Source organism: Topomyia yanbarensis, chromosome 3, assembly GCF_030247195.1.
Source record: "Topomyia yanbarensis strain Yona2022 chromosome 3, ASM3024719v1, whole genome shotgun sequence".
NCBI classification, from domain to species: domain Eukaryota; kingdom Metazoa; phylum Arthropoda; class Insecta; order Diptera; family Culicidae; genus Topomyia; species Topomyia yanbarensis.
Window position 1 is genome coordinate 303,711,338 of NC_080672.1, and position 288,358 is coordinate 303,999,695.

At 38.3% G+C, this 288,358-nt stretch overlaps 5 protein-coding genes and 1 long non-coding RNA gene across 24 annotated transcripts; 4 read left to right on the forward strand and 2 right to left on the reverse strand.

Annotated features, from left to right (window-relative positions):
* Nucleotides 1-2,084: 2,084 nt before the first annotated feature.
* Nucleotides 2,085-137,311, reverse strand: LOC131686915 (inositol 1,4,5-trisphosphate receptor). 18 transcript variants are annotated; one of them, XM_058970927.1, is made up of 19 exons: nucleotides 137,222-137,311; nucleotides 120,252-120,703; nucleotides 56,246-56,581; nucleotides 55,995-56,181; nucleotides 55,513-55,563; nucleotides 53,505-55,424; nucleotides 42,120-42,451; nucleotides 41,763-42,061; nucleotides 41,344-41,505; nucleotides 40,293-40,352; nucleotides 39,007-40,122; nucleotides 24,648-24,877; nucleotides 23,884-24,588; nucleotides 23,668-23,814; nucleotides 20,843-23,354; nucleotides 4,893-5,230; nucleotides 4,089-4,835; nucleotides 3,870-4,031; nucleotides 2,085-3,709 (listed from the first exon to the last, which is right to left on the reverse strand). In XM_058970927.1, exons 3-19 carry the CDS (start codon nucleotides 56,344-56,346, stop codon nucleotides 3,623-3,625), a joined length of 9,156 nt encoding a protein of 3,051 aa, XP_058826910.1. In that variant the 5' UTR covers nucleotides 56,347-56,581; nucleotides 120,252-120,703; nucleotides 137,222-137,311; the 3' UTR covers nucleotides 2,085-3,622. The 18 variants fall into 18 exon arrangements, with proteins under 18 accessions (XP_058826910.1, XP_058826911.1, XP_058826917.1 ...); XM_058970928.1 differs by having other exon boundaries at nucleotides 137,218-137,305; XM_058970934.1 differs by having other exon boundaries at nucleotides 137,229-137,296.
* Nucleotides 137,312-143,040: 5,729 nt separating this feature from the next.
* On the reverse strand, nucleotides 143,041-144,218 carry LOC131686921 (uncharacterized). The gene is made up of 3 exons (XM_058970952.1): nucleotides 143,711-144,218; nucleotides 143,483-143,651; nucleotides 143,041-143,330 (listed from the first exon to the last, which is right to left on the reverse strand). The coding sequence occupies exons 1-3, from the start codon at nucleotides 143,711-143,713 to the stop codon at nucleotides 143,161-143,163; spliced, it is 342 nt and encodes a 113-aa protein (XP_058826935.1). The 5' UTR covers nucleotides 143,714-144,218; the 3' UTR covers nucleotides 143,041-143,160.
* Nucleotides 144,219-149,360: 5,142 nt separating this feature from the next.
* On the forward strand, nucleotides 149,361-151,427 carry LOC131686920 (dnaJ protein homolog 1-like). Its single transcript, XM_058970951.1, has 2 exons — nucleotides 149,361-149,592; nucleotides 149,655-151,427. The coding sequence occupies exon 2, from the start codon at nucleotides 149,673-149,675 to the stop codon at nucleotides 150,735-150,737; it is 1,065 nt and encodes a 354-aa protein (XP_058826934.1). The 5' UTR covers nucleotides 149,361-149,592; nucleotides 149,655-149,672; the 3' UTR covers nucleotides 150,738-151,427.
* An 11,155-nt stretch (nucleotides 151,428-162,582) lies between these two features.
* Nucleotides 162,583-186,330, forward strand: LOC131686918 (patj homolog). Its single transcript, XM_058970945.1, has 3 exons — nucleotides 162,583-163,231; nucleotides 163,285-164,758; nucleotides 183,077-186,330. The coding sequence occupies exons 1-3, from the start codon at nucleotides 162,752-162,754 to the stop codon at nucleotides 183,823-183,825; spliced, it is 2,703 nt and encodes a 900-aa protein (XP_058826928.1). The 5' UTR covers nucleotides 162,583-162,751; the 3' UTR covers nucleotides 183,826-186,330.
* An 11,181-nt stretch (nucleotides 186,331-197,511) lies between these two features.
* Nucleotides 197,512-201,142, forward strand: LOC131686922 (uncharacterized). 2 transcript variants are annotated; one of them, XR_009305194.1, is made up of 3 exons: nucleotides 197,512-198,295; nucleotides 199,168-199,317; nucleotides 200,667-201,142. It is a non-coding gene; the product is annotated as an uncharacterized LOC131686922 (long non-coding RNA). The 2 variants fall into 2 exon arrangements; XR_009305193.1 differs by having other exon boundaries at nucleotides 197,512-198,177.
* Nucleotides 201,143-284,119: 82,977 nt separating this feature from the next.
* On the forward strand, nucleotides 284,120-284,911 carry LOC131688027 (proline-rich proteoglycan 2-like). Its single transcript, XM_058972153.1, has one exon. It carries the CDS (start codon nucleotides 284,120-284,122, stop codon nucleotides 284,909-284,911), a length of 792 nt encoding a protein of 263 aa, XP_058828136.1.
* Nucleotides 284,912-288,358: the final 3,447 nt, after the last annotated feature.

The following is a 288,358-nucleotide window of genomic DNA, read 5'->3' on the forward strand; positions in this document are numbered from 1 at the left end:
CAAAGACGCTTGTGGCACCTTTTGCATGGTGAAGGTTCACTTGAATGCTGCTCATTTTTTTTCGTCCCATTGCACCTTCGTCTGCAGGGGGTTTTCGATCTTCTCCTTGCGTATCAGTTCGTAAGCCGCATGCAGTAGGGTGCTTTTGTGTTTTGCTCATAAGACGGGCTGCCACCGATGCACTCCTTACCGTCGCTGCAGGCTACCTATGGTCGGAAGTCGGTTGTGAGGTGCTCCGTATTGGGTCACCCACAGGAGCATATACAGACTATGCTTGCCTAGAACTTCCACGTTCGGCGAAGCCCCCCCCCCCCCCCTTTCAGCATTCTAGCCTTTCCGCATACGTAGTTCAGCTGATTGTGTTGGAAGATTATCAGTTTCACTGAAGCCTCATCTACCGCCAACAGGAGCTCTACCATCTTGAGGACCGTAGTTCTCTTCACGACCTTCCAGCGTTCTGCGCAGAAATTGTCGTTCTGATCCCGCACCAGGCGGAGGATGTTCCCATCGGACCTGTCGATGTTGTCGGGGAAATACCGGATGTAAAGCGCTTGTTTTGGAATTTGCGACGCTTCAACAGCTTCCAATGAAGCGCATTCCCAGGGCTTGATTGCAGCTGTGGCATCCTTCAGCCACTTAGCTGTATCTTTGTCTACACAGGCGATTTCGAGATACCCTTGTTTGTAGGTACACTTTCTAAACTTGGGTCTCGTATTGCTTGAGCTCTGTTCCATGACTCTATCGATCAGCGCGCATCGAGTAGCATTCAGTTGTTCATGGCTGAGGGTATTTGCAGGGTACCCAACCGTAGTGATAGCCATCGAGTACGACTTGGCCCTTTCGTTGAAAGTTGGGCGCTGCTCAGTTTTTAGTGTCTGTCTAGGTTCCTGACTTCTGATCTTTTTCGGTTGCGGTTCCTTCCTACACCGACTGTTGTTCGGCGACTCCGTGTCCGTCGAACGCTGTCGCTTAGATGGTGCCTTACCTATTGGGATTTTCACCAATTCTAGCGCTTCAGTGTGTTTGTGGCCGTTTCTCAGCAGCCACCGATAGCGTTTCTTCGCCGCTCCGCTTAAGTGATGAGTTCTTCCTGTTCCTCTTGTTTTGTTCTCAAAGCCCTTCAACATCCTCCAACGAACCACTATTCAGCAACTCTCCAAGTTCGCTTTCCGCGCAATCCTTCTCCTCTTTCACCTCCATCGCCGCAATCTTCTCCAAACTCATGTTTACAGTGTTTTTAGTGTTTTCCGTTTTGTTCCCACGAAAAGCTAGGGAAAGAAAGTCAACCTTGTCAGAGCTCCGCTTGACAGGGTAAGGGCAAAAATATTGTGGGGTGCGCCCTGGTGCCCCACAGGCTCCGTGCGCGGCTTGGTATTTGTCATCACTTTGGATCCCAGTCCTAGTTTTAAGAAGGGCTGGGGTTCGAAGTGTTGATGTGCCCCACCACCCCCGGCCATTCATCCCTCGGTACGGGTCGCGTCACACCTTGGATTGGGGCATAAATTCTACGGTTTTGAGGCCCGTCCGTTGGAACCCGCCTCATTTCGATGCTACGTCAGAGGGCTGATAGCACCCAGCCGACGGCGGTCTAGCGATCACATGTCATCGATAGACTCACGTGGAACTTTGGGATGAAAAAGGAGCCGTTTTTAAAAATTGCATACTTTCACGAAAAATTCCGCCATTTTATGAGTAAAATTTCCCCTTAATCGAAAATTTTTCACAAAAGCTCAACGTAGGGGTTAGAAATTTTTTTCATATAATGTGTATGCAAAATTTGAAAAGAATCGGTATAGTAGTTTTTGAATGGCAGTTAACACCGCAAATCGTGTTTTTTGCAGAGATGTTCTACAAAAAGCTTTGTCACCAAGTCGCTCGTCGATATTTTTGCATGAAAAAATCACAGAATGTTATTGAAATGATGCATTATAATACACAAAAGTTTTGATTAATTCGCTTTACCCGAATTTGTAAAAAAATCGCAAAAATGCATTTTTTCTCCTTGCTGAAACCCTTACTCCCCTTAAACAACGACGATTGGATGGAAATGGGTAATTCTTTCTAAAACATTTAGATTCTTCGAATTGATTTGTCGATTAATTTATTTTTCGGTACTGCTACCCTACGTCTAATCAACGGGTATCATAATCACTCGTACCTAGTTTTGCTACGTAATGTAATAAAATATTTCCTCCTTCGTCAATAGTACAAAACAGTACAATAGTAACGTTACCAACAATAACAACATCTTCTATTACGACTTATCTAAAAATTACATAAGAGTAGGTATGTTTTGTGTAAACTTTTAAACTAGATTATCGTTCCATTAATATATCTATATATTAGAAATGGTTGCTACCTTCTTCGCAAGATGCGTTTTGATTAAGTTTCGATGGATTGAGTCTACTTTTCCTGGATTAACACAATATAACTATATTGAATTGCAAGAAACGGTTGCAAAGAGCAAAATGAACAATTTTGAATAGTAATTTGTATCGCTTTCAAAAGCTTTTTTGTGTATAAAGTATGATAATCGTATAAGTTGACGATAGATGTTGACGATGATGTAGCAAAGTCAGACAATAACATAGGGAATTCTCTGACAGATTAAGGCTTTTAGCTATTTCACCACTGAATGGTTTGAATCACTTCGAAATCGCAACTTTACTGCAAAAGATTATAAAGGAAATAAAATAACTAATAAGTTTTTGCGGTTATAAATTACTAACGATTTTTCCTTTCAAAAGAAGTGCGACTTTTTAAAGCTGAACAGAATGTCGTTGGGCGTTTATTTAGAACAATAGATGCACACATTACAAGTCTCAAAAAGATACGGAGGTAAAATACAGTCTGAAAGTTTAGGTAAGTGATTCATTTATTTTTTATAGTTTTAACCCCACAATAGATCTAAATACTGGTCTCAGTGGTTCGTCTCCAACAAAAAAAACCCCAAGGTTATTGGCCTTATAAACTATTGAGTCATTTATTTTGTAGGTGCATTTAAAGTTTGAACTTTCATCTAATGTTATAGTTTTGTTTTTCTCAGAATGGTTTAGTATAATCAAATCAAACCATTAGTGTGGGGGCTTCCAGCTTTTTTCTTAGGTCTCCAGTGGAAAAATATACCAACAGACAATAAAACATTCAAAATTGTTTACAGTCAGTTGGAATACATGAATTAAATCTCGTGGCTAGGTCGAAATTGTTTGTGTTGATGCCAAGCATTTCTGAGCGTTAGTGTAGAATTAGGCAAACTAGTTTGTCATAGATCTAGAGGCCATTTCCGATGTGCTTGATAATGGAGTTCGAGTGCGCGTTATTGAGATTGTTATCTCGTACAATAATTCACTTGATTGCCTTTTGTTTCAATTGATTAGAATTATATTAACATCAACTACACCCATTTTTGAGCCTTCCAAAAACACAATGTTAACAGATTTTATTCTTTATAGATAGTTAACGTACGAATTGATCACAACAGCTATGCGTGCGTAAAAATACTAAACTTTTTTTTTCGATAAATATATAACTAATCATAAAAGTAAAAGTACGTAGAAATTACCGGTACAGCGCAACGTTTTAGGCTTTACTTTCTCTCCTGTAGTAGCTCAGACGTCGAATATCATAGTTGCGGATAGAACTGGTACGACGTCGAGGTGGTCGGATTCAGCAGTGCATGCCGTTGGCGTTGCTTTCGCTGTTCCGTCATCTGGAAGAAATATTATGAGTCATGTTTACGGTATATGAAAGGGACTCTAATATAGGGCTAGATTTTGAATTAATAATATACGGTGATCGTGCAATATAGCGTTCAATTGTTAAACCGTTCAATGTGGTACATCATTCACACAACATGTACTTAGACTCACCTTATTCTCCAGTTCCATTATTTGAGCAGTTAGTTCGCGTACTGCTACATGATTCGTTTCCAAGAGAGTCTTCAAACTCCTTAGCTCAATCTGCTCACCATCGCCATCAACAGCTGCCAAGGACATAGCACGTAGCCGAGGAAACCAGTCCTGAATGTTCGCCTAGAAAAAAACATGGTCATGAGACAATACTATAGCTTTGGTGAAATATTTTCTCACCTTAACCATCGCATGCACGTAGCTCTCGGGACCGGTAAACTCAGTCGGATCTTTCACCTTGACTAATACAATGAAGTACAAATAGTGCCACATGTTGTGTTCACTTTTGACGTGCTCCTCGAAGCTAACCGTTTTGTTGTCAAACGCAGACCGATTCAAACCGCAGATAAAGCATGTGTTTTTCAAAATCAACTCCTTCTGCTGTTTTTCGCTTCTCAGATCGGCGAAGGTATCAATAATGACACCAAAGATCAAGTTGAGCACGATAATGATGACGATAAAGAAGAATAGTAAATCGTAGACTACTCGTGGCACGAATAGGGTCTCCTTCCGGCTGGGTGCCCGTAAAATATCACCGATACCGCCACCATTTCGAAGACCCTGGTTTAGCGTTGTGATGATACACATGACCATCGAATCACAGCCTCGCTCCTTCATTTCTTCACCATCTTCACCTCCTCGCTGAAGGGATTGTGTGCAGTACTCTTCGTCGCTTCCGAGGTCTTCGTCCTGAAGCATCCTACTGCGTGATGGAGCTACACAATTGATACCATCCGTTTCGGACACAGCAATTTCCTGATCTACCGGTACTAAGAAATCGTCCCGGAAGAACATGTACCCAATAATAGAAAACATGTACACCAAAATCAGTGCGAGGACGGCAGTCAATATGATAGATCGACCGTTGCGTGTTACGGAGCGTATCACGTTCAGTAGGGTTTCCTCCCGGTAGACAACATCAAAGAGCTGGAATAAGTTAGGTCAGCCAAAAAAAATGTTTCCGTAACATTAATAACATCTCACCAGAATGGAGAAGAAGAACGGATGCAGTAGCACTCCAAACACACAAAATGACAGGTATCCGAAATGGTACAGTAACTCTGCATCTGTTATAATTGAGAACAGATGCTTCTCCAGCGTTCCGTAGTTGCCCATCAGACTTATGATGTGCACTCCTTTCATGATGACAGTTACACAGCCAAGCAACCAAACGGTTGGCTCTGGCCCACAGGAGAATATCAACCGTAGTATCAGTGCGACTACCAGTGTCCTGATGCCGGACTGGCGAGGCAGCGTAACTACTATCACCAACGAAACCAGTATCACAATCCAGATCAGTGACGATAGATGGAAGCTAAGTTCTGTGAAATGAAACGAGAGTTCATCATTATTGTAAGTAGGTACATAGTTTAAATAGCCATAACAACAAAAAGCTTATTTTGAGGTTTATTTGTAGTATCAACATCAACAGACCCCTTGACCCCAACGCACAGTGGTCCAGGAAGCGAAATTAGCGGGAAACAATTGTTAACGCATTCATCTTTAGGTTTAGAGATTTGGTGTCTTAGAAACATTTATTGTGCGTGACAAGCTGCATCTTTTGGCTGAAACGGTTTTAGGGTGGCCCTTAAAATGTCAAAGTTGTAGACATTATTTCAAATTATAGTTCAGAGAGAATGATACTTTCTTCTGCAATATTCTAGAACAATCAATTCTGAGCAACTTTGTTGAAGACATTAAATTTGTATCTCAAACCTTTTTCATTTTATAGTGAGTTCCATATCATAACTTAGGGTGTCTCTCAAAAAAGCAGTTTTCTCCGTACAGTTTTTTAATATGATTTTTCTCACAAAAGTACCCTTCAGTGTACTTTTAGAGCATGATTAGAGGCAACTTTTGCTGAAGAAAGAAAAATTTTATCTTGTCTGGTTCAAAAGTTATACTTAATTTTCACTAAAAAATACGCTCTTTTCAAATGTCGATATCTCAAAAGGGGGCAAACGAAAATTGATAATTTTGATTGCATTTGAAAGGCTGTACTTTTGCCTACAATATATTGAAAAATTGGAGAACGCTTTTTTGTCTTTCTCAAATAAATCAAATTTAAGTAAAAGCATTTTTGCGTATAATCCTACAGCGCTCATATGAAAAAAAAATATTTGTTTTACGCGGATTCTGTGAATTCTTGTCAAGACTTTTCAAGGATCACATACATTTGCAGGTTTTTCAAATTGCAAATAGGGTGATGACCCAATTTTGGGCTCACTCGTTAGGGTGGCGCACTCTATCATTAATTGCTCGATCTATGTACAATCGTTGAAATGCATATGCATGCGAAGTGATCAAGGCACGTGTAATCGACCTCCACGGATTTGAACAAAATTTAGAGGAATTGTTCATCTAGGGCCAATATATAAAAACCCAAATTTGTGTGACAATTGAATCACCCCTTGGGTCATGGTAGCACCCCCCGTTTTGGCAAATTGCCAAAACCCTTGATTTTCTTTTGATCATATCTCCGGTTCTATTTACTCTAGAATCAAACCACAAGATGGCTTTTGAAGAAAATTGTTCAAGGAGTCTATAAAAAATATTATTTTTTGCCGACAGTGTTGCCAACTATACAATTTTTTCAGTTAAATATTAAAAGTTAATTTTTTTCTCAATATGTTTGAACTCAGAATACTCAAGTTGGTTTTGTAGTGTGGCGCGCTTGCGAATTTATATGGGAAATTGCGGTTTTTTCTCTTCAAAACGGTATATCTCAGGATGCGCTCATATTATATTGGGACGATAAGCGTTTTTTATGTAAAAATGTCTGAGGAACGCGATTTCAAAATTAAAATATGCGTATTGAGAGTAAAATTAACTTTTAATATTTAACTGAAAAAATTGCATAGTTGGCAACACTGTCGGCAAAAAATAATATTTTTTATAGACTCCTTGAACAATTTTCATCAAAAGCCATCTTGTGGTTTGATTCTAGAGTAAATAGAACCGGAGATATGATCAAAAGAAAATCAAGGGTTTTGGCAATTTTCCAAAACGGGGGGTGTTCCCATGACCCGAGGGGTGGTTCAATTGACACAAAAATTTGGGTTTTTATATATTGGCCCTAGATGAACAATTCCTCCAATTTTTGTTCAAATCCGTGAAGGTCGATTTCAAGTTTGCATCTTTTTTGATCACTTCGCGTGGAATGACCCATATAAATTATGATCAATGCGTTAGGGTCAATATATTTGCTTTATTCCTGAAAACCAGTATATTAAATAACTTGTATACGAATGCAATAGAAACTAGAATCGCTTTCCTCTTACTTCCACCCTACCATACCACCAACAAATATAATGGAGCTATCGAAAATGCAAATATACACTAAAGTCTTTTTATGCGGTTTTTTATGCGCGCATCCCCTACATAAAGAAGCCTAAGTGTACAGTATGTAAAATAATTAAAGACACCCTCGTTCTTTTCTATTTAATCCCATTACCACTACTACTAGTATTACTGATACTGCTACCCGCTGAAACCGTTCCTGCAAATGACCGAAATCGATTGTAAATATGTGTAGATTTTGGGAAATCTTGGCAATAATTCAAAGCAAATTATAAGTCAAGTCATTGGTGATTGGTGGTCTTTACCCTATCTGCATTAGGAAAAGCCTGGAAATGTATGTGACCCTTGAAAAGTCTTTATAAGAATTCACAGAATCAGCGTAAAACAAATATTTTTTAATATGAGCGCTGTAGGATTATACGCAAAAATGCTTTTACTTAAATTTGATTTATTTGAGAAAGACAAAAAAGCGTTCTCCAATTTTTAATATATTGTAGGCAAAAGTACAGCCTTTCAAATGCAATCAAAATTATCAATTTTCGTTTGCCCCCTTTTGAGATATCGACATTTGAAAAGAGCGTATTTTTAAATGAAAATTAAGTATAATTTTTGAACCAGACAAGATAAAATTTTTCTTTCTTCAGCAAAAGTTGCCTCTAATCATGCTCTAAAAGTACACTGAAGGGTACTTTTGTGAGAAAAATCATATTAAAAAACTGTACGGAGAAAACTGCTTTTTTGATAGCACCCTAAGTTATTATATGGAACTCACTATAAAATGAAAAAGGTTTGAGATACAAATTTAATGTCTTCAACAAAGTTGCTCAGAATTGATTGTTCTAGAATATTGCAGAAGAAAGTATCATTCTCTCTGAACTATAATTTGAGATAATGTCTACAACTTTAACATTTTAAGGGTCACCCTAAAACCGTTTCAGCCAAAAGATGCAGTTTGTCACGCACAATAAATGTTTCTAAGACACCAAATCTCTAAACCTAAAGATGAATGCGTTAGCAATTGTTTCCCGCTAATTTCGCTTCCTGGACCACTGTGCAACGGTAGTTCTTCGCCTAGTTACATTTAAGGATAGACAAACATTATTTTTTAACGTATTCCTAGTCCAGTGGAAGTCAAAATCTGTGGCAACTCTATTGAAAACGCGCTAAAGTTCAGTAGCAGCGCAGTGGCACCCGTAGTTAGTTCTCGTGAAAGGTATTCGCAGGAGAAAGTTATAACAGTGTACTCGAATGCGGGCTTGAAGGCGTTCTAGATTTACATTATCCACTCTGGCAAGCAGTAAGTCCGACACGAATAGGGCTCGAGAGCAGTCGATTCGGATGCAGAGTGTATCGGAGTGTATTAACTGGCAACGGTTTTCGTAGCTCGGAAGTTGAAATCTTTTTCGCCAATCTGTCAATCCCGTTCTGATAGTACGGATTCCAAACAGCAGAACAAAATTCTCACGTTGAGGGGACCAACGCGCTTTGAGACAGTCTGCCGTTTTTTGCTATTCGAAATACGAGCCCTAACCGGCTTGATGCCTTGTACATTACATATGAAGCATGTGATTTGAACGTTAGTTTCGAGTCCAACATGACTCCAAGAACCTTGACCGTAGGCTTGGCCGTGGGCTCCCGGCTACATTTTTATGCTTAGATGTTTGTAGCGTGGAGGGAAACCTTGGAATCTTGTAGCAACACGCGCACATTGACGGGTCTTCAAACAAAAGTCGGACAAAACCTCAAATGTTACCTAATTTGGCTGAAAATCACAATTTAAGCTAATTTTGAGGTGCTGAGCTCATTTTTGATGTCAAAAGTCGAAAAATATTAAATGCATTTTTTCATACAGTGTCATTGAACCTTTCTTATGACTATGATCCCGTTTTCATGATATATTTTCCGTTACTGTTCACCAATGTCGGCAATATCATAAAAATGAAGAACACTACTTTAAATCCATTGTATAACGTGTTGGTTTACTGTAGATTGTCTAACTATCACAAAACACCATGCCTCCATATATGTAACAAAGTTTCAAAATCTCCGTAAACCTTTTTGCGCACCTAGGCGCAGAACGAGACGATGATATTCAAAAAGTAGAGGTTATTTCCCATAGAATGTATATTATGTGACCATTCCGAAATGATTCTGAAATTTGTACACAATACGTTAGTGAACAAAGTATTTTTGATCTGACCACCTCAAACATATTTAAACTAAAAAGTCATAGTTCCAAGCAAATTTACCAAATGAGTTTTATTCACTAACCAAGTTCTTTCGTTCCTCTACACAATGAAACTAGTTATGCTAAAATCGGATCAAAATCAAAAGAGCCACATGCAATGGTGGTTTCGGAAATGAAAATCATTAAAAAGTCCGGACTTTACTAGGTTTAAACTCATGTTAAAAATCGAGTTCTTATCCAATGATCATAAAATTTTGAATATACATCATTCAATACATGAAAAATTTAGGAAAAATATAAAATATCAATATTTCAAAAATAAATTTTTGAGGTTTTGGCCATCCTCCAGCCACTGCGCGGCGCGTGCTTCAGAGGGCGAAGAGAAGCGAAAGGATACCTTGATGACTGGCAGATTGAATTGTTTTTGCTATCTGACAAAATCGAGTGTACTCAAGAGCTTCCTCCGGAGGAAGAGTGCGGGTTCCTGGCTGGCTTGATTGTCGATACCGCGATTGAAGCTCAGACTAAACGCGTACCAGACGCGAACTCTCGTGGGCGTCTTCCCAACCCATGGTGGGACAATAAGTGCTCAGACGTGTACGCGGAAAAGACCGCCGCGTATAAGACCTTCCGGGACGACGGGCTGCCAGCTAGCTACCGACAGTACGCGATGGCGGAAACGCTCATGAAGAGTTTGATGAAAGCCAAAAAACGTAGCCACTGGCGCCGGTTCGTCGACGAACTAACGAGAGAAACATCGATGAGCACTCTTTGGACTACGGCTCGTTCAAACCGCTGGATATTCGATTTTGCCAAGAACGTTTGTCCGGATTCCGCTCCGGCACAGAAGATCTATCGCGCCGCGTCCCCTCACGATAACGCGAACCGTTTTCGATGGTGAGTTCTCACTTGCTCTCTTGTCATGTAACAATAAAGCCCCAAGGTCAGACAAAATCAAATTTAACTTGTTAAAGAATCTGCCAGACTCTGCCAAGAGACGCTTGTTGAATTTATTTAATAAGTTTCTTGATGGTAATATTGTTCCTCATGACTGAAGGCAAGTGAAGGTTTCGCCATTCAAAAACCAGGAAAACCAGCCTCCGACCACAACTTGTATCGACCGATTGCGATGCTGTCTTGTATCCGGAAGTTGTTTGAGAAAATGATCTTGTTTCGCCTCGACAATTGGGTTGAAGCAAATGGCTCACTGTCAGATACACAATTTGGTTTCCGCAAAGGAAAAGGGACGAACGATTGTCTTGCGTTGCTCTCAACAAGAAATTCAAATGGCCTATGCTAACAACGAGCAGATAGCACCAGTTTTCCTAGATAGAAAGGGGGCTTTTGGTTCAGTTTCTATCAAAATTCTTTCTGAGAAGCTGCACCAGCATGGTCTTTCGCCGACTCTAAACAACTTTTTACTAAACTTGCTGTCTGAAAAACACATGCATTTTTCGCATGGTAAATCAACATCACGAATTAGCTACATAGGTTTTCCCCAGGGCTCATGTCTAAGCCCCTTCTCTGTAACTTTTACGTGAATGACATTGACGAATGTCTTGTCAATTCCTGCACGCTAAAGCAGCTTGCAGACGACGGTATGGTCTCTGTTACAGATACCAAAACCGATCTGCAAGGACCATTGCAAGATACCTTGGACGATTTGTCTGCTTGGGCTCTCCAGCTGGGTACCGAGTTCTCCACGGAGAAAACTGAGCTGGTCGTATTTTCAGGGAAGCGTGAACTAGCGCAACTACAGCTTCAATTAATGGGCCAAACTATTGCTCAGGTTACAACTTTCAAATATCTCGGGGTCTGGTTCGACTCTAAAGGAACCTGGGGATGTCATATTAGGTATCTGAAACAGAAGTGCCAACAAAGGATCAACTTTCTCCGTACAATAACCACCATGTTGGGTGCCCACCCAGGAGACCTGATCAGGCTGTACCAAACAACGATATTGTCGGTGATGGAGTACGTGAGTTTCTGTTTTCGCTCCGCTGCAAACATACACTAGAGCGAATCCAATATTGTTGTTTGCGTATTGCTTTGGGTTGCATGCGCTCGACACATACGATGAGTCTAGAAGTGCTGTCGGGCGTCCTTCTGCAGAAAAATCGAATTTTGGGACCTCTCATATCGATTGCTCATCCGATGCGATATCTTGGACCCGTTAGTAATTGGAAATTTCGAAAGGCTTGTCGAGCTCAATTCTCAAACCCGATTTATGTCCTTGTACCTCGGTTACATGGCACAAAATATCAATCCTTCTTCATGCTATCCCAACCGTGTCAATCTCCTTCATGCTTCTGATTCAACTGTATTCTTCGACACATTCATGAAAGACGAGATTCGTGGAATCCTGGATCACATACGTCCGCAAGTGATCCCAAGCATCTTTCATAGTAAATTTCGAGAAGTCGACTGTAATAAAATGTTTTACACCGAAGGGTCCAGCCTCGACGGCTCCAATGGCTTCGGTATATTCAATCAAAACCTCACCGCCTCATTCAAACTCAATGATCCTGCTTCAGTTTATGTCGCAGAACTTGCTGCTATTCAATATACCCTTGGGGTCATTGATACTTTGCCCACCGATCATTACTTTATTGTCTCGGATAGCCTCAGCTCAATCGAGGTTCTCCGTTCAATGAAACCAGAAAGCACATTCCATATTTTCTAGGGAAAATTGGGGAGCACCTGCGTGTTTTGTCTGTAAGATCGTACAAGATTACAAGATTAGTTTGGGTTCCCTCGCATTGCTCCATTCCAGGTAATGAAGAAGCGGACTCTTTAGCTAAGGCGGGCGCTTTACAAAGTGACATATATGAAAGACCAATTAGCTTCAGCGAATTTTTCAGTATTACTCATCAGAGAACCCTCGAATGTTTACAAACTTCATGGAGCAATGGTGAACTGGGAAGGTGGCTACATTCGATAATCCCTAAGGTATCGACGAAACCTTGGTTCAGGGGAATGAATGTGGGTCGGGATTTCATTCGCGTGATGTCTCAGCTCATGTATAATCACTACACGCCGGACGCTCATCTCCGGCGTGTTGAGCTCGCGGATAGCGGTATCTGCGCTTGTGGCAACGGTTATCATGGAATCGGACATATTGTCTGGGCACGCGCCGAGTACTGTTCTGCCAGATCTCAACTATTCGATTCCCTTCGTGCCCGAGGAAGATCACCCAAGGTCCCGGTTCGAGATGTACCAGCAAGCCGCGATCTCCTCTACATGTCCCTTATATACACGTTCCTCAAAACCATCAATATCCAAATTTAACTGCCCCTATATTTTCTCTTATCATTCCCAGAAGTGCCCTCTTCCGCCTACCGTACTCCAACGATGGTCAGATGCGACTCCAAGACGAGACAAAACATCTGTCGAATGACCCAACAACACGAGACCTACAGTACAACATCATACGCGCAACGCGGTGTGTTGCCGATCCGCATCTGAGCCGTACTACGAAATCGTCTAGAGGAACCCCTGCCGGCTCGAGAAAGACCGCCCGGCGTCTCAATACATGATGCATCCGTCCGAATCAACGGTCAGGATTAAGGATCAGGTCCCCTTCCCCTGTCAGCCTTGTCCACCCTCTCTCCCATGTTTCTGATACACAGATGTAGGACTTCAACCTCCCCCCCCCTTCTTCCCCTTCAATATCTTCCCAAAACTTATGTGAACAACAGTACCACTACTTTAAAATAGCCACACAAAATGATCCGTCCCCCTAATCTTACGAATATTATATTATCCCTTCTTGTATATGTATAAGTATGCTGTAGTCTTTTTTTTAGTTTCATTAAATAATATTGAAATGTGTAACCCCTTAGTTTTAAGAAATTCAAAATATATGACAATGAAAAATGGCACCTTTAAGCTAACGCAAACGTGCCTTATCAAATAAACGAATTGAAAAAAACTCACTCCCTAGATAGATACTGTACAGTCGTGATTCGCTGGTTGGACACTTTTTAACTGGACTGCTTTTTAGTTGGACATCCAACTAAAAAAAATCCGAAGCTTTTTCCCCAGAAACACATACTCCAGAAAGCACTAATTCCCAGAAAACTGCTTCCCAGAAAGTACCAAAGCCCAGAAAACTTTCACCCAGAAAGAACCAGATCCCAGAAAACTGTTCCGCAGAAAGTACCAAAACCCAGAAAATTATTTGGCCGAATTTTTTTTTCTTCTATTTTCTCAATAAACAATTCGTTACATTTAAATTATGTGTACTTAAATACTTGTTATAAATTCGTTTTTCACAGTATTTTTTTAATATTTACGCATTGTGCTTAAATTTAAGCGCATTACAAAAATGGAAAGATCTACGGGTGATGATTATATGTTAAATGAAAGTTTTCAATTATTTGATAGAAAAAATATTATTATTGGTTTTGAACCAATTTGTATCAACTCTAGGTACATTTGCCCCACTATAGCCGCACAGGATCTTTAAAAATCAATGGAAACTCGCTATTTCAGTTGTTTTTTGAGCAAATTTCTATGATAAAACTTGTGCTGCCTTGCGAGTTTAGTGCGAACTACAAAGCAAAAAATAATTAACGGTGGTGGGCATTTTAATCAAGCTCCGCGGAAAAATCCTAAAACTCTGTGGTACATTTGAGTTGCAAAGACAAGTAATATTACTAGAAGATCTAGAAACATAAAAAGTGTTCCATTAGGTTAAATACTCAATAGGACATCTCAAACCTCTTTCGCTTTGCATGTTATTGACGGTTAATGATTGAGCACAAAGCTTTGGCTACCCAAATTTTTTGTCGATTTCTTGGTACAATGGCAAGCGACGTAGGATTTTGCGTAATGGCGCACTTGGTAATGAAAAAGCGTTGTAAAAGTCATTAAAATCGACGCAAAATTAAAAAAAAAACTATGCGATGAAAATATAAAATCCTACGTACGTCGCTGCAGATAGCAATTCTGAATACACTGTGCAAATTTCAAAACGATCCAAAAAGAGTTGTTGGACTTACATTTCCGACCAGCTAAAGTGGTTTCGAAAAAATCGCGTTTAAAGTTTTCAGTACGCTCTGGGTATACATAAGAGGCGCTTCAGCGACATAACATTTTCAAAACTATTTAAGCACATTTTCAGCTATTGAATTTTTTTTCGATTTTTTTAAAATTCTAGTGATGTAACCCCTTAATAACTCGATATTTTCAACAAAAGAGTACTTAGCATAGATCATTAACAACGTTTTCTAACTCAATAATACTTCATTGATTGCATAGTTTCAATTTAATAAAAACTGTTGCATGTGGCCAGTTTTTAGAAGAAATGAAACATTCTTTTGGGAATAAACTGTTAGGGAGTTAGAATAGATTTTAATTTTTGACATTAAAAATGTCTTACTCCACTATCTGGGGCTAGGTGTCATTCTAAAATCTAAACTAGCTCCCATGTAACGAAACTATGTAAGGTTTGCACGCTTATAACTCCGATATTACTAGATGGATTTTAATCACTCTACACCAACCGATTCAGAAACACCTAACTTAAACATTGGTAATAATTTAATATCTCCCCTATAAAAGTAGACTTTTGGAAATTGGTAAAATTAAAAAGTTCACGAAAAACGGGAAAATTACCATTCGTGAGGCAGATTTCTCAGGCACAGCCGTCAAGAGAGGGCAGCTTAGTTGCTCAATGAAACACGAAAAGTCATAAATAGAAGCAACGCATGTCCGTTTAAATCAGTTGTTGCCAGAGATGCCAGATTTGCAGACATGTCTGCAAATTCGCAGACTTTTAATTTAAGCTGCAGATTTTTTCGATGACGCAGATATTTGCAGATTTTTTAGTTTGGTTGCAGATATTTACAGATTTTTTAGTTTGGTTACAGATATTTACAGATTTTTGAGAATAAAGGCTTTTGGTTAAACTAGTTTCAAATCTACTTTAGGTTGTTTCTCCATAAGCTACATCTCTGTACTTATCTTGGGCTATAAATGCACTAATTTCATGTAATATAACACATCATCAATAAGCCATTTTTGGTCAAAAAAAGTTTTACTTACATTTTTTGTTCTTCCCAGGCTTTTAAAATTATTATTGCAGACATTTGAATAAAGTATCTAGCATCTCTGGTTGTTGCTCTTATCCCACACGAGCAACATTGTCTCCGGGCGATGCAATAAGCGCTATCGATTTTCGGTAACGTTGGCATTTGCACACACTTGCACCTAAGTGACTAAACCATATACTGTCAGTTTATAAATAGAGGTGACGCGTACCCGTTTGAATCAGTTTTTGTTCTTATGTCGAACGGGTAAGATCATGGCTGCAGCGTCTGGGCACTACAATAAGCGGTAGACGCTATGCATTTTCGGCAGCGGTGGCCGTGTGCGGATTTTTCGGGTACCAGCACGGTGTCACAGAATGATTTGCAAAGTGGGTGGGCGGGGTTGTTTTGGATTTAATTCAATACGGTGCGTGCTGCTTAAGAGTGTTGCGTTTGAAAAAAATATATCTATAGAAAATTTTCAATAGGACGTAAGTAACATTGAGAGCCTCTCTTTGTTTACTTTCTCTTTCGTTTATTACGACGTCATTACAACACATTGCACTTATATTTCAGTACATATCGAATGCCGACGGTTTTTACTAGAATATTATGCAAAGAGTAGAGTAGTAAATGTTGAAATTGCCGAGTAATGAACAGAAGAGAAAGACCCCAAAGAGAATCTCTCATTGTTACTTACGTCCTATTGAAAATTTTCTCTAGATATATTTATTTTTATGCATGCGTGTGCGTTGTAACTTGTTAATCCATGTTTACGGCGCTTTGTAGCTGCGTAGGGTAAAGAGCCTATTGGTTTTCATGTTTCATATTTCGGTTATATGTTTTTTATCAGTAAGGCATCTGACAACGTGCTTCTGTAGTTATTGGACTGTTCAGCAGCGTAGTATTTTATATGGGAGAGTACACTCAGGTTTTTTTACGCGGATTTTGAAATTTACGCGGTTTTCATTAACGCGTTTTTTTTTTTAAATTTACGCGGTTTTCATTTACACGGCCTGTATCCCCTGCGTGAAAAATCTGAGTGTAATTGCATCGGAAACAATCACATTCCCAGCAGAACTTTTTGTTTTCTAATTTCAAACACTTTTGTTTCGTACTGTACACAACGGAAAATTTTAAAACAGAACTTACCGTCCCAGCAGCAGTTTAAGCGGGTGTTCTTTTTCGATTCAAATTCAAGCCATGCCTTAAGCGTTACTGGACAAAATTGTTTTCCCAGTTTATCCAGTCAGAATATCTGTCCTACCCTATGTATTTAAAACACAGTTCTAATTGCGTTTTAAAGTATAAAACAAATAGAACGGTTGGGTATACTAATTTAATTTTAAAATAAATCTGTTTTAAATTATGAAACAAACCACTGTACTGAAGATATAATTATGTCAGTCCTATTACCACATAAAACACCTATATAACATAAAACGCTGCAGAATTGGTTTAATAATACAATGTTTACACCACAGAGTTATAACACGTTTTAATAATTAGCAACATGAAAAATGTTACCAAGATAGAATAAAAACCCGTTTTAACTGGTAGTGCGAACGTTGTATAACAATGGAATTTATCAAATAATTTCATTTGTTCAAGCACTAATCGATCAAGAAATACTTAACCTTAAGATTGTTTACTTAAGTTCATTAGTACATTATTGAAAATTTAAATGAAAAATGAAATTTCATATTTCAGGGAGAATCTGTATATTTCCGTTGGCGGGCGTGGGCTTCCTCATCACAGTTCTCAATATGGAACTTTTCTTTTGAATATATTTTCTGGACAGACCAACTTATTTTTACTAGATGGATCAGCCAAATAATGCCAATCACCTAGTGAGGTACTTGATTAATTAATAGATTACCGTTAAATGACCTTCAATAAATTATGTTTTAATGGGGAGGGTATATAGCAAATTGTAACATATGAAAACAAGCGAGTAAACAAGAACGTGAGTCGATATGTGTGATAGATAAAATTCATTTGCACGCTCTTGAAAAAAGCTACATTTTTAATGTCACCGTGGTCGTGTCCTGTACACAACCCTTTAATTTTTTTTTATTACAAAGATACGTGTTTTGGCTTTCGAATTTCACTTTTGAAGACGAAAAACAGCGCGCCCGAAAGTAGTGTTTTTTAGCTCCTCATAGAGCTATTGGTCCGATTTCAATATTTTTTTTAATTGTTCAGAAACCACCAGGGCCGAGTACGATTTGCAAAATTTTAAATGACGTGATGATTGGATTTTTTTACAAATCGTTACATAACATAAAAAAGCAATTAAAAAAACTCGGGAAAATATAGCCAACGTAGCTATGATTATAGGGTATATCAACCTTTTGGTTACAGATTACTTAATTAGCCGAAACTTTACTTAAGCGGGACCCATGTATTTTAAACATCAATGTCACCAAAGACGTTTCAAGGTCGCAGAGATTTTAGTCGTTTATAGTTAAATTGAAAAGCCGAAACATGTATCTTCAAAATAAAAAAATAAAAATCCATTCAGTAGATCTTTCGCAATTTATTCCCGAAAAACACCTCAATTTTAAGGCCTCGAGAGTAGAGGACCTTCTTGAAATTTCGATGGCACATGATGCAATAAACATCGAAGAATGTTATAAAAAATCTTTAATAGTTTGAATATGTTTTTCCCATTTTAGCCAACTTTTTGCTCCAGCTGTTCCATAGTGTGCTGGAAAGAATCAATCAACCACTATGTTTGAGAAAACCGATCAGACGAGTGGATAACAAGTTTCATTCCGAGGGCTATTTGGCATACTTATTCAAAGAGCTGCTCATGTTTAAAAGAAGGAGTCAACTCCTATGTTCGAATAAACCAAGCATACGAGTTGATCACAGGCCCCTTATTGATTCATCTGCTACATAAATTGCCATCCACAGGTCAATCGGAACATTGAGCGTTGAACGAACGTTCTTGCCCTTAGTACACATACTCCTTCCAAATAAATCAGAATCCAGCCACAAAAAAGCTCTAAAACTGATGAAAACCAAGCAGCTAACAACAATATTATAATTAATCCGTCGATTGTATTAACAGATTCTGAAAGCGCTGAGATAAACGCTATAGGAAGGATTGTTCCCAATTCTGTGCAATATGGTTGCTTTTTCCACCTAACGAAAAATTGGTGGATACGGATCTAAAAATTGGGATTATCTGGAATTTATTTGAAAAGCGTGCAAATGCAGATCTCTTTCTTTCGTGGACTTTTTGAAGCCTCAAGATGTGCCTGGAGGCTTGGGTATTGTTTGTTTTTCAGCTCCGGAACAAATGACCCCGTACTTACGTCGAAAAAAAAAACGAAAAGCGAAGGGTTGGAAAACACGCGCACAGGCACAGGCCAGATTTTCCCCTGAATTAAATACACTCTTAAAAGGTACCAGTGACCTTAAATGTTATGCGGTTGTGAAAGAATTCAAAGAGGAAGAGCAGTCCATGTCTGCGGAATACATGCGATATCTGCAAAGAGATATGATAAACCGGCGTCGCTGTAAAAAAAACATGCAGGAGAGACAAAAAATTAAAAGAAGCTTTAATTTCCGACCAGGAAGATGGTACAACATTAAAAGATTCCATTTTATCAATAGCTCTTATATTACAAAACCAAACCTGAATATTAATACTAATAAATAAGTCATCTTCAGTTAAAATACCTCAATTTCTGGGAAGTGGTTTTTTCTGGGGTATGAACTTCTGGGTATTTGTTCATTTTGGGTAACGGTTTTCTGGGCAAAGTATTTTGGGAAAAGGTTTTCTGGTAATTGGTACTTTCGACGGAATATTATTCTGGAGAATAATTCTTTCTGGGGAAAAAACTTCGATGTTTTAGTTTCTTGGAAATGGTTTTCTGGGGAAAGTCGTACAACCATTTCCAACGGTGTTCTTGTCATGAGAATGCGAGTGACAAAACTATTCCTTCCTACCTGTACTTTCAATACGAAATAAAAGGCGTTACCAAATCTCAAATTACGCTGTGCACATTTGGACAGACCCCTATGTGCCAGTTTTGTAACAAGAAGACAGACTACGGGAAACCAAATTCAAAAACCTCTAACAAAACAACATCAACAGGAAGCGAACCCATCACGAAGCCCTAATCAACATCAACTAAATCACAAACAATCAGAGTTGCTGCTCAGGCACCAACGAAAGCTGGAACAACGGAATCTATGCACAGCATCCCGAGCAGAGTCTGATAACAAATTGAGAACTAAATTTGATGTTGTGATGTAGTAGGGAATGATTGCTTAGGTGTCATTTTGGTCGTTTTAATGATTAAAAGATCAAAATCGAAAGCAGAAAAATTGCACTATGACATCAAACAGAAAACTATTTATGCTATCAGTGAAAGCACATTGAAAACTCATTGAGATGGTGAAATCCATAGTAATTCTTCAAAAGGGCTAATGAGACTTTTGTAAACAAACTTATTTCGCTCATTATTCCGCTACCGAGTTGAATTTCATGAAAAATACACATGAATCAACATCTTTATCCTTGGTAGAATCAATTTCAAATGTTTTCTGTGTTGAAATGATAACAAATTAGGAGAAATCAGCAAAACAAAAGTTTGTTTACAAATCTGATTAGCCTTATTCAAATGTTGATATGGAAATATTTCATTGATAACAAAATAAGTAATCAATTTGATGTTTGTCAAAGAAATAGAAACATTTTTTTCTAAAAATGTAAGCACATCAAAATGAGATCAAAATATGATGTCATATCTGGAAAAGTTTAAACTGTTATCAAAATAAGATTTCAATTTGATGCTTGATATCAAAATATGTTGTCTATTTGCTGTAATTTTGATGTTGGACTTATGTCCGATTATTGTGATGCGTCGGATACTTCTCAATCAACTCCCATCACCACCGACAACAAAGTAAATGACAAAAAACACGGTTACACGATCGTGGCCCGCAGTTCCTTCAAACAACTCAAATCAGATAGTCGTGAAAACCCATACAACATCAATGGCGAGGATAGCATGGACAAAAACGATAAACCGAGACAAAGCGGATTTAGTGATCCTCAAGCAACAGCAGGCGATGCAGCTAATGGATCTCCAATAAGACCGATCTTTACGCAAAGTAACAAATTGTATACACAAGATACGATGGATATACAAAAAAGTTCGATTCATTTATAATTATTTACACATTGTAAATACTTTTTAAAAGATCTACGGCTAAATTTAAAAAAAAATAATAATCGAGCCAATTTATTCTGATTACTGAAGCTGATTGGAGTGCGACCGAATCAAACCACATTAATTTTCCAGAAAAAAATATTGTCAATCATAATCTACAGCACCAAGAACTTACGCTCCTAGTATATTTATACAAACTACTAATCACGAACGTCCATTACTTACCCGGTACACCATTCTCGAACGGATAGAAAAACGCAACTATCAAATTCATGAGCACAGCCATGTTGAACAAAATGTTGCTCCATAGGGACATGTAACTGCTGACCCAGAAGAGAGCCGGCTGTCCACGCAGTTTCTTCTGCCATTTCATTTCGTTGAACATTGCTTCGTGGCGGTCGAAGAAATCCGCAACTTTGCTGCCCTGATCGTCCCGTTCCGCCGTATTCAGTACCCGCACTTTGGTGTCCTTGGTCAGATACTCGCAAATTTCCGGGATGGGGAACACGATCTGCTCAAGTGTGCGATCGTGTCGAACTATTTCAATTTGTGCCGTGTGAGTTTGGTAAAATAGCAGTGCTTGGTTGGTTTTTGTGTTAGCTTTCGACGGACTTGAAGAAATAGAGGACGAAACGGTTACGCCACCACTACTGTTACTATTTGAGCTGTTGTTGGCGGTGTCGTTTTTCAACAGATTAGCGAGTTCCTTGTTGTGTTGTGCTAGTTGATGGCACAGAATGTATATGTTATGTCCGACTTCCTTTGGAGACACTCCAACATCATCGTCGTCGCTTTGATCATCGCCGAGTTCATGTTTGTTGTTGTAATTTTCGTCCGTGTTTCCATCACCTTGATTGAGCAGTAGCAGGATATTTTCATCCTGATGGTAGGCTCGACATGCTACGTCTATTAGCTGCTTCGGATTCATGTTGGCTAATATGCGTTCGGCATTTTCAGTATCACCTCTGGATTCCATAATGGCCAGAAGTAATTTCGATGCGTTGTTCTTAAGCTCTAAAACGAGATCCATTCGATTCTTTCCCAATGGGTTGATATCGTTTAGAATCAGTGCAGTGATAATGTCCAGCCCATTGGATTCATGCGTTGCTATACAGTTCTGATTATCGTGACAGGGACCTTGGCAGTATTCAGTCAGTGCCTCCAATGTTTGGTTAATCAAAGAAACGTTGTTCTCGTTGATATACAAACCCAACAGTCCGAGGCCGCCAGTAGTCGATCCACAGATACAATCAAGGAACATTAGTGTCTCTGATACGAGATTGTAGTTTGTTTTATTATTCTGATTCCGCAAAAGATTTTGCAGCTCGGGATTGTGATTCTCGCACAACAGCTGCATGAATCGAAGGATAGGTTGCATAACCAGAACTTTGTTCGATAGCTTGTTATTCTCATCCTTATCTTTATGTTTTTCTAGTTTTTCGGCAAGTATGTCTTCCAAAGCGGATGATCCAATACTCATAAGAGCATTCTCATCACCGTTCTCACTACTGGTTCCATCAGGAACAGCTGCTAAGTTCTTCGCATTCATGTACGATTGTTGAGTCATCAATGCCGCATTCTGAAGTTCTTCCTTAAACTCATCTGTTATGACTATTCCGTTTACTTTATTTACATTTTTCCGTTGAATTTTATCGAAATCCTTACCGTCCGATTTATTTTCATTGGCTTTACTAGCGGCCATATCCGACGTATTTACCGACACGGTCGATTTAATCTCCTGCTGGGCGTCTTTCATTTTGTCGAAGAACACTTTGAAAAAAGACTGACTCAAATCGTTGCTCAGGAACTTATTGTACATGCCCTTCTGAATGATGGGATTTCCACCTTCCAATAGTGCTATCCCTAATGCGATCGCTTCTACGAATATCGAAGGCGAATTGATTGACTTGATCACCAATTCAATGACCAAGTCACTCGCACCCTCCTTATCTAAATCATTCTGAACCTCGTGTAACGTTCGTCCTGCTCGAAGAAGGTATTTGGCTCCAGGACCGTGGGAAACCGTTGCAACTGGAATGCTGCCTGCCGCGGGATGTGGCACATGCGGCAAACCTGTTTTCTGGTTCTCCCCATGAAGACTTCCTGGCAGCGAAGGTTGTGAGAAGTCGTGACCAAAGTATCGCTTCAGAAGAATATTTCTTAAATGATCCCCTTTATCACCGTAATCACAATCGATGGTCATCATCTCCTTCAGTGTTTTCAATATTTTTACACACAATTTTTCCTCCTTTTCTTCCAACAACTTCTCTGTGTGTTTAATCAAATGTTGAATGAATTCTCCAGTCTCGCATTTTTTTCTCGATTCCGTATTGAGCGGAAACAGCAATTCCGATCGGTATAAAATATCTACAAGTAGTGACTGTTCAGCTTCCACCAACGGCTTTAGTTTATCCTCCAGTAGCGAAACAATGTCCTGCAGTCCTTCAATGATGCTCCTATCCATACGCATGATTTGCGACTGAGATCGTTCGATTTTCGTTTGCTTCGTGGCCAGCAGCCATTTGCTGGTTTGGCGCGATAGCAGGGCTGTTTTGTTGAACATTTTAACCACCTGGTTTTCCAAATCGATAGGAATGGCTATTCCGCGTGGTTTAGCCTTCTCCGAGAGAGTCCGTATGCAGTTTTCAACGTTGAAACGCTGCGAGGGTGAGAGCCATTTGCACTGCGTCAACTTGAAGGAAGATTGCAGGATTTTTACGAAGATCAGTTGGCGTTTCTGGAAAAACAAAATTGAAAGTTTTAGAATCGAGCAATGGTAACAGTCGATCTGGAACTAGCACAAGCTAGTGATTCATGGTACTGAATTCTGAAGATAGGATTCTACGTCTATATTTTAAATGATAAATGCGATTTAAAACTGCTACTTCTATTCTACGGTCCCCTGAGATTCGCGAGAATACAGCAGCTCATTAGTACGAAGCTATAAGTCAAAATACCGGGTTAGCAAGTCGTTTTTAAAAAATACTGATAAAATCTGTAGCGCTCCAACTAAAGATAACTTTATTTCACTTCGCAGTGAAAACCCTTGCCTTCGTAAAAAAAATCTTCTTAAACGTGGGCAGTTTGGCGTCATCGTCGCTGTTTTGTCTAAGCAGCCGGCGCATCTGATATCGTCTGTCGGCCAATAAACGACGAACTAATTCCTCACCCTCCGAAAACGCGCGCCCTAATGGAGGCTTCGATTTGTAGTAGTGATACATAAATCAATCTTTATCGTTAGTAGATATACATTAGCTAAAACTAACCTGCAACGCCGTGCTCTGGTCCGAGAATTGACTGTTGAAGAATGTCGTCAGAATGTTCATAATTTCGCTGCAAACGTAATTCTCCAGCTGGCGATTAGTGAAGCTGCCACCCTTGACCACATTGTTGATATCGATTAGGAACGATTTCTCAAACAAACACCACATATGGTTAGAAGAATAAATTTCCTTCACTTCCACCTCCGTATCGATGTAGCAATGGCACAGAAAATCAACGTACGCCACTTTAACCTCCGGAATACAATCCTGGTGTGATATCATGGCGACAATATCATCCAACGCCAGCAAACTGTTGCACTTGATTTCAGTGTAGACATTTTTGCCCATGGTACAGCACGCAAGCAATTTCACCAGCTCGATGTGATACATCAACGGACTAGAATCGCTAAGTTCGCCATTACTGTACGTTCTCATCAACTCAACGAAATAATTGAACGATGATTTGTCATTGTAAAACACCAACACATCCTCTCCAGCATTGACCAGCTCCTGCATAACCATGTCTTGGCACTTGCGAATAAATTGATTTTCAGCTTTAATAATCGTTTGTAGGAACTTGAGGTATTCTACATGTCGACCGTGAATCTCGATGCAGTGGACAAAGTGCTGTACAACTTTGTCGCTCACCTCGTTGCACAGGTTCAGATTATCCTTGAAGATGGCACACACCGTTTCGGCCTCCAGTATCTGATGGGAGCAACACATAATAATCAAAAGAAAATCTCAAGCGAATTTGAAATACTTACTCCAGGATTCAAAAATAAATCCAACTGCTTGTGGAGTAGAATTTGATTCTGCTGATTGCCCAAACAGAAGTTTTGCAGAAATTCATGCGCCAAACGCATTAACTCGTTCATTCGATAGTCGTCTTTTTCGTCGTAAGGAATTTGGAGCAAATCCAGCACAACGGTGTGAACTCCAACGTTTCGCAGCAACCGTTGTTCGTGCTTCCTTGGTTTGGTGACGTCACCGGGTCCTGTAAAGATTTCTTTACGTGAGTGATAGCTTATAGCAAGGGTCCCTACTATGAATTATGTTCTAATTAAAAAAAATGTCCATTGATTTCTAAGATCAGATGTAAATTTTCCACAAAATTTGACATTTTTGTTTATAGTATTATGCATATATTGATGCATAAACGATATCTGATACACTTTAAAAAGTATCTAATTGAAAAGGGTTGTACAATATCTTCGATTTACCACTTCGAATGTTTTAAACGTATCCATTTGGGACCATTCATAAATTACGTAACGCTTTTAGGGGGGGGAGGGGGTACGACAAGTTGTGACAAGTTGTGACATAGGGGGGAGGGGGTGTTAACTAGATCGTTACGTAACATGTTTTCGTCGAAGAAAAAATTTTTTTTCTTGGAATTTGTTACGTAACAGGGGAGGGGGGGATGGAAAAATTTGTGACAATTTGTTACATAGGGGGAGGGGGGGTCAATTTTGGGCAATTTTTGCGTTACGTAATTTATGAATGGTCCCTTTGTTGAACTTTGCACTGTATATGATTGAAATTAGAAAATTTATCGAAGAATGCAAAGACCTGTGGTTGAAATGTTCGGTAGACAGAAAGCTTTTGGTTATATTGAACTCAAATTAGAATCACTATGCAATATTTCTACTTAGTGGAGAGCAAATTTAGGTAAAAAACTATGTTTTCTCCGTTAAGGAGAAAATTGATTAAAACCAGCTCTGCGCGTGAAGAGCACAAAGCCTATATCTAAATTATTTATGAAATTTGCATTTCGATTTCATCTCATCAGAATCCGACACTAACTTAATGACAGGACTATGCTAGCGCCAGATTTCTCGCGGGACATCACGCTTGAGTAGTGGTTTGCTCAGTAACACAAATTGTCTCCGTTTTTTGAAGCTAACGTCAATCCGGCGCTAGCTTAGTTCTGTTATTAAGTTAGTGTCAGATTCTGATGAGACGAAGTCGAAGCGCAAATTCCATATCCAGTTCGAATTAGAATGCCCAGAAAAATATTTTTGAAATGAATGTTCTACACGCCCTAGTATCGGTTCAAATTATGAAAAAAATATTGTCCAAAATTAAACGGAACCGTTTAACACTAAACTGGGGCCCTAAGAGCTCAAAGTTTTTAGACCAAAATAGATATGTGAAAGACAAAACAATTTTCACTCGGTGCTTAGTAACAGCAACAGTGTTTATCGGATTTTCATGATCTTAGGCTTAAAATTCTCGTGACAAGTTTGTCTGTCACATAAGATTTTAAAAGATTGTTTTTCGCTGAATTCTTTTTTTATGAAAAATTATCGAAAATTGAGTAATTTCACAAAAAATACTTTTTTTGACTTTGGTTGCTCTTAACCCTAAATTGTTGATATTTAATCCAATCATGTTATACATTTTTGGAATGGGCACATCAACACCTTTAAAATGGTGAGTCGTTGTGTTAATCGGATGATTTGTTCCTGAGATATTGATCAATAACCGTGAAAAGTGCCCAAAAACACGTTTTTCCAAAAATCTCAAGAACGATTCTTTGAAAAAGAAAATGAATATGATTTTTGTGTTCAGCGACCCAGATTTGACTTAGAAAAAACATCTTTTTTCTTAACTTCATGCAATCAACCCAAAATTGGTAAACTAGTGTTATTTCGAAATCTGGCTTGGAAAATGTAATGCTCACGTTAGAGCGAAGCGAAAAATCGAGTACAACGCACCCTTATACATCCTTTTGAGTTAATGCGTTGAATAGAGATAGTAGACACTGCTCTATCTAATGTGTATTAATGGGTGAGATGAAAAAAAATTTCAACTTCCACGATTTTAATATCATTCTTATGGATCAAGAAACTCCTTATGTGCTTTTGGGAATCAAAATGTGCTATTCCTTTTACAGAATTAACCCTCCCTCGATAACAGGTATTGAAGTTGTCGCTTGTCAAATAAAATCCAAGGAAAGGACCTTTGCATAGCATCCATCTATATTCCCCCTAAAACAACGGTTGGACCTCAACCCTGCCCTCATCGCGACTAGTTATAGGATACATTAACTCTAACGGTGAGGCATGGGATTGCCTTCATGGTGATAACCGATCTACTTTAAACAACTTCAATTTGACAAGCTTTTGACTAACTTGAATCTCGAACCTCAGACGAACTGTGACCTCTATTTCGTTGGTCACAATAAATCCGTGGTCACTGGGCCAGCTTAATATAGACCCCTAGAAATTTTGCTATATTTGTAAAAAAATGTCAGTAAATGTCTAAATGTGAAATAAATGTCATAGCTTCCGTGTTTACATGTTTGGAGGATGTTTATTCAAGCACGTAGCCAGAGGGGGGGCTAGGGGGCTAAAGCCCCTCCCGAAATTTTTAAAAAATGAATTTACTGTATCGATTTTGTTGGTTATTTTCCGCAAATATAAGTCTAAGACGGCGATAAAGCATGATGATGAGTTATGTTCTATCAAAGATCATGCGGTAGACTTGAGTGCAACGCCCAACTCGTACTTATCAGAAGGCAAAAGACTCTTCACATTTTCCTTTTGATCATGTCCATATGAGCCTACCTAGTCCTAGTTTTCCGCTGTAAGTTTATAACTGATTCGCTTTAGAATACCTATCCGTCTTTCAATCATTGCTTTCGTTTCTTTTAGTCTTATATTTGCCGAAAACATTCAACAAAATCGATACAGTAGAACCTTGCGGCAATTGAAACATAGTAACAAAAATGAATTTAAGAAAAAAAAAGTTTTTCGGTGACTCTTAACAAATTTGTATCCTGTTTGGTTTGAACAAATTAATGAGAGAATGTTGAGGAAGACAAAAACAGTTCTTTTCATATTGTGTGACTCGTCGGAAGAACAAAAGAAACTGTTACTTTTATTCTTGCCGTGGTGATCTGTCGAGATGAGTGAGTCGCAGAAGCAAGAAGTTGTGCTACAGTCAAATACGGAGGTTATTAACTTCCGGCCTTTGACATAAGACGCATTTGCTGAAGGTGAAAAAGGTGCTGACGGAAGTTGCCTTTATCAAGTTCTAACATGTTAGGTATTCAGTGCTGATAGCATTCCACAAATTAGCTCAGGCGAAAGCAGTCATTTTGCATAAGATCTTGTAGCACGTGGTTTCTGTGACGCCGCAATAATTAAGATCCTTATATATATGAATGACGAGAAAATCAATGCTCGGCTTCAAGAACTGATACCACTTTCTTGCTTGACCATTAAAAGATTCATATCACATTTGGAAGAAAAGGAATTCGTTATAAATTGTAATTCTCTAATTTCAAATGGTGTTTTGTGGTGATAAAGCGATAGTATCAAATCTTTGCATATACATAGTCTCCAATATCATTACCAGAACCAAAAACAATTGCCAAATTTGTGGTTGCAGGTAATGTTAACGGCAAAAGCTGTGTCAATTATCTCCAAATTGACAACCAGTACCATTTTTGAGGAAGTTCACACTCGTGACCCATAAGGGTATGAAACAAGCATGAAATCAGATAGTAGCGAACATCAACATGCCGGTAGACACGATGATGACACGGAAGTGTACGAGATAGAATTAAATGTCTAGCAAGATGCTGTGAGTAAGGAAAAATATTTTCCAGACTAGTAAACAGGTATCCACGCGCAATTGCTTGTCGCTCGACGAGATCTGTTGGATAACTATTAACGTTTTATAATTTTTATAGTTTACATCACGGCAATATATAAAATACCCAAAGCTCCGTTTAGCTAACACATTGAAACGAATCGAAGAAACGAATTATATAATAAAAAGTTTTAGAGGAAACTGAGCCCAAAAACTCAAGCGTGCTAGGCGAAAAAAACATTTTGATTTACTGATGCAATAGTATTTCTATTGACACTCAATTTCATGTTTATGCAGGGAATGCGTTCCACACTAAAAGCACTGTTAATACGGAAAACCGTGGTATTTTTAACAATCGAACAATAAGCAAGGGAAACATATAAAAGTAAACAAGCTAAAAAGTGGTAGAACAGCGGTTTTACTGAGATGTCCATGAACCCACGAATTATATACACACGTATACAACTATCCATATGCAGAAACGTATACAGTAGGCGTAGGGTTAACTGTCGTGAATCTTTACTTTCAATTGGATGCCAATTAACGCTAAACCACATACTAGTCAATCAATCATAATAAACTTAATATTGCAACCAGCAGCAGCATTTTAGTCGCTTTCGATGGTTTCCAATTAATGGCCTTGTAAGTTTGAAAACGACGTGATGTTACAGTGAACAGAGACAAGTAGACTATCACAGAGAGCGACTAAAATGCTGTAACTGGTTGAATCTATAAATCAATGAATATTGTTTCGATTAATATATTGAAATCGACTCAAGAGCACTTCTTTTATACTCTCAACTCGAGTGCTTTCGGAATTGCGCTCTGATCCTCTCATTTTCGAAAGACGCTTACTTTATCAGTAGGACATTGATGCATTTGGTGCCACAGCTTTAATTGAAACTGTTTCTCAAATTGTGGTAAAATGTAATCAAACAGCTTTATTCAAGCAGTCGAACATCTTGCAATCTTTGTGATAATTGTGGAAAAACATTAGAGCAATTTTTTTTATTCAAAAAACTAATTCATGGGCAGATTTATGTCAATATATTTGTTTAACAAAGTGACGAACTGACTTAGAAAGTGTAACTGAAATCGTCATAGAAAGTTGGACTTGCACCTTACTTACTCTTTCGGAAAGGGGAAGCAAGTGCGATGTATTCCCTTCCATGTGTCGAAAGTAAGAGATGCTGAAATTATTGAGCCTATATATTTGTAGTTGCTAGTTATTTTAATGGTGTCATCAATGATTCATTTAACAAGTTTTACGTAAACTATAAGATAGTAATAATCTGTGTTAAGTGATTTTCTTTCGATTTCTGGACAATTTTCTTTAATAAATTAAATTCTGGGCACTTTTTTAGTTGATTGAATCATTGAAATATATCTTAATCCTATTGATCACCAAAAATATTTCCTGGCCAGGGCTATGATTTACCAGGCTAGGGCCTTGGAAATAGTTTAATTTAAATAGAATATATCAAAAAATTGTGCTAGCATGACGCCATAGAACTAGTAATAGTGGCAAGCCGCCCGTCAGTATTTATTCATTTATTTATTTGCTAGTTATTTTTTTTATTTCCCAGCTATTTATTTACGTGTTATTTATTTATTTATTCCATATTGATTTTTTACACTATTTATTTACTCAATTGTTTATATTATGTGTCAAATAGTTTATTTACATTTTTGGTCATTTGTTTATTTGGTGAAAAGTTAAATTATACAATGTAAAGGTTATGCATGCAACCAATCCGATCTAAAAATTCAAATAAACTTTTTATCGGGGCACCAACCCACACATGTTTGTAAACAATGTTTTCCCCTGCTACGCTATATACAAGAAGAGGTCATCGATAGGAAGTGGAGATGATTTCCGGGGGCACGGAGGAATAAAAAGAGCTCCCCGCGTCGAAAACGGGATCAATTAGTGAAATCAGGTCCGAGGAGTGAGCACCCGCAGCAGTGTCGTCCCATCGCAATACGGGACTGTGCGTTTCATCCGTTTTGTAGTTTTTTCTCATGGGATCAGACAGATCCAAAGAACGATCCACCAGTGGCTTTACTCTTGGTAGGATCTATTTAATACAGTTCCGTAAAACTATTCCCATATGGGACGCGAGTGCACTATTTGTCAAATGATGCCAAATAAGGTCTTGTCTATATAAGCTGTTTTTGTATAATTAGTAACGTCCTTGAGGTGAATTAGTCTGCCATTTTGTTCATTTTGATAACTATACTTTGCCCAGAGACCAACGGTAGGGTTGATAGTCCACCCAGTGTGAAATTCTCCAGGAGACCGCGGTAAAACGACCCAAATGCTCGTGTTTAAGTGTACCGTAAACCGTAGTGAAAAGTGTTAGTCCGTGTAGTTCGTAATAAGTCGTAACAGATCCGAGTACCCGGCGCGAACGTTCAATAACTTTCTCCCAATCCGTGGTGGGACAAAGAGTGCTCAGATGTATACGCAGAAAAGGTCGCCGCGTATGGGGCCTACCTGGACGACGGATTACCCGCTAGCTATCCACAGTACGTTAGAAAAGCGAATCAAGAGTTTGATGAAAGCTAAGAAATTTGGTTACTAGCACCGGTTCGTTGCCGGATTAACGATAGAAACATCGCTCCCCACACGATGGCGCGAACGAAACACCTTTTTCGATGGTGAAGTTTTCAAACGCTCTCTTATCGTGTTCCAAAAAGCCTCAGGGCCAGACAGAATCAAATACAACTTGTCGATGAATCTGCCTGGCTGTCAAAAGACGCTTGTCGGAATTATTTAATAAATTTCTTGAGGTTGACATTGTCCCACACGATTGAAGTAAAAGTCCAAAAACCCGGAAAGCCAGCTTCCGATCACAACTCGTATCGAGCGATTGAAATACTCTCATGTATTCGGAAGTTGATTGAGAAATGGCACAGAACATCAATCCTTCTTCTCATAACCCCAATTGTGTCCTTTTCTTAGATACTTCTGATTCAACCGTATTGTTCGCCACAGCCATGAACGAAGAAATGAACCTCGATCAAATACGCTCGCAAGTGATCCCCAATATATTTAATAAAAAGTTCCGAAAAGCGAATGTGACAAAATGTTACACTGACTGACGGATACACTGATGGATCAAATCTCGATGGTTCCACTGAATTCGGTCTCTTCAATAATAACGTTAACGCTTAATTCAAGCACAATGATCCTGCTTCAGTTTACGTCGCAGAGTTTGCTGCTATTCAGTATACCTTTGGGATCATCGACATTTTGCTACACTACTTCATCATTTCGGACAATTTTGGATGAAGTGGCAGCACTGGCGAATCGCCCGGATGTGTTGTCGTTAACGTCTTATATTTTTTTCAGTGATATACAATATATTCAACAGGAAAATAAAAGTCAATCGCTTAGTAGGTAGTTTTTCCTGTCGAGTTACGTGTTAGTAGGTTGAAATATCGCGAGAAAAGTGTGATTTTGCATAGAAATTTGTCGTTACAACTTTGCCATTGAAGTATGTGAAGCAAGACGCGAAAAATACGCTTGTTCGTTCCGCTTAGCGCCTGCAGCGCCGCCTAGAATTGAGTAGCTGATGCAACAATTTCACGGATGGAGAAGAATTCTTCACAGAAATCCCATGAACTTATTTATTCAGAACTGGTGAAATCGTTTTATGTCATTTTTAATGCTTGTCTACCTTCATAAATATGTTCCTTCTTGTAAATACGTGCCAGAATCAAAAATAATTCTGGAAGTGCGAATATATTGCAAATATCCAATTGATACGGGTCGTTGGATGTACAATAGAGCTATCGCCTTTCATTTCCAGGGCCAAACATGTGTACATCTGGGGGTGGGCGTAGCGTATTGGTAAATCGATTGCCTTGTACGCAGCGCACCTGGGTTCGAGTCCCGACCCCGCACATAGGGTTAGAAATTTTTCATGAGAGATTTTTCTAACCCGAAGAGGCGAATGACCTTAAGGTTAAAACCTCTATAATTGAAATAAAAAAAAATGTGTACATCTATCGATGAAAACAAATATATTATTACATAGATGCACACAAGTTTCTACCATAAAAGCACTGCCGGACAGTGGGAAATGGATGGTATACACACATTACTTCATCATTTCGGCCTGCTCTATCGAGGCTTTGCGTGCGATACAGCCCAAAAAGCAAGTCTCGTGTTTTCTGGGGAAGATGCGAGAGTCCCTGTATACGTTATCTAAAACATCTTACCAGATTACATTCGTTTGGGTCCCTTCTCTTTGCTCTATCCCGGGTAATGAAGAGGCCGACTCTAGCAAAGCCCACCTTTGCATTAGCAGGTGACATCTATGAAAGACCAACTCGCTTCAATAAATTTTTTCAGCATTAGTCGTCACAAGATAAATTAGTTATGTAATTTTACATATCGAATTCGTCTCAACAGAATCCGACACTAACTGATAGTATTAAGCTAGCGCCGGATTGACAGTAGCTCTAAAAAAATGGAGACACAATTTGTGTTTCTGAGCAAACCCCTAGTCAAGCGTGATGTCGCGCAATAAAATGAGGAACGAATAATAGTGCGAAAAGAGAAAAGTAGTTTTTTCCACACCGTATGTCAGATCTTCGTGAAAATCAATCAGCTTATGTAGAATATGGATGCAGTACTGCTGAATTGTTTTTGTGAAGTTCTAGTGCACGGTTTAGGAACAACTGCTTTTTTCGTTTTCGTTCGTCCGTCCTTAAGCGAATGAGAACTAATGAAATGAAAACATTTGGTTTGACTTAGCAAGCCAATGTAAGATGTACTATGCTATATTCCTCTTTAGTGGAGAATATATTTTGATAAAAACTATTTGTCTCCTTTAAGAAGAAAATTGTTTAAAATCATCTTTGCGCGTGAAGAGCACAAAACCTATAACTAAATTAGTTATGGAAATTGCATTTCGAGTTCGTCTCATCAGAATTCGATAACAAGTTAGTGACAGGACTAAGCTAACGCCGGATTATCGCTAGCTCCAAATGAACGGAGACACAATTTGTGTTCCTGAGCAAACCTCTAGTTAAGCGTGATGTCTCGTAAGGAAAGTACCTTATTTTAACCCTTAAAACATTGGGACGACTTTGTTGCATATTTTTAGTTATATCTTTTGATACAGTGAATCAATTTTCAATAGTTGGGCTATCAAATGAATATAGAGAAATAGGAGTATAAGTGGCCAATCCGAACCAATCCGAAGAGATTGCCGGAAATATACTGTACACCTCGCATTTTCTATCTAACGTTTGCCGACGAGAAATGTGAATCGAAGCTGGCTTTTGGTATAAGAACCCAACGCCTGATAATATGCAAAATTCCCAAATGGGACAAATTTTCGACAAGACCAAATTTTTGTGCATCATACCTAACATAAAGCATGTTTTTCTTTAGTGTTTCGGATTCTCCTCGTCAGTACCTACCACCAACTAGGTGTCTAGTTAAACGATGTACTAACAAGTGCTAATTAGGTTACTAGTTTAGATACATCGTCCAACTAGACACCCAGTTGGAGCTAGTTACTGACGAGGAGAATCCGAAGCACTAAAAACATAATATTTCAAAGATTTTCTTCCGTTTAATTCCACTATGTTTTTATAGTTAGATGCACTTGCACTTCACTATTTAACAGATACCGGTATTTCGATTACTACTTGTAATCTTCTTCAGTGTTTGTATCAGTCTATAGGAAATTACGGGATTGTAAAGTCGTTTTATCTAGGGAATCGGGTAGGCTGTGGTCGGTGGGTACCTAGGTGCATGAAGCTGACCGTTTTTTGCATGTAGGTAAAATTTCGAAGAGCCATGAATATCCGTTACCTTGGTCTCGATTTAATAAGAAAGGAGACGAATGTTTGAAAATTTCCAGGCTTTCAGCTACGTCTAATTTCCAAGGATTAGAGACTTGACGCTGAATTTTAATATCTTCTATAGTTAAGTTATGTTTTTCTGAAAAAGCGTGTTCCGCTACCTTGGATTTGAAGTGGAATGGTAAATCTTTAGCAGATTCTCTAGAATCTTTTGCTATTTGCGCAATATGCTCTTTGAATCGAATTTCTAATGTTCTCCTGGTTTGTCCAATATAAACTTTATCACAATGTGAACATGATATTTTGTATATCCCCGATTTGCTCAGTGTTTCTATCGGATCCCTTGTGGATCCTAGTATTGATTTTAGCTGGTAATTTTTACTACTGAAAACTTGATCTACACCAAACTTTTTTCCTAAGTGGATAAGCCGTATTCTGGTTGAAATCTACTGCTATCCTTTTTAAATTTTCAGTTGTTGGAGTTAAGGTTGTGAGGTTTTGCTTATGAAGTATTCTAGATTTTTTATTAATTATTGATTGGATGGTTTGCTCTGGACACCCGTTGAGCTTACCTGTTTCGAAAATGAATTCAGTTTCTTTAGTTTTTGCTTCTTCCCCTAATGGTAGAGTAAGCATTCTATGGACCATGTGATGAAAAGCGGCCATTTTATGCTGATATGAATGGTTTGAAGTATCGATTTAATGAGAAAAAGATTACAAGTAGTAATCGAAAAACCGGTATCTGTTAAATAGTGAAGTGCAAGTGCATCTAACTATAAAAACATAGTGGAATTAAATGGAAGAAAATCTTTGAAACATTATGTACATTCCACTAAGACCTCCGTTCGCGTATATATTGTGAAAATGGCAACCAAGCCAAGTGAGCATAATAAATTTATTAGCCTTAGGAAAAAAAATTGCGGGATTACATAGAGATGTTGCTTTTCTTAGAAAGTGTAAAAAATTTCAATTGACCCCAACTTGTCATAAAGTCAAGTTGAAGACATCCGTACCTTTAAGTGTAGTGAAAAAGATGAAAGCCGATTTCTTAAATCATAGTATAAAACGTTTATATAGTGTATTAAATGTGACAACAATGGAGTGCTATAGCTTGTATTTGAAATTGGCTAAAGAACACCCAATGAGTTTTTGTTTGTTCCTAACAAAAGTGAAAGTTGCAGAAAAGTGTGAATCGGAAAGAAAGAGAAAACTTTTGGACAAGAAGTTCGACAATCTAAGACTAAAATCCTACATTGACCGACCCAAACCGACACTACACATTTCAAATGATTTTGTGGTAAATCGTTCATCTCAGAGCTTTACCGAAGAACAATCGACTTTATTAAATCAGGGACTTAACTATGCATTAGCATCAAGACCAAATTTTGAACAAGTAATCATTGACCTAGAGACAGGTATCAATAATTCGACACAGATTTTTCATTAGGGCCTAAGTCGCAATGTACTCAAATGGAGAAAAATCAGTTTCAATATTCTGCGATGCTTTTCTAAATGTAGTTTTTATTGTAGGTATAAATTACTTTATGATCATGTTTTCCCTGAAGCATCTTTGGTTAAACCTTATGACAATATAACAAAGAATTTAATTCCTATGTGCTTTTAGTGGGTAGAAACTAAAAAAATGCTTACGCCCAATTTGCATTCCAGTCGTGATTTCGCCCTTCAGCAACCACCATTTGCGAAAGGGCTAAACCGTGAACACAATTTTCAGAAGGGCGCGGTAAATGAGCTAAACTGACTTTGTCTTGCTGGGTAGGGCTGGGTAAATGGGCGAGCTTGACAGTATACTTTTTTATAGGGCTCAGCAAATGGGCGCATATAAACCCAATGCAAATGAAAGGGCGCGTGCATCCTTTCTGCGAATTTCATGAAAATTTCGAAATATTCGAACGTTTATGTACAATAACTATAGAGTAGACATGATCATAGTAGATATTGCTTATCATTTATATAATAGAACCGCCGTTTAAAGAATAATTTTGTGAATAATAACTGTACGCCCGGTTCTGTCTAAAAATGTAAGTTTAGCCTTTATATTCCATATGAGAAGAAGGGCCTAAGTCGAAATCTCGAAGAAAATGCATGTTTCGCCGTTTTGTTTTCTTTAATTATAAATCGAATTAAAAACCATTTTAACTAATTTTCACCTCAATCTTGTAGTATTTTTGTCGCATAATGTCATAATAGCGAAAACGCTGTTTGTTTACATTTGCGATTTAAGCCCTAATGAAAGATCTATGTCGAATTGCAACCTTCATTTTTCAACAATTAATGACAATAAATAATCCACGACAGCGGAAATAATTACAGAAAATACTCCACAAAAATGTCAAACAAAAGAAATAACGATTATAAAAGAATTGAGGGAAAAGCCAGTTTTTTATTTAAAGGCTGACAAGGGAAATAAAGTTGTAATAATGGACAAAAAACAATATGACGCTGACATGACCCAAAAAATTATATCTGGCCCGTACAGGGCACAGAGAACGAACCCCCTCCCGGACATGATTAAACGTGTCGAAAAAACTCTTAAAGACTGTAAACCCCTCTTGGGTGAGAATCTCACTCGTTTCAAAGTTTCAAATCCCATCTTACCCCGAATAAAAGGACTCCCAAAAATTCACAAACCCGGAAATGAAATCAGGGAAATTATTTCATCAATAGGTGCCCCAACCCAAAAAATTGCAAAATGGCTAGTGCAAGAATTTAAAAATATGCCAAAAAAGGTTTCCAGCCGGTCCATCTCCAATACACAAGAATTCACTCTCAAACTTCAAAATTCAGGTGAAATCAAAGACGATGAGATTATGGCCTCCTTTAACGTAACCGCACTATTCCCAAGTGTCTCTGTAAAAGATTCAATTAACCTACTAGAGGATTGGTTATTACAACAAAATAACAACATATGATGGAAATCTTAACTGATCCTCCGGAACCGGACACCGGAGCTCCGGAACTGATGTTAAAAAGGCCATGCGTGCCCAAAATGGTCTCTTTGCTCTTCCGTCAGTCTTATCTTGTCAAATGTGATTTGATGTGTCGCATGATGGGAATGGCTCCAAATTTGAAGTTGTCCACCGGAACCGGACACCGGAGTTCCGAAACTAATGTTGAAATGGCCATGTTGCAGCAGAGCACAATCTGTGCATATACCCTCGCCATTGCATTAACTGTGATAAAGTATAGTTACCAAATTGAAAATGAATAAAAATCGAGCAGTCCAGTCCAGCCACCGTCGGTTGGTGTTGTTCGCTCTTAGGTTCATTGTTTCTATTTCTGTATCACAGTCCATTTCAGTGTTGCTGTTTTGTGTGTCGTTCTGTTTCACTGGCTGATGATCAAAAGAAAGAAACAGGTCCTACCGCTACGATCGATCAGGCCATGTGTCAGGAGGTATGATTTGATATGTCGCATGATGGAAATTACCTACAAATCGGAATTGGTCCACAGGAACTGGACACCGCAGTTCCGGGACCGATGTTGAAATGGCCATGTGTGACCAGAAGTGCATCTTTGCTCTTCCGTTTTCCCTATTTTGTCGAGAAAATGTGAATTGAAGTGTCGCATGATTGAAATGACCCCTAAATCTGAACTGGTCCTCCAGAACCGGACATCGGAGTTTTCGGTAAGCTAACATCCGGCGGTCTGTTAAAGCAATTAAAGTATTCCTGTATAATTTAAGTTTCACCCATTTTCATTTCTAAACTTCAAAATCATAATTTGGTTTCTATAGGAAATACGAAGTGTACAGTAAATTCCGGAGCAATCTCTCCAGATTGCCCACTTGTAACCCTATTTCTCCATCATCATTTGATAGTGCAGCTATTCCTCTAAATATAACCGTTTCTAAATTGAAAATTGATTCGCCGTATCAAAAGATATATTATATTACACTAGCTAATACCCATCGCGCGTTGCTGCGACTTTCAACGAAATAGGAGGAAAACACAATTTGTTCCGAAGCGCCATCTGAAGGTCAGATAATCCCCAACAAATAGCACACAAACACGCTCCAGAACAAATGCTTACTATGTATAAATTTTGACGACAACCGGTTAAGGAGTGCATAAATCATATACATACAAACATTGACTTTTATATATATATATATATATATATATATATATATATATATATATATATATATATATATATATATATATATATATATATATATATATATATATATATATATATATATATATATATATATATATATATATATATATATATATATATATATATATATATATATATATATATATATATATATATATATATATATATATATATATATATATATATATATATATATATATATATATATATATATATATATATATATATATATATATATATATATATATATATATATATATATATATATATATATATATATATATATATATATATATATATATATATATATATATATATATATATATATATATATATATATATATATCCAAAAATATGCAACAAAGTCGTCCCAGTGTTTGGTTTAGCTTAACAAACCAATGATCGATGTTGTCGCAAATTCAATCACATTTGTTCTATGTTTGTTTTTAATATTTTATTAGAGTCTAGATATAATATTATTCAGAAAAATAATATTTAAACAGCGAAGATTTGGATAAATAAATTGTACCATAGAAAAATTATATCTGAAGCGTAACTTACCTGCAGTTATGCACAATTTGTTCATTCTAATAAGAATCTGCTGAATCTTTTTATATTCCAACGCTTGCTCTGGATTTAACTCCGGTCCTTGATCAAAATTAAGCTGAGATTCATTTTTGACTAGCTGGGGTTTTGCCTTCGTCCCGGATGAAGCGCCATCACCCTTCTCTGGTTTCGTTCCTTCGCCACCATCGCCTCCGGTTTCCCCACCTGTCTGCTGTAGCTCATCGGATTGTTTCGATTTGTAGACCCACAGTTCCGACTTCTCAACACTTTGCCGCAGCACGTCAAGGTCCGATTTGATCTGTTTGTACGATTCGACATCGCTGTCTGACACCAGTAGTTGAACCTGTCGGAAAGCATGCAACACCTCGTACCGCTGACTGAAGTGTCGGAACAGTAGATGAAGAGCGCCAGACACTAGCGAGGGATACTCATGCATGATCAAATGCAACAGGACCCGTAGAAACGTTCGACCACCTTGACCGTCCAGATCTAGCGGGTTGTAGGTGTCCTCGTTGCATCCGAAAATTCCTTCCGCTTGGTGACCGATTGATTCCAGATCGATGTTTTTCTGTTTGAGATTAATATTTTCGGAGGTGACAGGTCCTATTTTAGTATCGGGCTTTACTTCCGGTTTGGGTTCTGTGTTTGTCGATTGAGTTGGTTGTTGCTGTTCCTCGACGGAGGATTCCACGGTAGTTTCCACCGTGGTAGTGGATGTTATCGAGGCTGTTTCTGGATTCAATTCTGAGTATGCGTTATCAGTTGGTGTGATTACGGCAGGAACGGGTGGTACTACGGATGGCGGCACAGCATTAGGCAATACCGGTTGCTGCTGAGCATTGGATGTAAGTTCGTTTTCATCGAATTCTCGTTTGAATATCGATAGCAAACAGCTGATTCGGTAATCAAGACGGACATCTAGGATGAACTGTAGAATTTCAATGATTTTTAGTTTAGTATCCATCACCAGCGGGTATTCTCTCATGTAGTGGGACACCGATTTGCGTTGCTGAATGTTGGGCGATACGATGGCTGTTGAGATAGGACCCAGTGTTAGGGAAGTCATAACGGCTCCCATGTCGCCAATACGTCGTAGAACACCACCTTCGGCTGCAAAGTGAAAACATATCGTTTAGAGAATGATTATTATTTAGGATTTCGATGGACTTTATGTATTAGAATGAGAACCATAGGAAACAATACAACGCTATCCCTGCTGCGTATTTGAAAGCGCGTCGAATATGACAGTAGGAAGGGGATTTCTTGTTCATTTATCTTACCTCCGGATGGTGGTGCATTTAACTTCCCCATCAAGGTTTGTAGAATCCTACGACGGTTTTCTAATGTGTTGCATTTATAATATTGTAATGTATTTGTAAACACAAAGAAATGGTAAATTAGAGAAAAAAGTGAATAATAAAAATGAAAACAGTCGAATGTTTTACCTATTTATTACTTTTTTTAATGTAATGGGGAAAACATCGAGCAGACTACAATAACACCTTTTTTGTATTTGATCAGCCATGATTGTTGTCGTCTGCGGTTATCGAACCAACATCATGAACGGGGGGTTTCGCGAAATCTTCTTAGACATTATATGTTACCGAACTGAACTTCTAGAGTGCCAAGCGCCTTCACCAAAGCGTGGGATTTTCAGTCTCTTCAGATTCAAATTGGGGTGGAAGAGTGACTAGAATACTTACACTATACAACATCAATACGCGGTGTTCAATATTCTACATGTAGAGTTCGAATTTAGTGTTACAGGAATTAGCTATATTTAATTAAGAGGGAGGCATATTCAATTATGGCCAAAAATTCGACATTTTATAAAAGAAGAATGCTTTTGAATTGTAGGATTCGTAATATACGGGGTGCAGTACGCGTATAGATCGAGATAGTGTAACAGTGTACGTGGAATAGGAACAAATCATTAGTACAGTACAACCTAAATATTCAGTAGCTCTAGCGCATGGGGAAGAAAGTAACAAGTTAGGTGAGGGTTTTATTTTGTAGAAATAATCATTCTACGTACGAAATTCGGAGAAAAACCTATTCTTTTGCGGTCGCCATATGTTTAACATCTTAATAGTGTGTTCGAACATATGCCGTGTTCCAATTACTAACTTTTTCCACGAAATTCTTTTCCTTGAAATCATTTGGGCAGAAATGATAAGCTTGATAATATGAGTGAATTTCTCAGGAAGTGGCTACGAGCAAATCATAAAAGAAAATATAAAATAAAACGTTCACAAAACTAACGCCCACAGAAAGGTGAAAAACTTTCGTCAACGTGGGTAGAAAACCCGCATGCTTCTCTCCTACACTTACCGCCAGTTGCTTCCGCGAGGCTATCGGAGCGCTCCTTCGACTTACTGGCGGCTGCTACCGCAGCCAACACAGTTACGGTCGAGTTGGACCGGTAAAACTTTTTTGGCATAGCTTCACCTGTACTAAGTTTCTTCTGAGGTGGCGTCTCCTCATCGTTTGCTACTTTTCCAAGGATCAATTCGAATGTGGGTGGATGAGAAAATATGGTTTGGTAGCAATTAAGTTACACACAAGAACGCACAAAGAACGTAAACAAACGACCTAACGATGAATAAAGCGTTTTGGTTCCAAACATACAACCCACAAATGAACGCACGAAGCGACTAAATACCAATCGTTCAAATCAAAGCATAATCAATCACCGCAATGCGGAGGAAGAACCCTATTTTGGAGAAGGGCAAGGTGCACGCAATACTTACAATCGATGTGCCCGGTTGGTAGCCCACGCCGGTCGGTTTCACTGTCGGACACGCAGTCCAGAATATTGAGCAGTGTTTTCGTCAGTCGAAGCAAATCGCTAAAGCTGTAGAATCCAAAATAGATCAAATCCCTGGCCAATTTCACTACCTCAAAAGTTAATTTGTTCTGGTCCTGGTCGGCAAACCACATCTTCGATACCACATTATTGCACAGGTAGTCCTCGACGAAGGCAATCGTTTTGTTGAAACGAGCCCTAACGGCTTCCTTGTTGCTGTCCGGTTGCTTCTCGACATCGTAGCTGAAAGAAGGGAAATTGCAATAATTGATCCATCCTCATGTGAGGCGTGAAAACTCACTCGTTGATGGACATCACGGATGGAATTTCCGACCACAGCCTTGCATATTTAACAGGTGTAACCGGTTCCTGTGGGTCACGATCGACGTGGAGGTGCAGCATAAGCCGGCAGAAGGATGCCCGCAAATCGTACGGAACAGTTTTGTCGGACATACATCGCAGAATTAAATCGATGTCCAAATGGGGGGAGAGGTTGTTCAGGGCCAGATACTGCCGGTTAAGACACATGTTGGAGAACAGATTCAGCTGGTGTCGGTAGTAATCCAGAATGTTGATGTCGGTGGTTCTGCCAATTTTCAGTCCCTGAGCTAACCGGCTCATGGATTTTGATTGCTTGTTGGATACGGGAAGAATTGAATTTTAATATGAATCAAACAATGTACATCACAGAATTTGGGTAGTCGGCAAGCTGAAATGAAACAGCTGCTTGGAATCAGGCTAAAAAGGTCCTAATATTGAACTATTAGAAATATGATTTTCTATATCAACTATTATAAACATCTCAACGAAAACAATAAATTCCCAATAATTCGTTCGTCCGTGACTCCTCGACACAAATCTACTTTTTTGATCAGGTTCTATTTATAAATTATGTCACATATTTAGAGAGAGAGAGGTGGTCTGAAATATGATGACATTCTGTGATATAGGAAGGGAAGAGTAAGCTATAACGCGACATGCCATAATTATATTGAAGCAAAATGTAATCAATTAATTCGTGATGTTAGTACCAGGAGCGTTCAAGAAAATTGTGATAATTAGCGACCTCGGTAGGAGGGGGATAAATTTTGCATGAAATAATTCATGAAGATCGAGTTAGAAGGGGGTACCAAATGAATTCATTATAAGCGATGATGTTCAAGACTTAACGGTTGTAGTCAAATAAATATTCTAGAAATCACGTATCACCCGGAAGATTACGCCTAGCATTCCGGATGATTAAGGGGGTCATCTTCTAATTTTTTTCAAAACATCAATTTTTAATTATTTAAATCGAAGGCTGAAGGTGTCTAGAATATGTTGGTAAAATGTTTTTTGATCCGTCAATTAGTTCTTCAGGCTATGTCCTGGGCGTTGTTGACGGACGCTAGGAAACAAGTTCGTCGTGCGCTCTAAAACAAGTTACTATAGGGTAATTTGGGGAGAAATGCCGCACATTTCTAAAAATCAATCCTGCATCAAAGTAAACCATTCAATGATTGATGAAATCATTTTTATCAATTGCGACAGGTTTCTAGAAAACTGTGAAATAATTTTTGCCATGAAAAAAAAATTCATCAAATTTCCACGAGCATTTTACAAAAAAGGTCATTGCGGGAGAGATACCGCATGTGCGGGTGAGATGCCGCACCGTAGTCATAAACTGAAAAACTGAAAAATATTTTTTAGTTCTCGTTGATGTTTTTGTGATTAAGTGTCTTCAATTGAGTTTCATGAAGTTTAATTACACCTATAAATCGTCTAGCACCTTCACTTGTGTTAAGGGGGTTTTACCATTTCTGGAAACATTTTTTTATTCAACATTTTAAAAATATTTGTCTTTCGCAACCTTGTGCAACGGTTACGTTGGAGTAATTTAATCAAGGGTACTCTTTATCTATATGTTTGTACGAGCGATGTATATCTATGCGTTGGTAGTGCTTCCTTAAAAGTAATGTTTGGTTGTTTCTCCCAACAATGAATTTATATAACTTAGGTTTATTCTTGAAAGATTCATTTTGAAAAACCATTAATTCATTGAAATTTTCGTTTTTATCCCAATATTGACATCACTACAATTCAATGCGATTACTAAAATTACTTAGATACATATCAGCCGTTTAAATATATAGATAAATAGACTCATAATACTATATATCACTGTGCTAGGTCATTTTAGTTACGCATCCTCCTCCATCGAGGGCGGCATCTCACCCGCAATATTAGGGGAGAGATGCCGTACGACGACATTTTCCTCTGAAATTATGGATGCCCGTGCTCATGATCAGAATGGCTTCCAAAAGGTCCCAGATATTCAACCGATACATGATTTGCCAAAAAAAATCGAACAATTAAAAAACCGAAATTTTAATGAGGAGCTGAAAAGTTTTCGGCACTCCGCGATGCAACTGGACGCACATAATCATTAATAAAATTATCGTGAGTTAAAAAAAAAGATTATTTTACATCTCCAGTGTTGAAATTCTTCGAAAGACAAACTCACAATACAATATTGCCGTTTAAAAGTAACCCTTTCTACGAGATATAGAGAGTGCGGCATCTCACCCGACGCGGCATCTCTCCCGACATTACCCTACCAACCGAAGGTAGCTCTGGTACTCGCATATCAGTCCCATATGAAAAATCACCATGTTGAGAAATCATACCGGCTTGAACCTTCGTTCGAACCGGTCACAAATCTTGATAGCTCCTGGTTTACCTAGAGTTTTTCAACAGCAACAGTCTTTCTCAAGGTTACCTATTTCAAGACAGATAGACCATTCAAGGCTGTCTTGCAAGGGCTACCACAAGGTCAAAGTTTGGATGAAATATCCAACGAATTGAAAAATTTACTTGGCTTTTCTCCTTCACAAGTTATTCTTATGAAGAGAAAGGCCAGCGGCGATAACACGCCAGTGCGCTCTGGAATTATCCAGGAGCTTTATTTAATTCATTTTAATCGTAATGAGGTTAATAATTTCAAAGTATTTGAAAAAGCACGTTTTATGTTCCACGTGCGAGTAAAGTGGGAACATTATAGACGACATGGGGGCATAATTCAAAATCTGACCCAGTGTCGTAGATGCCAAGGCTTTGGGCACCGACAAAAAATTGTCATTTTGATTCCAAATGTACGATCTGTGGTGATAAATCGCACACGAAAGATACTTGTCCGGTGAAAAAAGTTTCAAATGCGCTAATTGTAGCGAAAATCATAAATCAAATTTCTGGGGTTGTCCTGTTCGAGAAAAAATTATAAATTCTCGTTCTAGACAACAAAAGCAACAAATAAAAAATTACCTACTTCTTTAGGTACACTTCAAGAAAACACGTCCAAACTTGTTAATCCGATTCAAAATAGATTAACAATTTCTTCTCCGTCACACCATCCTACAATGGTGTGTCATCTTATGCTTCAGTGGCAGGTAACAAGGTCAAAATAACGGCTACCGTTATCACGCCTACAAACTCGTTTGCATCCAACGCTTCCTTTAATCCATTGGATCTAAGTAGCGTAACGGAAGAAAAATTAAAATACTTGCAGGACTCTATGTTACATATGATGATTGCTATGTTAAATTCTACCTCCATGTTTGAAGCTTTTCAAGCGGGGTGGGAATTTGCTAACAAAATTGTAATGAAATTAAAGTTTACCAATGACTTTAAATAATCATTTAAATTTATTAAATTGGAATGCTCGTTCATTGAAAACGTGCGAAGATGAATTTTTCAACTTCTTGAGGATACATAATGTGCATATAGCCGTTGTGACCGAAACTTGTTTTAAACCAAATATTAAATTGAAGAGTAACTCTAATTTTGTTATTCATCAATTTGATCGAATTGTTGGATTCGGCGGAGGAATCGCAATAGCGATTAATCGCAGGATCAAACATTCCGTCTCTTGACACCAAGATGATTGAGAGTTTGGGTATCGAAGTTGAAACTATTTGCCTTTTCAGTGCACTGGCGAGCAAATTAATTTCTTGAAAGGAGACATACAAAAACTTACAAGAAATCGGTCGAAATTCTTCATAATCGGTGATTTTAACGCCAAACACCGAGCCTGAAATAATGCTCAAATCAATTCCAACGGTAAACTACTTTTTAATGATTGCTCTGCTGGTTATTATTCAATTTTGTTCCCGAATGATCCTACGTTCTATTCGTCTGTAAGGAATCCATCAACAATTGATTTGGTTTTGACAGATCAACGTCACCTTTGTAGCGAATTGATTATACATGCTGACTATGATTCTGATCATCTTCCAGTAACTTTTTCACTTTCTCAAGAAGCTGTTTCCAATCCCATTAGCTCAGTGTTCAATTATCTCAAAGCGAATTGGGAAAGATACAAAACGTATATTGAGAATATTTTTAATCATGACCTTGATTTACAAAATAAAGCTGACAATGATACGGCATTATAAAATTTAAGTGATTCTATAGTTGATGCTAGAAATTTATCAGTACCAACAACACAGAAAAAATTTAATACTCCTATTCATCTTCAACTTTTGATTCGCTTGAAGAATGTTCGAAGACGTCAATATCAACGTTCTCGTGATCCTGCTATGAAATGTATCTATCAGGATCTACAAAAAGAAATTAAGCATAGATTCACACTCTTAGGAAATGAAAATTTCGCGAAAGAGGTTGAACAAATCAAGCCAAATTCTAAACCTTTCTGGAAACTTTCTAAGGTTCTTAAGAAACTTCAGAAACCAATTCCAGCTTTGAAGGAAGGTGACCACATACTTCTTACAAACGAAGAAAAAGCTCAAAAACTTGCTCAGCAGTTTGAAAGCGTCCATAATTTTAATCTCAACGTTGTGAGTCCTATTGAAACCGAAGCCTTACAAAAATATGAAAACGTTTCAAACCAGGTATTGTCTCTAGACGATATTGTTCAAAAAAACTATGATGAGATCAAATGCATCATGAATTAGCATACTTCTCTGAAAGATGGAAAAATGCCAAGGTTATTCCTATTTTGAAGCCAGATAAAAACCCAGCAGAAGCATCTAGCTATCGACCAATTAGTTTACTCTCTTCTATTAGTAAATTATTTGAAAAAATCATCCTAACCTAACACATCAATGTAACACATCAATGAGAGTTCTATTTTTCTTCCTGAGCAGTTTGGATTTTAACGTGGTCAGATCAAGTTAAATACTTGGGTTTGATTTACGATAAAAAACTCACTTTTAAGGATCACATTGAAGGAACCCAAACAAAATGCAACAAATACATAAAATGTTTATACCCTCTTATAAATAGGAATTTTAGGCTCTGCCTAAAAACAAACTATTAATTTATAAACAAATATTCAGACCGGCAATGCTATATGCAGTGCCAATCTGGGCAAGTGGTTGTGCTACTAGGAAAAAAACGCTTTAAAGGACTCAGAATAAAATTCTGAAAATGATTTTGAAACGTCCTCCCTGGGTTAGCACAAATGAGTTACACAGACTCGCAAACATAGAAACATTAGAAATTATGACGAACAGTATTATAAGCAACTTCAACGATTAACTCTCTTTATAGTTTATAAGTTAGTTTATAAGATTTGTTTAGCTCCTTATTCACAAGACAAGTAGGTTTAAAACATCCTATTGAAAAAAAATACTTAACTGCGAAAGCATATTATATCTTAATAATAATTAACTGAATAATGTAAACAATAGGGATGAAAAGTCACCACTTGTGGCTGAACACCCAATTAGAAATGTAATGCAAACAAAATAATATAATGAAATAGAAAATAATATAAAAAAATTAAAAAAACATGTTGAGAAAAAGACGATTCAATATTTTCGTTTACTTTTTGTTTTACGGTTACGAAGAATTGAAAATCTCGGTATTGTTGCATAAAATAGTTAGATTACTACATAAATATTTCTATAATTCACAAATAAAATTAAAATTTTTGTTCTTCTGGTGAAAATCGCTGAAATGGAACTCAAATTCGAGTACTTTTGACAACAAACCAAAATGTAATATCAGTCCCGCCTGCTTCTCACGCTAGTTTTGTTTGTTGAGCTTATTGATAGATTTTGTATGGTTTCGTTTGAATTAACGTGTCATAAAACAAGTGTACGTGTTGTAACAACTGTTAATTAATGTATGACTTTCGTGATGGTATAAACTGCAGGATAATGAGTTTGATAGTGTGTAGGGGAAAGTGGGAATAGGTGAACAAAGATGAAAAGTGAACCTCTAAGGATATTATGTCACATTCTACCATTTTTAGTGCAAACTTTATGCGTTTTGGTAGCTCTGTCGGTAAACTAACCTTTGCGTTTGCGATAGCGTCAAATGTTTGTTTTCACTTTTACAGATCATCAAAATTATTGCACATTAAAAGTTGCCTCAATTGAGACCTCGCGTTTTTTTGAAAAAAAAAATTGTTGGGTCCCTTCTGTGAGACTAAACATCACAAAGTTTTTCGTTATTGTAAGCAGATGCAAGGTGTTATTTATATGAACAGATTTGCAAAGGTAAATATTTCCTGCCAGACTAAAATTAGATCAAATTTGCTTATGGCATGGTCCGGATTTTTGTATTTTTTTGTTAAAGGTTGTCAAAATAATGCGCAACTGTAAACGCTACATGCAAACAGGCTTGACTATGAGTGTATCAAGAATCGAAATATATTGGCTTAAATGGCACGTTTCCCATATGTAGTCGGGGATTTGTGCCTTGCCGTGTGTTTTCATCATTTCCTGAGCGGAAGGAAAGGACAAGGAGGTGTGGGGAAATAGAATCGGAAGGCTGGGAAAAATAACAGCACAAAACAAAAATAAACAACAGGTAAGTTAAACTCACAAGTAGTTCAACTCGCCTGCGAATAAGCCTAAAGCTCTTTACCACATTGGATAAGAAACTTTAGTATATCTCTGAGTTTCAGTCGTCAAAACATGGTTTCGTCTATATAAGGACGGCCGAAATCTCGAAATCGCAGTTGCGCTACCGCTGGACAGTTGCATATCAGATGATATGAGGTTCCGTAGTCGGATTCACAAAGATCACATGAAAAAGACTCAGCGCGCTGAATATTTGCCATGTGATAATTGAGTTTGCAGTGGCCGGTTAAAGCCCTGGTCAGCATGCCGCAGTGGAGGTTCGAAAAATGTAGGAGATTTTTCGAAATCACTGGGCACGGTGGTACTAGAAACGCCTTTGTTTGGCGACACGTTTGTAGATTTCTCCAATAATTGCGGTACTCGGACGAACCCCAGGACCGTATTTTTTCCCTTATCCAACTTGTCGAAATTGGCAGCGCGGGCTCAGGACCAACAAAGTCAATCGTTGAAGCTGCCCTGGCCAATTCGTCAGCCCATTCATTTCCAGTAATAACGGAATGTCCGAGCACCCAGATAAGGTAGATAGTGTTGACAATGCTTAGTTCTTTGGCACGCGATCACTTGCTTGGACAGTGATTTGGCTGAGCTAAGGACCTTGATTGCAGCCTGACTATCGGAGCAGAAGTTTATAATTCTGCCGGACAAACTCAGTTGAAGGGATTGTACCCCGCACATAATCGATTTCTGCTTGGAATACTGTACAGTATCTACCTAGTGAGTGAGATGGTTCCAATTTCATTTCACGGCCGTAGACACCAGCACCAGCACGTCCCTCCATCAGAGAATCGTCAGTGTAACAGACCACTTGCGTTTGTTGTTGTCTTTCCGTATAGTTAGACAACCACTCCTCTCGAGAGAGAATCTTCACATGGAATGTCCTGTAAGGAAAACTACATGTGAGTGTAATATCGCTGGGAGCAAAAATATCTTCACCCCATGTACCACAATCGTTTATGACTGGTAGCAAGATTAACATGGTTACTGTTCCAAAGCCCAGTAACCTGCAGTCTGTGTGCACATGATAGTGCTTCTTGTTTGAGGTGTATGTGTAATGGTTTGATATTTAGAAGTGCCTCAAGAGCAGCAGTCGGAGTTGTAGTGAAAGCACGAGTCAACGCCATGAGAGCCATTTTTACTGATGGATAAGCTTTGACTGGACCGTCATCACCTCTGCCACCACACAAGGCATCCGTATGACAGTATTGGACGTACAATTGTCGTGTAAATCCAATGTATGTATTTAGGTTTAAGACCCCAGGTCTTTCCAAAATGTCGTCTGCACTGCCCGAAGGCCATGCACGCTCTCTTGACTTCGAACTCAATGTGAGCAAACCAATTCAGACTTTATCTGCACACAGTACAGTAGCTCAGAATCAAAGAACTGCAAGGGACGAACCCCCGTTGTTATTCGCTTCTTCGTGAAAAGAACCATTGAAGTTTTGCTTGGATTAACTGATAATTTAACTTGTCGACAGCTCTTAATGCCTGTTGCATTAAGTCGAAGATTGTTCCGATGCAAAATCCAGTAATTAGTATTTGGTAATCGTCAGAAAACCCGTAGGGTGGAAATCCAAGCTCATTGAGTTTCTTCAACAAGCCGTCGGCTACCAAGTTCCATAACAAAGGTGACAGAGCGCCGCCCTGAGAACAAGGACAAATACTCTACTTCCGTATCTCGGCTTGTCGCAGTGAAGAGCAAAGCATGCGGTTACTAAGCATTGCGTTTATCCAACCCGAGATACATGCAGGTATCCCATGACCGCGCGTCGCTTGCAGAGTAGACTGGAGCGACACATTGTCAAAAGCACCCTCAATATCTAGGAATCCACCCAAGCTAGATTGCTTGAGCGAGAAGGCCTTCTCAATGTTGTAAACAACATAGTGAAGCAGAGTGATCGTGACTTTCCCACACTGATATGCATGTTGCATTTTGTGCAGTGGGTATTCAACTAAACTAACGTTCCTGATGTGATGATCGATTATCCGTTTCGAGGCTTTCAGAAGAAAACAACTTAAGCTGGTAGGCCTAAAACTCTTGGCTTCTTCATAGCTTGAGTGCCCCCCTTTGGGAATAAATCTAACAGTTATTTCTCGCCATGCTTTCGGGATATACCCGGTAGCAAGACTGGAAAGCAAAATCTTTTTCAAGACATCAAATCACTTTTGCAGTAGCACGGGAGTATTCCATCTTTTCCGGGTGATTTGTATGGAGCAAAGCTGTCAACTGCCCACTTGATCGATTCAGTGGAAACCAATGTGCGTGCTAACGCCCACGAGTCCAAATCACCAGAATGAGATCTGTGAACATTGTTCAGCTCCGGATAGATACAACCTGGAAAGTGTGTGTCGAAGAGACAATTAGGAACATCTTTTTCGTCCGTCGCATAAGCACCATCTCTGGTTTTTAAGGAGTTCATCTGAAAATCATTCGATTTCGAGAGAATTTTATTTATCCTGCTAGCCTCGTTCATACAAGAGACATTAGTGCATAGGTTTTGCCAGCCCGCTCTGCAGACCTAAGACATTTCTTATATGCACTACGAGCTGATCTTAAAGCCCTGGAATCACCATGCTGACGCCGGTTTCAAGCTCTTCTCATAACCTTCTTCATTCTTTCAAGTTCAGCCCTCCACCACGGGGTTCCCCTAGTCGTTCTAACAGTACGAAGATTACGATATGTTACCACATTGAAGGTGACATCAAAATGAAAAATATATATTTATGATCGGATAGAGACGGTTCAGTTTCATTTGGAACCTGCCAATTTCCCAGGTCATGCAAAATTCTATCAGAGCAAAGCGTTATGTCTAACACCTCCTCCCTCCTAGATCTCGCAAAAGTTGGTCGGTTTCCCACATTCAGAATATAGAGATTTGCACTACTTATGTACTCCATCAGTTCAGAGCCTCTCAGATGGATGTCTGAGCTGCCCTAAATGATGTGATGAGCATTCGCATCACTGCCGATAATGAGCGGAAGCCCATTTCTACTACAATATGATACAACGCTTTTGAAATCATCAGAAGGAGATGACTCGTTATGCGTTAGATATGCTGAACTATACATGTATTTTTTGTCTACGTTACTAACAGTCAGAGTAACTGTGGTAACACAGATATCGCGAGTTGTGAGCTCCGATATGAGACAAGCGTAATAGCCTTATTTGCAAGAATGCAAGCTAGAGGCATTTCACGTCGAGATAAATTCATAGTTGCTGTACGTTTATGCTGGAGATTGATTTGTGCTATTCTAAACATTGATTGGAACTGTACATTTCATTTTCAACATAAATTGCATAACAACTAGAGGACACCAAGCAGGTTGGGATGTTAACGCATATAGCGAGCCATATCAGGTTTAAATGGGACATGATCATTTGGTTCCCACGATTTGTGAAGAAAATAATGGTCCACTATGTCAGAGATTCGCATAACACTGTAAGGACAAAACCCTAAATGCTCCGTGCGCGATTGGCATATTTTAGACTCTCCAGTCATTAAGTCCTCGGCACGGAACTACACCTTGACTTAGGGACTCCTACTTTCAGTCGCCTTCTACGACATGGATGCAGGAAGCCAGTGGCTCAATTCTTGGCCGGATACCACGCGGCCTCTGGGCAGGTTCGTCTGTACACATCAAAATTTGATAATCGAAATCCAGCAAAACTTCACCGAACTACCATCAGCCGAGAGTCTCAGCAAACCCCCAGCCAACAAAAATTCGGCAAAATTAAGCGGATCGTCGGCGAAAAAACTTCGGTGCGTAGAGTGATCGTTCCGAATAACTCGAAGTACACTCATCCGATCTCTTTTCTTTTTCGTAAATGTTTTTCTCGTACCTTAACGATTCCTTTTTATGCATAAATTTTAGAGCTCAATAATGGTTCACTCACGGATTCATAACCCACCACGGGCACAACATCTGTTTGTTTCAAGATATGCTTCAACTTATTTTGGCTTTCTTATTAACAACTAAAAGTAAATCAGCATTGTTTAGAAAAATATCGCGCTAGAACAAATATAAGTTTTAGTTTACCTTGCTAAAAAAATGTGAACTTCAATTAGTTATGGATTTTGCGTTTTCACTTCGTCTCATCAGATTCCGACACAAGCTTAGTGACAGGACAAAGCTAGCGCCGGATTGACGCTAGCTCCAAAAATGAAAACACTTTGTACGCAAGTCTTACGTGATGTCCGCAAGAAAAGGAGTTCTGATTAAGCTGATGAGAAGTAACGAAATTGAAACTTGGTCCGGCTTAGCAAGCCAATGCAATTTGGTTATCTCTTTAGTGGAGAAAAAAATATCCTAAATTTTTCTCCACTAATGAGAAATATAGGAGAGTGACTGAATTTGATTTTTTTTTACCATTTTTTGTTAACCATTTTTGTTAACGACCTATTGAGTCAATTTGTCAACAGTTGTTACGGCATTTAATTAGCAAGGGACTGGAAGGTGAAGTATATTTTTCAATATTTAGAGCCAGGGAAAGCAAGGAGTTGAAGGGAGAAAGTTTAGAAAAGCGTGGAAGAATCATATATGCAAGCTTAGAGCTCACCGGCGACTTAACTTTTTGTCTGCTACCGTAGGAGTCAGGGTCTTTTGGCATTAGAAATGCGAATCACCTGAGTCTACGGCATGTCCGGATAAGCGTAAAGTAACTTGTAAAAACTCACAGAGAAAAGAACCCTTTATTTGCAAATGAAAGGAGGGATAACTTTCTTGTAATCCAAATCTATTAACTATTTTGTATATGTTATGAATATAAGCTTGCCGACCATCCATTTAGAATTTGAACCATTTAAGCGCTCCAAACGACTTACCGTTCGATTCTGCCACATCAGGACCACTTCGTAGCGTTTCTTGTCATCGAGCTTCCTTGGGCTAGCCGCGGGTGTTCTTGTGGTACCTTTTTCCCGTTCCACCTCCGCCTCGTTGGACTCATCGACCTCGCGAATTTCGGTGAACTGATGGTTGCCTCGTTCCAGATCAGTCAGATACCCCAACCGCTCGTCGTCCACCTCCCGCAGGAATGTCTCGATCAGAATGTCTGCATTTTTGGCGCTCAGAACGCTTTTGCAGATTAGTTCTTGCGTTACTGCAATAGCTTTCTTATTGGATACGCACAGATCCGAAAGATAGTCCAAAAATCGGGACTGCCAGTTGTTCATGTTTTTACGTACGAGACCCACAAAGGTCTCGATTTCCGCAGCAGTGATATGCTTTTCCAATAGCTTGCGGTTGTTGTGCAACAGAGCCGTAATAGTATCTTCTGCAAGGATATCGTAACCAATCTGCTTCTGCATTAAACCAAAATGTTTAGCAATGTACTCTTGATTTTTCCTATAGTCAGACTGACTTAGTTTTAAAATGCGATAGCAAAGCCTGAAAATGTTTTTGAACGGTGTGTTCTTCGGGTCACCGAGTTCATCAATTTTCAGGAAAGGGCCATCGCTATTCTTCGTTTCCTGAAAAGGGCCTTGTAAAATCTTGAACAGTTGTTTAAGGATGTACTGCTCTCGAAGCAACTTCTGACGATCTCGATTTGGATTATTGATTGTTAGATCCAGTGCATCACTTTTGTTTTGTTCGTTTTCTTGACCGGCGATGAAAAACACTATATCCTGAAGCAGTGCGATTAGTGAGCGTCGTTCATTTGGAGATATAGTTCCATTCTCCAACTTGGTACTCATAGCTAGCAATAGTTTGCAGGCATCATTCGCAAAATCCAGATCTCGAACCTCCACGGGAGAAACGGGAATCAACTGAAAAGCTTCTTTATCTTCTTTGATCGCTGAGCAACCGACTTTCGACATTACCGGTTTGTCTTCGTCTATATCGATAGGTGAAGAAGTGGCATGAACCCATGTATTTGAGCAGAGATGTCGCATCCGTACGTAGCTATTTTGGGGCACTAACCCTTCCGGTCTAGTGATTGTTGTGGAGTCCAGCTCAAACACAGAGGCAATGTCCGTTGAATGTGGCACGGAAACCAACCGGAAGGAATCACCCTGAGGATGACTAGAGTTGCTTGACTTTTCTGTACGGGATATGTCATCGTCGATTTCAGCTGCCAGGTAGTATCCGGTAGCCAAATGCTTGAACCGGAATAGTGAGTTCCAGTGGCCTGCGCCGCCTCGACAAGAGTCATGCTGAACGACTTCAATCTCCCAGAGGGCCTTACTGCTGGTAGCAGCCGTTGCACTTGTTCTTCCCGTAGTCCTTAAGAACACATGCTGTTGCTTTTTGTACTCATCCATAGTCAAAAACTTTTCCTGTTCGGCGTGAAATAACCGTACAACGTCTCCACCTTTCAGGACATCTTCCTGATTCTCCCGATGTTCCATGAACAATGTAATCTTCCAGGATGTGGATGAATTGAGCACGTTAACTTCCTTACAGCCCGGATTGTCCAGCAATTCATAGTTGGCTGCCACGTGCAGATTCTGCCGGTTGGCATTGACCGGCTTCAGTATAACCTTATCGTTCACAACTACATTGTCACCGGCGGATCGCAGTTTGTAGAACGGCATAATGTAGAACCAGGAACCTTCGTTGCCATTAGCGTCCAGGTAAACTCGCATGGCATTTTTCTCCAGCAAGGCTGGAAGCCTAATATTCACCGTCACATATTTGTTCGATTTCAGGTGCAGCAGCTGGACTACGCTGCCATATTGAACAACGGTTCCGAGAAGCTTTTTGTTTTCGGATTCATTCTGCTTCTTTTCTATCTCTGCGGCATGCTGAACAGAGGGTTAGAGAAGAAACGGCAAAGGGAAGGCATTTGTTATTATTTTTGGCAAATGTTTAGTTGTAAAAGTTTAACATTACCCAGCGTACATTAGACTGCGTATCTGATATATCAACAAAAAGCTTTAAAGCCTTAAAGATACGAAAAAAATAATAAGCTTTAAATATTGAATTGAAATTCAAGAAACAGTTTAAAACATAAAACGCAAAGACGGGAATTTAAGAACATTTTCAGAAAAACAAACAAATTGAAAGCAGGAAAATGTTGCATTTTAAGAACATATGAAATGTCAAATAATGAAACATCACAGAATATATATACCATTGAAATTAGACATAGTGAAGAATGAAAAATACTAACAGAAAAATTGTAATATTAGCCGAATAAGCAATTTTGTTAACGCGGTATGTCTCATTCGCGTAGAGCATACACATTTCAAGAGAAGGGACTTTTTAATATCGCAGCAGTTAGAAACAAAATAAAAAACAAAACCGCTTAAAAACAAGTTAATAGTCAACAACACGTCACTGGATCTTAGAGAGTCCATCCTCAAAATACTTACATGCAATCGCTTGAGCAAGCTAGTGTCCGTGTTGGCTGATGTGCTCTGTTTGGCGGCCTTCCAGAACTGCTTCTGGGCTGAGTACCGATTCATAGGACATATCTTGATTAGACAATCGCGAAATTTCTCCGGGGGATCGTTAAGATCCCCCGCGGCAGGACAGACGACGGTACGGTCGTCTACCAAGCTTCAATAAGTACGCATCGGTCATTTTGTTGTCAACCTTTGAACTATAAATAAGACAAACTTACCCTAAAGTGCTGAGAAATCCGCATACATTTCCCTCCGAGTATATGGAGACGATGTCCCCCAGATGGAGGAAGCTGACCGATCCCATCGAACTGTCTACCATTTTGGACGAACTGGGGCTATTTCATTCACACAAACACACAGAGACGACAGACAAATATACATGGACCTTAACCTACATCACAAATCCCGCTTTAGTAGCGAGAACGCATGCAATATTCACTCAATGGATTCGATTTGGTTCAATTGATTTGGCCTAACGGGAATCAGCATTAGCAGTCGTTTGAAGCAAATTTTCTAAATGGCATCTTCAAGTGGCAAAGTCAGTTGAGCTGCATCTGTGGATAGGAAAAAAAATAAATAGGAAAGTTTTAGTGGCACGAAATGCTAGAATGAAAACACTCGATGAGAGGGTTTCTCTCATCGAGTGTTTTCGAGGGTCTTGTTTAACACAAAGATTTTAGTTCTATTTATTTGCGCTGGTAAAACCCCATGGAAGGTTTACAAACAATTTAGGAACTCGTGAATCATAGTGTATTATATACCTGTGGGTAAATAATATAGTAGTAATAATATAGAAGTTCGGCTTAGGGTTCGCAGTACCGACCCTTTTTGGCGAGAACCGTACTGAAGCCCTCAGTACCGGTAGTACCGGTAAAGTACCGGTACTCGAATATTTATTTTAAAAAATTCGAAAAAAGCTTCAAACTGAAATTGAATGCTCAAACTGATGATCTTATTCTCAGATGATTGATTTGTGCTGATCAAAAAACATGTTTATTGTTTTTAATTGCTTCGGAATGGCAAGACTCATTTCACAAAAGATATTTTTCGTATAGGGCACCTTCTTTTATTAAGAAATCTAGGCCACTTTGAAATCAATAACTGCTAAGTGGTGCGACATTCGTCGACTTGAACAGATGGTAAATGTATGCAACCCTATTAACAACAGTAAATCAAAGCGAGAATGGCAGTAAATCCGAGCAGGTTAATCGCATTTCCTTTCTTGCTTTTCTGAATATTGGTTTCGACCTTTATGTTGTTTGCTTACTAATCTCTTATGCATATCAAGGCTCCTTGCTTTCCTGTAAACTATGGAGTTTTGCTGAATTTCCGATCATAAATAATTACAAATCGCCTCATTTGAAGTAGTTCACCAAGTCTAAAACTGTTAGCTACTAAATCGCTGTTCGTTCTTTTATAGATAAAGGTTTAAGAGCAAACCAAATACAGACATTACTTAGACCATAGTCTTATTACGCGCCACTCAGTGAATAATGGAAACCAATCAGAATGTCGCTAATAAAACAAAGGTGTCATCTCAACGATTTATCTAGAAGGCAAATTAATATAATTAAACGTTATCTTGCAGACCGATATTTTGAAACAGATCCCCTGCAGAGTTAACATATTTGTCATAAAAAATCGTATAGTACCGAAAATACCGGTACTGGCTTTTGTTCAGTACCGGTATTACGGTACCAAAAATGGGTCGGTATTCCCGGGATTTTCGGTACCGGTATTACCGGTACCACAACCCTAGTTCGGCTGGGGATCATATTAAAAAAAACGAAGAATTTAAACTAATAATTCAATTTTTGGTCTTTTGACTTAAGTGCCAATACCTTATTTAGGACTGGTGGTATCCAACGGGGAAAAACGATCGGAAATGGTGAGTGAAGCTAAGCAATCATGTGAAAAAAATTCCCCCCAGATGCAAGATTCGAACGCGCAACCTTTGAGACTCCGGCCCAATGCACTAACCCTTATGCTATCCCTGGGTATGGTGACATCCCAGAAATAACACATGATTATCCCACTGGTGACGGTGATCGTACCCTGCCTGCAACACATTTGATCTATTTAATTTCCCCGCTAGAAACCAAGGCCCGGGTTTCTTATTATCGTCTGATGTCTAATTTTTAGTTCATTATCCATCGTACTTCGGTGGGTGACAGAGCTAATGAAGACTGTCGATTTCTGGTCCCTTGTCCAGTGAACAGAGGTATGACGGGAGCGAACCCGCCCCTTCGAATTAAACTAATAATTCATTTTTTGGTCTTTTGACTTAAGTGCCAATACCTTATTTAGGACTGGTGGTATCCAACGGGGAAAAACGATCGGAAATGGTGAGTGAAGCTAAGCAATCATGCGAAAAAAATTCCCCCCAGAGGCGAGATTCGAACTCGCAACCTTTGAGACTCCGGCCCAATGCGGGTTCGCTCCCGTATTGGGCCGGAGTCTCAAAGGTTGCGAGCTCGAATCTCGCCTCTGGGGGGATTTTTTTTCGCATGATTGCTTAGCTTCACTCACCATTTCCGATCGTTTTCCCCGTTGGATACCACCAGTCCTAAACGAAGAATTTAGCCGTGCTAAATCTAACCGTTTTGCAGTCATGACTACAATGATAGTTTCGTAAATCGGCAACAATAAATTCATTTTTGAGTAAATTAGTCATGGAATTTGCATTTCGACTTTGACTCATCACATTGACATAAGTGCCAGTACTTTATTTAAGATTTTTAGTCACGCATACCATAAGGGTTAGTACAGTGGGCCGGATACCCAAAGGTTGCAGGTTCTAATCCTGCCTCTGGGGTGATTCTTTTTACATAATTGTTAAAGGGAAAAAGAGATCGAAATATTGAGTTTTGTGTAATGTACACAAAACTCAATATTTCGATCTCTTTTTCCCTTTGGATATCACCAAAAAGTTTTAAATCTGCAATGAGCGAGTTTTTTTTTCTATTTTGATTGTAGTGGTTTTAACCTTGGGGTCATCCGCCTCTTCTGGGGTTAGAGAAATCTCTTTTGGGAAAAATTTCTATCCCTATGTGCGGGGTTTGGAATCGAACCCAGGTGAACTGCGTACAAGCTAATCGATTTACCAACTATCTTGGTGATGAATCAAATACCATGTATAAAAATCGATGCACTCTAATAACGTTCAAGAGCTCAGCCAAGGAAAAAAGTGTTGCAATATTATTTATATGGACGTTATTAAATATACTTCGACGATCTGTCAGTATTTGTGATAAGTTTATAGTAAGCATCATGTTTCAATACAGAGAAGTCAAACCAGTAATGTTAAAAACCCTCATATTGTTACGCGCACACTATGCTGCGCGTCATATCGAACGTCACCGATTTTCAATCGAGGAAATATGAGAATAAAGATTAACTATCATAGACTGGTTCTGAATACTTTTGCAGAAAACCGGTTCTTCGAACCAAAAGCGCCTAATAAATATTGATGTATAGTTGACGCATCCAAAAAAGGTGACACCTTGGAACCTATACGAGGCAGTCCAGGAGTGGAAAGATTAACAAAATATGTTCCTTTCCTCGACAGATTCAGACTCAACCAGAGTTAACAAAGGATAAGGATTAATTTATCCCTGCGCAGCTTGTGCGCAGAGAATGGCAGAAGATTTTGCGGAATCCCCCGCAAAAAATACACTTTTTAGTCATTTTTATTTCGAAAGTTGTCCCACTGGAACTGTAGAGCTAGATTCTCGGAAGGGCTCCCCATCAGAATCCCTCACTACAATTGCAGACGAGACGGGTAATGTCACCCACTAAAACACTGCTTAAGGCCACTTGCAGCGGGCCATGATTCTGAATGTGATATTCATTGTACGGTTCAGATATTTGCGGGCGCAGGGACTTCGCGAGCGCGTGATGCATCGCGAAGGGCTCGAGCGCATATACGTTAACATGTTCGATCGCGTGTGCGTTTGTATGTTGCGTGTGCTAACGGCTATATTACGTGTATGGATGATCGCGTGCGGACCGTGCATTTGATACTTTATTTTCGGTGTACGGTTCAGATACTATAAGAAAGTGAATTCTTCCATATCACTAGAGTTTCCGGTCATGTCGCTATGGAACGAGTTGTCTAGTGGATGAGTTTTTTTTTAATTGGTTCAACTGAAAGTATGGACCTAAGATGCTTGGACGGATGGTAAAGATTTCTGGGCGTGACCGATATATTATCGCGCGAACATCGGCGTGTGTGAGTTCACGTTTGAGACTGCGTTTGTAACTACTAAAAAGTAAGTACTAAAACGTTCACCGTATTACCGGTGTGTTATCAGGTTTGCGCGATCGTGGGCGTAGTTGTGCGTGGATAATCGCGAATGGCTTAAGCGTTCGTACGTTAACGTATTTGTCGCATGTGCTCGCGTGTATGTGACTTCGCGTGTATAAATTCGATTTTGTAACCGTGTGGCTATTCACATATTCGCGGTGGATGGTTACGCGGACCGTCACACAGTGGCACGACGAGTGACAAAACCCCAAAAAGCAATGTCCTGTAATTCTGTGGTAAATATTTATTTTATTTTTCTCTCAGCTTGAATATAAGTATCTCAGAGTTTTACGATAATCGGATGAAAAATTAATTTTTAACATATCGTTGAAACAAGTGATTTCGTGGATTTCTATTCAGTTCTATTCATTAGAATTGTTAGTTCCTTAGAACTTACTTCAAATGGCGATATCTCAAGAACTACGCGGCCGATTGGAGCAATTTTGAGTTCTTTAAAAAAAAGAATGAATATGCTAAACTATAGATGTGTAGAAATGTTACGTTTATTTTGCATCAAGAAAATGCTATTGAGAAATTCAACGTCATATCAGTAATTTATCTTTCTATATCTTTCCAGTTTTGAGATGGCCTCCCATAGGTCCCTTATCAAGATACTGACTCCAAATTTAGTGTGGTTTCAAGATGTACAGGCCTCATCTTGCGCCAAAGTTATTAAAACTATATTTTTGAAAATACCTATATGGAGACGCTCTGTAGCTTATAAATCTCCTTACAAATTGGTTGTCTGAACAACATCATAATACTGAAAAATTATTTATTTTTACTAGTTTTGTCAACCATTTCTACTATCCGATGTGATTGGCTACTATGATTAACGAGTATATTATCCCTTTAACGACCAACGCTTTCAAATGGGTTTACATAAAGGTAGTCGAAAAAAAAGAAATATGGAATTTCAAACATGATAGCAGAAATGGATTCAGCGACCCAAAATTAGTTAAAAACCCAATTTTTAGCCACATAAACCAATTTTTATAATTTTGTCACAACTTTGTATGAACAGGTGCCACTGTGCATCATTCTGATATTTAGTTTTCGGTGTACGGTTCCCATTCTGACAGGGAGTGAGTTACCCCATATCACTGGAGTTCCCGGTCATGTCGCCATGGAACGTGATGTCCAGTGGATATGAGATATTTGCGGATGTTTTAGATGATTGCGGTGACGGTGGATCTGTTACTTAATTTTCAGTGTACGGTTCAGATGCCAGAAGAGAGTGAGTTCCCGGTCATGTCGCCATGGAACGTGTTGTTTTGTTGATATGAGCGTCATTTTTCGATTGGTCTACCTGAAGGCATTGGACCTATGCTACTAGGGCCGAGGATAGGGATTTTCGGACGAAACCGGTTCATGATCGCGCAAACACGTGCGTTTTTAAGTTCACTCATAAGAGCGCGTTTGTGAATTTATAAGCGTTCACTTAGTCAACAGGGTGTTATACTCTTTGCGAGATCGCGGGCGTATCATGGTGAAGGGCGAGATCGTGGGCATAGATGATCGCGAAGGGTTCGAGTGTTTGTATGTTAACGTGTTTGTCGCTATCGCTAGCCTGTATGTAACGAATCTGATGCTTAATTTTTACTGTGTACTACAGATTCTAGATGAGATTAAGTTTCTCCATATCATTAGAGTTTCATTTCATTTAGTTCCTGGTCATGTCGCCATGGAACGTGTTGTCTAGTTAATATGAGCGTCGTTTTGTATTGATCCAACTGAAAGCATGAGGCTAGGCTGCCAGGATCAAGAATAGACTTCCGGAGGAGAACGATTCATGATCGCGCGAGCGGTGGGTTAATGCTAGAGACCGGGTTTGTGTATTTATTGGTATCAAAACGTTCACGAGATGTTTTAATGTTGGCGAGATCGCGGGCGTAAATATGTATAAATGAGTGCAATTGAAAGCTCGCTTTTGTTACCAGGTTTGTATTATCGCGAAGGACACAAGCGTTTGTACGTTTAGAATGAAAAAGATTGTGCGTGTATGAGAGAATATACAATTCATTGTGGTAATGAGTGTTAGAATGAATCTAATTTTAGATATCATAATAAATGCTGAATAAAGAAAAAAGATGCAAAGAGAATAATTAAAAGTGTATAAATTTACCGATGTTATTTTTGGTATACATGAAAAGTGAAAAAGCGAACTACTCGAACAGACTAATGAAGTAGAAGAAAAGATCACATTTAACATGCAATCAAACTACTTAAACTCGTCTAAATACCAGCAAATGATATTTATTTATCAATATCAGCAAATGATATTTATTTATCAATCAATATTTTTTTCGTGCTATGCTGACCGGGAATGTATGATTCACGTGCGTCGGTAAATTGGTACCGTACCTTATCCAACCCGATCTTCCCGAATGAATCGAATCGAATGGACGAACTGAACACCAGAAAAAATGACTAATGACTCCTAGAAAGGATTACCCACTATTCTATCGTATACGCCAGTTCTGCATCCATTCCCTGACCCAGCTGTCACAAATATTCAGACAACCACATACACAGATAGACATACGACTAGCATATAACAATTGTACACTAGTACTAAAAACTACAATTATTACAACACAACCTAAGCTTCTACTTTAACAATTTTTAAAGACTGTGAACGATGACGATGTCGACCGATAAATTCACACACGATGACCCCCACCGCGAGCCGTGTCTAAAGGGCGAACACGAAATTATTGCGACACCGAAAATATCATGCCAATTTTCTTATAATGTTTAAAATCAAACCAAAATTTTAGGGTAGTTTTATAAATATATTTACATCAAAAATCAAATGAAAAGTTAATCGATGGAGCCTTGAGTGTAAAATTGAACGCATTTTCGCTTGATGCCCGCCATCAAAGTCTTTACAGTGTCATCCGGTACCAGTTTCTCAGTTTTTTTCCATTTTCTTAACATGTCCTTCTCGTCTTTTACTGTCTGCTTGCTCTTCCGAAGTTCCCGCTTCATCATTGCCCAGTACTGCTCCACCGGGCGCAGCTCCGGACAGTTTGGCGAATTCATGTCCTTTGGAACAAAATGGACAGAATTGGTCTCATACCACTCCAGGACACTTTTAGAATAGTGGCATGATGCCAAATCTGGCCAAAATAGCGGAGCTTCGTCGTGCTGCTGCAAGAACGGCAAAAGGCGCTTCTCGAGGCACTCAGATTGTGCCCTTTGTCACGAAAGGCTCACTCCTCAGTCCGCAAGAGCAGGCTTAAATTTGTCGTCCACATAGAACTTGCTCTTGCCGGTGAAAAACTCCAACCCCGGAATTTGCTTAAAATCGGCTTTTATATACGTTTCGTCGTCCATCACACAGCAGCCATATTTTGTCAGCATCTTCTCGTAGAGTTTCCGTGCCCGAGTTTTAGCCGCCGATTGTTGCCGCTCATCGCGGTTTGGGAAGTTCTGTACCATGTATGTATGTAGTCCAGCTCTCTTCTTTGCATTCTGGGCGTAGCTCTGCGACATGCCGATCTTTTCAGCCAAATCACGGCTTGAGAAGTTGGGATTTGCTTTAATCATCCGCTTCACCTTTCCCTCCGTCTTTTTGTTCTCCGGTACCGGTTTTCTTCCAACTCCTTTGCCGTGATCCAACGTCAACTGCTCCTGGAACCGCTTCAACACTCTGGAGATGGTTGAATGGTGAATGTTCAACATTTTTCCCAACTGCTGGAGCGACAGGTCAGGAAATTCCAGGTGTTTGGAAAGAATTTGTTCTCTCGACTCGCGTTGGTTCACCTCCATTTTCGTTGAATCGAAAAACACGACTTCGAATTTGACAGCATGTAAACAATACACATCAATGAGAAAGTGTGCAAAATTTGGTTGATTTTTACCCAATGGTAAAAAAGTTATGCCCTGTTGAATGTGTCGCAATAATTTCGTGTTCGCCCTTTATTAACACTGTCATTAAGTTGTGGAACAATATCTCCAATCCATGTCGACCTGCCAGTCGGCCACGCCAGTGCCTGTGCACAATGGTTGATCGTTAATATGGGCAGGTGCAGAATATGAAAACACACAAAACATACGCCCGCTCGGTCTCCTCGATGCACCACTATCGAATAGGCGTAATGCAGTAACCATCTGAAAGCAATTGTCTGTCAAAGATTCTTTAGTACTGATGCACGAAATATCTTTGCATACCGTCACACCCATCAACAAAGGCGAGGGAACTAAATTGTATTAGACAAATTATTTTAAAAACTTACTTTAAGGGGGAGAGTGTTTCAGCGTGGAAAAAATGCGGATTTTTTCGCTGAAAGTACATTTTTATTTAAAATGAGTATAAAAAACCCTTAATAGAAAATTTATCTCAAAAACTCAACGTAAGAGTTAGGTATTTTTTACATAGAATGAGTATGCAAAGTTTGAAAGAAATCTGTTAAATAGTTTTTGGGCGCAAATCGTGTTTTTCCAGAGTCGTTCTACAAAAAGCTTCGTCACCGAGTCTTTTGTCGATATTTTTGCATAGAAAAATTACAGAATGTTATTGACATGATACACTATAATGTACAAAAGTTTTGATCAATTCGCTTCACGCAAAGTTCTAAGAAAAATCGCAAAAAAATCTATCTTACTCGGGGTGGTCGTCCTCGACGCATTTCTCCTGTATAATGGCGCGAAAAACTAAGAGATTCTTGAAACAGAATGATTATAATATGCAAGTACTGTGTATGTAGACCGCTAAAAACTGCCGAAAAAACGCTAAAAAGCTGTTGTCATTGCAAATGACGCTCTCAAGGGACACCAGCCATCCAAAGCTGTAAAAACTAGCTCGGAACCACCACCAGGAAAAGTGATCCGCGGCAACAGGAGATTTCTGGATCCAATAAATCACGCTATATAGTTTACATGATTGGTGAAATAAAAACTGAAGTTTAACAAACGCAAAAAAAAATTCTTCAGTTAAAAATGTTACGTAACGTTCTAGCTTACTCCACCTCCCCCATATGTCACGACATGTCACATTTTGTCGTATCACCCCACCCCCAACCACCTGAAAGTGTTGCATAATTTATGAATGGTCCCTAAGTGGTGCAGTGAGCTGACGTTATTCAGTACAGAAATATAAACGCTATATGAATGGTGACAGTAGCCGTGGTTTGAATCGATGGGCGTGCAAGTTTGTTTCGTCTTGAGCATTCTCGGCGAATATTAGGGGGGGTGTATACATAAAATAAAACGGTCTTGATGCTCCGTGTGAAAGTTATAAAACAATATTACCTCGCGGAGAAAATTCAAAGTGCGATGCCGGCAGATGGCGTAAGAATATGACTGTCGTGAATTGGAGATGCTTTTAAGAGGAGAATTTGATTATAGTAAAAGCAACGCAGCTAAATATACTGCTACTGTTATTTAAGAACATATGAGTTGAGATTTTTTAAATATGCACTTGATTCAAAGACTGAATCCGAAAAAAATTGGCCTTATCAATTGTTTGTAGCTTTTAGTGTGTCGATAAAAATAGCAGACATTTTAACTGGAAGTATAATTTATAGTAGATATTAATTTGCATTTTCGTAGAATTTCAACAAAATCGGTCAAGTAGTTGCAGTGATAGCTTCGGAGCAAGAAAAAATCACTATACAATTTTGGACACTAACTGGCCAATGTTTATCGGTAGATGAACAAACTGTAACAAAACAATGTCCTGGTTCTACGTTCCGTTGCGGAAGTTATCCTTCTGTTTCGACAGGCTACGCAACCGATTCTTAGTGTATAGGATAATTGCAGAGCAAGTGCTGCGATCCAACTGACCTCTAAGAACTAGAGGTGATCCAGTAAGTCATTTGGAAATATTCAAAAATGTCTGGTCGATGCTGCTTGGGAGTAGATTTTTGATTTCTTGTGTACAAATAAATGGTCATGTGTTTATCGCGCTTAGTTATTTTTAAAAGACACTGAATCTCTGATATAAAGAAGCGAAATCACAATCTTGTGTGTGTGTGACATTGCGCATTTTGAAACGAAGGGATTTTTTTGGAATAAAGCTTGTGAACAGAAAAAATAAATCGTTAATAGAATGAAAATGATGATACAATGCATGAATTGATTGGTTGTTTTCTGCAACGAATCATTTCGTGCATTGTAAATAGTTGCTTTCGTTCATTTTACGATCTGGAAAAATAACGGCTTAATGAACGAAATTTTCATTATTTTATACATTTAGTGCACTAGGCGAATGACCCTCAGTGGTTAAAGCCTTCATAAACATAATAATATATTTGGTGCACTCATGAAAGTTATCGTCGATGACGAAACTATTTTCCGCGAACAAAACGAAATGTTTAGTCCTTTTACTAAAAGTTTGTACATAGAACGAATATTTTCAGAAAGGGCGAATTTGTTTCTCGTACATTGAACGATTTCGTTTGTCGCACAATTTAATTTTCGTTCATCAAACAAAAATGTCCATATTTTTACATATTTTTCTTTTATCCGATCTTTTAGGATCGATGTTAAACTACATCAATTTTTTAGATTAATAAATAGATGAAAGATAGCCCATTTTTTTTAAGTTGAAGCAAAAAAATTCTGTGAGTTGACTATGAATCGATTTCGTTAATAATAAGAACATTATCCGTAATAAGTACAAAAATTAAAGCTCTTTTGAAGTTGTTTTTATTTTCATTGTGGGTTGCTCGTAAATAGTACAAAACAAATTTCGTGGGATGATAACGAATTTCGTAAATTGTAAGAATTATTTGATTAAATAAACGTGAAAATTTGTGATTTGTCGTTTGTGACGTCCCACTAATTAAATTATACCGTGCTATATAAAGTTCGACTGTACTCAATCGAACTTTATTCGCACAGCACACCGGTGACCAACTCGAGCGGTCGATCACCGAGGTCTATTGTCGACGCTGCACATTTGATGACGTGCAAGGCACATGGATACGGCGCAGCAAATTGTCACTCCAGGCGTCTAACGCTATGACCCTATGTACTATGTATCGATGTATGCATGGCAATCGTCATGCATATAAAAACTAAATATTGAATAAAATAATTCATTCTAAGTAAGACAAACTTACATGGCGACCGTGGCTCGTATCCGAGCAGTGATTACCAGCGGCACGAACCCGCACTTGTACTGTAGATCCGCGAATCCTAACAGCTCGTTCCGTTCTCGCGTGTGTTAAGTGAAAATGGAGAACTAAAGACCCAACTGATTAGTAGTGATCGCACAGCAACTGCCAATTACTCCAGAAGAACTTATACAAATAAAAGTGAGGAGTTCCAGTGGTGGAAAATTCGTCCAGTGTGCTAAGAAAAGTAACCAAAAGAATGAGAACTAGCCAAATTGTGAGATACGCCATTCCGTTAAACTACGACCAAGTGAATTAAGTGACCTGATGCTAAGTTACGACCAAGTGAACGAACCTTACTATTATCGAGAATGAGTACGTGACTGTTAAGCATTAGCCAAGTTAACCGAGATCCAGCCGTCCGACCGCTACCCACTCAACCAGTGACAGTTAAAAAAAATGGGGTCGCGTACAAGTAAAAATCCTACGGTAAGCGGAGATCCGCTAATAAATATAATAAATACGTTAGAGCAGCACGCGGTGTGGCAAGATGGCCAGGAGACTAAATATTGGATATTACTAAAACCGCCCTTTCAATCAAAATAACTACAATTATCGGGGACACCAAAATGGAAATAGAGGCCGCGGAATCCAGAATAACCGCGGACAAAGTTACACACGGGGTGGAAATACTCGTCAACATAATCAAATATTTTACAACGATGCGGAAAACTGGCAAGGCCCTCAACAGCCACAGCAGCAGCAGCAGCAGAATCAACATGCTCAGCATGTTGGGGGTATAAGCAACCCGCAAGAACAACAACAGCAAACACAACAAGCAGTCCCATTATCCCAAATAAGGAACCATTGACCAGATACATTTTCAATATTCATACCAAACCAACTAATTTTATCAATTTAAAACCAAAAATTTCAAATTATACTTGTACATTTTTGATAGATACGGGAGCAGAGATATCGATTCTGAAACCCAATAAATTAAACCAAGACGAATTTATCACAATAACTGACAAATGCTTGATTACGGGAATAAACAATATCAAAACTGAAACTAAAGGTTCTATGACTACAGAACTGTATACTAGCGATGGTGTATCGCTATTACATAAATTTCATATAGTGAATGACGAATTTCCAATTCCGACAGATGGTATTTTAGGTCGAGACTTTCTCACCAAATATCATTGTAATATTGATTATGACACTTGGACATTAACATGCGCTACTAGCCTTGGTCCAATTGAAATAATAATTGAAGACACTTGTGAAGATACAATTGTCCTACCACCTCGCTGTGAGGTTTATAGACAAATAAATACGAAGAGCACCAAAGAAGATAACGTTTTACTGTCATGTGAAGTTCAACCCGGAGTATTTTGCGGAAACGCTATCGTTAATTCAGAACATGCAATAGCTAAATTCATTAACACAACAAATAAAGCAGTAATAATTGATAAAAATTTTACTAAACAGATAATCCCTCTACAACAATATATAATGTATACGTTCAAAGAGGTTGACCAGGAAAACCGAAATACAAATCTCATGAAAGAATTAAATATTGATGGTGTAAATGCTGAAGCCAAAGGCAAATTAATAGAATTATGCAAAAAATTTAATAATATTTTCTCTTTGCAAGGTGATATGCTAACCTGCAATAACTTTTATAAACAAAATATAAATATTACCGACAACACACCAGTATACATAAAAAACTACAGAACTCCTGAAGTTCACAGAGCTGAAATAACGAAACAAGTTAATGATTTACTCGAGAAAGGAATTATTCAAGACTCCACGTCACCTTATAACACACCAATTTTGTTAGTACCGAAAAAATCCAATACTAAAGATCAAAAGCATCGTTTAGTCTGTGATTTTCGTCAACTTAACAAAAAAATTATAGCCGACAAATTTCCTCTAACTAGAATAGATGATATTCTGGACCAACTTGGGAGAGCGAAATATTTTTAGACTCTTGATTTGATGTCAGGATTTCATCAAATCGAACTAGACAAAAACTCAAAAAAGTTAACAGCCTTCTCCACACATCAAGGGCATTATGAGTTTAACAGACTCCCATTTGGACTGTCAATCTCGCCCAATAGTTTTCAAAGGATGATGACTATAGCTTTAAGCGGTCTTCCTCCGGAATGTGCTTTTCTGTACATCGATGATATTATTGTCATTGGATGTTCTATTGACCACCATTTGAAAAATTTAGAAAGAGTGTTCACCAAACTCCAACAATTTAATCTCAAGCTAAATCCTGCTAAATGTCATTTCTTCTGTGCAGATGTTACTTATTTAGGACATCATATATCCGCCGAAGGAATTCAACCTGACAAGGCAAAATTCTCCGTGATTGAAAAATATCCGGTACCCCAAAATGCGGACGAAGTACGACGTTTTGTCGCATTTTGTAATTATTACAGAAGGTTCATACCTTACTTTTCTGATATAACCGCTCCATTGAATGCAATTCTGAAAAAGAATGCAGTCTTCAAGTGGAGTGAAGAGTGTAAAAATGCGTTTGAAAAATTAAAACAAGAGCTTATGTCACCAAGAATTTTACAATTTCCGGACTTCAATAAACAATTTATTTTAAGCACAGACGCATCTAAATTAGCATGCGGAGCTGTGTTATCTCAATTACATGGCGATGCTGAACTACCTGTTGCATACGCTAGTAGAATGTTCACCAAAGGAGAAAGTAATAAGTCTACCATAGAACAAGAATTAACAGCCATCCACTGGGCAATCAAACATTTTCGACCATATTTATATGGAAGACGCTTTTTAGTGAAAACTGATCACCGACCTCTTATATATTTATTTTCGATGAAAGAACCATCCTCCAAATTAACAAGGATGAGAACGGATTTAGAAGACTTCTCATTTGATATCGAATACGTGAAAGGCAAAAATAATACGGTACCTGATGCTCTTTCACGCGTAACTATCAATTCTGAAGTACTACTTGTCCTGCCAGTTCAAACTAGGTCTAGAACTGGGAAAATCGACCAAAACAAAATAACAGTTGATAATGCTACTGAGACTGATCACCTCAGGGCTTATGAATCTGTCAACAATATAGACGCTTTCAGTTTACCAAAATTGGTCTTTGAAATGCGCCATTCGATAATATCAATAAAAATCACATCAAAAACAAAGAAAAAAGAGTTAGCATCAGTGCAACTTACTTACAAAAAAAAAATGTTATAGATGTCCAAAATGCGTTAAAGCAAATAAATGAAATGGCCAAGAAAATGTCAATAAAGAAACTAGCGCTAGAATTAAGCAGCATTATATTCAAAAAAATGAACGTTCAAAAATTTAAAGAAAGCTGCAACGAAACATTAAAAGACGTCTGTATAATACTATATAAAAAAGCTGCAGTGATAAAAAATAAAATAGATATTCAAAACATCATAGCTGAAAACCACAATACTCTCTTGGGAGGACATGTAGGTATAAATAAACTATTGATGAAATTACGAAGAAACTATTATTGGACGAATATGAAGTCCACAATAACCAATTATGTCAAACAATGCATTCTATGCAAACAAAATAAACACAAAATGAAAACAAGTGAAAAATTTATTCACACAACAACACCTGCTAAAGTGTTCGATTTGATATCAATCGACACGGTAGGTCCATTTACCAAAACAAATAATGGAAATCGTTATGCACTCACTTTGCAATGCGATTTATCCAAATATGTAATTATCACACCTTTAGTGGATAAGCAAGCTATAACAGTAGCGAAAGCATTCATCGAAAGTTTTGTACTTATATACGGTTGTCCATCTGCAATAAAAACAGATATGGGAACTGAGTATAAGAATGAAATTTTTGAAAATGTATGTAAAATATTAAAAATAGATCATAACTTTGCAACTGCTTACCATCCTCAAACAGTTGGTAGCTTAGAACGAAATCATCGTTTTCTTAATGAATACTTAAGACATTTCATTAATGAAGAGCGCAATGATTGGGACTCATTTATTTCATACTATGCCTTTTGTTACAATACTTCACCCCATTCAGATATAAAATTTGCTCCTTTTGAACTTGTATTTGGAAAACCAGTTAACTTTCCATTATATTTGAAAAATGCAGACACTATAGATCCAGTCTACAATCATGAACATTATTATTCGGAACTAAAATTCAAAATTCAACAAACAGTTTCCAAAGCTCGAGGATTACTAAATAAAAACAAAGTTATGAGAATAAAAGATCAAGCCGATCAAACAAATCCATTAAATGTAAAAATTAACGACAAAGTTTGGTTAAAAATAGAGAACAGAAGGAAATTAGATCCAGTATATTCAGGTCCATTTATTATAAAAAACATCCTACATCCCAACATTGTAATAGAACATTGTGAGACAAAAGAAGAACAAACTGTGCATAAAAATAGAGTGATTAAATAACCACAAATCTAATTTTATTATGATTTGATAAGACTACTGTGGTTACCTTAAATTAACAAAATTAGAATAAGCCTAACCAGCAGCATGATACTAGCTCAAAAAAACAAGAAACTGAGTGAAACGGTAAAAACATTAAGCCTGCCAATGCGTATCATTAGTGGTAAGACCTTGAAAACAACTAAAACCTACAAAATATTATATACAGAAAATCATATATTTTCATCCCAGTAAAAGGAAGGGAACGATTGCATTATTTTCAGCACTTGCCGAGAAGTGTAAAATTTAATTATTTAGAAACAAAAAAAAAAGTAAAAAAAGAAGAAAAGAAGAAAAAAATGGAAAAAAAATATTATAAAACTAAGATATGATTTTATAGGCATCTGGAGTGTATAAAATGATTTCACCTGAAGTCTCATCATTTTCTGTAGGGGATAGGTGTGACGTCCCACTAATTAAATTATACCGTGCTATATAAAGTTCGACTGTACTCAATCGAACTTTATTCGCACAGCACACCGGTGACCAACTCGAGCGGTCGATCACCGAGGTCTATTGTCGACGCTGCACATTTGATGACGTGCAAGGCACATGGATACGGCGCAGCAAATTGTCACTCCAGGCGTCTAACGCTATGACCCTATGTACTATGTATCGATGTATGCATGGCAATCGTCATGCATATAAAAACTAAATATTGAATAAAATAATTCATTCTAAGTAAGACAAACTTACACGTTCGTCAGTTATTCGTATTTTTCATCTAATAATTCGTACGATTTGTGAAAAAAAGTCGAAATAACTCAATAAAAGTTAAATTTACGTGAGCAACTAATTTGAATAGGAATAAGCTGGATTCATGCAAATATTTCATATATTTTACAAAAGTTGATTTTATGAAACCTATTCGAAGTAGATTTATGAGTAAATTTGTTGGGTGATGTGAATATTTTATACATAAATATTTTGAGAATTTTTCTGAAAAAACATTCATATTACGAAAGGTAGAAATTAGAAAGACTTTCATATATTTCATCAAACAATTCGTTTGACTACTGAAACCGATTCGCAATAAACCTCGTTAAAAGTAGTTTCGTAGTTTTTTACGAAAACTTGATTGATTCAACATATTTTTTATTCATTTCGTTTATTTGATAGGTACAAATACGTTAGCTTGGCGGCGCCAAATTCATTTTTTTACATTTTGGATATCTTAAAACTAGGAGATTACAATTTTGAAATATTTTTACAATTCTTATAAAAGAAATGTATAGAATTCGCTCAAACTTTCAAGATTTTTTCCGAGGCCCGGAGGGCCGAGTCTTATATACCAATCGACTCAGCTCAACGATTTGGGACAATGTCTGTGTGTGTGTATGTAACGGACAAATTCTCATTCGTGTTTCTCAGCAATGGCTGAACCGATCTTACCCAAACCAATTTTAAATGAAAGAACTAAAAAACACTATGAACGCAATTAATTTGTTTTTGATTCTGATGTTTAGTTTCCAAGATATGAATGTTTGAATGCGTAAAAATGGCGTTTTTTGCAGTTTTTTTTAGGTTATCTGCCGAAATTGACAATATAGATTAACAATTTATATGTTTTTAGATAGCTTAAACAAACACCTTTCGAACAAGCTATAGATTGTTGAAATCGGACTATTATCAAAAGAGATATTTAACATTAAATGCGGACGAAAGATTTTTATCATTTTCCATTGCCAGAAATATGACCAAAAACATGTAATCTATTATTAACGCCAAAACGGCTTATTTTAGGTCAATAGTATCTTCGGAGAATTTAATGGAGGCAATATGCCCTTTCTTTTGGTATTGTGCTTTTGCTGATTAATCCTCCTATGAGTGAGATATTTTCACAAATTTTCTTGGAAGTGATTATATCGAAATGATGCCTTCAGCAAATTTGTAGGTCTTACTTTTGCGAATAACTTTACTGAAGACTTCAAATATCTATTTTGAATACTTCAAAAGTTATGGCTTGTTGTTTGTGGATTACTCTTTGTCGCCTATTTATTGTTCAATATAGTAATAATCCATTGGAATAAGCCAAACATTATTTCGATAAAACGAATTTTGTATTTCATTTTTTCTATCTACAACCGCTAGAAATAATCACCGAACACTTCCAAGTTGTCTGGAAGGAACTTAATAACTTATCAGTGCAAAAATGTTCATTTGTGCGAACCTTCTGACTGCAATTTTTCCAACTTATAACCATCGGATCGATCTGAAACATATCGGAAAATGAAAGCGAAGTAAATAACTCCAAGCAACGGCGAAGCCAAGAGAAGGTTTTGGGGTTTAACACCATACAACCCCCACCCCCCACCACACCCAAAAAAAAAAATTGGATTGAAATTGAAAATTTATTGATGCAGACTGATTAAATTTAATATTACAATAACAGCTATCTGATCCGTAGATTGATAACCTGTTGTTGAAAACATCATGAGGACTTTTGATAAATTGTCGGAATGGGGTCCTGTATGTAACTAGATTAAAATTTCTTAACAAGTTGAAAATTTTCGGCAGGACCTGGACCTCCCGGATCTTTCTCCATGATCCGCCGCTGGTTTCAAGCGATGTTTCAATATCACATAGTATATCAAGATCGTGGCTGTCGATCCATTGTATGTATGTGCAAATCGTACTGAACATGTAATATTCATTTCCACCATTGTATTGAACATAACCAGCCATGGAATCGTAGTCTGGACAAATGAGACAAGTACAATTGCACCACTAGGTGGATTAAAACAGGTTTTATTTTGCGAATGCGTCGAGTTGAGACGAAAATGTAATATGATTAATAACGAGGATAACACTTTCCGAAAGTAGAGAGAAATTTATGAAAAATGACGATTTCCATTCGACTCTAGCAGGTTCTGATCGATTTTGATGAGCATTTGATTTTTGTTGTATGACCAATTATATGTATAGGTCAAACGTTTAAAATCAGTAATTTAAGGTCAAGATAGCATCATTTTGAAACCGCCAATTTCGGAGGTTTAGTATCTTCGATGAGTGTTACAAACGTTAAACAGCGCATTATTTGATAAAATAATTTTGACGGTATATTGTCCAAGAAGTATTTATGGTGAATTTTCTCAGGTTAATATTCATGACTACAATAAAGTCTCAACAAAGTCGCTAAAGACACGAACTCTGTTACTATTTTCTGAAAAATTAATTCTGCATAATTTTAAAACTTCAAAAATTACGGTTTCGGAATAATGGCGTTTGGACAGTATGATCGATTTTCACTAAACCCCCACCAAACCGAATTTCTGGCTACGCCGCTGACTTCAAGTAAGTAGAAACAAAGTCGTTCTACACTGCCCATAAAAGCATAAGAGTCCCATAATGAAAAATAGCAAGCCGAGAAAAACGCTGCTCAAGATTTACATTTTCATTGAGCCTGGGGAGCCTGGGATGGGACAACCATGTTAGGTATTTTTTCGATATTTTCTAAACAAATCTGGTTATCCTATATGTGCATTGTGATTCAGTGGTGATACAGAATGCAATCCAACAGATAACTCATTTTCGACAAAAATCCATATGGGACTCTTATGCTTTTATGGGCAGTACACTCGTTCACAAGAAACTTCTTCGAATGCTGAATATCTATTATAATACATTGAAACCCCGATTTTATCAGCCAAATATGAACATATGATTGATGGGCTCTATCAGACGAACAAGACTGGATTCGAGTAAATCCTTTCTTGAGCATGTTTTCCTTATCATGAAGATGGAAATATGCAAAAATAAAAAGTTCATCATAATCAGAAATAGTTATCAGACTATATCAAAGGACGGGAAGAATATTTTAACAACTTCAGTTTATTATAAAGAAAAAAAATGCCCGATTTAGTCAATGTCCCCATTTTGTCAGCCTAAGATATACCATGAGATTGATAAAAATGGGTCTTTATTGTATGTATTATTCACTGTGTTTCACATTAATAGGATTATTTCATTTTTGGGGATTTTTTTTATTGCATCGAACTACAACAATTTTTAGGTAGCTTTCAAGGGGTTATTTTATAGACTTCTTTCAAAATTTGGCGAACCTGTTCCAATTCGTATACCAATTAATTGGTATACTTAAGGGTTTATATGTTGTTGATGGAGAAAATACTGAAATTTTCAGCTTTTTTCCTACACAATATTACGAATAATTATAAAACAATTTTTCCTAATAAGTTTGCGAAAATTATAAACTATTTGAAATTTTTTAATAGTTTTATTTTTTAATTAGGGGAACATGGGGAGACTTGACCAGGTTTTCAGCTAAAACTGCATAAATCTCTAAAAAAGCCTTCAATCTCCCAAAAATCATCCAGATGTAATGCGCAAAGTTATTGCGCGTCTTCATGATTTTTTGCAGAATTATTAATTTAATTTTTGAAAAGTTACAAAAGTTTTTCTGTGATCGTTTTTTCTGGTCAAGTCTCCCCATTGCGGGGAGACTTGACCAAGGCGTGGGGAGACTTGACCAAAAGAATTTTGAAAAATCATAACAAAAAATAATGACATAAAACATACTGTAATTATTTTTTTCCCTATTGTCGAGATCCTTAGGTAGCAGTAAAAAATATAAAAGAGTTGCATTTGATAAATTTTGATTTTTTTTAAATGCATTTCTTTTTAAGGATTAACTGTACTGCTTGCATTGCATGTTCATACGTCACGAAATCAGTCCCACTATTGCTAACTTTGCTTACAAATTTTAAAATATAAAGACTTATGTTTGGGGTGGGATTTTTTTATGGCGTGATTTACATTAACAGTAGGTACCAAAGCATAATAAATATTAGGAATTTTGTCTTTTTCTTCAGCTGATCGCCACTTGGTCAAGTCTCCCCAACATAAGTTATTGCGTTCAATTTCATGCGAATTCTAGTAATAACTATTCCAATGTTCCAGTTTATGTAAAATCATTTCACTGCTTCACAAGGATTAAGATGGTATATTAGTCCTTTAATAGTAATTAGTAGTCGAGTAGATATGTCCATGCAAAGTTTGATAAAAAATTACATCATTTAATGCAAATTGATTAATCACGTAATATTTTCTGCAAGGAAAGGATTTTTTACTCCAAACTATCAAAATTACCTTAAGGGATCGAAACAAGCATAAAAATATTTTTGAAAAAAAATTAAGAATAGAATAGGAGACGCCATAGCCGAAAATAGAATTTTGCGCTTGGTCAAGTCTCCCCATGTTCCCCTAACCGTGATTTTTTAATAAATAGTGACCATCGCTTCGCAACGTAGTCTATTTTTCATGGCTTGCGGTGAGCACGATCTCTCGAATTGCTGAACTGAAAATTATGGAACAGAAATTAATTTTTAGTATTCTTTACAGATTTAACTCGGCGCGCAGATGGTTCTGAATTAGACCCGCTGGTGCCCTAAGACGATTTCGCTAGATTTTCAGAGCACTGTGCACCCAGTGCATTAACGCAAGTGACGGAAGGTTATCGAAAAGTTTCGTGAAAATGAAAATTCCAGTAATGATGATGATTTTCCCAAACGGTTCGTTTTCGAGAGGTTTTTATTTGTTCTTTGGCATTAGGATTAGCGATAATAATTCAAATCAAGGATACTACTAGGAAGTCACCTTTAGAAAAAGTCGATGTCGAAGTAAAATTTGGAACTATGCACGCGTGCACTTCAGAGATAGCGTGATATCAGGAGCTGCGATTTCATTTCAACGATTTTTTGTGAAAAGGGCGATACTTACAAATGTAAACATAAGGCTTTTTCATACATGCGAATGAGGGCTTTGAAACGCAACAAATTAACCTAAAAATTTTGATTCTACGATATTGCTTTCTTAAACTACAGCAAAAAATACAACGGGCGAAACTGTATTTTGTTTGTTTATTTAAAGTTTCGCCCTCCAAGCTCCATGCAAACAAACAGGGCGATGCTTTTTTTGCTAGCAGTTTAGAGGCTAAACTGTTTTTTTTCGTATTTTTTAGGATTATTAAGCTGATACCAGCTGTAAATAGTAACAATGATCGCTATTGAAAAAACCCGGACGAAATCGGTGGTGTAAAACGTTAGTTATTGTAAAAAACGCAACGGCGATACTTCAATGCTGATAGGTGGGACCGAAAAAGTAAACAATCGCCAAAGAGGCGAAAATATTCACTGTTGATTTTCTTTGAATGGTGTCACTGCTAGTATCGCCCTTTTCAAGAAAAAGCGTTGATTTCTTAGTTCTCAGTCGCGTTGGAAATTTGAGTAAAGTATAAACTTCAAATCGATTAAAAAAAATTCGATTTTTCTGGCTCATTACAATATATAACCCGTTTAGGAAAATTCAGTTTTCCCACCACAATTTAGATATTTTATTAACAGAGCATTAACAATAATTCGTTGGTATGTCTATTTTATGGGCCATTTTTTCGCTTTCCCGTTGATTTGGTTTGAGATTTCTAGCACTGATGTTGTCCTATGCTGATTTGAGCGATTCTCTGAGTCCTGCCACTATCCCATGTAGTATGTGTTATCAAAAACATCGCGAAACATGCAGTTCTAAATGTTCTCAAACGATATAATATCCGAAGAGAGTGATAAGAGTTATAAGAAATGTCTCATCACACTGTTAGGTGGATTAAAAGCGTTTTTTACAACAAAGGGGATTTTTATGTGCGGTGACCAATAAACCCTAAATAAATCCCAAAAAAGGGGATTTTTGCAGCTATCTTAAAACTAGAAATGCAATGCTATATACAACAGTGGGATACAATAGAAAAAAATTGTGCAACTATCTTAAAACTAGGAATCGAATTTGATATACAAAAGGAGGAACATAAGTTTTTTACGAGAAATGTTACAGTTATCTTAAAACTAAGAATATAATTTGAAAGGGGAATTTGTTAAGATGAGAAATTTAACACCTATCTTAAAACTAGGAATGCAGTTCGATATACAAGGTGGGAAAGAATATTTTTATGACAAAAACACAGTTATCTTAAAACTAGGAATACAGAATGCAAATGTGGTTTATTTCCATCATCGGTGTTGCAGCAGTTATATCAGGGACACAAGAGAGTAGGCGAATATGGTGACAAGACCAAACTTGCCACTTTCAGGTAAACGGGAGATCAGCGACATGACTTAGAGCTTCAGGCTACCCAGACATCAAGACCCGGATTGATGGGCGGGATTCATAGAACCTGCGGAAAATCGGGTCGCTCTCGCTTCAAATTGCGTGGTAAGCGCGATGACGGTCACACAATGGTACTCTGGTGCTGATCGGTTCCACAAGGCTTTTCTAAAAACTAGAAATAAAAGAGGGGGGCTAAATTGGGATATTTATCGTTTTTATGAACATATCAATAAGGGACATATAGGGGAGATCGCGATTTGCTAGCATATCCCGAACTGGCACATTGGGCGGTCTACCTCGGGCCCGAAGGGAATCTTTTCACTGAGACCTGGCGTCACAATACCCGGCGCATACCCAGACAACGTGCTCGATGTCGTGATAGCCCTCGTCACAAGCACACAGACTACGCAAGCCCAATACGCCGCAAATGCGCATCCAAGGTGTAGTGGTGAGACATTATACGAATGAAATCCCGACCTACATCCACCCCCCTGAACCAAGGGTTCTTAGATACCTTTGGGATAATGGAATGTAGCCATCCTCAAAGTTCACCATTGCTCCACGAGGTTTGCCAACTGTTGAGTGTCCTCTGACGACAAATACTAAAAAGTTCGTTGAAGCAGGTTGGTCTTTCGTATATTTCACCTTCCAATTCGCCCACCTTTGCTAAAGAGTCGGCCTTTTCGTTGCCCTGAATAAAGCAATGAGAGGACAAAGGAAATCTGATAAGATTTTTCGGATAACGTACACAAGGACTCCCGTATCTTCCCCAGAAAATACGGGAATCGCTTTTTGGGCTTCATCGCACGAAGAGCCTCGGTAGAGCTGTCCAAAATGGTGAAGTAGTGATCTGTGGGCTGAGTGTCGACTGTCGATGATCCCAAGGGTGTACTGAATTGCAGCTAACTCTGCGACGTAAACTGAAGCGGGATTGTTGAGCTTGAATGAAGCGGTGATAGTATTATTGAAGATACCGAAACCAGTAGACCCATCGAGATTTGATCCGTCAGTGTAGAACATTTTGACACAGTCGACTGCTCGGAATTTATTATAAAAAATATTGGGGATCACTTGCGGGCATATATGGTCCGGGATTCCACGAATCTCTTCCTTCATGGATGTGTCGAAGAATACAGTAGAATTAGAAGTATCTAGGAAACGGACACGGTTGGGATTTTACGAAGAAGGATTGATGCTCTGTGCCATGTAGTCGAAGTACAAGGACATAAATCGGGTTGGAGAATTAAGCTCGACGAGCCTCTCGAAGTCTTCAATCACCAACGGATTCAGAATGTCGCCTCGGATGAACAATCGATATGAGAGTTCCCAAAATCGATTTTTTAGCGGGAGAACGCCCGCCAGCACTTCGAGACTCATCGTATGGGTCGAGTGCATGCAACCCAAGGCAATGCGCAAGCAACGATACTGGATTCTCTCCAGTTTGATGAAGTGTATGTTCGCAGCGGAGCGGAAACAGAAACACCCGTACTCCATCACTGACAATATCGTTGTTTGGTACAACCTGATCAGTTCCCCTGGGTGGGCACCCCACCATGTTCCAGTTATTGTCCGGAGAAAATTGATCCTTTGATGGCATTTCTGTTTCAGATACCTAATGTGACATCCCCAGGTTCCTTTAGAGTCGAACCAGACCCCGAGATATTTAAACGTGAAGACCTGATTGATCGTTACACCCATTAATAGAAGCTGGAGTTGCACCGGCTCACGCTTCCCAGAAAAAAACAACCAACTCAGTTTTCTCCGTGGCGAACTCGATTCCCAGCTGAAGAGCCCAAGCAGACAAATTGTATCTTGTAATGGTCCTTGCAAATCGGCAGCTTTGGGCCCTGTAACAGAGACCACCCTCGTCTGCAAGTTGCTTTAGCGTGCATGAATTGGCAAGAAAACCATCAATGTCATTCGCGTAAAAATTGTAGGGCAGGGGACTTAGACATGAGCCCTGGGGAAGACTCATGTATAGCTAAATCGCGATGTTGTTAAGTCGCCATGCGAAAAATGCATATGCTTTTCAGACAACAGGTTTAGCAAAAAATTATTTAAAATCGGCGAAAGACCATGCTGATGCAGCTTCTCTGACAGAATGTTGATAGAAACTGAGTCAAAAGCCCCTTTAATATCCAAGAAGACTGTTGCCATCTGTTCTTTGTTAGCATAGGACAATTGGATTTCTGTAGAAATCAACGCAAGGCAATCGTTCGTCCCTTTGCCTTTGCGGAAGCCAAATTGTGTATCTGACAGTAAGCCATTTGCTTCGACCCAATAGTCGAGGCGAAACAAGATCATTTTCTCGAACAAGTTCCGAATACAGGACAGCATTGCAATCGGTCGATACAAGTTGTGGTCGGCGGCTGGTTTTCCTGGTTTTTGGATGGCGATGACCTTCACTTGCCTTCAGTCATGAAGGACAATGTTACCCTCAAGAAACTTGTTAAATAAGCTCAACAAGCGCCTTTTTGCAGTGTCAGGCAGATTCTTCAGCACGTTGAATATGATTCTGTCTAACCCTGGGGCGTTATTGTTGCATGACAAGAGAGCAAGTGAGAACTCCACCATCGAAAACGGTGTTTCGTTCGTGGTATCGTGAGGAGACGCGTACCGGGACCGGGACAGCGTCCGGACAGACCTTCTTGGCGAAAGCGAATATCCAACGGTTTGAATATTCCACGTTCTCGTTGGTACTATTACGATTACGCATACATCGAGCCGTATTCCAAAGTGTGCTCATCGCTGTTTCTCTCGTTAACCCGTCGACGAACCGGCGCTAATAACTGTGTTTTTTGGCTTTCATTAGAATCTTCATTCGCCTTTCTAACGACGTGTTCTGTTGATAGCTAGCGGGTAACCCGTCTTCCGGGAAGGCCTTACATTCCTCTCAGCGTACAGCTCTAAGCAGTCTTTGTCCCACCAGTTGGTTCAACATATGTATGAAACATTCGTATATTTTAAAACTTTTAGATCTAGTTATAGCATATTCATGCATATATTTTCTCAATGTAGTAACATTTTTGAACATAGTTCATTGAAACCACAACGGGAACTCAAAAAGTACTGTGATCATCAATCATTTTTAGTTTTTTTCCCATACAACAACGTGCCGTCCTACTGGGCACATTCGAGCGGTTCAAAGACTAATAGGCAATGGAATGCGTTGTCTGGTATGTTGCCGCATCAACGCGTGTGGATAGTCTGGATAGGCAAATAAATATAAATTGTAATCAATTATTGCCAGCATCAATTAGACATAGCTAAGGTTAATCTACACATGAATCCAAATGAGGTGGTGGATTTACATTTCACTTAAATCAATAAAGGTGAGAACTGTTTGGAATGCGTTTGCTATATGCAATGTCAGATTGAATTAATGAATGTAATTGTTGCAACCCATAATGATTAGATCGTTATTAGTTTTTCCCATACCACAAAATTACGACGCAAATATTTGATGCTTGAATAGATTGAATATTTTTATTTTCTTTAATGAGTGTTGCACACTGTGCTCCACGTTTACAGGTTGCTTTGAATTGCACGTTTTTTCTATTGTATCTTATGTCGCGGTAAGCTTTATATGCTACAATCAACAATGGGAACATTCTGAGAAGATTCAATGTATTAAATAGAAGTATGCCCATAAGACTCTTAGCAATGTGTTAGTTTTACTGAATTTGATTAGACTTCTCTGGATGTGCCTGTCGGAATCTAAATTGCAAAACTCTGCAAATATTTCGGCTAAGGATCCCGCATGTTTCTTCCAAGGTTGCCGCAACGACGCCACTTTGAGCGAGTTTCCATTGGGATCTTCCCCTGGGAATAAAAGCGCTATCGGCACATCCCCTATATTACCATGGATAGCGCAAAAGTGCCGATAGTTCAAATTTTACCTGATAACGTTGAGCTACTCAGGTCAAATACAGGAAACTTGTGCTGAAATAGTTGAGAAAAATGCAATAACTATAATGAACACCAACATACAGCCATCGGCATCTGCTGAGCCGCAAACTGTAACTCAACCAACGACTGTACCTAGTACCTCAAAACCGACAGTGTTTGCCGACAGCAAAAAAGTCAACACTAAAGGTTGATACACTTTTGTGATTCACACAAACAAGGGAATGGCAGAAACAACAGACCGTAAGCATCAAACCTACAGTAGCGGCGACGACATGAACGTGTACGACAACGGGTGAGAAGCCAAACCGACAGACCGCCGAGCTGGAGTAGATGACACATCAAATGTTTCCCCGCGACGAAAAAGGATCACCACTCGCAGTAGCGCGCACAAGATGCGGATAGTCGCAAAAATATTTTTATATCATGCATGTTGTAAATATATGAGACCCATGGTTCAGTCAACTTAACGCATTGATCCGTATCAAATAAAATGAGATTTTAAAAAAGTTTCCACCAACGTACTCCTACCTACCCTATATAAATGCAACCATAATAATTTGTCCCTGCAATGATGATGTTATCCGAAAATAAGTCCATTCTAAACTAATAAAGTAAGTACGATGGGAACAGAAATATCCCCGAACCAGATTACTAGTACACTGCCCACGTTTATTCAATTTTACTGCGACGGTAAAATGTTCGCACGATTATAATAAATTAGCGTCAATAATGCTTTCGCTTTCATTCTTCCGACCACCGGCTTAGTGGAACGAAGTGTATACACCTCCAACTGGAAATGATGGTGCTACTGCACAAGAAAAACACTACAGTTCAAAAAAATACAATTGCCTCAAATTCTAATTTTCCCCGACATTAGTTACCCGGTCTAAAATGTCGGACCAAACTCTATAACCACAAAAATTAGCACCGGAACGACTGGTGCTAAAGCGGATATTTACAAGCTATGGACCCATCCTGTTCAATGTTACCTAATTCATCATGGTCAGTAAGATGACCAGACTCGCCGGTGCAAAATTCACACTTACCTGAATAGAATAAGCGTATCCAAAAATTCCGCAAATGTTCCCTAACTGTGCGAGCGGAACTGTGCCCGAGTCCTGGATTCATTACATATACTATAATTGCAAATAATGGAGGCATACCTACACCCACTCCATTCGCAGCTCGTAAGTAATAAAGAACGGAGGAAGTCGGCCAATTGAAATTCAATGCTCGTAAAGCAAGTGAGCAAAACAAAAATAAACACGTTAAATTCAGTGTTCATGCACGACATTCGGAGAATGAGTCGCATTCTGTGGTAAATCATCGTCGCGATGTTGTTATTGTTGTTGTTATAGCTACCGGTGGTGCTAGTGATGACGATGATGAACCCGATGCCGAACGTCGGCTGGTAATTTATAAACTGTGAAATTGTGACAAATGGCACAACTCAAATCGTTTAATCCGGGGCAGCAACACTGCACTGCGCTGAGCAAACACAGCGAGGAAACGGATAGAGGCATTTCGTATTAGCGGCAATTATCCTAATTCTTATCCTTTCGCCTTTCGGACACGAGCCCCCGAGCAGCAGCGGCGGCAGTGGTTGAGAATTCAAGCAAAACTATTTGTGTAGAGCTACATGCCTATATCGATACGGATTTGCATGGGTTTCCGGTAGGAGCAATTTGAAAAAAAGGCACTTCTATAACTGCTTGTGCTGGGTATTGTGCAGTACTTACTGCTGTTCGTTTGATATCTTTCGTTTATTGAAGGTCAAATCGTAATATTTTCCATGTTATATAGCTTCATTTGGGTTTATGAGTTTAACACGTAACGGGTTTATGAGTTTAACACGTAACGTAAACAAACGACGTAGCTTTTTCGGGGATTATTGACCCCGTCTTCATTTGTAGCAATTCATCACGATATTTGAGCCCCAACCCCATACGAGAGAACGTAGCTTTAACCTTAATCGATTTCCAACGCAAGGGAAAATAGAAGATTACATTGTTCACATATTTGTGTTAGGTTGGACATAACTGTTACGATTATAAAAGTAAACAAATTGATAGCAGCTAGTTGAAGCAACTCATTACCATACAGTTTCTAAGTAAATACTCCGTCAATGTAAAACTTCTCCTGAAATATTTTTAAATTTTGTATAGTCAAGCTGTCAGTCACCAGAAATTTTATCTGTATCTAGGAAGATGCACGACATTAATGGTCCGGGACATTAAACTGTGTATTTAAAATCGTCCATTTCATGGCGAGAAAATGATTTTGAAAAGTTTTTAGCTGAATTCTCGATAGGGGCTTCTGTCAGAATCACTCACTACAATTGCAGACGAGCCGGAAAATTTCACCCACTAAAACACTGCTCGAAACCAATTGCAGCCAGCCGTGATTTGGCTTGTGATATTGAGTGTACGGTTCAAGTGGAAGAGTGAGTTCCTGTATATCACCAGTGTTCTTGCAATATCACCCTAAAACTTGTTGTCACAATAAGCATCATTTAGGGTACTACGATCGAGCGTAGGGGCTCCGATCGTTCCTGATTCATGATCGCATGAGATCGCACGTTTGTATAATCGCACTTATCAATACATAGGTATTAAAACGTTCACTTCATCATAGGGGCGTTTATTATGTTCGCGAGACCACGGGCGTAAGTTTGCGTAGATGATCGCAATTGCGTGTTCTCGTTTGTGACCAGTGTTGGATTATTGCGACTCGAGCGTTTGTATGTTAACGGGTTTGATTGCGTGAACGTATCTGTGTGTCGCGTGTATGTAACTTTGCGTGTATAAACTCGTTGGGGCCAATCGCGGAGGCGTCCGGATGCGATCGATTCATATTCGCGTGGTATAGGGTTTTGGTATAATCGCACCAGTGATTGCGTTTATTAATTTGAAAGTGATAACAAGCGGAAGATAAGTGATATTAACTTGATCACCGGAACGTTTTTAGGTATGCGAGATCGCTTAAGTGTGCGCGGATGATCACGATTGAATGTTCGTATGCGTGACCAAATTTGTATTATCGAGAAGGAAAAAGCGTTTCTATGTCAAAATGTTTGATTGTTTGGGCGTTTTTATGTGGCGTTTCCTAGCGAATGTATAACTTTGCGTATTTCAAATTGTTTAGATAACCGCTTAAATATTCGCGTGGGCTGCCGAATGCTCGCCTGCCTGTCATTTTAATATTTAATGTGGACTGCGCGGTTCAGATGAAGGAAGAAAGACAGCTTCCATATCTCACTGGGGTCTCCTACTATGGCGCCTTGAGACTTGTTTTGTAGTGTATTTAAGTTGCGTATTTTGGAGTGGGAGCTCCCAGACGAGTGCGATTCATGATCGCGGACGTTTATATGTTGCCACATGAGACCGCGTTCATTAAGTGGTTACATGCCTTTTTATTTAAAGAAAATCGAAATTTTTTTAAATGCAATTTTTAGAGCTTAAAACAGCGATTTTTTAAGAAAAACGCTTTTAATCCACCTAACAGTGTGAAGAGACATTTCTTATAACTCTTATCTTGATAACACATACTACATGGGATAGTGGCAGGACTCAGAGAATCGCTCAAATCAGCATAGGACAACATCAGTGCTAGAAATCTCAAACCAAATCAATGGGAAAGCGAAAAAATGGCCCATAAAATAGACATACCAACGAATTATTGCTAATGCTCTGTTAATAAAATATCTAAATTCCTCAATCAATGCATTGTGGTGGGAAAACTGAATTTTCCTAAAGGGGTTATGTATATTGTACTGAGCCAAAAAAATCGATTTTTTTTTAATCGATTTAAAGTTTATACTTTACTCAAATTTCCAACGCGACTGAGAACTAAGAAATCAACGCTTTTTCTTGAAAAAAGCGATACTGGCAGTGACACGATTCAAAGAAAATCAACAGTGAATATTTCCAGACTTGGTTTTATTTCCTATTTAAGAACTATTGTGTTTTTTACATCCTAGATTGCATGATTCAGTGATCGAAACCCAAAACTTTATGAAGTATTTGAAATTATTAAATTAAAATTTGTGTTTGCTATTGAAATTGACAAAATGATAGTATATATAGTATATATGGCGATTGTTTACTTTTTCGGTCCCACCTATCAGCATTGAAGTATCGCCCTTACGTTTTTTTACAATACCAATTTTACAATTGGTGGGGGTTTGTTGGTGAAAATCGATCTTACTGTCCAAACGGCATAATTCCGAAACCGTAATTTTTGAAGTTTTAAAATTATGGAGAATTAATTTTTCAGAAAATAGTAACAGAGTTCGTGTCTTGAGCGAATTTGTTGAGATTTTATTGTAGTCATGAATATTAACCTGAGAATATTCACCATGAATACTTCTTGGACGATATACCGTCAAAAAATTTTTATCAAATGATGCGCTGTTTAACGTTTATAAAACTCATCGAAGATACTAAACCTCCGAAATTGGCGGTTTCGAAATGATGCTATCTTCACCTTAAATTGCCGTTTTTAAACATTTGACCTATACATATAACTGGTCATACAACAAAAATCAAATGCTCATCAAAATCGATCAGAACCTGCTAGAGTCGAATGGAAATCGTCATTTTTCATAAATTTCTCCCTACATTCGGAAAGTGTTATCCTTGTTATTAATCATATTACGTTTTCGTCTCAACTTGACGCATTCCCAAAATAAAAACCTGTTTTAATCCACCTAATGGTGCAATTGTGCTTGTCTCATTTGTCCAGACTATGATTCCATGGCTATGTTCAATACAATGGTGGAAATGAATATTACATGTTCAGTACGATTTGCACATACATACAATGGATCGACAGCCACGATCTTGAGATACTATGTGATACTGAAAAATCGCTTGAAACCAGCGGCGGATCATGGAAAAAGATCCGGGAGGTCCGGGTCCTGCCGAAAATTTTCAACTTGTTAAGAAATTTTAAACTAGTTTTAATTTTAAAGTAGCAACTCCTCACTGCATACTCCCTCCGGGCTGGTATGATTGACGATTTTTAGATTGATTGCATAACCTTTCTATATGAGAAAGGTAAAAATGTACCAAAGTCCAAAAAAGTCAATTTTTGTCAAACATCTCAATGTTTCATGCATTTCAAAGACATTTGTCATCAAAAATACAAATTTGATTTTGAAAATTTTTCATTTTAGTTTATATGGGAATTTGCTGTGTGATTGCACTCTTCAACTCGTAACTCCGGAACCGGAAGTCCAATCAATAAAAAAATTCAATAGCAGCCGATGGGAAGGTTGTACCTTTCATTTGAGACTAACTTTGTGCAAATCGATCCAGCCATCTCTGATTAACAGAGGTCACATTTTTTTTCCACATACACACATACATACACACACAGACATTTTCCGATCTCGACGAACTCAGTCGATTGGCATATGACACTCGGCCCTCCTGGTCGGGATTAGATTGACGAATTTTAGAGTGAATGAGAAAGACAAAAACATTTTTAGCAAATGTTGAATGTTATGCATTTTTTTGGTGAGCAGTTCTATGTTTCATAGACATCAAATCAGTTTTAACTTCGCTTCCTATTAAATAAAAACCCTTATTACAGTACATCTCTACAAAAGCGAGCTCAATTTGAAAAGAAATCTGAGGATTATGATTGATTACAGAACTCTGAAATTTTCTATTGGAATGTTTTCAGGCAGGAATTTGATATTGATGCTATTAGACAACTGTGAAATCAAGACCAATAGATCAGTTACATATCAGGACCCCATTCCGACAATTTATCAAAAGTCTTCATGATGTTTACAACAACAGGTTATCAATCTACGGATCAGATAATTGTTATTGTAATATTTAATTAAATCAGTCTGCATCAATAAATTTTCAACTTCAATCCAATTTTTTTTTTGGGTGTGGTAGGGGGGGGGGGGGGTTGGTTGTATGGTGTTAAACCCCAAAGCCTTCTCTTGGCTACGCCGTTGCTTGGAGTTATTTATTTCGCTTTTCATTTTCCGATATGTTTCAGATCGATCCGATGGTTATAAGTTAGAAAAATTGCAGTCAGAAGGTTCGCACAAATGAACATTTTTGTATTGATAAGTTATCAAGTTCCTTCCAGACAACTTGGAAGTGTTCGGTGATTATTTCTAGCGGTTGTATATAGTAAAATGAAATACAAAATTCGTTTTATCGAACTAATGTTTAGCTTATTTAAATGGATTATTACTATATTGAACAATAAATAGGTGACAAAGAGTAATCAATAAACAACAAGCCATAACTTTTAAAGTATTCAAATAGATATTTAAAGTCTTTAGTAAAGTTATTCGCAAAAGTAAGAGCTACAAATTTGCTGAAGACATCATTTCGATATAATCACTTCCAAGAAAATTTGTGAAAATATCTCACTCATAGGGGGATTAATCAGCAAAAGCACAATACCAAAAGAAAGGGCATATTACCTCCATCAAATTCTCCGAAGATACTATTGACCTAAAATAAGCCGTTTTGGCGTTAATAATAGATTACATGTTTTTGGTCATATTTCTGGCAATGGGAAATGATAAAAATCTTACGTCCGCATTTAATGTTTAATATCTCTTTTGATAATAGTTGGCAGTCGTTAAGGTACGAGGAATACTCATAAACTAATGGAATTTTGTGAGTTTTGGGATTTTAGTTGATCTTAGTTGTTCTTCAATCGTGATCACCGCAAACCTCTTAAATAAAAATAAGGTTTCGGGGAAAAAGCCATAACTCCACCAATTATCAATACATTTTTATAATCTTGTGCTTATTTATTTGTGTGTGTGTGTGTTAACCATCCTAACTCCCACTAACTGGTAGTGATTTACAGAAAAAAGATGTTTGCATGTATTTTAACATATCCATGCAAATAACTTGGTTCAAGGATTTAGGTAGGTGTTAGCTCAATTGACTTTCCGATGACCTATTTCGTGTACAGCGCCAGACATGTTCCAAGGTCATCGTTCCATCAACCAGCCCCGCCTTACTGTAATGTTTGTATCAAATGGATTATAACATTACAATAAGACTTTCGATTCCTTACATGAGGTAAGAAATCGACGCGTATTTAGTGTATTTATTTGATTTTTGTATATATAAATTAGAATGTCTGTAGAAAAATATACCAGTTTTTCTATTTCCTTCCTCATTTCCTACTTACGCGAGTGACTGATACTTGCTTATCCATTTTTCGTCCCATTCCAAACCTTCTCCAGATATCCTCAAAATCTCCAGCTTCTTTCTCACGCATCAAACAGCCCGAGCAATCCTTTCTCTTGCTCACGTTTGCAAGTACAGCGCAATTTATCAACAACAGTATGCATGCAGCAGATACAGAAGACTCCACTGGCCACGCACGTGGTCCTGACCCGTAAAAGGTTTGGAAAATGTCGGAAGAAAAAGGAAAACTGACCGGCAGGTTTCCGAATGTGGAACTAAGAAATTGGTGCGACACCTATCGGGCGATAGCTACGGGTGACGCGGTGATAATATGGAATCGCCACTTTTTTCAACAAGTGACGCCGAAAAATTTTCACTTTTTGGGAAAGATTTATCACTGGGAAAAACACTTTTTTGCGAGTTTTTGATCTCCACTATTATTATTTACGTTGTTAAAACACTTTTTTCTTCCCCGCATCGGGAATAGACGGCCCGTATTGCGGGGGAGCACTTTTGACACTAATGCTGTGTGGATTTGAATCACTTTACGCCGGGATAAAAAACTCCAAAAAAATCACTGAATTCCACTTCCGATTTACGAAAACTGTTCACCGAGTCGTTCTTCGTATTTAAAAACACTTTTGTTTGATAATCCGTACCGAAAAACTACGATTTTGGACCGACTAGCGAGGAGCTCCAAAACAGTCGACCGATCGCGGCTATGGTACACACTCTGCTCTCCTGTTGCTGTCGTAGATGTCGGTGTCGGGAGAAATTCCTCCGTCGGGGAGCCATCGGTCGGAGTAGGATGAGTTCACCGTCGGCAGCTATCCAAGTATCATCTTGTGCTTATTTATTTCACTGAAAAGTGTACTACCGAAATAGGTTAAAAAGGTTACATACAAAGTACAACAGCGCGAGTGCTCGAGGGTTAACCCTACAACGGTTTCGTGACTTTTTTTATACGTAAACGGTTTTGTGGGGTACATTCGTACCCCAGCCCGAAAATCGCTCCATTATGTCTAATTTTTATTGAATTTATAAATAAATTGGATAGTTTTGTTCTAAAATTATTCGCAAAGCAGCCTGTACTAAAATATTCGTATTTAGCCTATTTTATTATGTAATATTTCATTTTTTATAGAAAAAGTCTTTAAAATATGCCGAAATTCCTTTTTTTCTTAATATGCCTATAACTGTGGTAGTTTCTAACCGATTTTGACCTTCTATACGGCGTTGTGAAGATTATTAAATTTTCTTTTGAACAAAAGGTAAATATTTCCAAAAAATGTCAAAAGTGGATTTATTTCGATGCTTTTTTGAACATCAAACGCCAATACAAACAATTAAGATATAACAGTATGCAGTAACGGCGATAAAACAGGAAGGCGTCGAAGGGATAGGTAGAGCCAGTGCATTGTATGAATATATAAAGTGTGTTCTAGACCCTGGGATACAGAAGACGACGAATTGAATGGTGCGTGTTACATATTATATACAAATCATATTCACCAATGGATTTTGTCTTTCATTCGCAAAAGCAAAATTACGATAACGATCCATGCGCTTTTTCTAGATACTTTGCTATAGTAGCTTTATTATATCAAATAACAAATTCTATTGTTCAGTAATGTTGAAGCTTATGCAATTTTACACAAGTTTCTCGCTTACTATGTATCGATATTTTGCTTTCAAAAAAAGATATAGTCAATTTTCCAAATTATGTACACATGACAAAAAAATTAACGTAAACGGTTTTGTTGGGTACATTTGCACGCCAGACACGCTTTAAGTAGGCACTGTTAAGTTGGTCAAGTGAAGCAAATATGTTGCACCTGATTTAATGGAAGTTTAATATTCAAATTGATTTATGATAATGATTGCTTGCAGTTCACATAAACCGTAACAGAATTACAGGGATTACAAATAGCTCTGGGGTACAAATGTACCCCGCAAAACAGTTCTAGGGTTAAATAAACCCCGCTGGAGGTAGTTTCCATTTAACAATTAGGGGAATTGTGGGAAAAACCGACACTGTGGGAGAAACCGACACTCCACAACTTTTCCTAGAAATCAAATTTTTATTCATTTCATAATGACACTTTATTATTGGTACGTTTATGTAGAGCATTTGAAAAAAATCGTATTTACGTTAGTATGCCGAAAGTCATAAAAATAAACAAAACATACGACAGCAGCGTTCATACTCGTCTGGATGTTAAATTTTGTTGGTAGATTTTAAGGTTTTAACCGAACAAAAGCTTTTCAAATCACCTCATTTTTCAGTATCTATTATTATCGGCCTTTCCTATGATTAACTAGATGCATTGAGGACGAGTGTGAGAAATTCAATATTTTTAATTGCTTTTATAAAAAAAATGTGCGCTGTTGGGGTAAAACCGACGCCCTATGGTTAAGGTAAAACCGACACGCTGTTAAGATGGTTGTGTATACTTACGATTCATTACAAAATGCTAGGGATCTTTGTGACACTTCAATTACACTATTAGCACACTATAGCAATAGCAGAAATACACAGAAATACTTTTATTATGTTTTACTCTTTAAAAATCAAAAATTGGAATTTTTGCTTATCTGTTTCTATCGAAGCTTTTGCTATTTCTGCAAAAAGCTCATCAAACCGAATTTCTAGTGTTCTCTTGGTTTGTCATAGACAAACTTTATGACAATGAGACAATGATCTTATGTATACCCCAGTATATCGTTGATGATCAGAGTCCCGAAAAATTAAAGTCTGAAAAAGATAGTTTTACTAAGAAGTCCCTCTCGCAGGTTGATGGGATTGACGGTATTGTAAACATCATCAAGCCACAATATATTCAATAGAGTTATCTAAATATAAGGACCTTCGCTCTTTTTAGTTTTTATTTGCACCAAGTTCTACTACTAGAGGTTAATTAGTTCTCATGTTAATAATCCACCAAACATTATGACTACTGAGGATTTGATTTATATAAGAAGCCCGCTTCAAGATGTTGATTACAATACGCCTCGATAGTGGTGTGTCGAGGAGGCCGGGAGGGCTGATATGAGCCTTTTGTCTGTTCTATACCTGTCCTCTATTCACCAGCTCATAACCAACAATCAACCAGTAACAAATAGATAATTGAGAAAGGATGTGCTATGTGTGGTGATTGGCTATTCAAGTATTAGTAGTGTTTGAAGTACTAATGTATGTCTCATGTGATGATCATAACTTCAGCTGTATCTTGTACCTATCTAATCTATTACGTCTCTCATATATTGTCTTTTATTTCTTCTTTTCGAGTCCTATACTGCCATTCTACACCCGCCTTCAGCTGAATCAACAACGATGGTGATAGTGAACGTCTTAACACTCACACATTCTCAAACGCGGTCTCAGCGGGAACCTACAAAAATGCCATCGTGCACGCGATTACGAATCGGTCACGTCCGAAAGTCTATCCTTGATCCTAGAAGCCTAGGTCCATGCCTTCAGCTGGACCAATTAAGAAAATACGCCCATACCTATTAGACAACACATCTCATGGCGACATGACCGGGAACCCTATCGATATAAACGATCCCACTCTCTGCCAGAATTCAAACCGCGCACTGAAAATTTAATATCAGACTCACGGTTCGCGCAACCATTCAAGAACACACGTTACAAAATCACGTCAGCGCACAAACGTTAGAGCCCCTCGCGATTTTCCAAGCAGCCTACGAACTCGCAAACATGATTACATCCCGGTGATAAGGTGAAAATCTCAGCACTCATAAACTTACCAACACGATCTCAAGTGTCAACCTACAAACTCCCGCGCTCGCGCCATCATGAATCGGGATCGTCCGGAAGTATCTATCCTCGGTACAAACAATCTAGGTCCTTGTTAATTATTAAAAAAATAATAAAATTGAAAAATAACCACCATATCCACTAGACAAAACGTTCCATGGCGACATGACCGGAAACTCTAGTGATATGGGGTAACTCTCTCCCTGTCAGAATGTGATCCGTACACCGAAAACTAAAGATCAGAATGACGGTCCGCGAATATATAAATCGCCGCAGGGTTTCAAAATCGAATTTATACACGCGAGCACACGGGACAAACACGTCAACATACGAACGCTTAAGCCCTTCGCGATCATCTACGCACACCTATGCCCGCGATCGCGTAAACTTGATAACACTGCGGCAATTGTGTGAACGTTTTAGAACTTACGAAGTTACAAACGCGATCTCAAACGCCAACCCGCAAATGCGCGATCATGAATCGGTCACGTTCGGAAATCTTTAACCTTTATTCTAGCAATTTAGGTCCATACATTCAGTTGGACCAATCAAAAAAAATAAAGCTCATATCCACTAGACCACGCGTTCTACGACGACATGATTGGGATCTCTAATGATATGGAAGAGCCCACTTCCTTCTGGAATCTGAACCGCACACAAAAAATTAAGTATCAGATTCACGGTCCGCGCGCGATCATTCTAGAACACACGCGAATATGCGAAAGGCACACGGTTATGAAATAGAATTTATGCACGCGAAGTTACACGTTAGCACACGCGACATACAAACGCACACGCGATCGAGCACATTAACGTACAAATATACGAGCCCTTCGCGATGATACACGCGATTCCGAGTCCCTACGCCCGCACATGCCTGAACCGTACAAAGAATATCACATTCAGAATCACGGCCCGCTACAATTGGCCTATTGCAGTGTTTTATTGGGCGACATTGCCTGTCTCGTCTGCAAATTGTAGTATGTGATTCTGACGGGGAGCCCTTCCGAGAACCTAGCTCTACAGCTACAGTAGGACAACTCTCGAAAAAAAAGATAGTTTTACTAAGAAGTGTGTGTGTCACTTATAAGTGAATGAATCCGATTAGCAGAACGAAGAACGCTTGCAAATCTTCTCTTACAAAACAAAATGACACTGAAGGTTGCGATGATGTGCGTAAGGATTATTTGGAAATACCCATATCACGAAATAATCTTATAGAATAAAATACTCTTATTTATAGTACTACGCTTTCGAACTTTCTTCTCCTCACTACATGATTAAGCTATAAAAAGCACATATTTGCATCATACATACTCACACTTTATTAATCACGCATATATCTCATTTTTAAAAAAGAGAGATTTAAAAAAAGTGGAGGGAAAATAAGTTAAAGGGGGTGTCGATCTTACCCCTATGGGGTGTCGGTTTTACCCGCAGTGCCTACAAAACGTCATTTTGTTATCCAAGTTTTACAACCAATAATTTTCAATGAAATTAATTTTTCGAGGCGCTGAAAAAATTATGCCTTGTTAAGAATTTTCTGAAGAAGAATTCTGCATAAAAATTATAATTTTATTGGTTTTGTGGCAACTCAGAAAAAGTGTTAAGCTTAAGGTGTCGGTTTTAAGCATAATTCCCCTACACAAATCACTAACCCTTTGCTAAGATTTAAAGCGAGACTGTACGTTTTGCGAGCCATAATAGCGATCTTGTCCTACTGAAACAGTCCATATTGATAACCTGAGCGACAATTGTCAAAATAAGGGTAGTTTACATATCGTCGCTGTTGTGCTATTTTATGACAAACGCCATTTTGGGGTGAACTGAGTTAGATATGCCATGTTACTAAATTTTAAAATCTCCATAAAGTCGCGTTTTCAGAATTTTGAAATTCTGCTGGGTTACTGAGATATAGCGAAACACGATTATGACAAGCGCCAATTTCTCGAGTGATCGAGTTGTGCTATCTTATGACAAAGAAAAAAGAGACAACATTCTTAGTTTGTTGGCTTGCTATAAGCCGAAAAGCTTATAGCAAGCCAACAGATGTTTCTAATGACATAGCTAATTCCTATGCAGATCAACCATAAGCATTAGCTAGGTTCTTGTCTCGGGAGCAAAACTTTTCCTACCATAGTTTTTTTCTGGGAATGGTTGGCTTATATATTCAAGATTATTGAACAAATTTCCTTTTGAGATTTCCACTTGTTTTGGAAAGTATACCGAAATGTAGTGATGGATTATGCAAGAAGAATATTTGTTTCGTCTAGTCACCTGTCAACAATAACATTGTTTGATAGACATTGTCTCTAAATTGTCAATGAAACCCACTTTTGTTTATTGTTTTTCCTGAATAAAGGAGGAAAATTGGGAAAATTTTGTGTTCCAATACCATCATTTTGCAACCTGATATTGCTGCTATCGCATGGAAAAGTATAATATTGGACATAGTGATCTATAACGCATAATTATACGAATCAGTTATAATTCATTTTTATATGAAATCTTCTGTGCACATTTGTGACACATCATACATATTTTATCATGAATACACACTTATGACACGTATGCGAGCGACTTTGGTTTACATTTTAAGCAAAAACTGTAAGTGTAGTCAACCGATCTTCACACAAATCGAGAGATTACTTCAGAAAAGATAGAAGTATCGAATGTCTTCTCCGAAAAGCTTCTAGAATTTATAAACTTTAAGATATTCAATCTCAAACTTTAAAAATCGTTTTTCTCGAAAAGTGCTAAATGGCGCTTGTCATAAGATAGCACAACAGCGACGATATACGAACAGGACGATGTTGGCCACCACTACGGCACAACAAAGCTGGACAATAGATCGATCTAAAATGACAGATGATTGCACCATTTTATCTGTTACCGAATGAATTCTTTTACTAACATCAAATGCGACGGCGCCGGTGGTTGAGTAGTAAGCGTGATCGCTACTCACCCCAGTTGGTCTGGGTTCAATCCCAGACAAGGTCGTTGAGATTTTTCTGAGGTGAAAAAAATCTGTGGTCATGCCTTCCTCCAGAAGGGAAGTAAAGCCGTTGGTTCCCGGTCCATCCTCTCTGTCGTTGGTGTTTTGCCTCGTAGCGGAAATAGGCCGACGGAAAATAACTAGAACTAATAGTAGCATTTCCATTACCGATAATAGTGACCATTACCAGTTTTTCGTGAAACAGATCACTGCCGAACTTTTATGTCACATAAACATATAAGAATTTTGAATTGTTATGATTTATCACTAATTATTGTTATGGGCGTCATTTCAACTGTTATTCTGCTACTATTCATTGGGCAATAATCCATGTGGAATTATTTTAATGACAAGGTAAGTACCTGTAACAGATAAGCATTACTCTGGACTGAATAAACCCAATATACATACCCACAAACAGTTATAATATGTGAACTGAAACTGTAAAACCACCAACACGAAGCTAAAGGAATCCTTTAACTCTATACACAACTTTTCGAAACGATATCTTCTCTGGTGAAAGCAGTAAATAAAAGAACAGCTGTACTTGCAATAAAAGTCAGCCATTCAAACAAAACGTGTTCCTCTTGACCGCAGCTCACATTTCGATTAGAAACGAGCGCTCTGTGTTTACTGCTGTGAGATGAAATCACATTCAACTGCCATATTTTCATCTCTAAACGAGCTTGCTCGAGATTCGACTGTCAATAAATAAACAATGTACTAATACAACAACTTACAATTCAAAGAATAATTTGGTTATCGTGGGAAGCAATCCGGAAAACCTCCGTTTCCCCTGCCAGTTTGTCTGTGGATATGACGCTATACTTGTTGCATACTCTAATCAACTGGTTACCACGCGGCTCCATAAAACGTTCAGCACATGGCGTGTGGCAGACTATGTATACTAGTTTACGCAAATGGCGAATTGTAGAAATTAATGAAGCAAATTTAACTATACTTGAACTTAATCGGTACAGGCATGCTTTTGCAAGCAACGAATTTTATATTGTTCATGGATGTATCAGTAAGTACATTAATCAACTGTATTTACTAAACTTGTTTGTACAACATACTTCTCACTAAATAGCTACGCTCTACCTAGCACCCACAGTTAGTCAGTCAGTCAGTAAGTCATCTATTTACATAAACATCCCATCGAATTAGTTGATCGATAAAAGCACAAAAGCTTTTCCCGTAATACTGCCACAAATAGAAATACTTGGCACTGATTGCCGTCTGACGGACGATGCGAGATGGCTTTCCTATGAACGGGCGATTTTAGCACGCTCTTGTTACGTACGTTATCTGATAGCATGCTGCTGCTGACTTGAGATGTTTGTTGACGTTGCGTGGCTTCTGATCTGATGATTCGTATTCGTATGTACGTGTATCCGTTGGACAGCTTAGATATTTTGCTATGTACATCAGATCCGCTCAGTTGAATGTTAGAAATTTGGAAGTTGTATATTTAACGGTATGAAACCTTCAATTTATTAATGTAATATATTGAACTAATTAAAGATGTGAAATTTTTGTTCAGATTGACAATACATCGAAATACAACTCTCGAACTTGACACTTGTTAAAGTTTTATCGAAGTTAAACTTTGTTTAGAGTCAATTAAAAAGGATTGTCAGCTTATTCTAGTATGTTTGATATCGATTAATGTTAATAGATATCGTACATTTATAGAAAATTTAGGTCATTTCGGTAATACTTTGAGTTGCAATAGTGTATGCTAATTTTTAAAGATTTTGCTCTTCCTGGCAAATTCAGACCAACCGATCACTCTAATTAAATAGTATTCGATTTTTAATACTACATCAACTGCGCCCTTCGCTCGGTGATAAACCATTAACTATCAGATTGACAACAGGAAAAAGTGCAATAGAGAATATAATTGAAAATGACGAATCAGTTACGAACTTCTGTTTAAACTTCGGTGGTATAACTAGATGAATACACAAATTAATAATAGGTGTTTCTGGCAGCTCAGAGAATAGAGCATCAAAAAACCGCTTCTATGAGATGAGCAGCTTTATACTGCAATATTTTCTCTATTACCATATTCACCAACAGTATGCTCAAAAAAAATTTTTTTGCGGCAACTTTGAATTAATAGACTGCATGCCATTCGATCGCAGCATTGAGAACAGGCTCAAGTAAAGTACCATTAATAAGCTATTACGTTTTATCGTTAGTTCAAATGGTTTGGACTACTTTAATGTTTTAGCACACCCAACAATTCTATGATAAGGCACATCCAAGGCAGCAGAATCCAGCTTATGCTCAAGGTACGCCCGGAAGCTTCCAATAACGGCTGCTGGGGCAGATGGTTTCCTTCCGACAGATTTCGACCTAATTGTGTGTATGTAATATGTATGTACATATGCTATCGTGCTGCTTGTTGAGTCCTTTCTATGTTTAACAAATAGCCCACCAGCAGGAAGCGGGATAGCAAACGGAAACGTGTCAATTGGATTGTTGACTTCCTAGACGAGGGATATCGTTTTGTTGCTACATGGTAGCGCTCTGAGTCATGGCAGAGGTAAAAATAACTAATTGGCGATAAACGTTAGAATGATTTTGTGCATTTCTTTCGGAAGAGCTAACTATTTTTGCCTTTGCTTTGACTACTATTATTTTGCAATACATTCCAGTTCGGCAATATTTTAGAGGGTTATATTGTGATTTTCAGTCATTAAAATAAAACGAACATGTTATGTTTTAATATGTCTACACAAAAGTAGGGATCGATATATTTTAATAACTGAAAAGCCAGATATAACCCTCTGAATCAAAGACAGTTGAAACAACAAGGTATGGGAAAAATGGCAACACGAGCCGTTCACTCGCCATTCACAAGAAAGCTTTCTGAACCTATGAAGCATTGTGTTTGCATAGAGGGATTTAATGAGAAACCGGCCGACTGCAAAATATGACCATTCGACAATTCGAACGAAACTTTGCAGTAGCGATTGTTTTATGAATCTCCATGATTTGTTCTACCAATTGCAATATTTTGATACAAGAGCAATTTTTCAAAAGAGTGTACACGTTTCTACGCACATTTATTTCAATTTATTTGTTTGATTACTGTATTTTAAACAGCAAAACTATCTGAGAACGAGTTATAGGGAATGAATACTTCTGGACCAAAAAAATATGCACTGAAAAAATGTTGAGTCATTTTTCACAAAAACTAAAATTTGTGTTACAAAGTTAACCCTTAATGAGGCAAGAGCTAGTTACAGAGTAAGAGAGTAAAAGAGGCCCAGCTAGTTACAGTTCTCTAGTTTCAACGAACTTGTAATTTGGAATGCAAATGACCGAGCGTTTTCGGGCTTTCGATTCTCTCACTGATAAAACAATAAGAAAGAGACTTTCGATTTTATAGGGTCTTAGGAGCGATGTTTCTTGAAGTCATAATTTTAGCTTGCCTTTTTGAGGGTTAAATTGCAAAAAAAAACATTTTTTTTAATTTTTTTATATTTTGTCAACCAAAGCATAAAGAGAAAAGAAACATTTTGAATGTGATTGTATGATGGAGAACTTGTCGGTGAAAAAGTTTTTGTAGCAATGAAATGTATTTAAATGTCATACTAATTGACATACAAAACTGTAATTTTATTACAGAATATGATTCTAAGTATCATTTTAAATCAAAATGCATTTAACGAAAATCTTTCAAAATGCGACAGTTGTCGAGATATTTGCAATTTTACTCTAACAAACCAATTAATTCATGTAATTATGCCATTTTTAAAAGTTGCTCGCGTAACTTTAAAAGTTATTTCAGTGCATTTGGATCATGGAAAAACTTTGAATAAAAAAGTTTTCCTAACAACAACTTTTGATACATTTTTTTTTAATTCATACTATTTGCAGCCAAAAATACAGTTTTATTTTTGAATATGATTCTAAACGCAAAATTCTCATAACAATTTTTTTTGAAATGTAGTCGTTCTTGAGATATTTTTTTTTTTGTTTTATTACGACCCTTTTATAAGTTATTCGCATTTCTCCATCAACAACAAAAGGTTTTTAAAAAGGCCTGTAAAATTCCCTGTAACTTAGGAAAAAAGTCAATCAAAATCATTCGCAAATCTCGAAATCTGACGGCTACCGATATGATACAGATATCTGCAAAATACGGCCTAGCTGCTTGTGCATTGTTGTTAGTAGCTTGAGATAAGCGAAGACAATTGCTTGCGATAGTCGTTTTACGTTGGCTTTTCATGTCTACGTTCCCGCTCATGACGTGAAAGTGAATGGCGTGATAACCGAGACCAATCTTACTTACGAGGCTCCTCTGAGGGATGGGATAGATTATTCCAAGGGCCCCTTGTTTCAGAGTAAGTGAAGATGCTTGATTGCAATCCCACGCCACAATGGGAACTCTCTTAAGGAACGCTCGAAGCGTTATTTAAGACACATTTCGAAGATGGCTTCGTCACATATTCTTTCAGAAAATCGTTATGATCACTTGCTAACTGACGAGCCTGTTCCTGATGATCCACAAGAGACCCGTAGTTTTTGTTTTCTCCGTGCTATACAGGAAGAGAAGATATATCACCTTCCCGAGATTAACTCATAAGAGCAACAAATTGGACTTGGAAAATTTTGAGATTTAACCATTAGTACCCAGCATTTCCTGTTACATAAAAAACCCCAAGCGCCCCTATTTTGCGAAAAAGAGGCTCAGTTCAGTACTGGACTGATGAAGCTCTCTGATATCGTCCATTGGATTTCAATGTTACAGATCCTTAATACTTAAGAACTATTCCAAGGATATCAATAAGGAGAAAGTCACCCAGCTTCGATATTTTCCATACACCCAATTGAAGATATCCCATTATTACTATATGTTGAGTTAAAATCCAACTAGTGGGTTGCTTCTCTATAGTTTTAGCAGAGATTCGCTCCTTTGGTCATCTACATTTCAGACAAGTTCAAGTTCAAGTCAGCAAATCGAGTGCCTTCAGTTTTTCGCAGAAGTTGGGTATCTTCATATTGAATCTTTGACTATTCCCTACAGAGAGACCATAATGCCAATATATACTATGGCCTATTATACGGTTACTTAGGACAATATGCACGGCGACGCCAGTTAGATGCGTGTGACCGCATAATTAAGACCAAGAAACCAATGCAGCGTAACTCCGCTGCGAACCCGTTGGACGAGAAAATCCGTGATTCATTCATTTGACCGGCTTACTCAAACTTAGGGGCTATGTTCGCGTTGTTCGAGTAGTAACTAAAGAACTTCATGAAAGTCAAGAAAACGCGATTATTGGCGCCCGTTCGTTAACAGCTAACCGTTAACAGAAACAGCACGAACGAAAACGTCGAATAGTCAAACCGTTTGATATTCGGTTTCGCCAAAAAGCTTTGTGTAGATTCAGTTTCGCCACAGAAGACTAATTGCGTCGAGAACCCCCACGATATCGCCAAAGATTCCATGTTTCCGATATCTTGGTTATTGTTCAAAAGGCTCGTCGAGTTTAATTCTCAAGCACAATTGATGTCCTTGTACTTGAAATACTATACGTCATCAATCCTTCTAGGTATAATTTCAACCGCGAGCGTTTCTTCGATTCATTTGATTGAACTGCAGTTTCGACATTAAGTACGAGATTTGTGGATCACATACGCACACAAGTGAGCCCAACTATCTATAATAAATTCCGAGAAGTCGACTGTGACAAATTGTTCAGACAGATCAAATCCCAATTGGTCCACTTGATTCCGTATCTTTAGTGAGAATATGACTATTTAATTTGAACTTAATGAACCTGCTTCGGTTTGCGTTGCAGAATTAGCTGCTATTCAGTATAGCCTTGGGATCATTGATGATACTGTGCCCACAGATTTTTCAGCTCCGTTCGGTGAAGCATGAAAAGCAGTTCCCTTATTTCCTAGGGAAAATACGGAAGTCTTTGAGCGCTTTACCAGACTATTCTAGCTTTGGTCCCGTTGCACTGCTATATTTCGGGTAATGAGAAAGCGAACTTGTTCTCAGCGCTTGTGATGACGGCTATCACGACATCAAACACCTTGTCTGGTCATGCACCGGGTAGCGTAACACCAGGTCTCAGTTACAAGATTCACTTCGCACCCGAGTAACACCACCCAATGTATCAATTCGGAATATTCCGGCAAGCCGCAATCGCCCATGTCGTTTACATAAATTATCCTAAAAACCACCAATATTTGAGTGGCTCAAAAATAATTTTTGTACGATAATTCCCCAACCGAATTTTTAAGATATAAGCAAAAACAAGAAATTTATGCTGTTCCTTACTTTAAAATTCCAACCGGATCCACTGGTACAAGTCATTTGAAAATATTACGATTTTCACAGTTTCACTGATAGAAATTTCCGACCTAAAACACCTATTGTTTTTCATAAAAACATGAATTTCACATCCAACATCCATCGATATGCATTATAAATGTTCATATTGAAATTCAAAATTTCTTAATGATGGATTCTTAATACACCCAAAATACAATCATTTTCAGCAAAACAGCCATAAAATAGTTACCCTTAATTTTGATACAACAATATTTCTAAATTTAAATTAATTTTTCAATTGCAATTCCCTAGTTTTAATTAGTTTAAAAGGTTAAGCAAAGATATTTTCGCTATCAAGCTAACGTGGTAAATAAACAAATTGAATAACAAGAGGTGCCCAGCGTTGCTTCGACGAGGTGAACGCCAAAATTGAACAGAAATAACGGTATGTAGTACTAGTGGCAATAGCACTAGTGGCAATTTACCAGTTACCCTAGGCTCTACCCCAAATAAGAACTATTCGCCCCTCAAATGATTCCTAAAGATGAACCAAACACTCTGTACTTATATCTTATCACACTTGTTGCGAGAATTGTTTGTGCTCCATGTACAATTACTGCATTTCCGAAATGCTTCAAACAGTTATAAATCGGCCGCTATACCTGGAGTTAGCAAGAATAAAATTTAATGGGTTTCATGTCTATTTCAATAGATAAACAGGTTGTTTTTCTCCGTCGATCACATAATGGCCAAAGTATACAAGAATCTCATTTAAAGCGTTTACAAGAATTTCAATCAATCCTACTCAAAGCGTTGCCAATACTTAGGCTATGAACCATTTGGCGATTTTTTTAACCTTTAGTTAAAATTTGACAGTTCGAAAGTTATTTTCTCTTGAATGGAAAAATTTAACCGAGAGAGCGAACCATTTCAAAAATTTACATGTGGATAGTTATTTAGAATTGACAGCTGCGATGACCACAAGTTGGTAGAGGTGTGAACATTTATCGATATTTTGAAATTAGTTTTTTTTCTCAGTACATTAAGTATGACAGTCATAGCCTCGAAAAGTAAACAGCCACATTATGAAATAACCCAAATAAATCTTAACACAACACGTTATCGTTTCCATCTTTATCCCTTAATTTTGTATTGAAAAATATTGACAACCTCAATTAGATACAGAAAATGTTTCCATCTTTTTATTCTACATCATGGGCAAAATTTTAACCATCGAGCTGTCAAATTTAACTATCGCTCTGTCAATTTTAACCATGCTCCAGAGTAGGGTTATTTTGCAAATAACTTTCGAAGTGTCAGATTTTAACTAAAAGTTAAAAATTTCACCAAATGGTTCACAGCCTTAGTTGTGATAAATCTAAGTGAATGATATGGCGGGCATCGAAATTATCAACACGTTTGATAGTTAGTGTATGTAATTCGATGAAGTTATGAAGATCAACAAGAATTCCGCTAGAACATAACATTTCATTTAATTGTGCTATTTCTAGTATTACTTGCAAGTTTTACAACTATAGGTACCATTTCATTGATACACAGGGTAACTTTTATAATTCATTTCAGCTCATTTATTCAACCTTCCGATGTTAACGCATTAATTATAAAAGCGTTTGAAATCTTTGTTCAACAGGTAGGATGAAGAGATGTGCGATCGATTAAAATTTTCAGCTTCGTTCAAGTACGTCTACATATTTTATACTAGTTAAATTATTTGAGCTGCCTTCTATAAACTAATGTCATTTTCGTTTTTGGCTGGGCACTACACTACGGTGTAGTCGGTGCTACACTCTTTCAAACTTCAGTGTAATCAGTCTGTCTCTTTTTTTGCACTACACCGGTGTAGCACCAGGTAAAAACGAAAATATATAGAAATATATAATAGACCAAGAAATAAGTAAAAAAAAAGTAACACACTGTTAGACAAGCGAGACAAATACCCTTCCGGCAGTCTCGTTGGTTCCGAAACGCTAGCAAAACCGTCTATGAGCGCCAAAGGTAGTTACTACCGCGACTTCCGGATGGATAATCGACCATGTACCCCATGTAGATCGAATACTAGCGCACCGTCTGCTCTACAGTATACGCAAGTTTTTGCCCCCAAAATACAATATTGTAATTGAAAGTACACACTCTGACTCTATCTAGACAATCCATCTTGAAACAACTATTTCTGAACGCATTGATCGCATATTGATGTATCGGATATAAATTTAAAATTGATTCCTCTCGCTGCCTTTGCTCACAACTATATACATATAAGCAAGAGTTCATGACCAGTTGAAGAGAGGAAAGGCAATAAGACAGTAGCTGTGGTAACGGTTTGAATCGCTGCCAGGGGCGGAAAACAAAGATCCACTATCACTACCAGCACTACTACTACACTACACGCGGCTATTTCGCACATACGTATGGAACACCGTGAGCTCGTGCCGCTATTAATACATGTATTTATTTATTCACTTATTATCAACACTCGTTCGACCGGTTGAATGCAATAAAGGCCCAGCGTCGGGCACGTTTTAGTAATAGCGAACGAGCCTCGCGCAAAGCCGATCGCCCGGCACTATGCGAGCAATGCAATGATGTTTACAATCTCGTGAATGATTCACGAGATTGTAAACATCATCATGATGTGTGGCAGTTGTTTGATTCATTGTGGGGCGTTGTAATATGCGCAAAAAAGAAAAGTGTAGATCTTTATTTTTTTGTGTGGTATAATTCATTTGAATTGTTATTCAGTTGAGAGATGTTCTACGCCCAACTATGTGTGTACTAGGTGAAAACTGAATACATTATCGCTATTGAAATGGCAATCATCATTTTAGAAGCCAACGTTTACTTTAGTGAAAACATCAATAAAGTTATCTGCAACGTAGTTTTGTTATGTAAATGCAAGATCCACGATAATATCAGTACCCCGGCCTTGGTATCTAGCGAGGAACTAGAATAAATCAAATCTATTGGGCGACCATTGTGTGTGATCTCGCTTTAGAGGCAAGTGGTACTGTCACCAATGCGATACTCGTGTGTTCTTCCTGGGACGTCATCGTAGCCCAGGAATAGTATAAGGGTTGGTGTATTGGAAAGGTGTTCCAAGCATTGCCTGTTCGAATCCTACCTCTGTAGTGATTTTTTCACATAATTGTTTCCGTTTAACTCACCATTTCAACCATTCTCTCTGTTGGATACCACCAAAAAGTCGTAAAGTTTAAGTTTACCGGCTCTAAATAGGTTCGAAAAGCAAGAATGTCAAATTTTGCCCTAAAATTTCTAATAAGGTAGACGATTTGAGAATGTAGTGAAGCAATGCAACTATGCTTTGGGCTAGCTAGTATCTAGTGTTCTGCCACTGCCAACAGTTGTGGCATTACGCGAATTTTGCACGAAATCTATATCATAATATTTAAAATTAAAAAATAAAATTTCATTCATGACATGTGTGTACTTTCACACAATGTGTTCAGTCATAATGTCAGATGAATGAGAACTATAAGAAAACCGATTAACTACTAAAGTAATTAATCCTTAGTTACCATTTTTACATGCGATTGATTAAAAACGACAATCGTTTTCATTAAAATGAATATTGTTTATATCACTGAATTGACATAATCGAAGGGGAAATTCTTCTGACTCCTAACTGTTAATTTTCTTGTCAAGCAAATATAAGAATATTTGCTTCTTTGGTTTTAAACAATCTTCAAAAACAAGTTACACATTTTTATCTCGTGTATTTCAGATTCCTTTGTTTGAACCACAACCGTTCCTTTTATTTTTGTTGAGCTGATCTATTTAGATGAATAAGTCACATAAGCAATAAGTGATACTTCATCTAAACACTGTGGCCATTAACTTCTTATGTTTTCGCGTAAGACCAAGCAGTCGTGATCCGGAACATTCGCTTTAAACGAAAATGGAGCTTATAGTTTCAGAATTTGCCACTATCTAGTTCGACCAGGTCAGTCATTCAGTGCTGATAACATTCAACAAAGTGATATCGTAATATTTAAAATAGTGTTCTTGTGATGAAAATGCAGGTAAACCGATTCATTCCATCCTACTTGACCCTACGGTATGATAAATCTTTTCACCAATGGCAGATCAATTCGTGCCAGTTCTGTGAACATATGACACATTGCGGAAAATCTTGCTCAGAAATCGCTGAGGAAAGTTCATCTCCAAAAATAAATTTCAATATACAGTATCCAAACGATTGTCCAATTTGTGGTTAGTGTTCAAACAATAATGTCATCTATACCTCATAATCAATAACCAGTACTACCAATGAGGAAGCTACTACCAAAGACGGAGTGGTTACATGTCCCATTAGGGGAAGAAGCTAGGAAGAACATCTGATCCTGAACATCGAGAGAACGATCCAACACGTAGTTGGAGAAGAATCAAATGTTTTCCCGTTGCGTAAAAATATTTTCAAGTGTAACGGCAAGTCGCGCGCACGAGTTCTGACGAACAACCATCAATACTCGTTTTATTATGTTATATCAAGGACCTATTTAGATAACGCACAGTTACCGCAACCTATTAATGAATTATAAACAAATCTTGCGTTTTGCATCATATTCAACAGCAAAAATCTTTTAGAATTTATGGACTTTCTGACAATGCAGAATATTCAAATCTACAAAAGAATACTGTCCAGTATTTAAAATTGTTCGAATATGTAGGGTATTTGAAGAAATTTTGTTTGTAAATATATATGTAAAATTTACATTGCAAAATATGAAAATTTTGATCTTTCGTTTAGCCAGGTCCTAACGAATGCTTAAGACGAAATATTTTAAACTGTGTTAAACTTTATTAGAAAATAATCCAAAATATTTTTTAACTGTGTGTTAAACTTTATTTAAAAACGATAAGCAGAACCTTAATTATTACGGTAAGTAAGGTTCAGTTTTCGGAGAGATTACTAATATCTTGAAATTTACGTAAAACATGTTAATAACAACACCAAAGTTACTCGAATTTATAAATATTGGTTAGCACAATCATTTCAGCATCACTCGCTTTCGACATAAGGAAGAGAACACATCGTGTCATCGTGGCTCTTGCATCCTGTTTGTGGAGACAACTTCCTTTTAATTTTTTGAATTTTGTTTTTAATTTTTTGTCACAAATTTGAAACTTTCAAATTCCTTTTAGCTGATACAAACATGCCACCGAGAAATCTTATCAATCTCGCTGTTGTGCTTCAGATATTACTCAACTCTAGTTGTTGCTTTTCTGATAAAGACAATAACCACAAAATTAACTCATAAGCACTGACATTCGTTTTTGGATTCGCGCAAATGATCATCTCTCTCACTCTCTCTCTCTCCCTCTCTCTCTCGCTTTTCGTATTCCATAACTAAAAACGAATGAGAGATGCTTCGCTGTTACGTATTTAATCATCGAAACGAATCGTTGCTCTTTAAGGCCCACGTTCTCACGTGTACCATAAAGATGTGCGTGAAGCTTACTAACGTCTAACATGGAGAAGTAATTATTTTAGTTACACTCCTGAGCTGCCTATTTAGGTTGCTCTGTGTACATCAATAGGCGTAGCGAGCGGCTAAAACGCTGATGCTAGTTGAACCATTTTCACGAAATCGTTTAGTTCGTGAGAATCGAGTACTGATACATAACCATGCATTGCTAGGCCCCATGCAAAACTGACTCAGACATCACTTCGTTAAAAGTTTAATAACTTCTTTCAGCAAAGCCGGGTTGATTAGCAGTCTTTAACAAAGTTGTAGACAATTAAATTATCTTTCTTATTTTCACTTACAGTGATAATACGATTCACATAGAGCCACCTAGCGGCGAAAATGCAAGCTAATGGGGTTTCTCCATGTAAATTGTTGAAAAATCTCATACAAACTTCAGGCATGTTGGTCCGGTAGTTAGACTTGTCCGATTTGCTTCAAATTTGGAGCAAATACTTCTGGTGTGACTAGGAATCGACTCAGGAGCGGGCCGATAGGGGTCATTTTTTTCTTGTCACTCTAATTCCCAGGCATAGGGGAAGTATGTTAAAAACTGACATCTTAGGTTTTTCTGGGCTACCATCAAACCAATAAAATTATAGCCATGTGCAGAATTCTTGTTTAGAAGGTTGTTAACAATGTTGAATTTTGTCAGTGGTTCAAAAATTTCATTTCATTAAAAAATTTTGGTTGCGAAACATGAACAACAAAGTTACTTCTTCCAGGCACTGCCCGGTAATATGGTGAACCTTTTAGCACATATAAATTTACAAACGCGATCTCAAGCATTAACCCACCGCTCGCACGATCATGAATTGGTCTCGTCCGGAAGCCTCTACCCTCTGTTCTAGCAGCCTAGCCTCATGCCTTTAGTTGGACCAATCAACAAAATGACGCTCATATTCACTAGACATAATGTTGCATGGCGACATGACCGCCAACTTTAGTGATATGGAGAATCCCGCTCTCTTCTTACATTCAGCACGTTGACATACAAACGTTTAAGCCCTTCGTGATCATCCACGTACACCAAAGCCCGCGGTCTTGCAAACATGAAAACATCACGGTGATCAGTGCGGTAAAATATCAATTTCAAACGAAAATAATCGTTTCAAGTAAAACTTCGAGCCTTTCACTGTAAACATACCACCACTATATCAGTTGAGTTCGGCTGCCGTCTTCGTTTGAGTCACTCAAAGTTCACTGTCAATTGAATAACAGGTTCTAGTCATTTGACGTTTTTGCCTGTTTAGTTTCTATTGAACACCAACCTCACATTAGCACGGTCTCAGCTAATGGAAGTGAACCATTCCAATGAACCACTCACAAATGAATATGAAGGAACACTCACTGACATAAAAATAACTCCGACCAAGATAATAAATAATATAGGGTAAAGGCTATGATAAGACGAGGCAACTCAAGACGGATACAGGTACGAGAATTTTTTCTCTGTATGAGAAAGGTTGTATTGTTTTTCGATGAAGCTGATAAATCAGGAGGATATGAAAAAGAAAAGAATAAAACAAATGACGTAGTGGGCTTTTCTGCTTAACAAACATAAAACAAATTCACTCAAAAATTTTTTTTTGTTTTTTGAAAAGGGCCAATAAGCATACTGTCAAAATTCACTTTGAAGGGAAATTCCGGACAAACCATTAATCGCAGATTATAAGTCATAGCAGTAGACGACAGAGAAAACTTTTCTCTTTCATAAAATGTTAACATCCATTCTCGGCGAGTTACGGTTCGTCCGGAATTTTCTCTCAAAGTGAATTTTGACAGCATGCTTATTGGCCGTTTACAAAAAACACGCGAGAAATGTTCCGAACCTTTCTTTCTCTTCTTCTTGGAGAGTTTTCTTTCCTTTCTTGTGCCCTGCTGAATAATTGTTGACAGATGACTGTATGCAACTAGCGAGGTTGGCAGTGCAGCAAATTTCTTTGTCATATTTAGATATGTTGCTATAATACACATAATAATGACTGTTTTATTAACTCACATTTCGCCAAAATATATCTGGAACTAATCAATCCAAGATTTTTATCATATACTACATGTTTCTAGCAAATGTGGTCAGCATAACAGCCTATTCATCAGAATCAAATTTGCCACAAACTTTGAAATAGAGATGGACGTACTACCAAAATACAGAAATATACAGAAATCGTATTACTAGTTGCCTTATCTTGTCTTAGGTGTAAACGGGCGAACTCGTTAAAGGTCCAAGATGATAGATAACGGAAATCGATGGTTAGTCATTTTAAATGAAGGCGTAGTTGGTTGAGTGGTAAGCGTGACAGCCACCCATCCCAGTTAGTCTGGGTGCAATCCCAGTCGAGGTCGCTGAGATTTTTCTGAGGTGTAAAATCTTCCTTCGGAAGGGAAGTAAAGCCGTTGGTTCCCGGTCCATGAGTTGATGGGTCGATATCTAGTTACTACCAAATATCGTCCTCCCGTGATACTTGTGGAGGGCGCAGTAGTATTTACGGCCTCTAGCAAAAGCAAGTATCGGACTAACGTTCCTTCTGCGATCTACGTTCGGGCCAGGCCGGCGCCGGTTTTGATCAATAAACACTTTAGGATTACCAGGAGTTGCACATTGAAAGATGTTTCCCTAATCCCAAGCACTACTACTGATTCCCTGTGCAACTTCAGCTAGTCTAGATCGATAACGGAGTAGCAGCTACGGGTGGTCGTACAAGGTCAAGCTCAAGCTAGAGCTCGATGGTTAAAGTCATTTTTAAATCAGAGATGAGGGCAACATGGATACCATTTGAAAGGAGGTTAGGCCATTTTGAAATCCAAGATTGCGGCCTATAGTGACCAAGAAACTGTGAAAACAACTATCAATATGGGTATCATTTAAAATAATCATAAAATACCGTAATTTATGAATTTAGGCCATTTTGAAAACAAAGATGGCGGTTTCGGGTAACCACCACAGTAAAAACCATGATCAATATATATCTATATCGCTTTTGCAATGATGGTCACTAGATGACGGAAACTGATGATTGAGGACATTTTGCAATCAATCAATCCAATATGGCGCCTTTTGGTGACCTCAAATCAATAAACCCACCTTCGATATGACCTATTTATAGCATTCATATCGAGCAGAACCTTTTCGAATTCTTTCTGAAAAAGAAAAGATTCTCGTAGACTATAGACTGTGCTCGTAATGTGTTCCTATAGAACCAGTGTGGAAATGTTTTACCTCTTCACCATGTCATCGGAATTGTACACAGGGAACTATTGGTATAGGTGCAAATAAATAGCTGAATTACATATTTGATTTTAGCAATGAATTTGACAGCTTCGTACAATTATGATAGCATACTGCGGCTATCATATTTCTTTTTCAAATTTTCTTAAATTCGCAGAGTTTAGACGAAAATAATGAATCTACTAATAACAGCTTATTGAAACTGGTTGCAATGAAAAATGTTATTTGGTAGTACGTTCATCTCTATAATATTTTTGTTGCAAATTTGATTCTGATGAATAGGCTGGCCAAATTTGCTAGAAACATGTAGTATGTGATAAAAATGTTGGATTGATTAGTACCAGATAAATGCGAAATGTGTGTCAATAAAACGGTCATTATTATGTGTATTATAGCAACATATCTAAATATGACAAAGAAATTGGCTGCACTGCCAACCTCGCTAGCTGCATACACTCATCTGTCATCTGGCACAAGAAAGGCATGATAACCAAAAATACGAAGCCAGTTGTCTCTTTTTGTCTTAGGTTTACCCGGATCTCATTTGACTGGTGCTCACTGGGTAAATTGAAAGCTGATCTATTCATTTGAGAGGATCAAACGAAGGAGGTTGAATATGAATTGCGACTCATTTGAAAGCAGCGGTGAATGAAGTGCCATGAACCCAGCTTCAGATTAACAACAACTGATGCGTTAAATGAATGTGAATGCTACTGCAGACGACTGATTGACTGCGTTCATTCAGTTTCGATTGAATGAAATGAAATTTTACTGCACTGACGGTGATTAAGTGAATGTTTTAGCCGTAATAAACTTATGAACGCGCTCTTATGCGGGAACCTAGAAACGCCCATGTTCGCGCGATAATGCATCGGTCACGTCCGGAAGTCTCTTCCTTCGATCTTAGCAGCCTTCAGTTGGACCAATAAAAAATGACGCCCATATCCACTAGGCAACACGTTCCATGGCGACATGACCGGGAACTCTAGTGATATTGCGCAACTTACTTCAAGAATACATGCGAATATGCGAGTGGCCGCACGGTTATCAAATCGAATTTATACCCGCGAAGTGACGTACACGCTAGCGCTAGCGAAAAATACGCTAACGACAACGCCCGTGTTCGCGCGATCATGAATCGGTTATTTCTGAAAGTTCCTATCCAAACCTTCAGTTGGACCAATAAAAAATGACGCTCTTATCCACTAGGCAACATTACCGGGAACTCAAGTGATATGGAACAACTCACTCTCTTGTAGCATCTGAGCTGTACACAGAAAATTAAGTACCGGTTTCAAAGTCCGCGGGCGATCATCGAAGAACACACGCAAATATGCTAATAATAACATGGTTATAAAATCGAGTTTGTGCACGTGAAGTTACATACACTCTGGTCCACGCAAGCGAACATGTTAATTGCTCTTCGCGATTATACATACGATCGTGAAGTCCCTACGCCCGAACCATACAATGAACATCACATTCAGAATCACGGCCCGCTGCAATAGGGATCTTTAATTTGGAAAAATTGTGCCAGTTTTTCATATGTATTGATAGCGGGTGTCCTTACGAGTACACTCATATCATTCTTAAACCTTAATTATTCTTTTATGATTTTTAAATTTAAAAAAACAAAATTAAATTCAACCAGCAAACTGACAGTAGTCCTACTAAATGACGTATCTGCAAATATCTCGTTCGCCGCATTGTTAACCGGGACAGCACCCCACACAGCATGATCTGGTACTTTTTCAATCCGCTAGCAGTCTGCCATCCCAAGTTTTATCTGCAAACTATGGTAGATCTGATAAGGCAACCTATAGAGTCGTGCAAGTCGCATGGGTTTGGATGTGTTATTGTCCTACAAGGAAACAAACTAAAAAATGTTTTTTTTCAATATGGTCAAAAAATTTAAAAAGGACTGAGATATTAACTCACGGTACTAATCTGCATCAGAATATGCCTTAACCCGCACACTCCTAAAGATCCCTATTGGCCTTAAGCAGTTTCTTAGTGGGTTACGTTTCCTGTCTCGTTTGCAATTGTAGCGAGTGATTCTGACAGACTCCAGTAGGTCAACTCCCGAAAAAATGCTTATACTTTCGGAAGTCGTTGTCATCCAATTCCACGGCACTCGTAATGCTGCAATGATAACGTTTACAACCTTGGCCATGGCGGAAAGTTTTACTAAGGAAAACAACTTACAATACATCGTTGAGCATGGCAATGTTAGAATCCAGACACCCGTTGATACAGATGATGACAAGGTAGATGTGCGGCTGCGTGATCTATCTCCGCGTACTAGCCATCAGTTCATTACAACTATCATGTAAGAATAGGAACCGGTGGAATCCGTTAAGTTGGAAACCTGTGTCGCAAGGACGCGAGTGGCGAATCCCATTCCTTCTCACCTGAACTTTCAAGGCGAAATAGAAGACGTTGTCAAATATCAAATGACACTGTGCACCTATGAAGGATAGACCTCTACGTGTCAGATCTGTAACAAGAAGATACAGTAGGGAAAACCATGTGCAAAAACCTCAACAAGATGGGGAGTGGGGGTAGCGTATTGGTAAATCGATTGCCTTGTACGCAGCGCACCTGGGTTCGAGTCCCGACCCCGCACATAGGGTTAGAAATTTTTCCTAAGAGATTTTTCTAACCCGAAGAGGCGAATGACCTTAAGGTTAAAACCTCTATAATTGAAATAAAAAAAAAACCTCAACAAGATCAACTGCAAACAAACCAAACACACAGCCCACAACAGAATCTATGCACAGCGTTTCCGACCGTTGTGCAGTACCGACTACCTCCAAATCAACAACCAGTACCCCCAAGGTAAAATAAATGACAAAACATACGGATATACGATCGTAACTCGTAGGTCCAACAAACAATCCAAAGCAGTTAATCGAGAAAACCTATACAACATCATTAGTGAGGACAGCATGAACGAAAATGATAAATCGAGAGAAGGCGGATATACACCACCCCCAAAGAAGATCTTTACGCGATGTAACAAAACGTGTACACAGCCTCCGATGGACAGGTAATTTAATTCGATTTATTTATTTCTATTTTTTCGAGAGTTGTCCTACAGGCAATGTCGCCCACTAAACACTGCTTTAGGCCAATTGTAGCGGGCCGTGATTCTGAATGTGATATTTATTGTACGGTTCAGGTATCTGCAGACTCGCGATCGCGTGTATCATCGCGAAGAGCTCGAACATTTGTACGTTAACGTGTTCGATCGCGTGTGCATTTGTATGTCGTGTGTGCTAACGTGTAACTTCGCGTGAATGAATTCTATTTTATAACCATGTGCCTCTCGCATATTCGCGTGTGTTCTTGGGTAATCGCGCGCGGACCGTGAATCTAATACTTTATTTTTGGTGTACTGCTACGATGCTTAAAGAGTGTGAGATCTTCCATATCACTAGAGTGCCCGGTGATGTCGCCATGGAACGTGTTGTCTAGTGGATATGTGCTTTATTTTTTGATTGATCCTGCTGAATGTATGGACCTAAGTTATTAGGACAGAGAGAAATGGTTTCCGGCCGTGACCGATTCATGAGCGCGCGAAAACGGACGTTTGTAGGTTTGTGTTTGAGACAGCGTTTGAAACTTCGTGAGTGCTAAAACGTTCTCCTTATTACGGGGGCGTTCGTATGTTAACGTTTTTGTCACGTGTGCTCGCGTTCATGGGACTTCGCTTGTACAAGACTGGATTTTGTAACCGTGTGGCATTTCCTATATACACGTGCGTTTTTGGATGGTCACGCGGACCTTCATTCTGATAGTTAGTTTTTGGTGTACAATTCACATTCTGACAGGGAGTAAGTTACCCCATATCACTAGAATCCTCGGTCATGTCGCCATGTAACGTGGTGTCCAGTGGATATGAGAGCTTTCTTTTTTTTAATAGATCTAATTGAAGGCATGGACCTAGTCTGCTGATATCAAGGATGGAAACATCCGGAAATGACCGATTCATGATCGGCCGAGTGCGGGAGTTTATAGGTTCACACTTTAGACCGCGTTTGAAAATTTATAGGAGTTGAGACATTCACTTTATCACCGGGATTTTATCATGTTTACGAGACGCGGGTGTAGGTGCCGGGGATGGTCGCGAATGGCTCAAGCATTTGTATATTAACGTGTTTGTCACGTGTATGTGACTTCGCGTGTATACCTTCGATTTTATAATGACGTAGTGTGTATTTTTGTTTGATCGCGCGCCGACCGTGAATCTGATGCTTAATTTTTAGTGTATGGTACAGATGGTAGTCCATTTCCCCATATCATTTGAGTTCCAGGTCATGTCACCATTGTTGTTTAGTGAATACGAGCGTCACTTTTTAATGGTTCAACTGAAGGCATTAGTCCAGACTGGTAAAACTTTCGGACGTGACCGTTTCATGATCGCGCTAGTGGTGGGTTAATGCTTGAGACCGCGTTTGGAAGTTTAAAGATGCCACGTTTACTTAACTACCGGGGTGTTTTCATGTAGGCGAAATCGCGGGCGTAAGTATATGTGGATTAATGCAATTGCATGGTCGCGTTTGTGGCCAGGTTTGTGTTATCGCGAAGGCCACGAGCGTTTGTACCTATATGAGTATAGATAGCGCATAGTAGAGATATACTAATAAAAGGAATAATAACATGCCGAATAAAGAAAAAAAAAAAGATGCAAAGAGCTTGACTAGAAGTGTATAAATTGAACAATACTATTTTGGTATACATAAATAATGGAAAAGAAAATTGATAGATGTACAAAAGAAACGGACTAATGAAGCAGAATAGAAAAACACATGTAACATGCAATCAAGCCCGTCTAAATGCAGCAAATGTTGCATATTTATCATTAACGACAATTTCTTTCTGTTAGACTTTCATCATGCTATACTGGCCGGGAATGGATGACTCACGTGCGCCGGTAAATTTATTTTACCCTAATTTATCCAACCCGACTTTCCCGAATGAATAGAACCAAATGCTCAGATTGATCACCAGACGTATGAGCCACTATTCTATCAGATCCGTCAGTTCTGCATCAATTCCCTGACCCAACTGTCACAAATACTCAGACGAATACATACATAGATAGACATACGACTAGCACATAACAGTTGTACACTAGTACGAAAAACTACGATTATCATAAAGCTACAACTAATAAGTTTCTACTTATTCTACTTTATTAAATCAATTTAATTATTAAATTATTTTAATTAGTATATGCACGATGACGAAGTCGACCGATAAATGGACACACAATGACTTCCTCTGTGAGCCCCGTCTACGAATACCACCAATAGAACAATATTTGCAAACACGGCACACAACAAAAGTCAATCTACGTCGATCCGCTAGTCGGCCACTCCACCACGCATAGACCAGTGGTTTAGCGTTGGTATGCGCAGGTGCAGAGTATGAAGAAACATAGAACATAAAAAAGGCGCATAAGCCCTCTCGGTCTCCTCGATGCACCACTGTCGAGGCGTAATGCAATACCCATCTTAAAGCAATTGTCTGTCAGAGCTTCTGTAGGACTGATGTACACAATATGCTCGATGCTGTTTGCAATACCGTCAAACCCCTAAGCCTTGGGGAGGGAATGCGATTTATTTATTTCTATTTATACAACAAAATATTAAAAACTACTGCTCATGCATTAAGGGGGCGTCTGGTGTAAAGTGCTCAAACCGAAGGTTATTTTGATTTACGATTTTGAAGGCAAGGTAGCAATGGATATTTTTTGTTATGTTAAGATTTATTTATACATTCATTTGCACGAAAAAAAATATTTTCAGTCACGCGGAGCCACACATACTAGCGTTCCAAGAGTAGACGTTCAACCATTTCCACGTCGAGGAGCACTGCGGCGAACACGATAACTCTCGATAAAATTGTCTGATATGGGTAATTCAGTGAGTTTTGTAAAGCTTAGTTTTGTAGTTAGTGGATGAACCTTAAAAACAAATAGAAAAAAGTTCTAGTTTCAGAAAATGGCTTCATGGAAACCGAAAGATCTCATATTTTACTGTAAAATTCGCTCACTTTTCTTCAAAATAATTGGGAAAAAAAATTTTATTCAGTTTTCTGTGGTTCATCGGAGGCTACACATATTGTGCATTCTCATAAAAAAAAATCAAGTCAATTCGTTTATTAGTTTTTGAGTTATCCTGTTCGCCAATTTGAAAAACGCGGTTTCGTGAAAAAAGTCTTTAAAGGGTGTCCCGCATCAAATTTCATCACGGAAAAAACGCTGTAAAAATGACCCATTGATTATTTTCTTTTGAAAATTTGGGTAGAAGTAGGCTAGAATGTATTGTTTGCACTGTATTTCTATCGCTGTCAGTTTTTCGAAAATTGTTGGCGATAGATTAAAATCTACGTGTGTTACACCAACACACCAGGCATGCATGGCTGTTTAAAACGAAAGAAGTTCATCGTGACTACAGAGATTGCGGGAGACTATTTTTGATTTTAAAAGAAGCTTATAAGAAATAAACAGAATAAAAGCATTTCTGCGTATTTCTGCTATTATCATAGTGTGGTAATAGTGTAATAGCTCAAACTAGATTTGATTTCTAGGGAAAGCCGTGAAGTATCGGTGGTACCCGTAATCCCCCTAGATTGTGAAGAATATGCGTATCTACTGTAGATTCTTACACAACCAGTAACGAGTGTAGTTCATCTTTTCTATCTCTCTCACCGGAAGTTCCCCTAAACACTTTATTTCAATTTCAACATATTGTTTTTATTAGGCCTGTACGGTACGGTGTAAACAATATATTGATATTTTTTTATTGGTTGACAGTGGGTTTTCAGAAAGAACCCGAACATTTTAGAATTCATTTCATAGTGTCAGTAGGATCGCTGCTCCACTGTTCATAACGGTCATAACGAAAGTTTATGTAAATTTCACTTAAAACAAAAACTAGAAAAATCAAGTAATTGACCTGGAATCGGTCGTATGTCGCTTCTCATAGGTCAACACAATTGCTTTGTATAGATTGTTGAAGCAGATAAGTAAATGAACTACAATGCAAGTAAAATGAATAATAAAAGCGTTTATGAGCATTATCTGAGGAAAAAAATGTGACCGTCATCAAATTATCAATATCTTAGTTGAACACCATGTAGAGCTTGGCAACCTTGCCGGCTGCCGCACGGTTCAAATTATACATGCCGCTCCAATGAATGGAGTACGCCATAGAAACGACGACTTCACGAAAGGGCTGTGCTAACAGAGCAGGAAGATGGAATTTCACTACGCGACTACACTGACCGTAAAGTTAACGTGAACCTATAGGTAGGTATCCCATCTAATCCATCAGCAGATCGGCTGCGGTTTTCCTACAATTGCCGACTATTGCATCGAGTGTGTTTTTTTCTGTACATTGACATATTAGTCGTATATACGGCCATATATAGCGAGGTAAGCCAAGCAACCGTTGTTCGGTTAGGATCTATTTTAGCAATCGTTTATTATTGTAACATCTCGATTGACCCAATTTGTGAAGACCGAGAGCTTTGTATTGTTGCCTAATGAAAAACCCACATGAAACAAACTCATAGATTGTCCTGAATTGAGATAACCTCCAGGACACGTTTTCGTGACGGCATACAACTGTTTCTTAGAACCAGAAAAAGGATGACATTCTAGTATGTTTCGAACTGGTTTGATCAATTACAAACGTTATGTAAAATTCTCCTTACTTTATCGAGGAGAACCGAACGAATTGTCATTCGATGGCTTTGTACGGATAACAATTATGTGAATAATATTCATGGAAACCGGATTTTGGACCAGCAGAAAACAGTAGCACCAGACAGCGAAGCTAAAACTCATCGCACCCCGTTGCCACAATCGAGGTCTGTCGATGTTTACTTTAGCAATCATTATCATTATCGGCCGTTTTTTTTTGTACATAATATTCATTGGTAAACATGAAAAGGCGTTGTGAATCACGAACGAGAAAGGCAAAACGACCAATTTTGCCTTAGCTCGGGGAGAACTGTGCGGTCGCAAACTGCACAGAGTTAAGTACGCGTTGAATCGAAATGAAACAGCTGCAGGAACGGATGTTTAGTGATTCACTTATTGAACACAGATCCGGAGGGGAACCGTAATAACAGATAAAACTGGTGGAGTCGATGAATGTTTTTGGTTCATCAATATGGTGCTGCTGTTCAAGAGTTAAACTACCGCATAAGTTTACCTTTTTAGCAAAGTCTTTGTTGCCTTTGGCCATATTTGACCATCGCAGTACATAAAACTAATTGATCAATAAAACGACACAGAATAGCTTATTGTTATAGGTTCGATTACTTACCAGCTTCTGCAATCCTATCGGTGGAGTATCCAATTCGCACGTATAGCTTCAGCACTAACCCGACAGCGCGCCAGTCAGATGATCCTGACCTTGTTCACCTTCGGTTTCCCCTCCCGGTTGGGAGACAAACAATGCACACAGTACAACGATGGCAATCAATGGCTGTTTTTGTAGCTGAATTCAACTTTTCTTCTCTCGGATCGGAGACACTCGATCGGTGTGTGCTCGCTACTCAGAGGTAGGCAACACAAAACTATTTACAACAAATATGCACATTTTTTACACTTCACAATATTTTAGCAAATCGTTTGCCACTTTTGAGAATTCTGGTTTTCTTCTCGCTATCATCAAACGAATGCCCTCTCCTTCTCTCTTTCTTTTTGTCGTCGTTTTTTTTCTTCTTTGCACTCTATTCTTCGATGGATTCAGACATACTGGTGATCAGATCTCCGCTGGAAAACACCATCAAAACTAATTTGTTAGCATGTGATTCGATACACACGGCTGTTGTTTACAATTTCTGAGCGTATAACATTACACTGTTCCAGGCGTGTGATCTCCCATCGGCGTTGCCAGTTTTTGCGGTTCGGTTAGCTTTGGCGTGAAAGGAAGAGGTATTCCATTTGCTCATCTCATATGGAAAAGCAGGCTGCGCTATCAGTCTAAAGCGAAGACTTTTCAACCGGGGCCCAGGAGGTTTAGTTAAAGGTACTATTCAAATAAGTTTGACACAATAATAAAATGGATAAATATGTGTAATGTCCCATAATTTTGTAGATTACTGGAACTTTGGCTTGAATTAACGAAGAACGAAAAAGGCTAATTTATACTAATTTAAAACAACAACGTGCTAAAACCAGAAAATGCGGAACTTACAGTGTCAATTCTCAACCCTCATACATGATTCAAAAGTCATCATTCCACTCATACAATACCATGCGTATTTCCCACGTACATTTTATCCCCTAAGAAATAAGTTTGCTCAGTCCAATGAAATGTGAGATCGATTGGTATCACCCGGTGGATAGGTGTACCCTTACAATGCCATCTAACCAACGAACAATTAAAATTACTTACGACAAAATATGTGCAATTTTGAAAATAATAAAATGAAGACTACTACTACCAAGGTGACCCATTTTCAAAGGTAGCACTGTTCACCTTATAAAACCTTACATTACACATGGGAGAGAACACATCGCACTTGCTTGTCCTACACCAAAAAGATTTTCTTTTAGATTTCTCTATTTTTAAATTACTGTAATTTATCCGATTCCAGTGCACAGTGGTCCAGAATGCAAATTTAGCAGGAATTTTGAGATTTTACTAAAACTAAACAACTTAGTCTTTGGAGAAGTTTTCGTAGTTTATGAGCCCCCTCTTTCTGTTAAAACAACAGTTAGGGTGGTTCTAATTTTACCAAGATCAAAAAATTAACTTTTTAATCATTCTAGCTAGAGCCAAACGACCTTCAGCGAAGTTGTAGAACGACAAATTTTGCGAAGTTGTAGAACGGAAAAGTTTGCTGAAAACATGTAAGCTCTTTCTGTCATACTTTTTATTTTACAATAAATTTAAAGTCGGAGCTTAGGGTGTTTCTTCGAAACACAGTTTTATTCAAATAACTTTTGCCGTATTCATTGAAAACGGAAGTTGTCTTCAGACAACTTTAAGATTGTATCAAGGCAAATAATTTGTTTCATGGCACTATATATCTAGCTATTTGCGTTGAAAAGTTATGATCACTTTTTCGCCAAAAATGGGGTTGTTCTGAATAACAATATCACTCATTTGGGGCAAATAAAAGATAATTCTTTTTGAACTATAAATAAGGTCGTGATTGGAGTTATAATTGAGCAAAAAATGGCGAGCACGATATTTTTTTAAAATTTCATAAAAATTGATTTAAAAAAAATCTATTTTTGAAATATTAAGTGCTTATAACTTCTGAACAATAAAAGCTAGAGTTTTGATGTATTAGAAGAAAATGTTCGTCTTCAAAAACTCTGAAAAACATCTGAAAGATAGGTTGTAAAAAATGAAAACTGAAAAAGTTATATTAAAAATTTGGTTTTTCATGAATTGACTCTTTGTAATATGTTTAAATTACTTTCACGGTGAACAATATAAAAAATATAGTTTCATTTTCATGATCAAATATTGCACTTTACAATACTTTTCTATTATTTTAAATAATGGGTAGGGTGGATCTAATTTTTTTAAAATCAGAAAAATAACATTTTAATGGTTCGAGATAGAGTTTCGCTGTCTTCCACAAAATGGAAGATAATGAAATTTTGAAAAACTTTGTCGAAGACACTGAAACTCTATGTCGTATACTTTTCATTTTACAATAAATTTACCAAAAAAAATTAGGGTGTTTCTTAAAAAATGGTTCTCTTTATATAACTTTTGCAGTTTTGATTTTTCATTAAGATCACTTTAGAAATACTTTCAGATATTTTGAAGGAGAATAATTTGTCTTAATATATTGAACCTCTAGCTTCGCTCGTTAGAAAGTTATATATACTTTTTACTAAAAATAAACAATTTTTTGAGTAAATATTGCAAGATATAAAAAATATCGTATTTGCCATTTTTTGGTAATCTATACTACAAAGCATGCTATTTCATAATAAAGCAACAGTATTCAATGTTGAGTGCCCGAATCGAAGATAATTCTATTTGAAAAATTTATATTTTTTATATAAAAGTTCTTATAATTTTAAAACGAAAAAAGTTAAGTGGTTGGTGTTATAAAGCAAATTATGCGCCCTAAAATGATCTTTAAGTTGTCCATAGGGTACTTTAGCGTAAAATAAAAACTTCAAAAGTTATAGAAATAAAACCCTTTTTTAAGGAACACCCTAAAGCTTACATTTGAATTTCTGGTGCAATGGAAAATATAAAAGCTAGAGCTTTCATGTCTTTAGCAAATTTGTCTAAAATGTGTTGCTCTACAACTTCATCGAAGACAGTTAAGCTGTATCTCAAACCGTTAAAAAGTTCTATTGTAAATATTGCTAAATTTAGAACCACCCTAGCATCGGTTTAAACAAAAAGAAGGGCCTTGCAAAGTACAACAACTTTTCCAAATATGTTGTAAGTCTAAGTCATTTAATTTTAGCAAAAAGTTAAAATTCCTGCTAAATTTGCATTTTGGACCACCGTGCAGTGAAACTTTTGTCAGCAGTGGTGCGTATGGGAAATTTTCTAGTTCCTTCTGGTAGTTGGATTTGCTATGATGATTTACATGTCATCGAATAGTCTTACCAACTTTGTGGTTGTCTTTCTGCCGCGGTCGTTAACCCGTTCATACCCATGTTGTTTGTGGACAACATTTTTAAACAGCTATAACTTTTGATTGAGACAAGCTTTGCTCACAAAAACAAGTAAGGCTAATAAATGTGACTATTGCCTTTCATTTGAGTATTAACAGTTACAAGGATCAGTTTTAGAACTAAAGTTATTGCAATTAGTCTGATTGGATTCCGACAGAGCAGTGCGGCCAGGGACAGTTCACGTTGATGGCGGAAAATTAATTTTTCATATATCTTCGTTATGTTGCAATATTATTGGAAATTGATAAATCTTATCAATTTAGACTGTCTTCCGCTACGTTTTCCACGCAATTAGACTATTGCAAGTATTCTTGGAGAATTGTATTGAGCATTGGAAGGTAAAAATTGAGCAGCTTCTAACACTGCGAGGGAAGCACCTATCTTTATGAAAAAAAAGCTTTTCATGTTTCTTGGCCCCACCGTTTTCAAGAAAAAATAGTTTTAAAACCCTACCTGAACTAGAAAAAAGTTGGACATGAAAGGGTTAACTATAGGGTGATCGTCGAAGATCAGTTTTTAACGACATTCAATTAGCTAGAGGATGTCAAATATACAGATTAGAAAACTAGTCCTTAGAAACAGATTGAAAATCTTTCGGACTAATCTATTGTCTTCTGTTACCAGGAGTCGACGAGTTTAGGCAGAGTTATTACGAATCGCTCAAGTCTACCAACGCTTGTGCCTCTTTACCATGAGAACTGATTGTCAGTTCTCATGGTAAAGAGTGACAAATCTGTCTATTACTACTGTGTACTTTTCTTCATATTAGCAAAAATAATAAGACCCTAGTGTATTTATTTCGTGGTTAAATAATCTCGCATCTCAGTAAAACCGATGCTTGACCACTTATTGCCCTGTTTGCTCTTCCGCAAATTTTTCTGTTACCCGTTTTTATTCTTTACTGCACCACTGTTAAAAATATCATTTTATTTGTATTAACAGTGATTTTTGTACGGAACGCCTTTTTCGCATAAAAATGAAATTAAGATTTTTTTTGCCGAGCACGTTTGAGTGTGGTGTCTGGTTGTATACTAAGATCACAGTGATCTAATACAATTTGAAAAACTGGAAAATATTTAAATAAGAAACTTTATTCTCTCCAGTATATTCGAGTTTTGTATAACGTGACAACTACTAACCTTAAAGTGCTTATTTGAAGAGTTTCAGTTTGCTATAAAATTCTTCCGAAATTTTTCAAAAATAAATTAAAGAAAAAACATGTTTTTCGGTGACTTTTAACAAATTTGTATCTTGTTTGGTTTGAACAAATTAATGAGAGAATGTTGAGGAAGATTGCCATTTCGAACCACCAAAAACACCGATCACGATACCTACACAGTATGCTGAGTGTGGCAAAACAGTTCCTTTCATAACGTGTGACTCGTCGGAAAAACAAACGAAACCGTTACTTTCATTCTAGCTGTGGTGATCTGTCAAGATGAGTGAGTTTCAGAAGCAAGAAGTGGTGCTCCAGCCAAATACGGAGGCTATTTACTTCCGGTCTTTCCGCTTAAGGAGCATAAGGCATTCGTGATGTGAAACATTTGAGGAAGCTAAAAATGAAGGTTATGCTGACGGAAGTCGCCTTTATCGAGTTCTACCATGTCAGGCATGCAGCGCTGATCAGCAAATTAGCCCAGGCGAAACCAGTTATTTTGCATAATAACTTGTAGCACGTGGTTTCTATGACGCCGCTATAATTAAGATCCTCATATATATAGACGACGAGAAAATCAATGTTCGGCGTCAAGAACTGATACCGCTAAATAACACCGGGACCATTAAAATATTCATATCACATTTGGAAGAAATGGAATTCACTATAAATCTAGGTAGTAATTCTCCGTGTTTTTGTGGTGGTATCCCTACACATCCTATATCCTTGCATATCCATAGTCTCCAATACCATTATCCGAACAACAATTGCAAAATTTATGGCTTCTGTTCAGGTAATATTGACGTAAAAGCTGCGTATAGTATCTCAAAATTTACAGCCAGCAGGGTCATAGAGGAAGTCCACACTCGTGACCCATAATAGTATGAAACAAGGATGAAATCAGATGTTCGCCAACATGAGCATGACAGTAACCCCGATGATGACACGGAAGTGTACGAGATAGAAATGAACAACCACCAAGACGCTGTTGATTGAGAAAAATATTTCCTAGCCTAGTAAACAGGTATCCACGCGCAATCGCTAGTCGCTCGCACGAGATCAGCTGGACGACCATTAACGTTTTATCATTTGTATTATTTGCATCATGGAAATATATAAAAGACTTACAGCTCCGTTCAGCTAAGACATTGCACCGAATCGAATAAACGAATTGTATAATAAAAAAGTTTTAGAGGACACTGAGCACAAAACTCTTCAAAAATTAGCACTTTATCGTTAGTGATTGCCATGTTTAACAAAACTCAGATGCTAGATATTGGTCAGAATAAGTTAAATTATACGCAAATTGAATACCGTAAACCGGGGTGACATTGATCACTTTTCGAAGTAATCATTGCATATTTTTAGACGAAACACATTTTTTTCAAGTTTCATATTTTTAAACCATGTACTGATGTAAGGAGAACAAGATTGGATGGTATTACCTAAAATTGTCTGCTTACAGCTATTTTTCCAAAAATGATTTCAAGTTGATGTCCGTTTTCGTATTTATGGTGACTTTGATAACCTCCATGTTCACCCACATTAAGTTATTGATGTCAATGTTTTTCATTCAAATGTTTGTTTAAACTAATTCTGGAAAGATACTTATTGTTAAATAGATGTTAATTGATATTATACAAAGTATTCAATGTACTGTAAAATTCGAGTAACCAAAATTCGTATAATTTGTGTCCAACTAGAATAAAAGATTCTGAACACTTTTAAAACTGGTAAAATTGTTTTATTTCAGTGCTTTATCAATGTACAAAATGTTTCATCCATTTTAACACGTTGGAATATTGAACAATAAAAAAAAGTTGCGAGTTTTAGCTTTAAATTTTTTTAAATAATTGCCAACTAGTTTCACAAAAAATGTATTTAAAATAAACAAACTCTTAAAAGTAAATTTGGTACATCACAAAAAATCTCGCTTGTAATTTATTACTCTTGCTCAAATCTGAGATTTATTTGTTTTATAAAAAATAGACACTTTATGAAGCTTCTTAAAAATAAGGTGAAGTCAAATTTCGGTTTTTTGTAGTTTTTGTACCCAAAAACCGAACAAAATACTCAAAAAGTATGACAAACTAGTATTTCATAGGTTTAGAGTAAAAATCATTTCAAACCAAAATGATTCGGTAGACTATTCTGGTTTAAAAAGCGATGTACGAAAAAAGTTTCGAGTGATCAAAGTCACCCCGGTTTACGGTATATGTAATAGGTTAGTGCACTGTACATTGTACATTTCAATTTGATGATAACAATGTAGCCAAGAAGACGTGCCATTTTAATGCAATAGTATTTCTATTAACACCCTATTTCATGTTTATGCAGGGAATGCGTTCCGCAATAAAACATTAATCCGGAAAACCGTAATATTTTTAACAATCGAACGATAAGCAAGGAAAACATGTAAAAGTAAACAAGCCAAAAAGTGGTAGACCCGCGATTTTAGTGAGGTGTTCATATACCCACGAATTGTATACATTTGTATACTACTAACCTCGCTAATATGCCGAAACGTGCACAATATGCGTAGGACTAACTGTTGTTTTTTTTTAATCTTTTCTTCCCATCGGATGTCAAATGATGCTAAACCACATATTAGTAAATCAATTATAATAGACTTAATGTTACAATCAGCGACAGCATTTTAGTCGTTTTCGATGGTTTCCAATTAATATCTATGTAAATTTGAAAACGACGTAACGATACTGTGAACAGACATCAGTTGGCTATCACGGAGAGCGACTAATATGTTGTAACTTGTTGGATCTATAAGTCAATAAGTTGGGATTATTGTCTCGATTTCATGTATTTAGCATGTGACATTCTTTCGTTTTATTTTTGTTCGCTATGACATAATAAAATGAGCTAGTTATATTGAAGGTACTATCAACGATACATTTAACAAATTTTTCGCAAATTATAAGATAGTAGTAATCAGTGTTTAGTGATTTTCTTTCCATTTGTGGACAATTTTCTTTAATAGATTAAATTCTGAGCAGTTTTCTTTAGTTGATTAAATCGTTGAAATATATATTTTAATCCTATTGATCACCAAGACTCTTTCCTGGCCGGGTCACTGATTTGCCAGGTCTAGGCCAGCCTTGAAAATAGTTTCATTTAAATAGAATATATCAAAAAATTGTGTTAGCTTGATGCCATAGAATTGGTAATAATAGCAAGACGCCAGATCAAGCATTTCTGCGCATCTACAAATCGCTTGCTAAATCAGAAGCTTTGGTGCAAATTTCGTCATCCTCTTCGTTTGAACATTCTAACAATATTTTTCTACTCATTTCGATATAGCGCCTTTCTACACCTTGCAAACGTGTAGTTTGGAATAACTTGCATTTTATAGCTCTGGGAAGAATTGTCGTCATATTCGGTTAGCATATAAATACTTTGAACTCTTGAAAATCCGTTGTTGCAACGAGAGTAAATTGTAACTTTAAATAAATAATAAAATCAAATTCAATATCAATAATCCGTCGATGTACTATAGCCTTTCTTGTGACAAAGAACATGTTTTTATGCAATAATAATCTCCGACAGGGAAACTTGTATTAAACCAATTTGCGCATTATGGGCACAAAACATAACTTAAATTAAGCTTGATTTTTATTGTGTTTCTAATTTATCTCATCAGTAACTAGCACCAAACTAAACTAGTACCCAAATTATCACTAGTTAGATATACAAAATTTGGAATTATTTTTATAATGAACTTCTCAAAATTTCATCAGATCAGAATTAAAGATTTTTTAAATAATTTTTAAGCCCCTCCCGAAACAAAATCCTGGCTACGGACAGCAGAGTGTATATCGAAATTATTAAAACGCAAAAGCAATAAGAGGTTCAACTTCGAATCAATACAGTTTATTTCATAGGATAATTAAATGATAATATGTGACGCGTCAGTTCATTCTAGATTCAAAATGTAAGGAATATGGTACGGGTTATGGAAACCATTACGAATGAGACTTAATATACAAACGCTCGATCGCTGCGCGATAATTCAAAACTAGATTTACACAACTACGCGATCTCACAAACACAAAAACTGGCGATTGACTAACAAGCGGCCCAGATAGCTCCTAGCCAAGAATTCTTTTTTTTTTCGAGAGTTGTCCTACTGGAGCTGTAGAGCTAGGTTCTCGGAAGGGCTCCCCGTCAGAATCACATACTACAATTTGCAGACGAGACAGGCAATGTCGCCCAATAAAACACTGCAATAGGCCAATTGTAGCGGGCCGTGATTCTGAATGTGATATTCTTTGTACGGTTCAGGCATGTGCGGGCGTAGGGACTCGGAATCGCGTGTATCATCGCGAAGGGCTCGAATATTTGTACGTTAATGTGCTCGATCGCGTGTGCGTTTGTATGTTGCGTGTGCTAACGTGTAACTTCGCGTGCATAAATTCTATTTCATAACCGTGTGCCTTTCGCATATTCGCGTGTGTTCTAGAATGATCGCGCGCGGACCGTGAATCTGATACTTAATTTTTTGTGTACGGTTCAGATTCCAGAAGGAAGTGGGTTCTTCCATATCATTAGAGATCCCAATCATGTCGTCGTAGAACGCGTGGTCTAGTGGATATGAGCTTTATTTTTTTTTTGATTGGTCCAACTGAATGTATGGACCTAAATTGCTAGAATAAAGGTTAAAGATTTCCGGACGTGACCGATTCATGATCGCGCATTTGCGGGTTGGCGTTTGAGATCGCGTTTGTAACTTCGTAAGTACTAAAACGTTCACACAATTGCCGCAGTGTTATCAAGTTTACGCGATCGCAGGCATAGGTGTGCGTAGATGATCGCGAAGGGCTTAAGCGTTCGTATGTTGACGTGTTTGTCCCGTGTGCTCGCGTGTATGTGACTTCGCGTGTATAAATTCGATTTTGAAACCCTGCGGCGATTTATATATTCGCGGACCGTCATTCTGATCTTTCGTTTTCGGTTTACGGATCACATTCTGACAGGGAGAGAGTTACCCCATATCACTAGAGTTTCCGGTCATGTCGCCATGGAACGTTTTGTCTAGTGGATATGGTAGTTATTTTTCAATTTTATTATTTTTTTAATAATTAACAAGGACCTAGATTGTTTGTACCGAGGATAGATACTTCCGGACGATCCCGATTCATGATGGCGCGAGCGCGGGAGTTTGTAGGTTGACACTTGAGATCGTGTTGGTAAGTTTATGAGTGCTGAGATTTTCACCTTATCACCGGGGTGTAATCATGTTTGCGAGTTCGTAGGTTGCTTGGAAAATCGCGAGGGGCTCTAACGTTTGTGCGCTGACGTGATTTTGTAACGTGTGTTCTTGAATGGTTGCGCGAACCGTGAGTCTGATATTAAATTTTCAGTGCGCGGTTTGAATTCTGGCAGAGAGTGGGATCGTTTATATCGATAGGGTTCCCGGTCATGTCGCCATGAGACGTGTTGTCTAATAGGTATGGGTGTATTTTCTTAATTGGTCCAGCTGAAGGCATGGACCTAGGCTTCTAGGATCAAGGATAGACTTTCGGACGTGACCGATTCGTAATCGCGTGCACGATGGCATTTTTGTAGGTTCCCGCTGAGACCGCGTTTGAGAATGTGTGAGTGTTAAGACGTTCAGTAGAATGGCAGTATAGGACTCGAAAAGAAGAAATAAAAGACAATATATGAGAGACGTAATAGATTAGATAGGTACAAGATACAGCTGAAATTATGATCATCACATGAGACATACATTAGTACTTCAAACACTACTAATACTTGAATAGCCAATCACCACACATAGCACATCCTTTCTCAATTATCTATTTGTTACTGGTTGATTGTTGGTTATGAGCTGGTGAATAGAGGACAGGTATAGAACAGACAAAAGGCTCATATCAGCCCTCCCGGCCTCCTCGACACACCACTATCGAGGCGTATTGTAATCAACATCTTGAAGCGGGCTTCTTATATAAATCAAATCCTCAGTAGTCATAATGTTTGGCGGATTATTAACATGAGAACTAATTAACCTCTAGTAGTAGAACTTGGTGCAAATAAAAACTAAAAAGAGCGAAGGTCCTTATATTCTGATAACTCTATTGAATATATTGTGGCTTGATGATGTTTACAATACCGTCAATCCCATCAACCTGCGAGAGGGAGATAGCTCCTAGCCAAGAATTCGAAACATTAATTATCCTGGCTTAGCATAAAGTAGGTTTATGCACCTGTTGCATCAATTTGAAGGTTAACGCTAACTTAACTTCCTATGGATAAAAAACAAGCGTTACAAGCTAAGACTGTGCTGTGAATCCCAAAATGTTGAGGATTTTGTTGCATAGTTTCAAACACAACAGCAATATGCTAGTCAGTACACAGCCAGGACATTGAAAACTCAATTATCACATAGATATTATTCAGCGTGTTGAGTATTATTCGTGTGGTCTTTGTGGATCCGATTACCAGTAATGCTATTGCGTATCTCGATGTTTTGATTTCCCATGCATAGACGAAACTATGTACAGAGAGCTAAAGGGTGTCCCACATCAAATTGCACCACGGAAAAAAAACACTGTGGAAAATAACCCGTTGGGCATTTTTCCTTAAAAATTTGGGTAGAAATAGAAGTGTATTGTTTACACTATATGTTTATCGTTGCCAGTTTTTTTCGAAAATTGGAAACAATGGCTCACTCGGAAAGGAACGTTGCGAATTGATTTTGCGCAAGCACCTTTAAAATCCCCAACTCTCATCGGAATAGCGGAAAACAACTCGGAATCGTGCTGTCAATGGTGCGTCATGTGATTAAACGATACTACAAAACTCTGAACATCGAACTGCAAGAGAAATGCGGTCAGAATGAATGTTCTATTAGTGATCAGGTTCACAAACGTGTAGTGAAAGCGTTTGAGCGTAATCACAATCCTTCGGTCAGGGATGTGGCCAAAAAGTTGAATCTGTCCAAGTCTTTTGTCCAAACAGCCAAGGACCAGGAGCGACTGCATACGTACAAAGTGCAGAAGGCTCCAAAACGTGACGAACGGCAAAATACGGTGAGAAAGTCACGGGCCCGGAAACTACTACCAGATACTGACGAAGCCTCATTCTCTCATCATGGATAAGACTTACATCAGGCCGAACTTCAGGCAGCTTCCGGGGCTCCTGTTCTTCACCGCCCAGCACAAGTTTGATGTTCCGGTGGAAGTAAGTAAGCAGAAACTTGCAAAGTTTGCCAATAAATAAATGATTTGGCAAGCGATTTGTTCATGTGGTAAACGGAGTGCGCCGTTCGTGACTACCGGGACTGTAAACCGGGAGATCTACCTCAAGGAGTGTCTACAGAAGCGTCTGCTTCCTCTGCTGAAGCAAAACGAGGGCCCTATGAGGTTCTGGTCTTCGTGCCACTATTCAAATATTGTCCTGCAGTGGTACGAAGCCCACAGGGTTACTTTCGTAACCAAGGACGTGAAACCCCCCCCCCCTCCTCCTCCTGACGCACCGGAACTAAGGCCCATCGAAAAGTAAAGCGTTGATCGTAGAGCAGTGGAAGAGGCACTTTTGTCTTTTAAAAGGGAGGCTACGAGAATCGGACTGACTATAAACTCTGACCAGACAATTTAGACAAAGACAAAATGCAGGTGATCGCTGGTAGAGAACGAGGCAGTTCGGTACGAGGTTGTCGACGAATGATCTGTGATAACGATGTTAGCTGTTGGGGCTTCGAAAAGGACTTTCTACGGTTGACGAGGTCAGCCAAAGGTCCGTAGCCCACAGCCGCTCCCAAAGCTTGCTCTATACAAATCGCTAATACTCCATGTTGCTTTGTACGGCCATAAGGCTTGGGTGTTCAAACAACAGGCTACCGAGTACTCGATGTGTTTGATTGCACAGTTCTACGATCAAAAATCGGAGGCACAGTAGAAAATGGAGAACGACGCAGAAGCATGAACCACGAACTGTATCATGCATACATACATGCTGACATTGGAAGGCTAATAAAACACGGTATACTACAACGGGCTGGACATGTAGTGCGAATGCCAGAAGAGAGATCAGCTAATGTTATGCTGAGCAAAGAATCTGGAAGAGGTCGTGCTTCGAGGCAGACCTCGCGCTCGCTGGTTGTGTGCAACTGAGGAAGATTTGCGTGCGGCGGGCGTTCAAGAAGACTGGTTAGTGGCGGCCCAATATTGAGTACCCTGACAACCTAAAATACAATCATGATTCGGAGTATCCGGATTGTTCGTCCACTATGAAGATGATGATGATGAAATGAGGAATGGGCCAATTAGACTATTTTTATGGTCCCAGACTATAATTCATTGGATTGGTACCAAAATAATCGCTTCATGCAATGATTTGGATAAGCTGCTTCTGAATTTTTTTTGGACAATTTATCCATTTTTGGTATAAAAGAGATATGCAAAAATGACAAATTATTAGGGTTTTCAAAGATACCTATTTTTAAGGATTGGGTTAAGGATGATTTTCTCAAGTAATTTAAGGGCGTTGAACCCATATTTAATACAAAAAGTTTTACAAAAATGATATATAATCATTATTTTATCGAATTGCTCGTAATGGTTCAAGTACAGAAAGGCTTTTAAATAGCCTCTGAATTTATTTTTGACAATTGATGAACTTTACTGAACATTCAGGGGTTTCAAAAATAAAGTGGTAATGGTCAAAATAAAATGCGTTTGTGCAATATTGATTCATGAGTTTTTATAACGCTTCGCATTATAATGGAAGTAAACTTTTTTATAATTACGAAGATACTCCATATTTACACATACTTGGTAGGAGCAAAGGACTTAAATGCAATTTCCTTACGTTTCATATAAACATATACAGTAGGATTCCGTTTTTGGCAACAATTTAATTTTTTTCAGTTGCCAAAACCGGAACCGTGCCAAAAATGAAACCTTATTTTTAAAGTTTGGATTTTCAATTTACGACTTCAAAAATGTTTCAAGGATTTTTAATCATATGTGAAATTTCCATTTCACATATGATTAAAAATCCAGAAAAAAAATAAGAAAATTCAATTTTATTCATGATTTTATCTAATTCAGACGTCGTACAGTGGGGCAAGCTTTCGACGCTCAAAACCTCTACCGCCCTGGGTATATATATTAGAGGATTAGTGTCTTCAGCAAAGTATCTTTGATGGAAATGATTATTATTTTGACAACTTTGGTTTTGATCTAGATAAGTAGAAACTGATCTAGATCAGTTCTATCTTTTGATAGAGGCATTCTATCAAAAAATTTCTTCGGCCAAGTTGTTTGTTTTGTTATTTTTAACACATGTAATGAAGACATTTATACTTTATAACCTATGTAGATGGCGCTACATGACATCTTTTAAAAATACTCGAGAAAATGAATTTTAACATTTGTTTATGAAAAATATACAACAAAAAAAATGTTTCAAAGAGTGATAAATGTTATCATGACATGTAAAGGTTGTTTTCATCAAAAATATTTAAAAAATTTACAAAATTTGTAATAACCCAGGAAGCGGCAGATGGCGGTAGCTGGAATTTTGTAGAGAGCTTTAACTTTATAACCAGAGAAAATAGTGGGGCAAGGTGGGCCTTTTTTCTGCAGACAAATGAAATGAGGAAAAAATATAATTCAAATGAAATAGTTCGCTAGAGAACTTTTGAGTAAACTAAAATATATGCAAATATTTTCTTGTTTTTGAATTCAAATATAATATTTCGGACTGAGAATAAATTTATCAAGTAATTCATAAAGTAATCTTATTAAAATTCCTTCTGTGTCTAGTCCTTTCTGTAGTTTTCCAAATTGTAGTTCAGTCATAAGGCTGTGCTTATTCTTTGCAAGAAATGTTTATCAATCAGTTTTCAAAATAATGCTCATTTGCATCCAAGATACTTTTCCGACAAGACACAAATCCTGTGTCTCGTCCAGTAGAATTCTCACAATCTTCGCGCACTTCTCGAGTGCAGTTCCCCCTCATTACGAGGGTGTAAAATATCATTTAATTCGAATCGCTTTTCTTCGGTCCACTGAACGTATAAACTCAAACAATTCACTGAACGGTAGTGTTGATTTCTGAAAATTATTGAATATTTTTGTTTAAAAAGCACTGCTCTTTTAAAAATAAATGAATTTATTAATTTTCCATAACTAACCAATCGTTGATCTTTCAAACGGAATTGATAGATTCAAAATCGAACTGCAATGCTTGGAGATATATAGGTTTGAAGAAAACCATTTTTGTTGTAAAAGTCACTTGCAACTTGTCCATATTATACATAAATATTGCATTTCTATACTTATTGTAATCATTAAATACAACAGGTATAGTGTAAAATACAGGTAACCCTCAAATGCATAACGCTGTTTTAAAACAACATCGCGAAAAACATCTCAAAATTATCACAGTAATGTATTAAAACTATGAAACAATTTTCACAAAATTAAAAAAAAGATTTGCGCCTTTGAGGGTTAATATGACTCCCATGTTTGGAAATGAAATCAAATGTGATATCAATTGATACAAAACCTATCTATTGCACATTTTTGAAGACTTATTATGTACAACAAAACTGTTGCCAAAAACGGAACCCATTTGTTGCCAAAATCGGAGTGTGCCAAAAAGGGAGCATGCCAAAAACGGAACGTGCTAAAAACGGAATCTTACTGTACTTAAATCTTCGATAAAATTCTTATATGGATTAGAGTAAAAGTCTATAATATTGACACTTTCTTTCCTATATCTTTGGGTATCTTTTGCTCGATCGCTCATTTTGTTAAATCACAAAATAAACTGAATTTAAGGAATGACCTGTATGGTATCTTCTAACTACATCTATTGTTCGGCATTTTTCCGCATAATGAATCATAGCCTTCTGATGATTTCAAAAGGGTTGTATCTTACATTCATAATTTGTAAAAAAACAAACGCCCACAACCTAATTTGGAGGAGCTTCTGATGCATGGGCGTTTGCACGTAGATTTATGACAACCGAATCGAGCAAATGGGCGCTTAAAACTTTTGTTCCATAGAAGTCTCCGAGAAAAATGAATAAAGCACAAGATTCGCTCTGGGGTTGCATCCAAACTTACCAACCAAAATATAAGCGTCAAAACGCCTAGAAACTTGAAATTTATTATTGCACAAAATAAAAATTTTGGGGTATCGATGAAATTACTGCAAAAATGTTCGTTAGTTCGAATTTAAAAGCAATGTTACAAAAAAGTGTACAATATTGCACATTTTCTAATTTGAGATCAATAAACCAATAAAATGGGAATCGGAATCGTCGGACACGACCATCCCAGCCAATATTCAGGGTATGTTGAGCAAGTACTTTCTTAACGGTAGACCACAGCTTCTTTGACGCACGCAAACGTTGTACAGTGAAAACCCGTTTTTATCAGCCCCCCAGTTTTTTCAGCTTTGTAACCCGAATTCGACAGCCAGCCACCACTGGAACTATTGGTACACCATCACTTTTGTTACACTTACCCTAGATGTACTGTATCTCCTGAAAACATTCATCTAAACTAAATTTATACAAAAGCTACATCGTCAATCAACGACTCAACCATTGCAACTATATATGCACCTAAATAAACAACTTTAACTCAATTCTCATGAATATCCAATTTTTGGTTCGACTTGACCTTGGCAAATTTCAGGTCCGACAATCGGGTCATATGAAACGAAACCTTGACTCACTGCACGAGTCAGCAACGATTTGCACTACACAAGCAAGGATTTGTAATTTAAGTTCCTACAAGCTAGCCCGAATCGTGTATGCATTTATTATAATGTTTCTGGCCTCTTAATTAACGAACCGAGCGAGACAGACTAGGCAGGTATAGGTAGTCATCGAACGAAAACTGGATTCGGAACTGGCAACGCCGTGTGATTGCAAAAGAGCAGGTATTTCTGCAGGGCAAATCGACATTCACTCCGTATAAGATGGAAGCCCTAGAAACATTTCGCCGCAACAGATTACTCAGCTGGCTTCATTTAATTCTTTGGTTTATACGCTGCTGTTACATCGTCGCTAATCAATTATGCACCAGATTACTAATCATTATCAGCTCTTCTCAAAAGGTGTCTTCCATGATTCCAGTATGACACTAATATTAGGCTTTCACGTTTCACTTATTTTTGCTAGGTAAACCCATATAGGCCGGGTTAACTTTCACACAACCTTCGGGCACACACCGTAAACCACACTTTTGTACCATATTCCATTTGAATTGACCAAGCAAATGCCAACTGGGCACAGTATCACCAAAAAGTTATTCCAGCTTCTAGGCACTTCCGAAAGAACCTGACACACAAAAAGCTCCTTCTCTCGCTTCGGCGGGTGCTACTCTGGTTGAATGTAAAATACGTGTGTGTTCGACTGAAGAGCAAAGTCCCAGCAATAGCAGCAGCAGTTGAACAAAAAGCAACAAACAGCTCTCCTTATGCCTACACCTACCTACCACTAACCGCGGAACAACTTTGCGCGAGGTGTCACGAGCTTGAAGCCTAACGAAAAGCGAAAACCACAACCAATCCGTTTGAACACTTGCGAACGACTAACGAAAATATGGGTGGTGTTTGGCGTAGGCCAGCAAAGCAGCACGGAAAGTAACTAGTGTGAGTGTGTTATTTTCATTCGCCGATTGACAGTTGGGGGGACGGGTCCAATTGGAATTGTGGGTGGTGTTGGGTGAGTAGAGGAAAGCTTGCACGCTTTGTTTTAAAGCTTTTACAGTTGAGAAAAACATGTGGTTTTATGTGATTGCTGTTTGGTGATTGTGCACTTGTAATTGTGACAAAATTTCAGTCGTTTAATTATTGAAATTTCATGAATATTATAACCGTTTGTTTGTTTGGCTTGCACAAAAATTATCGAAAGACCCCCTTTAAGCATGCTGTTAGTAAATAAAGTGGAGCGCGTTCACATGAAGTACTCAAACACAGAGCCTCATTGAGGAATTTTTACAGGTACCCGTCTAGTTAAAAACCGTTTGCGACAGAGTCCAAACAATAAGCCTGTTTTATAGGATTCATTAATAACACTAGTTTTCAAAATAAAAATAGAAATCTGAACTTTAATATTCGAACACCATTTCTGATGTAAAATTTTGTGCTGAGTCCGAAAACGAGGTCCAAAAAATTTACAGTAGAACAGTTTTCGAGTTACAGTACAAAAATGAATTTCACCTTTAAAATTAAATGCGTTCAGTGAAATCCAAATACCTCCGGTTGTAGTGCATCGATATGAAATATTATAATGTTGAATTAAAGGTAATTGAATGCACTTTCGATCGTTAGAAGCTTTTGTTTTAGTGCGACTACTGGTTCTGGCGTTATTTACGAATCTATTGAACTTTTTCTTGACTTTTCGTCATTTTTTGAAGAAAAATGAGCGTTTGGTCAATATTTTGGGCAAGATAATGCATTCCTAAAAATATATATTTTTATGGGAAATTGAAGCCTATTAATAACCAATGAAAATAAGTACTTACTAGTATAAATCGGATGGAAATGGTGAAAGTTATTCAATTTTTGTAGAATGGAGATTTTTGAGTTTCTCTGGGTCAAATTATTGAACCGTCTCGATTCCAATGTTTCTAGGCTTTGTTTCATAATATATGAGGGACTCTCTGTCCGGATTCTGTTAAACAAGTAAGTGGAAGAATTTTGAGAAAATTTAATGTGGGGTAATATTCGAACTCGTTTACCCAAATGATTCAAGACTTCTTAAAACAATAATTTTAGGCTTATTGAAATTATAAGTCATCGAATGATTGGTATGCAATACTGCGTGTAATATTTACAAGTGTATTACATAAAATAACACTCTTATGCTACAAAACTCGTTTAAAAATTAATCATCACACGTCATAAAATTCGTTTTTTGAAACGCTAGCTGCTCAACTGGATTTTGTACAATGTTAATACAAACTATACGAATCCGTAGAAATATGTGATACTACATACGTCAAGAATTATAAAATTAACAATTTGTAAAACTTTTAATTTGTTATCTTTCACAGAATATCTAGCAGTTCATGTTTTGAAATTATGAAGGACATCGAATAAGACTTATTTTAGGTTTAAAATCTCAAAATCTGAACTTCAGAATGATTTGAAGAACGTAGAATATTTTGTAATTGCACTTAGATGTTTTACGAAATATATTGTAGTATATTGAAATTTTGTGAACCAGTACAGTAAAATCGGTACATCGTAGAAGCCAATGTGAATCCCATATAATTTCAAATTATAAACTTCAAGACGTTTTAATAACGTAAAATAAATTGTTAGTAGAACAAAACGTGACGAAATAGGTGGATAAGTTATCATTCGTGAAGCTAGTGTCCGAATTTAACATTTTGCACCGTCATAAGCTTCCGATGTGTGAATCCAGGCGTTGTAGAGTGTGCAGTTTACAATGTTTCTTGAACACATGCGATTCTGTATGACACATTTGAACATTATGCGTATTTTTAATGCCAAATTTTTGATGACATTACTCTACAGAGCCTGAACTTATTGTTTTAAGAAGTCTTGAATCATTTGTATAAACGAGTTCGAATATTACCCCACATTAAATTTTCTCAAAATTCTTCCACACTTACTTGTTTAACAGAATTCTGACAGAGAGTCCCTCATATATTATGAAACAAAGCCTTGGAAAATTGGAATCGAGACGGTTCAATAAGTTGATCCAGAGAAACTCAAAAATCTCCATTCAACAAAAATTGAATAACTTTCACAATTTCCATCGTATTTAAACTAATAAGTGCTTATTTTCGTTAATCATTAATTGGCTTTAATTTCCTATTAAAATATATTTTTTAGTATTGCATTATTGTGTCCAAAATATTGACCAAAAGCTCATTTTTCTTCAAAAAATGACGAAAAATCAAGAAAAAGTTTAATAGATTTGTAAATAACTCCAGAACCAGTAGTCGCACTAAAACAAAATGTTCTAACGATCAAAAATGCATTCAATTACCATTAATTCAACATAATAATATTTCATGTCGATGCACTACAACCGGAGATAGTTGGATTTTACTGAAGACATTTTTAATTTTATAGGTGAAATTCATTTTTGTACTGTAACTCGAAAACTGTTCTACTGTGAATTTTTTGGACTTCATTTTCGGATTTAGCACACGATTTTACATTGAAAATGACCACCAGCTTATTTAATTCAGAAATGCTGTAAACTAGTGTAATTAAGCCCTATGCTATTTTTGTTTTTTGTTTCGATGTAGTTCGTGCTAAAGAACAGTGAGTTCATGTTTGTAATAATCAGTCGGACAAATGTGCGTAAATTTGGTATGGATGCATGGATTCCAATCGAATTCGAAAGGGGGGACGGGCATAGCGTAGTTGGTAAATCGATTGCCTTGTACGCAGCTCACCTGGGTTCGATTCCCAACCCCAGCACATAGGGTTAGATATTTTTCCAACCCGAAATTTTTAACCCGAAAAAATTAAATGGTTGTGTTAGCGCTAATCAACGGAAGGCAAGTTAATATACTAGTAAAATCGAGCAGCATCACAAACGATCTAGAACATTCCCGCAGTACATTTTTGCACGTATGATCACAACACATAGGCAGCGTTGCCAACATTTTTTTCAAAAAAACAGGAACCATTCTGGAAAAAACTAGATGCTCGAAAAAAACCTACTTTAAACTTGTAATGTCAACGATTCAATGAACGTAATTTTAAGTAAACAAGTATGTTCCATAACGTTAACTGAAAAGTTGAGTCGGTTTTTTGATATTGTTGTCCAAATTCAAAAAGGAAATATAAAAGCATTCCAATTTTATTGCAATAGACCTTTCTTGTCCGACCTAACCCCTATTTTTCTTATTTTTGATCGAAAGATATCATATTTTTAAGACCATTCACGGTAAAATGAGATTTTTAGGACCTTCCCTGATTTTTTAATGATTTTTTGAAAATTGAAAATTGCAAGAATGTTGAGTAATATTTTCACCAAATCAAGAATGGTGAGACTCGAAATACCTGTTTCGGCAGCACTGTTTTGCAAATTTCAGTTTGCTTTATCGGCAACACTGCAAATGAAGTGGTGAATCGCGATACTAAGTTCATTACTTTACGGTGACGTCACAAATGAACTCGAGAGTGTATCTTTGACAAATTGCTATAGAACATTGCATGAAAATGTATAACCTCACATTTCTGACAGTTCAGAGAGTTTGTTTACATGGACTCAGAAAATTTTTGATTTCACCCAGAACAAAGCTTGGTTCGAATTGCTTTTATATTCTAAGACCATGTAAACAAGCTCGCTAAACTGTCAATCTTGCAATGTCCCATTACTATTATAAGGTCTTGAAAAAATTATTTAAATCTGTAAAACTAACTCGATGCGGTAATGCCCCCCAAGAAAACATTCCATCGCACCATCTATATTTACGTGAGTGGAAAATACGAGTTATACATATTTCGACGTAAACCTAATGGGTTAGGTGCCATCATTGCAGGTGCCCAGTAAGGGTAATGTAACACTACGAATCAGTAGTAGCCGATTACATCGAGGAAGCACTCATCCAGCAAAAACTATCCAACGGATTCGTTCCGGAAAGCGTTGGATCGCGTTCTGATTGAAAGATTCCACGTTTTGGTAGTTGCACCCTAGTACCGAATTACGATTCCAACACGGTATTCCCACCGGTATCATAATCGAATTTGGTACCAGATTGTAAATCTTTGAAAAATAACTTAGGACTCGAGGTTTTGCTTACGTGACACGGCGACCAACTTAACATGCTGAACTACATGCTCTGGCTATAGTGTTCGACATTTTGAAATTCGCGCTATGCGATAAGCACGAGTTTGATAAGGGACGTTTTAACAAACTGCTTCAACGGCTCAAATTAGTGAAACAAGATGAAACCAAGAAAAAGTTTTTAATTTTATGTAGTTGAATAATTTCATAATCCCACAGAAATCTATTGGTTTGAATATTAATCCGGTAAAGGAATCTTCCTTTCAACAAAGAATCACACCAAATTCCCAAGGAAGATATTAACTAAGACATTGAAACGTAACCGTATAGCTTCTAATCTAATTTTGCTCAGTATTAACATTAGTCTGTATATTTCATCCATGGAACTATAAAAAATCGACTAATTCATCAACGCGGCGCTGCTGACGGAATCAGACTGTTTAATTCAAAGATAGGGATGTGATGTAGAGGGTACAGCATTTTTCAAGAACTTTTTTTTTAAATTGCTCCATGCAAATGCACCGTATGCGACAAAGATTTTATCCACAACATTTTAGTCTATCTGCAAACGTTCATACGGGTGACTATCGTCACTAGTGTCAAGTGTTTCTTTGCTAACGATTTAGATATTTTCAGACGGAATATACTAGTAGCCTATCATAGACAGGAATATATCAAGCAGAATGATGGGAAACAGGCAGAATTTGTTATATCAACCATAATTTCACCAGGACTTCGGGAATTCGAGATATGTGAGAAGCGTTTCTCCCGAAGAAATAACTTTCGGATCTATTTGTGATATCTGCTCAAATGTATTCACTAGAAGCGGGTGCAGCAAATGTATTTAGAAATAGAAATGTACCGTGAGCGGCGACAAAATCCCTCAACGCTACCCCACCGATCACATGCGGATAAATAGGATAAGCGATCGTTTAAATGCGCGTGGGCCAAAAATTTGCACAGACAGCGATATGCTCCTATATATACGACTAGTGAACCTAAATGTGATGAGATTAGATTGAATATTTTTCTACGAAAGTTATCTTCGACTAACCAGGCTTTCCAGTCACGAAAAGGGACCGCGTCAGCATCACATGCGATGAATATGCATAACTGACGGTCATGGTGTTGAGCGGCTGACCCTGAAATCTATCCCAGACCCGTATTCGTTCGTCCAGTCCGACCGATATTGCGTAACTCGGGGAACAGGCAAGTGCGACGATTGAGTCGTCATGGGCTTCAATTTTGTACATACAGGCACCTATAGATAACCAATTAATTTAATTATGTAGATTTAGGCCATACCGTAAATTTGGCTGACATACCCCGTATCAAGTCCCACACGCATAGCACACCATCCTGGTAACCAGATGCGCCCATATCGGCCTGCCACTGGCCTATGAAAATACATGTGATAGGACCGCAATGGCCGTTTAGGGTGAACTGCAATAGGTGGCTATCGAGCCGAAACTATTATAAGGTCTTGAAAAAAATATTTAAATCTGTAAAACTAACTCGATGCGGTAATGCCCCCAAGAAAACATTCCATCGCACCATCTATATTTACGTGAGTGGAAAATTCGAGTTATACATATTTCGACGTAAACCTATCGCTATCGAGCCGGAACACTTTAACAGTGTGGCCCTGGCTGCCAGTCATGACTGTACCGCCCGCCACTTCCAAACATGTCGACGGTGACCCTGCTGTGAAACTCCATGATACTCCTCGGATACGTGATGTTGAGCTGGCAACGCTGTGGACGGATTTGAGCCGGCGGATAGCGGAAATAAACTAATGCTTCCTGCCGAACCGGTGCGTTCGTGGGCTAAAAAAGAATAAGAAATAAGGCACTTGATGAAATACTCATTACAGACTGAAAATTAAATGACTTAGAATATGCAGTATTTAAAAGAAGTAAAATCTTTCTGTTCTGCGCCCTAGGTGAGCTAAAAAAATTGCTTGAAACATAGAACTTACTTCGCCCATATGCAGACGTAAATCCCCAATCGATCTGACAACCTTGCGTGTACGTTTCCAGTCTCAGAAAATCGATTCTTCCACTCAACCGTGCGACTATCACTTTGTCACCGGCGAGCTTTATGTTAGTTACCCCATTGTTGTGGGTGTTTTCGGCTTCATATATACCCTGCAATGAAACGTCCGTCAATAGTTGTAATAAAAAACAAATGACTCCAAACAATTTACCATAAAGTTACCAGTCGTTCCCTTCCAGAACTCCAACCGCCTGAGAACATTCGCTAGCGCTCATCTGCTCCCGGGGTGGGATGAAGCCGTATGATTGGACTTACTCTCCACCGCTGCTACATCATAGCCCTTGGTCGAATTATTCCACAAAAACCGAATTTGCAGATCCGCACAAATACAAACCTTTTAGGCATACACGATTATCATTTGTGAAATGTTTCTCACACTGGACGGTAACACGAAACCATTCTGGGTTAATATTTTCCTGCATCTCATTCTGATGATTGTGCCTGGTGAAGTTAAACTGTAGTTTTTTCTTCAGCTTGAAAGCAAAACTGGTCGGCGAACTCTCAGGAAACGGGAGACAGCTGATGTTTTTGGATTCCTTGGCAGGATGAAATACATCACGGCTCACAGAAAGTATATGTAAGCCGTGGAAATACATTATCAGATAGGTAGAGAAAACAGGAAAAAACAAAAAAGATGTCATCGATGTTTGAAGAGCACTTTTCACTTTAAAGCAGCGTTGTCAGATGGTTTTGTATAATAGGTTTGTTCTAGTACACAGAAGCTGCTCCGGAGCAAACAGAAGCAAAAAAAAAACTTGCTTTTTACTCCAGTTTGCTAACGGAAGAAGAAAAAAGCGAACATAGGAACGATTTTCTCTCTGTTTGCTTCGGAGTACTTCCACTTTCTACTGGTACTGGAACAAATCTAATATCGGTATAGTTCTAAATAAAAATAAGGTATACATCGGTGTGAAGATGTATGCTAACCAAAAGTTACCTGCAACTGCAAATTATTGGTTTTAAATTATAAATCATTCTAATGTTATGTAATCAAATCTACTGAGCTCAATCGATTTCAGAATCGGTTGTTGAGCTTCATTTGAAGTTTTGATAGTAACCTGGCAGATTGCTGAATCAATTTTCGGATGATTTGATGTGGAAAGGTGAATACATTTTCTAAAAAGGCCCATACGTAATATTAATTGATCTTATTATACGAAAATCGTTATTTTTTGGTAAGAAAAAAGAAATCGGTATTTTTAGTAACTTTATTGGTATTGAAATTAAAAATCGGTTTAAATATCGATAAATCGGTATATTCTGCAACACTGTTTTGGGGTTCATCTACGTCAAAACAAAGTTTTTGACAAATTCGAATGAACTCTTGGAGTTCATACCCAGTAAACGAAACGGCGAATAGCCAGAATAAAATAGATGCCGGCGAGCGGTAGGCTACTGGAACTTTGTTATAGGCTACCCGCCGTAACTTTATTTCATATTCCCCACTGGAAGTTCATCCAAATGGTGTAAAAGTATGGAGAATCAAGGTAAAATAGGACAGGGGAATACAGAGTAAAAGGGGCAGTTCGAAGAATTTTTGATTTTTTCAATAGTTAGAGACACCAAATTAACGTGACAGTATTCAGAATCGATCCAGCGATGAAAACGGAAGCTGTTCTGCATATAAATTTTTTTGACGAGAAAGGTCTATTGTAATAGTTACAGTCGAATTTTACTGTTTTGAAGGTTTCAATCTGCACATCCACAAAAACCTAAATTTAAGACTATTTCTTACGATGCCACTATAGCAACCACCTGAGAATTTAACAAATGTTCATCAAAATATTTGACACAATGTACTGCCACTTTTTTGTTTGAGTAAAATTCATTTGAAATCGAATAAAAATGTACATTCCCGAACTGTTTTACTCAGAAGTAGTATAAAAAGAATTCAGGCAACAGTGGATTAAAATCTTATAATGGGGCACTCGGCATCATCCCATCACTTCCTTGAAAATTCTACGAATTAAGTTACAATTTCTAAAAAAAAACTAAATAAATGAATATTAAAAAATAACTGGATAAAACTGGCTTAAATTTAAAAAAAACTGGAAGATTTTTCCAATTGTCTGTTTGACTGGATGTTGTAAAAAAATTGGAAGAATCCAGTTTAAACTGAAAGGTTGGCATCGCTGCACATAGGTAAGCAAGCAGCAGTAGCAACAATAGCAATAATAGCAGGAGCAGCAGTACATGCGGAGCGGTAATGCATCATCATCAGCAAGCGTGAGTGAACAATCGTTGTTATTTTGGTATGCTATATGAAATATCATTGGTATACCCACAGTGTTGGCAAAAAAAATGATTTTTGGCATTTAATTCGATCTATCAAACTTTGAACAGCTATAACTTGTTTTAGAGACATTCTAACACCCTACATTTTTCGGTGAAGTTGTTCAACACACCATATGTTTTTGCATATAACAATGATCCACCCTGTCTTTCAATTTCAATGCTTTCGTTTATCTTAGTCTTAAATTTTCCGAAAATAGCCAACAAAATCGATACAACAATCGAAATATTGCACGTTTACTTTCGTCAGGGATATGGTCAGTCTCGTATGGTCGAGTAGGCCTTTTACAATCGGGTTGTCAAACATCAATTGGGTCATTGAGCTATATATAGTTTTCCGTTCCATTCGATAAATTTTAGGTCCAATATACATAAAATAACATTATTTTAAAAAAATCGTTGTAATACGTAAAAACGATTTTATTGTTTTTTTAAAATAAATCTTATGTAAACATAGACAACCATACATAGGAAAACTTCGGTTGTTTACATCTGGCCTGTCAACACTCAAAATGAAAAAGACTATATACATTGAATGGAGTTTATGTCAAATTAAAATACCCCTGCGGGAAAACCGGGAAAACATGTATTCATTTTATCTGACAGGGCATCATTTGTCGTGAAATGCGATATGTCAAATGCTTCTGATAGTGTCAAATCAAGACTGTCAACATATTTCTTTATTTTCAATTTAAATTTTATTTTCACGTTTCCTGAGTTGGAAAAAAATATTGTTGTAATAACGAAAATCAGCTTTATCGATGTATGTAATAAAAAAAGTTTTTTTCTCATTTTATTACCCAATTGAGTTATTTGATGCCAACGAAACGCGCACATATTATTACGTGGATTAATCTGTATGAAATGGATAAAACAGCGTTTTACAAATGCTTCATTGCTTTTACATCGTTTGTTTTTCGGCACATATATGAAAGCTAAAAAGAACTAGCTACATAGACAGTACGGAACCATGCATATGATATTTATTTATTGTGCATTTAAATAATTGCTTTGAAACCTACTTTTGTTGAGTCGATAAAAATCAACTTCGGGTTAAATTACAATATATTTCTTTTGTTTAGTTTAAATGACTTTAAATTAACGAATATTTGAAACGCGCTTCATTTTTCGCTTTACCTTTTCGATCGATGCGTTGAACTTAGCGCATACCGTTTTAAACAACAGCTTCAAATGGGTAGAGTGACGACATGGGTCGGACTAACTATGGCTCAACATTTGCGATGCGAATTGAAACGAAACGAATTAGCTGAGATTTTAACCTTTTATCACTAACAGACTAACAGACGTAACACTATGAGGGAATTCCCTTAAAAAGCATCGATCCGGCAATTTTCCCTGAACACTAGCTCCACCTTTTATTCACAGTCCCAAACACTCATTTGTTGATGGGTTACCCCTCAGGTTTGGGAACAATTTTGCACTAGTGGTCTATCCCCCATATGCTTCTTCATATGTCAGTGGCGCCATAACTTCAAATGTGGCCACAGTCCCAACTACAAATATATTTAATATGACCGTTAAAGCAGGCGAAGCATTGTATTCGAGTGTTATGTCTGTTAGTCTGTGCTTTTATGCGGAACAAGTGGCTAAATAAATCAAATATCGCGTACTTTTTGAAATGAACCTATGTGCAAAAGAGAGCCTATCTTTGTTTAATTTCGTTTTCGATTATCACGGCTTCACCATGAATCTTTCCAATAATGTTCCAGTACATATTGGTAGGGAATGATTGCGACTAGCATATTATGCAAAGAGTTAAGGGGTTATACACAAAGTTGTGGCGAAAAAATGAGGCAGTGTTAAGTAACTTTCCAAATTAGAAGTTCTTGCACCAATGCTATGGAAGCTTTACCTTCCTGTATGCAATTTCAATTATTTTTCAGGGCTAAATAGTGAATTGAACCTATTTTAGCTCTATTTCTATTATCCGGTCAAATTGAAGCTGTTCATTAGTTCATTATCGTAAATAATTTCAGAGTTCAATCGTGATCGCTTTGTTAAAACTAAGTGTCATATTTTACTGGTTTGTTGGATTTGTTTCTTTTTTTATTTTGATTATAGAGGTTTTAACCTTAAGGTCATTCGCCTCTTCGGGTTAGAAATTTTTTTATGAATTTTTTTTAACCCTTTGTGCGGGGTTGGGACTCGAACCCAGGTGCGCAGCGTACAAGGCAATCGATTTACCAACTACGCTACGCCCCCCCATTGGGTTTGTTTCGGCATATATCACTGGTTTGTCGTTCTTGGCTAAATGCAATTTGATATCAGCGAAATGTACAAGGTTTCTTGTTGAACTACCGAAGCTGGAGTTTGACAGATGTAGCCGTAGTAGTTTTTTACCTCTTTTAAACAACTTAACCCTTTGCTGCTCAACATCGTCGTTGGGCGGGGTTATAAAGAATCGTTGTTAAATATACAATAAACGATTTTATGTTGTCACCCCTCACTAAGACCTCTTCAAACACTCCTATCATAAAAATACATTGTCTACTTGTTGAAATTATTATATAAAATTATATTTTAGTTGAAAGTTGAACAATTGAGGGAATGGAGAAAAATTTGGGATAGGTAATGTGTAGAACATAACCAGGGTGTTGAGATAGGACAATTATTTTGTGTGAGGTTTTTATAAATCCTTCAAAAATCTTGACTAAAGCATAATACTTTTACTGGTAGTTCTCAGAATTTACATTTCCAATAACTAAACTATTCAGCATTTCTTAACTTATATCGGCAGAAATTTTCCGCAAACAGATAGACAGATATACACCTGTATTTTGTGCGGAGAACTCGGCAATAAAATTGTTTTACTGAATCAAACTTAATGTGTTAATTTAACCATTTGAAAGAGATACAAGCAAAATTTTAATAACATGATACGCCAACGAATAGTCCTACGTCAACACCGTGGTTATGTCCCAGATATTACCCACCCCTAGTTTTCGTTTGACGTTTTCGGTAACCTCACTGTGAAGGCAAATGCAAATAAATATGATGAATTTTCAATCAATGACCTTTGAATATATGAAACTTTACTAAAATATGCTTTAATATTCATTAAGAAACGCGCTTGCCGTTTTATACTTCAAATTAATTTCGATAACGAGAAATCAACAAATTCAACAACGATAAAAATGTACTCACCTTTCTATTTTATCAACTTGCTTAGTGGGTGCCAATTTTCAGTGTTCATCTTGCTGAACTATGCAGTACTAGATCGCGGAAAAGTGTGATGTCAAAACAAAACTTGTTTTCTTTCGATTTCCAGGTAGGCTTTCAAAAATTACCAATACAATCAAAGCACGTTCTTGGTCTCTTTCCCCCCTAATTGATTTCGACGTTGATCCCACTCTATCATAAACACTCCGCTGACGTTTTTCATCACGCACACAAGTTATCGCCCTCGATTTGTGCTGACCTGGGTGGGTACGTTCGATTCAGTGGTTGAACATTGTTTTTCTAGAGCAATCCGCTTCCAGAAACTTCTCGACTGTTGATCTGGAAGTGTTGTCTTTTACATAAAACTGGTACGCTCGGGCCAGCTCGAGTTCAGTCATTGCGAAGAAATTCGAGAGTGCATTGTTTGCGTATTACAATTTGACCTCAAATAAAGTGGAAAATAGTTCCGTTTTTTTCAAGGTGATTTTTGCTTTTTCGGTTACGAAAAGAGTAGTTTACATTCAAGGTGATAACGTACGCACAGAAAGAAGTTAGAAAACGGTAAAATTTTCGTTTGGTGATAAATTGCGATTTGGATTGCTGACGTTATCGTTTGCTTCTAGAAGGTACGATCGAACAAAATGGGAAAAGATTTCTATAAGATTTTGGGAGTGTCGAGGGGGGCTTCGGATGATGAGATCAAAAAGGCTTACCGAAAGTTGGCGCTGAAGTACCATCCGGACAAGAACAAGAGCCCCCAGGCCGAGGAACGGTTTAAGGAAGTGGCAGAAGCCTACGAAGTACTATCGGACAAGAAGAAGCGTGACATATTCGACCAGTACGGCGAGGACGGTTTGAAGGGTGGACCCGGAGGCGGTGGCACTAATGATGCAAATGGATCATTCTCGTATCAGTTCCATGGAGACCCAAGGGCAACGTTTGCACAATTTTTCGGAACAAGTGATCCGTTTGGAGTGTTTTTCGGAAGTGATGGCGTCGGATCGAATATGTTCTATCACGAGATTGGCGGAGATATGCATGATCCGTTCGGACTTGGTGGTCGCGGTGGAATGGGAGGAAGTTTCCCTGGTGCTGCCAGATCGCAGTCGTTCAATGTGAATGGTTCGCCCAACAGAAAGCATAAGATGCAGGATCCATTGATAGAGCATGACCTGTACGTGACGCTTGAGGACGTGAATGTAGGTTGTCAAAAGAGAATGAAAATTTCCAAAATGGTCATGCGACAGGATGGAAGCGCTCGGAAAGAAGAAAAGATTCTGAATATTAACGTGAAACCCGGCTGGAAGGCTGGTACAAAAATTACTTTCCCGAGAGAAGGCGACCAAGTTCCTGGAAAAATTCCTGCCGACATTGTGTTCATCATCCGGGATAAACCGCATCCGCATTTTAAACGAGAAGGTAGTGACATTAAGTACACGGCGAAAATCTCCCTTCGTCAGTCACTGTGTGGGACCGTGGTCAAAGTTCCTACACTCAGCGGGGAACAGCTATCGATATCAACCGTTGGGGAAATTGTGAAGCCAAACACAGTGAAAAGGTTACAGGGCAGAGGCCTACCATTCCCGAAAGAGCCATCCCGACGAGGAGATCTGCTGCTGGCATTTGATATCCAATTCCCCAGCCAGTTGAGTCCAAACGCCAAGGACATCCTGGCGGATTTGCTACCATTGGATGGGAATTCCTAAAGCGAGAAAAACGAAGAATGTTCTAGAGCGACGGAAAATACGTCGCGTACGAGGCGCGTGACGAGATATCTCCCTCTCGAAGCTTTTCTCTCTTTGTTTGTTGACTGCCTGATTGGTCTGATTATGCCATCAATGAGAGAGCGAGCGAGAGAGGAGAGCGAAACCAGATTGGTGAAGCTTCCCTGTAAATATGTTTAGTGAATTTTAAATAGTGAACCAGTGCAGGTTCGAAAAAAAAATCGATAGCGAGCGAAGAGAGTCTGTAAATTATACTTCATAATACAAATCGGTGAAAAATTTGCTGTATGAGAGAAGGAAACCAAACACTTTGTTTTTGTGTACGTTAGCTAAATCTTTCATTTATCAAAATACCAATGTTAAATCACAATAGATATATGATTCCGTGTCTTAATGTGATGATAAAACTGTACATAAGAATGAAAGTAGCGTAGCCAAAATGTGCGCATTAATTGGCTACTTACAGAGGAGGAAAGTGCTGTTTAAAGTGAACTGAAAGACACACTTAAGCTTTGTTTTTGAAGTTATGGGAGAGTAACTAGAATAAGTTATAGTTATTCCTATCGTTTGTTGTAAATAGTAAAAATAGGATTAGTCGCTCAAACAGCTAATCGATTTGGTACGTTATAGTACGACATGTAATCATGATAGAAAATAAAAATGTATATACAATACTTTGCATTTTACTTATCAGAACTTGAAGAAATAGATACATATCACATTTCCGTTAAACCCATTTCACAGCGACGTACAAGGAAATGAGTATACTTCGCATCTCGAAACAAAAAAGGTTTCTTTGTATACAAGCATCCATGGAAAAATTGTTTCGTCTTGGTAGTTGCTTAGTGAATTATTCTGGTGGTCACTTTCGGTCAAGTGATGAAAAAATCTCACGTGACTAAGGTGAGAGATACCACCGAGGTGACAAATTTTGTCACATAAGGTGACTAAGGGAATATGCAAAATGATGAGGTGGCTTTTAGAATAAGAAAAACGAAGCGGATGAAGTGAGGCGCTCGATAATTTTAATCGTTTATTTTATTTGTTGGTGTAAGAACTTTGTTCAATATGATGATGTGGCGGTGGTCAGCTATTTTTGTCCGCGTCCCTAATCACCTATTTATCAACAGTTCTATCGTTGAAAATGAACTATCTTGGTTATGCAACTAATTTCCCTGATCTTATTTTATTGCAAATAATTAAGTAGGTTTTATTTTATTATATTCAGAATTGCACATATTTTGAGGTATGTAATTTTAAATGTTTGATTTGATGGCATTGTAAGGGAACACGTGTCCGCCGGTTGATGCTAATCGAGCTGACATCTTTGGACTGATCAAACTAATTTCTTTGTTTGTTTAGTGTTTATTTGACCAACTAGGAAACTAGTCCACGGGGCATTTAATGTGTGTGGGGAATGCGCATTGTCTTGTCAGAGTGAATGTTGATTCATATATTAGGGGTTGAGAATTGGCAGTTCGTGAGAAGAATCAGAAGCTATTTACCAATTTGCAACATTAATATCAAGCCCGAAGAATATATGCTCGGTGTTAGGTCAGAATGAAAGGGACGATCCATAAATGACGTAGCATTTTTTGAGTGATTTTTAACACCCCCTCCCCCATCGTAGCATTTCGTCACAAACCTCTAAATACCCCCTGGTAATTACGTAGCTTGACGGTAATTCTCCCCCCACCCTTGTCCCCGTAAAATTAAAAAAAATTAAGAACGATGTCAGTTATTCCCCTTTAAAAAAGCTACGTAACATGACATGACCCCCTACCCCCCCGTCGTCACACATCATCACAAAATACAATACTCCCCCCTCCCCCATATAATGCTACGTCATTTATGGATGATCCCAAATCAAATTAATTAATTGTTCGCATTGTATCCAATACTTTCAACTTGTCGTTAACTTTATTTCTTCATGAGTATAACAATATTGTAGCTTGATTATTCACGTAAAAGGTAACAGGTTACTTTCTTTTCGTTCTTATTATTATTCTTAATTAGCTTCATCGGTTGCATATTCGATATACAAAGCTAGTCGTATCAGGTGTTTCGGTAGTGCTTATTTTATACCGTTTAAAATGCGCTTAAGTTAGCTTAACAAAGCGCGCGAATAATGATAACATAAAAATCGGAGCCTCATTCAATTGTTCGCGGAGAAAGAAACCAATATAAAATTGTCATTTTATTTGCTATATCAATATCAAAGTTTATACACGATAAATAATACTTGTATTATGAAATCTTCAATTACATAGGTATTGCCAATGTTTCGAAACACTAAAGGTAATCGCTTTTCATGCGGCCCTATTCTGCGCGGCGTGTGAAGTGAGACGACTAATCTCACCTCAATCTACGAGACTTTTCTCACCCAATTCTGAAAAGTCATTTCGGATGACGTGAGACGCCCATTTAACCGCAATGGAGAATCTCACCTCTCCCGAGTCGACTCTAAGAATCGAGTGAAAAAAGTCACGTAAAGTGAGGTGAGTTTAGTCACCTCATGTCCAACGCTGCGCAGAATAAGGCCAATGGTGTTGTATTGTTTTTAGAATGTCGTGATTCACCGGAATGAAGAAACAAGGAATAATGAAATCGTGAACATACCGTTGGATTCGATTAAACATGAGCAAACATAATTCAACAAACGATAAATCTCTCATAAATTCTCGACAGCCGGCTGCCCAAAGCAATAAACACATGATAACACTTCTGAGAGTTGCATAGATTGTATCACTTATCAAGGTGAATCCAGATTTGTGTGACTCTTTACTCCATTCTACTAACAAAAAGTCCTTCCCGTGGCAAACGTGGAGATGCAGAGGTATACACGGTCTCCAGAACAACGTTTGCTGCACTAACATTCCTTTCCTTCCCCGAACACTGTAAGGACGTGGCCGGACGCCGTCATTGACATTGCAAAGTATAGAACTCTCGAAACGTACACATTGAGAATGGATACCTACTCCCAGGTCCCATTCGTTGGTTCTTTGTGCAATTTCGCTTGTTCTGGTCAATCGCGGAGTAGCAACTACGAATTTTACGGTCATCATGCTCATGCTCATTTTGTTCAATATGATGTTTAAGGACATGTTCATTAACCGAAACAGAATTTTCGATACTCTTGGTTTGAATATGTATTTCAAAACACGGAATGAGTCACCTACATCCTTGATGCATACCATCCTAAAAACTCCTCAACTAACAGCATCCAAAATTCACTAGTATAGATGCTATCAGAGATATTTTGCATAATCCATACCGTCTTCAAAAGTAGGTTTCGAACCTAAAAATAATGATACAGCAATTGAAAATTTATAAAGTAAGTAATTTTCTCTTCCCACTGAGACGTCCAAAAATTGTTTCAAAATCGTTCAACACGGGTCCAACGATGGACGTTCATTGAACGGTTATTTGGACGTTGTCCAAATTGGTCCAACGAACGTCCTTCATTGGACGATTTTGAAACCAACCGTTCTTAGAGGGTTGTTACGCTCCTCGGGCTTCCTGAATAATAACCCAGCTCCCCAGTCACCGTGGCAAGCAGAAAGTTAGAAAAAGTTGAGCAAAGCGAAATTGATTCTGGCAGCGTTTCTGCCAGTGTTTTGTGCGATTTGTGCTAGAATTCTGGCAAAGAATTCGCTCAAGTGCAACAACCGTTTCTGACAGAAGCAGTTAAACTAACCGATGCTGCTCACAGAATTCAGCCAGGAATGTACGGCCGAAACTTCTGTACGTTTCCTGACTCATTTTTGTCAGATGTTTTGCTCGATTCGTGTTAAATTCTACCAGGTAGGAATTGCCTTTACACAGTTTATGTCCGAGATATGCCAGGGTTTCGCTCGGTTCCTGTCAAAATTTGCCAGAAAACGCGAGCGATACCGAGTTCGCCCTACACGCAGAATTTTATTTATAGGATGCGCGCAGAAATCTGACGGGGTGCCAAACCAACCCAGTTAAGCTCAGCCGGAAATGAACTGGAATTCCGGCTGGTTCCAGTTCGCATTCCGGCTCCAGTGACACAACCGATTCTAGTTAGAATCGGTTGTGTCACTGGAGCCGGAATACGAACTGGAACCAGCCGGAATTCCAGTTCAGTTCCGGCTGAACTTTACTGGGAAGCTTTATAGAAATCTAGCAGAACAGTCTCTGTCAGAAAATTTGGTCATTGGATCGTTCAGTGGGACATACGCGCGACTTCCGGAGTGTTAATTAATTCATCGACCTCTTCGCACACGTTTTCGTCGGTCAACAGGAAAATTTCACAACTGTTAAATTTTCTATGGAGGTTATTCATTTTATTGCACCAAGAACCATAACTTTTCAGGGATTTCCTCTTGAGTTAGGAGTCTCGGTTTAGTCTTTGCCTAGGATAAGACGTGACAATAGGAGGGGGGGGGGGTCGAAAATCGGTTCCCTTCTTCAATATAGTGGATTCAAGATATAAAATATTGTCGGCATAAAATAAATTAACAAGACTCCATTTTCATTAATAAAAATAGCAACACTGTTCAGAAGATTTCGGCAGGGTGAAAATGTGCGAAAAGAAGGATGTCGAAGGAAAAATAAGAAGCCGATTGTCACGTCTTGTCTTAGGCACAGAGAACAGACGTCCATCTTCAGCATTCAACTTGTGTAAAATCTCTAACGGTTTCGAAGGTAGTTTGGATATCTAAACCAGGTGCGCTACTGTCGTCATGTTTTTTTTGTGGCTGAGTGCAACAGAATTGACAGCGGTTATTCCTCTACCCAGTCAAACTAGTCCGGAATCGATTCGGACTTCCAGCATGAATTCCAGCTCAAATGCGTCAACCGATAGAGTCGGAATCAGTTGTTTTCTTTGAGCTAGATTCCATGCAGAATCCATCCAGGATTTCGAACCCGTTCCGGAATCGATTTGACGGATAGTTGGGATAGGTTGGTGTGGCGGCGCTAGTGTTTTTAGTATATTAATTCAAATGTTTACACACGTTTTACATTTCTTATAAAAGAAATGTATAGAATTCGCTCAAACTTTCAAGATTTTTTCCGAGGCCCGGAGGGCCGAGTCTTATATACCAATCGACTCAGCTCGACGATTTGGGACAATGTCTGTGTGTGTGTGTGTGTATGTAACGGACAAATTCTCATTCGTGTTTCTCAGCAATGGCTGAACCGATCTTATCCAAACCAATTTTAAATGAAAGAACTAAAAAACAGTATGAACGCTATTAATTTGTTTTTGATTCTGATGTTTAGTTTCCAAGATATGAATGTTTGAATGCGCAAAAATGGCGTCTTTTGCATTTTTTTTGAATTATCTGCCGAAATTGACAACATAGATTAACACTTTATAAGTGTTTAGATAGCTTTAACGAATACCTTTCGAACAAGCTATAGATTGTTGAAATCGGACTATTATCAAAAGAGATATTTAACATTAAAGGTGGAAGAAAGATTTTTATCATTTCCCATTGCCAGAAATATGACCAAAAACATGTAATCTATTATTAACGCCAAAACGGCTTATTTTAGGTCAATAGTATCTTCGGAGAATATAATGAAGGTAATACGCCCTTTCTTTTGGTATTGTGCTTTTGCTGATTAATCCCCCTATGAGTGAGATATTTTCACAAATTTTCTTGGAAGTGATTATATCGAAATGATACCTTCAGCAAATTTGTAGCTCTTACTTTTGCGAATAACTTTACTGAAGACTTCAAATATCTATTTTCAATACTTTAAAAGTTATGGCTTGTTGTTTGTGGATTACTCTTTGTCGCCTATTTATTGTTCAATATAGTAATAATCCATTGAAATAAGCCAAACATCTTTTCGATAAAACGAATTTTGTATTTCATTTTTCTATCTACAACCTCTAGAAATAATCACCGAACACTTCCAAGTTGTCTGGAAGGAACTTAATAACTTATCAGTGCAAAAATGTTCATTTGCGCGAACCTTCTGACTGCAATTTTTCTAACTTATGACCATCGGATCGATCTGAAACATATCGGAAAATGAAAAGCGAAAAAAATAACTCCAAGTAACGGGGTAGCCAAGAGAAGGTTTTGGGGTTTAACACCATACAACCACATCCCCCCACCACACCCAAAAAAATATTGGATTGAAGTTGAAAATTTATTGATGCTGACTGATTTTATTCAATATTACAATAACAATTATCTGATCCGTACATTAATAACCTGTTGTGGTAAACATCATGAGGATTTTTGATAAATTGTCGGAACGGGGTCCTGATATGTAACTGATCTATTGGTTCAGAGTTCTGTAATCAATCATTATCCTCAGATTTATATTCAAATTGAGCTCGTTTTTGTAGAGATGTACTGTAATAAGGGTTTTTATTTAATAGGAAGCGAAGTTAAAATTGATTTAATGTCTATGAAACATAGAACTGCTCACCAAAAAAAATGCATAACTTTCAACATTTGCTAAAAATGTTTTTGTCTTTCTCATTCACTCTAAAATTCGTCAATCTAATCCCGACCCGGAGGGCCGAGTGTCATATGCCAATCGACTGAGTTCGTCGAGATCGGAAAATGTCTGTGTGTATGTATGTGTGTATGTGGAAAAAAATGTGACCTCTGTTTCTCAGAGATGGCTGGACCGATTTGCACAAAGTTTGTCTCAAATGAAAGGTACAACCTTCTCATCGGCTGCTATTGATTTTTTTTGTTGATTGGATTTCCGGTTCTGGAGTTACGAGTTGAAGAGTGCAATCACACAGCAAATTCCCCATATAAACTGAAATGATAAATTTTCAAAATCAAATTTGTATTTTTGATGCCAAATGACTTTAAAATGCATGAAACATTGAGATGTTTGACAAAAGTTGCCTTTTTTGGACTTTGGTACATTTTTGCTTTTCTCATATAGAAAGGTTATGCAATCACTCTAAAAATCGTCAATCATACCGGGCCGGAGGGTGTATGCAGTGAGGGGTTGCTACTTTAAAATTAAAACTAGTTTAAAATGTCTTAATAAGTTGAAAAATTTCGGCAGGACCTGGACCTCCCGGATCTTTCTCCATGATCCGCCGCTGGTTTCAAGCGATGTTTCAGTATCACATAGTATCTCAAGATCGTGGCTGTCGATCCATTGTATGTATGTGCAAATCGTACTGAACATGTAATATTCATTTCCACCATTGTATTGAACATAACCAGCCATGGAATCGTAGTCTGGACAGTTGAGAAAAGCACAATTGCACCACTAGGTGGATTTAAACAGGTTTTTATTTTGGGAATGCGTCGAGTTGAGACGAAAACGTAATATGATTAATAACGGGGATAACACTTTCCGAATGTAGAGAGAAATTTATGAAAAATGACGATTTCCATTCGACTCTAGCAGGTTCTAATCGATTTTGATGAGCATTTGATTTTTGTTGTATGACCAGTGGCGTAGCCAGAAATTTGGATTGGAGGGGGTTTTGACGAAAATCATAGATTTTTCAAAAATGTTGGCGGGTCTATTGATGACATTTAATCTGTAGGCCGCGATCGACTGGGTACTACCGTGTTCTGCAGTAATAGCGAAATGGGATGGTGTGAGCGGGCATGGGCGCCATAACCCTACCGTAGGAAGAACTAAACACCTGTCCTGTCGCAGGTGTCGGTTATGTTGGGTGGCGGACTACGAGACAGGTTAGGTCAAGTTCAACGAGTGGCCCAAAAACACCACTTTACTAACAATCAAGAAGAAAAGGATGAGCTGAAAACTCGCAACTTCGAAACCTTAGCAGTGGAGGAGCTTTGCTAGACGGGGCAGAAGGTGTGGAAATCCGGGGTCGAGCGACGTCACAAGAGCTGAGCAAAATGCACCAACGCGTGATTAGCGAAAGGATGTGTGTAGTGTGGATCAAAGGCCATTTCTTCAACTAGAGCATTATCAATGTGCACTGACCTCACGAAGCATGCTTTGGCCACTTTGTTTTTCGCATGTCAACAGGTTATTTTTTATTTTTATTTGAAGCCGTTTGCACTAAAAGATGCGAATTTTCGTAGTAAACTTAAAAATATGAAAAAGTTAAATTTGACCAAAGTTGCGTTGAAGCCACTTTTGCATACCAGGATAGTAAACGTCATCTACAAGGTGTTCTCCCAAATTCTTTGTTACCACCTATAACCGTTAGTAGGGGAATTCGTAGTGCAATATGGCCTATAATGCACAAATACGGGTTGCATTCATATCTTCAACCAAGCTATTTGCAATAATATTCTTGAAAACTTTGCTGAAGACACTTTGTCTCGAAATAGGTTTGATTGGAGTTAGTAATGCATCCAACTGGAAAAATTAATCACAAAATTATGCTACTAAATACTACACCACCGAAAGCTTATGGTTTCCAAATTATGGAATCTTGGCGCCATTCAATTCGATACCCAAATGTACACCATAAATAGCGAATCTTAACTAGTGGCACATTATATAAGTGATAACCCAAAAAATCAAATGCATATAAAAACCGATTCTGACCTGTTAGAGACAAGTGTAAAACGCCATTTTTCATCATTTTTATGTAGGCGTTTTCGTTGAGCTATTTTGCTTGATATTTACATGATATTTATAGGATCCTCACTAAAATATTAGTTACAAGATCCCATTCTCACAATTTACAAAAAGTCCCCATAACGTTTAAAACATTAGGTTCTCAATATTATGAACAGATAATAAACTTCCAAAATTATTTTTTGAATATTTAAATAAACTAGTCAGCATCAAACTTTTTTTGTCTTCAATTCAAATATTTTGGTTTGGAGGGGGTTTTAACCCCCAAAACCCCCCCTTGGCTACGCCACTGTGTATGACCAATTATATGTATAGGTCAAACGTTTAAAACAGTAATTTAAGGTCAAGATAGCATCATTTTGAAACCGCCAATTTCGGAGGTTTAGTATCTTCGATGAGTTTTACAAACGTTAAACAGCGCATTATTTGATAAAATAATTTTGACGGTATATCGTCTAAGAAGTATTTATGGTGAATTTTCTCAGATTAATATTCATGACTACAATAAAGTCTCAACAAATTCGCTAAAGACACGAACTCTGTTACTATTTTCTGAAAAATTAATTCTGCATAAAAACTTCTAAATTACGGTTTCGGAATTATGCCGTTTGGACAGTAAGATCGATTTTCACCAAACCCCCACCAATCCGAATTTCTGGCTACGCCGCTGACTTCAAGTAAGTAGAAACAAAGTCGATCTACACTCGTTCACAAGAAACTTCTTCGAATGCTGAATATCTATTATAATACATTGAAACCCCGATTTTATCAGCCAAATATGAACATATGTTTGATGGGCAGACGAACAAGACTGAATTCGAGTAAAACCTTTCTTGAGCATGTTTTCCTTATCATGAAGATGAAAATATGCAAAAATAAAAAGTTCATCATAATCAGAAATAGTTATCAGACTACATCAAGGGACAGGAAGAATATTTTAACAGCTTCAGTTTATTATAAAGAAAAAAATGCCCGATTTAGTCAATGTCCCCATTTTGTCAGCCTAAAATACACCATGAGATTGATAAAAATGGGTCTTTATTGTATGTATTATGCACTGTGTTTCACATTAAATCAAGGATACTACTGGGATGTCACCTTTAGAAAAAGTCGATGTCGAAGTAAAATTTGGAACTATGCACGCATGCACTTCAGAGATAGCGTGATATCAGGAGCTGCGATTTCATTTCAACGCTTTTTTGGGAAAAGGGCGATACTTAGGGTTACCAACCGTCCTTATTTTAAAGGACATGTCCTTAATTTCGATGATTTGGGAAAGCGTCCTTAATTTTACTTCAAATGTCCTTAGTTTTAATCTCAATCCATGTTATATTTGAAATCAATTAGATTAAATTCACTCAAGCGAATAAAACATTTTACTCGCTATTTTAGTTGTTCACTTCCTTAGAGTCTTTTGATTTGTTATGTTCATATTAATGATTCAAAAAGTTTAGTTCAGCCAAAAATTTTATTGCCTGAAGAAAAGTTACAAACTAATACTTTTCATGTTTCTCATCTTGTTGAGCGCTGACAAAAAAAAGATTTGTCCTCTAATTCGAACCATCGAATTTTAAACAGCTATCACTTTTTAGCACAGTCGGCAAATTTCTTAGTAACTTCATGGACTTTAATCAATAAGTTCTCTTAAGAAAAAACTTTGATTTTTGCAAATGAAGATGAAAATATAGGATTTCTCGCAATAATATCCATACAAATTTCAAATGTAACACGGCATGCCACGACTTAATACTCTGCATAGTTTCTTAGGACCCCAGAAGAACAAAAAAGCGCTGTTCTAAAAAAATATTGGAAATCTTTTCTTAACACCACTCAACCAAACACATTTAGTCAAAGATTAGTAAAATTTGTTAGTCTCGGTCAAAATTCAAAATTTCCTTATTTCGCTTTTAGCCCATTTGGTAACCCTAGCGATACTTACAAATGTAAACATAAAGCTTCTTTCATACATGCGAATGAGGGCTTTGAAACGCAACAAATTTACCTAAAAATTTGGATTATTCGATATTTGCTACAGCAAAAAATACAACGGGCGAAACTGTATTTTAACAAACAGGGGGATACTTTTTTTTGCTAGCAGTTTAAATGCGAAACTATTTTTTTTTCGTATTTTTTTAGGATTATCAAGCTGATACCAGCTGTAAATAGTAAAAATGATCGCTATTGAAAAAAACACGGACGAAATCGGTGGTGTAGAACGGTAGTAATTGTAAAAAACGTAAGGGCGATACTTCAATGCTGATAGGTGGGATCGAAAAAGTAAACAATCGCCAAAGGAGCGATACTATCATTTTGTCAATTTGAATAGCAAAAACAAATTTATATTTAATAATTTCAAAAACTTTATGAAGTATTGGGTTTCGATCACTGAATCATGCAATCTAGGATGTAAAAAACACAATAGTTCTTAAATAGGAAATAAAACCAAGTCTGGAAATATTCACTGTTGATTTTCTTTGAATGGTATCACTGCTAGTATCGCCTTTTTCAAGAATAAGCATTGATTTCTTAGTTCTCAGTCGCGTTGGAAATTTGAGAAAAGTATAAACTTCAAATCGATTAAAAAAAATCGATTTTTTTGTCTCAGTACAATATATAACCCCTTTAGGAAAATTCAGTTTTCCCACCACAATATAGATATTTTATTAACAGAGCATTAGCAATAATTCGTTCGTATGTCTATTTTATGGGCCATTTGTTCGCTTTCCCATTGATTTGGTTTGAGATTTCTAGCACTGATGTTGTCCTATGCTGATTTGAGCGATTCTCTGCGTCCTGCCACTATCCCATGTAGTATGTCTTATCAAAAACATCGCGAAGCATCAAGTTCTAAATGTTCTCAAACGATATAATATCCGAAGAGAGTGATAAGAGTTATAAGAAATGTCTCATCACACTGTTAGGTGGATTAAAAGCGTTTTTTAAATATTTTTGTTCGATCATGGATGTCTGTTCTCTGTGTCTTAGGTCTTTGCTAAAACAGTTACGGCCGATTTCTTAACTTGGATGAAAACCGGTTTTCGTTGAAAATCGGTTTTCGGCTAATTGGTTACCATAGCAACTTGAAAACTGGTTTTCAGCGAAAAGCGGTTTTCATCCAGTGAAGAAATTGACCGTTACAGATTGTAAAGTACCAGCCATGCATATCCCTGCCCTGTCTCCCCTACGCTGCAATCGGTGAAATGTTTCAGTCGCTAGTACTGCACGAAATAGAACGGTGCTAGTACTACCCCCGAGTTTGTCAGCTGAACGATGTGTCATCAAACAACAGTTGTCAAAAAAAATCATTGAAAAATTCCACTGGTATCTTCCGTGCACGTAAACATTCGCTGAAAAAAAAGTGAAAATTCTATGTAAAATCTTGTGATACCACGTAGAAAAATCAACACTTCGAATGTGGTATCTGTGAATCGACTATACGAGTAGCTATCGTCAGTGCCAACCGCGCAAAAATGCACCTCTCCCAGGATGTGTCCAGCGCACTGCAGCAGATCGAAATCATCAAGCAGACGGTGGAGGAGATGGAACCGAACAAGCTGCAGCTGAATGTGATGGACGATCTGAAAATGATAATCGATTTGCTGCAGGATCCGGTTTTCCGAAATATTGTACAAATCCAGGATTCGCTGGCGGAGTTGAACACTCAAATAACGCAGCATCCGTCGATACTGCCGGGGGATTTCGATATTGCCAATAGCGGAGAGTTGGTGCTGAATGTTCCACCAGCATCGGACTTATTCGATGCAGAATATCCGGACGAACAGCGGGTTCCATCGGCGCAGATTTCCCCGGGTAGTCCAGCTCCGACACAACAGCAGAGATTGAACGTGATGGATCATTCGTTGCAAGGTTCGCAGAAGGGGTTGCCGCAGACTCAATCGCATCCAGCTCCACTGAAAAGGACTAACGAGCTAATGGAGACTGCCGAGGAGGTGAGTTTTTAGGTGGAATAAAAATTCGATTTGCTTAAAGTTTGCTATTGTAGGATCAGCAAAATCACGACTCCCAAGATGACACATTAATCCACCAGGGTATGTACGATGCCCATAAATCAGCAACGGATCTGCTCGATGTGCCCGAATGGTCAAGGATTCTGGATATTGAGTTGGTCAATGATGGAACCGGACTTGGGTTCGGTATTATTGGAGCTCGTGCTACCGGAGTAACGGTTAAAACAATCTTGGCCGGTGGTGTTGCGGATCGTGACGGAAGACTACAGTCCGGCGACCAGATACTTCAGATTGGTGATGTTAACCTGCATGAGATGATCTCGGAGCAGGTTGCATCGGTTCTTCGCCAATCCGGAACTCATGTTCAGTTGGTTGTTGCTAGACCTATAGATGCCAACAATGGTGCCATCGAAGAGTATGACAACTCGGCCATTGTTCCAACGATCTTGCTATCTGATCCATTGAAGTTGAAACAATATCTAGCCGATTCGGGATTTTCAGAAATTTTTAGCGTTTATTCGATTGGCAATCTGGAACCGAGTGTTTTCGAAAAAGCCAGTCCAATAGAGTTCCCGGAAACAGAAGTGTTCACTGTTGAATTGATGAAAGATCAAAACGGGCTCGGTATCACGATCGCTGGCTATGTATGCGAGAAGGAAGAGCTGTCGGGAATTTTTGTCAAAAGCGTTTCACCTGGAAGCGCTGCGGATCTTAGCGGAAAAATTCAAGTTAACGATCGGATCATCGAAGTGGATGGTCAGTCACTGCATGGATTTTCCAATCACCAGGCAGTGGATGTGCTGAAGCAAAGTGGTCACGTTGTCAAACTTTGCTTGGAGCGTTACCTCCGTGGTCCAAAATATGACCAGCTGCAACAGGCCATCGCTGCGAACGAGATGAAACCACCGACTCCTGCTACGCCGCCTCCTGCCCTTACTCCAGGTGGTGATCTATCCAAGTACGGAAGCAACATTCTGGATATCGTGCCTCGGGCCGTTGACAAACGGTTCAACAATAGTTTTAGCGATGACGAAAGTAATCTTATGATGATGGGTGAACCAGACCAGCAGCTAGAGACGATGATGGCCCACAAGAAACTTGCCCGCGCTAAGGATTCGATGGATAGCAATGAATATCGTGAGAAGATTAAGGAAACTTCAATTATACCTCCGTCATCGGGGGAGGCAAATCTGGACCTGCTGCTGGCGGAAGGTACGAGTTCGGCTGCCTTTGCCAGTCACGGCAAACAGCGCAGTTCGTTGAAGGTTACTGAGGAAACGGAGGCATTCATCGCTAAGAAATGGAATAGCATTCTCGGTTCGAACGTGAAAATCATTGTAGCTAATATACGAAAATTCAACGCTTGCAGTGGGTTGGGAATATCCCTCGAAGGAACAGTCGACGTCGAAGGGGGTAAAGAAGTACGGCCACATCACTACATCAGATCGATACTGCCGGAGGGACCCGTCGGACAGAATGGACTACTGCGGTCCGGTGATGAATTACTCGGTGAGTTTTTCGGTTATTTTATGATTCTTCTATACTGTGTCCCTCGTCTTGAAGAACATGCACGTTCTAAAGGGTTAATGTTGAACAGAACAGGGGCAAAAATCGAAAACGAAAAAAGTTTTTTCCACATAAAGATAGATCTTCATAAATATTAATCAGCAGTACTGTGACAACATGCTACATAAGCTGATTGATTTTTATGATGATCTAACATACGGTGGGGTAAAAAACTGCTTTTTTCGTTTTCGATTTTCGCCCATTCTCTGTGAAAGCTTAACAAATTACTCCGTCACTGACAAAGCGACAAAATTCTCACTTGGAAAGCGGGTCAAGCCATGGATGGCTATCTGTAACGAGCGAGATGTTGTTGTCACGATGTCTTTGAAATGTTTCTAAGTGGACGAGACGCTGCGTCAATGGCGGAGCATTCTGTTTGATACTTGAATTTTCAGTTAATTTTCCACTAATTTCATGCGAATTTTTCGATGAATAAGACAACCAAGTTTGCAATATAACAGAACTTAAAACTAAACATTCAATCATTGTGCTAAAAATTATAAATGGACTGTTATGCGGCTACTTCATAAGATTCCTTAGAAAATAACCGAGTACCAGTCGACTGTATAATTTGACGCAGTGCGATACTTTGAAATAAGCCTGTTGACTAAACTCGTGTTTCTTCGTATACTCATCCTCCCGGGACCAATTTATTGCGGGAGAATTAGTGCTCCTGCTCTTGCACTCCTTCTTTTATGTTAAATGTTCGTGTTTTTTTTTTGGTATTACGATGTGTATCCGGTGGCGGATTTTCTTCCAACTCCAATATGCTCTTTTATTTCCTAACATGAACGGCTAAGCTTCTCTGCGTACTTTGAGCCATTTACCTCTCAACAATGTCGCGATCTAGTCGAATAGTTATCGGTCTTCAATCTAACCTACTCCGACATGGGTGGATCCAGAGGGGTCGTCCGGGGGGTCCGGATCCGGATATTCAATCGGTTGAGAAGTTTTCGTGGGTGAATGGAGAACAGTGAGTCTAGTTATGTAAACTAGGCTCGATGGAACTATCCAAGTCAGTCTTGGATATCACATACATTTGGAGCAACATCAAATGTTGCTACGAACTGGTGTCGAAGGGGTCAGTTAAGGTTATCTGACGTATTCTTGATGATCACACCATTTAAATGAAATGTGTAAGTAGCACTAACAAACATCTAATTTCAGGAACTGTACGAGATGGCGCTGTGGCCTTCGACTGGCGTGGTCCATTCTCATTCGGAAGTCTTCTTGGCTGGTTGTTACTTGCAAGTTGATCAATTAGCTTGGGTGGGGGACATGTTGACCCTGCTAGTTGTCGATTCTTTTGACCTTGGGTATGAGGCTAGTTCAAGAAAGGAGTGCAGGACTGGCACCAAGGAGACAGTTAATTATTCAGGACTCGATTATTAACTTCGACCAAGCACACCGGCTCTCAGTAATGATAAGCAGCCCTTTCGAGTTAGTCCTCCTCCTGAGGATCGGTGTTTAATAGGCAGAAAGTTGCTAATAATTTTGTAATTTTTTTCCCCTTGGGGGGCGGACCGAGATTCCTTAAGCTATAAGTTGCAGTCCTATCAACCCGCTCACAAAAAAAGAAAAATTTGGGGTCGATTGGTTTTGACCATACATCCTTATGCAAAGTTGTTCAGCATATCCTGGACTACCCTTTTATCTAATTGTTGGCATACTGCAAGATGAATTGTACTCTGTAGAATTGTACCCTCTAGAATGGAAAATGCAAAAAAGTAAGTTTTCCCATACCAATTTCCATACAAATTTCCAACGCAATGCGCTACGTCAGATCAAAACCAATTGATCCCACATTTTACAGTTATTTGGGACCCCAAATGGAACCAAAAAAGTGCTGTTCTGAAAAAACGGATCATTTTGCCCCACCCTAATGTACATACCTTTAGGTGAGACTGCGAACATGCTGCTCATCAACAAAACAGTGACGGCTAGAACGTAAACTCCGCGATGTTCGAGCCATTGCAGCCAGCGTTCACCAGTCGTCCCGGTCCTGTGTGCAGGAGTGGTGAAGGGGTCTTCCAAATCGATACCAACGGCAATCAATCGCGGCATTCAAACCTACAAATATACTACCAGAATGCCGGTGGTATGAATTCAGTAATCGAAGATTATTTGGTAGCAAGTTCGGATGAATGCTTCGACATAATCGCCCTCACAGAGACGTGGCTTAGCGATAGCACTCTGTCAGTGCAAGCATTTGGTGCCAACTACGATGTTTTCCGAACTGATCGCAGCTCACGCAACAGTCTCAAGGCTACCGGCGGCGGGGTACTTGTGGCTATCCATCGTCGATTGAAAGCGCAACTGATTGACGATACTTTGAGGGTCTGTGTCGAGCAGGTGTGGGTGCGAATCAAACTGGCTGGCTACGCACTTTTTCTTTGCGTGGTTTACCCAGAGGCGACGCGTGGTTCCACCGTCAACCTGTTCAATACCACAAAATCCCTCAAATTCGACGATTCTAACATCAAACGAATAGTGCCAACGAAAGATGTTCGGCGGACGGGTTTTTCTGATCGCAGGAGATGAGCAAAACAAATTTGTTGTCAAAACCCATCGGTGAATTATCAAACAAACATCTTGTGGAAAACCTAATTCAAGAGAGTCCCGCAGAAAAAGCAAAAAAGATATATTACATCCGTATAGGCAACCACTTACTTCGTATTGAAAAAGATTTCTCAACTTAAATTTCAACAACCATATCTAAAGGCATTATTGATTCGAATTAACCTCCAATGTAGAATCTTATTTTTTACACATAGAATTATTCCTTCTTCTGTATAAGATAGGTTGAAACATTTATTAACCTGTTTGAAATCATCTATTAATTCTACCAAACAGGAGAGAAATTTAAATGTTCCATATGCAATACCAAAAAATTAATTTTTCTCGAAAAATGTCGTAAGAACGAGACTTTTAACATTATGGCAATAGAATGTGAAACGATTCGGATGAAATCCATTATGTCCATTTTACATTTTCAGTAGACATGTTTTCAATGTGTAAATGCAAAGAACAAACAATTTCTACGAAAAAGAAAGATGGTTCATTACTTTCGTTGAACCAACCAAACCCATAAGTGCTTATAACTAATAAGTCCCAAGGGCGTGGTTCCACCGTCAAAAAAATGGAAAATTAAAAAGCGCTCTCGTTTCGCACACAGAGCTCTAACGAGCAAATGGACATCGCTACACCGCACGCTGGTTCAATATTTGATTTGAACCGGTGCAAAAGAGAATAGAAAAAAACCGTCGTTCATGGCTCTCAGGCTGCTGTTGCAGCCATCACCCATGCTGCTGCTCCCTCCAAAGCGTACGGTGAGAGTACGAGATGCGTGCATGTTTGAGGATGAACTGGTGAAACCATTTTCTGAAATTTTACTGGAGACCGGTTGGTTTACCGTTCAAATCTGAATAACTTTAGTGTTTTATTTCTCCCTTCATTGAAAATATTTTGCCGGGTTCTACAGTTAATTTAAACTTGAAATGGGTTTCGGTTTGTCTGATTTGGCTTACCTGTTCAATGAACAGGTTGAACGTACCGACGCGTCGCCTCTGGGTTTATCTTCCACCGGACCGCACTCGCGATTCGACATTGATTGATTCACATACTGAGTCACTGGAACGGATTTCCGCTCAAGCAAGCCCGGTTGATGAGATCCTGATTGTTGGTGATTTCAATTTCTCCGGATTAAAATGGCGCTCTGCTTCTGACGGATTTATGTTCGCTGATCCCGAACTGTCATCTTTTCATGCTGGTATCACCAGTTTGCTTGACTGCTACAGTCTAAATCTGCTGCGCCAAACGAATAATGTGGTGAACGAGAACAACAGAATCCTTGATCTCTGTTTTTCGAGCAAATCTGACTACGCGCCAAAAGTTACCGCAGCACCGTTTCCCCTGGTAAAGTCTGTTAGACACCACCCTCCCCTGCATATATTGCTTGAAGCGATTCGAGTGAAGCATGACTGCAATGCTTCTGACACCGTCAGCTATAATTTTAGAAAAGCCAACTATAATAGCTGTCGTTGGGATTTAGAACCGACTTGGTTCTAGCTTAGCAACGACGTGTTACTGAGCTTCGCACTTGCTTCCTTAATGGATTTGATAAAGAATTTATTTTATTTTTGGTTTTTAAAGTTTCTTTTACCCGGAGGGAAATCTAGCAGGTCATAAGCCGGAAGTACGACTTATGATGACTACGGTTTTCCTAGCGGGTTGTACCTTGGAAAGGAGAAAAAGAAATAGATTATATGATAAAGTATACTTCACTACCAACTCCTCTGTTGGTTTGATTGACGTCTGCTGGGCGCTGGTAGGGACCTCTTTAACTGCGAATCACTACAAAGAAAAAAAAAACGTGTCATCGGTTTCTACTTAGAAAGAAAAACGACTAAACCTCTGCTATGGGAAAAAAGCGACTGAACGACTAATTTAATTTCATATTCTTAAAACTATATATACAAATTCCTAATCTAACTATTCACCTACCTACTTAGTTCTAGCTATCCACCCTTTTCGCTCACTCCTACCGTGATGTGTTTTTTATTCCCTTCCGCCGTCCATTCGGTACGGCCGGCAAATTATGTTCCTGCCTTCTAGACTGTTTTAGGGTGGGTAAACAATTCAAATCCTAAACCCTTTGCGCTGGTAAACAAATCAATTCTATATCTTTCGGCGCGGGTAAAATTATCTATTTGGTATCGGTCTAGGCCGGATACCTTTACGTTGGATTTTTTCTCAGGACCGTCGCTAGATCACTTTATTATTATTTTTTTCTTTTAGGCCTTCGTGGCGGTACTTGCGCCTCGCCGGGATCGCCTACGTACACAATGCTGTATTATTTGGCAACCGTCTGAGAGTTTTATTACTATCGTCCCTTCTAGACGATAATTGCTTTCTTCGCATTTCCTCATGGTCCTTGCCAAGTAACTTACTATCATAAATTTCACCAGTTACCTGGAGTCTCGTCCCTGGTGGAAGCTTAGACCACCGTATGAATGGTGCAATTAATGCAGCTTGGGACACGAGCGTCGATGAGTAATTACGGCTATCATGAGGCCTTTTGTTATTATTGGGTAATTCGCCCACTCTCAATATATGCTTCCTTGAGCAATTTACTGGTTGATACATGAAGGCTTTCAGCCAACTTCAAACGTATGCATATATGTACCGTGAAGCGATCCTGAGCTCGACAATAGCATTATTGACTTCCTGTCGAATATCCACTGGACTGAAATTCTCGACAATGATGATGTCAACGTTGCAGACCTTCTCCAATGTTATGAGCTATGCTATCGATCGCTATGTACCCAAAAGAAGTGGCCTTCAATATAAGCACCCAGCGTGGCACACTGCCGAGCTGAGACGGTTAAAAGCGACTAAAAGAGCCGCTCTGAAGAAGTACTCCAAGTTTGGGGGCTACGTGCTGCGACAACACTACGTTCATGTTAACCAAGTCTATAAAAAGACATCGAAGCGTTGCCATGCCGATTACTTGCGAAACGTGCAACGTGAGTTGAAGTCCGAACCTAAAACATTCTGGAAGCATGTAAACGAGCAAAGAAAGGAATCCGGGTTGCCTTCAATGATGAGCTATGGAGGACGTATGAGCTCTAGTTTACAGGAGATCTGCCAACTATTCTCTGAAAAGTTCGCGAGTGTTTTCTCCAACGAGGAACTGACACCGACCCAGGCTTCACGCGCGGCTCTCAATGTGCCTCAATCATACCAGTCTTTGAACTCTATCAATATCGACAATAATATGGTACAACTGATGAAGGCTTCAACCTCGGCAGGCCCAGATGGTATACCAACTATTATTCTAAAAAAATGCTCAGCCGGTCTAATTGAACCTCTTTGTCATCTGTTTCAATTGTCGCTAACAACCGGAGTATTTCCCGAACTCTGGAAATCCTCCTTCATGTTTCCAGTTCACAAAAAAGGTGATAAAAAGATAGTTGACAACTACCGTGGTATTACAACGCTAAGCGCAGTTCCTAAGCTGTTTGAAATGGCTGTGTTGGAACCCATCTCCAGCCACTGCAAACAGTATATCTCCGAGACTCAGCATGGATTTATGCCGAAACGTTCAACATCTACGAATCTTCTGTCGTTCACAACATACGTTACAGATGCTATGTCGGACGGCCTTCAAACTGACGTTATCTATACGGACCTTTCAGCTGCTTTTGACAAGATAAATCACGCTATTGCAGTGGCAAATTTGGATAGACTTGGCTTTGGTACTAATATTCTCCGTTGGATGCAATCGTATCTCAGTGATCGTCGTCTAGCAGTCAAGATAGGTGATTGTGTATCCGAAGAGTTCTTTGCTTCATCTGGTATTCCGCAAGGCAGCCATCTCGGTCCATTGATTTTTCTTCTGTATTTCAACGACGTTAACTTTTGTTTAGAAGGACCACGGTTGTCTTTCGCCGACGACCTCAAGTTATACCATAGAATCCGGAATACTGATGATGCAGCTTTTCTTCAACGCCAACTGGAAACCTTTGCGGAATGGTGCGAGATCAACCGAATGACCCTAAACCCCAAGAAATGTACGGTCATTACGTTCTCGAGGAAAAAAAACGCCTATTCGATTCGATTACTGTCTAGCTGAATCCACAATTGACAGAGCGAATTGCGTCAAAGATCTCGGAGTTTTTCTCGATGAACAACTGACGTTTAAACAGCATATCAGCTATATTGTCGCAAAGGCATCACGCTGTTTGGGGTTCATAATGAGAATATCTAAGCACTTTTCAGATATTTACTGCTTGAAATCTCTCTACTGCTCACTCGTTCGATCAACTCTGGAATATTGTTCAGTTGTGTGGAACCCTCATTATCTCAACGGTGTCCATCGAATTGAGACAGTACAGCGCAGATTTGTTCGGTTTGCCCTTCGTCGATTGGTCGAGTGCGACGGGATCTATTCCGTGCTATGACGATTTCGGATATTTTGCAAGATCGAATTGACTGCCCCGAGCTTCTTAGTGCGATAAACATGAACGTTCGCCCTCGCGCCCTTCGCAATAATTTATTCCTCCGATTACCTCTTCGCCAGACTAACTATGGAGTAAACGGTGCCATCATTGGTTTGCAGCGGACCTTCAACAGAGTTTCATCCGAGTTCGATCTTCACATTCCACGTAGCAGATTACAATTTGACTTTTTAAATAGATTAAGAAATTATCATTAGGACCACACTGTGTCTGTTGATATTAATTATAGATGTCCGCATGTTGATTCTCGGAGCCTGTCTGACTATGTTACCGAGGTATGCGAAGGCGAATTGCCGGTAGTCCAGCAGGCTGTTTTCGTCCAGGAAAGATATCAGCCTTCCATTAACCATGCGCTCTATGGTTTTTGCCTTTCTGATATAAAGAAAAGCTATGCAATCACTCCAAAAATCGATTTTCCAACCGAGGCCCGGAGGGCCCAGTGTCATATCCCATTCGATTCAGTTAGTCGAGATCGCAAAATGTCTGTGTGGGTTGGTGTGTGTGTGTTTTTATAGTAAGGTTAAAAAAGCTTCAAAGTAGTGTATTAGCACTATGTGGGACTCACGACTCACGTTCGTGCCTAACCACTAAAAACATTCCTTACTTTTTACGCCCTTCTTCCCCACGGAACTACGTCATCGTATTACTTCGGGGGGTTGGGGTTCGTTGTGCTTTCGTCGCACCTCTTTCTTCTGCTCTATCTCAGAGCCTCGCTTGGTTCATGGAGTGGCTCGACCTATGAGCTTTGATCTAAATCTCGACTCTTCTCTTGCTTATTGTCTCCATCTATCTACGTCGCCGTTTAGCTCTCGTCCCCGTGAGCGGTTTAGGTGCTTATTCATTGAGCCATTTAGCTCGTGTTGCCGTGAGTCGTTCAGCTCCCAGCCTTATCACGATCTACTTGGATAGTCCCCAACGATGAACTCACACTCCTCCGACCGATAGTTCCCCGACGGAGGAATTCCCCCCGACACCGATACCCGCTTCCTTGAGCCATTTAGCTCCCAGCTTTATCGAGATGAACTCGGATATTATCCTACTCCGACTGAGAATTCCCCGGCAACGGAATTTCTCTCTGTACCGGTGTTTATCTCGTGAACCAATTAGCTCCCCTTTTCGTCACGATTCTGTCGGGTAGACCACGGCGGCGAATCTACCCTACCGTGAATTCCCCGGCGGTGGATTGCTCCCGACCCGATGTACCTTTCTGTGAGCCATTTAGCTCCCCGCTTCGTCGACTCGGTGTAGTCCCCGGCGGTGGAGCTAGCCTACTCAACGGGCCAGCCAGTAGGTGCTGAGGTCTATCCAGCGAGGTCTATCCAGGTCCGGTTCACTGGCGCCCCAACGACCCACTGCTAGCTATTCGACACGGTCTACTCGGTCTAATCCCCGACGGTGGATCTAGCCTACTCACGAGCTACCCGGTAGAGTGTCGAGGTCGGTCCGGCGATTCCGGTGAAGCCTGACGTCCGGTTCACTGGCGCCCCGACGACCCTAACCTAGTGCTATATCGCGTACTACTCAATTGGTCCCCGGCGATGGACCTAGTGTACACCGCCGGAGAGTTCCCCGGTGGAGGAATTTCTCCCGAAACCCGATTTGTGGTTTCCCGGCGGCGTTCTAGCCAGTGGGTCTACTTTGTTGGTCCCTTCGCCACTTCCTCTGCAGCTCGGAGAGTATACTCATAACCACACTGTTGACAGCGTGCCAGATACGCTCGTCGCAGCACATCTCTTCGATGATATTGTCCACTGTCACACCAGGCATACCCCTTCGGACTTCCTCGAATCTAGGGCATTCGAAGCCTACATGTTCCGGCGTCTCTTGCACGTTCACACACTCCGGCAAAGGGGTGACGAAGCGTGTCCAAACCGATGCAGGTACTTTCGGAAGCATCCGTGCCCTGACACAAACTGCGTCAAATGGAAGTTCAGCTTTCCATATTTTCTATGTACCCAAGCAGACACATTTGGGATGAGTCGATGGGTCCACCTTCCTTTCTCCGCGTTGTACCACTGTTGCTGCCACTTAGACAACGAGTCCACCCGGACCAGTCTCCTTGCATTACGTTCATTTCTCCGCTGGTAGCATTCCACGTCCTCAGCAAGAGTGATGGAGATGGGAATCATCCCGGCAATTAGACATACCGCCACCGACGATATCGTTCTGTACGCACTCGCGACACGAACAGCCATTAGGTGAAACGTGCTTGTCAACTTCGTCCGGTTCCGCTTTGAGTTCAGCGCAGCAGCCCAGGCCGGTACGCCATACCTCAGTATTGAGGATGAGGAACCCGCCAGGAGACGTCTCTTGCTCTTCCGTGATTCGTCATGATCCGTTAATTGTCCTCGCAGCCTTCTCACATACATAGTCGACATGGCTGTTGTAATTTAACCGATCGTCGACCATCACACCCAAGTGCTTCAGCGCACGCATCGATGGGATGGACCCCCCGACGCTGATCTCGACACACTGGATTTTTTTAGAGTTGCTGTGGTGAGCCAGCTGCAATTTGACGTCTGCCATCTAGGTGTTCACGATGAGGATTGTCTCTGCCATCAACCACCTCCCCAAGGGTCTCGCCGGTTATCGTCAGGACAACATCATCTGCAAAACCGACGATCTCAACTCCTCTGGGCAGTTCCAGTGTTAACACTCCGTTGTACATTATATTTCAGAGCGTTGGGCCGAGTATGGAGCCCTGAGGTACTGCCGTCGTGACCCTAATCGACCTCTTCCCGATGTTCGTTTCGTAGACCAGTACGAAGTAACTTTCCAGAATCTTGCACAGATAGTCCGGAACCCGCATTCTGTGGCAGCGTTGCGGCGATGGCCCCCCAGCTAGCACTGTTGAACGCGTTCTTCACGTCGATCGTGACCACGGTGCAGTAGCGGTTTCCCTTTCTCTTTTGCTTCGACGCTTTCTCCGCGCTCTCGATGACTGTGCGGATGGCGTCCACCGTCGATATCCCTTTCCGGAACCCGAGCTGCCTCTGCGATAGTCCGCTCTTACTTTCAGAGTAGGTCGTCAGCCTGTTGAGGATGACACTTTCCAGAAGTTTACCAAGAGTATCCAGCAGGCATATAGGCCGATACCATGCTGGATCTCCTGGTGGTTTCCCTGGTTTTGGCAGCAACACCAGCTTCTGGATCTTGCATCTATCCGGGAAGTAGCCTTCGTCCAGGCATTTCTGTAGGACTATCCTGAACATGTCCGGAAACGCCAGGATCGCAGTCTTCAGTGCCACGTTGGGGATACCACCCGGTCCGGGAGCTTTCTTCGCTTTCAGCCCTTTTGCCACAATAAGGAGCTCGTCGTTGGAAACTTGGTTGTCACCAGCATTTCCACCGACTACATCAACGTACGGTGTAGGCGGCCATACGGTTGGGTCGTGCTTCGAAAAAAGACCCTCCACGATAATTTTTAGTTAGCGTACATTTCGGCTGGCGTCATTGGACCCTTGATCCTGGCCATAACGACACGATATGCATTGCTTCAGGGGTTAGCGTCTACTTCTCTGCACAGCTCCTTGTAGCAGGTGGACTTGCTTAGCACTATCTCGCGTTTTAAATCAGCCCTGGCCGCCCGGAATGTTACTTTACACTCTTCTCTGACCGCCTCTGATCTTACTCTTTGAACGCGTCTTCTGACTTTTAGACAGGTAGCCTGGAGGATGCTGAGACTTTCGTTCCACCAGTACACCGGACGCCGATAGTTCCTCGGCTCCATTTTCCTCGGCATTGTTACATCGCACGCCCTCGCTACGGTTTCCGACAGCTCATCGGTGCTCGGAATTGGAGTGACGCTGTCAGCACGAAGTGCTTCCCCAAAAAGGTTTATGTCGAAGTCCTTTATTTTCCACTTCCGCTCGCCAGTCCTCACTCTCCGCGTTACAGTACAATTCCGCCGACCAATGGTGTAGTGGATAGCCTTTTTTTTACAATGGAGAATACATTTACGTACTAGCCCAGTACACGTGCTATTAGTAGATGCCAAGCTACCACACGGGGTGTACTGGGGGCGAGTCGGGCTCGAATGGTGACGCTGCCATTAATACCGACTAAACTACATTGGGCTCCACCATCGTTCCCCCCAGGGACTACCTCTCGGTATTACTTCTGGGAGGATGGCTGTACTTGATGTACTCATTCACTCTCGCTCAGGGGTTCATACGTCCTGTATGAGGCTTACTTGGGTGCTCTCTCTGTCGCACCTTGATTCACTCTCTAACACTCCACATGAGGCTGACTTTTGTGCTCACCTTTTTCGTTCCTTGCGAGGCGGACTTGTGTGCTCACCTTTTTCATACCTTGCTAGGCTTACTTTTGTGCTAGCCTCTAACATACCGTGTGTGAGACTGACTTGGATGTTCACCCTTTCACTCCTCTGCCACGCCATGAGGCATCGATAGCTAAGTCCCAACATACTACGCTACGACCCTCCCATTTTTGCATGAGGCAGTCCACATATACGCCTATACACTCGCTCTTCTGCCTTGCTTCGAGGTGGCTGGGTTTACCCCTTACGCGGTTGCCAGTCACTGCGCCAAACCTGCCTCAGCATGAACAGACCATTCACTCACTTTTCTGCGCTCGGCCTTTTTCGCTCCAACTAACCAATCACTAGTTAGTCGTGCCCGTCGTCTGTTGCTCGGTGCGCCAAATTACCTGTAGCCTACAGGCAATCTGGGCGGTTGCAGTCGAGACTGCGTTCCACTTCTCCACCGATTGACACATCCGCTGAATAAGGTTATCAGGGGTTGTGTCCCAGCCACAGACGTCAAGCATTGCTCTTCTTTCGACGTCGAACCGATGACATACGAACAGTATGTGTTCGGCAGTTTCGTCTACACCTGGGCAGTCCGGGCAGGCTGGGACCTCCGCGTGTCCGAACCTGTGGAGGTACTGTCGGAAACAGCCATGGCCTGACAGGAATTGTGTCAGATGGAAGTGAACTTCGCCATGGGGTCTGCCCACCCAGCTCGATATGTTAGGTATCAGCCGGTGGGTCCACCTACCTTTCGAGGAGTTATCCCACTCACGCTGCCATCTGGCGACCGAGGTCACCCTGGTGCACTCGCGGGCTCCTCTATTTCCACGTAGCCCGAAGCACTCCTCATCTTCCCGAATGACCAGCCCGACTGGCATCATGCTCGCTATCACGCAGGATGCATCGTGTGATACCGTGCAGTAGGCAGATATCACTCTGAGGCACATCACGCGGAAGGTGGTCTCCAATTTCCGTAGGTAACTGGTTACCCTCAGTGCTCTTGACCATGACGGGCCGCCGTACCTGAGGATCGATACGGCAACGCCTGCCAGTAACCTACGTCTACTGGCGCACACCTTTGAGCTGTTGGACATCATCCTCGATAGAGCCGCGACAACAGCGACGCTCTCTTGCATGTATAGTCGACATGGCTGCCGAAGGTCAGCTTGTCGTCTATAATGACTCCGAGAGACTTCAGACTCCGCTGTGAGGTGATCACGACTTCTCCCACATGGATAACTGCATGTTGTGCCGACTTGCGGTTGTTGACGATAACTACCTCCGTCTTATGCTGAGCGAGCTCCAGGCCTCTCGCGCTCATCCATTCCTCCACCGTGTTGATCGCGTGTTCTGCAGTTAGTTTACCTTAGGGATTGACTCCCCGTAGACCTCCAAGGTTACGTCGTCGGCAAAGCCGACGATCTTGAACCCCGTCATACATGAGGTTCCATATCACCGGGCCTAGGATCGAGCCCTGCGGGACTCCGGCGGTAATCGGAACCCTTTTCTGACCGTCATCGGTCTCGTATAGCTGTACGCGGTTCTGGAAGTAGCTTTCCAGGATCCGGTACAGACCCCCCGGTAGGCTAAGCCGGTGTAACGAGAGCGCGATGGCATCCCAGCTTGCGCTGTTGAATGCGTTCTTCATGTCAAGTGTCACTAACGCACAGTATCGAATGCCTCGCCTTTTTCGTTGGATTTCGCTGGATCTCGGCAGTCTTTATCACTGAGTTGATAGCGTCCACTGTGGACTTACCCTTCCGAAAGTCAAACTGGTTGTTTGACAGACCGTCCGTACCTTCTCCTTACGGGGTTAGCCTGTTGAGGATGATCCTCAAGTAATTTGCCAGTCGTGTCGATCAGACAGATTGGTCTGTACGCCGATGGGTCGCCTGGCGACTTTCCGGGCTTCGGCAACAACACCTTTTCCATCTATCGGGGAAACGGCACTCGTCAAGGCATCTCTGCATAGCAAGCCTGTACATGTTCGGGTTCGCTATGATCGCGGCTTGTGGCTCGAGACGGGAAGAGTACTTCGATAATCGTCGCCAACCGGTCCGGAGACCGTTCTGGGGGTGAAGAGCCCCCTTTGGTCTTGGCCATCACGATTCTGTAGGCGTCACCCCACGGATTCGCATTGGCACTCTCACTCAAATTGTCGAAACACGCTCTCTTGCTGTTTTTAATGGCCTTGTTAAGGGCATCGTCGGTGCGGGCTCTTTGCATCCTACGTCTAGCTCTGAGGCAGGCTTATCGTAGAGCTGCAATCTCGGCACTCCACCAGTATACTGGGCATCTGCCGTTTCTTGGCAGATATGTCGGCCTTCTTCCTTCCCTCCCTCTTGGAGGCCACTGTCTGGGTTCCTCTGTCGGACCTTTCTCCACCCTCCACCCTCTTGGCGTAAGCCTGCTGTTCCTGTCTTGCGGCACGAACAGCCTTCTGGAGCACTAGCAGGCTCTGTTTCAACTCCTTGCTGATATTTTGCTTCGCGTTAGTGAACTCGATTATAGTATCGAGCTGCTCCTCCACTTTACGCATCGCGGATAGTGGCCCAACCAGCGCGTTGGTAGGGTGGATAGCCTGGTGGTCGCTATGTGTATACTGCTCACTAACTCGCCAATTCATGTTATCCATCAGCGACGCGCTGCAGAATGTTACGTCTATGATGGATTCCCGGCCGTCTTTGCGGAATGTGCTAGCGGAACCTTCGTTGCACAGCCTTACGTCCAGCTTTGCCAGTGCTTCCAATAGGCTGTAACCTCTTGCGTTGGTCAGCCTGCTACCCCACTCCACGGCCTATGCGTTAAAGTCTCCTCCTATAACAATCGGTGTTCGTCCGACTAACGAGTCAGTTAGTGCGTCCAGCATCCGATTGTACTGCTCTGGTGTCCACCCTGGGGGAGCGTCGCAGCTACAGACGAATACGCCGTTGATCCTGGCGATTACGAAGCCTTCGTGTGTGTTATCCACCACCTCTTGAACAGGGAAACCGCCCATCACTTGTATTGCAGCCATCCCTGCACTATTCACAACCCAGTTACCGTTATCGTGGGGAACAAGATACGGCTCTGGAATAATTGCAACGTCGCACTTCGTTTATGTTGTCGACTGCCACAACAGTTGCTGTGCAATGTCGCAATGATTGAGATTAAGCTGGGTTATCTCCATCATCATCTTTGTGTTTGTGTGTGTGCGTGTGTCAAATAATGTCACTCAATTTTCTCAGAGATGGCTGAACCGATTTACACAAATGCAATCATTCCAAAAATCGATTTTCCAACCGAGGCCCGGAGTGTCATATTCCATTCGTCGAGATCGCAAAATGTGTGTGTGTGTGTGTTTGTGTGTGTGTCAAGTAATGTCACTCAATTTACTCAGAGATAGCTGAACCGATTTTCACAAACTTAGCTTCAAATGAACGGTATAACGCTCCCATAAGAAGCTATTGAATTTTTAGTTGATCGGACTTTCGGTTCCGGAGTTACGGATTGAAGAGTGCGATCACACAGCAAATTCCCATACAAACTGGTAACCCTATGATGTCTGAATGATGTAATACATATTTCAACATTACTTGGATTTGCGGGTCTAGATCACTATTGATCAATCGAAGTAGTTTTGAACACATTGGTTACCTATGACAGATCTTGATGCCCCCGGGGATCTCGCCAAGTTCCCGAGCTAATGTCACACCTATTTTCCAGTAAACTCTAGCCCGATTTTTACAAAATTGATTTCAAATTAAAAATCTAATATTTCCATTAACTGCTGTAGAAATTTCATTCACTTCTGACTTTTGGTTCCGGAGTTACAGGTTGGTTATTGCGGTCATATAGGAATTTGACATATAAACCGGTACAATAGTAAAATCCTAAAAGTTAAAAATAAATTGACATGAACATCGAATAACTTCGATTCGTAGGCCTAGATAACTGATGGCAAATGAAAGATTTTTCGAATATATTGTTCACTATCGATAATTCCGGAAGATCCGGGTTTCGGGCGTATTCCAGAACTAAAGCCACTTCTGTGATGACTGAACCAATTTTCATTAACATAGTCTTAAATGAAAGGTATAGAGTATAGGTAAAATGAAAAAAAAAATGAAATGTAAAATGAAAGGTCTAGGTATAGGTAAAATGACCCCTATCGGCTCACCCCTGAGTCGATTCGTAGTCCCACCAGGAGTACTTGCTCCAAATTTGAAGCAAATCGGACAAGTCTAGCTAACGGACCAACGTGCCTGAAGTTTGCATGGGATTTTTCGACAATTTACATGGAGAAAAACCACCAACTCGTATTTTGCCGCAAGGTGGTACTGTATGTATCGTATTATCACTGTAAGTGAAAATAAGAAAGATAATTTAATTGTCTACAACTGAACCTTTTTGTGAAATAACCGTAAGATTTAACTCTATGGTATGTTCAGAAGAATTGTAGTAAATATGTTTTAGTTAAAACATTTTAGTTCCACATTTTACCACATAGAAGGCGCCAACACTAACTTTTCAACGGAAAGTGATAAAAATTAGGTATCTTCCACAAAGTTGTAGAACAGACATTTTGCAATAATTCTTCCGAACATCTTGATATTCTATCTCTCTCCAATGAAAAGTTAGTGTTGGCGCCCTCTATGCGGTCACAGTGGGAACTAAAATTTTCCAACCAAAATATAACTCGTATTATGTGTTACAATTCTTCTGAACATACTATTGGGCTAAACCTATAGATTATTACACAAAAATGCATAGTTCATGGGAATCGAGTACTGATACACAACCATGCACTGCTAGGCCCCATGCAAAACTGACTCAGACATCACTTCGTTAAAAGTTTAATAACTTCTTTTAACAAAACCGGATTCACTAGCAGTCTTCGACAAAGTTGTAGACAATTAAATTATCTTTCTTATTTTTACTTACAGTGATAATACAATACATACAGTACCACCTAGCGGCAAAAATGCGAGTTAGTGGGTTTTCTCCATGTAAATTGTAATCATGCCGATTTTCTTGTGGTTTTCTACGAAAACTGTGCGTACTTTTGCGCCACCTTACTCTAATGTGCAGTTCGGTGTGCCAATCCCACCCCCCACCGATTTACCCCATTTTATTTAACGTTTCGCAGCAAGTCTATAGTAGATCTGTGTTTTAGATCGGTTTCGGTGGAAGGCAGCCTCCTTTGATGGGCGTCCGGTCAGTCTATGGAGACCCCCCAAGAAGTGAGATTTGGATCACTTGTTTTTCGCACTACTGACTGGGTGACGGGACACTGTATTCGCTTAAAACTATATCATGGAGGGGGGAGAGGTAAGAGTAGTGCCGGTTGGCGAAAACTGAATTGATATGGTCGGGGTGGCTGAGCTCGAGCGAAAAAAGTTCCCGGTAGCGTAACCGAATACTTACTTTTTCGGGCAATCACAGGGCCACATCGATAAAAAACACAATCAATCACTCCGAGTGATCGATACGATATGGCCCCTAGATGAGATCTCCATTAAACGGACAAGGTGGGGGTCTGCCCTGTATAATTCTTCCCATTCAAAGTCGTTGGTTACAGCAGCGCCTGCCATCATTGTTCAAAGGATTATTTCAAACCATTGGTGATAATAGGGGCACTCGATTCGAGCTTTCGTTGCGGTCAAACATGAGTATTACACAATTCTCCAGATATTTTTGTTATACACTCAAGTTTTTTTTACGCGGTTTTTTTTGCGCGGTATTTTTTTACGTGGTTTTTTTTTTACGCGGATTTTGAAATTTACGCGGTTTTCATTTACGCGGATTTTGGAATTTACGCGGTATCCATCAATGAGGTTCCCTTAATCGCGGATTCTTAAATTTAAGTGGTCTTCATTTACGCGGATTTTGAAATTTACGCGGTTTTCATTTACGCGGATTTTGAAATTTACGCAGTTTTCATTTACGCGGCTCGTATCCCCCGCGTAAAAAAACCTGAGTGTACTAGTTTTTAGGAACGAAACACGGATATGGATGCCAATATATACGCATTCCAACGATATTTATGTTTGTGTTTTGTTGAATCTTCAGTAGCTGCAATTATGTTCTTGTCATATTTATAATGCCCCACAGTACAATATAAAAAAACCGTTCTGATCAGAACAAACGATTGTTCGACAGTAACAAACCTTATCTGTTCCCGGCATCGTTCTAAAATTGTCAAACTTGTAGGATTTCACGGTAATAACTATGAAATTTGTTGATTAATGGTTTATGACTATGCCCCACGGAAAATAGAAAAAGAATGACCGGATCGGCGAGAATGAAGATACGGTGAAAATTGACCGTTTTATTGGACACAATGAGAAAAGCTATGCCCTCGAACAGGAATCGAACAATCGAGGAACTGTGATGACGTCATCACAAATTCCCAACAGTATCGCGATCACCGATACAGCCCCAATACCTACTAAAGGGACTCCTCGACTCTCAACGTTTCGCCATCGCCTCCTCTCTTCGACCGATCATATATCTCTGTCTCTCTTTATTTGTTTGTATAGTATTATAGATATTTCAACAAGAACCACTTTGGCACCGTTTCCTAATATCCGTAATAGTTACCAGGATTGAAACTCTGACAAACAATTTGGCTTTAGAAAAGCTCAAATTTAGCTAAAAATTATTTTGAAAATTGATTTTGAAATTCAGGCCGATATGACCCACCAGAACCCCATCCGTTACAAAAAGTTAACACCTCAAGAGAGTTAACCTTTCCGCATCTGAAATTGGAAGACTCATTCAATTACATTAATTTGAAGATGTTTTATCGAGACATTGTTAGATGAACATTAAAAAAAATCTATCTTGAAGATATCTCACCACACTTTCACTGAAGTCAAACTTCGATAGCGACTTCAACCGAACAAGGAAGCACAGACGAAATATGTTCTGTCAAATACATAACTACGATAACTTGCCGAAATTGATTTTCGTTTTCTGTTCCACTTTCAGAGGTCAACGGTCAGCGTCTCCTCGGGATGAACCACCTGGAGGTGGTTTCGATTCTGAAGGAACTACCGCAGGACGTTTGTATGGTGTGCGGACGTGGTGAGGCGGATATGTTGCAGTTCACCGAAGAGGCACTCATCAGCACCCTGGAGGAAGAGATAGCAAAGAGTCGTGCCGGAGCTGGTGGTCTGCAGAGTAGCCTGACCCCGTCGGAACGCTTGGTTAAGGCAAAAAGTGACGGAAGTCTGGCTACAACAGGTGGGCCTAGCGATGGGTTCTCGAAGATTAAATCCAGAAGTTTGGAACCGTTGACCGGTTTGGCGATGTGGAGCTCTGAGCCACAGATCATTGAACTGGTCAAGGGGGAACGTGGGCTCGGGTTTTCGATTTTGGACTATCAGGATCCGCTGGATCCGAATGATACGTTGATCGTCATTCGATCATTGGTGCCCGGGGGAGTTGCTCAATTGGACGGCCGATTGATTCCTGGCGATAGGTTGTTGTTTGTAAATGACACTATTTTGGAAAATGCTTCGCTGGATCAAGCTGTGCAGGCGTTGAAGGGTGCTCCGAAAGGTGTGGTCAGGATTGGAGTAGCGAAACCACTGCCGATGCAGGATTCATCGATATCGGCTTTCGAGGATAAAAGCGGGGAAGCTGGTGCGGGTGCTAGTTATCCCGTTAACGACGCCACTCGCATCTCCACAGGCAGTATGTTATCCATGACCAAACCGGATATTATTATGGAATGAGTACGTATAGTCATAAGCAGAGAGGGATTACAGGGCTGTTTGGACTTGTATAAGCAGCTATCAGATCTTTGGCATTTTATTGAATATCTTAGTTCAATTATGGACGACAGATATTTGGTTTAAGTTTGCTCTGAACTTGAAAAGCTCATTCTTCCATGTAAAAGCTCTCAGAAAACAACGCGCGGTTTTTTTTCTGTAAACATAGTCCCAAAACCGTGTGCCACCGGCGTAAGCAGTTTGCGAACCTTGCCCTTACCCGGTATGCTTATTTGTATGAACTTAATTATTTTTTTTCCATTGACTATCGACATGACATAAGTTATCTTACTCCTCATCCAAAATCCATCCATTAATTCTTCTATAAGTTTTTTGATACTATGTTCTAAAAGCACTACTTCAGCACTGTCTCGCAATAAGTCGATTTTGTCTCCGTTCCATGGTAATTTAAAATCATCGTTACGATCTAAGCCGTCGAACAGAAGTACATTTACCTTACGGGACGATATAAGAATTCCACCAGTAAGAAAAACATTATTACTATTTTATTTTTTCTTGCAAAATTAAGTTTTGGTTTCTGTTTCGTTTCGCTGTTATTGTTAAGGATATCGTATCCAGCAAAACAAACAGCAAACAGAATAAGTGGTTTACAATGCTATCAGCTCTAAAGATACCTATTTGAGCGTAATATATCCTATCTGTATACTACTTTTGAGTTGCACATAGATGCCGTGATATAACACGAACATAACTGACGCTTTGTTGTTACCCAAGAATCGCTTCACCTTATGACACGTTTGGCCGAAAAACATTTTCATTTCAAAGTGTCACTAACTACTTAATTAGTAATTTACGAGGAAAGGTATATTTTCAGCATTATACGAAGATAAGTACACTATATTCAAAACAGTGAGCTACATAGGTGCAATGATGATTGATTTTGAATTTATTTTACAAATACTTGGAAACACTAATCGTCCCGAGGGTGTAGGAATAACCATCCATCAAGCCTCTCATTAGCTTCAACTACTTGAATCACGCTCATAGCTCAGTTCAAAATAAATTATGTAATTTTCAACATTTATCATTATTTGCGCTTTTTGTCGAAACAAATTCGTGAATTCGTTTCTGACTTATGACGTTAATCGGATATGATATAAAACCAACGGAACAAAACATCAAACAACTACAGTAAAACTTCGTTAGACTGGGAATAGTATATTTCTTTGATTCACCAACTCGATAGAAAGTGAGTATATCACATCAAAAAAACTATTCACAGGACTAGCGGAATTGAGCTGTATTTTCTCAATATAAACAGTTATCAAAATTGAAACTTTGCGGTGGATACTGCAATCGAAATTTAAGGTTGCACAGAGAATGCGCAAAATTCGCAAACGAAAAAAGCAGTTTTTTCTACACCGTATGTCAGATCTTCATAAAAATCAATCAGCAGTACTGTAACAACATTCTACATACGCTGATTGATTTTTATGAAGATCTGACATACGGTGTAGAAAAAACTGCTTTTTTCGTTTGCGAATTTTGCGCATTCTCTGTGCAACCTTAATGGAACTGTAGAATTTGTCGATGCTTAGAGCAGCAATGTAAAGTACGTGCATCTGCCGGCAAGTAGGAAAAGCAGTAGTTCCGTCCATGGGACATATGTTCCGTGGACGGTTTGCTCGTAGATTCGAAATCAATTTCCATGATAAAAATGATCACATATAAAAGAAGTAGACAGTAGAATAGACTGAACTAGAATTTGACGCAGGTTCAAAGTAGCTCAACTCGATCGAAAGACTAGAGAAAACGAATGACGTTTCTTGATCAATTATTTCTCTTGAACAATCAGCTTAGTTAGAATACGGAATTAACCCAGCACCCGTCTTAGTATACAGTCCTTTCCTACCTACTCATTGCTCATATAGAAAGTATTGATTGACTGGTGGCGGTTAATTGAGTCGATGTTGAAAAAATAAAATTCAACCCTGTTACTGAATTATAAAACACCAATCTATTGTGGATAAATCGTTTGAAAATAATACTATTCCAACATTACAACAGTTCATGGTAATAATGATGATACGAGGAAGATTTATTTCTATGTTTAGTTTTTCGCAAAATGGTGTTTTATAGAGATACCTTCTTCTACACAACTAATTAATTCATTTTTTCCCAACTTGTTTGTACTTAAAGCCATGATTGGCTACTGTTTCTGTATTATAATACAAATCAATTGAATATTTAACAAGAAAATCACAATTTATGATGACATGCGTAATAGTTGTATAACAAAACGAAAAGGGTGTCACAATACTTAACTACAAGTGAAAGTAATGATAATGCTATAATGGTACATATATTACAAAGAAAGTTTATTTATATACAATGTTTAGACAAATCCATTCCACTTAGTCTTATAGTTATTCTACGCAATTATATATTCAATATGACAGTAAAGAGACATTTATTAATGGTACGTAATAAAATAGCATGCGAATTCGATCGGTTGCGTTCGTTCTGTTTCAATTTCAATTTTGGGATATCACAGTTCTTCGCGCCCAAAGTGAAGGTATCACTCTTGCCTAAGCTGACCAACGCACAGTGGGGCCGGGCTGGTCAATACCTCCAAAATTTATTGTCGATTTTTACACCTTTTATATTTTTTTCTAAATGTACATAACCTAAAGCTGCATTCGCCAAATTTTTGAGTCAATCGATTGAAAAATATAAGTACTACATTTTTTTTAACCGTACAAGGTCTTGAAAATCTGCAAGAATTTGAGTGACAAAGTTTTTGTTCATTCTAATTCATCTCGCTTTAATAGGTACTACAACGTTAATTTAACAACATATATAGGCGTTTCTAATAGAAAATCATCTCAGGAATTCAATGGTGTATCCCGATTTGAGAAAAAAAATGAGTATTTAAAAAGTTACCCATAAAATCAATATGTTGTTTACTATGTTGTTTAACGCGGACTTATTTACATTCAGAGTGTCATCTCTTTATCGGTAAAAGGATCTCATCTAGTACAACTGACGCAGAATTTCATCTAGTTTTCAAAAATCATAGTGCCATCTTGCGCCGTTTTGCGCCGAAGGTTGATGTTTGGACATTTGTAAAATTAGTTTTTTCATGGAGACGCCTGGTATTTTTTGATTCCATGAAGTTTTGCATTATTATTCACCGGTGGATTTTTTTTTCTGAACACTGCTTGTAAATTCAGGGTTTGGGGCGATTTCCTTGATACAAATATAAGTATGACTTAACCGTCTTGCAACTATGACTCTTGGTTCTACATTTTCAAAGTTATCTGCAGTATAGAAAAATTCAAATAAATACAAGCCAACGAAGCAAATCAACTGCAACTATTATTATATCTTGCCATGAATCTTATCTCTTTGGTAGGTATTGGTCGTTAGCTTTACTGATGACCGATGTAAAGTAAACACGTAATTGTGAGAAGTGTTCTTTTTTACCCGATTTTTAGCTATTGGCCAGCAATGCAACATTTATTTTCAAGTGCAAACTCCCTATTGAATCTATCACAATCAACAATCAAATTCAAAATCTCCCTCAATAATTCACTTCCAAATTAATTAGAGTTTAATGCAAAAACGCTCACGCCTTTATTTCAGAGCATACACATACAGTGCAAAGTATAGGAAGGAATATGGTAAAAATGCGCAGAATGTTTTCGTACAAAAAACCAAGTCAGTACCCACAAAGAGAGATATTCATATCATCATTGGAATTGAAAATCAATAGGAAAGTATTGAGAGGGTTAGCTGCAGTATGCATCTTTTGAGCAACTGTGAATAGAGCATAGTAGAGCATGATTTGAGATCTTCATCAAAATCAAAAAAAAACCTGTCATCTTTTAACAGTTTTGGCGATAACTATAAATAAATAAACCAATAAAACAAAAATTAAAGGCATTCTATCAAACACCTTAAGATATGCTATCTTTTATAACTATTCTAAACGTTTATAAATTAGTACATGAAGATTATCTCTTGAAGAGCTATGAAGGGATGATTTTTTCTACGATGGTATTCAGATTCGCGAAATTTAAAAAAAAAACTTAGAACCACCCTAGGCTGTCCAATTTTCATTTTAGCTTCCTAATTTAATCAAAATCGAGTTCAGCGCACCCTTATATGATATTTTCAGACATTTTAAACTTCTTTTGAGGTTTTGTCCAGCTTTTGTATTGAGTGAATCCACTGTGCAACCCCGATCAGAACGACATTACAGAAAGCTATCAAATTTATATCTCATGTTGATATTTATTACTCACTGTGCTATCTTTGTGATATCCCAATCAGCAAGGCAAGCAAACTTATATCAAGATTATATCTTCTGGTGATATCATTGAACTGCTTATATGATATTAATGTACGCATATAAAGATGATGTTATAATATATTACATATTCTTTCACAATTATCTTTGAACGCTAACTGTATACTGTAAAGCGGGCAAATGATCATTTGGTTAAAACCCCAATAAACAAATCAATCGACAAACTGTGAATGATTGTTATATTACTCAAATGACCGTCTATTTACTAATACGCTGAAGCCTCTTTTTATGCGTCGTTATACGACTTTTTAAAGCAAATTTTCGAATGTTTTATTGATTTCCTAATATTTGACGTGTCCATATGGATATTCAAAGTTCCACCATTTTGAGAATAGATAAGTTTTAGATGCAAGTGGTCGGAAAACTTGAAAGTAAGATGTTTAACTTACTTAGTTGCATTTTGATTAAGAGATCACCTATTTTCTGAGACACTCGTCTGACACGCAATTTCGAATGTGGGGCTTATGATTTCAATGTTTCCTGAAGCCTTTATTCAAAAAGTTTTGGAATTGTAAAGTTATCAACAATCTATTCTAAAGATTATAATTTTCATATAAAACTTAATTTAAAGAAGATGGAGGAAGTATCAAGCACTCCAGACGAAATAAAGAAACACGGATTCAAATAAAAAAGCATTTTTTTATTTGTTATGGTTTAGTCAAATGATAATATAATTTTTTTTAATCAATTGTGCATATTGCAAAAACAAATTTTCAGAACTTAGAAATCTGTTTGGTATATACTGATTTCCACAATACCGTTATGTATTTTGAGGATCTTCGAGGATCTTCACTCCGGTTTCTCCAATTATTGCGGGTTTTTCATAAACAATCGATACTTGTCCAGTTTGTGGGTATCTGATTTTGTGCGTTCTCCGAATTACCAAAGTATTGCATTTTTTTTATTGAAACCCCCGCATAAAAATGTTTTAGTTTGAGATTGTTGTATCTTTTTATTCCACCTAAGATAAGTTTTACATTTTACGGTTGAACTGACAATTGCTTTGAATGCGCATATGTACTAATGTTTCCGTTGTACTCGATGGTGCTTCGTTCGTCTTAAAAAATCATAGAATAAACAAATTTTCGTAATAAACAAGATACTAGATTCATTTTGTAGAAAGTTTAAACAGGAATAAGGCGACCTGTTCAAATTGTTGAAAGATTATTATTTGTGAGTATGCTGCATAAAGCTATCAATATTTCAAAATGGCCTAGAAATCTCTGAATCCCAGCTGGTATTATTGTATGCTGTTACAATTTAAATATGTGTTTTAGATAATGCTTGAAACAGCTTAAAACTTTAATGTAAAAATATTGAATAATTTCCTTCTAAAAATTAAAGAAAATTTAGAAAAGAAAATGTATTTTAGAAAACATGAAACATTTTAAAATTTCTCACACCGAAGAATCCAATTTCAATAATTTCACGAATTTTCTGATTATCTGTTATAATATTCGCAGTTGATAGATTCAACTATTGAAAAAAATGTATTTCTGGGAATTTATGATGTATGAGATAATTGTACTGGTTTGCTTAATCTTCCCCATATTAAAAATGCCAATAACAAAACCCCGAAAGCGACTTCACTTGAAATCTCAAAACGCAAACCTCAAAACTTTGGTATTTGTTTCTTTGAATCTATTCGGAATCGTTAGTAATATTTGTCGTATTCTCCGTAAAATAATGTAAACTGTACGAAAACAAAGCGCATGATAGAAGGAAAACAAACAGTCCTTAGGCTTTGGAAAAGTTCAATGTGTGCGTTCTGGAAACATCTTCTGCATCTATAATCGTTTTACCCTTGACGGATGCGTGGAATATTATGCTAACATTAAACATCGGTCGAAAGCAACGTTGTTGGTTCATGCAGGAAACATCCCCATAAAACTTAGAATACCCAGGTTCAAATCGCAATATCCACAAATAACAATCAGCGTGTCATATATTCATAATAACAATCAGCCAGCATGTATGCAATCATTTGATAAAACTATAAAAAGCTTTTGCTACATGAAACTTTTTGCTTCCAAACGAAAAACGCCTTAATGTGTGTTAAATTTTACTATTCTATTTTTAGACCTGCACGCTAAATTCGTTGATACTATACAATAGGTAATACAAGCTATATTGGCCGTGCGAGGACCTAACAAAATTTGTTATAATTCTGATAGAAGCCTATCACAGGTTGTCATATTTTTAATATATACTAGAAGAATTTCTGTTATGTTTTCTGTTATTTTACCAACTAACGAGACCAGAGTTATAACACAACTTGTTATCATAACAAAGTAACACAGTCTGTAATAATTTTGTTATTTCTTTCTGATCGGGACGGTAGACTAGAAAAAAGTCCGAACACATTTCATCATGGACTGTTTAGTTCATGTTCACTATATTTTACTACAGGCGATGGAATTTGAAACAAATATTTTCTGGACTCGCCATACAGTTAGGGATATTTGGCATAATGAACGCTTGGCGTAACATTTACCCTTATTAAAATTATATATATATATATATATATATATATATATATATATATATATATATATATATATATATATATATATATATATATATATATATATATATATATATATATATATATATATATATATATATATATATATATATATATATGTATATATGTATATATATATATATATATATATATATATATATATATATATATATATATATATATATATATATATATATATATATATATATATATATATATATATATATATATATATATATATATATATATATATATATATATATATATATATAAAGAAGGGCATGACAATGTCTGTGCATATTAATTAATAAATATTATTAACAGCATAGTGATGCACCCTACTTTACAAATAACGCAATTATACATCTGCGCTCTGCTATAGTAACATGTTATTTTTTTATTCTAGTTATATAATAGCGGAAATTTTACTTGCTATATTAACATCACGTTATCTAAAGGACCCTTTTAATCCATTAAAAATAATCTGTTTAAATGCGCATATCTTTGGTTGTTTTTTTTTTGGTGATCCATCTAAATACATATAGATTGCATGATTCATCCAATATGAAATATATTTCCTTTGGGTAGATTCCATGTTAAAGTAACGGAACAAATCTAAAATTCCTAAAATCTAAAATTGACATTCAAATCACTCCTTTGATGGAAACTATAAATGTTATCCATTCGAAAGGATCTCTGAGGCCATTTACATAAAAAATGTAGTCAATTTTATTCGCTCATGATAATTAAAAGTTTATGATACTATTACTTTTTTGATGTAGTTGAGCCATGTGTAGACAGGGCCACATACATCTTGGAAAGTGTACAGAGCATCGTTTGTCGGTGAATTTTCCCTGTACATTCGGCTCATTATTTCTAGTGGATTATTCATAATTATGCTGAAAAAATCCAAATTTCTAAATGTTATCCTTAATCGTGTTAATCACATTATACTAAGAATTTGTTTGGTATACAGTTTTGACCCGTTTTTATAAACTCCCGGTTTAATGCACCCCCGATTTTATAAACTTTTCGTACCCGATTTTATCAACCTCATAAAATTAAAGGTTTTTGCTCACACTTAAGATGTATAATCTTATAATAGTAGAGTGTTGTGAGAATGAGTACATAAACTGTTAGAATGTGGTAAATATGTCATTTTGTAAGATAACTTATCTAAAATTGGTTCTTTTAAAGAGAGTTTTTTATTAGATGCTCAGTATCTTGAGATTCTTTTTCATTTTTAAGTGCTAGTCTCCAGATGGCCTGTGTATGTGTGTTGTGTATTCCTTTGTTTTGCCTGAGTTTCAGAGAGTAAATTAAAGCTGCACACAGAATGACAGTTGCTTTTGTGTTTCGTGACAATCCGTGATAAAAACTACTCGTATCCTAAAAATATTTGTTCTAAATTTGATGATACTTTCATTATCGGTAACTGAAGTGTTGTTATATGTTAAAGAAGCTAATAATTAACTTGCATTCTAGAGTATGCCAAGTAGGAGTATTGAGAAGAGACAGCGTAAATCGCTGACATTGCACGACAAGATAAACATCCTGAACTCCCTGAAGAATCCAGAGGTAAGAAAAATTGATTTAGCTGGACAGTGCGGCGTCAATAAGTCAACTATACGTGCTATCGAAAAGAATGCTGTGTCGATCTTATCTGCCGTTACGAGTAAGCCTGGTAAAAAGTTTAAGTACACTTCTTGTGGGAAGTACCGGATGTTGGAGGACGTTTTATTTCTTTGGTTTTTGAATCAAAGACGACTGAATCAAGCTGAATCAACATCTTTTTTGATTGAAACAGCCAAAAAGCTCGCTCCAAAATGCTCTGTTCCTGACACATTCGCCTTCTCACTTCATTGGGCACACAATTTTAAAGTGCGCTATGGAATCAGGCGGCTAAAACAATGTGGGAAAATTTTGACTTGTCCGAAGAACTTGGTATTGGTGAAATTCGCGAAAAATTCCTCGAAGAAATTGCAGTGAGGGAATTAACAATTGACATGATTTACAATGCTGATGAGTCCGGATTGTTTTCAAAAAAAACACCAAATCATACATTGGTAGGTCCTAGCGAGCGAAGTGCAGCAGGCAGTGCAGTAAAATTTCATTTCATTCAATCGAAACTGAATGAACGCAGTCAATCAGTCGTCTGCAGTAGCATTCACATTCATTTAACGCATCAGTTGTTGTTAATCTGAAGCTGGGTTCATGGCACTTCACTCACCGCTGCTTTCAAATGAGTCGCAATTCATATTCAACCTCCTTCGTTTGATCCTCTCAAATGAATAGATCAGCTTTCAATTTCCCCAGTGAGCACCAGTCAAATGAGATCCGGGTAAACCTAAGACAAAAAGAGACAACTGGCTTCGTATTTTTGGTAATCATGCCTTTCTTGTGCCAGATGACAGATGAGTGTATGCAGCTAGCGAGGTTGGCAGTGCAGCCAATTTCTTTGTCATATTTAGATATGTTGCTATAATACACATAATAATGACCGTTTTATTGACACACATTTCGCATTTATCTGGTACTAATCAATCCAACATTTTTATCACATACTACATGTTTCTAGCAAATTTGGCCAGCATAACAGCCTATTCATCAGAATCAAATTTGCAACAAAAATATTATAGAGATGAACGTACTACCAAATAACATTTTTCATTGCAACCAGTTTCAATAAGCTGTTATTAGTAGATTCATTATTTTCGTCTGAACTCTGCGAATTTAAGAAAATTTGAAAAAGAAATATGATAGCCGCAGTATGCTATCATAATTGTACGAAGCTGTCAAATTCATTGCTAAAATCAAATATGTAATTCAGCTATTTATTTGCACCTCTACCAATAGTTCCCTGTGTACAATTCCGATGACATGGTGAAGAGGTAAAACATTTCCACACTGGTTATATAGGAACACATTACGAGCACAGTCTATAGTCTACGAGAATCTTTTTTTTTCAGAAAGAATTCGAAAAGGTTCTGCTCGATATGAATGCTATAAATAGGTCATATCGAAGGTGGGTTTATTGATTTGAGGTAACCAAAAGGCGCCATATTGGATTGATTGATTGCAAAATGTCCTCAATCATCAGTTTCCGTCATCTAGTGACCATCATTGCAAAAGCGATATAGATATATATTGATCATGGTTTTTACTGTGGTGGTTACCCGAAACCGCCATCTTTGTTTTCAAAATGGCCTAAATTCATAAATTACGGTATTTTATGATTATTTTAAATGATACCCATATTGATAGTTGTTTTCACAGTTTCTTGGTCACTATAGGCCGCAATCTTGGATTTCAAAATGGCCTAACCTCCTTTCAAATGGTATCCATGTTGCCCTCATCTCTGATTTAAAAATGACTTTAACCATCGAGCTTGAGCTTGAGCTTGACCTTGTACGACCACCCGTAGCTGCTACTCCGTTATCGATCTAGACTAGCTGAAGTTGCACAGGGAATCAGTAGTAGTGCTTGGGATTAGGGAAACATCTTTCAATGTGCAACTCCTGGTAATCCTAAAGTGTTTATTGAACAAAACCGGCGCCGGCCTGGCCCGAACGTAGATCGCAGAAGGAACGTTAGTCCGGTACTTGCTTTTGCTAGGCAACGGCTTTACTTCTCTTCCGAAGGAAGATTTTACACCTCAGAAAAATCTCAGCGACCTCGGCTGGGATTGCACCCAGACTAACTGGGATGGGTGGCTGTCACGCTTACCACTCAACCAACTACGCCTTCATTTAAAATGACTAACCATCGATTTCCGTTATCTATCATCTTGGACCTTTAACGAGTTCACCCGTTTACACCTAAGACAAGATAAAGCAACTAGTAATACGATTTCTGTATATTTCTGTATTTTGGTAGTACGTCCATCTCTATTTCAAAGTTTGTGGCAAATTTGATTCTGATCAATAGGCTGTTATGCTGACCAAATTTGCTAGAAACATGTAGTATATGATAAAAATCTAGGATTGATTGGTTCCAGATATATTTTGGCGAAATGTGAGTTAATAAAACAGTCATTATTATGTGTATTATAGCAACATATCTAAATATGACAAAGAAATTGGCTGCACTGCCAACCTCGCTAGTTGCATACAGTCATCTGTCAACAATTATTCACCAGGGCACAAGAAAGGAAAGAAAACTCTCCAAGAAGAAGAGAAAGAAAGGTTCGGAACATTTGTCATTTTTGAGTGAATTTGTTTTATGTTTGTTAAGCAGAAAAGCCCACTACGTCATTTGTTTTATTCTTTTCTTTTTCATATCCTCCTGATTTATCAGCTTCATCGAAAAAAAATACAACCTTACTCATACAGAGAAAAAATGCTCGTACCTGTATCCGTCTTGAGTTGCCTCGTCTTATCATAGCCTTTACCCTATATTATTTATTATCTTGGTCGGAGTTATTTTTATGTCAGTGAGTGTTCCTTCATATTCATTTGTGAGTGGTTCATTGGAATGGTTCACTTCCATTAGCTGAGACCGTGCTAATGTGAGGTTGGTGTTCAATAGAAACTAAACAGGCAAAAACGTCAAATCACTACCCAAGTAACCAATAAGCATTATAACGTAGCCTAATATCTGCGTTAGATCCACATATAAAGCTGTCCTAAAAAGCCGTGAAGCCCTAAATACTTATATAATGCTGATATTATGCCAGAAAAGGCGAAATATAGTGCTATTACTGTGCAGAGATTGACAGCTCGTTTCTGCAGTACTAATGCTATTATATAGCAAAACCACACAAATGTCGAATTTGAAAGCCTTATATCGGCACTACTAATGCTATTGAAAAGCTTCAGTTGGTTGTCATTGTCCGCCATGGTTTTAAAACCATTTCTTATGTTTCCTTTCGGTATGATGAGCAAAAAGGAAAAAATTTAAAATAAAATATTCTAAACAGAATAACCGTAATTGACTCTGTTCTAATGCATTGTAATGAATATCCTTAATGGGTTTTCGTTCTCACAAGATATGAATGTTTACGAAAATTACCTTTAGTAAGTCTCGAACTGAGGTACCTTGCCTCGTCCTTCACGGTAAGTGCGCTGCGTTTGTTTCCTGGACTATATTGCATATGTTCGATTGAAATGAAATATGCCGAATATAATCTTCAAGAAGAGTTGCATAACAAATAAACCCACAGCATTACAATAGCATTATATCAGCTTTTTATTTGCTCTATAATGGCATTAAATGTACTTGTAAAGCTTACATGCTTTAAAGATCCTTGAAGCATGTACGCGTTATATCAGCTTTATATACGCATATAGAGCAAGCTATAATGCTATATGTCGGCTGTGCAGTTATGCATTATTGATGCTAATATAGAGCTTTATTGCGTTGTTAATGCTGTAATGGAATTGCAATGCAACATTAGTGCAAATGTATAGCCAATATAGTGCAATGGCTTAATGCTTATGGTTACTTGGGTAGAACCTGTTATTCAATTGACAGTGAACTTTGAGTGACTCAAACGAAGACGGCAGCCGAACTCAACTGATATAGTGGTGGTATGTTTACAGTGAAAGGCTCGAAGTTTCACTTGAAACGATTATTTTCGTTTGAAATTGATATTTTACCGCACTGGCAGCAGGACGTAAGGTGTCCAAAGATCGCGTGACGTTTATGCCATGTTGCAATGTGTCGGGAACTCATAAATTAGCCATGGTTGTTATAGGAAAATCTAAAAATCCACGTGCCCTCAAAAACGGTAATTTACCAGTTATCTACATGTCATCCAAAAATGCTTGGATGACCAGAGAATTGTTTCGAAATTGGTTTTTTGAAAACTTTGTACCAGAAATTCGAGAGTTTGCTCCGCAAAATAACATCGCACCAAAGGCGATTCTACTGCTGGATAACTGTTCGGCACATCACACTAATGCCAAATTATGCAGTGAAGATGGGCAAATACAAGTCTTCTTTCTTCCGCCGAATGTTACAGCCGCTATACAACCAATGGACCAGAACGTTAATCAAAATATTAAGTTGAAGTATCAACAAAAATTAATGCTGGAGCTAATGGCTAATGATGATGATACGAAAATACAAGAACGACTCTTAAAAATTAACATGAAAGATATATGCTTTTGGATTCATGAAGCTTGGCAAAATTTCGAACCAAAGGTCATACGTCAGTCATGGAGAAACATTGGATATATCAATGAAAACAAGCTAATTGGGTCATTAAATGAGAAAAAAGTCGTTTTTTATTACTTACATCGATAAAGCTGATTTTCGTGATGGCAACAATGTTTTATTCCAACTCAGAAAACGTGAAAATAATATTAAAATTTAAAATAAAGAAATATGTTGACAGTCTGGATTCTACACTATAGGAAGGATTCGACATATCGAATTTCACGACAAATAATGCCCTGTCAGAAAAAATTAAGGCATGTTTTCTCGGTTTTCCCGCAGGGTTATTTTTATTTGACATAAACACCATCCATTGCATATAGTTTTTTTTTCATTTTGGTTGTTGTCCTGATAGGCCAGATGTAAACAACCGCAGTTTTCCTATGGATGGTTGCCAAGTTTACATAAGATTTATTTAAAAAAAAACAAAAAAATCGTTTTTACGTATTACAATGAAATTTGTTTTGAAATAATGTTATATTATGTATATTGGACCTAAAATTTATCGAATGGAACGGAAAACTATATATAGCTTAATGACCCAATTGACATCAATGACTTACCTGGCAAAACTACTGAACGCAGTACCGAATGAACCCATTATACCGCATAACCTGGCATTGCATTTATCGCTCATATGAGTAAATGCACCCGGATAGTTTGCTACTGCGACAATAAAAACTCACATTTTCACACGAAAAGTTATTGGCACCCACACAACTTCTCCGGATAAATACAACGTGTTATTTCTCCGGATAAATAAAACAGCCGGAGAATGAGTGAATGAGTTTTTCATGGAATCTTTTCTTCGCTCGCTGCTTTCCTGCCGTTATTCCAAAACACGAAAAAACAAGTCTATCATTTTTCTTTGCCGCTTTTCTTTGTAATTAAGTGTATTTTTTTAAGTTTTTATTGATTTCCACGAAATTAAAATTTTATCACCTTCTCCGGTGAGAAGGAAAAAGTCAAATAAATTTTATCCGGAAAATCATTCTCATGCTATTTGTGGAGACGGAGAATTTTGCGACTGATCTTATCTCGGAAAAGTTGGACATCGGATAAGCTTCTTTTCGCGTGAGTGAGAGAGAATTACAATGCCTGCGCATAACATAGAAGAGCGTTTTGACAGAAGAAGATATTTTGAAGCTTGTCACAGAAGCAACAGTTAGTGACGACATGGAATCTGCTGAAGAACAACAATCTGTTGAATCCGAACGAGCTGATATACTACTCAAAAAACCTGGCAGCTTTACGGTAATAGAAAAAGTGATCGAATGAGCCGAAGAGGATTCTCAACCCATAGGTGATATTTTGTTTCTGCGTCGTCTCAGGGAAACAGCTCTTGTGGACCCGAATATAAATGTACAGTACAAGACCATGATTTTCACTGTGACTGTTCAGTAATTTTACAATAATTTACAGTAAGTTTTAGTGTTATGCTACAACACAAAAAGTTTCACTGTAAAGTTGATTGCAATTATTTTTATTTTTATGCATCTACTATGTTGACACGTACAAATGAATCGGTGTACTTTAATTTACGAACTGAAATAAAACAGAGAAAATTTCGCATTTAACACAATTTGTAGCGAAAAAAGACGGTAACTTTATTGAAAGCGCCTCCTTTTAACGTCGAATTAAATAAAATTTGCTTGTTACTTTTGAGGGCATTAATCACCAAGTCTTGTTTATGGAATACTTGGTTATCGACAACGAGTTTATCTAGAAAATCTGGACATATAATCAAGTCTGACGTACCCTTTTCATCAACAACCAATTATGGTCGACTAGGAAGCAAAAGGCTGTTCGCACTGACAGGTGATCTGGATTCGTATTTCAATAACCAGTCAGCTTAATATCGTTTCTCGGTTGTTTTAAACCATTATAAATGAGAAATGCCATAAATTTTTTTCCCTATTTTATCAACTTCCCTGTTTTATAAACCAAAATTTTCCGGTTTGTTGATAAAAACGGGTCATTACTGTATTTATGACATACCTAATCGTTAATTTATCACTGATACTGCTTTTTAAAATTATGTGGTTAATTACTACACACTGTTCGATAGAAGATCTCATTTAGCTTGTAGGTATCTCAATGACTACAAGTAGGAGCTGTGTAACGTCTTTAATGTTGGTACAAGTACATTTTTTATGAAGTGAGTACCGCACTCATCAAGAACAATGGAAGTTGTACATTCCCACAACTACATATTAACACTAACAAAATTCTCTGCCATTCGAACCAAACCGCCGTACTGTTCACATCGTGAAATATCGTTTTTTTTTTGAAGTAATTTGTGAGGATGTCGGCTACGGACGAGGAATTCTTCGAGTTTTCTGAAGAGGAGACTCCAGAGCCAGCACCAGAAGTGTTGAAGTCATAAAAAAATAAAGATCTACTTGCGGTTCGAGGATTTGTACACTATCTAAACAGAAAAATGGTAAGTAATATTCTGAGGTTCGTTTATACGAACACCTGGTCAGATCTGCTGAACATGTGTTCGGATTTAACCTTGTTTTACACCTTAATTTTATTATAATTACATAATCTCAGATAATGGTAATTGTTCCAAAACGCGACTTTATAGAAAACTGACCAATTTGTTAACGGTCCAAATGGCGTAGCCACATTAGCCAGTGAAAATATTTTATTTAATGACAAAGTAGTGTTTATTTATTCAGTAATTGTTCTTAAACAACTTAAACTAGCAATAGTACTTTGAGTATACTTGACAAACGAGTGGATCACAGGTTTGCTTGGGCATCCGACGGCGCGTTGGGAACTACCTCGTCCATCGGATCCACATCGGGTTTGCATTTCCATCGGATCCTATGACGCGGCTACGCGGGTAAACTGCATCACACTAGGTTCGCCCATTACCATTCTTTTTCGAGAACAATAACGCTGTTAGTATAAAAGAGTTGTTACAAAATATTTTCTTAGTTTAAACCTAAGAGAAGAGAAGACAATCGCGTAGCTAGTTTGATCCAGCCCTAACCTCAATATTGAACCAGTTTCTGATTGGTCGTTTTGCCAGTCATGAGCGTTCATAATATTTACAAACGGGATGGAAAACAGTGCTGCTGAATCTATTCTGGCTACTTTTCACACACATCAACATTTCATGCAAATTTAATAAAAGTCCTGAATGACGATATAGCTACGTGTATTGTTAAGAAAGACATGAATAAAAATTAAATTTTTAAAAGCAGCTAGCATAGTAAATTCATGGTTGAGGTGCGATCTTTGAGGTACAATTCCCGCGTGTTTTTTGAAAAGGGCCAATAAGCATACTGTCAAAATTCACTTTGAGAGGAAATTCTGGACAAACCATTAATCGCCGACTATAAATCACAACAGCGGACGAAAGAGAAAACTTTTCTCTTTCATAAAATGTTAACATTCATTCTCGGCGAGTTACGGGTTGTCCGGAATTTTCTTTCAAAGTAAATTTTGACAGTACGCTTATTGGCCGTTTACAAAAAACACGCGAGAATTCTTTTCAGCAATTGCGAAAATCATACGAAAGGAATCTGGCAACGATGAACGCGTGTTGCCTTAAGATTTACGGAAGGGTCTAGTCTAGAAGCCTGTTGTCTCTCTTAGGTTTAAACTATTAGGGCTCTCCCTCCGTTTGTTTGTTCGTGCGTTCCCTAAAAATAAACCATTTGATTTTGAACTTGAAAGGTCAGATTTCGGGATACACGCGATTCGGAATAATTACCTCTCAAGTTATTCGTTTATTGGCCCATTTAAACATATTAATTTTTGTTTCTCCTTTATTTACAGGAAGATGGAACGCACTACTGGGAGTGCAAAGGAAGGAGGACAAAAAGTACTGGTACCCATCAAATTATTTCACAGAGTGATCACAGCTGTGGTCCTGACCGTCTGTCTGCTTTCTCGGCAGTGTTCACCCTTATGTCTTCGAAGTCCGAAAATCTCTACAGGACTGTTTTCGCGAAATTGATCGAAGTAGCTGAGACATTGGATATTGAATTGAATCCATCGGTCATACTTAGTGATTTTGAAAAAAAGCAATCATAAACGCGTGTAAGCTCGAGTTTCCGGAAGCGCAGCACAATGGTTGTTTTTTCCATTTGAGTAAGAATATGTGGGACCATATTAAAGATACGAAAACGACTGCCTTATTTAGCAGTAACCCTGCGAATTTTAATATATTTAAGAAGGTGCATGCTCTGGCTTTTCTCCCGTCGGAGAAAATTCCAGAAGCTTTTGCAGAAATTAAAAGTTCGGCACCATCAGACTTGAACTCTTTTTTTGAGTACTTTGAAGACTCATTATGTTATCGCGAAAGTTAAACGGATCGCCAAAAATGGGCAGCTGGTAAGATCCGAACCATTCTTTCCTCCAACGCTACGGTCCGTGTACGAAAGGGTGAAGTCGCACATTCCTCGCACATCCAACCAGATTGAAGCCTTCCATCGACGATGGGGAGTAATAGTGGATCGGAAACCAGGAGTCTTCAAAATAATTGAAGAGCTTCAACAGGAAGAGCTGCAAACGGTTGGGTTTATCGAAGCTCATCTAGCTGGTACACACAAAAAAGAAATAATGGTAATAATCAAGAAACTGATTTGAAGATATTTACAATTGTTTCCAATTTTGAACAATACAACTTAATGGACTATATAACGCGAATAGCAGCGAACCTCGGTTCAAAGTGTAAATAAATAATGTTTAACACATTAGTTGTTGACCAATGAACCTTGTAAATAAAACGCAATAAAACATCTTGTATATACATATTTATGACAAAAGTTATTACGATAAATGTGCCTCCACTTCCCAATAAGTATTATGCCAAATGTCCATTATGCCAAACGTCCATTATGCCAAATGTACCTACCTCTGGACAGTGGCGTAGTAAGAAAATTTTTCGGGGGAGGATATGAAATTTTTTTGTATGTATATGAAAAAATATTCTAAAACATTCTAAGCAGGAAATGTTCAAAAACCAACTCAGGGAACGGGTTTGGGTAGTCAAGGTAGGAAAGATAGCTGTTGGTATAGAATTAATGCTCTTCCCCTACGGGGACAATCTGGGCGGCAAACTTCAGACTGTCTAATTTACTAAGCCCTTCAGTTCCCTTGTGCCATTCAGTACCACTTTCTCGTTGAGCTTCCGACTGGTTCGCGAACTACTCGGTCTAGTCCCCGACGATAGATACTCCGACGAAAGTTCCTCGGTGAGAGAAGTTCGAGCCAACCAGCCAGGTGCTGCAGTCAGTTCGGCGATTCCGGTAGAGTAGGGCATCCGGTTTGCTGGAACCCCGGCGCGACTGGTGGTCGCGGTCTACGCGGTCTCGTTCCCAGCGGTGAATCTGACTGTAAGCTGACAGAGAGGTCCCAGACGAAAGAAGTTCTCCCGATACCGATTTTTATTTGGTTTCAGTACTACAACTTCTTGAGCTCTTTGGCTCCGTAACCGGTGCCATTTAGCACCGCAACTCCTTTAAGCCATTTAGTTCTCTTCTTGGGCCATTTAGCACTACTTCCTTGATGGTCCATTCAGTCCTCGACTTGTTCGCGAACAACTCGTTCTAGTCCCCGACGATGGACCTGACCTACTCCGACAGAGAATTCCCCGACGAGAGAAGTTCTCCCGAGATCGAGCTAATCAGCTAGGTGCTGATGTCAGTTCGGCGATTCTGGTGAAGCAGGGTGTCCGGTGCACTGGTGCGCCGATGACCCGCGACTAGTGGTGTCTCGTCGCTGTCTACTCAGTCTAGTCCCCTGCGGTGAATCTAGCTTACGCTAACGGAGAGTTCCCTGGCGAAAAAAGTTTTCCCAATATCGATTCTTCTTTGGTTTTCGCTATTTTTCTATCGGAACGACCGGTGGGGTGCCGTGGTCGGTCTGGCGAATTCGCATGGAGCGCGACGTCCGGTTCGCTGGCGTTCGCTGTTATATACGAATATCTTTATGATATTTACGAGCACCATTCGTCAAACCGTCCACATCAAAAGAGCAATATGGAGCCATTGTTGCTATACGCCAGATAATTGTTGTTGTCTGACTATTTAGTAGTCGTATCCGTGTCCGCCGGTTGCAGGAAGATTTCCTGAACCTCTTTCGCTTCCAGTTGATTCAGAATCTGGAGCAGTACAGAATCAGTGGAGCCGTCGCGAACTGCTCGTTGATTTTGTATGAATAATTTTGAGTTCTTCTCTGCCGGAGCAATATCGGTGCTGACATCGATCCTAAAAGATCGAATGCGACCAACGAAATCGTTTGTAATATACATAAACGTTTATTAAAATAAACGAAACATTTCGTTTCTTTCATGAAAAATAATGTCGATAACTTTCGTGCAATGTAAACTAAATAAGTAAAAATTACGAAAACTTTCGTTCATCAAGCGGCCATTTCTTCGTACCACAATAAAATCGATTTGGCCACATCGATTTTTTTAAATAAAAAAAAACGATGTTGTCACACATCGATCCCAAAAGATCGACTGAAAACAATAAGGGGCTTATAAATACGAAAACTTGTCTAAGATAAACGAAAAGATTTCGTGCGACCAACGAAATCGTTCGTAATATACACAAACGTTTATTAAAATAAACAAAACATTTCATTTCATTCACGAAAAATAATGTCGTTATCAACGATAACATTCGTGCAGTGTACATTAAATGTGTAAAATTTACGAAAGCTTTCGTTCACCATATGGCCATTCTTGTTCATGAAATGAACGAAACTTACTATTTACAATGCACGAAAATACTTAGTTGCAGAAAACGACGAATGAATTCGTGCATTGCATGATCGATTTCATTTTATTTACGAATTTATATTATCAGTGCATCGTACATCCCATTCCAAAGTGTTGGACAGAGAATGGAGCCCTGAGTAACGCCCGCTGCGACTCGCATTCCCTTCTGCCCTTTTGTTCGTCTGGTACAGCAGTGCTCTACTCTGGAAGTAGCTCTTCAGGATCTGGCTCATTCTTTTATGCCACGCAGCGGCATTGGTCTATTCGAGGCTGGATGGCCCGGTGACTTCCCTGACTTTGGCAGCAACATCAGTTTCTGCACCATCCTCATTTCGGGGATTACCATCGTCTAAAGACTTCAGCAGTAGCATCCTGAACATGTCCGGATATGCCAGGATCGCAGCTTACAGCGCCACGGTTGGTATTCCACCCGGACCGGGGGTTTTCTTTGATTTTAGTCACATCGATGCGTCTTTGAGCTCGTCGTTAGTCACTTGCCACTCGACTGTGTTACCTCCTTCTTCTTCGCCGTACGGTGTCGGTGACCAGGTAGTTGAATCGTGATTCGGGAAGAGACCCTCAACGATTATCTTTAGCTTACCCGGGCATATTTCAGCTGGTGTCGACGGACCCTCGTCTTCGTCATGACGACTCAGTACGCGTACCCCAGGGATTGGTGTTTATTTCTCAGCACAGCTACTTATGGCAATTGGATTGCTAAGCTTAATCTCCCGTTTTAAAGAGTCCCTACCTTCTCGAAACGTCGCTTGCGCTCCTCTCTCACTATCCGATCTTGCGCTCTGAGCTCACCTTCTGGCTCTAAGACAAGCAGCGTGTAGCGTACTAAGCTACTCATTTAACCAGAAAAGTGTACGCCGTCTACTGCATGGCCCTAGTTTTCGTGACATTGTAACATCACAAGCCGTCACAATCCTTCTTGTTAGATCAGCCGTATCAACGTACTTGATTCCGTTGTTCGCCGAAGTAACCCAACAAAGAGGTTTTCGTCTTCCACTTTAGTCCTTCTTCGTGCTGCAGCAGAGTTCCATTGGCCGATGCGGTAGCGAATCGCCTGGTGATCTCTATGGGGATACTTCTCTCACACTCTCCAGTCCATGTTCGCTGTCAGTCAAGGACTACAGAATATGGCGAAATTTCTATCGGTACCGATATCCGTTTCGTGAACCATTAAGCTCCTAGCTCCTCGCTTCGCCGCGATCTACTTGTTATAGTCCTCGGAGGTTGAGCTAGCCTCCACAACGTGCCGACCGGTAGGTGTCGAGTCTGTAGCGAATTTTCACTACAAGAAAATATTTTCACAAGATAACTTTTGCAAATCAAACTTTGAGAATTTCATTTAAAATATTAGACATATTTTTGTTTAACATATTCAATTTTTTCAAATTTCTCCAAAATATTTCGGGGGGGGGGGTGGTAAATAACATGTTTTCTGCAGAATTTTTCGTAGGTTGGTTTTTTCGAAAAAAAATGTCAAAAATGTAGTCGGAGTTTGGAGAGACAGGAATAACTTCTCAGCTAGCATCAAAATATGGTTTTAGAGGTTGCTGATTACGATTCTGATAATAGAATTTGAAAATTAAAAATGGCGGCTACAAAATGGCAGCCCTTTTTTTACGAAATTTGCGAATTTTGTTACAATAAGCATAAAACTCAATTTACCCCTGGGCTTGGGTGATGAGCCTGATGGGCGCGTACTCTTGCTTGGTCGATAAGAGTGGGAGATCCGATCGAGTGCTGGTTCATTGATCTCTGAATCTCATGACTAATAATCATTCGATCGAGTGTTTTGGCAGACGACTGATATGGATGTTTCTACTTTCAAATGGGGGAACATACTGGTTCGGTTGTTCGAGGACTCATTTGATCTTGACAAAATAGTGATCGAGTCATTCGATTCGGATCAATGGACTGTCATCTATAAGCGATGATCAGACTGAAGGGGGGTGTTTTTATCTCTTAAATCGCTCTGGCTCATGAAGATGGTGAGTAACACTCATCCATAACGAATCGGATTCGTTGTTTTCAGAAACAGAGATGACAATCTCTTATGGATGGAACTTTCTCTTAAACATACTGTTCAGCCACTAGTTAATGCTCAACTAGATCAACTTAATAAACTGAAACACGTAGTTTTTGAAGAAATTCATATATTAAAGTTTAGCTGCCCGCAATAACTAAGTTTATTTAAGTTTTGGGAGGCCGTTTATGCATCTATCATTTAGAATTTGGTTTCTGCATAGGATCATGTATTATATTCAATAAGCCAACATTTGTCGTGCATTTTTTAAGGTTCTTAAAAGACCTGTATTTGAATATTTAAATTTTGAATTGTAAATGTATTCTACTTCGCTCCGGTTATGTCCCTGACATTACTCACCCACTTTTTTATTTGTGTACAGTGTACATCTGTATTTTTCATAATTCGCCCATTGTAAGTGGATTCATTTTAAAAAGACAGAATAGTAAAACTTAATCTCAGCTCTGAGTCTTTTGTATTTCACATAACACGACTGTTATTGATAAATGATAAAGAAAGTTTGCCGGAATATTAAATATGTCAAAAAACCCTAAAATTTAGAATACGTAATACCACGTAACAGTTTCACGCTTTGCTGAATCGTCATTCATTTACCAGTCAGTCGGGTGTGCGAATGAATTCCCCAATACTATGTCTACCCGGGAATAATCCGGATTATTTTATGACAACAATGTTATTAATTTAATTTATTTCGTGAGACAACATTTCACCTAGATCCCAAAATGGCAAACATTGAAGTGAAAATTGAGCAGAGATTTCTCCCCTCTTTCCGCGCCCTGCCCTTCGTTCGATGGATGCTGCAGAACAGTGTAAATCGTCCCCGGAAAAGGGGACGAATGAAAAACACACATTTAATTAACCACCGCACATAAACACCGACTTCGTCGACCCCTCGCTAGCGCTGGGTGCAATAGATGTACATATCACTTTCTACGGCAAATATTATAGCAGATTTGCAGTTCGTCGCTCGCGGCCGGAAGGGACAGGCAGTGTCCGACCGTCCGACCGACCAACCGACGGCTCGAATGGAAGGAAAATGTTGGTTCGTCGCTGACTGACTGTAAGCCGGGATAAAATATGATTTATAAACTGGGAAGCGATGAGCGATATATGAAGACTCGTGCTGAATTTATGGTGGCACTTTCTTCCCTGTATAGGAAAAAATAATCAATTTTTTAAATAAAGATTTGCAGTAGGCGAAAATCTAATTGTATTGCTCTTAGAAAGATTGATAAAAAGAAAGAAACCAAGTCATGAGACTGAGTGCAAAAAAGTCAGCTAATAATGTGATTTAGGTTATTTTTCGCCTTTTGTCAATCGATATGTGTTGGGTGTAGTTTTCCCTAGCGATCGAAGTCAATACGAGATAATAATGATATTTCGTTCGATGTCGTAAAACGTTTTCCGTCCAAGGAGGGAGGAAATGGTCAATGAAAAATGTGATTGAATTTTCGCACAAACTCCACAGATGTGATTTAGTGTCGCATGTGAGTGCATTGTGTTCCATTTATTTTTCTTACTATATTTGTTACTTGATGTGACTTATGGTTGTTGTATGTGAGATCACTGAAATACATATTTATCGTTAGAATATAAATTTCGTTTACAAATATTAAATCGTTTATATATTTTTTGACGTTCAATGAGCTACAACTTCTAAAAGTTTAAGTGCTTTTACATCTCTATGTAGTGAAACCGAAGCAAACGATAAGGCGGCGGGTTAAAATCCTACCACTAAGCGATTTTTTAGTTCGAACATTACCCTCTTGGATCTGCACCGCCTGTGTAAATGCCAAATTTCAAAAAAGTGTGAAGAGTAAAAAATATAGGAATAGCACAGGTGAAATCGCTTTGGGGTAGCTCCTGCTTCGATATGAATTTCGCGTCTGCCACTGCACGGAAAGTGATAAATTTTTATTAGTCCATTTCCACTGCCGCCACTGCTCCGGATGCCATGTCATCCGCTAATCGCTATCATTGCCATAAGCCAGCGAAGGGCAGGCACAGCATAGTGATCATCAACGAACCACACAGAAGCATCCGTAGCCCAAAGCGTTTTTCACGGCGTGCGGAGGAAATATTTATTATTCCACTTTTGACCCCTTTTATTATTAGCTTCTTTGCTGTCTGTTTCTCTCTCTACACGGTTATAAACTGTGATTGCGTCGTTTGCACCACCCTTTCCACTTCCAACCATCATCAGCCTCTCATCTTCCTGATCCGCTTTTCCGGTCCTTACCGCGGCTGTGTCACGTCCTGGGCTAGGAACGATATAGGCAGTTGTAGTCCACCCGTCGTCACTGACTGGCTGGACAATCCTCTGGAAATGTCCTCCGAGCGGATCTACGGCAGCAGAGGCAACAGCCAGTTGTTGTCAACAAGCAATGCAAATCGGCTTATTTTCTATTTCCTATTATTATGATTATATTGTACCTTGATTTTCCAATAAAATTTATATCTTTTCCGAAGCAGAGAAGGACACTCCGGTTTGTCCCAACACCATAGCGTCATTACAGTGTTTGGCAATGGTGCTTGCGTGGTGACAATTTCATTGGTTCTGTTCCCGGGCAAGGATTTAGGCGAGTTGCTGGGAAAAGCCTAAGTGAAAAGGGGATGACCTCGAGTCATATTTTACGCTTAGCGAAACAGATTCACTTTTCGCAACACGATAAGTTGTGTCGGAACAAACAATGCGATCAATAATTGATCTAAATTGTTTTACAATTACAATTTACTAAAAGTACTAATTGCTGCCATAGAACAAAATTTTAAAAAAATGGTTTAGATTTTGTTTTCGGTAGTATAACACTAGTTTATAATATACTTTATATTGTACAGACCGGGAGAACATTAGGATCTTACTTTAAGAAACACATCGGTGCAATAGCAAAATAATCTAGGGAATCAAGTAAATATTTACCATATCACTTCAAATCTAGTCACTGGAGATGTTAATTCGTTTTTTGACACGACTAGGTGCGTTAGTTTACGGGGGGAGAGGTGGTTATAGCAATAAGCAACATTTGGATTTTTGTGGGCCAATGAAAAAAACATAGATGGATACAGTTTTAGAATTCAAAAAGCCTATATTTTCGTATTCTTTTAAAATTTCTTTCAAGGCGAAAAAACAAAATGGCGCCCACGGTGACGTTCTGTCTAATAGCGTTTTCGCTTTTTCTTGGTGCTACACCGGTGTAGTGCAAAACAAAAGAGATAGTCTGATTACACTCAAGTTTTGTTATTTTTACATTTCTTATAAAAGAAATGTATAGAATTCGCTCAAACTTTCAAGATTTTTTTCGAGGCCTGGAGGGCCTAGTCTTATATACCAATCGACTCAGCTCGACGATTTGGGACAATGTCTGTGTGTGTCTCATTCGCATTTCTCAGCAATGGCTGAACCGATCTTATCCAAACCAATTGCAAATAAAAGGCCTATTGCCCAGACAGAACGGTACTAATTTGTTTTTGATTCTGATGTTTATTTCCTAAGATAAGGATGCTTGAATTTCCAAAAAAGGTACTTTTTGCAGCTTTTTTTTATATTTCTGTCGAAATTGATAACATAGATATACACCTTGTACATTTTCAGACAGCTTATACGAATACCTTTCGAACGAACTGTAGTTTGTTGAAATCGGACTATTAGCGAAGGAGATATTTAACATTGAATACGAATGACAGATTCTTGCCGTTTCTTAATATATAGAAATAAGACCAAAACATGAAATTGACTATTATCGCCAAAACGGCTCTGTTGAGGTCAATAGCATCTTCGGAGAAGTTATTGGATTTAATATGCTTTTACTTTTGACATTATGTTTTCACTGATTAATCCCCCTATAAGTGAGATATTTTCATTAATTTTCTTTTATGTGTCAATATTGAGAAGATGTCTTTTGCAAATTTATAGCTCTTTCTTTTGCGAAAAACTATACTGAAGACGCCAAGTGTCTGTCTTCTATGATTTAATAGTTATAGCATGTTATTTATCGTTCAATATAGTAATATTCAGAAGTATTTGTAGACAGGGATATTCAGAAGCGACATGCTGTTTTTATGGGATAAATTATGGGAAAATTTGAAAGTAAAATGAACTAAACGTACGGTAAATGTAATTACTGCTTTGCCCTTGAGAAACAGTACCGATATTTGAGTGGAGAGAGGGCTATTTGTTCAGCTATGTAAGCTGTCAGACTATCTATAATGCCTTTGTAGCATGTACTTGAAAACTCGAACTTTGTAACTTATGGATGCAACAAGGCTGTTACGGTAGAAGCGAGATCAAGGGCTACGCGGATCAAAAATCGCGAACTTGCACTTTTCTTGCACTACCGCTGAGATCTCAGTAAAACCTACAATTATTTGCTGAGACTCGGGAAATATTTCGCTGAAAATCAGCAAACAAATGACACTTTTCATAGAGATATCAGTATAAACATTTACTGATTACGCGGCTGTGCGAGAAAATACCGAGCTCAACTAAGTGTGTGTATCCTGAAATAACACAATCTTTCAAATCAGTAATCTAGTTTGCTCTAACTCGGCCAGATAAAGATACTGTAACTGCGCAAAGCAACAGATTTAAGATTTCTTCCTTTCTCATATAAAGAGAGGCAATGCAATCACTGTAAAAATCGACTTTTTAACCGAGGCCCGGAGGGCCGAGTGTCACACACAATTCGATTCAGTTCGTCGAGATCGGCAAATGTCTGTGTGTGTATGTATGTGTGTGTATGTGTGTGTGTCATTTAAACTCACGCAATTTTCTCAGAGCTGGCTGAACCGATTTTCGCATACTTAGTTTCATCTGAAAGGTATAACGCTCCCATAAGCTGCTATTGATTTTTTAGTTGATCCGACTTCCGGTTCCGGAGTTACGGGTTGAAGAGTGCGGTCACACAGCAAATTCCCATATAAACTGGTACCACCATGATGTTCAAATGATGTAAAACATATTAAAATAGATGTAACATTACTCTAGTTTGCGGGTCTGGATCACTAATGATCAATCAAAGCAGCTTTGACCACATTGGCCACCTATGACGGTTCATGACGCCCCCGGGGAACCCGCCAAGTTCCTAAGCTAATATCACACCCATTCCCCAACGAATTCTTTACCGATTTTTACAAACTTGATTTCAAATGAAAGATACAGTAATACTATTGACTGCTGCTGAATTTCATTCGGTTCTGACTCTTGCTTCCGGAGTTACAGGGATGTTAGTAGGGATACACTGGAATTTCCCATATAAATCGGTACAATCGTAATACCTCAGAGGCTAAAAACTATTGAAATGGTCACCAAATTACTTCTAATCGCAGATCTAGATCACTGATTGCCAATCAAACATTCTTTGAACATATTGTCCACTATAAACGATTCCGGAAGTCCGGAATTCCGGGCATATTCCACAATTAAAGTCACATCGGTTCTTCGGTGATGACTGAACCGATTTTCTCGAACCAAGTCTCAAATGGAAGGCAAAATATGCAGTTGAGCATTGCGTCGCCCCCCCCCCCCCCCGCCTTGCCCTTACACCTAACTCCTTCATCACTCCCCTCCCCTTGGACCACCCTCACGCCCGCATTTCTTTCATCCACCCAGTATACCGAAATAAGATGAAGGATTTCTGACGCATCCTCCACTCCCACTCTACTAACCTCCCATTCCCTCCACTTTCAAACCCATTCCACCAACATTTCAAAATATAATCACATGAAGATAACATTGAAATCATGCTGATTAAGCTAATTAAATATTATTCTGTTGCCTTTGTCATATAGAAAGGTTATGCAATTGCTCCAAAAACCGACTTTCCAACCGAGGCCCGGAGGGCCGAGTCTCATATAAAATTCGACTCAGTTCGCCGAGATCGCAAAATATCTGTGTGTATGTATGTATGTATGTATGTATGTATGTGTGTATGTATGTGTGTATGTATGTGTGTATGTATGTGTGTATGTATGTATGTATGTATGTATGTGTGTATGTATGTGTGTATGTATGTGTGTATGTATGTATGTATGTATGTATGTATGTATGTATGTATGTATGTATGTATGTATGTATGTATGTATGTATGTATGTATGTATGTATGTATGTATGTATGTATGTATGTATGTATGTATGTATGTATGTATGTATGTATGTATGTATGTATGTATGTATGTATGTATGTATGTATGTATGTATGTATGTATGTATGTATGTATGTATGTATGTATGTATGTATGTATGTATGTATGTATGTATGTATGTATGTATGTATGTATGTATGTATGTATGTATGTATGTATGTATGTATGTATGTATGTATGTATGTATGTATGTATGTATGTATGTATGTATGTATGTATGTATGTATGTATGTATGTATGTATGTATGTATGTATGTATGTATGTATGTATGTATGTATGTATGTATGTATGTATGTATGTATGTATGTATGTATGTATGTATGTATGTATGTATGTATGTATGTATGTATGTGTGTGTATGTGCGGATTTGTTAACAAAATGTCCACATCGGTTTTTTGGAGATGGCTGAACCGATTTTTACAAACTAAGATTCAAATGAAAGGTATACTATTCCCATAGGTTGCTATTGAATTTCATTTTCAACCGACATCTTGTTCCGGATTACGAGTTGAAGAGTATGGTTACAAACCAAAATTTGTTGATTTGTCCACATCGGTTTCTCGGAATTTTCTGAACCGATTTTAACAAACTTGATTTCAAATGAAAGGTCCATCAGCTGCTGTTGAATTTTGTGTGGATCCGAGTTCTGGTTCCTGAATTACAGGGTGATACGTACGATCACGCAGCAAATCTCGATTCTAACGAATTCTGCGATGAATGTAAAAAGGTGAAATTTTTGCCTTTCGCAATAGAAAGGTATTGCAATTGCTCTGAAAACCGATTTTTCAACGGAGGCCCGGAGGGCCGAGTGACATATACCATTCGATTCAGTTCGTCGAGTTCGGCAAATGTCTGTTTGTGTATGTATGTGTGTATGTATGTATGTATGTATGTGTTTGTGCGTATGTGTGTATGTGACCAAAAATGTCGCTCATTTTTCTCAGAGATGGCTAAACCGATTTTGACAAACTTAGTCTCAAATGAAAGGTGCAACGCTCCCATAGGCTGCTATTGAATTTCTAATGGATCCGACTTCCGGTTCCGGAATTACAGGGTGATGAGCACGAACACGCAGAAAATGTCGATTTTAATATATTCTGCAATGAATGTATAAAGGTGAAAATTTTTCCAAAATATGACCACAACTGCTTCCATTTGTAGTATTAGGTAACTAACATCCATTCAAAGTCTATTTGGCCACATTGGCCACCATCATCGGTTCCGGAAGCCCCGGCGGAAGTATCTAAATTCAGAATAACAGTCACATCGGTTTCTCGGACCGATTCGACTAAACTTGGCCTTAAATGAAAAGTATTGCGTCCCCGTAAATGGCTATTTAATTTCATCCCGATCCGACTTCCGGTTCCGGAGTTACAGGTTGTGGCGTGCGATCACATAGCAAATTGTGATTCAAACCGATACTCCGATGAAAGCAAAAAAGGTAAAAATTTCGCTAAAATGTCTCTCAAACAACTTAAATTTGCTGTTCTAGGTCACCGACGGCCAACCAAACTTTCGTTCACTACATTGACCACCATAGACGGTTCCGGAAGTGCCCGGGAAAAGCGGCCATCTTTCAAAATTTACGAACTCACATCAGTTTCCCGGAAATGGTTGGGTCGATTTTCACAAACTTAGTCCCAAATGATAGCTATAATATCCCCACAGATGTTTATAAAATTTCGTACGGATCGCTTATATGGGGCCGGAAATATAGACTAAATCGTCCGGTCACATATGAAATTCCCATATAAGCCGGAACTCAAATTTTTTTTTCAAAGGGGGGACCCCATGAAATTTCAGAAATCGAATTCGTATTTTTGATGCCAAACATCTTTAAAATGCATGAAACGTCGAGATTTTATGTTATCTCGAAAAAAAATTTTATTATTAGAATCGACTTTTTGGGACTTCGCATTTCGATTTCGCACCTTTTTTCAGTTCAATATTACCGTGGCTGTTTTTTCTTTTTCAAAATTTTAGAACTCGAATAATGATTCATTTTCCTGTATATAGTTGTCATGTGATGTACAATAATAAAATGTAATATATGCATTTAAAAGCTTTTAATGAATATAAACAACGCACACATTCTCGTGATTCATGATTGAGAGAGGCACAATTGCACCGCTAGGTGGATTAAAATAGGTTTTTAATTCAGAAATCATTCTATTGACAGTATTTTTCATTCTGGCGCGATTTTCATGATGCATTTTGTTGTAACAGTTCTGCGAAAAATAAAGGATAAAACATACCCAGGTTCACATACAAGAGCTGTATTTTTTATGGATACGAACTCTTTACCCACTTAATGCGTTATTCCACTTTTATTGAAAATGCGTAGTTTTCTACGCATTAATTGGTATTTTATTTTATTAGTGTAGTTCGACAGTGCTTGTCTTTCCTACCTGATAAACTGGCTTATTTATTGCCATCCTTATTGCGAGCAAAGTAAGCCATATTTATCCAGAAGAAAGCCGAAGAGAGGATTGAAAATAACGAAATGTATGCAAGAGAAGCATGACAAATTTTTGCATATTTTTGTCTTCTTCCGGTAACATGATGCTGCCATTTGCATTGCTGCGTTCTGATCAGCAATACACGGCTATGTTAAAAACTGTACAATAAAGTTAATTTAAAATTCACTGTTTATGCCATTTAATAGACTGATTATTTCGAGAATTTTTGTATTGCTATTGTTGAATGGGATTTATAACATAAGTATTGTATCAAATAAAATATTTTTTTCGAGCAATTTCATCACAAGATGGCGGCTCTGCAGCATTTATAGCTCATGCGCGTTTTTTGGAATGGGGGCCACGGTCGGAAATCTATCTCCCGTGATTTTTGACCTAGCGCCAAAAACTAAAGTTTTTCTGATTCCATATGTCAATAGCGATGTATGTAGGATTTTTTCGATATTTTGATTTTAAGCGAAATGACGCAGTAGAACGTAGAAAATGCCATAAAAATCTACACAAAATCAACAAAAAGGTAAGCAATAAAAAATTTAATCCTGCGTACGTGACTAGAAAAATCAATTTTGAATATACTGTGAAAATTTCAAAGCGACCAAAAATCATTTGCTCGAGTTACATTTCCGGCCAGTGGTTTCGAGAAAAACGCGGTTAAAGTTTGCAGTACACATGGGTTATACATAAGAAGCGTTGCGGCAAAATTGAAAATTATATTTTTGAATTGTTTTCGTTCTCCATGTTTTGGGATATCATTTTTTACAACCTAAAGCACATTTTAGACTAATAAATAAAAAATCGATTGTTTTAAAATTCTACAGTGGAGTAACCGCTTAAACAATTTATTATTTAAGATCCATAATTGACTAAAACGTTATTTTGCTAATAATGGTGCATACTATCGAGAACGTTATAGAGTTGTATTGTTAGGCGCTAGCCACTCCAAGGGCTTGAAGAGCTTCTCTAACATTACACTTAGTAGTTTGTCAGTTCAGCCAAATCCGACTGTTCCAAATTAAATCAAATGCTTATAGAAAAAGAGTGGAAGCTTACATCTTTTGAAAAGTTTGTATCAGTTGCTATTCTGCAACACATGAAAAATGCTATAAAAATTATTTATTTGCTTCAGATAATTATGTCGTCCATGGAATGGAATCCTGAAATTTTAGCCTGGTGGGGCTTATTATACGATCCTACCCAACTAGTCTACTAACCATGCATATAGAATTTGGCAGACCTACTTTGCTGAAAATGAAGTAATTCTAATTATCAGCACGATTATCCAATAATACCTGATATACCAAAAGTCCAGTAATTTTAATTAATAAAAATTATAATTAGTTACTTCCTATAGTCTGCCATCTGTCTGATAATGAATTGACAATTATAAATTTACAAATTGAACCTGATACTGGATGCAGACAAAATTTCTTGGGCCAATCGTTCTGAATTTGGCACAATTCTTCTTCTTCACATCATTGCCCAGGCAACTACAAGAGCTTTTTGCAAAGTGCTAAATATTATTATTTTACAATAACATGTTAATCGTTGTTTTAGCAATAATCGGACTTTGGTTTCAAAGTACTACGAAAAAATCGAAAATCGACCAAAAAATAAAAGCTCCTTTAATTACTGGTGAAATGCTGTGAAAAACAACTGTGCAAATATCTCAACGTTTGTCCAGTAGATTTTGAGTTATGGTGTATACCGCAAAACAAGATTTCGATGTGGCGCCTGACTGAAAAGACAAAGAATCTGTGCATCGAAAAAAAATTAAAGTATCCAATTTTTTGCCGATAACACCTTACACAACCCCCCTTAATTTCCAACACGATTTAAGCGATTTTTCCGTATTCAACTTTTTGCGTCATTTTGCCAAGTCATCTGTCTAGTCTCAGCTTTCACAGCTCTTTCATACCCTGAGCTTATCTGTTCTATCATAAAGAATTAAACGAAAATTTGTACTACAGCGGAAATGCAAATCGTTCAAGATATGCTAGAAAATTATAAATTACGAAACAATACAAGCAAGCTCCGATAACATTTAAATAACGATCAAAATGAGAATATTTGTAACAGTTTGTTTGCCGTCATATTTAAAAGTGTTATTTAGGCTATATGGCATGGCTTCATTTACAATTTTTTATTAAATCTTAGTTTTGAACTCTTTCAAAAGCAGTAAAAATATAAATAAACTTCCACTTGCTTATGGCGTTCTTTGTGAGAAGATACAACTAGAAAAGGGAACAAATTGTGATTATATATTCTTTTCCTCATGTAAAAATAACTAAAAAATTGTGAACAAATTAAACTTCACTCATTTTGATAGCCATAGGTAAACTAACGAACGAAAACAATTTTCGTCTCTGAATCCAATTATAAAATTTCGTTCGACAGTTTGTTTCAATATGATTCGACTTCTGCTAACCTGCAATATAACTCTTTGATGTGGCGTTTTGAAATGAGCGTGTAGCACCTTCTAGATATAGGACGATAAAGAATATTTAAAAAAATGCATTTAAAATTCGATTACACCTGTTTTTCGTACGGGATAAAACTTGCTTACTTGCCCTTATATGGCTGCCCCTTGTAGTTTTTTTTTATATTGAGAGGAAGAATTCTACAGCTATCTTAAGACTAGAAATACAGTACATACAAGAGTGGGGGAAAAGATTCTTTTTTATGAAAAATTTTAAAACAAGGAATCCAGTTTGATATTCAAAAGGGGAGGAATAGTTTTTTACGAAATATTTTCCAGTTATCTTAAAAATAAATATATAGTTTGGTATATAAAAGGGGGAACAAATATTTATGAGAGATTTCACAGATATCTTAAAACTAGGGATATAATTCTATTTACAAGAATTAGTATTATTGCTTTTTGATCAAAATAGATGTTGGTTAATTACTTGATTGTTTATTACAGTAGTTTGCAACCTTCGTCTAACTCGAAAAGACTAAAATCGTTTAAAATTGTTTCATTAAAAATGCTGAACAAAATTTTAATATAAGAATGAAGGGATTTTTCATCAAACTATCATGGATTTCTCCTGGCTCCTGGTTTCAACGGTTAAAGGACACAAACAGTTCGTTCTCCAAATTTCTTTTGTGCTTCTACTCACGGTCGTAAAGTTAAGAATAATTACTATACAACCGTCAGATTGCAGCTTCTAATTACGATTCTAGAAATTCGATTTTATCAATCTATCAAGCAAATTACTTTGTTGCTTCCTCTGCTTCCGACAATCAGTGTTGCATCAACCAGGTCCCGAGCCGCAAACAGTATTTTTGATGTCTCTAACGCCGTTAAAAGTGCGAGCGTCTTCCTGTCGGGGTGCCATCATTCCGCTCTGCCAGAAAGAATTAACTGTGCCAAGATAAGCGCGTCCTGATAAAAAGCAGTCATTTGTATGCCGGTCCTGAAATTAGCATAGTAAATTATGACGTATACCACGGTGTACTTCGGCAACCGACAGTTTAGCGGATCTTGGCACGGTACTTTTGTTTCAAATTGACTTGAAATTCGGTGCGCTATGTATGCGCCTCAATTGTAAGGGATAGGAGGAGGGAAAGCGTTTTTTGAGTAGCGTAAAACGATCTATTACATCCCAACGGCATCGCGAGCGCGCGTATTGTTCGTGTTTCCTGTATCTTAGCGGAAGCACCTTGTTCTCACGCAGCAAGCAGCGTGCTGCTTGAAATAAGGGGTTCCTCCGCGGGTTGCTTTCAATTTGCGTGCTGATTGTTATCTTCACACTTTGTTACACCGCCGGCGTTACCGTGAAGCGATGGCGCGGGTTTATGATTTATGGGTTTTATCAATTTGAAGCGTTTTTCTTTTGAGGATTACGATCAATTTATGCAAATTAGACACTCTGCCTTCGTCGAACGATTGGCAAGGAGGCCCTAAATGCCGAAATCTACCAGGCGTCTCCATCCCAACGACATTGTCAGACTCCGTTGTAGGCAATCAGCCGTAATGGGCTGCACACTTCACTGCAAAAGGTATAAATTTTAGACAAAGAACATCAAATGGAGCGAAAAGCCGAAACTCTTTCTTCGCACCTTGCACCTCGAAGCGTGTTCGGCCACTTTCTGCCAAGCTGATAACAAAGTTCCCACGGAGCATTTTCCTTTTCATGCCACGGCCAGGCGTAGGAGCTAGTCGAGAAGATGCAAAGGTAGAAGAGTTTTCCCGTCACAGAGCTATGGTTTGAAATATGAATTCGATATTTCAACGATGTTAAACAATGAACGAGTTAATTCATCTGTAAGAAAACAGATAAGAACAAATAAATCTACAAAACATTTTACTATTGAAAATGTTCCGTTTTCGGGGTATGCTTCCGATTTTCTCTACCAATCAGCAAAAAGTGGGGCTACTTTTTCTTCCTAGAACTCGTGTTTCTGTAGGGTTTTGCGTGGTTGCAACTGATGTTCGAATGTCCCAAAGAATGCTTGTTGTAATGGAGAAATGTCTCGTGCTGTCCTGTTCAGTGGATTCTGCTGACACTAGAAACCTTATCCAATGGAAAACATTGTTCGGCGACGACTATACTTTATCACTTTTGGACACTTTATATTTTAGGAATAGTTGCGGTATTGTTGTTTACATCTGTCATATAGAAAAGTTTATTCAATATCGAATTTTTCAACCGAGGGCAGGAGGGCCGAGCCTCATATTCCAACTCGGTTCGTCGAATTCGGCAAATATTTGTGCGTGCGTATTTTTATAGTAAGGTTTAAAAGCTTCAAAACTATGACCTGTAGTGTATTGGCACTGTGTGGGACTCACTTGCATGTCTAATGGTGGTATTTTACACTATGGTTCCAAAACCATATTTAAGAAGACAACATTTCATGCGCCCAAACCGTTTGATTTAGCTCTATAGTGTCGTTGGGCAATTACAACTTTGCTGAATAAACTAGAGGCTACCTTTGGTGGTTTATGTGTTATGATTAAAAAAAATATTCAGCGGGTTTCTTATATTATCTTTTCATGTATTAATTTCTCGCAGATGATTTATTTGAAAGACTTTTAGAATTTTAATTGACATATATTTTTATCGATGCGATCATGTTTATAGCTCTTACAGAGCCGGCGGATGACGTGGGTAGTATGGGTAATACTACCCATTTGAAAATATCCGAGTGGGTAATTACCCACTCAAAATTTAAACTTGTAGCTTGAGCATGAGCTTGCGCAACCTCCCCTCAGTGCTACTCCGTTATTGATCGGGACTAGCTGAAATTGCACAGAGAATCAATAGCTGATAATGTCTGAAAGTAACACACCATCCTTCAATGTACAACTCCTGGTAATCCCAGGTTGATATTGATCAATACCACTCTTAGAAAAAATGAAAATTACATTTGACGTAAATGGCAAGGCGACGTATTTTTTCTGTCTGATAATAGAATTTTACATGTTCTGATATGTAAAATTAAATAATGTGACTCTTTTGATGTAAAACTCAGACTGCATGACTTAGGAAAAGCCAAACAACTCACATTTTTACATGTAATGAAATCCTAATTTATGTGAATTAGGACGCTCCTTTTATGTGCATCTGGCACGACGTAAAATAACAAGTTTTTTTTTTGCTGTGCAGTGTCAGCCAAGCCCGAACTTATGGCATATTCGTTTTTGACAGTGCACTACACCGGTGTAGTCGGTGCTACACTCATTCAAACTTGGGTGTAATCAGTCTATCTCTTTCTTTGCACTACACCGGTGTAGAACCAAGAAAAAAAAACGAAAACGCCATTAGATCGCAGTAGGAAAGGGAAGGAATGTGAGTTCGACACAAGCTTTCACCTAGGATAGGATCCGCCAGCTCTGTCCCCTGTTTTTGAACCAATTCTGAACCAGCTCGTGATTGGACGAAAGTGACATAGGCAAACCTTCGGCTTGGAAACTAAAAGTACTAAAGGGCTGCTTGGAAGTGTTGTCATATTGTGATATCAAACACAAAACGACGATTGTTAACTGTGTTGATTTTTTTGTTTTCTCGAGATACCGCTTTCTTTCTATAACATCGAAATCAAACATATTATCCAGAACTGAAGTTCCCGAGAGATCAGGTAGCGCGGTTATCATGGATTCTGTTCTGTGTGCGGAATAATGCGGAAATGCCTCTTTTCGAAATCAACAGGCTGTGTAGCGTAAGTATGAAAATATTTTGAACTTCATGTAAAAATTATCTTTGTTCCAGTACCGAGTAAATTGGAAGTACTGAGCAAACAGGGAGAACGGAAGTCGCTTCTTGTTCTTCCTTTGGTATTATCGATACTGTTGAATTTTACAGTTTTCAACTGAATCGATCATCGGTGTAAATAGGAGCGTATATTTTCTACTGCTGTTTTCTCCGAAACGATCACATGTAGTACTGGAACAAACCTATACATTGCTCCAAAACAAAAATTAAACCTTGCAGAAAAGTAGTTTTAGAATATTTAAAATAAATCCGAACAGAGAAGATTATTCTTGTGACAGAGGTTGCTTGACTCAGAAAGCAACTTACAAAAATGAAGAGGCATGAAGATATTTTTCGTAATGTCCAACAACGAATATATATTATTTTGTTTTGCTGTATTCCGATGGAAAAAGACGTTATGATCGTTTGAATGTGGATATAAAGACTAAATCTTTGATTTTTCCAGAAGCATGAAATTGGTATACGACCGAAACAAAACAAATATGGCAAAATGGCAACATTGGTCGAGTGGGGGTATGTCGTTTTCAACAGGGATTAGTAAAATATAAGAAGAACCCTGCTGGCAAATCCTATCCTAGGCTTTTACTAGAGGCCGTATATACCATTGCGTACTCCACAAGTGTCAAGGGATATTGTTAGTAATGACAATGATTGGAAAACAGACTAACAAAAGGAAAAGCAACAAAAAGCTCCTAATAGAAAAAACAAAGAGTGGAAACCAACCTGGGGCTATAACTAAGAAATATCGATTATTTTCGCGACGAGTATATGAAATATTTTTGAGCGGCTCAAAATTAACTGAACTGAAAACCTTATTCTATTATTATCTCAACTATTAGGGAGAGAGAGAGAGAGTGAAGCAAGTAAGTTTAAAACGAATAGAAAAGAAAAATTATCAGAATTATTCTACTACTTTACTACAAAAGCACAAGAGAGATGGCCTGGGCCTGCCACACCGTTACCGACCGGAACCAATTGAGGCCGCAGAATGTTCATTAAACAATTCACTATTAATTTAGTAGCTACAATAAACTAGAAAGTCTAAAAAGTTCAGCAGATGATGCATATGGTTGAGAAGTGCGGTCATGTAGTAAATCTCCATCTAGCTGTACAAAACTTATTAAAATGGGTGGGCTTGTGTCTTGTCGCCTCGTGTGCAAACTGTTTTAAATGAGACACGATCATAATTCGATTCACACGATTTGCAAAGAAAATAACGGTCCATTGTGTAAGAGATTCGCATAACACAGTGGGGGCATTACCCGAAATGCTCCGTGCGCGACTGGCATATTTTAGACCCGTTAGCCATTAAGTCCTCGGCAGCGAAGTAAACCTTAACTTAGCGACTCCTATTTTCAGTCGACTGTCCTACGACATGGGTGCAGGAACCCAGTGGCTCAATTCTTGGTTGAATGCCACACGGTCTCGGGGCAGGTTAAGGTGTACACATCAAAATTTGATAATCGAAATCCAGCAAAACTTCACCGAACTACCATCAGCCGAAAGCCTAACCAAGCGCCCAGCCAACAAAAATCCGTCAAAATGATGATAGGCGAAAAAATTTCTGTTAGAGCCAACGTTTCTAACCTTGTTTCCTCCGTTCGCCCTTGAGAATATTTTAAACCCTCTCTACAGTTTTAACCATAGAATGGGTAGCATAACAGTATGGAATTGGGGTTCCCTGTTTGACGGCTTTCTACCACCGTCCATACAGGTGGTCCATAGTGTAATTTTTAGCTGGTTGAAACAACATTACACAGCTTATCTAGGCTGCTCGGAGAAAGAAGCTAACGTTGAAGGACAGCTTCCTTAGATGGCCAAGCAGCCGCCAAATATTCGAAATATTCGGATTCAACTTGAAATGAGCAATCAGCGCTCTGTCTGTTTTTACGTGTTGTTTCCGGTTCTCGTCCAGCTCCTCACTTGCTGTCCACTGTTATCCGTACCTGGAACTTTAAGCTGGATTTTGAGACGGACGCATGATAAATATTCATCAGTTTTTTCATATCGCGATGCCACAATCCAGGGTTTTGTATGTAGGGGCACAAAATCATTTCACGAACAATTTGCTAATTGTATTCCATCTTGACCGGGACCCCACTGCACAGTGGTCGAAAACGCCAAAAACGTGAACTTAATTCACTAGAGGCCAAACCATCGAATATATTCACAGGGTGTCTTTGGAGGAATTGTTCGTATGAATATTCCCCACAATCTGATAACAATTGAAATTAGGCATGGCTTACTATGATCGAATCAAAAAAAATTAACTTTTTATACAGACAAAGTAGAAAGTTGGTGTCTTCGACAAAGTTTTAGAAATGCTCATAGTGAAAAATTTTGTTGAAGAACTTGAGCTTGTAGAACTAAAGGCTATCGAAGGTGTTTTCTATGGCAACCCCCTTAAATCTAGTTTTTTTAATATAACTTTTTCATTGTGACTTTTCATGCAAACTATGTTCAAAACAAATGTGTAGGTATCAAAACTACATAATATTGCCGAAGACTGCATGTAAAAAAACTCATTGGTTTCAAGGTTATTGAAAATTTTTACATTTTTTTTACGCCAACTTCAACTACGTATAAGAAAAAAAGGTGCAAACCAAAATGCACGAACAGGCACTTTTTTCACTGTCTAAACTATGAACAATAAAAGTAAGAAGGTTTGGTGCGTGGCATTCTAGAACCCTATGAATAGGGAATATTTACTTTATCATGTTTTTTACCTCTTCCATCATCATGAAAATGAATCAATGTGTTCGTGGCGTTGGTAAAAAATTACTGATTGATTTTCATGAGAATTTTTCCAATGGTGTGAGGAAAACTGCTTTTTTCGTTCTACAAGATGGCCGCTCTTCCAAGCTTTCTCACTTGAACCTTAAAGCTAAATCGAATTTTTCTGCTACTTAAACGAAAGCTTCTATCTAATTACAATTTGGAATTTAGAACAATTTGTACTTACTACGTAAATTGTAATTGATTCGTTTCCACAGTAACTGAGATACACCAGATTTTTTCAGTCATGTCATGTAAAAAACAAAAAAATTGGCGAGTTCAGTATTTTTTATTAAAAATATCATGTATTTTCTTAAAAAAAACGTCAATAAATATTGGAGAAGGGGCCCTGGTCAGTCGTACGACGCACACAAGAGCGCTGAACGGCACTGACGTCCATCTTCCGGAAACAATTCCGGATCATGGTGGGCAACTGCTTCGTATCCTTAGTCCGTCAATTATTTTTTGTACACTAGGGCACTGAGCTAAAAAATCCTCAATGGGACGGCACTGGGGCAAGTTGGTTCCTTTCTTTCGGCACGTACAGTATCTTTTTCTGCTCAATGTACTCCAGCGTCTTCTTGGCGTAATGGGAAGACGTTTTGTCCGGTCAGAAGACGTACTTCCCATCCGCTTGAAGCTCCTTTAAGAATGACAGGAGAATTTTCTCAAGACACTCCTCCTGGTACACTTGTTGATTGTTGGCCAGACCGCTCGGCTTGAACCACGAATTTGAAATCCCTCTGTCCGATATGGCGATGTACAGCATAACTTTTTATTCCAATTTATGCTTAAACTTATGTTTTAATTCGGGGGTGTGGCCGACTTGTCACTGGAATAGTAGCTGTCATTTCCTGGAATGTGGGTCTTCGAGAGCGGAAAGTAACTTTCGCGTCCAACACGAACGACGTCGCGTGGTAGTTCTTCGGCATCCACCGGCACTGCGATTTCACGATCGCTATCTGCTCGTCCGCGTACTCGGGGGACCGAGTCTTCTTTCGACAGATAATGTCCTCCACCTTGAGGGTTCGGTGAATCAAGGTATGGGGGCATTGATATTTTCGGCCGACGTCACGCAAACTCGTTCCGTCCTTGTAGTCGAATAGCTTTTTCAACGCTTCCATCTTCCCCTCAGTCATCTCGCCGGACGTCTTTCCGCTCCACGCTCAGGGATGCCAGAATCCGGTAAACTGTACTCACGGGCACGTTTTCGACTCGAAAGTGGCCTACCGTAAACTTTTTTTCACGATGACCATTCGTTTCGTAAAACCGTACAACACGCTCGCGGAGTGCTTACTGTTTCGACGTCATCTTCGATTAAACTGACAGCACCAGAGCGAAAAGAAACATGCCATCCATTTCTCCAGAGAGCAAAAAAAATTTACCCTCTTTTCTTTAATTACAGAAAGATATTGAAATCATTCTCATTTTATATTGAACACCCATTACGAATACAACCATTCAAACGGTTGATTTCAAGGCCTCAAACTAAAAATTGGACAGCTTCTATCACCACAAACCACAATTCGCCCAATTCACTGGCGGGAAAAAATTAAATGAATACCCCACAGCATAGGCGCGGGAAGATCGTTATCACATAAATGTTTCCCAGAGCAAGTCATTATAGTATCTACGCCCTGGGACGCAAGTCGGAAGGAAAATTTAATTTGTAATCAACTTCTGGTGGTACGCTGTACCGTGACTACTCTTCACTGGCACGAAAATTTTCGCATGGAATAAGATTCAAAAGATTCAACGGGTGGGCGACGAACTGGCGGTAGGAAAATCACTGTCGCGAGAGTTCCCTTTTGGTCGCAGCATTACGTGACGCGACGCGGAAACTCATTACGATTATATGATTATGAAACAATAAAAGTGGAGAAAATGTATCTATTTCTACGAGCGGGGAGAAGGCCACGGGTTGTTTAGGGAATAGAGGGAGGATGAAAATGGTTCCTTCCTTCACTGTTTTTGATTGTTTTCGAGTGTTTACAGTGGAGAACGGGAAAAGGAAACCGCTTAATGGTTTTATTGTGGATATAACTTTTTGAAGTTAGATTAACCTAGTTTGTTCTGTTGTAAACTATTGCAAAGAACGATGGCATGAAAATTTGAAAGATGAGCTTGTTTCAATACTGATGTAATTTTCAGAGTCTCACAACCGAATTCAAAGAAAAGTATGCAACTAATTTGAATGCTTGTACCGATAATGTTATATATACCATCAACAATAGAAAGTCGCGAATTTTTTATGATGTTTATCAATCAAAGATCGCAGTATGCATTTAGAATAGGAGTGCCAGTCTTGAACAGCATGTCTTTTTTTACGTTTCCAACAGAATCCTGATATAAAAGAGCAACAAAAATTTTAGTCTAGTCCAGTGAACGACGAGGATTCCAATCATCATTCGGTCCAAAAACCATTTTTGGACAGTCGGCAATCCAAACTTTGCAAGAAGAGTTGGTCGGTGTTAAGTCAGACCGGACTAAGTGACAAAATATTGATTTTGAGAAAAACGAGTTTAAAGTTTGAATCGCCGCATCCTTTACATTATGATTGGAAATTTATTTTTGCCATAATTCTTGTTTATTGTTAAATATATCAAATCTGGCAAAAGTCGAATATAGCTGACGAAATTCTTTATCCAGTGCTATCATTATCTCATTTTTTGATGTTTTGCGACTTAGTCCGGTCTGACTTAACACCGACCAGTTCTTATTGAGATATCTGATGTTTAAAATACGCACACTGAGATCTCGAATATTTATACTACCGCCCTCCCCTTTAACCATTTATTTTCCTCCCAATTAGCCGTGTAAGCGATTTGTTTTCCTCCCAATTCAAAGTCAAAACGGCACAATACTAACGCAGCTGGACAAGTCTATAGCGGGCATATCGTGATGATTTACAGATCGATAAGAAACGATTAGCAATAGGAATTTTAAATCATTTATTGAAAGTCATGAAGTTTCTACACATCTCCAACTTCAGTTGCTGACGACTAAGTTCTAGGTGGCAATTAAAAGGAAGTTATCGCTAAGAAGAAAGCCTGTTCTTATACAATAAATTATAGGAGGATAGGTGTTTTTCACCTTGTTTTCAACATTTTCGATTTTTTCTCGAAAATGAAAAGGCAAAATCGATTGAGGGTTTTTGCATATTACAAAATAAACTTTAGTCTTGAATAATAATTTTTAGTTGCACACGAAAAGCTCTTCACCACTTCCTTCCGGCTCTACAAAGTAGCTAATGGAAAAAATAGATGAAATGTGGTACCATGGATTGGCGCTCGTACGTTCATCGGAGTTGAAAAATGCGAAAAGGGTCTTAAAGCGTATTAAATTATCTAGTCCTTGACACACCTATTTTGAAAATAAAACATTATAGGCACATCTATTTTGTTGCTTAAGCGCGCACCGTTGCGTCGTCCAAACAACAACAAAAAAATCTTCGATTGCATAAAAAACTCACTATTAAAATTTTCCAAAAAAGGATGAGTCAGGGACTAGATAAATTAAAAAGGTATTCAACGAAATAAAAGATAGTAGTTTAAACCAAAATTTATTTATTTTTCTTGCTTCAGGAGGGAGACTGGGACGATGTTTAATTTTTTTTCCTGAAAGAAAGAAACCTATTTTTTTAGGAAAAGAAAACTCATATACTCCCTTAAAGGGTATGTTCTGGATAAGAGCTAATAAATCTTATCATTAAAACACCATATGTAAAGAATTCGTCATGGTAACCGAATAAACATATACCAAAATTTGTAATGAAATTGGCGTTTCGATTTTATCTCATCAGAAACCGACACTAGCTTAGTGACAGGGCTAAGTTAGCGCTGAATTGACGATAGCTCCAAAAACAAAAACATGATTTGTTTTCCTGAGCAAACCCCTAGTCCTGCGTGATGTCCCTAGGCACGATAAGAGTAGGACGGGGGTCAGCCGGAGGCCCGCTTTTTTACCTAAAAGTTAAACTTGTTATGTATGAAGCATTCTCAACACAGGAAATACTTAAGGAACACCCAGGAAAATTCGAAGTAGGGTAAAAAGGTATAATACGCTCCACCGGGGCAAAATGCCCCTCTTCGATTCCCAGGATTCCTGAATTATCTAAAAAGTAAAAATGACTGATAACAGTATCGTTTCATGAAATCAACGTACTAAGTTAGTTTGGTATTTTTAATATGTTGCAAAACAACAATATACACAAAAGATTCAAAAGAGCTACTTAAATGTAAACTCCCACTTCTCCATGAGCATTACAACCAATTAGAAACAGTCGGATTCGATAGAACTATTTCAAATAGCTTACTAGAATATTATAGTTACTATCTTAGTTTTTAGCTTAGCTTAAAACTATGTGTGTGTAGAATTATTCATTTATTCACAACAGTTCATCACCGGCTAAAACTCCCCACCCATTGTTGTGGGGCATCCCGATCAGAACGACATAACAGAAAGCTATCAAATTTATATCTCATGTTGATATTTATTACTCACTGTGTTATTTTTGTGATATCCCTATCGGCAAGGCAAGCAAACTTATATCAAGATTATATCTCCTGGTGATATCATTGAACTGCTAATATGATTTTAATGTACGCATATAACGATGATGTTATAATATATTAAATATTCTTTCACAATTATCTTTGAACGCTAACTGTAAACTGTAAAGCGGGCAAATGACCAGTTGGTTAAAGCCCCAATAAACAAATCAATCGATCAACTGTGAATGATTGTTATATTGCACCAATGATCGTCTATTTGCTAATACGCTGAAGCCTCTTTTTATGCGTTTTTATTCAACTTTTTAAAGCAAATTTTCGAATGTTTTTTTGATTTCCTTATACTTGCGTTTTTCACATGGATATTCAAAGTTCCACGATTTTGAGAATAGATAAGTTTTAGATGTAAGTGGTCGGAAAACTTGAAAATAAGGTTTAACTTACTTGGTTGCATTTTGATTAAGAGATTACCTATTTTCTGAGACACTCGTCTGACACGCAATTTCGAATATGTGGCTTATGATTTCAATGTTGAAGTCTTTATTCAAAAAGTTTTGGAATCGCAAAGTTATCAACAAGCTATTCTAAAGAATATAATTTTCATATAAAACTTATTTTAAAGAAGATGCAGGAAGTATTAAGCACTCCAGATGAAATAAAGAAACGCGGATTCAAATAAAAAAGCATTTTTAAATTATTTGTTATGGTTTAGTCAAATGATTCTATAAATAATTTTCTTTTAATTAATTGTGCATATTGCGAAAACGAATTTTCAGAACTTAAAAAACTGTTTGATTTATACTGATTTCCACAATACCGTTATGAATTTTGAGGATCTCCGAGGATCTTCAGTCCGATTTTTCCTATTTATGCGGGTTTTTCATAAACAACCGAAACTTGTCCAGTTTGTGGGTATCTAATTTTGTGCGTTCTCCGAATTACCAAAGCATTGTAATTTTTTTTATTTCAACCCCCGCATAAAAATGTTTGAGTTTGAGATTGTTGTATCTTTTCATTCCACCTAAGACAGTTTGACATTTACAATGAACTGACAATTACTTTGAATGCGCATATGTACTAATGTTTCCGTTGTATTCGATGGGTTCGTCTTAAAAAAACATCGAATTAACAAATTTTCGTAATAATCAAGATACTTGATTCATTTAGTAGAAAGTTATAAAAGGAATAATTCGACCTGTTCAAATTAATATTTGTGAGTATGCTGCATAAAGCTATCAATATTTCAAAATGGCCTAGAAATCTCTGAATAAATACACATCCCAGCTGGTATTATTGTGTGCTGTTACAATTTAAATGTGTGTTTTAGATAGTGCTTGAAATAGTTAAAAACATTAATGTAAAAATATTGAATAATTTCCTCCTTAAAACTAAATAAAATTTAGAAAAGAAAATGTATTTTAGAAAACATGAAATATTCTAAAATTCGTCACACCAAAGAATCCTCAAAAATTTCTCGAATTTTATGATTATCTGTTAGAATATTCGCAGTTGATAGATTGAACTATTGTAAACAAATCTCGACAAACATATGATTACGGCCTAAAAGCCAACTGTCAAAATCCACTTTGAATGGAAATTCCGAACAAACCGTTACACGCCAATAACAGATGTTGGTAGTAAACGAAAGAGAAAAGTTTTCTCTTTCATAAACTGTTGTGAACTGTGTTAGACTAGTAACGGTTTGTCTGGAATTTCCATTCAAAGTGGATCTTGACAGTTGGCTTTTAGGCCGTAATCATATGTTTGTCGAGAAATGTATTTCTGCGAATTTATTAGATGTGAGATAATTGTACTGGATTGCTTAATCTTCCCCATTTTAAAAATGCCAATAACAAAACCCCAAAAGCGACTTTACTTGAAATCTCAAAATGCAAGCCTCAAAACTTTGGTATTTGTTTCTTTAAATCTATTAGGAATTATAAGTAACATTTGTCGTATTCTCCGTAAAATAATGTAGGTAAATTATCCGCTAAATGTTACCATATCGCATCGACATTATTCCTAAAAATCGTGTAAATCATGTTAACGTACAAGAGAAGCACCGAAGCGCACTATTCAGAATCTAAAAATAGCCGCGCTTTCCTAATCTGAAAAGATATTATAAAGCTATTCAGTCTATCGTAATATAGGCAGCTGTAGTAGTGAACAAAACTGTACGAAAACAAAGCGTATTATACAAGGAAAACAAACAGTCCTTTGGCTTTGGCAAAGTTCAATGTGTGCGTTCTGGAAACATCTTCTGCATCTATAATCGTTTTGCCCTTGACGAATGCGTAGAATATTATGTTAACATTAAACATCGGTCGAAAGCAACGTCGTTGGTTCATGCAGGAAACATCCCCATAAAACTCAGAATACCCAGGTTCAAATCGCTATATCCACTAATAACAATCAGCTTGTCATATATTCATAAAAACAATCAGCCAGCATGTATGCAATCATTTGACAAAACTATAGAAAGCTTTTGCTACATGAAGCTTTTTGCTTCCAAACGAAAAGCGCCTTAATGTATGCTATATTTTTCTATTTTATTCTATTTTTAGACCTGCACGCTAAACTAGTTGATTCTATACAATAGGTAATAAAAGCTATATTGGCCGTGGGAGAACCTAACAAATTTTGTTATAATTCTGATAGAAGCCTATCACAGGTTGTCATATTTTTGGTATATACTAGAAGAATTTCTGTTATGTTTTCTGTTATTTTACCAACTAACGAGACCAAAGTTATAACACAACTTATTATCATAACAAAGTAACTCAGTCTGTAATAATTTTGTTATTTCTTTCTGATCGGGATACTCACCGATTGCTGTGGAGCATACCGTCCTCTTGTTGTGGGGCATATTACACTTTCACCGGGGGTATTTTGCCCTGGGTGAAAGAAAAAACTAGAATTTAGGCATCTTTGAAAAATGTTTAATGGTACTTGTATCAGGATGTTTTTAATAAAAAATGAAACGGGTACTAATTTCTAACTAATATAACAATAAATTAGAGTAGTTAGTGAGAATATCATAGTGCTGAATGGTAAAATATAGCTATTTTTGCTTAAGGGGGGCGTATTAGACTTGTTTACCCTAATAGAATTCACTTCTCCGTATCTTAACATAAATTTTTTATCACTATATCAGGAGTGCGTGGAGATAAATCATGTAAGCGCACCTCTCAAGGGCCGTTGCCTATACAGGGTGTTTGGTTCATGATTAAGAACCTCTCGAAGGGTGATTGACTGTCATATTTGGAGAAAAAAACCGTTTTACATGTACCATCAAATCTCAACCGTTACAGAGTTATTGAACTTTTTGTGTAAAAAACTTATTTATCCTAAAATACCATTAACTCAAAAAGTAAACTTTGTATTTTAAAACTTCTAGTTCCATTGGAAAGCTGAGAAAATTTTCTATTGAATGGAGTTCTCATATCTTTCAGTTAATTAGTTTTAATTATCTTTTAGTTGTAAAGTAGATAAAATTTGTTGTTTTTGATGATGTTTTTTGTTAATCTTCTCAAAATAATGAATTATTATTATAGCAATATCTATTGTTCAAAAGTTAGGTTTTACAACGATTCATAATTTGTTCTTCAACACCATATTCCTATCTCTTCTCGTTTCTTCGTAATTTTATTACTAAACTTTTCCTGTAATCGACTTGCAGGTGCTTAAAACACTCTAATCTAAAAAATATGCTTTATATCGTTATTTTCAAGACCTTATTGGAAAGCTGAGAAAATTTGCTTTCGATGTATGTATAAATATCTTTTAGTTAAGTGTTTAACTTTTTGCCTTTCTCATATAGAAAGGTTATGCAATCACTCTGAAAAACGTCAACCTAATCCCGGCCCGGAGGGCCGAGTGTCATATCCCATTCGACTCAGTTCGTCGAGATCGGAAAAAGTCTGTATGTGTGTGTATGTATGTATGTGTATGTGTATGTGTGTGTATGTGTGTGTATGTATGTGCGTATGTGTCAAATAATGTCACTCATTTTTCTCAGAGATGGCTGGACCGATTTGCCCAAACTTAGTCTCAAATGAAAGGTGCAACCTTCCCATCGGCTGCTATTGAATTTTGGATCGATCGGAATTCTGGTTCCGGAATTACGGGTTTCAGAGTGCGGCCACACAGAAATTTCTCATATAAACCATAGGAAAAATTAAAAATAGAATTTTTATTTTTGATGCTAAATGTGTTCAAGGTGCATGAAACGTCGAGATTTGATGCAAACTCGAAAAAAAATTTGACGACGATTCACTTTTTTGGATTTTGGCACATTTTTGCCTTTCTCATATAGAAAGGTTATGCAATCACTCTGAAAAACGTCAACCTAATCCCGGCCAAATTTTTTTTCGACTCGCATAAGGTTTCTGGATTTTAACAGGGGCGTAGTTGATGGTTTACGGAGAGGGGTTACACCCCCCCCTCTACTGTTCACTCCCCTCCTTTAAAAATCTCCTTAAATCAGCCCTCAGACCACCACCCCATCCAGCCCTCATACCCCTCCCTTTCAACTCCATCATCTTTAAACCACCACTATATCACAAAGCATACCAATTTAAGCTGGGGAGTCGTTCGTCCTCCTCACATACCCACCCCCGCATGACAAAATGAGTTAGCAAGCAGATAACATTGATCTAATGCTGATTAGGCTAATGGAGTATGATATTTCTAGAGAAAATTTTCAATAGGACGTAAGTAACATTGAGAGCCTCTCTTTGTTTACTTTCTCTTTCGTTTATTACGACGTCATTATAACACTTTGTACTAATTTTCCAGTACATATCGAAAGCCGACGGTTTTTACTACAATATTACGCAAAGAGTAGAGTAGTAAATGTTGAAATGGCCGAATAATGAACAGAAGAGAAAGACCTCAAAGAGAATCTCTCATTATTACTTACGTCCTATTGAAAATTTTCTCTAGATTTTTTTTGTTTCAAGTGTTTCACCGTCGACACGTAGCTCATCAAGTTCGTGGCTGGCATGCCATTGTGTATAAGTGCAAAGTGTACTAAGAATGTAATGGACATTTCCACAAGTATGTTGAACATAAAAAGCCTCCGTGCCATAGTTTAGAGAAATGAGAAAGGCACAATTGCACCGCTAGGTGGATTAAAACAGGTTTTTTGGATGGGAGTCGACTGTAAAAACTATGAGGTTATGTGTTTGGGCTATGCAGTCTGCGGTTTACAAAAACACTATTTTGGCTTTATCCGACGTTTCGGTCCGTTTGGGACCTTTTTCAAGGATTCGAAAATGTGTGTTCTGTGGTCCGATGTCTTGTTTTGCATCAAGCAATTGTCATTGGTCTATCCAAATTTCGCCGTTTCGATCGTGTCCACATCGATTTTCAGATCGAAACGCTTATTCTTCTACCTCGGAATTCGGGCTGAACGGATTTCAACCAGCTGACAGAGTACATATATATGATTTATAGACTCCCAAACAGCGTAACCGATTTACATAAAAATTTACACACAGTAGGCATTTGTTATGGAGCGTGTTTGTGTGCTATTGGTTGGGGATTATCTGCCCGCCAGATGGCGCTACGGAACAAATTGTGTTTTCCTCCTATTTCGTTGAAAATCGCAGCAGCGCGCGATGGGTATTAGCTAGTATATCTATAAAAATAAGGTCATGACACTAACCATAATTTGCCATTTCTCACACGCCTCCCCCTCTTTCTCACTCTCTCCCTTTCATTCTCTCTCTCTCTCTCTCTCTCTCTCTCTCGCTATCTTCCTTCGTGTTCGTGGCAACTGTCACGACTCACATCTATCTTTCTTCCTTCGCGTTCGTGGCAACTGTCACGACTCATATCTATCTTGCTGTTCTTTGTCCATTTCTAAGTTATTTATTGATGTCCAAGTCAACTTCATGTGTGCGATGTAATTGTGAAGATTTGAGAAAACAAAACTTTTTTTATCTGCTGTCACCCTACAAATAGTTTGTTTGGCACTTTAGTGGAGAAGAGAGCCACTCAAGCCGTGTGGTGTCCGGTGGGCTGAAATCTGTTTGCACTATTTCAGCCAAGAATAGAACCTCTGGAAACTGCTCGTAAGAGGCAACATGCTAGGAGTTCTAGGTCGAGGTATTGCTCCGTACCGAAGACTTAACCTGGACGAACCTTATAACCTTTATCAATTCTGTATTTAGTGAATCACTGACATATAGCCACCTTTGCTGGTTTGCTACTCTCGATTTTGAACCAACGTTTTGAGTTTCTTCTGACGGTTGTATATTAGCCGTAAAGGACGAAATCTAATTCTACACTAAGTAACAGAATATATTAATATACCGCCAAGGTTTAACTTCCAAAGCTTTGGTTTAAAAGCCGTTTTAAAAAAAGTAAACTTTCGTGCAGGAAATTTATTGAATTGGCCTAGGATGGAGCTGTCGAATTGCACAAAAAGTTTTTTATGTTGCAAGCGATCTGTAGATGTGTTAAATTAGGTTTTTTTTTAATTAAATCTGGAACCGTCTACCGACAAATCTACATATACGAATACTTCCAAAAGTGACTTCTTTTTTTACTTTTGCTTTCCTAAACAGTGATAAAAATCTCAACATTCCAGAACTTCACTTTGACAGAAAATGTAGGGCCATCGGAAGCTAAAACTTCATAATATCGCACTCCTGGTCCTTTCTTCAAAATAATCCAGTGCAGTACTCTACGTCACTCGTTCGAATTTGCACCGCTCATATGGTAGTCGGTATTTGCTAGTATTGCTGTTCTCCCGTCCATTCTTCTTCTGGATCACCGAGGGATCCCCTGTCGTAGTGTTTATTATATTTGTTACGCTTAATAAACCTGTCGTTTGCAATTGGTATTTAATCCAATTATGGGAACGTGTCTGATAGGGAGAGTGGAGATACCAATTTGTCATTAACATTTCGCAGTGAATTTTTTCACATTCATTTGGGATATCTTTTATACATTTGTACGCTTTCTTTGTACTGCAAGCTTTGAAAATGAGTATTGAAGTGTTAATAAGAAGCATTACTCCCGATGGCCGGCTGTTCGGAGTTTAAATTGTTCATTTCGAATTCTCGGAAATTGATCGCGAGCGACTTCGTACATATTGCAAAGAGCATATTGTCTATAGATGAATAAACCTCTATCATATTCCACGCGGCTTTATCCTTTCATTACGCCCCACGGAAGAATATTTTTTAAAATGCCTATTTGAATGGATTGGAATGGAATGCCTATTTCTACTGAAGGTCGCACACCTGAAAACTTTGATCCAAAAGAAAAGATAAAGACACAATATCTACCCTAGATATATCCTGATTCATCTTCCTACCTACTAACGCCAATCCTACCTCTGTCCCATCCCAAAGGACCAAAGGAGTGACATTAACCTTTTTAGCCCAGTCATTCCCAACGCTTTATCATATCCCCTGAAAACTGAAACGGTCGGTACGGTTGTCCTCGTTTCTTCTTTCATCAAGGTTCAAAATGATTCTTTAGTTCAATTATTCAGTAAATGAATAATTGGATTGCCGTATAATTTTGAATCATCTTCAAAACAAACTCTGCACAGTAGGCCTGGCTGTTTTAATATTTGCGTAATATTACAATATGCTACAAATATTAATGTTGACAAGAAAAACACTAAAGATAACTGCAGTGTTTTCCAGGATGCTTTTCAATACTGGCTGTGTAAGAGTTAGAATAGAATAGAATAGAATAGAATAGAAAGTTAAAAATTTGAGAGAAACGAGATATAAGGAAAATTTCGCTAAAATCGGAGAATCGAACTTAAGATGTAAATTTATCCATTTAAAAGAGATACAAGCAGAATTTTAATAATATGATACGTCAACACGCGGTTATGTCCAGGACATTACCCACCCCTAGTTTTTTGTTCGAAGCTTTACCTCTTTGTCGATGGAAGTAAACTGGTTTCATTCGATGGCTGGCCCATTTGGATTCGAACATGAACTGAACCGAGTACAAAACCGAGGGTCGTATGTGGCCGAAATGAAACATCTCACCAGCCCGCGGAAATAAAAAAAAACAGAATTATCTCCTGTTAGCTGTAGCTGGCCATTCGGAATTACGGATTTGAACAAATTGCTCTCCGGCGTGACCGTTGCCCAGGATGGTGTGTTGCCTAATATTCATGCCATTCTGCTGCAGAAGAAGACTAAAAAGAACTTAGTTTTTCTTTGTTGGCAGGCGAAACGGTGTCGAGAAAACGCGAACCGGCCCTTCTCAGAACGACCAATGTTGAAGTGTTTTGATTTGATATTCCTTCCCGATCAGAACGACATAACAGAAAGCTATCAAATTTATATCTCATGTTGATATTTATTACTCACTGGTCGTCAAACGGTGGGATAACAAAATTCTCACAAGTTTCCTATCTCATGCCTCCACGCGAGTCTAAGTCTATTGATGACATTTGGTCCTTAGACCGGCGACGACTGGGTGCTATCAGCCTTCTGCCGATAGTAGCAGAATGAGAGAGTGCGAACAGATCTAGTCGAGAAAACATTGCCGTAAAAATGAATAGTTGATCGGAAATTAGCCCCAATACGAATAATCTGACTAGTATCTATGATCACGGGTCAATACGTATTGAAAATTCGCCGCGTCTGTTTTTATGAACCTAATTTCAAGCTCCGTTATTGCTAACAAGCCCGTGCATCAGGTTAACAATCCTTTATATTTCCCTTCAGTGTTCGTTATTATCGCTCGTATACTTGTATTCCACAAATCTGATATGGAAAATAAGAAATACTTTCCTTGATTTATAACATCTCGCGCTATTTTTGCCTGTATAATGTGTCTCTCTAGCTTGTCACTCTAGCCTGTATAATGTATCACTCGGTAGTTTTCAAGCCAATAAATATATCGTAGAGTAGAAGTAGCGAATTCTGTCCAAATACTGTTGCAATAAATAGTGATCCGGCCCATTACGCAGATAAGATTAGCTTTTCTAGGCAATACTCCCACGGTCGGCCGAGTGGAGTTCAAATTGCTTTTGTTTAGGGAACATAGTATACTCTCGGTAGCCGGCTGCCCAGAGTTTAAAAAGTAGGTGGAGTATCAACACTTCCTGTCTACCTTATCCTTTATCCTTCCCCGTGAACGATGGAGATGGGGGCGGCCGGCAATGATGGCTATCATGCTGTTGAGGTTTTAATATGGGTCGAATTGGTATGAATTCCTACTTACCATTTCCTAAGCAACTCTTATTAGATAATCAGCAGTCAAACATGATGAAATCAGTGTGCAATCCGCCAAAATCATAGTCACAACGCAACGCAACGCAACGCAACGCAAAACATAATTTTTGTTTGCACTATTTGTAATTTTGATTTAGTTTGTCATTATTTGTAATTTATTGTAAACTTTCATATACGATTGCTGGTTTGCGGGGTTCTAGATCAGATATTATACCTATTTGATTTGAATTCAACACATTTAATATTAAACCCTTCACAGTACACCAGAATTCACATATATAAACACTTGGAAAAAATGAAAATTACATTTGACGTTAACAACATTGCGACGTATTTTGCTGTCTAATGATGGAATTTTACATGTTTTGACATGCGAAATAAAATATTGTGTCTCTTTTGATGTAGAACTCGGTTGAATGGAGATGGAGAATTGTGAATTGAGCGCATTTTTACATGCTCTTGAATGTAAATTCTAGTTAATTGTGATGCTTCCTTTATGTGCATCTTGCGATATGTAAATATTTTTAAGTGTGTAGTTATTATCAAGTATATAAACCTGACCAATATGCAATAGATTTTAATGCTCATCAACATTATAGAATATACGAGAACCACATGTTTTGCACGAATTTTTATATTGCATAATTCATTAACATTTATATTGCATAATTCATCAAGCATGAACCACTTTGTTGAAATTAAAGATACAACCAAACTGTGCAAAATGATCGTCGCAGTTACTTCCTGAACATTGCTCACGATATGAAAAGAATAAAATAAGTGCCGGTTAGGTACATTCGCGGAACACCCCGCAGCATCTCATTTAGTCCCACGAAAGCAGCGAAAAATATACTGACATATGTGCGGAAAAATCGTTTCCACCACAGTCAATGAGTTTGCACCCTCTATCGTGTTTCGTTTCATTTTTTTTCGATGCCTCTTCCTACATTTTCCTCATCATGCTCACTGTCAAAGGTACAATTGACATGGTAAATATGCGAGCACAGTGCGCTTAGGGAAACCCTCGGAGTCCTTGCATCCATCCCACATAAACAGGATTGTAATGAACTTGTAGTTTGAACACCATTAAGCAACCGGGAGTTGCTTTTCAGTAAAGGACTGCGGGCAACCAGCATTGCACTTGGCCGGATGGTAGAGGTGGTGCCGATGTCGGTGCTGCTGCTACTGCTGCCGCTGCTGATGATGATGATGATGGCAATGGTGATGGTGACTATTATTACTACATTCTAAGGTTGGCATATGGTGCAGAAACCGCGGTAGTACAATGTTCCAACATTTAAAAGGATCTCTTTATTAAGCACGGTAGCGACGTCAGGCAGCTCATCGCTTATGGGTAAAGCCGTAGGGCGCAAAATGGGATGAGACATGGTCCGTTTAGGGCCAAAAAAGAAAAGCCATAGGGTGGAGGGAGATGTACGTATGTAATAGAAATTCACTTGTTGTTGTTCTTTGTGATTATTACCTTTTACTCGAGCAGGTTGGCAGTTTCTATCAACCGGGAAGTGGGATGGTGAAACAGATGGTCGCACAAGTGAATTTTAATCAGCGCAACGGATTGAGCGGGATAAATATTTGGTGTACGAATACGGCTTCAATTAGGCGATTTAAAGAGGTTTTAAATAACCTGCAATGTTGGATTATTTATTAATCTAGAAGGGCAACATATTGTTAACAAAACACCATGCTATTCTCAAAACATATTTGATGAGCTAGATTGTTAAAAAGCAGAATCTTTTATGAATACATAAGTTTATTGAGAGAGTTATCAGTTTTTCCTAGAAAAAGCTGGTTTTAATTCACCTAGTGAACAGTAGGACGAGCCCGGATTACTGTCGAAGGTTATACGGTATGTTTGGTAGTAGTTTTCTAAAATAGTGAAAGTCTCACGGATATTTTCTTAAGTTTTGAATACATACACGAAATGAATTTTAACACCACATTTTTCACTTAGTTGTAGTGCAATATAAAATTTCTTACAAATAAGCAACTTGTTGTCACTTTTATTTTTGATGAATGTACAATACTTTATTTTTTTATTCAATTCGTTTATTTGATAAGGTACGTTTGCGTTAGCTTAAAGGTGCGATTTTTTCATTGTTTTACATTTTGAATTTCTTAAAACTAGGGGGTTACACATATCAATATTATGTTGTTTTTATATAATGAAACTAAAAAAAACAACTAACTTATAAATATACAAGAGGGGATAATATAATATTCGTAAGATTAGGGGGACGGGTCATTTTGTGTGTTATTTCTATAGCAATGACTAGTTCACTTTATGATTTTTAGAAGGAAGATTGTTGGAGTTATTAATTATTAACTAAGCGGAACATTTTACAAGCTTATTAACTAGAAATAACTAGAGGGAGTGGTTCAATTGTATTAAGATTAGGGGGAATTAATTAAGGCTATTTTTAAGTATTGGTACTGTTGGGCATTTCTTAACGAAATTAAATATTGATCGACTAAAACTAGAAGATAGGGGGGCACATAAGTTTTTGGAAGATATTCAATGGGAGGAAGGGGGGGGGGAGGTGCTGAAGTCCTACATCTGTGACAAGGATTTCAGATTCGAATGGATGCATCATGTATTGGGACGCCGGGCGGTCTTCCCCGAACCGGAAGTGGTTCCTCCAGACAACTTAGCACACAGAAAAAATATTTTTGTAATTTTTAGTCTATTTTCATGCACATATTTGGAGCATGAATAAAAATGTAAAATTGAGTTCCACCACAAATCCACACGACTTGTCGTGCTTTCTTCAACGAATTTAATCATAATTTTACACGTTGATTGACCACTACAGTTTCATTAAACGGAAAACCAATGCACTTCAGTGTATTTTTACTCCAATATTGCTGTAAAATGAATGACATGTAATATTACACGTATGATAATGTAAAATCGTATGCTTTTTGATGCTCCAATTGAGTGATTTTAACGCAATTTTCATTCAAATTTTTGATTCAAGCTTTGTATGTTTACATTCGTATTGATTTACATGTCGTTTAAATTTCATTATTTTTTTGTGTATAGTACGGCTCAGATGCGGATCGGCAACACACCGCGTTGCGCGTGTGATGTTGTACTGTAGGTCTCGTGTTGTTAGGTCATTCGACAGATGTTTTGTTTCGTTTTGTGTGTATGAGGGACATGTAAAGAATATCGCGGCTTGCGAGTACACCTCGAACCGGGACACTGGGTCATCTTCCTCGGCCCCGAAGGGAATCGAATAGTTGAGATCTGGCAGAACAGTGCTCGGCGCATGCCCAAACAATATGTTCGATCTCGTGATAACCGTTGCAACAAGCGCAGATACCGCTATCCGCGAGCCCAATACGCTAGAGATGAGCGTCCAGCGTGTAGTGATTGGACATGAGCCGAGACATGACGTGAATGAAATCCCGACCCACATCCATCCGCCTGAACCAAGATTTCGTCGGTACCTTAGGGATTATTGAGTGTAGCCACCTTCCCCGTTGACCATCGCTCCATGAAGTTTGTCAATTTTCGAGGATTCTCTGATGAGTAATAGTGAAAAATTCGCTGAAGCTAATTGGTCTTTTGTATATGTCACCTTGTAAAGCGCCCGCCTTAGCTAAAGAGTTCGCTTCTTCATTACCTGGAATGGAGCAATGCGAGGGAACTTAAACTGAGGTAATCTTGTACGATCTTACAGACAAAGCACGCAAATGCTCCCAGATTTTCTCCAGTAAATATGGAATGTGCTTACTAGGTTTCATTGAACGGAGATCCTCGATTGAGCTGAGGCTATCCGAGACAATAAGGTAATGATCGGTGGGAAAGTATCAATGATCCCAAGGGTATACTGAATAGCAGCAAGCTCTGCTACATAACTTGAAGCAGGATCATTGAGTTTGAATGAGGCGGTGAGGTTTTAATTGAATATACCGAAGCCAGTGGAGCCGTCGAGGCTTGACCCGTCGGTGTAAAACATCTTGTTGCAGTCGACTTCTCGAAATTTACTATGAAAGATGCTTGGGATCACTTGCGCACGTATGTGATCCGGGATTCCACGAATCTCGTCCTTCATGGATGTGTCGAAGAACACAGCTGAATCAGAAGCATGGAAGAGATTGACATGGTTGGGATAATATGAAGAAGGATTGATATTTGTGCCATGTAATCGAAGTACAAGGACATAAATCGGGTTTGAGAATTGAGCTCGGCAAACCTTTCGAAATTGCAATACTAACGGGTTCAAGATATCGCATCGGATGAGCAATCGATATGAGAGTAGAGGTGTGCGCCACGCCGCCGCCGCCGCGCCGCGCCGACGATTGCATGTAAAAATAGTAAGGCGTGACGCGGGCGCGCCTCCGATTTTTACCTGAAATCGGCGGCGCGGCGCTCTTCTATATATGAGAGGTCTCAAAATCGATTTTTCAACGGAAGAACGCTCGCCATTACTTCTAAACTCATCGTATGTGTCGAGTGCATGCAACCCAAAGCAATACGCAAACAACAATATTGGATTCGCTCTAGTTTGTTGAAATGTATGTTCGTTCGCAGCGGAGCGGAAACAGAAACTCCCGTACTCCATCACCGACAATATCGTTGTTTGGTACAGCCTGGGTGGGCACCCCACCATGTTCCGGTTATTGTACGGAGAAAGTTGATCCTTTGTTGGCACTTCTGTTTCAGATACCTAATGTAAAATCCCCAGGTTCCTTTAGAGTCGAACCATACCCGAGATATTTGAAAGTTGTAATCTGAGCAATAGTTTGACCCATTAATTGAAGCTGTAGTTGCGCTGGGTCACGCTTCCTTGAAAATACGACTAGCTTAGTTTTCTCCGTGGAGAACTCGATACCCAGCTGGAGGGCCCAGGCAGACAAATTGTCCGAGGTATCTTGCAATGGTCCTTGCAGATCGACGGCTTTGGGTCTTGTAATAGAGACCACACCGTCATCTGCAAGCTGCCTTAGCGTGCAGGAATTGACAAGACATTCGTCAATGTCATTCACGTAAAAGTTATAGAAAAGGGGGCTTAGACATGAGCTTTGGGGAAGACCCATGTAGCTAATTCGTGGTGTCGATAAATCACCATGCGAAAAATGCATATGTTTTTCAAACAGCAATCTTAGCAAAAAGTTGTTTAGAGTCGGTGAAAGACCATGCTGGTGCAGCTTCTCAGAAAGAATTTTGATAGAAACTGAATCAAAAGCCCCCTTTATATCTAGGAAAACTGATGCCATCTGATCTTTGCTAGCATAAGCCATTTGAATTTCTGTTGAGAGCAACGCAAGTTCGTCCCTTTGCCTTTGCGGAAACCAAATTGTGTATCTGACAGTAAGTCATTTGCTTCAACCCAATTGTCGTGGCGAAACAAGATAATTTTCACGAACAACTTTCGGATACAGGACAGCATCGCAATCGGTCGATATGAGTTGTAGTCGTAGGATGGTTTTCCTGGTTTTTGAATGTTAATGACCTTCACTTGTCTCCAGTCATGAGGGACAATATTACCCTCAAGAAACTTATTAAATAAATTCAACAAGCGTCTCTTGGCAGAGTCTGGCAGATTCTTTAACAAGTTAAATTTGATACTGTCTGGCCCTGAGGCTTTATTGTTACATGACAAGAGAGCAAGTGAGAACTTCACCATCGAAAACGGTGTTTCGTTTGCGTTGTCGTGAGGGGACGCGGCTCCTTAGATCATTTGTGCCGAGGCGGAATCCGGAAAAATACCTTCTAGGCCAAATCGAATATCCAACGTATTGAATATTCCACGCTCTCATTAGTACTTTTTCGGTTTCGTAAGCGCCGGGCCGTACTCCAAAGAGTGCTCATCGATGTTTCTCTCGTTAGTCCGTCGACGAACCGGCGCCAGTAGCTACGTTTTTTGGCTTTTATCAAACTCTTCATGCGCGTTTCCGCCATCGCGTACTGTCGGTAGCTAGCTGGCAGCCCGTCGTCCCGGAAGGTCTTATACGCAGCGGCCTTCTCCGCGTACACGTCTGAGCACTCTTTGTCCCATTATGGATTGGGAGGACGCCCGCGTGAGTTCGCGTCTGGTACGCGTTTAGTCTGAGCTTGAATCGCGGTATCGAGAATCAAGCCAGCCAGGAACCCGTACTCTTCCTCCGGAGGAAGCTTTTGAGTGCACTCGATTTTGTCGGATATCGCGGACGCGTAGCTCTTCCAATCAATATTTCGTGTGAGGTCATACGTAACATTGATTGTATTCAGTGGCCCTGAACCGTTAGTAATATTAATTACGATTGGCAGATGATCGCTACCGTGGGGATCAGAGACTACCTATCTAACCTATCTAACCGCAGCGATGTCGAGCAGAAGGACAGGATCTAAGGCGCTCGGACGCGCTGGAGGGGCAGGAATCCGTGTCATTTCACCCGTATTCAAAATGGTCATATTGAAGTTGTCGCAAAGCTCATGGAGTAGGGTAGATCGATTATCGTCATGAAGGCAATCCCATGCTGAACCGTGGGAGTTGAAGTCACCTAAAACTAGCCTCGGTGCGGGGAGCAGTTCCGCAATATCGCAAAGCTGTCGGTGGCTAACTGAGGCTCTAGGGGGGATGTAGGTGGAAGCAATTCAACGGTCTTTGTCTTTAATTCTGGTTTGGCAAGCGACAACTTCAATGCCTGGTGTCGAGGGGAGGTCGATTCGATTGAAAGAATAGCACAAAAGTACTCCTCCGTCTTCTCGATCCAAGCGAATAATATTAAAATCGTAGAAGTATACACCCAAAACGGCGCGCTCAGATTTTCTGTTTTTGGGCTCACAATATCATTCCCAAAAGCGATCCTTTTTTTATTCATTTCGTTTATTTGATAGGCACAAATGCGTTAGCTTGGCGGTGCCAAATACTTTTGTTTTTACATTTTGGATATCTTAAAACTAGGTGGTACAATGTTGAAATATTTTTTTTTACAAAGGAAAAGAAAGTTTACAGCTATCTTAAGACTAGAAATAAGATTCAATATACAAGAGAGGGCCAAAAGATTTTTTATGAAAAAATTTAAAACAAGGGATTCACTTTGATATACAAGAGAGGGAGTAATAGTATTTTACGAAATATTTTACGGTTATCTTAAAACTAACAATATAGTTTAGTACACAAAAGAGGGAACAAATATTTATGAGAAATTTCACAGAAATCTTAAAACTAGGGATTCAATTCTATTTAAAAGATGGAGGACAAGAGTTTCAATAAAGAGTAAAAATTATAGCTATCTTAAAACTAGGAATACAGAATACTAATTTGAATTTTTTAACTAAAACTTATGCTTGGTCAAGATATTCAGAGGGTGGCTTATTTCCGCATTAGTGTAGCAGCAGTTGTATCAAGGACAGGGGAGAGACAGGGAAAGAAGAGCAAAACTTGCAATTTTCGCTCGAACGGGGGGGGGGGGGGAGGGGAGGGGGATCAGCGAAATAAATTTGCGCCTCAGTCTAGTAAGTCGTCGAGTACCAGATTGGCGGATGGTATTCTTCGGACCCGCGGGGAATCCTTTAAAAGTCATCGGACCTCGAGTCGCTCTCGCTTCAGTTTCCTTCTATGCAGGCGTAGTGGTAAGGGCGACGGCGGTTACATAGTGGCACTCTGGAGCTGATCGGTTCCACAAGGCAGGAGGAAACTCTAAAAACGAGAAATAAAAGAGAGGGGCTAAATTGGGATATTTATCGTTTTTATGAAGGTATAAATAAGGGACATATAGGGGAAATCACGAGTTGCCAGCATATCTTGGACTGGTACATTGGGTGGTCTACCTCGGGCCCGTAGGGATTCCTTTAACTGAGACCTAGCGTCACAATACCCGGCGCATACCCAGACAACGTGTTCGATGTCGTGATAGCCCTCGTCACAAGCGCACATACTACTCTCCGCAAGCCCAATACGCCGCAAATGCGCATCCATGGTGTAGTGATTGGACATAAGTCGGGACATTACACGAATAAAATCCCGACCCACATCCATCCCCCCGAACCAAGGCTTCGTTGATACCTTTGGGATAATCGAATGTAGCCATCGTCCAAGTTCCCCATTGCTCCACGAGGTTTGCCAACTGTTGAGCGTCCTCTGACGACAAATACTAAAAAATTCGTTGAAGCAGATTGGTCTTTCGTATATGTCACCATTTAATGCGCCCACCTTTGCTAATGAGTCGGCCTTTTCATTGCCCAGGATAGAACAATGAGAGGGGTCCCAAACAAAGGTAATCTGATAAGATTTTTCAGATAACGTACACAAGGACTCCTGTATCTTCCCCAGAAAATACGGGAATTGCTTTTAGGCTTCACCGCACGACGAGCCTTGATAGAGCTGAGGCTGTCCGAAACGATGAAGTAGTGATCTGTGGGCAGAGTGTCGATGATCCCAAGGGTGTACTGAATTGCAGCTAACTCTGCGACGTAAACTGAAGCGGGATCATTGAGCTTGAATGAAGCGGTGATAGTATTATTGAAGATACCGAAGCCAGTGGACCCATCGAGATTTGATCCGTCAGTGTAAAACATTTTGTCGCAGTCGACTTCTCGGAATTTATTATAAAATATATTGGGGATCACTTGCGGGCGTATATGGTCCGGGATTCCATGAATCTCTTCCTTCATGGATGTGTCGAAGAATACAGTAGAATCAGAAGTATCTAGGAAACGGACACGGTTGGGATTGTACGAAGAAGGATTGATGCTCTGTGCCATGTAGTCGAAGTACAAGGACATAAAACGGGTTTGAGAATTAAGCTCGACGAGCCTCTCGAAGTTTTCAATCACCAACGGGTTCAGAATGTCGCATCGGATGAGCAATCGATATGAGAGTTCCCAAAATCGATTTTTTAGCGGAAGAACGCCCGCCAGCACTTCGAGACTCATCGTATGGGTCGAGTGCAAGCAACCCAAGGCAATGCGCAAGCAACGATACTGGATTCTCTCCAGTTTGATGAAGTGTATGTTCGCAGCGGAGCGGAAACAGAAACACCCGTACTCCATCACCGACAATATCGTTGTTTGGTACAACCTGATCAGGTCTCCTGGGTGAGCACCCCACCATGTTCCAGTTATTGTTCGGAGAAAATTGATCCTTTGTTGGCATTTCTGTTTCAGATACCTAATGTGACATCCCCAGGTACCTTTAGAGTCGAACCAGACCCCGAGATATTTAAATGTGAAAACCTGGTTGATCGTTGCACCCATTAATAAAAGCTGGAGTTGCGCCGGCTCACGCTTCCTAGAAAAAACAACCAACTCAGTTTTCTCCGTGGAGAACTCAATACCCAGCTGAAGAGCCCAAGCAGACAAATTGTCCAAGGTATTTTGTAATGGTCCTTGCAAGTCGGCAGCTTTGGGCCCTGTAACAGAGACCACCCCGTCGTCTGCAAGTTGCCTTAGCGTGCATGAATTGGCAAGACAATCGTCAATGTCATTCACGTAAAAATTGTAGAGCAGGGGACTTAGACATGAGCCCTGGGGAAGACCCATGTAACTAAATCGCGATGTTGTTAAATCGCCATGCGAAAAGTGCATGTGCTTTTCAGACAACAGGTTTAGCAAAAAGTTATTTAAAATTGGTGAAAGACCATGCTGGTGCAGCTTCTCTGACAGAATGTTGATAGAAACTGAGTCAAAAGCCCCCTTAATATCCAAGAAGACTGATGCCATCTGCTCTTTGTTAGCATAGGCCATTTGGATTTCTGTAGAAAGCAACGCAAGGCAATCGTTCGTCCCTTTGCCTTTGCGGAAGCCAAATTGTGTATCTGACAGTAAGCCATTTGCTTCAACCCAAGTGTCGAGGCGAAACAAGATCATTTTCTCGAACAGCTTCGGAATACAGGACAGCATTGCAATCGGCCTATACGAGTTGTGGTCGGAGGCTGGTTTTCCTGGTTTTTGGATGGCGATGACCTTCACTTGCCTCCATTCATAAGGGACAATGTTACCCTCAAGAAACTTGTTAAATAAATTCAACAAGCGCCTTTTTGCAGTGTCAGGCAGATTCTTCAGCAAGTTGAATTTGATTCTGTCTAACCCTGGGGCGTTATTGTTGCACGATAAGAGAGCAAGTGAGAACTCCACCATCGAAAACGGTGTTTCGTTCGCGGTATCGTGAGGAGACGCGGCGTGGCACGTTTTCTGTACCGGGACAGAGTCCGGACAGATCTTCTTGGCGAAAGCGAATATCCAACGGTTTGAATATTCCACGTTCTCGTTGGTACTATTACGGTTACGCATACGTCGAGCCGTACCCCAAAGAGTGCTCATCGCTGTTTCTCTCGCTAACCCGTCGACGAACCGGCGCCAATAACTGCGTTTTTTTGGCTTTCATTAGACTCTTCATTCGCCTTTCTAACGACACGTACTGTCGGTAGCTAGCGGGTAACCCGTCTTCCCGGAAGGCCTTATATGCAGTGGACTTTTCCGCGTACAGCTCTGAGCACTCTTTATCCCACCACAGGGTGGGAGACCGTCCATGGGTATTCGCGCTGGGTACTGGTTTAGTCTGAGCTTGATTCGCACTGTCGAGAATCAAGCCAGCCAAAAACCTGTACTCTTCCTCCGGAGGAAGTTCTTGAGTGGATTCGATTTTAACGGATATCGCGGTCGTGTAACTCTTCCAATCAATGTTCCGTGTGAGGTCATATGAGACGTTGATTGTTTCCGATGGTCTTGAACCGTTAGCAATTGAAATCACGATAGGCAAATGATCGCTACCGTGGGGATCAGGGATCACCTTCCACATGCAATCTAACTGTAGCGATGTCGAGCAAAGCGACAAATCCAACGCGCTTGCGCGTGCTGGTGGTGTAGGATTCCGCGTCATTTCTCCCGTATTTAAGATGGTCATGTTGAAATTATCGCAAAGATCTTGGATTAATGTTGATCTATTATCACCATGAAGACAGCCCCATACCGTACCGTGCGAGTTAAAGTCTCCCAGAACTAGCCGCGGTGCCGGTAAGGATTCCGTGATATTACAAAGCGTTCGGTGCCCTACCGAGGCTCTAGGAGGAATGTAGATGGAAGCAATGCAAAGGTCTTTACCTTTGATTAAAACTTGACAAGCGACAATTTCAATGCCTGGTGTCGAAGGGAGGTTAATTCGGTTGAAAGAATAGCACTTTTTGATCCCCAAAAGTACTCCTCCATAGGGGTTTTCTCGATCCAGACGAATTATATTAAAGTCGTGGAAGTTGAGATTTATATCGGAAGTTAACCAAGTTTCACATAATGCGAAAGCATCACATTTTAAACTATTTAGTAAAAATTTAAAGGAATCGATTTTCGGGAGGATACTTCTGCTGTTCCACTGTAGAACAGTGATCGAATCGGTGACCTCGTTCGATGACTTAGCCATCGAAGGATACGATCGCTGCAAGGAGGGGCCATTTAGTAGTCAACTGCTTCAAAAATGTTGGCACTATAGGGAGAAAACGTATCAGAAGGCTTTTAAGAGGATCAGTAACATTGAAAGCTGTGAAAATTAAGTCCACTATGTCAGAAAATTTCATTAGTCCGCTACTGGGCTGAGTATCTGTTTGAAAAAGGGGACACTTGGGGTTTTTGGTGTCCCTGGAAGTGGTGGATACTCCTTGTTAGAATTAAAGTTTCCAAGTCCTGGAGCAAATGACTTCGGCTTTTGTGCATCACTTCCGTTGGATTTATTGATTGTAGTTGGCGCACTCTGAGTGGACGACACCTTGGCACCCTTACGAGGCAATGTAGGGGAGGCTGGATTTCTCCTCTTCCTGGATTCCGCTGGGTTAACCAAAGATGTTCCCTCTCGTGGGTCGTCAGATTCTTGCTCAACGCCAGCCAAAAGAGCAAAGGAATTTTCGGACAGGACAGATGGCGAAGCATTCTTTAGCATTTCTGCATAAGAACGCCTTGAGCGTTCCTTAAGGGAGCGCTTAATTTTATCCCCGCGCTGCTTGTACGCAGGGCATGATTTAAGAGCATGTGAAGGGCCCCCGCAGCAAATACACTTTTCAGTTTCTTTGTCGTAAGAGTCATCCTCATGCTCTCCTTCGCATTTGCCGCATCGTTTCTTATTTCCACAATATGTGGCTGTGTGGCCCAACTGCTTGCAATTGCTGCAGCTCATGACCCGCGGTACAAACAGGCGAACTGGTAGGCGAACCCTGTCAAGGAGGGTGTAGTTGGGAAGAGAGGACCCGGCGAATGTCACCCGAAGCGAGCCTGATAGAGAGTAGGTAGTCTTACCTCCCTCGGTGTTTGCGGTATACAATTGTTTGCATTCCAAGATCTTAATCTGCTCAAGTGAGGGGTCCTTAAAGCAGCCAACCCCGTGCTCCAACAGTTCTTCGCATTTCAGGCCCGGTTCGGACACTACCCCATCGATTTCACAGGCCACACAAGGCACGTACGTTTTAAATTCCCGCGTAAAGCGCTCACAGCAAGCAATCGCGTTTGCCTGGCCGAGATCATTCACTAGAACACGTATCTTGTTTGCCCAAACACGTGTTATCTGAGTTACGGCCGGGGAATTAGCAGTCAGATCTTGAGAAAGTTTTAATATATTAACCGGTTTCTCTCCGGTCCGAAAATATACCACCCATGGCCCAGAGGAACCTTCTGGGTACTGCTTTATACGGGGAGCAATGCGAGTATTAGGGGGATCAGGGACTTCCATGATTACATCAGATGGTATTTCGCCCTCGGCCATTTAAGCACGAGGGCAGAGCGTTATATAAACGGGAATGTGTCTTATTATTTGATTACAAGGTAGAGTAAAAGTAGGGAAAAGGAAAGAAAGCAAACGAGGAAAAAAAATAAAGCAAAACTTATCTGCAAACAACGTCGATTGTTCCGCACCAGCGAAAACAATGTACTGGATTTACTGCCGGCACCAGCAGAACGGCAGCTAACGAACGAACAAAGGATGACCTTCACTCACTGAAATTTATACACCGAACACCACTGTGAAATATAACGATCCGTTCCGTTGAAAGGTTGGGAGACGTATGAGCGATCCTTTTTGAACTTTGAGCTCATACATACATTCCTCCACCCATCCCATCACTAGCAATCTCATCATCATTGCTGCTGCATTGCATTTTGTTTTGTTTCATTCTTTTCTCCGCTGCTATAAATAGCCCGTGACCTGAAACTTCTAGTAAAAAATCCTGATATCAGATTCTATATAAGAACCGACAAACTTCTATTGGGTAAAAACACCTCTTTACTACCCGTACCATGACGACACACTGATGCAGTAGTAAAATGGCATATATAGGCCTCACACTAATGATGAGTGAGATAATATTGTTTGCCTCCCCGCCGCCACGTCGGTATTTCAGCATCGTCATTGACGCATTTTGCTTTGTACCATTTCCCCGCTGTTATTAATATTTCATTTGTATGTATGTGTTGGGAATTAAACCTTACTAGAAAAAAAAAATAACGGGTAGCAGGACTGGAACCGACAAACATCTACTCGCTAAAACGCCTACTTTACACCTTAGGCCATAACGACACATAATGAGTAGTCATTCGAATGAGCTATGGAAACTTCTCATCATTGCAGCAGCGTTCATAAATGGGACAGCTTGGAGACGGTGTTATTCAAGTTATCTCTCCACTGCACGAGCCAGCAGCGTGTAGCTATGGGGTACGATATGGTGTTGCACAAGTATGAGGTTGGTTGAACACTAACACATCGTTTGGGAGCTTTTCGCTCACAGTTCGAGAGCGAAAAAAAAACAGATGCATTTCCGCTCTCACAGATTCGTTTTGGGTGCAGTAACTCCGGAACCTGATGTCGGATTAGAATTAAATTCAATAGCATCCTGTGTCATTCATTTGAGATTAAGTTTGAGAAAATCGGTTCGGTCATCTCCGAGTAACCGATATGCGGTTGTTGGTTACATACATACACACATGCATGCAAATTTGCAGAACTCGACGAAGTGAGTTTTTCGGCCCCTTCAAGCCTCTTTTAAAAAGTCGATTTTCAGAGTGATTGCATAAAGTTTATGTGGGAAATTCAGGGGAATCGGATTTTTTATTCATATCTCTGGAACCCATACTTCGGTCAACCCTTTATTTACGACTAAGAGTATGAGAATCGAGTCAGCAATATATGAGAAACAGGTGTGACTCTAATTTTGGAACTTGGCCATTTCCTCGGATCTTCCTGAATCCTCAACGGCTCTCAATGTGATCAAAGAAATCTAAATTTCAAGCAATTCAGAACTCATATCAGCTAGTTCTGCATCATTTAGATGTAATGATTATGCCGGTTTAATTGAGAATATTCTCATGTGACCACATACTTCAACCCGCAACACAGAAACCAGAGCTCCGATTCCAATGGAATTTTATTGCAGTCAATAGGGATGCTGTAGCTTTCATTTTGGGTTAAATTTGAGGAAATCGAGTCAGACATTTCTGAGCAGCTGATGTGAATTCAGTTCAGAAACTTAACCACTGTCCCGAAGCTTCCGGTTCCGCCGAAGGTATCCAAAGTGGTCAATGTGGGTTTTATTGGGCATCAGTGTGCTGGAACTGCAAACTCAAGAAATTTAGAACACATTTTATGAAGTTTTGCATCTTTCAGATAACATGTTGATTCCGATTTATACGGAACTTCATGCGTGGCCACACTTTTCAACCCATAACTCCGGAACCGGAAGTCGGAATTAAATGAATGTACCATAACATCTATGGGATCGTTGTACCTTTCATTTGAGACTAAGCTTGATAAGATCTGTTCGGCCATCTCCGAATAACAGATGTGCTTGTGTTGGTCCCATACGTACATACAAACGCACACCCACACACGCACATACAGGGAAAACCCAACTGTCGAGGCGAAACAAGATGATTTTCTCGAACAACTTTCGGGTACAGGACAGCATAGCAATCGGTTGATACGAGTTGTTTTTCCTGGTTTTTGAATGGCGATGACCTTCACTTGCCTCCAGTCATGAGGGACAATATTACCCTCAAGAAACTTATTAAATAAATTCAACAAGCGTCTCTTGGCAGAGTCTGGCAGATTGTCGCAAAGCTCATGGAGTAGGGTAGATCGATTATCGTCATGAAGGCAATCCCATGCCGTGCCGTGAGAGTTGAAGTCACCTAAAACTAGCCTCGGTGCGGGGAGCAGTTCCGCAATATCACAATTCGATTCGGTTGAAAGAATAGCATTTTTTGATCCCCATAAGTACTCCTCCGTAAGAGTCTTCTCGATCCAAGCGAATAATATTAAAATCATGGAAGTGTAGGTCTATTTCTGAAGTAATCCATGTGTCGCATAGTGCAAAACCCTCGCATTTCAAATTATTTAGTAAGATTTTGAACGAATCGATTTTCGGGATAATGCTTCTGCAATTCCACTGTAGAACAGTGATTAAATCCTTGACCTCGTTCGCTGAATTAGCCATCGAAGGATACAATCGCTGAAAGGATGGGCCATTTCGCAGTGAACTGCATCAAGGGATCATCCATAAATGACGTAGCTTTATATGGGGGAGGGGGGAGTTTTGTATTTTGTGATGATGTGTGACGACAGGGGAGTAGGGGGTCATGTCATGTTACGTAGCTGTATTAAAGGAGAATAACTAACATCGTTTTTATTTTTTTTTAATTTTACGGTGACAAGGGGGGGAGAATTACCGTCAGCTACGTAATTACCAAGGGGGTACTTAGAGGTTTGTGACGAAATGCTACGATGGGGGAGGGGGGTGTTAAAAGTCACTCAAAAAATGCTACGTCATTTATGGATCATCCCCAATAATGTTTTTACTGCGGGGAGAAAGCTTCTCATGATGCTGTTAGGAGGGTCAAAAAATTTTAAAGCTGTAAAAATACGGTCCACAATGTCAACGAAATTTATTAAGCCAGTGTTGGTTTCTTCCTCTGGCTGAGATATGATAACATTTGGGGTTTGTGATTTTCTAGGAAACGCTAGGAACTCCTTTTCTAAGCTCAGGATTCTGAGACCGGGATCGACATGCTGCGGTTTTGCACCAGTACTTCCTTGAGTAGTTATTTTAAGGGGGCCATGAAGAGACATCTTCTGGCCTTTACGACGAAGCTTGGGAGAGGAAATGTTACTCCTTTTTCTATTACTTCTAGGCACAGCAGAAGATGTTCTCTCCTGGGGTTCATCACAGTCGCCTTCGTCAGTAGACAAGTTGGTATAGATGTTTGTAAAGACAGGTGGCGTAGCTATCTTAAGCATTTCTGCAAAAGATCGCTTAGAGCGTCCCTGAAGGGAACGCTTAAGGTTCTCCTCGCGCTGTTTGTACGCGGGACATGAAGGAAGATCATGTGGGTTTCCCCCATAGTAGAGACACTTTTCAACATCTCTTCCACAGGAATCATCCGCATGATTCCCACCGCATTTCCCACAACGGGTTTTATTGGTACAATGGGAGACTGTGTGTTCCAGTTGTTTGCAATTAGTACAGTTCATGACCCGCGGCACAAAGAGGCAAACAGGTAGACGAACCTTGTCAAAGAGGAGGTAGTTGGGTTGGGCAGAGCCGGCGAAGGTCACCCGATAAGAGTCTGAGTTGACGTATATTTTCTTGCCGTCAGCTGCGACTGATGCTGAATGCAAACGTTTGCATTCCAGTATCTTCACTGGCTTAAGCATGGGGTCTTTGAAACAGCCAGTCCCATATTTTAGCAGGTCCTCGCAATTTAGACTCGATTAGGAGACGACCCCACTGACTTCAACCCTGTTAGCTGGAATATACACGCTGTACTCCTTCGTAAAGGGCTCGTAGCCAGCAATATCGTTTGCCTGAGTTGAACTGTTTACAACCACCTGAAGCTTATCAGGGCGAATTTTCGATATTTCTGTCACGGCCGAATACCGATCCGTTAGAACTCGAGAAATCTGCAACAGATTCAAACATTTTTTTTCTTTGGTCCGAAAGAAGATCACAAATGGTCCGGTGGCCGAGCTCGGATATACTTTGAGCCGGGGAGCCGATTTTGTTTCGACGTCCATCTCCCCTTCAGATGAACCGCCGTCAGGAGAAGTCATTTTTGCGCGGGCCTATTGCCCAGTGCACGTTATTAAGACAACCATGGAGGGGAAACGTAAACTAATGCTTAACTTGTGTAGGTAACGGTATCCAGACGGCTTACTAGAAGAATACTGCTTCACTGGTCACTGACCGGCTAACGGTACTCGGAAACAGAAACACAAAAGAAGGGAAAAATATTGAAACCTCAACTAGGCATAGAGTGTGCGAATAACCTTGAACGCGGATTAGCACTATTTGTCGCTATAGAGTGTACGGACCGATGACAAAATACTTCTATCTCGACTGAGTGCTCGATAACGAATGAAGAATAAAAACTTGAAAAGATATTAAAAATAACTTTAACTTTCAAAGTAGTCTTGATGGATTCAGCAATGATGTCTGCGATAGTTATCTCCACAGTTTTACCGAAGATGTCAGAAAAAAATCAATTGAAATGTTTAGCTTTCAGGAGATTTATATACTAAAAATAGAACACGAAATAAAAGAGCTTGATATTTTTGATAGGTATTCCGAGCACACTATTAACGTAAACAACGAGAAAAATCAATCACCGTTTGGATCATTATTTTTATTTCAAAAACACGTCATTACTAAAAATCGTCCATTTTCAAACCAATAACTAAATTAGTAATAGAATTTGCGTTTTGACTCATCAGAATCCGACTGTAACTTAATGACTAAGCTAGCTTGTGCTAAGCTTGTGTCGAATTCTGATGAAACGAAACGCAAATTCAACAACTAATTCATATATGAGCTTTAAGGGGGCTTAATGAATAGAAAGACAACACCGTATGAAAGGACATATAATGTTAACAAATTCCACTAGGTATTTATTTAGCTATTGATAGATTATATGTATGTATGTATAATCTATTAAATCATGAGGGAAAAAAAATTCAGTAGCCCATTTGGCACATTTCGATGTTACGAATTTCCCACGCTTTATTCCCGTTAAATGGCACCGAAAAGAAAATGCAATCTTTTATTCGCCAAATGCCACATTAGGCTGTAATCAAATTAAAATGAACTCTTAAACATATGAAATTTTATCTCGCCACATATATCACAATTTAGCTTCGCTTTTTTTCCTGTAGCGGGTTCCTATTCGGGTGTCATTATGATAATGAAACGGGTAAAAAAGCGAACATGTCGGCAAATGCAGGGAACAGCCCGGCAGCAGCACAAGGACTCAGCATAAAAAATTGCATTGCGCATATGCGCTTCAAATAAATGAATGTACTTTTTGGTTCCTGCCGGCTCTGTGCGTGTATGTGTTTGTTTTTCGTTTTGCAGTGATTCAGGAGCAGCCAGCAGTATGTACATATAGTTATTGCTATAAGCAGTATTGCTGTTCCGCACCGAGTCAGAGCGGGGAATATGGTTATGCACATAAATTTAATTTTGCAATGTGGTTCATAGGAAAATTTTGTCTCCATGCAGATGTGCGTTTTGTTGTGTTGTTATTTTTCAAACTGGGGCCAACAATATGCTGAATAGGAATTTCTATAATGGAGAGTTTTGTTTTGATATTTAAATTCGCCTGCAGCGGCATGGAACTTGTGGCCGAGTGCAAAACCATAAATATGTGCCTAGAAGCAGATTTTGTTAAACACAGAAAAATATGTTCCGATGTTTGCTGTGAAAATAAATTAAATTATAGTTTCTTTTCAAGCCGCCTATATGGAGCACCAGATTTTATTTCAAATGTGAGCATGAGTTCTACGGAGTGGAATCAAATTATCAAATCGATACCCAATTTTCAATCCAACGATAGAAATGTTTCCACTAAATTACGTGAAATTCCAATTTGTGGAATCAGGCGATACGATTAATAAAATTTCGATTTACTGAAATGAATCTGCAATCCATTTTCATCGTTTGTCATTTCTATATCGAAATCGGCTTACTGGTCTGAGAATTTTCCTAGTCGAAGCTGAATTGAAAAAAAAATAGATCTCTGATGATTCGCCACAGCTCTCATCAGTGGGGTTTTCTGAATGCAAATACTATCAACAGCAAACGCTAGTCCCGCGAGGGTGACAGTGATTCTTATCTCGGTGGGGTACACATTGTCGAAGTAACTTTTTCCTCCGAGCGTGCACTCGAAGAAAGAAAAAATATTTTGCGCCATCGTATGATGGACAAAAAGCGAATAACTTGGCGTACAATATTTTCAATTTCCATAAACCGTCATAAAAAATAATAACACTATCTGTTTGCATCAAACGCCGAGCAAACGGAGCCCCGGCAGGAGCCCGATTCCGAAAGAAATATGAAACTTGACATAAGCATGCCTCCGCCCCTTTTTCTCCGACTGGCAAAACTTGCCACTGCTGTTGCTTGGCTACATATTTTTTCGTAACTTATGCTGGGTTTGATTCGTTCTTTATGCGAACACGTCCGATGGGGTGAGAATGGGTGGTACGCTATGTATGGTGGGCACATAAAAGAGCATCTAGACAAGGGTTAAAATTTCTGCCCGAGCGAACAGGGTGAATTTAAGCTCCGCCCAGTGCAGGAAAGCTCGCTGCTTCAGTATCCTTGTTTGGTTGCCTCTCGCTGGCGTTATCTCTCGCTCTCTTTCTCTTTTGAAATTCATGTTTGATGTGTTTGTTTGATGTCTGGGAGAGTGTAGGCTACGAAAATACAAAATTGCAGCAAGTAAAGATTTGGGTGATTCCATGCTTTACTGAGCCAAAACTTTAATTGGTAAAAGAGTCGAATATTTAACACAAATTCGATGAAAATCCGAGTTTAGATACAACAAATAAGTATTTGTATCATTGGTTGTCAAACGGTGAGATAGCATAGTTCTCACAGGTCTCCTATTTTATGCCTCCATGCGAGCCTAAATCTATTGATGACGTTTGGTCCTTAAACCGGCAACGACTGGGTGTTGGCAGCCTTCTGCCGATAGAAGCAGAATGCGAGGGTGCAAACGGATCCTTAAAAATGAATAGCTGATCGGAGATTAGCCCCAATACGACTTTAATCAGGAAAGTATCGATGATCATGGGTCCATAGTTACTGAAAAATTGCCGGGTCTGCATTTGGGAATCTAATTTCAAGTTTCATTATTGCTAACAAGTAGGTGCAAGTGCAGTAGGTTATCAGTACCTTGTATTTCCCTTCAATGTTCGTCATTATCGCTCGTATGCACGTATTTTATAAACAATCTTATATGACAGGGCAGGATCCAGGTGGTTTCTGAAGTTTTGAGTTTGAAATGAGCATTGTACTATTAGAAGTTTGGTTTTTAATATTTTGGCTTTCTTCGTCAGTAATTAATACCAAATTAATGCTAGTTAGATAAGTTTTAACCAGCACCGTGAACGCTTACACTGAGAGAACATATTCTGTAAATCTGCTTCGAATAGGTTTCGTACAGAAAACTTTCTACAAATATATGAATTTTTCGTACATTTGATAAATCATTCGTAGTTCTACGGAAATATTTTTATTTTCGCTTCATTTTTTTTTTGAAAAAAAAAACCACGAAACAACTTTCGTACGGAATCTGTTTCATTAATCAAACGTTTGATAAAATACAGGAATGTCTTTCTAATATATGCGAGTATCTTTCATAATATAGACATTTTTTCCCTTAGAATCCCACAAAAAATTCGCTGAGCGAAATTATTCGTAAATCTATTTACAATAGGTTAATCCGCGTAGGTTCCGAGCATTTTTCTGCATTGTAAATAGTTGGTTTCTTTCATTCTTTCATTCATCAAACTATCTTTCGTCATTGAAACGAAATTTTTCTTTTTTTTTACTTAATGTTTGTATACATCACAAATATTTCTAGTTGAAATGTCACCTGAGATTTTTGGTGTTCCTGATAGTGTTGAAAACTCTTCGTTTGATCTCAGAACCAGGAGCTGTTGGCTTCGGCTTAATATCAGAACTTCCTCGAGGCGGCATAATGATGGTGAGTTGCATAGCTCTTTTTAGTATTTCTGTAGAATATCATCACTAAGAGTGTTTTAAGGAAGCGCCTACGCGTCCTCGGATATTGTTTGTTCGCGGGGCACAAAAATGTGGATTCTTCCCACAGTAGGCGCACTTTTCAGCATTCCAATGCACAGTGGGACGAAATCAAAAAAAGACGGGCATTGATATTTGCGACAGAAACTTCGATATCTTTAGAAAGATTTCTTTATTTTTAATATAATGGCAGCAAATTTTAATTTAAGAGGGAATATACTCAAATGAAAAAAAAATACTTTTTCGTATATTATTTAATTGGTAAGGTGTCTATGGAAAGTTTTTAGAGGAACTCTTTTTGAGAAAATTTGTTGAAGATTCTAAATGTGAAAATGGTGTACATGTCGACATACCCCGTTATAAACAGTTTTTTTGCTATAACTTTTTATTTTATTTTTGGCAGTTTCTAATGTTCAGAAAAGTCGTAGATGCTTCCGGAAGTCGCGCTAGTGCACTGAATGCACGTTGCTCTGAAAATCTAGCGAAATCGTCATAGCACACTAGCGGCTGCTCATTCAGTGATTAACTGAAGTCGCTCTGACCACATTGACCACCTACGACGGTTCTTGATTTCATCGAAGCAGGAACTGAATAATGTTCAAAGGAGTGAAAGAAAAATTTTAAAGGCAGAGTTTTTATTTTTGATGCCAAATGTTTTTTTAAATGTATGCAATGTCGAGATGTGGGTAAAAATTAACTTTTAGATATTGGTGCATTTTTACCTTTCTCGTATAGAAAGGATATGTAACCACTCCGAAAATCGTCAACCCAATTTTTTTTCGACTGACCTAAGGTTTCTGGATTTTAGGAGGGGTATAGCTATGGGTGTGCGGAGAGGGGTTACCTCCTCCCCGCACTGGCCACCCCCCCCCCCCCCCCTTCAAGTTCCCCTTAGATCACCTCTCATTACACCCCCCCTTAGACCACCACCCCATCCATCCCTCATACCCCCCTCCCCACTCCTTATACCACCACTATTTCACAAGACATCTCAAATGAAGCTGGGTGGTTCGTTCGTGGGTTTTTCACGCTTCCCATACACTCACGCCCGTATGACAAAAGTAGCTAGCAGGAAGACAACATTGAGGTAATACTAATTAGGCTAATTAAGAATGATATTTTTTGTTTTAAGTGTTTCACCGTCGACACGTAGCTCATCAGGTTCGTGTCTTTCGAGCCATTGTGTGTACGTGCAAAGTGTACTAAAAATGTACTACACTTTTTCCACAATTGAAACGAACATAACCAGCCATGGAATCTTATAGATTGGAGAAATCAGAACGGCATAAACAGGTTTTTTTTCTATATTTACTGGTTGTATTCATTTAATCTTTTTCACATATTTACTTTATTAATTTAATTTTTTTATTTTTGTTACTCATTTTATTTATATTATCCATGCAATTCATTTTCGCACAACAATCTAGCCAAAGAAATACTCGCAGTGTAACACTACTTTCATTTAGTTCGAAATCCTAGAAAATTTAACGTAACAAATGGATAACTAACAACTAATTTTCATCAAAATATTCTCATTTGGAGTTGTTATATGCGTACGCACGAATTTTGCGTTTGATAATTCCCCAATATTTCTCTATATATTTCTCTATAGCACAAAGTTCTGGATTGTTCGGAGGTTTGCAGTCAGTTTGGTACAAAGTGTATGTTGTGCACTGCATTCCACTCGTTAGCCGTTTTTCCACAATAGCAGGACGCCAAATCAGGCCAAAACCACACAGAGTTTGATATTAGCAACAGTTGTGAATTGACCAGTTTCACAGTAAAGGTAGCAATGGCAGCTAAGGGAGAAAGCACGTAGTCAGAGAGAATTGGAATATTGTTGTCTAAAGAAATTTCATCGTTGGTTATCTCTCTGTCGAAGCGGTTGAGAGCTAACTAATTCAAGAAAACGGGCATCTGTATCGGGAGAAATTCTGCTGCTGGGTAACTCTCAGCGCCAGTAAACAGATAAGCGAATAGCGTTAGAAAGGATATGAAACCCTGCGAAGGTGGTTGTAAAGCGGTAACGGAAATAATATGACATAATTAACACAAAACAAAAAGAGCAAGAGTGAAATCACTGTTGAAGTAATATCTAGCGGTGGACCCGGAAGGATAATGACTGGAAGAAACAAGGGGTTTAGATTTACTCGGTATGCTTCCTACGAACCACTGCAGCGAGAATCTGATACTACCACGAGCCAGGGGGCAGTGGTGTCTGTTGAAAATTCCTTCTTGATAAAGGATTTAGGCTCACTATGTTGAGCTGAGTGGATTGGTACACAAGACTCGGTTCTCCAGGCGTGGTTAAGTTGAAAGTTTTCTATACATTTCTTTTGGCATAAATCTTAAATTTAACTTCAAGGAACTTATTTTTTGCGGTGATGGCTTCGGATAGTAATGGCGCAAATAGTTGAACTTTCTTTGATGTTGCAGAATTAATCTGGAAATTGATGAAACTCGATCAAAATTTTATTTTGCTCTATATACTTGTTCAAATAAAAGAAGCAGACCGAATGTTTGGTATGCAGAAACTCAGTTTGCGTTAAATTCTCGACGTATCACCGATGAATTGCAAATGACTGAAATAGGGCCAGCACTATTGTTTAAAATGCATGTAATTGTCCAAGAAGAAAACGTGTGTCTTGAAGAACAGCTCATGAATGAAAGAAGGATCCATTTTATTATTAATTCAACGAGTACACGATTATTGCTGCTTCAATATTGGTTATTTCCCATATTATTCCGTTCAACGAAGCTGTCTGATACTCGGGAGAGTTTTTTAGTGTATTGTGACGAGTTACCGAAACGAAAAAGGTATCTTCACAAACGTGACATCCGTAGCTTAACTCAAATGCTGCAATGATATACTGCAAGTTCCATAGTTCCAACGTAATGTTTGCTCATTATTTTGCCTCATTTTTCAATATTTGGATACACCTGTATTGGTGATACATTTGATAGGCTTGATATGTGGTTCAACCAAAACTGTTCACTTGAATTGAGAAAGCAGTCAGCTCATCCACCGAAAATAGAAAAAACTTTACCCTTGTAGGGGATAAATATTTCGCATGCTATTTTTCATTTTACAATGTCTCGTTAAAGTAATGCGAAGGTATGCTAAAAGCGTAGTTTTGATAACAAACGTAAGGTTGACATCTCTACAATAAAGAAAGCGTTGCGATTACTTTTATTTTTTTGTGAATTATGCCTATTGTCCATGATTCCTAACGTATTTATGTCAAACGTCGCGCGCCCGTTTGTCACATCTTTACGGTACTCAGGCCCGTAGCCAGGATTTTGTTTCGGGAGGGGCTAAGAATACAATACGTAATGACCGAGCACACAGCACCAGAAAACCTAATGATATTTCGAAACATCGTTGTAGTCTAAGCCTATGTATTTGCGAGCAACTTAAAGACTTAATCACTCGCAACACGGCTCAATGTGCTAGGTTAACGAAGCCGTGGATCTATCATATATTTACAATGTGTGAAACTTAAAACAAAAAGTGGAAATCCGACAGATCACGCACACACAATTTGCTATTTGCTGTGAATATCTTCTTTCATCTGGGAGGAACAAGGGCTTCTTCGCCTACTTTATCTTGGCGGTCATCCAAATCACTCTCCATGTCGCTATCGTTATCGTTAACGCTGTGATGGTGTTCGTGTTCAGATGTTCTTACTTGTCTCAACTTACGGATCACAAACTGTCTTTGGTATTAGCTTCCTGCTGGCTGTTTATTTGGGGGTACCGTACGCAGATTACGTTTTGATGTCTCTGCTGTTTCATCATACGTTGCGCCTGTATATATATATATATATATATATATATATATATATATATATATATATATATATATATATATATATATATATATATATATATATATATATATATATATATATATATATATATATATATATATATATATATATATATATATATATATATATATATATATATATATATATATATATATATATATATATATATATATATATATATATATATGGGTCATTCCATGCGAAGTGATCAAGGCACATGTAATCGACCTCCACGGATTTGAACAAAATTTAGAGGAATTGTTCATCTAGGGCCAATATATAAAAACCCAAATTTTTGTGACAATTGAACCACCCCTCGGGTCATGGGAGCACCCCCCGTTTTGGCAAATTGTCAAAACCCTTGATTTTCTTTTGATCATATCTCCGGTTCTATTTACTCTAGAATCAAACCACAAGATGGCTTTTGAAGAAAATTGTTCAAGGAGTCTATAAAAAATATTATTTTTTGCCGACAGTGTTGCCAAGTATGCAATTTTATCAGTTAAATATTAAAAGTTAATTTTTCTCAAAATACGTATATTTTAATTTTGAAAATTTTAATGCCATCGCGTTCCTCAGACATTTTTACATAAAAAACACTTATCATCTCAATATAATATGAGCGCATCCTGAGATACACCGTTTTGAAGAGAAAAAACCGCAATTTCCCATAAAATCGCAAGCGCACAACACTAAAAAACCAACTCGAGTATTCTGAGTTCAAACATAATTTTTCGTGAAGTAGACGAGAAATGATGAAAAACTACGTATTTGGTTTGCTTCTAGCAGATCAGGGTCGATTTTTATGACAGTTTGAAGATTTTCTCAATTTTGGCCAATAAAAATGGATTTTTATATGAGAAAATCGGAGTTTTTCCCTTCAAAACGGTATATCTCAGGATGCGCTCATATTATATTGGGATGATAAGTGTTTTTTATGTAAAAATGTCTGAGGAACGCGATGGCATTTCAAAATTAAAATATACGTATTTTGAGAAAAATTAACTTTTAATATTTAACTGAAAAAATTGCATAGTTGGCAACACTGTCGGCAAAAAATAATATTTTTTATAGTCTCCTTGAACAATTTTCTTCAAAAGCCATCTTGTGGTTTGATTCTAGATTAAATAAAACCGGAGATATGATCAAAAGAAAATCAAGGGTTTTGGCAATTTGCCAAAACGGGGGGTGCTCCCATGACCTGAGGGGTGGTTCAATTGACACAAAAATTTGGGTTTTTATATATTGGCCCTAGATGAACAATTCCTCCAAATTTTGTTCAAATCCGTGAAGGTCGATTTCAAGTTTGCATCTTTTTTTGATCACTTCGCGTGGAATGACCCATATATATATATATATATATATATATATATATATATATATACATATATATATATATATATATATATATATATATATATATATATATATATATATATATATATATATATATATATATATATATATATATATATATATATATATATATATATATATATATATATATATATATATATATATATATATATATATATATATATATATATATATATATATATATATATATATATATATATATATATATATATATATATATATATATATATATATATATATATATATATATATATATATATATATATATATATATATATATATATATATATATATATATATATATATATATATATATATATATATATATATATATATATATATATATATATATGTATATATACAGGGTGTTTGGTTCATGGTTAAGAATCTCTCGGGGGGTGATAGACTGCCATATTTGGAGAAAAAAATTGTTCTACACACCATCAAATCTCAACCGTTACAGAGTTATTGAACTTTTTGTGTAAAAAACTTATTTGTCTTAAAATACCTCTAACTTGAAAGTATACTTTGTATTTTAAATATTTCAGTTCCATTCGAAAGGTGAGAAAATTTCCTATTGAATGGTGTTCTCTTATCTTTTAAGTAATTAGTTATAATTACCTTTTAGCTGTAAAGTAGTTAAAAGTTTGTGTTTTGAGGAGGTTTTTGCTAATTTTCTCGAAATAATGAAGGATGATTATTGCAATATCCATTATCCAAAAGTTGGGTTTTAGGACAATTCATAATGTGTTCTTGGACGTCATATTTCTATCTTTTCCCATTTCTTTGTAATTTCATTACTATATTTTTCCTGTAACCGACTTGCAAGTGCTTAAAAGACTCTAATCTAAAAAATATGCTTTATATCGTAATTTACAAGATTTAATTGGAAAGCTGAGAAAATTTCCTATCAGTGTATGTACAAATATCTTTTAGTTAAGTGTACTAAATGATTTTTTACTAACGAAATAACTCAAAATTTGTGTTTTTTTGAGAGTTTTTTAATTATTCTAATTATTAATCAACAAAATTTATCGTTACTATTGTTCATTTGATGCCCCTTAATATTCTCTATAACTTTTTATTTGACACTTTGTCTATATCTCTTTTCATTTTGCTGCTATTTAATAGTTAACACAGCATGAGCTCGCCACAAATGTAGTGGGTTCGAAATCGTTATTTTTGCATATGAAACGATGTGATAAAAACGATTTTGCGTCGAAACCAAAAGAGATAATTGAATGAAGTCAAAGAAAGAACTGTAGAACTTGCTGAGATGCATTATTTCCATGATAATAATGGTGATGTTTATTATTTACTATTTAAAGAAAATCAACGAAAATGCTAATTTACTTTTAAAAGTATACTAAATTCACTTAACTGAAAGGTATTAATACATTTTTCACTGTAGAATTTTCCTGGTTTTCGAATAAAAAGAAAAAAAAAGTGCAATAAGTGCCATAATTTTTCAATTAGAGGTGGTACTAGTGAAAACGAGATAAAAATATCCAAGTTGAATAACCAAAAATCGTGAAAATAAGAAAAGGTAAGTGTATCATGTCAAAGAACGAATTAAGCATCACCACCCGAGAGATTCTTAACCATGAACCAAACACCCTGTATATATACAGGGTGTTTGGTTCATGGTTAAGAATCTCCCAGGGGGTGATAGACTGTCATATTTGGAGAAAAAAATTGTTCTACACATACCATCAAATCTCAACCGTTACAGAGTTATTGAACTTTTTGTGTAAAAAACTTATTTGTCTTAAAATACCTCTAACTTTAAAAGTATACTTTCTATTTTAAATATTTTAGTTCCATTCGGAAGAGGAGAAAATTTCCTATTGAATGGTGTTCTCATATCTTTTAAGTAATTAGTTTTAATTACCTTTTAGCTGTAAAGTAGTTAAAAGTTAGTGTTTTTGAGGAGGTTTTTGCTAATTTTCTCGAAATAATGAAGTATGATTATAGCAATATCCATTATCCAAGAGTTGGGTTTTGGGACAATTCATAATTTGTTTTTGTTTGTTGTCATATTTCTATCTCTTCTCATTTCTTTGTAATTTCATTACTACACTTTTCCTGTAACCGACTTGCAAGTGCTTAAAAGACTCTAATCAAAAAAATATGCTTTATATCGTTATTTACAAGATTTCATTGGAAAGCTGAGAAAATGTCCTATCAGTGTATGTACAAATATCTTTTAGTTAAGTGTACTAAATGATTTTTTACTAACGAAATAACTCAAAATTTGTGTTATTTTGAAGAGTTTTTTAATTATTCTAATTATTAATCAACAAAATTTATCGTTACTATTGTTCATTTGATGCCCCTTAATGTTCTCTATAACTTTTTATTTGACACTTTGTCTATATCTCTTTTCATTTTGCTGCTATTTACTAGTTAACACAGCATGAGCTCGCCACAAATGTAGTGGGTTCGAAATCGTTATTTTTGCATATGGAACGAGGTGATAAAAACGATTTTGCGTCGAAACCAAAAGAGATAATTGAATGGAGTCAAAGAAAGAACTGTAAAACTTGCTGAGATGCATGATTTCCATGATAATAATGGTGATGTTTATTATTTACTATTTAAAGAAAATTAACGAAAATGCTAATAATAGCACTAACTTTAAACTAATTTACTTTTAAAAGAATACTAAATTCACTTAACTGAAAGGTATTAATACATTTTTCACTGTAAAATTTTCCTGGCTTTCGAATAAAATGAAAAAAAAGTACAATAAGTGCCATAATTTTTCAATTAGAGCTGGTACTAGTGAAAATTAGATAAAAATATCCAAGTTGAATGACCCAAAATCGTGAAAATAAGAAAAGGTAAGTGTATCATGTCAAAGAACGAATTAAGCAGCTCATCAAGACTGACAATCTGAATTATTAAAATGATGAGGTTACCTATTAGGATTTTCAATAAATGAACGAAAAATCGTTTAAAATTGTTTAATTTTCAATAAATTACTTTGAAAAGGCTACTTAAGCTCATTAGCTGAAACATGTGAGGGCATCACTCAATGCGAAATTTTCTCACCTTTCGAATGGAACTAAAATATTTAAAATACAATGTATACTTTTAAAATTAGAGGTATTTTAAGACAAATAAGTTTTTTACACAAAAAGTTCAATAACTCTGTAACGGTTGAGATTTGATGGTATGTGTAGAACAATTTTTTCTCCAAATATGACAGTCTATCACCCCCCGAGAGATTCTTAACCATGGACCAAACACCCTGTATATATATATATATATATATATATATATATATATATATATATATATATATATATATATATATATATATATATATATATATATATATATATATATATATATATATATATATATATATATATATATATATATATATATATATATATATATATATATATATATATATATATATATATATATATATATATATATATATATATATATATATATATATATATATATATATATATATATATATATATATATATATATATATATATATATATATATATATATATATATATACGTTACAAGTGCAACCCAGCCTGACTCCAAAACGATTCCAATCACGAAGTCACAAGTAACATACAGCCCAGTCATCAATTCATCAGTTCATCGTCATCAGTTCCCATCGCCGAAACCATCGGACACATCCGTCCAGTCCATGGCACCTGCACCAAGAATGAATCGTCAGCTGAGCACCCAGACTGCAACGCCAACAATTTGTGTTTTCAACAAATAATATGTAGGTTCAGGTTTAATCGATATGAAGCAATAAAGTCAGTCTTAGTTCGATCGTCAAACCGTATAGTTTAACTTTTTAAAAAACCATCCGAAGTCCATACTTCGGTAAGTGGCGCAGTCTAGTTCGCGGAGAGTGAAGTGAAGTGATAATCATAGTGCGATTGCAGTGATCAGGATCCAAGCTTTACTTATCCGTACGAATAACGCTCCAGTTTTCCCTGCCGAGGAAACTCATCCGTGGAAGAACACCAAAGGATTTGAGCAGAGAAACGTTAAGGTTAGTCTAATTTTAATTTAAACGCAAGTTATAAAACCTAGCATAGGTTCATATAACTTTGCCAGCATTATAAACCCTACTAATAGCACAGAGGCAAGCCCCCACCAGTGGTAAGCAAACCTCTAAAATATCACAACGCGAAAACTAACATAAAATATATAAAACTTTAAATCCGAACGTATCGAAAAATAATTTTAAGAAAAGTGTTTATTTTGTAACTAAATAACAGTGAACGTGATCATAGTTTTCCAGAATTTTGACTAGCTTTTACGCCTACCTATTATTTCCTAGTAACTAATCTAAAGATGATGAACGAGTCTATTAGACTAGATGCTCTGCAGCAAGAGCTAAACAAGACCGTAGGGAGATTGAATGCAAGAGAAATAGAATTAGCTAGAATGCAGGCCGATGTGCCCGAGCTGCAGCGAAGACTCAACGAGGCTTTGCAGCAGGTTGAAGCTCGCGAAGAAGAGATAAGACAGTTTAATTTTCCCTCCAATGACCAGGAGCTAGACCAACTGAGACAGCAGGTAGCTCAATTACAACAACAATTACAAGGCAATTCACAAGGGACTGTAATTAATATTGACAATGAATTTTCTAGAGGCAGAGTGCCCGACTTGATCAAAGGCCTTCCGCAATTCTCGGGGAATGCCAAGCAATTGAGCCAGTGGATACAATCCGTCGAAAGGATTCTCAATTTATATAAGCATTTAGAAAATACTTCACTTTTCCCCCTCTGGTTGCAAGAAATCAGAAATAAAATCATCGGAGAAGCTGGTGACCTTTTGGCTTCTAACGGCACACCACTCCTCTGGACAGCAATTAAGAGTGAGCTAACCATTCATTATGGAGACAAGAGGGAGCTTTCAACACTCCTTCAGAAGCTCTTTTCGTTACGCCAAAATCGCAACTCAGTAAACGAATTTTATACGCAAATTCAAGATTGTTTCACAGGGATATCCACACAGATCCAGATGAGCTCTGAGTGGAACCATCCAGCAGATTTAGTCAAATTTGTCGATAAACTATGCCTAGAGAAATTCATTGACGGACTCGAAGAACCATACACGTCACATGTCGGTATTCTTCAACCTAAAAACCTTAATCAAGCCTTCCAATATGCAATCGAAAAGGCAAACAAAATTGCACGAAGAACAGGTGACTTTGACATTAACTACAAAACGAAAACGACTCGGCTCAATAAACCACCCCCGGTTCCGATGAGACAAAATTTCCCTTACATTCAAAACTCACAGAAAACTGGTCAGCTCCCTAGATTGCCATATAACCCACCATTTGTACCACGAGACCCACGAACATTTCAACCGAAACCGTCATACCCAAACCAACAACCCTTCAGACCACCGGCATACAATAACCAATTTCAACAAATTAATTCCTATAGAGCTGCAAATAATGACCGACCATTTAATTTCAAACCTCCACAAAAAGTTGAACCAATCGACGTCGATCGATCAATCCGATCTCGTCAAGTTAATTATATGAATCGACCTAACAATCAACAACCGTACCCACATTATAACATTGAGGAGACAAACCAGAACGAACAAAATTTTCAAAACCACTTCGAATATAACGAATGGCAAAATTATTACTACCCCGAAACAGAATTAGGCGATACCTCTGCAACGATCGCTCAGAACGAAAAACCTCAAACAGAATCAAGTACAAACTTAAACTCCAACATTCCAGGCACAGATGACCTAAATTTTCACTTGAATCTCGATATACCCAACGCAACATGAACAATTTCATTCCATATATAGTTCTACACAGTTCTAAAGGTGAACTGAAATTTTTAATTGACACGGGTGCTAACAAAAACTACATAAGCACACGCCTCGTCAACATAAATAATTGCAGGAAAACCGTGCCAGCACGAGTTAGAAACATCAACGGCACCCATTCTATAGATAAATTCATTGAATTCAACCCCTTTCCAAAAATACAACCAAATAAACTAATTTTCTATGTTTTCGATTTTCATTCGTTTTTTGATGGACTTATCGGCTACGAGACTCTTAGACAATTGGAAGCCGAAATCCTGACAGCATCGAATGAGTTAAAAATCTCTGGTGTTAACATACGAATGCTACGAAAATACCCAGAGCAATCTCGCACCCAACTAAATGCACATGAGATCAAATTCGTTCGTATTAAATTTGAAACTGACGGTGACCTTTATATCTCAAACGATCGAGAAATTGCCCCAGGAATATTCATTCTCCCAGGACTGTATCGATCTGACAATCACTTTGCCAGTGTACTTGCGACAAATCGAAATTCGGAACCGAAAGAACTAGAGTTGGAAAACAACATCAAGTTGGAATTAAATAACATAGAATCCACATCATTTACTGCCCCTCCGATATCCAAAAAGAAGCAAAAGACAAGCATAATGGAACAGATTCGGACTGATCATTTAAATTCAGAAGAACTTAGCGGCTTGCAAAAATTAATCTCTCAATATGAAGAAATATTCCATCAAGAAGGGAAACCTCTTACCTTCACCAATGCGGTAAAACATAGAATACACACTAAGGATGATATACCTACACACACCAAATCATACCGTTATCCCTATTGCCACAAAGAAGAAGTTCAAAGGCAAATTTCCAAAATGTTAAGCCAAGGGATAATCAGAGCATCAACTAGCCCCTGGACATCTCCCATTTGGATTGTCCCGAAAAAAAGAGATGCTTCCGGACAACCCAAATGGAGGTTAGTTATTGATTACCGGAAAGTAAACGAAAAAACTATTAGCGACCGGTATCCAATTCCAAATATAAACGAAATCCTAGACAAACTAGGAAGAAGCATGTACTTTTCCACCATCGATTTGGCTTCAGGATTTCACCAAATCGAGGTTCACGAAAAAGACATTCAAAAAACCGCTTTTAGTGTAGACAACGGTCATTATGAATTTCTTAGAATGCCTTTTGGGCTCAAAAATGCTCCCTCGACATTTCAGAGAGTAATGGACCATATACTAAGAGAACACATCGGCGTAAGATGTTTGGTTTATATGGACGATATAATCGTCTTTTCCACTAGTTTACAAGAACACCTTGTAAACCTCGCAAAAATATTTGAAACTTTGAAATCTTTCAATATGAAAGTCCAACTAGACAAAAGTGAATTCCTCCATAAGGAAGTATCCTTCTTAGGACACGTTGTTACGCCCGAAGGAGTGAAACCAAATCCAGCCAAAATTGGCGCTATTAAACAGTGGCCATTACCTAAGAACGAAAAGGAACTCCGCGGTTTCTTAGGCGTTCTAGGTTACTATAGGAAATTCATTAGGGACTTTGCAAAAATAGCAAAACCACTCACACAAGCCTTAAGAAAAGGAGAAACCATCGAACATACAAAGGAATTCGTTTCAGCTTTCGAAAGATGCAAAAGCATCCTCACAAGCAGTGATGTACTGATCTATCCAGACTTCTCGAAAACATTCATTTTAACTACAGACGCATCTAAGTATGCGATTGGTGCCGTTCTATCGCAAGGTTCCATTGGGCAAGATAGACCGATTTCTTTTGCTTCTAGAACATTGACGAAAAGTGAGGAGAACTACTCTACTATAGAAAAAGAGCTCCTTGCTATCGATTGGGCTTGTAAATATTTTAGACCGTACCTATTCGGTCGAAAATTTACCTTGTTCACAGATCACAAGCCGTTAACATACGCTATCAATTTGAAGGACCCTCATAGTAAGCTCGTGAGATGGAAATTAAGGTTAGAGGAATTTGACTATGAAATCCGACACAGACCAGGAAAGCAAAACGTTGTAGCAGATGGCTTATCACGAATCATATCCAACAAAACTGAAATGAATAACAATGAACAAGACGACGATTTATCTGACAGCCAAACAGTACACTCTGCCGATACTGACGACGGAGAATTTATTCAAATGACCGAGCTACCTATTAACTTCTTCAAAAATCAAATCATATTGAAAAAATCTGACGGACAAGAAGACAATATTTATGAACAAATCTTCCCTAATATTTATCGCAGAACTATTACAAGAACTACAATAGGCGTTCCTTTCGCATTAAAATTTTTTAGAGATTACCTACATCCATCAAGAATAAATTGCATAATGTGTCCGGAAGAATGGATAAACATTCTCCAGCACACGTACAGGACATACTTCTCCCGGAGTCATTCCATAAAAGTAAAACTAACACAATCTATCTTGCAGGATCTCCGCACACCAGAAGAACAAAATACAGCCATGGAAGAAACACACGACAGAGCGCACAGGGGTGCCGAGGAAAATCAATCAGTGCTAATAAAAAAATTTTACTTTCCACAGATGAAGAAAAAGATACAATGTTTCGTTAATCTTTGCGCTATTTGTTTAGAGAACAAATATGAGAGAAATCCGTACAAAATTAAATTTGCCGAGACACCCATTCCCAAAAAACCTCTCGATATTTTGCATGTAGACATTTTCATTTCTATGCCCAACATATTTCTTTCGGCAGTAGACAAACTTTCTAGATACGCGATACTAATACCCACCAAGTCTCGATCTATCCCTGACATAAAACGAAGCATTACAAAACTTTTTACAACGTACGGTACCCCCAACATGATTGTCTGTGATAATGAACCTGCTTTTAAATCGGTTGAAATCCGAGGCCTTCTGCAAAGACTAAACGTTGAAATTTATTTTACCCCTTCAAACAGTAGCGAGTCGAATGGGATCGTAGAACGGTTTCATTCCACTCTGTCTGAAATCTTTTTATGCATCAAACAAAAATATAATGATCTATCAGACAAGGAGTTATACAGAGTGGCAACTTCCTTATACAATTCAACCATACATACTGCAACTAAATTAAAACCTGTTGAGTTATTTTTCGGAATTAAGGAGGGAGAAGAACGACCATTTAATTTAGAAAGGATTTTAGAGAACCGTAATGAAATATTCGATGAAACCGTTAATAGACTTCAGCAATATCAACAGAAAACGATAGGCTTTCATAATAAATCCAGATCAGAAGAACCTACATTAGATAGGGACGAAATGGTTCTCAATAAAAGACAAGGCATCAGAAACAAAAAGAAACACAGATATAAATTCCAAAAAGTGAAACTGAATAGACGAAAAACTTACATTGATTATAGAGACATAAAGCTACACAAAAATAAATTAAAACGGAAGTGGGAACACTGAAAAACTATTTTTTATAAAACTACATATTGTGTCAATCATTCTTATTACGTATGACTAACAATACTAACTAATTCATACATCCAAATTTCCAGGGATGTCACCAACAACTTCCAACATACTCTGCCTACTGATAAATCTCATCCCAACGCTATGCGCAAATCAACTTATTATACAAAATTTACACAAGAGCCCAGTTTTGCTAATCAAACAAAACGAATGTAGAATTCAAACCACGAAAATTATACATCCGATCGATTTAGCAGCAATAGGAGAAACGGCTGACACCTTGACAAATACATTTTATAACTAACAACCACTAACCCATTAGGAGAAATAATCAAGTTTAAAATAAAAAAAATTATACGCCAGCCTCTACGGCCTGAAACCACTCAACCATCACCGCCAAAAACGCTGGGACACTCTAGGGACAGCATGGAAATGGGTAGCCGGATCACCTGATGCAGACGACCTGAGGATCACCAACATTACCATGAACGATCTAATAGACCAAAACAACGAACAATTTAAAATCAACAAAAACATAAATCAGAGAATTCAGGAGTTGACAACATCTATAAACCTAATTTCCGTTAATCTAAACCGTAACAAACAAATAAAAGGAGACTGGGAAACAGTTATACTAATGCTTAACATCGATATCATAAGTAAACTGCTAGAAGACATCCAAGAAACGATCACGCTATCCAAAATATCACTTACCAACAACAAAATTCCATCCACACACGAGATTACAACAATAAAAACGCTACTACAAGACCAAGGAGTGGAGCTCAACTATCCGGATGAAGCTCTACAATATGTAACCACAAAAATTGCTGTTAAAAATCAACAACTTCTCTATATCTTGCATGTCCCCCAGTTAGGAAATACAACGTCAATCGTTTATAACGTCTACCCTTTGATCAATGATAATCAAATGATCATCGACTACCCTACTCACGTCATGAAAAGCGGAAATACCATATTCACCACTGAAAACCCATCAGACTATGTTCAAAAGTCATCATATATACGAGAACTTGAAGACAAATGCATACGACACATTATTCTAGGGAAACACGCACTATGTAACTCAACATTCGCCAATCACACCATCCAGAAGCTCATAAACGAGAACACAATACTATTATCAAACGCAATAGACAGTATGTTTCATACAACTTGTGGACCAGATAATCGAACACTTAACGGAAACTTCCTTATCAGTATCTCCAACTGCACAATCACCATCAATAATCAGCAATTCCAGAACACCGAATCAATCGCACCTGTTGAAACATATCAAGGAGCTTTTCATAATCTCCTAATTAAATGGAATTTACAAGACTTAGGTGACCTGAGATTGATCAACAACGTTACCATTGGAAATCGCCAGAAACTAGAACACGTTTATCTCCAGCAACATACACTTAATCTAAAATTTTGGACACTGTTCGGAAGTTATTCAGCGTCGACATTATTAAGTTTTGTCTTCCTAGCATTACTTTGGATCAGATGTAAACCCAATTGTTTCCAACCCAGAAACGTAACTTATAAAATAGATGTTCAACCTCCAGCATCCGAAACGGGACTTTCGGATCTCAAAGGGGGAATCGTTACAAGTGCAACCCAGCCTGACTCCAAAACGATTCCAATCACGAAGTCACAAGAAACATACAGCCCAGTCATCAATTCATCAGTTCATCGTCATCAGTTCCCATCGCCGAAACCATCGGACACATCCGTCCAGTCCATGGCACCTGCACCAAGAATGAATCGTCAGCTGAGCACCCAGACTGCAACGCCAACAATTTGTGTTTTCAACAAATAATATGTAGGTTCAGGTTTAATCGATATGAAGCAATAAAGTCAGTCTTAGTTCGATCGTCAAACCGTATAGTTTAACTTTTTAAAAAACCATCCGAAGTCCATACTTCGGTAAGTTATATATATATATATATATATATATATATATATATATATATATATATATATATATATATATATATATATATATATATATATATATATATATATATATATATATATATATATATATAATCATGTAAAGAGACTAAAATGTTGCTACTGATAGTAACATTGAGTTCTTTATGATAATATCACCTAAGAACAATGATGGAAGCAAAAATTGATACGAATTAATGTGACTATTGAACTTATATGTGATCGGCATCTGACCAAAAGAGACGACTGAATTACGTAGCTTATTTTAAGGGAAGGTTTACAAGGATACTCAATTTATTTGAGGAACGACCTAAGTACGGGTAAAAAACTTCAAATCTGACGTAATAGTGCGATCTCAAACTCTGATATCGATTTTTTAGTCCTTTTTTCCATTTAAGGGCTTCATTAAAAATAGTGAATACAAAGAATTGATAGATTTTATAGGTTTCCTCGAATGAATCAGGTTTTCTTAAGACAGGTCAAAAGATAGTTTTTAAATTGAACCATTTTCCAATGAGATTGCACGCAGTTTTGAAAAATCGTGTTTTGAGATAAACGCGTTTAAAGTTTTGAGAACACTTTCGATGAATTATTAGTGGTAGAATGTCAATATTACATAGAATTATGGGTTTTTAAGTTTCTCAAAATTCAAAATAGCCTATCCAATATGACGCACTACCACTAAAAAAATAAATAGTGTTTCATTCAAAAGCGAGAAAAAAGGTTTTGTGATTTGAAAACAATAGTTAAAGTTTATATGAATCAACATAATAAATAAAAGTGGCGATTCCAATATGGCGGACTAAAATGTGACTTCAACAATATTCACCAACATTTTTCGTTTTTCATGATTTTCTGTGGTTTTTTGATTAGTTTGCGATGCCTCTACGGATCAAGCCGTGAAATTCGTTCACGAGACCTGTTTACATACGTACAGTGCAACACGAAGCTTTCTGGGAACGTGCATAATGCCATAAACAGGTTTGTACCTGAGGCGCGCGTCACGGGCCGAGAGTTTCCCATGGCGGCCAGGACGCCGCTTCAAACAATGACCCGTAGGAACTTTTTTGATACGTGAATCGAAAAACCCGTTCAACACAATATAGTAGACACTTATACTTTTCAAAAATGCAAAGATAAAAAAATCAATTTTTGGAAATTTTGAATGAACCCCTTAAAAATTTTGTCCAATACTACTAGTGTAGTATGTGCTTAAGTGGTCGGTGTTAAGTCAGACCGGACTAAGTGACAATTTATTGATTTGGAGAAAAACGAGTTTAAAGTTTGAATCCAGTAGGCATCATCCTTTGTACTATAACTAAAAATATATTTTTGCAATAACTTTTGGTGATTGTTACATATTTCAATTGTGGCAAAAGTCGAATGTAGCTGAAAAAATTCTTTATCCAGTGCTATCGTTATCTATTTTTTTATGTTTTGCGACCTAATCCGGTCTGACTTAACACCGACCAATTCTTGCTAACATAGGCTCTCATAACTAGATTCGCAAACCGTTTAACTCTTATTGAATACCTGTATAAGTAATTATATATTGTTTATTATCGTAGCAATCAATAGCGGGGTAGAATTGGTTTTGGAAATTTTATCGCTAAGTTTTCTATATTATATCTTTCACAACATTTTCACAATACGATGTTGGAACCAGTTCTTGAGTATGCACTAGATGAAAGTGTATTATAAGTTGGATAGGATTAGTCGAAATTTCGAAAAGAAATTTTTTTTTCAGAAAAATTTCGGGAGGGGCTTTAGCCCCCTAGCCCCCCCCCCCCCTCTGGCTACTTGCCTGACGGTACTGGAGTGCATCTAGATAGATGGGGTGGTAATACATCTGAAAGCCATGCATTATGAAAGTATACCGTATACATTTGCATTAGATTCCTGCTTCACTGTTGATGCCGCTTAGTCATGAAACTTTATTTTAACTGGAGTTCGGCTTAGCTGAATGTTTTCTAGGATTTAATTCCGATTATCTTCATGGTAGTTACGGAAAATGTTAAATTTATGTTGTATAATGACCATCAGTTGAAGATTTTGAGATCACGATAATCGCGCGGATGACACAATTAAATTTGTATCTTTTCTTTTGGTTCCCGATCAGAAGATCATAACAAAAAATTATCAAACCTATATCTTCCGTTGATACTTGCTATAATATGCTGTTATTTTAGCTACATATCAAATAGCCCAGATTTATGATTTTATGTGTTATGAAAATTAGTGTACTTTATGTTGATTATATCAAGTTATTTGGCAAAATCGGGTCATATTTTTAAATTTTTTATACAAAATCAAAGCTTTTGAAATATTGTTAGTTTTTTCCTATACATATCATCTCAGAAAGTGCTTCGAGATATCGTTTTCCCAACATGTTTCCAAATATTTGTAAAGAAAAAAAAACAAGCAAAGAATTGAGACAAGAAAAAAAAAATTGTTTATACCAATTGCAGTGTAAATAAGTTAAATGTTATTTCAAAAGATTTCAAAAATGTTTCGTGAGGTCTTATGAAAACACAACTTTTATTGTTTGAAATTTTTTTCCTTGCATGCAACAGTTCGTAGTTAAATTTAATAACTTTCAAGATATCAAAAAAGCGACGATATAAAGTTCGAAGGAATTATGGTTATAAATCTGACCTGGAATGACCCATATTAAAGCATGTGCAGACGCCGTGACCGTCCTGGCAGTACTATCGGAAACCGCCAAGGGTAACCGAAATAGAAATGTAGACACTTTGAAAAACCTACTATCAGAGATAAATCTGATACCTCAAAAAATCACATCATTCTTCAAATTTAAGCATGAACGACAACCCATGTCAACTGGTATTTATATGATAATAACGATAACGGAAATGATAGTACGCCAATCGTCCAGCTGAACAATCGTATCAGACAGTTGCCGATTCAGTCGGGTTTTTACACGACCAACAATCTAATGGCTTTTGTTATCCAGTTCTGGGGTGTTGTGTTTGTCATTAAACTGTTTTGCTGCTTTTTTTCTACTCCTAAACTAAGATAATAAGTTTTAATCTGCGGTGTGAAAAATACAAGTTAGTCAACAGAATACACATCGTGCTGTTATGGTAGAGTTTGGAGTGAAATTATGTGGAGTAAATTATCAATAAACTATTTTGAGGACTGCAAATTAAATAATGAATGCCCATTGCCCAAGTATCTCATTTTCAACGAGACGAGCTACTGCGACCAATATATATATATATATATATATATATATATATATATATATATATATATATATATATATATATATATATATATATATATATATATATATATATATATATATATATATATATATATATATATATATATATATATATATATATATATATATATATATATATATATATATATATATATATATATATATATATATATATATATATATATATATATATATATATATATATATATATATATATATATATATAGATGTGGTCAGAGCTGTAGCGTGGTCTTCTAGCGCCAGCAATCTAAGTTTTAGGCCCGTTTAGTGTTTACTTTGCCATTCTTCTAAGTTGCAAAATAATTTAGTGTCTATATGGAAATGGTACATTTCCTTGACTTATTTTGTGACTTATCACGTTGCAGCGTTGGTAAAGGCCAACTTGGCTAACAGCATGCAGCGGATCTGCCCAGGTGAATTAAAATTGTTGAAAGTTGCCGTCTTTGTCAACGTCACCCAAAAATATGAAATTAAGTGTCTGTAAGATAATCTAATGCTGTGGGGAGAGTCCATAAGATCCATTACTATTTCTTGTTTTCACTTGTAGTGATAAACCGTGCGCTTTCTCCATGTAAATTGTCGAAAAATCCCACACAAACTTCGAACACGTTGATGCGGTAGCGAGACATGTCCGATGTGGCTCGAATTTGGAGCAGAGATTCCTGGTAGGACAAGTGCTAATGAAACATATGTCGTTTTCGTGAGCGAACCCGAAATATATTTCAGGTTAGAACCCAACCCGAATTTCAGTTCAGTGGCGCTTAACCTAGGTTCGAAACTGGCTTCAAACAAACGGTTTGACAGCAGTTAGGTCCAAAACTGAGTTAGTTTCTGCCTCAAGCAAAAACGACATTACACAATCCCAGTTAAGCACAGCCGGAAATGAACTGGAATTCTGGCTGGTTCCAGTTCGCATTCCGGCTCCAGTGACACAACCGATTCTAGTTAGAATCGGTTGTGTCACTGGAGCCCGTGTACGAAATGGAACCAGCCAGAATTCCAGTTCATTTCCGGTTGAACTTTACTGGGATGTAAACAATACACATTGAACTAAATTTACTCAAAATGTTTGTTTTGTCCCTTTATGGGCAGCTAGGGCCGAGCGTGGTGGCGGTTCTAGGTCATTTAGCCGAAAGCTGTTTGCCCGACGTACATTTGGCCGAAAGGGCCATCCGGCCGAATATTTGGCCAAAAGGGTCACTTGGCCGAATGCTATTTGGCCGAATGTCATTTGGCCGAATGGGCCATTTGGCCGAATGAACTATTTGGCCGAATGGGTCATTTAGCCGAATGCCGAAAGCTGTTTGCCCGAAGTACATTTGGCCGAAAGGGCCATCCGACCGAATGATATTTGGCCAAAAGGGTCACTTGGCCGAATGAACTATTTGGCCAAATGGGTCATTTAGCCGAATGCCGTTTGGCCGAATGCTCTTTGGCCGAATGTTATCTAGCAGAATATTTTTTGGCCCTATACCATTGACTAACCGATTATTGATTGTGCGGAATTGGGATAAGTAACTAAAGATGTGGTAGCGAAACTTCAGTCCTATTTACGGTATTGAGTCGTAGAGAAAAAGTTTGAAATATTTAACGGAATCGTTTTTTTTCAAATTCAAAAATTAATTTTAAATTCAACATAAATTCATTTTTATTAACCCATATTTAATACAATATGAATCAATCCTTAAGCAGATTTGAGGCGATGGCTTTTAGCAAGAACAGCTCATGTGAAAAAGAAGGATGATAACACGATTATTTTAGATGAACTTCACAAATAAATCGAATGACATTGATCACTTTTCGAAGTAATCATTACATATTTTTAGACGCAACACATTTTTTTTAAGTTTAATATTTTTAAACCATGTACTGATGTATGGAGAACAAGATTGGATGGTTTTACCTAAAATTGTCCGCTTATAGCTATTTTTTCAAAAATGATTTCAAATTGAAGTCCGTTTGCGTATTCCGGGGTGACTTTGATAACCTGCATGTTCACCCACATTAAGTTATTGATTTCAATGTTTTTCATTCAAATGTTTGCTTAAATTAATTCTGGAAAGATACTCATTGTTCAATAGATTTTAATTTGTATTGTACAAAGTATTTCAATGTACTGTAAAATTCGAGTAACCAAAATTCGTATAATTTGTGGCCAACTAGAATAAAAGATTCTGAAAACCTTTAAAGCTGCTAAAATTATTGTATTTCAGTGCTTTATCAATGTACAAAAAGTTTCATCCATTTTGATATGTTGGAGTATTGAACAATAAAAAAAATGTTGCGAATTTTAGCTTAAAATAATTTCAACTAGTTTCACAAAAATTTTTATTAAAAATAAACAAACTCTTAAAAGTTAATTTGGCCCACTCCACTCTAAAGGAAAATAAAAACTCGCTTGTAATTTATTACTCTTGCTCAAATCTGAGATTTATTTGCTTTATAAAAAAACCTGTTTTAATCCACCTAGCGGTGCAATTGTGCCATTCTCATTTCTCTATACTATGGCACGAAGGCTTTTTATGTTCAACATAATTATGGAAATGTCCATTACATTCTTAGTACACTTTGCACTTATACACAATGGCATGCCAGCCACGAACTTGATGAGCTACGTGTCGACGGTGAAACACTTGAAACAAAAAAAATATCATACTCCATTAGCCTAATCAGCATTAGATCAATGTTATCTGCTTGCTAACTCATTCTGTCATGCGGGGGTGGGTATGTGAGGAGGGCGAAAGTCCCATGAACGAACGACTCCCCAGCTTAAATTGGTATGCTTTGTGATATAGTGGTGGTTTAAAGATGATGGGGTTGACAGGTAGGGGTATAAGGGCTGGATGGGGTGGTGGTCTGAGGGGTGATTTAAGGAGATTTTTAAGGGAGGGGAGTGAACAGTAGAGGGGGGGGGGTGTAACCCCTCTCCGTAAACCATCAACTACGCCCCTGTTAAAATCCAGAAACCTTATGCGAGTCGAAAAAAAAATTTGGCCGGGATTAGGTTGACGTTTTTCAGAGTGATTGCATACCCAAGTAGCACGCTTTGTTACTGTATACTATTTATAACTCTCTTGGTAACAACTATGTTATGGAAAAAGCGCACTATGTTTGTATGTTGTGCAACATGTTCCTAATTGCAGCAAAGTAATTAAAACAATAGCTGTGCCATTTGTCGAGCACTGGGTAATTGGACTGTTCTGTTTTAGGGTGGAATGACAAACAAAGAGGCATTTGCAACTTGTTAGACCGTTTGTGCAAGTTAGCAAAGTTTCTGATTAGTTTCACAACTGTTATTGATGTTTGCATACTTAACACTATTGGCCAGCTCTATAGTTACATAGTTGCACAATCAGTTTAAAAACCCGTGGAAATTCTTTTCAAATATATCCAACAATAAAAAATATTGTGTAGCAGTTGTGCAATATTTAAAACTTTCAACAAGTTGCAATTGCTACTTGGGTAACCTTTCTATATGAGAAAGGCAAAAATGTGCCAAAATCCAAAAAAGTGAATCGTCGTCAATTTTTTTCCGAGTTTGCATCAAATCTCGACGTTTCATGCACCTTGAACACATTTAGCATCAAAAATAAAAATTCTATTTTTAATTTTTCCTATAGTTTATATGAGAAATTTCTGTGTGGTCGCACTCTGAAACCCGTAATTCCGGAACCAGAATTCCGATCGATCCAAAATTCAACAGCAGCCGATGGGAAGGTTGCACCTTTCATTTGAGACTAAGTTTGGGCAAATCGGTCCAGCCATCTCTTAGAAAAATGAGTGACATTATTTGACACATACGCACATACATACACACACACATACATACACACATACAGACTTTTTCCGATCTCGACGAACTGAGTCGAATGGGATATGACACTCGGCCCTCCGGGCCGGGATTAGGTTAACGTTTTTCAGAGTGATTGCATAACCTTTCTATATGAGAAAGGCAAAAATAGACACTTTACGAAGCTTTGTAAAATTTATGTAAAGTAAAATTTCGGTTTTTTGTAGTATTTGTACCCAAAAACCGAACAATATACTCAAAAAGTATAACAAATCTGTATTTTATAAGTTTGGAGGAAAAATCATTTCAAATTAAAATGATTCGGTAGACTATTCCGGTTTAATAAGCGTTCTACGAAAAATGCTTAGAGTGACCAAAGTCACCCCGGTTTACGGTACGATGACAATTAGTGTGATTTTTCTCACTAGAATTATGAGGTCAAACAATCGTGTTGTCATTCGATTGTGTTTTATTCAACTAAACACTCGTATTGGCTAAATGGCGTTCGGCCGAATTGTATTCTGACAATCGGCATTCGGTCGATCGATATTCGGCCAAATGGCATTCGGCCAATTGACCCGTTCGGTCATTTGACGTTCGGGCAAATGACCTCTTCGGCCAATTAACCTCTTCGGCCAAGTAGCCTTCGGCCAAATAACATTCGGCCAACCAGCATTCGGCAAATTGACCGGACACCCGTGGTGGCTAGCGGGTTTCATACATCCTTGACCTGACGGACGAAGCTTTGTTGCCTTGAATACAGGTAACTTAGATCCAAGGCCATCATTGAAATGACAAGTTCTGCGTTTGAGATGCATTTCCCCCCAGTTGCGAGACGAATACCTGTAATTATTGCTTGTGACTTTGTGTGTGTGTGAATCTAATTGTGAGTCCTGTGGTGGTGTGTGCGTGGAAGGTGTCTGTTTTAGCGTTCGAGTCCAGGGGTGCATATCTGTCTGGGTTGGCGTGGGTGTTTACTAATTGCGTAATAGGGTGATCGCGAAGGGCTCGAGCGTTTAAATGATAGGGTGTATTTAATTTTAATTTCGCGTGCATAAATTCGACTTTATAATCGTGAATCTGATAATTAATTTTTAGTGTATACCAGGAACGTGTTGTCTAGGGAATTTTTTATTGGTCCAACTGAATGCATGAGTCTAGGCTGATCGAGAGTAGAGACTACCGGACGTGACCGATTCATGATCGCGCGAGCGGTGGGTTAATGCTTGAGACAGCGGTTGTAAAATTATAGGTGCTGAAACGTTCACTTAAATACCGAGGTGTTTTAATGTTGGCGAAAATGCGGGCGTAAGTATGTGTGGAGGATTGAATTGTATGTTCGCGTTTGTTACCAGGTTTGTGTTATCGTGAAGGCTAGGGGCGTTTGTACGTTTTGGTTGAGAGAGATTGTAAGTGAATATGAAAGAATATGCAATTGATTGTGTTAGTGAGTGTTAATATGAATCTAACTTAAGATATAGTAATAAAAGGAAAAATAACATGCCGAATTAAAAGAAAAAAAATTAAATTAGATTAAGTAGAAGCATATAAATTGACTACATTTTTTTGGTAAACATACGTAGTGGAAAAGTAACCTAATAGAAGTGAAACGAAAATAGACTAATGAAGTAGAAGAAAAGAACGGGAGGGATGGATTTAAAGTTGCTTATATTTGGAAACATAGCCATAGGTTCGCTAGGCAGATTTTGAACATTTGAATTAATATGGTCCCAATACTTTGGATAGCTCACTTGCATTAAATACATTGTGGAATTGAATGATGTTTACTTTAGATTTGGGTTTGAATTGGTATGAACCCAATACTTTGGCTAATTCATTTAAGTTTTAAAACATTGTGCAAATTGAATATTTAATTTCGACTATGTGTAATGAATCAACAACCATATGATACTGCATCGGTCTGAATCTAGTTGAATTGACAGCAAAATAATTCAATCTGCCAGTCGTCAGGGTATCCCTTAGCTTCTATCCATCACCTGAAGCACGCGCCGTGTTGCTACTAGAGATTCTAGTGACCACCAGAATCCAAGGTCTCCAAGCTATAAATCTCTAAGCATAAAAAATTGTAGTCTGGAGTCCACCGCCAAGCCCACGGTAGACAATACACATTGAACTAAATTTGCCGAAAATTTCAATAAAAAAATACCCAATGTGAGCAAACTTAGAGCAATTTGAAAGTGAGGCGATTTGATTCTGTACACCCTTTAAGCAAAAATCATTTGTTCAGGTTGCTTCGATTCTGCGTATGTGTATAAATTCAAAATCAAAACTGTGAAACGCCATCTGAATTTCGTAAAATTGCTGGAAGGTTTTCAAAATATACATAGCATTATGGCACAGATGTTTAGGTTATTGATTAGAACTTAATCCCCTAATTGTATTGTTTAAGGTAACAAAATTCTATCCATCAACCTAGCTTTTCTCACTGGTAACAATCTAATAGTTCTTATCGAATGTGATACCGGTGACAATGTCGTTATCGAACGTTTTCGTTGATAGCACAGCCTGATATATAAGCACATTATTCAATACTCCAATTCAGTATGTATGCATCTTTAATTAAATAGTGGTACAAGCGATGAATATTCTTTTTCTGCTATGCTTGCTATCGGCTAGCATCGTACTTGGGAACCCGTTAGGGAAGCTCAGTCAGTTGCATCCTTACGACGATGATACTAACCTTAAAATAATGAACGGTGAGAAGGAGATGATGGATGAAGAATTACTGCCACCACCTGAAGACAGCGAGGAAATTCGTCCACCATCGGAAGACTCGAACGAATTACATCCTCTGCCACCACCAGTTGGCTCCGACGAAGAGCAACCGCCTCGACCAGATCAACATCCACATCCACCAGACAGTTCCAACGAAGAACGCCCGCCGATAGGAGCAGGAGGAGGAGGAAATGAACGGCCACCACCAGGAGATATTCGACCACCTACCGGGGGCCACCAACCACCTCACAACGACGAACGTCCTCCGCCAGGAGGAGGAAATGAACGACCACCACCAGGAGGTAGTCGTCCACCTCCAGGAGAGAACCGACCACCTCCAGGAGATAATCACCCACCTCCGAACGATCAACGTCCGCCGTCCGGAGGCATCCGCCCTCCACAAGGCGAGGATCGACCGCCGCAAGTAGAAGTTGGACACAGACCTCCACAGGGGCATTGGGGGCAGCGACCCCCACAAGGAGGAAGTGGACTGCGTCCACCGCATGGAAGCCAGCGACCACCTAGCGGAGGTAACAAACCGCGACCACCCTCGGGAGATAGTGGCCAAGGACTACCACCGGGAGAAGTTGATAAGCCATGTAGCAATGTATGGGACTCCCAAATTGTGAATGTTAGTGTAAATATCCATCTTTAGAAGGAAACATTCATTCGAGTGATGTTAACTGGTTGGTGTTATGTCAGATCGGATTATGTGGCAAAATTTCAAAAAGTGAGATAATGATAGTACTGGATCAAGTATTTCTTTAGCTATAATTCACTTTCGTCAGATTTGGAAAACGTTATCAATAGCACGAATTACGGCATAATTAAATTTCGAATGATACAGTAAGCGTACAGCGATACAAACTTTAAACTTGTTTTTTTTTTCTCAAAGTCAATAAAATGTTACTTAATCCTGACCTAACATCGACCAACTGTGGTGGTGAAGTACCCACTAGTTTTCGCATCAAACCATTTTCATTAGCTTAGCCTAAAGCAACTCTTGTTAGAAAGAGCTCTCCGATAAACAATAAACATGGATGTATATTGGTATATATACAGAAAAAGCTTTCAAGAGTATTGTTGTAAATAGAGGTGAATGTATTCACATAGGAACTGTTCATGTGGATCGATTACATACTGGAAGGGTTTATCGTGCTCCAACCTGTAACAAGCAGAACCCCATTTTGGAGCCATCTGGTGGTGTGGTGGGCTGCAAATGAAAGATGGCAAATAACGCGTTCGCTGTGCATATTTTTCTGGTACATTAACAATATGAGAGCCGAGCAGCTCGTTTATGGTATGCTATACTGGTTAGTTGTCGGTTTGAGGCAATAATAATGATAAGCACATAGAACCGGGACGTTCGTGCGCCAAGCTTTCCCTTTTCATAAGGCAGTTTCTGGGTGTTTTTTTGCGTTGCTACCAAGATATTTTCCCAGTATTTATAGGAAAAAGTGCTGAGCAAGTACGGCAAGATGGAACGAGACAGAGTGAATGTGTAAATTATGGAAATATTTCAGGACTCAGAAATAATATGTATGCACGATGTACTACATACTGTTCCTTCCTCTTTGTCAGGATGGAAGAGATGGAATGATGGTAGTTCGGTTGGTGTGGTCTTGTCTCGATGGCGTATTGATTGGTAAATTTATTGGTTGCGCTAGTGGAATGTTGCTCAACCAACATATCGAATCATACCGGAAAATTTGAAATTGACTGGAATATTTGAATTCAGACCGATTCATATTTTATTACACTTATTGTTAGCCTCTTTTCTCATTAAGTATAAATGTTCCCTGGTCAGAAATAATATTATTAACATGAAACAGTACCTCATTGGCTGGAGATCCGTTTTACGGAGGTTCAAATGTGATGTAAGAACCAATTATAATCATTCAAGTAAACAACGCTTCATCACAATTTTTTTCTTTTCAAAAATATGATGTGAAAACATTCCGGGTAAAGTATCGAACCAAAAGCTCGAGTGTCGTACTCAGTTCATCGAAATCCAAAAATTTCTATATGTGTATGTAAGTTTTGTAATGTTATTCACATTTCTCAGAGTTGGTTGGGTCGATTTCAACAATGTTAGGTTACACAATGAAAGGTGTAACGTCGTTATACGCTGTTATCATTTAGATCGGAGCTCTGGTTCCGGAGTTACGGGTTAAGGAGTACGGTTGCACAGTAAATTGCCATATCAACTGGAACCACCATGATATTAAGATGATGCAAAATGAGTTCCCAGCACTTCATTGGACATTAGAAACCCCAAGTGTTCATATGTCTCAGCCGGAGAAAGAATCCTGTGTTGGATTAATAAAATTCTCTGACATTGTGGGCCGTATTTTCAAAGTTTTATATATTTCGGACCCTCTTAAAAGCATACTGATAATCTTTCTCCCCGCAGTAACAACATGTTTGATGCAGTTGACTGCTGTTCTTTCAATCGAACCTTCTCTCTACACCAAACGTTCAAGTTGTCGCTTGTCAAATTAGAATTTAAGCCCTTTGTATCGCTTCCACCTACATTCGTCCTAGAGCATCAGTTGGTCACCAACGGCTTTGCTATATTGCGGATCTCTTGTTCGCACCGAAGCTAATTTAGGAGATTTTTACTCCCACGGTGCAGCATGGGGTTGTCTTCATTATGATAATTAATCTATCTCACTCCACGAGCTTTGTGATAAAAAATAGAACCATTTTGAACAGGATGAAATGACAGGGATACCTACTCCCACAGCGCACCCATCCGCCCTCTGCTCGACATCGCTACAATTAGATTGCATGTGGAAGGTAGTCTCTGATCCTTACGTTAGCGACTATCTGCCAATCGTAATTACTATTGCCAATGGTTTAGAGTTACCGAATACAATCAGTGTTTTCATGAACTCACATGAAATATTAATCGGAAGAGTTACGCGTCCGCAATCTCCAACAAAATCGAGTCCACGCGAAAGCTTCTTCCGGAGGAAGAGTACAGATTGTTGGCTGGCTTGATTTTCGACACCGTGATTCAAGTTCAGACTAAACGTAAACTAGAGTTCTCGCGGACGTCTCCCAACTCGTCGTGGGACAACGAGTGCTCAGACGTGTTCGCGGAGCGGAGAAACGCGAATGAAAAGTTTGATGAAAGCCAAGTAACATAATTACTGGCGCCGGTTCATTGACGGATTAACTAGAGAAACAGCGATGAGCAATCTTTGGGGCATGGTCCGGCGAATCCGCAACCGAAATAGTGCTAACAAGAGCGTGAAAAGTCAATTTGCTAGATATTCGATTTCATCAAGAGGTTGTCTGGATTCTGCTCTGGCACAGGGGATCTATCGCGCCGCATTTACTCACGATACCGAACGAAACACCTTTTTCGATGATGGAGTTCTCACTTGCTCTCTTATTATGTAAAAATAAAGCCTCAGGGCCAGACAGAATCAAATTCAATTTTTTACATTTTTTAGAAAAGAAATGTATTGAATTCGGTTAAACTTTCAAGATGCTTTTCCGAGGCCCGGAGGGCCCAGTCTTATATACCAATCGACTCAGCTCGACGATTTTGGACAATGTATGCGTGTGTCTGTGTGTGTATGTAACAGAGAAACTCTCATTCGTGTTTCTCAGCAATGGCTGAACCGATTTTATCCAAACCAATTTTAAATGAAAGGCCTATCACCCAGACAGAACGCTATTGACTAACTAAACATTTTATATATTTTTAGAAAGCTTATATGAATACCTTTCGAAAGAACTACAGATTGTTGAAATCGGATTATTATCAAAAGAGATGTTTAACATTAAATGCGGATGAAAGATTTTTATCATTTCCCATGGCCAGAAATAAGACCAAATACAGTATCGTCGGAGAATTTAAAGCATACAATAAGCCCTTTTGTGGTTTTATGATTTTACTAATGTTTCCCGCTATGAGTGAGATATTTTCATAAATTTTCTTGGAAGTGATTGTATTGAAATAGTGCCTTCAGCAAATTTGTAGCTCTTTCCTTTGAAAATAACTTTATTGAAGACATCAAATACATATTTCGAATACTTTAAAAGTTATAGCTTGTTGTTTATGGATAACTGGTTTGAAGTTAAAAATTTA

Coding starts and splice junctions, on each gene's coding strand:
- LOC131686915 (XM_058970927.1), bottom strand. CDS start 56,346: ATGGTAGACAGTTCGATGGGATCGGTCAGCTTCCTCCATCTGGGGGAC. Junction 24,589..24,647: donor ATTTATTTTTGAATCCTGGA/GTAAGTATTTCA, acceptor TGCTCCCATCAG/ATACTGGAGGCCGAAACGGT. Junction 23,355..23,667: donor AGAAGATTTTTTTTACGAAG/GCAAGGGTTTTC, acceptor TTGTTTTTCCAG/AAACGCCAACTGATCTTCGT.
- LOC131686921 (XM_058970952.1), bottom strand. Junction 143,331..143,482: donor TACGTCTGCATATGGGCGAA/GTAAGTTCTATG, acceptor ATTCTTTTTTAG/CCCACGAACGCACCGGTTCG.
- LOC131686920 (XM_058970951.1), top strand. CDS start 149,673: ATGGGAAAAGATTTCTATAAGATTTTGGGAGTGTCGAGGGGGGCTTCG.
- LOC131686918 (XM_058970945.1), top strand. CDS start 162,752: ATGCACCTCTCCCAGGATGTGTCCAGCGCACTGCAGCAGATCGAAATC. Junction 163,232..163,284: donor TAATGGAGACTGCCGAGGAG/GTGAGTTTTTAG, acceptor TTGCTATTGTAG/GATCAGCAAAATCACGACTC. Junction 164,759..183,076: donor GTCCGGTGATGAATTACTCG/GTGAGTTTTTCG, acceptor TTCCACTTTCAG/AGGTCAACGGTCAGCGTCTC.
- LOC131688027 (XM_058972153.1), top strand. CDS start 284,120: ATGAATATTCTTTTTCTGCTATGCTTGCTATCGGCTAGCATCGTACTT.